Source organism: Furipterus horrens, unplaced genomic scaffold (genome assembly GCF_987537825.1).
Source record: "Furipterus horrens unplaced genomic scaffold, mFurHor1.1.pri manual_scaffold_4, whole genome shotgun sequence".
NCBI lineage: Eukaryota > Metazoa > Chordata > Mammalia > Chiroptera > Furipteridae > Furipterus > Furipterus horrens.
The window spans coordinates 73,588,517-73,876,874 of record NW_028327174.1 but is presented as its reverse complement, the minus strand read 5'-3'; positions in this window follow the sequence as shown (position 1 = coordinate 73,876,874).

The window sequence follows — 288,358 nt, the reverse complement described above, 5'->3', positions numbered from 1 at the left end:
GGGAGAATATTTGCAGAGAAATCACAGAATTTGAGCTGGGAGGACCTTAGGAGCAGAGAAACTGAGACTAAGAAATGTTAGGGGACTTGATCAAGGTCATGCAAATTACTAGGGGAAGAGCAAAACTTTAAAGCCAGACTTGCGGTCTCCAGTCCAGGGCTTTTTCTCCTACACCACACTGCTGCCAGGAAAAGATACAGCCAGGATTTTCAAAGAAAGTATTGATAAGTTTTGACAAACAATCAGATGAGAAAAATGAAATAGAGGATTTCCAGTTCACTCTGGAATCCTTATCTAGGGGTTCAGAATGAGTCACCCCAAGATGTGCCTCTGGGATATGTCGATTATTTTGAGCTGAAGGCAATCAAGACCCTGCAGGCTCAAGAGAAACTTTAACCTCCCCCTTAAGAATTTAAATTAGGGGTCTTTCCTATAGTAAGAGATATCACCCAAAATAATTTTCTTTAAAACCTATTATAGGTCAGGGAAAACTTCTAATTACAGTAGTCCCTCTCTATATTGAGGTTCACTTATTATGGCCTCATTGTGTCATGGGATTTTTTAAAATATTATATTTAATTATTTATCATGGATTTTTCGCTATGTCGCGGGGTTCTGTGGTACTGTATATGTGTGTTGTTAAAGTTACGTAGGTTTAAGAGTGTAGAATATGTTTAAGAACATAAGTAGTGTTTATAAAAGTGTGGAAAAGGTTAGTAGGGGAGTGGGAAAGGTTAATAAGAGACTGGGCACGATTTATAAGTGTGTGGGAAGGGTTTATAAAGCCTTAAAGTATATATAAATACTAAAATAAATGTAAGGTTCCTACTTTGTGGATTTTCACCTATCGTGGGTGGGTGGGGGGGTCTAGAACATAATATCTGCGATAAGTGAGTGAATACTGTAATGAACATCTGCTCCTGTTACCATCCTGTGAAGGAACTTCCTTTCCTCTGAAGTCTCAAGGCGCCTTACCTCATCCTTAGCTCAGAATGTCACATATACCTCATGTTCCTTTTCTGTCTTTGAACCTCTTGTGCATGTAGTCTGACTCTCCCACATATGTGGAGTTCCCATATGTAGGGTTCTTTGCTCTTGTTAAGCTGTCTCACGTAGACTTAATTATTAGATCAACTGCAAGAACTTTGAGTTTAGAGGAAAGTTTTTGACTTCCCTATACCCTCCCCAACACCTGGGTCTGTGACTGAAAAATTGCTGCTACCAGCCTTTACAAATTAGGGTAGAGACCTAGAAAATATCTTTACTACATACAAGAGGGTGTGGCCTCAGCTGCTTAGCATTTTGAGCCTCCGCAAAGCCAAAAGATTCTCTTTCTCTTATTAGCATCTTGTTATGGCCCAACTCCACATCTAAAACAAAGCAAATATTTTGCACATAGGATATAACAGTCTGTTTAAATTACATGGAAAGGATAACACTGTCTCAGCTGACACTTGTGATTAATTCTAATAAGGGCTTGCTTTGGGAGGTTTTTGGCAGAACATTTTAAGCTGACAGTTCACAAAAGACAATGACTTCACTGTTTACAACAAATATGGGAACAATAATAATATTGCACCATCTCTCCTCATTTCCCTGCATCTATTTAAGAAGACCATTTGAATAACATTATAGTAAGTACATATATCTTGACATTTTTATGAATTTTATGAAAGTAATGTAAATTCAGTTGATACACACATAAAATTTCTTCCTTTATTATCTATTTGTTTGGAAGTCATTAGAAAATTGGCATCAGGAAAGCAATGAAAATAATTTCAAATGGTTCTATTCCCTTTGAAAGTCTTTCAACAGTCTCTTTACTTATTGGATCAGTTTCTTTGCATGTCAATATTTAAGGTTTAGTCTGAGTTTTGCAGTGGAAAAAAAAAAGTTAGGCAACCACTCACATCATTGTGATTCGATTACTTTTACCCAAATTACTGGGAAAGAAATCACTTGACCCAGGTCCCACATGAACCATTGCACACTAAGCCCCCGTGGGAAATGCTGGGGTTACCTCCAGAGAAAAACAAGACAAAGTTCTTGCTCTCAGAATGTTTACATTTCATTTAAGGTGGCAAGACATGTACAGTAAATGAAAACTGTTAAAGGATCTTGCAAGGCAGTATCCTAGGAGCAAGAGGAAAAAGGATCAGACAATAAGATTTGTACAGTGTTGAAAAATAAGAAAGTGGAACTGTCATAGAGGGAAATATGTGAAAAACACACATTCTACAAGAAGATGACTTAAGTTTTATACTCAGCACCATCCCCACAACACTGATTTTGGCTTCCTGGCTACACTTCCCTCTCTTAGACACTTCATTCATTCATCTCCTTTCAAAACGTAATTGTGCACACACAATCAAGTTTTTAAGAAGTCAGAAACTTTGGGGATAGCTCTAGGCAAAATTGATTCTGCTAAGCTTGGTTCCCTCCATTTTCGCTTTTCCACGTTTGCTTTCTTTTATCCAGTCACTTGGTCACTTTTCTATCATCAAAAGAAAAGGCATCTGAAGCTGAAGGCTAAAATTCCTCATAGGCTTAAGGGGATAGACTGACAGGGGCTGGGAGCGCTAGAAAAATTTTTCTGCATCATAGTATAGAGACAAATGCCCACTATAATTTTTGCTAAGATAAGTCTTGGATATCAGTTAATTGTATGCAGCCTGAATTATTACTAACCGACTTGTGTAAACATGTGTGCAGCTATTTTTGAATTATTGAATAGTAATATTTTTCAGATTTAAAACAACTTTTAAAAAATGTCTCATTTCTTGACACCGTATTAAAATGCACCAGACTTGGAATTTCATTAATTAATTTTAGTAAATAACTTAATAATTTCTTTGCATTCATTTGTCTCCTGACCCTAATCTGTTTCCAGGGGCAGAACACCATCTTGGCAAAACCAATCATTACATTCTATGCCTGACCACAGTTATTAGCTCAAGTATGGGATGTGACCTAAAAGAGTCCAACTGGAATGAGTTTCAGGACTGATCCTAGCAGTCTGGGACAAAGACACAGTCTCTTGCCCTAGGTATGTGAGGATCTATGTTGCAGCATTTTGCTCCCTGAGGGAAATCTGCAGAAGGGTGAAGTTCTGATCTGGAGATGCAATGCTAAACAAACTGCAGAGAGATGTGGTGGGAGTCTTGATCAAATTGGGCCTTATTTATTAAGTCAGATTCCTTTATTGGTCAAGGTACTTTTAGCAGGTTTTCCCTTTTCCTGCAACTAAATACATATGACTCATAAACTCAGTATTTACTGAGTGCATGCAATGTACAGGGTTCTAGGGATGCAATAAAGAAAAAATGAGACGTAATTCCTGCCTTGAAGTTGCTCATTTTGTAGCAGAAGAGTAAAAGACTATAAGCCAATATAGTGTGATAATAAATTAAGAAATAAACAGAAGATATTAAATGTTACAAAAGAAAGGCATCTAATCCAGCAATGGTATAATAATAACAAATTTTGAAAGTTAACATAAAAAAGCCAGACTAAACCACATCAATATTTTATATAGTATACATCTACCAGTTAACAGTGTGGCAAGTTCCTTTGTACTTAATGTGAAATTTCTGTAGCTTAAACACAAAATATTAATATTCTCACCCAACATGAGCCTGTTGAAATCACCAACTCATTCCTGATAAAAATAGTTATCCATGGTGTGGCATGATAAAGATATTCAGTGGACAAAATGCAAAATATTAACCCTTAGACTACTACCATGTAACTGATATTCCCTGTGGTGTTTTTCCTAAGAAATCTCTGGGAACCTGAAAGTCAACAAGTTCAGTGAGACAAAGGTTAACTGCTCTTTTGAAACGCCAATGTGATAAAATAGTAGTTGGATTTTAAAATATATTCCTGTGTGAGCAAGATGTTTCCTGTGGAATCACATGCAATAAAGGATATGAAAGCAAGTTAAAGATTATAAAGCATTCATGATAAATGCCAGTTATTACCATTCTTCCAGAGTGTGCACTTTTGCTATAAACAGTGATGCAGGAAGCATGATGATTTCATGCACTTATCTCTAGAAAAAGCTTATATATTTAATTGTAGAGGACAAAATAAATGTGTTAAAGTGGTCACAAACAAATGAATGTGCTGAAAATTTTTTTTAAAAAATGTTATCCTACTCATCTCACTTGGGTTTGTAAAATACAACCAAATGGTTGGAGCTTTGTTCCTTTGACTGTCATTGAGAAAGTAATATAATGAGAGTTAATTAGCTGCCTGAGTCTGTTAGTACAACAGGGAAGCGGGCAAGAAAACTAATATTTAGAGATAATTATCACAGAATAAGTGTTATAATTTTATTCTCATAACTACCCTGTTTGTGTTGTGGACCAAGTGCGAGAACCAAATGGTCGGAGACAACCAAATTAGAATTTAAAGAGCCTTTATTAGCTGGCCAGCAACTACCCACTCTCACTCCACGCAGGGATTCAAGTGAGTAGCCCTGAGCCGTAGTACAAAGCTTCTTATATAGTATAAACCTATATCCTGGGTTGCTCGCTGCGGTAGTAGCACAACACAACCATCATAACCATGGGCAATGTAAATAACAGAACTATAGAATAGAACATCCGTTGTGAAGCCAGGTGAGGTGATGTTGTTTTAAGGGTATCTATGCTTGGCCGATACATGACTTGTTTGGGGACAACTGTCACCGTGGGGCTTTGCAAAAATTTTCCACTCTAGTTCAAGCTCCATCACAATTTGGACACTTATTATCATTTTACAAGTGAGGAAACTGAGACTATGAAAAGTTAATGACTTGATTGAATTAATGACTATAAGGCATTTTGCTAAGTATGAGTGTATTTTTAAATAATCATATTATTTATAATTGCTGGAATTAAGGGACACTTCTACAGCATTGAAAATTGAACTGCTTTTGAAATGATTCATCATTAGTGATAAGACAGCCCCTTATCTCTTGTTCTCTAGGTATTGAGTCTTCATTTTTCATAGTTTAAGCTATAGCTTAATTTAAATACTAGGCTCTCAATAAATGTTGAATAAAGAACAGCAACATGAGTTAAACTCCTCAATCATTTCACAGCATTACATTTGAAATAGTTAAGTCTTTATTTAAATTTAGAGTTTAAAGGACCAAAGTTTATTTTTGTAAACCATGCCATGTTAATAAATTAACAAGTCAGTGATATGAGAGTAGCATATAAATCATCTTAACAAGCTATCCAAACATCTCTAAGCTAGTTGGAATTTTACCAATAAGCACCATGTATATATAGTTTAAATCTGTCTATCTAAATCAGGTAAAAAGAAAACAGAAATGAACCAAGGACTACTGCAGCACAAACAAAGTAAACACTCAGAGAAAAAATGTCAAAGAAAATGCAATACATAATCCAATGACCACTTGCCTCTCAAATGCATTCTGGAGAGCTATCTTCCCCAAAATGTCACCCCACCCCCTAGATCTCCCTCCAAAAAACTACATAAGAGTAAATTTATGGTTCCTTCAGGAAAAAATAGTCACTTATTTAAAGAATATTTATTTGTGACTACTCTGTGCTATAAGCACTGTTCAAGGTTCTATATTAGCACCCCTGTTCATACTTTAAGATGTCACTATGTATGGTTTTAAGTGTTCCTCACCTTTCTGAAAATGCTAATCTCTTTCCTATTACTTTTATATTTTCATTCCAAAATTTACTTATTTTCCTAGGTGGTCTGGGACCTCAAGTTCTCCAGCATTATTGATTTACATTTTTTCTCCCTTCAACTACACCCATTGAGCCCTTTGCCCTGGAATAGAAGTGTCTATTCTGTTCTGAATACTTTAAATTCAAAGTGTTGCTAAAGAAAATGGTCTATGCAGATCCACTGTACACTTGACTGTTTCTGACTCCATCTGGGCCATTGGCATGAGGTTATATATAAAGACTTTTGTGACCAGACTCTGAGGGAGTTTGGAAGCTGTTGTTTTCTGATAGGTAGGAGGCTGTAAGGTGGAAACACTTTTATGGGCATGGTAATCTATGCTGTAATGCTATAGACTGTTGCCACAGCAGCAGTGAAATTGGGTTCACAACCTTGAGGGAGAATTCCCATGTCATTCTTCCATATCTCTGCCCATCTCATCCTATGTTCTATTAACATGTCTTACTGGCTTCTCCTTCTATCTCCAATCCATTCCTTCCAAAGTTGGTGTTCTTTTAGATTCTCCCAAGTTCATTTGACACAGCTCAAACTGCTATGTCAATATTATGTCATGATAAAAATCCTAATTTTAAACATAGCTATCAGATGGTCTCATAGACACCTACTATTTAATATATGCAAAATGGAACTCATATCTCCCCATGTTTCCCTAAATCTGTTCTACCTCCTCTGTCTCTATTAATATGTTCATCAGACATTCTGTAGCTGAACTATTAATTGTACCTCAATATTCACCTCCCTGTCTTCCTTTAACAATATAATCCCCAAGTTTTAGCCAGGAAATGGCCATCCAGAATAAAGACTACAATTGCCAGCCTTCTTTATTTCTAGAAATGCCTGTGTGACTATGTTGTGGCCAAGAGAATGTAACCAGGCTTCCTGAGTGTCACGTCTTCCTTTTACTCCTTCCTACTTAATGGACTGTGAAATAACTATCTTGATGATAATACATCACCCTATAGGAAGATTGAGCAACAAGGAAAAATACATCTGAATCTGCAATACCAGGGAATCATATATTATGTCTAGACTGATAAATCTGGATTATTTGACTGAAGGAGAAATATATTTCTGCCTTTAAAAAAAATAATTGACAATTAGAAATCGTCTAATGATGTATGTATACACTGTGGAAAATCACCACCATCAGGCTTTACATACCATAACCTCATAGTTACCTTTCCTTTTTTCTTTCCTTTTAACAGATGTGGTGAGAACATGTACCCTCTTAGCAAATTTAAGTACACAATAGTTAACAGTACTGTCAACGACAGTCACTTTATTGTACACGAATTCATCTTGTATAACTGAAACTTTGTAACCTAGGACAAACATCTCCTCATTCCCCACTCATACCCCTCCAGAGCCTGGCAAACACCATTCTATTCTTGCTGCTTCTATGAGTTTGACTAGTTTAGATTCCACATATAGCTGAGGTCATGCAGTATTTTTCTTTTAGCATCTGGCTTATTTCACTTAACATAATGTCTTCTAGATTCATCCATGCTGTCATAAATGGCAAGATTTCCTTCTTCCTTAAGACTCAGTAACATTCCACAGTGTATATATACATATCACATTTTCTTGATGCAGTCATCCATCAACTTCTGCCTTGTTTAAACTACTATTGTCCAATTGGATTTTTGGTAACAGCAGTTAAAGAGAATTCTAAATGATACCCAATCCATCTCACAAGCTAGAAGCTTCAAAGGTACTGCTCCTCAATACATTTTATCCCCTACCTTGAATCATTTATCTAATCTTGTTGATTGTATCTCAGTGCTTTTTAGGTTTTTTTTTTTTTTTATGATAATTGATTTCTAGTTTCACACCATGGTGGTCATAGAAGTTGCTTGATACGATCTCAATCTTCTTTAATTTATTAAGACTTATTTTGTGTCCTAACATGTGGCTTATCTTTGAAGATGTTCTTTCTGCACTTAAGAAGAGTGTATATTCTGCTGCTTTGGGATGAAATGTTCTGTAAATATCGGTTAAAGCCATCTACCCAGTGTATCATTTAAAGTTGCTGCTGCCTTGTTGATTTTTTGTCTGAAAGATCTATCCACTGATGTCACCGGGGTGTTAAAAATCCTTTACTATGATTGTATTGCTACTGATTTCTCCCTTAATGTCCACTAAGATTTTCCTTATATATTTAGGTGCTCCTATGTTGAGTGCACATATGCTTACACAGGTTATATCCTCCTGTTTTATTGATTGATCCCTTTAGTATTAGTTTCCTCACAAAGTTAAAAATGAAACTTTTACCCAGAGATACAATTTCTGGGAATATATCTGAAGAAACCTGAAACACTAATTTAAAATAATATTTGCATCTCTGTGTTCACTGCAGTGTTACAATAGCCAAGATCTGAAAACAGCCCAAGTGCCATCAGTAGCTGAGTGGATAAGAATTTGTGATAAATTCACACAATGGAATATTACTCAGCTATTAAATAAAAAGGAAACCTTAACCTTTGCAACACTATGGATAAACTTGGAGATTATAATGTTAAGTGAAATAAGCCAGTCAGAGAAAGACAAATACCATATGATCTCACTTATATAGGGAATCTAATGAATAAAATAAACTGACAAACAAAATGGAAACAGAGGCATAAATATGTGGAACAGACTGACAGCTGATAGAGAGGAGGGGATTTGGGGGACTGGATGAAAGAAGACAAAGGGATTAAGAAAGAAAAAAAATACATGTATATAATACATTGACACAGACAATAGTGTGATGATAGCCTGAAGGAAAGGCGAGTGGGGTAGATGGAGGGGGGCAAAGAGGGGGATGGAAAGAGACTTTGCATGGGGTGATGGGTGCACTGTGCAGTATGCAGATGTTTTGTTGAGTTGTATACTTGAAATGTGTGTGGCTTTGTGAACCAACATCACATCAAAAAAATTCAATAAAAAATTAAACAAAATAAAAATCTTTATTCTGAGTAAAAATTGTCAAACTGGACTCCTCTTCTGCAAGTGCACAAACACTGCTTGAGCTCTAGCTGTCAAAGCCCCTGGCTTAGAATTTTCTACGTCTTATATCTGATGCTCCTTAAGCTATGATCTATTCTTTAATAACCTGTAATATCGTCTTCCCATCAGACAAATCTTTTGATATCACTATTCAGCATCAAAACTTCTGAAGGAAACCTTCCCATTACGTACAAAACATAATTCAAATCCCTTAACTTGGTATACATATATCTTTAAAATCCTTATCATTTCTTACCATTTCTCACTATGCACCACACACTCAGCCATACAGAAGTCCCTACAATTTTCCAAGTGATCTCAGCCTTTTTTTTTTACATATGCCTTTGCTCATGGAGTCTCTTTGGTTGAAATATCCCTTTCCCTCTTCTTGGTCACAAAAACATTTCCTTAATAATTAAGGCCCTGTATAAATGTCATATTTTCAAGGAAGGCTCTTAGAAACCTTCTGGTAGATGTTATTGCTCTATTATGTTTTCCCATACTTTTCTAACAGCAGTAATAAATCATATTTTAATTTACCTGTTTGCCTATCTGACTTTAGGTTTCTGAAAAAGAAATTATTTCTTATACATCTTTGTATCTGTATCACCTTAGCATGTGGTAAAAATTTGTTGAATAACTTCAAAGGTTCAAGCAGATCTAGAAAGATTGATTTAATGGAGGTAAGAAAGCATCCTTACCAGTTTGAAAATATACAATGGTGATAACCATCTCTTCCATTCATCCTGGACTCCCCCATCATAATCTCTCTTGTTGGTTTCTAAAAGGGAAAGCATTAGTTGAGACAGTGGCCTAGCAGCTGTAAAGTGTGTAAGCTTTGAAGCCACAGTGCCTGGTTTCCAGTCTTAACTGCCACACCCCAGCTCTATAATTCTGGACATGTCACTTACCCTCTCTGTGCTGAAGTTTCCTCGTGTGAAATGAGGATAATACTTGTTCCTATCTTATATGGTATTGGTGAGGATAGAATGAGTTTGGACATGTAATGAGTTATAAATAGGTTAATATATAATAAAATGTAAAATGAATTGGATAATTAATGAGTTTATGTACAAAGCACTTAAAACAGAAACAGCCACACTAAGCATTACATAAGGGCTAGTTGTTATTACAATTTCAAAACAAATGATACAAGGAAGGCCAAGAAGGGTCCTGGGTGATTTCATGAACAAATAATGCCTAATTATTTTTATCTTTTCTTGTTATTTTCTAGAGATACACTTGTAAAACTGGCTAATTGCTATATAAATTATCTATTGAGTTTCAAGGACTATAGATACTTGGAAGAAGCCTGTCACTTTCAGGCCCAGCATATATAAAAATGCTTGCAGAGATACCTATGAATAATACTGGAAGCCAGAGCCCAATGTCTGCTAGATCGGTCCTGAACTATACCTTCACCTCCATCTAAAGGTCATCCACCATCGCTTGTCCTGGCATGAGCCCAAGTTATCTCTCTGACCAAATTCCTATTCTTTTCTCTTCAGCTCTGCCATCCAAAGGATGCTTTTCCTTTAGCTCTCAATTCACATACTCATCACTGGTTTAGATGTGTTTTTACCACCTTCTGAGATAATGTACTTGCTAGATGTGTTTCTGCTAGTTCTCTTGCCTGTGGTCTGAACACAAGACCGTATTAACATTGTGGCTTTCCCTCACAATGTGAATAGCCAAGACCCCATTGTCCACCCAGCCCTATTTCAGATTTTGGATATGAAGGTTGGAGAAGACTTTATAAAAGGTGCAAAGATGGGTTGGAAGAAGAGATAGTCAGGAGGGCAGAAGGGCTTGTGTTGGAAACTTCAGTAAAAGAGAGTTGAGATGTAATGGGGCAGTGTTCTGTATTAGATCACAGACCTCGGCCCAGTATATCAGTAATTCCATATAGAAAGGAGATCAAAAAAGACAAGAATGTCAAAGATACGCTTTACTAATTCTGCCTACAGCTGGCCTGGGTACTAAATATTTCAGCACAAACATCAAAACTCTAGTTTTTCATTGCCTGGGGTAAACCTACGCTTATGCAGCATTACTTTGACCACACATTTGCTTAAGCATCAGTGTTTCCAAATATATTCTGACAGCAACCATGGCTACAAAGGAAAAGAAAATCTGTGATGTTGTGCAGATTTTCAAAGATCTGACAGGGTTTTTAATAATTAAAAAGCTGCTATACTGGCCTAATAGCAAAATTTTTCTGCAGATTGATTTTCTACTCACAGTGTAAGAGGACTGGATTACAAGCTGGATAATGATTTTTTTTTGCCTTCCTGCTCTATATTTCTTTGTGTTTAGCTTCTTATAAAATAAAAACAAACTAAATTAAAAGTTTACAATATATCCAATATAAACCACAACATTTTATTAGAAAAAAAGACATGATTTGAGTCTTGTTTTTTTGAAAGCTGGGGCCTGAAATGTGGTGACCTTAATCTGTTGACCTATTATTGAACCTATACTGTTTGCCAGAGACTTGAGACCTAGACTTCCTCTCTGGCACTAGGACTCTACAGTCATTTGATAGTGACTCTGGGGAAAGCAGCAAGCAGGGGTGGGATGGGGATTGAGAATCCACCAGGAAGGGCTTCTTTAGAGACTGGTACACAGAAGGAACATGAGCGTGGGAATCAGACAGGTTGTGTCTGTAGCCTGAGAGTCCCTTACTGACTATGTGGCCTTGGAAGAGTCTCATAATGTCTCTGAACTCTAGGTTTTCTCTAAAATTTGGTAAGAAGAAAAAATAAAGGAAGACAAAAAAGGAAAAACACAATACTAATTAATATGTTTTAAAAAATAAGAAAACCTGAGAAAAATACTAGAACTTTGTAAATGATCATTATTTACAAAATATTAAATTTCATATCTTGAAATATTTTCAGCCTACAGAATTTTTATTTTTGACTAGTGAAAAATTTATAGTATGCAAAATATATCTTTAATAAATGGAATCAGCATTATCCTTGTAAGTCACATTACTGGTAAGTAGCATACCAGATAAACAGTCCTAGAATAGACTGTTCAAAAGTCATACTTAAAGGCCCTGGCTGCTGTGGCTCAGTGGATTGAGCATCAGCCTGTGAGCCAAGTGTCGCTGGTTCAATTCCCAGTCAGGGCACATGACTAGGTTGCACGTCAGGTCCCCAGTTGGGGGCACAAGTGAGAGGCAACCACACAGTGATGTTTCTCTCCCTCTCTTTCTCCTTTCCCCTCTCTCTAAAAATAAATAAATAAACAAATAAATTATTTTTTTAAAGTCATACTTATACCCTACTTCTAAACATATATCCAAAAGAATTTTGAAATCAATATCTCAAAGAGATATCTGTACTCTATGTTGATTGCAACATTATTTACAATAGTATAGATATGGAAACAACTCAAATGCCCATTGATGGATGAATAGGTAAAGAAAATGAGGTATATCATACACTAGAATATTGTTCATCACTAAAAAGAAGTAAATCCTTATAGCAGGAATGAAACTTGAGGGCATAATGCTAAGTGAAATAAGACAGTCACAGAAAAACAAATATCTAAAATAATTAAACTCATAGAGGCACAGAGTAGATCGATGATTTCCAGGAGCGGGGGCTGGCAATGAGTTGTTTAACATGTACAAATTTTCTGAGATACAAGATTAATAAGTTCTAGAGATCTGCTATACAATATCGTGTCTACGCACAGCAATACTGTATTGTACATTTTAAAAAATTGTTAAAAGGGTAGATCTCATGTTAGGGGTTCTTAACACAAAAGCAAACAAGAAAAGAGCATGAGGAAACACTTGAGGCTGTTTATTACCTTGATTGTGGTGATAGCTTTACGGGTGCATGCATATATCCAACATCATCAAATTTAAGAAAGGAAGGAAAGAGGGAAGGAAGGAAAGAAAGAAAGAAAGAAAGAAAGAAAGAAAGAAAGAAAGAAAGAAAGAAAGATTTGAACATTGTTACAGAATTACTGAAGGACAACTAAAAACTATTACCAAATCTTCAAATATAAGCATACACTATCATCTAACAACATTTCTATTATTTATCCTAAAAAATGAAGGGTATTTTGAAATATTTAGCAAATATTTAGTTATTAGGAATGTTAATGTAGTGATGTATCATAAATAAAAAATAGATCAAATTCCCAAGAGTAATGAAATAGTTAATAGATTGGGATACATCCATAAAAAGACTATTCATCCATTTAAAATTATATTGTAGAATAATTCATATATGCATGGTGGGGAAAAGTAGGTTTATAGTTGTGTGCATGGAAAAAAAACAAAATATTTAATAAATAATAAAAATAAACTCTGCTTCATGTACTCACAACTGTAAACCTACTTTTGCCCAACCTTGTATTTGTAAAATGGCCACTTTATCATAAAATAAAAATTTCCAGTGACAAAAAAACATGTATGATACAATCACAAATTTGCTGAAAAGGTACACACAAATATATTCAAAGATAACATTATGAAAAGAATGGTCTAGCTATCCAGAATGAATACATATGATTATTTAATTTTTTAAATTTTAAGCTATTTATATGAAGGTGGCATAAATTTTTCTACATTATTTTTATTGTTTAATTTTTTTACAGTTGTCCCACTTTTTCCCTTTTGCCCCCTCCACCCAGCCCATCCCTTCTCCCACAGTCAATCCCCTCTTGCTGTCCATGTCTGTGGGTCATTCATACATGTTCTTTGACTAGTCCCTTCCCTTTCCTTTCACCATCCCTCCCCCCGTCTCCCCTCCTATGGCTATCAGTCTGTACCATGTTTCCATATTTCTGGTTCTACTTTTTTTGTTAGTTTACTTGTTTATTATATTCCAGCTATAAGTGAGGTCATATGGTATTTGTCTTTTGCTGACTGGCTTATTTCACTTAGCCTAATAGTATTCACTTCCATCTATGCTGTTGTGAAAGGTAGGAATTCCTTCTTTCTTTGTGCTGCATAGTATTCCATTGTGTAAATGTACCAGTTTTTTAATCTACTCATCTACTAATGGGTACTTTGGCTCCTTCCAACACTTGGCTATTGTAAAGTGCGCTGCTATGCTGCTATGAACGTGGGAGTGCATAAATTATTTGGAATTGGTGCTTCAGGATTCTTAGGGTATAATCCTAGCAGTGAAATTGCTGGGTCATAAGGCAGTTCCAATTTTAATTTTTTTGAGGAAATTCCATATACTGTTTTCCAGAGTGGCTGCACCAGTCTGCATTCCCACCAACAGTGCACTAGGGTTTCCTTTTCTCCACATTCTCACCAGCACTTGTTTGTTGATTTATTGATGATACCCATTCTGACAGGTGTAAGGTTCTACCCCATTGTGGTTTTAATTTGCATCTCTCTGATGCCTAGTGATGTTGAACATCTTTTCATATGTCTATGGGCCCTCTGTATGTCCTCCTTGGAGAAGTGTTTGTTCAGGTCCTTTGCTCACTTTTTAATTAGGTTGTTTGTCTTCCTGGTGTTGAGTCGTATGAGTTCTTTATATATTTTGGAGACTAAACCCTTGTCCAATATATAATTAACAAATATGTTCTCACATACAGTCAGTTCCCTTTTCATCTTGATGATGGTTTCTTTAGCCAGGCAGAAGCTTTTTAATTTGATGCAGTCCCATTTGTTTATTTTTCCTTTCTTTCCCTTGCCCCAGGAGATATAGCGACAAAAATATTGCTGTGTGGGATGTCTGAATTTTTACTCCCTATGTTTTCCACTAGAACTTTTATGGTGTCACAACTTACATTTTAGTCCTTTACCCATTCTGAGTTTATTCTGATACGTGGTGTAATTCAGTGGTCTGGTTTCGTTTTAGGCAGGTACCGGTCCAGGTGGCACAGCTTTTATGCAACTGAAATACACTGGTTACCAAGCATGTGTTTCTTCAGTGCTTGGTGCTTTCTTCATAAATTTATTCCATCTATATCTATCTTGTCCTACCCTTTCCCTTATTTCTTCTTCTACTTTGTCAGAGATTTAGAGAGATGTTCTTTCCAAGACTAACTCCACCATTAAACTTCCAGTCTCTTGCATACTCAAACTGAAAACTAATACCTTGCTGCCAGGCTAAATGTTCACTATTCTGTCAAAGTTTTCTTATTTTCTTAGACTGACTTGGGTGCAGATTTATCTTATTCATTTTGTACACACCTCTGTTTTCTTATTGTATTTCAATCATCTGCATGAATCAGAAGAGAGAAACTAGAAGCTTTTTGAGACCACAAAACATATTTTCATTTTTATATCTCCAGCATTCAGAGCAGTGTCAAACACCTAATATTCAATTAATCTCAAATAAAAGCCTATTAACATTCCTCCCTGAAAATACAGTCGAGTAACCCAAGACAGTATACATTTTAATTACATAATCACTATGGTAGCCAAAATCTTACTCAATAGATAAAAAGTGACATTTTTCTTAATGTCACTTAAAATTACTAAGCCTGGAAAATAAAGACTTTGAATATTTACTAAGTAATTTCTCTGTGCACTGGAAATATCAAGACTTCATGGCTTAGTGGAGGAGACAGGCACAGAAAAAGTCATTTCATAGCATATGACTTAATATTGAATAGAGGCCACTGCAATTTGATAAGGGAATACAGAGAATTGAGTAACAACATATCTTATTAACAACGTATTCCAACAAAGAGAGAACAGACTCAAGAAAGGAGCTGTTAATTTAGATCCTATGTATCTTTTAACTCTATCAGTCTAAAATGGATTTTAGGGTTTTCACATTGCATGTTAGAGGGTTAGATGTCATGATTTAACTTGAGCCCAGCAAATGTTGACCAGTTTTAGAATATTGATAGGTACAGATCTCTGAGTTGAAGGAAGTGATCATGATCTCATGTTCTTGAACTGACAAGAACTGAATCAACAGATGCACAGAGAAGTAGCCACACCATGACACTGTAAGACCTTCCAAGATCGCACTTTCACCAACAACCTTATTTTACCTCTGTCCATCTCACCTATCAGCTCCACTTACTGGCAACATCAACCTGCATGTGGACGCCCAAACACACCAATTTCATTCAGGTCTCTGCACCTTCAAACACAACCATCACTTTGTTTCCCTACCCCTCAAAAAGCCACCTAAGTCCATCTTCTCAACAGTAAATCACCACCTCCTCTATGACCTCTGTATGTTATACAATTTTCTCTTCTTTCATTGATTACTCTATTAAAATGTTTTTCTCTCCTACTCTTGAGTTCCTTGAAAGCTGAGAAGGTATCATTTATGTCTTCTACTCTCAGCACCTAGTGCAGCACCTGGAAATGATGCTCCATGAATAGATTGTTTAGCCTTTAATTTGAAAGTACAAAGGCATGCTAAAATATATTGACTTACTCTGTAATCTGTGAGACTGGACTAATGTGATTATCAGAAATAAATAAGAGAATAAAACTGCATGCAATTTTACTTCATATATAAGAAATCTGAACTTTGAATTACACACCCTAGTAGCATGACCTATAAATTTTTTTACTGTTACTAAAAGAGTAAAATGTTTATGCTCCAATATATCAATCAATAAATATTAAAACATATTTGATCAAGTGAAACTTTGATCAAATCCAGAATCTGTACAAACTAAAACCAGTTAGATTGATATGTTCAAATAATAAAAATGACAATTTTTTGAGTACTCACCACTCATCAAGCACTCGCTAAAGGCTTTCCAATACATTGCCTCATTCATCTTCTAACTGTCCCCAGTATATTGTTATTATTACCCGTATTTATTACAGAGGTTCAGAAAGGTCAAGCCTCTTGTCCAATGTCAAATATTCAGGAAAGTGGCAGAGTTTGGATTTGGACTAAGATTTCCCTGGCCCAAGAGCCCAACATTTTAGTCACTAGTTATATGACTGAAATGACATGTTGCTCAGAATTTCCAGAATGGACCATGCAGTTGAATAAAAACTATAAATCCAGGGGGTCTCTAGTATTCCTAAGGTAATTTTCCCTCTACTTAAGACAATTCTAAAATTCATTGCATTACTTCCCTATTTTATTACTTATCTACCAGGCAAATGTATTTGTCATATAGCTAATTAAAACTATGTGAATATGACAAATATTCAAGTTAAATGTATACAGAGCAAAGTAAATATACTTCACATTTGAACAGCTGCCCCTTGAATAATAAAGATTTGAAATAAATGGGTCCACTTATATACAAATTTTTTTCAGTAAATACGATAAATGCATTTTCTATTCCTCAATTCTCTTAATTACAATACATTCTTTTCTCTAACTTACTTTATTGTTAGAAAACAGCATATAATACATATAAAATACAAAATATGTTTATCAACTGTTTATGGTATTGATAAGGCTTCTGGTCAACAGGAGGCTACCCGTAGTTAAGTTATGGGGGTGTCAAACATTATGTGCAGGTTTTCAACTGCACAAGGGTTATGCACCCCTAACCCCCAACATTATTCAAGGGTCAACTATATGTGATGGTTTATTCCTTCCATTAACTTTTGTTTCACATGACAAAGAATATGCTGAAAATAAATATAGATTATGGAGAGATTTGTTCAATAAATATTTACTAATATCTACTGTATGTGGATACAGGGCTACAACAACAAAAATTGGTGGGGTATATTCTTACCCACCAGACAATCTCAGTCTATTGGGAAGTTCCTTTTACCAGGTAAACGAATGAACTGCTGCAATTTGAGGAATACATATACGGAGGTCACGTCAACATAACCTACCATTCATGCTTAGTACAACTGACTAATTCCTTGGAATACTTTTTTGTTAATATCCCACAAGAAAATATATGCTATCATAAGATCCTTAGAATTAAATAAACAACAAAAATATCCACAGCAACATTTATAAGGAGGTCACGTCAACATAACCTACCATTCATGCTTAGTACAACTGACTAATTCCTTGGAATACTTTTTTGTTAATATCCCACAAGAAAATATATGCTATCATAAGATCCTTAGAAATAAATAAACAACAAAAATATCCACAGCAACATTTTATAGTCCAAGCACAATTTGTAACTTACAGCTCATTTAGAAAAATCAGTTGAGAGAGAACACATTGCAAACTTTCAATTGCTGTCAAAAATCATGCATTTACGAGAAAAACAATTAAACTATCCAACATACAGATACACAGGCCAAATTGTTAAATAAGAAACAAGCCAAATGACAGTATTTATTATAACAAGTACTGCATTCCAATCAGTAGGATCTTATATCATAACACACTTTTGCAAGTATTATATTTTGATAAAGAATTATCCCTTTCTCATTAATTGGGTTTTCTTTACTGGCATTTATTTAAAAAGCAAAACTCCACTTAAGAAAAAGAAGAGCTAATTACAAATAATATGAAGAAAAACATGATCCTACTGGACATTACCTGGTTTCCATTTTAAACTCCAGTGAGGAGGACCTACAAAAATGTCATCTACACTTCAGACCATATGTGAAATGTGTCTCATCTCTTCCTCAGTTTCTTTCATTGACTCACTTGCTGGTTGCCATCTATGTGTTTTATTTATGCTCAGAGCAGCCTGATCTGGCACGTTAGTGCCCAAAAACCCAACAGTAATCTTATTCTGTTTGGGGAACATTCCTTCCAAGTAAATATCCAGGATGTTCTGCCAGATGTTCAACTAAAAAATTCAGTTGCTATACAGTATTTCTGTACAGTCTTGCTACTGGCAGCCCATTATTATAAACAAAAATTTTTGACAAGTCAGTGGAAATTGGTTAAAATAATTGGGCACATTTATTTAAACTCTGGAAGAAAGGCTAAGCTGTTTTTCTTTTCTCTTAGTACAAACGGAAAATAAAAGATGATTATAAAATTCTGAGTAGATGTTCTCTTGTCCATGACAATATTTTGAACACAGTAGACCAGCTACTTCCTCCCACTCCCACCTGCCAATGGGCAATATAAAATATTAAATAAAGTATTTGCAAGTGTAAATGTATGAGATAATGCCTATACTTCTTACTCTGTTAAAAGACAAAATTTATTAGCACCTATTTTGTTGTTTTTCCAACAGTATGAAGACTTAGTAAGATTTCCTTTTATAATTTTAGTCATCGACCTTAAGTAGATCTACTGAAAATGAGGAGAGACATAAATTACATAAAATTTGTTCAGTTATGTAAAACTATTAACTATGTGACAGAAGGTGTGCTAGTATGTATGTAAAGTTCATACATTCAAGGTAGAAGAATCATGTGATATTAAAGAGGAGGTAAAGTACTGAGAAAAGGGCATCTGATGTGTATAATAGTGGCATTCCTAGTTAACAGATCCATTATTTTAAAAATGTGATCATTTGTAGACACCCCAGGACAGTTTGGGTTTCTCTGAGAGGTGCAGTCTTCTCTGGAAGCTGGCATCCGTCTTCACAGCAGGCTGGGGAAAGCAAGGCTGTTTGCCTGGCAGAGCACCAAGCCCTTAATCAGAGACTCATGCCATTTAGAAGCTCAGATTTTACCATCTCCAACCGCTGCCCAACAATCAGATCCCAATTGCCTAGGCCACTGAGAAAGAATATTTGCAGAATTCCTCTGGCATTTCCTAAGCCTGCTGGTCTTTCCATTCAAATGCCAGCAATTTTTTTTTTTCATGTAATAGGCTCTGCTAAACAAAAATACGGCAGTGTATAAACTGTTTGATAACATAGGACAAATGCAGATACCAGTATATGGGCAACCTGGGTAATTCACTGCCAGAGGAAATTATTCAGCCAAAACATTTAGAGGAATTTAGGAGTATTTAGCAATTTACCTTATGTGAACAAGTACAACATATACCACCAAATAAAATATCAGACTAAAGAATAGCAACAACTGTTAGGCTGCAGGGAATAATCTAATTATCTTCATTTTGGGAGGTCAGAAAATAATCACCCTTGAGGCTTTACTCTCTTACAAAAAGAACAGGATGAGCATGTTTTCCCCCTGCCTCTCCACTGCAAAGGGAAAGGATAGGGAGCTACTGCAGTTAAAGTGTTAAATTAGCACAGGAAATTTCTCCATTCAGCCATAATAATGTTCACCTAAGATCAAAGAATGACCATTCATTCTCTCGTTCCAACCTTGTTGAAAAAGTCCCATTATGACATATACAATATTTACAACAGAAAAATATTCTGAAACTGATCTATTAAGTCCATGGGGCTACTTTAGAGCAGGACCTTTACACAGCTGCCCTAAGCAGAACTAGTGAAGCCCCTCTCTCAGTGCTCCTTTAAACAAAGAGTGTGGATGGTATCCCATGGGCCCCAGCCAGTTTCCCCCTCTTGTTGACTTGCACTAAGCTTCCTAATGAAAGGTAGCAGCTGGCCTTCAATTTTCTGATCAGGAAACCTGGGAGGAAAGCCTAATGAGCTAGGAAGCATCCAAATCTGGTTTTGTAGCCAGACACTGTGCAAAGCACCCACAATGCCTACCCATCAAGAGGCCCAGAATGTCTGGTTTCTAACAGCAATGCAGTAACCTACCACTGAATCCTATTTCAGAAGCCTTACTTCAATAGAATGAAAAGTATATTTCACAATTCACAAACCGTCTCAAATTTATGAACTTCTTTATATTTTACTAAAAATTGGGTAACTTTCTTATTAATCAGTAGTACAATAAATATAATACACACATACACACACATACATTTGGGTATATATAAACCCACATACATACACTGGTATATACACACATATAATGCACACATATAAATATGGGCTTATATAAATATATGTGCATATATTTTTAAATTTATATAGAATTGCATCCTGGACCACTCATTTTTAGATATGCAAACGTAGAATAATTTGCTTATGTTTAAATGGTTTTGAAACCAACTGATGCACTTGAATATAGCTGATCAAAATGTTAGGTATAAGGTTTCCTGCTCATTCAATTCATCTCTCTTGCCTGGCTGAAGAAGTTAGCTACTCTTCAAGCATAAGCTGCTCCCACCTGTGTACAGTTGACACTATTGACTACGAAATTTTTATACTTGCAGAATCCGTACAAAAAAATTGAATAACAAACATCACATGCATTTTCCGTGCTGTAGTTTCCAAGAGGAAACCATCCTAAAACCTATAAAGGAAATCTGGCTGATAGGATTTATCACACTGTAAATAAAAATAAATAAAATAGACAAATAATGTTTAATATTTAAGATGAAGGGAAGTAACAGGTTTATTAATCACAACTTTCCTTTTAAGAAATAAGAGCTCTGTGGGAGAAGAGGTGGGCTGTGGGGGGGGGGGAGCAATGGGGGAAAAGGGGACAACTGTAATTGAAAAACAATAATAAAAAATAAAAGAAATAAGAGCTCGAACTGAAAATGATGTATTAAGAGACTTTATTAAGAAGACAGTAATTTTCATGAGAAGTGAATCTAGGTAAGATAACTACATGAGAATAATGGTATCTTATATGCTTTCTCCCCAAATTTTCCATTTGAATGACTACAGCTATTAGCAGCATTTGAAGGGAGCAATTCTATAAGTCACCACTGCCTATCTAACAACACTATGTCCTCCTCTTCCTCTTTTCCTGAGTCATTCGTGCACAGCGAGCACTGCACAGTGTGATTTAGACTGTCATGCCTCTCAACCTGATTCTCACAACCATTAAATGAGGTATGCGTGAGTATGACCCCATCTTTCAGACAAATAAACTGAGCTAAATGGGTTATGACTGTATAGAAAAGAGGGAGCAATCTTGGCATGCATACCCAGATCTGTCGTACTCTGCAGCCTTCTTTTCTGAATCACTATAAAATTCTGTGTCTATGCACAAAGCTCATACAAGCTTTTATGCATAAACTTGGTGATCAGGTTCCACAAGTGATCAAACAGATGTGAATAATTAAAACCACAAGGATGGGGTCTTAACTTCCTTGCTCCTGCTGGGGAGCCCGCTGTTGAGTTTTCTCATCTTAATAATGGAAGGCCCGAGAAAAAGGCAGGGTGGATACAACCTGTCACTGTGGAACCCTCGACAGTCCTGTCCTCCAGCTGTCCATGTTCTGTCACTGCCTGACCTACAGTGCCAAATGAAGCTTCAGGCACACAATCTCTTCTTGGAAGTCTTCACTATTTATCCTCTGGAATGATGACTGTATACCTAGACAGCCTCTTCTTCCCTGTAGAGTTTGAAGATGGTTTTAGTCTTGTATCACTCAGGAATTACAGTAGCCAAAAATCTAGTCTGTACTAGGTGCCTACTTTGTTCCAAGCTTACATGAGTTATCTCCCTTAATGCTCTCAACAACCGTATGAGGAAAGACTATTTTGACCCTATTTTCCAGATGAGAAAACTGAAGAAAAAGGAGATTAAGTAATTCGATCGAGGTGATGCAGCTTGCAAAGAGAGAACTATGTTCACACCCAGCCTGTCTGACTCTGAGTCCGTGCTTTTAGCCTCTGTTCTCTGTAAAATGTACTTGGTAGACAACTAAATTGTTTCTATGTAAAAAAAAAAATTGATTTAAAGTAAGGCTTCAGCAGCGGCTCTGTATGTTTGATAGTAATGGTTAAACTAGCTAACGAAGAATTAAGACTATTCTCCAGAGTCCAATTACATCTATGCCAGGGACAAGGGTTTTGTGACCCTTCTCAGTGGCCTGTGAACCATTATCCTTTTCCAAAATCAAAGGACGTTAGTAAGAGCAATCCCTCACCTCTCTACATGCCACTCAGCTAAGTGTCACAAGAGTCCAGAGACAGGACAGTCTCTCCATGACAACAGTGGGGAGTAATTTTTTAAATCATTTTTATTTTTTATTTACAAGGAGAGTAAAATTTTAACTTTCTTTTGAATTATAACTCAAATATAAGTTAACACTTTATATCTTAAATCATTAGACTGTATTTTGTAAGACAAGGGTTGGAAAAAGTAGGTTTACAGTTGTTTGTATAAAAAATGATACGATAACAATAATACAAGAATTAAGCTCTGTTTCATGTACTCACAACTATCAAATACTTAAGCCCACCCCTGTATGTGATATTTCTCTGATTATAATTTAGTTGTCATTTTCAGTTACTCACATTTGAGTACCTATAGTGTTTGAATGTACACATATACTTGATCCAAACACTGACAAATATTAATTGTATATTTTGTCACAAGAAAGTATACTTTTTCACATTCTCTTTTTCCATGATGATGTTCAACATATTTGTTGGAAACCCTACTGTTTCTTGTTTCACCTACAACGTAGAGATAATAAAAGTGCACCCACCTTTTCCTTATGTCAGAGACTACTTGCTGACCAGCAGCACCTAAGCAAGCCCTGTTCTACAAAAGGGGAACTGATATTACAGACCCATTTTACAGATGAGGAAAGTTGAGGATAAGTGTGGTTAAGTAAATGAATCAAATTCACACAGCTATTAAGTGAAGGTGCCAGGATTTGAACTTTTGTCTGCCTCTTTCCAAGGCAATGATGTTCCTATTTCATGCTACCAAGATCTTCCTGTAGGGGAAAGGCTATAAACTGTTTCCTTCCTAAAGCAATACTTCTCTTAGTAGTTAATCCAGGCTGCTTGACTTCGATGGAGATTGACAGTTATACCTCCTCTAAAAGCTCACACTCCAGGATGCTGGACTATTGCACACAAAACTCTCGTGTCCACCCCATCTGGACAATTTCTTCAGCCTTTCCCAGGTTTCACGATGCTGTGCCAGCCCTAACTGACAGCCCACGTCCCTCATTCTCTACTGCTCAGTGTCCAGAGAATCAGCTAAAAGTCCATTCCAAAAGGAATTTAAAATTTGAAAAGGAGGATCAAAGTTAACTAATTTTGTTTTTCTCATTAAACAAATAGCAATAATGTTTTATAATAAAATTATAATTTTTAGAAAAACACAAAAAAGCTGTTTTTATGATGGAGATATAAACTTTTCATATGAATTATTTTCTTCATAAAATCTTTATTGGGTAGGAAGTTATGATCATGCATTCATTCAATAAACGGGGTAGATAGTATGTACTAGGTCTACTGCTAGACTTTGGGGATACAGAGATATTTAAAACCTGGTGCATAAATTGCCTAACCCTTGTGATTTCAAGCAAAGGTATCCATGAAGAACTACAATAGAAGATGGGGTATGAACATCAATATCTGAAATCACCAAGGAGATGGCAAAAAATGCTCAGTTCAAGTGCTCTACTGGGTTGTTCCTATCTGATTACTGGTCAAATATAACGGTAAACATGTATTGGCTCATATCATTAAGGCAGGTTTCTCTGGGAGTGTTAAAGTTAGGAATGAATAATTGGTGTATATAAACTTATGTTAAGGAAACATGTAGAAATTACAAGCTGTTAAACATAATGAACAGCCTGACTTTCTAAAAAATCTACATCTTGGAAGTGAAACTATTATTATATGTCTTTGATCACAGCTCTGACATTATCCAGCAGTGTGACCTTCAGAAAGTTACACAGACATTCTGGGCCTCAGATCTACCTGCTTCAGGGGAAACTCTATAATCTCTAAAGTTCTTTTGGCTTTAAAATTCTGTAACTATTACGTGTACAACATACTTCAATCTGTTAAGATGTAGCATTCCTGGTAAACTAAGTATTCATGTATCTCATTTATATTATTATTTCAACTCCATGTTGCGCCTTTCATTTTTAATGAATAGTTTCACCAAGCTTTTCTGGGGACCCTGTAGTTTTACATTTTGTACCTAATGCGGTCTGAGATGAATTCACTTAAAATGGTCTTTGATAACACATATTTTAGAACAACACTGCCTGCAGCAAAAGTTAACTAATGATACCTTTGCTGACTAGGTAACATTTTACTTGTTCTAGGTTTAGTAGAATTTCTGTCCAAGAGGGGCTTAGGAAACATTTATTGTCTTCTTGTTACATGATGAGATCAGCAGAGCAATATGTATATCAAATGAGTTGAACTACAATATAAATGGATGCAATCATGATTTTAAATTATTAACTAAAATAGGAAACATTATGCATGTATTTCTGTAGGTATCTTATGATTATTTTTTACCTCAATACCTTTGCCCTGATACTCATTTGTTGGCTGACCTGATTGTGTAATAAGATCTGAAACAGACTTTAGTTGCCTGTGAGAACATGATAGGCAATTTCAGAAAATCTTCCTGTTGGCTCAGTAGTGAAAACTCATTATCAAATTATTTATTATGGATAATAACTTATGATAATTCATTTTTTCTCTAAAATGCAAAACTGATTATCTCACACATTGTTCAATGTATATTGCTTCTTAAGGTAGGAGTTTTGGGTTATTCTATGTAAATAAATATAGGCAATATAAATAGTTCAGATACTAATTTAGTAATTGGTCTAGCTGACCTTTAAAATCCTCCTAAACACTTGATTATGCTATATTTATGTCAGGGGAAAGGTTATTGTCCTCTTTTTCATGAAACAATGATAGCCTTCCATTTTGATTTTGTTCACTAAAAATAACCCAAAATGCCTTCTATGACTCCTCTTGTTCTTCCGACTTTCATTGACCTAACTCTGACTCTGACTCCCCTGACTTCGCATTCAACATTGCATTCTAATGAGAATAATATTTCAGCAGTGATGCCCAGTAGAACTTTCTTCAATAAAGGAAATTATGTACATGTGTATTGTCCAATGTGGTAGCTACTAGCCACATGTTATGATTGAGCACTTGAAATATGGCAATTTAATTTTTATTAATTTATATTACAATAGCTACAGTGGGTAGTGGATACTGTATCATTAAATAGAGCATTCAAATCTTTTTTTAAAGTTCTGATTGCCATTTTGCAATAGTTGCTCTAGCTCTAATTTCTCTTAAAAATAATCCTAAATTTCTATTAGGTGCTCTCTAAGACTTCTAGAAAAATACTAGGTAACACTCCAGTTAATCAACATTCTATTAGAATTAAGTTCCTCTCTATAAATTCTATTTTTAATTATGTTTGTAAACAAGAGTATGAAAAGTCCATTATCTCTGAAGAAAAAAATAAAACAACAGTATGTGCTAATAGACCCCTAGCCTTTCTGAATATTGGAAAGAATCTAGCCATATAAAAAAAGCATATAAAAGGCTGATTACATTTTATTAACAGAAAAAGTGTTCTCTTAAGCTCCAATAATAGTCTTTCTTTCAGGAAAGGATCTTTAAATTTTTGGCCAATCAGTATTATAAGATTTTACACAATAGAATTTATGTACAAGGAGCTGCTGGTTAGTATAACTTATAGCATTATAGAAAGTTTTGAGAAAGAATATGCATAATATTTTAGAGGTAAGGAAATCAATAAACTTATTGACATCATATATTTCATGTGGCAGTATGGTGCATCAGAGAATAATTTAAATGTTTTCATATTTTTCCTTTCTTTTTTCTAACAAGAGAATTACTAGAAATTAACTTGCAGTTATTGAAACTGACACTGCCTGGGGTCCAAGTTGTACTAGAAGCCCCACTACCCAGGTAAAGGAAGTATAATCAAGCATATTGTGAGGTCTAAAGATAAATGTCTGAAGATTAGAGACCCTGGAAACAGGTCTGAGGCAGTATCCCTGGTGCCAGCTGATGCCCAGGAGGTGGGTATGTATGTGACCTGAAAAGAAAGGACATTGAACACTGGAGCTACAGTGGCAAAAGTACAATCCATCTCAGCACTCGGAAGCAGGATCGTATTCTCTCCAAGAATATTCTGGACCAGCAATAGAGGGCCATCATCACTCAGGCTATGAAGAAACACCTGTTGGCACTATCCGGAAACAAAAACACAATGTTGTGAACTGAAGACATTGGGGTTTATCTCCACTTGGTTGTGTAAGTAGGATGGTCCTTCCTTCACTTCGAGTGTATCTCTGGCATACTTGAATACAACTCAGGAAGTTGATACTAGTAGGTGGTAGAAGAACTCATAATTACTTCAGAACTAAATAAAAATTTCCGTCCTTTCACCCTATATTTGTGGGGGGAAAAACAAACCTTAAATGTTTAATAACCTCAATTTTCAATGTAGCCTCTATAGAGAGAGTCCAAATATCACATAAATACCTATGTCAGTCAGTATCCAACAATTGTAAATAATGAAAATGACATCACTTCTGCAAATAAAATGTCTGAATTCATAAAATACTGTAGCTAGATAATTTACAATGAAAATCAAAAAACTTTTAAAACTGCCATTTCTCTCGCTTTGGAGAGCTGGAAGGCTTCAAAGAGTCAGTGGAAAATGCAGGAGGCTGAATAGATGATCTTGCTTTGAAAGTTCTGCTCTTCCCTCATAGGGGGAAAGAAAGATCCAAGGGTATGTATAGACAGAGAATATACACAGGCATTTTCTTTAACCAAAAATCCCTTTCCTTGAATTGCAGTTTTCCTATTTCCTTATTTAATGATATTCTAACCTAAAGACTTCTTTGGAGCAAGATGGATGTTAATCTTCGTATCTTTTGTCTTTAGCTTTTCATCAAAAATTACACTCCAATTTGGTAAGTGCTCATTAAACCTTTCCTACATAAATGGTTGTTCATAGACTCACGTAAGATTTTTTTCTTTGTTCCATATCAATAGTTCTTGAATTTATATCACATGCAAGGTTTCCAACTCAATGATGACCAAGACAGGCAGCATCCCTGACCTAGCAGACACAGATTACTAACAAGCGAGCAAATACCTGGCTAACAGATCAAATTGAAATGACTGTTAAGAAGGAAACCAACAGGGCGCTCTAACAGAATGTAATGGTGGAGTGTATGGGCACTTTCTGGAGGAAATTACATTGATACCAAATACCTGAATGATCAGAATCCATCCATGCAAAAAAGGAGAGCTATGACTTCGCAAGGGAAAAAGAGCACTCAGGGCAAAGGACTAAAGTGAGAAAGCCCTTGGTTTGTTCAAAGGACTTAAAAATGGGTCCCCAATGCGGCCGGAACACAACGTGGCACAGGAAGAGTGGCAAGAGATGAGGTTCATGGGGGAATCAGAATTAGATTGTACAGGGCCCCACAGGTCTGTTAAGGAGTTCAGATTGTCCTCCAAAGCACTGAAAAGTCATGGAAGGTTTTAGCAAGGTGAGTGATAACCAGGATGCACTGTGCATTTAAAAAAAGTCATTGTTATATCCATGAATACTTAGTGTCGTGTATTTATCTGGACCACTATTACGTTCATTAGTAGTCTCCCCTTATCCATGGTTTCACTTTCTATAGTTTCAGTTTCCCATGGTCAACTGTGGTCTAAAAGTACTAAATGGAAAAGTCCAGAAACAATTCATATGTTTTAAAAATTGTGTGCCATTCTGAGTAACATAATGAAATCTTGTGATGCCCAGGACATGAATCATCCCTTTGTTATTTTTGTTCATCTCTTTATGTGCCTAATTTATAAATTAAACTTTATCATAGATGTGTATGCATAGGAAAAAAACAGTATACACACACACACACACACACACACACACACACACATATATTAGTATATATATAGGGTTCAGTACTGTCTCCATGGTTTCACGCATCCACTATGGGTCTTGGAACATCCCCTGTAGATAAAGAGGGAGGGGGCGCTGCTGATAAAGGATATGAAAGAAATTTGTATAATTCCAAGTTCTACACAATGTTATGACACATTTACATTTTTATTTAATATTATTTTGCATTTTCCCCCAAAGTAATGTGGATATCGTTGCGTCACTTTATAGTTATAGAAAAATATTTTACACAGATATTAGAACTTTATAGTTATAGAAAAATATTTTACACAGATATTCGATTAAGATACTAATTATAAAGTTCACATTGTTTTTAAATGTTCACCCTAAATCTTTTCTCAGTGCTAATTAGAGAATAACATACACATACAAGGTGTTGTTTACCAGTTATGTGCAAACATCAAAATTTCCAATACCAGTAGCTGTTAAAAGATAGGGGCCCTTCTTACTGAGGCAGCATGAGGTAAAACTACTACTCTGCTATGTTGTACCTGACAGTGTTGCTTAATCAAGCAGCCAGTAAGAGTTTCAGAGGAAAACATCTAATTTGAATGAAAAATATAAAGTGTAAATTTAACTACCAGCAGCAAAATGTGAAAAGCACACAGAATTCATGTGGTTTCCATCACACTCTTAAGAGACAGCGTAGCCTCAGAACTGAATATGCACATTTTGATTAGTACCCTAGAGCTATTAGCAAGTGTGAAAACATGAACATTAAAAAAAAAATGTGATGCTTGTAAGTATAGCATCATTTAAAACTACTTATCACAGCAGAAAATCAAAAGGGGCATTTACATAGAACACAATTCTTGTCTTCATTTCTCATAAGACAAATCAAAAGTACAGTGAATTAGGTCCAAAGATGGACACATATCCATTTTATTTTATCTTTTAGCATTCCCTTAAATATTATGTGGAAATGCTTTGAAATGGCTAGCAATCTTACCTCTGGGATGGGCCCACTTCTCATTCACATTCACGATGGCGAGCAAATTCTGCATGTGAACATGGTCCAATTGGACATGTGGCCTCACTCCAGAGAGCAGGCCGGCTCTCACACACCTGCATGTGCTCACATGTGTTCCGGCACAGCCAGACCAGGGAGCCAAGTTTTATGCTTTATCTGGTGGCTGATGAGCTGGTGAGACCGAGACGCTGAGACGGAGCATGGCACCACCTGTGTGGATGGACGGTTTTCTCTGTAAAGCTCACCAAACTTAACTGTGACCTGTGTTTCTTATGATGTATTTCCCTAACAATTGAATGAAGTTTCCTAACATGATTTAATGAAATCAGTCACCTTAAGTAAGACAGAGAACCTTGAATCTAAGCTCACAAATATGAACAGTCCAATGTGACCAAACCAGGTTGAATGCCAACAAAAAAGAGCAGTTTCTCAAAGTGGACTTTGTTTTTCACACTTTTTAAAATCATTTTGGGAGTAGCTCTTGAAAAACAGTTGCTCAAAGAAGATATATCATACAGCATCACTTTAATAGGAAAACTAGAAAGGCTTCTGTAGATTCATATCCTTCAAACAGATTTTTAGCGAAGTATTAATAAATTATATGTTTTTTAAAAAGAAATAATTTGATATGTAATTTCCACACACACAGAAAACATGCTAAACATAGATAGGTAAAAATGTAATATAAAACCATAGACCACTAAGCAAAATAAAAACATGCTGTCTGGTGAACTTTCTAAACTTGAACAAGCCTGTAACTAGACTGAACATAAAGAATATATTATCGACAGCTCCACAGTTTTGAGGGTGGACAGAAATGCAAGAAAAAGTGCTTTATAAACTACAGGTTGCTATAAATATGAGTTAAGGGCTTAACTCCCTTTGTTATATGGGGCGGCGGTGATACGGATATAAATAGGTAAACTTACTAATAATATAGTGAACACAGTAAAATGCATTACTGTTACCCACCACTGCATAAATACACAAATACACACTGAATTTAGCCAAAATACTGTATGCTTTTATTCTTTGTTCAATTCTTAAATTGATCATTTCTATCTTTAAACAAAATATTATGCTAAAATACAATATATACTACATTAAGATCAGCATTACAAGCCTGAATCTACTAACCTCCATCTCTATCTCAGAAACGACTTGTGGAAACTCGGTTAGTTAATTGGAAGATATCAAGCATTACGCAGAGCCTTCAGAATATACTGTAGAACTTTCCTAGCCAAAAAGCACGTCCTTTGGGCACTAAGAAACTACTTTATTGTTATGCCAAAATGTTCACCAAAAATTGTTTCTAAACAGCACTATAACACTGGACATTTTAAATAAAGTTTTAACCAATTGCACTTTCAATGTAATATGTGTCATGAAGCATTTATCAAGGATAGTTTATTCTATAAATTATGAAAAAACTGATCATGAATGATATTTAAAAAATGATAAAAGGCATTTATTTTTATTGTACAAATGCTTAGAAATGATATCTCCATATGCAAACTGGAGCACAATCATCATGCTCCTCTAAGAAACATACAAATGATTGAATACACAGAATTTTTTTATGTCAAAGAAAAAATGAATACATATGGAATGCAGTGCTAAAGATTTTTTAAAAATAGTTACTGAGAATTGTGTGTGTACTTCCCATGTATATCATGAAAGAAGGGCAGCTTAGGATCTCAAGCTCATTGAGATAACTACTTTGTGAAGCTAAAAGACTATTAGTATTAGTAATCTCAAATCATTCTCCCTTAATTCCTCTAAAATCCTCAAAGTTCTCTTGATCCCCCAAGTTACATTCAGAAGAAGGATCAAGCTCAGGGAAGTAAGGCAGAACACCTATAGATAATTACTGGACTGTAAATACCTTGAAAGTAAGCATCACACTTTTTTAACATATTCCCAAATGTTGCTTTATACATATTTTCAAGCACAGAGAAATGTTGAAAGAATTTTACAGTCAACACATATACCTACAATTAACATTTCACTATGTATGTATTATTACACATCATTGTTATATACAAGTTTTACATTCTCAGTATCACTTTGGAAATAACAAAGGCATACGTCAATTAGTGCATTTAGAATCTTCTCCATGTTCAATGTTCTTTTTCTCCTCTTGAAAATAGAAACATAATTCATACTAATATTTAGGATTTAAAAAGTAAATTCTTATTTAAGGTGTGCCATGAATTAAGGATAACTTTGTAGTTGTCAACATGCTATGGCCAGAAAATATTTTGGCTTATCAAATTTGTTATCCTAAGGGGAATAAGGTCTTTAAACTCACAAACGTCTCTTCTAACTGGCTCTAAGTTTGAGTTAGTCACATGTGGCTGACTTTATATCCACATTTTAACAAAATATCCTGAGCACAAACTATCCTGTGGCTGCATAAAACAAGCAAGCTGAGCCTTGGTCTCAGATGAACCATTAACACCAAGTCCAATATAAATCAGGAGAAAATGCTCAGATAGACCCACAAGGACATTAGCTCTGGGGCTTGGGTGGATAATCCAGGACTGGTTGATTGGTTCTAATTCCATATTATTCTGTGTGTGACACATGTGTGCATGTGTGTGTGTCCCTGGAGCTAACTGGGAAGTCAGTCAGCACCAGCATTTCCTGGGCTTCAAGGGAAGCCAGGTGATGAGAGCAAAGTAACGCAATTCCCTTCAGCTCACATTGTGGCGTCTACCCACAGAGGGGAGACCACATCCCAACACCTTAGTTCACCCCCCACAAAACTGTCAGTTACTGCATGTTTTCTAGGCACAAGGCATTGTTTCAAATGCTTCACAGAGTTGTTTTTCATACTCCCATGTTATGAAAAAAACATAAATGAGAAAAGTAGAAGACGAGGTGAGTGATTTGACACAGTGCCAGAGCCAATAACCAAACACCAGCAGACATATTCCATAGTCTTTGCTATTAACTACTTACTGTATTTCTTTTTACTAAACCCTCCCAAAGACAATAGTAGCCTTATTGGTCAGGTCATGAGTGAAATTGTGGGCCATGTTTTATTACTGGGCAGCGTGTCTTCCTGCTAAAGGTAGGGTCATGGGCATCACCATTTTTTCCCATTGCATTGCTCGTTTGTGATAAGCTCACCTAACAGGGCCCTCCTCTTTGGTCAGGCTTTCTCTGCCCATCTTCATCCACACATCTAACTTGATTAATATTTTTAGGTCTGCTCAGTGGAGCAGAGATTCTACTCTGAGGAACAAGAAAGTCCATATTTGGATTCTGGACCTAAGGCACCACAGCTTCTCAGAAAAGATCTATTTTTTAGGAGAGTTGGGAGCATTTATATACATACTCTTTTTATTATGCTAGTCCTTTGTTCCAATTTAGCCATTGTTTTGTGTGTATATATATATATATATATATATAGAGAGAGAGAGAGAGAGAGAGAGAGAGTGTCTCAGCAGGGAACTCTAGAGGAGAAGAGGAATGAATAGGAGGATTTAACATACAAAACATCTCAAACCTCAAGCACCAATGGGTGTGTTATCACTGTGATTTGTTGATTTTTCAGAGATGGAAAGAGGTGCTGGCAGCTCCTTCAGCAACTGCTTGGGTCAATTTCAGCTGCAGAGGCCATCAACAATGAAGTGAGAATGGGTGGTGGTGGCAGCAGCTGTCCTATGAGTGAGTCACCTGTCCATTGAGTGTTTATAAGTCAGGGTCAGCCATGCTGTTTAAGTGTTGATATTATCATGTGTCTGGATATGTCTTCTAGATACCCAAGATTAAATTAAGAATGAATGAAAAGGATAAAAGAATTCTTGAAATTTTTAACTCCAAAGAGCTGTGTTAACATAGAATCCAACACTAGCTGATTGAAACAAATACACTGTGTGGATTTCAGAATTATCAATATAGAATGTCTTAGTTTAGATTTCCCTAGAGAAGACCCTGAAACAGTGATCAAATGCAAGCAGTTTATTTGGTTGATTATTCCAGTAAATACACAGAGGAGAGTCAGGAATGAAGACAGAAACCTGAAGATACCGAAATTATAAAAATCCTAGAAGAAAATATAAGTAATAAAATCTTGGACATTGCTCACAGCAATATTTTATCTGATACATCTCCTCAGGCAAGGGAAAAAGTTAAAAATAAACAAACAGGACTACATCAAACTAAAAAGTTTTTGCATAGCAAAGGAAACCATCAACAAAACAGAAAGACAACCCACTGAATTGGAGAAAGTATTCATCAATACATCTAATAAGGGGTTAATATTCAAAACTTATAAAGAACTTCTAAAACTTAACACCAAAAAACAAACAATCCAATTAAAAATGGGCAAAGGACCTGACTAAAAACTTCTCCAAAGAGGACATACAGATAGCTAATAGACATCTGAACAGATGCTCAACATCACTAATCATCAGAGAAATGCAAATTAAAACCACAATGAAATATCACCTCACACCAGTCAGAATGGTTATCATCAATAATTCAACAATCAATAAGTGCTGGTGAGGATGTGGAGAAAGGGAAATCCTAGTGCACTGTTGGTGAGAATGCATACTTGTGCAGTCACTGTGGAAAGCAGTATGGAGGTACCTCAAAAAATTAAAAATGGATCTGCCTTTCAACCCAGTGATCCCACTTCTGGGACTATATCCAAAAGAACCCAAAACACTAATTCGAAAGGACGTAAGTACCCCTATGTTTATTGCAGCATTATTTACAATAGCTAAGATCTGGAAGCAGCCCAAGTGCCCATCAGTATATGAGTGGATAAAAAAGTTGTGGTACATTTACACAATGGAATACTACTTGTCTGTAAAAAAGAAGGAGATCTTACCCTTTGTGACAGCATGGATTGAAATGGATAGCATCACACTAAGTGAAATAATCGAATCAGAGAAAGACAAGTATCATATGATTTCACTCATATGTGGAATCTAATGAATAAAATAAACTAACAACACAAAAACGACTCATACCGGACAGACTGACAGTTGTCAGAGGGAAGCGGAGTTGCAGGACTGGGTTGCAAAGACGAAGGGATTAAGCAAAAAACAAACAAACAAACAAAAACTCATAGACACAGACAACAGTATGGTGGTTATCAGAGGGAAAGGGGGCTAAATGATAGTGAAAGGAGATTTGACTTGGGGTGGTAAACACAGTACAATATACAGATGATGTGTTATTGAATTGTACACTTGAAACCTATATAATTTCATTAACCAATGTCACCCCAGTATTTCAATAAAAAAGGAAAAAAGTACGTAATTATATACAAGTTTTATCCTGTGCTACTCAAAAAACTTATTTTAAGCAAACATAATAGATCATCTACTTGGCTGGCTCAGGGTAAGTTTTGTGGAATCTCAGTCCACCTGGCTATACTCACCTGAAACCTCAAGAGAGGCAATAGGACATAGTTGAACCATTGTCTTAAAATGACTGTGCTATGCTGAAATGGATATATCATATGGTCAAATGGAGAAAAGTTCCAGCCCCTTTAGAAATACAATTTTAAAAGGAAGCTAACAAGTACATGACTGCCATTCAAAACAGGCCACAAAATATTATAATATTTGCTTTGAAAAGTTATACAACAAGATCTGTCTGGAAAAAGTCCAGCCATTGTTAACATAACGAGAACAGTTTGCATGACATAGATGTAACCTGTCAGCCAAGGAGAGAGGACTGGGATGTGCATGCATGAAGAATGATGACTTCACTGTACTAGTCAATGGAGGCGGTAGATGCTGTTGAGTGAGCATGTGTACTGTGTGGCCGTCACATTCAAAATGACTGAGCAAGTGGAGCAAAGAATCTGCATCAAATTTTGCATTAAGCTTGACGATTCTTCCACAGAAACTATTCAGATGATTCAGAAGGCAGCAGTTATGGGCAACTGGTGATTGGCAGCTTCATCACAACAACATACCTGCTCATGCATCACAACTCATAGAGTTTTTTGGTGAAATATCAAACCACTCAGCCCCCCTACAGCCCAGATTTGGTGCCCTGTGACTTCTGACTTTTCCCAAAACTAAAATTACCTTTGCAAGGGAAGAGATTTCAGACTGTCGAGGAGATTCAAGAAAATATGATGGGGCAGCTGATGGCAATTGGGAGAACTGTGTGAGGTCCCAAGGTGCCTACTTTGAAGGGGATTGAGGCATCATTGCTCTATGTTCAATGTTTCTTGTATCTTGTATCTTCCTCAATAAATGTCCCTATTTTTCATATTACATGGCTGGATACCTTCTAGACAGACCTTGAACATACATGTACACTAGGCATAAATGTGTAAAAATCTAATGATGTATGCATAAGAAGGTGAGAGCAAATCAGTGTATTAGTGTATTCCATTTTTTCTGCATTGTGAACAAACACATTTTCCATATATTTTAGAAAAAAATTAATCTCAGTCATTTCTTTATGAAACATTAAAAGCCAGAACACATGTTAATACCAAGACAGAGCAAGGTATTAAAGAAGAAACAGAACTTTAAACTTACTAAACCTTGTATGTTAGTAATCATTATTATCACTGGAATCATAATTTATTAAAAGTAATAACATTAATATAAGTTTACATATTCTACCTTCAGATGTTCAAAATATATATCACATAACTGAAATATCGTGTATCTTGGGCCTATTTATCTATATGAAGATTATGTGGTCATAGTATCTGTGGACACCTTAAATCCATCAATCAGGAAAAAGAACATGGTCTAGATTGGAACAAAGGAGTAGAAACAAGAAGCACAGTATACATATTCACTTTGATCTATTTTCAGTTTTTCTGTCATCCCAAGTCTGTTTGCATTGAAAATGTTTGTTGCCAGGAGCAAAATGGCACATGGCCATATGAACTTTCAGAAGTATGTTTGAGACCCACCTATCCAAATTCAGAACTGAAAGACAAGTTTCTAGAATCACTTCTGAGCACCCTCCTCCCCCCAAAAGAAGACTGCACCTAATTTAATGTACCCTTAGAGAACTCCAGGTAAAGTGGCTGGGAGATGGCTGTTTGCAGGATCCCTTTATAAAAAATGACAGAACAGAGGGAGAAAATAGGGACAGTCTTAATTGGCATCACAGTATATCACAAGTCCAGTACTAGTTTCTTTGTGCACTTGACATTTGACATTCGTTTTTGTGTTTGGGCATGTATTCCAGACTTGTATAATAACATTGCAGAATGGCTACTCGATGTATTTCAGAGATTAAAAGTTTGGATACTCAGTACTGGATGACTAACCAATTTTGTTGAAACCCCCAGACAATCTATTTATATTAGCAGTCTTTCATCAGGATCAGATGATTAATAAATGATATGGTTTTGCTTCAGAAACCTCATCCTCAGTCATGGTCCTTTTAACCTCCCTCTCACATGCACAAAAAGGAAGTCAGGTAGATTTATGAAAATAAAACGCCATTTAATGAGTCCATCCTTCAAGAAGATCAAAGAATGAAAGGGCTGAATTTAAATTCTCTTTCTTCATGATTTATCTTCATATTTTCTCTTAAGATAAATCTTTAATCAGTTTCTAACAGAAACAATTTCAAGTACTCCTTAATACCTGTGAGAATAGTTCCAATATGCTTCTTGACTATCTGTTACTCTTTCCCAGCACTGCAAGAAAAGTGCTACACATGTACTCTAAATTAAAAGAATCAGGACATTTTTTAAATTTTAAAATAAGAATTATACCACCTTTGAAATGATAAATTATTTTTACTAAGTAAAAAAATTATTAGAGTAGCCTAACACAGGTGTATATAAACATATACCTGCACCAGACTTCCATTTGATGTCAATTGGAAAAAATAAGAACAAAACTAGTCTGTGTGGATAAATATTGATGAAGAACTCATTGTCACATGCAGATGATAATTTATCTAACCTTCAAATTAAATTGGATTTTAAGTCTACTATATAATAGGTATTCTCCATATCAGTATCCTCTTTTCTATTAATTAATATAATCACTTCTTTCATTTTTCCTGATTTTCCACTCTCCTTCACTATACCCAGAGTGTGTCATTTATGAAATAATTGCCACCTTTCAGAAAGACAGACATGGCATGTTGGAATTTATCTTGAGCTTTTTGAAGGACAGTGTGAAAATAATTCTGACTAAATAACATTGTAAAAGACATGATTTTAGGAGGTAAAAAAACAGAGATGACATCAATCTTAGACATTCCCATAAAAGTAAACATCTCTGTGTATATGCAATACTGTTTATCCCTTTCTGGTTAGAGAACACAGAAAAAGTAATTCCAACAGGTCACCAAATATTTATTGCATTACCATTGCCATAATTTCAAGACATGGACCCTGCTGCCCTCTTTGTAGCACCTCATAAATTGTTGACTATGACACATGCTTTGGTTTAATACACAAAATATTCATGGAGCCATAAAACTGTGTCCCAAGGCTGTCTGAACTGCAAACTGCCTGCAATTAGACTGACAGTAAAATCTACTGAGCTCTGCTTTTCAGTTCAAGGTCACAATTAATTATATAGTGGTGGCATCGGTGCCTATTGAGCTTTCACTCTTCTGGGGGCTTTTGCAGAAATAAATCCCACAAAGCAATAAAATTAGTGAAAAGCAAAATACCAACCTCACTGGCATCAATGAGTAAACAAGAATCAAATGGTCAAATTTTCAGCAGTAAAATACATTCAGGAGCTTTGAGATGCCGTTGGCAAGTCCAGACGCTGAATGCCAAGAATGGGAATGATCCACAAGGGGTAAAAGTAACTGTAAGTTCTACTGATAAAATACATAGGAAGTAAAAGTGCAGTTGTGTTCCCCCTAGCCCTACACTAATCTAAGTTGATTTGAGATCCTTAAAAGTATTCTCAACTTCTAGAACATCCACACCTCTGGTTCATCCATAATAATAAACATTTCAGGTAGGACTTGTGGATATAATATCTTTTAACTTTCAAGTAGGTTTTCCTTTTGCATTTTGTAAGTTAAGGAGGCATTATTTTTAAAAAGCCCTAAAAGTCACACATACATTTAAATGTTTTAATGTTGGATAATAATATATACACATTCTTTTCTTTAGTATATATATTCTTGAGGAAAGTATCATTATTTTTATAGGACCAAATCTCTTGAGGAGGTAAAAGCAGCTTCTATCTCTGTAGGAGGATACTTTCTTAATGAATGAGAAAGGAGCAAGCATGTGGCTGGAATGCAGTAAGCATGCCATAAATAACCTCTTCCCTGACAGTCACCTCCTCACTGCAGTAGAGCATACTCAGTGTCCTAACAGTTTCTACTCAGAAGTGGAACTTGAGTACAAATCCACATATTTTAAATTAAGACAAAGCCAGTAAGCTACTGTAGAATGAATACGAAGGCAGTTGTGCAGTGTTCAAAATAGGAAGCTATGCTGGTGCCAGCTCTGTATCAAACGCTGAAAAGAACATGTTTTTTTCAGAAATACCAAAAAAGATGCTTCACCTCTGGATTAAGTTGTGAGTTAAAATATATGAATTTTATTTTACTGATGTGCAACCCTGTGCCTATTAAATTTAATCATCATGAAAGACCACAAATGCTTGAAGCAATTACATGATTGGTCTTGTAACCTTGTTTTGTGGTGACAGGGCTGTGCCCAGAACTTAGTCTGCAAAGATTTAGGATACTATATTTCATTTTCATCTATAAGACAACCTCACATATCTGTCACTGAGACTAGAAGTTCCTGCTGACACTTAACAAATTTGTATCTTAAGTAATGGTCAATTGATCAGTCAGTATCTGAGTTTCAGGCTTATTCAGTGTGAATGCCTAAACCAATTGGGTGGCTAAGAATTCATTACAACCCCATTTTCCATTCTTGCTACTGTTCATTGTTTAAAGTTCATTCCTTCCCCACACCCCTCCCCCGATCTCCCTACCTACCAGGAGACTACAGTGAAATGGGATCTTCTTGTCCCATAATACCAAGCTGGTCTTCGTAACTTTCCCACAGAATCATGGCTCTCTATAGTTTGTATAACCTCTATTACTATTCTTATGAGCTGAACAGTCCTTTGTGAACTGGCCTGGGAAACTCAGCAACATCATAGACCATTGTTTAAAGTCTTATATAAGAAATTTTCAGAATGACTTTTACAATTCATCTCATTTTTCAGCTTGCAATCTCTGTGTTTGCACAAAATATCTCGTATTCAGGAAATAAAGAAATAGTGCCTGCAGAGGTACTTTTCTTCCTGCCAGAAAAGCAAAACATCTATCAAAAATTAGAACTTGGAATATTAATTGTTTTCCTACTACCTACTTCTTTCTTCTTGTACCCAATACAGCAGGCAAATCAACATCAGAATTAAGGACATGTTAAGAATGTGGACAGAGAAAAAGAATTAAATGGCTTCTAGTAGTAAAGAAAATACAGAGCATGCTTGAGATGGAAATCTATCTTGCCATCTCTGTTGGATTAATACCATTAATGCCAGCAAGAAAAAACAATGCTGACCATTTGAATCACCAATAGTATTCTTCATAACACACTTATCTGTATAGAGATTTATATCCACATTGATGTGAAAATTGATTCCGGGCATCTTGGATTTTACAGTGCTCAGTATTTTCTGAGATTTACTTACACTACAGGTAAACCCAATGAATGAACCAAACTGGACACAAATAATCCATCCATTTCTGCCTGAACTGGTGCAAAGGGATCACTGTAGCCCCTGTTCTATTGGCATTGGTCATAATGTCATAACAGATCAATAAGCTATGACTCCTCATGGTCTCTTCTAAACTTCTCACCTCCAAAACTGTGAAAGAGCAAGTTGTATTCTGGGAATACAAAGTGACCACTAAAATTCTCTCTAACACAGATGTAAAAACAAGTCTTAATCATGCCCCTTAGACCCAAGTCTAACAAAAAATCTTTCTGCGACCTCATTATTCCTTGCATTGATGCCTTAGCCACCAGGTCCCCACACATCTCTCCTGTAATAATGGAGTCAATGGGAGCACCACAAAAGATAATATATTTCATTTGAGTGGGCTCTCTCTCCTGGGCACCATCTCTGACCCTTCTGATAAGTGCTCTCTAAATGGTTCTCATTATAGTACAGCAGTTTAACTAGTAAGAGTTTCTTAGAAAGTAGAAAAATGAGACTTAAGTTCAACCCTTAGTATTCAGTTCCCAGCTTCTCACTCAGAAGCTCTCTAAACCTGTTTTTAAAAATATATTAGCACAGCCCTTTCTTGATATTTTCCATTAGCTCCTTCAACATCACACCTGAAGAGTGAGACCAAAGCTCACAATTGCCTCACTACTCTCTCTCCAGGCCTGCTGTAAAAATGAGAAAGCTTAAACTGAAGTTCCCTAAGGACATGAAACTGGAGAATTTCCAATGCCAGCTATGGTATCTCACGGCAGGAAGGCAGGTGTTCTCTTTTGGGAGAGCTCTAACTTGCTCCATTACTCCAGAGGAGCCCCACAACTCCCACCTCACCTCGGATCTCAGAAAACTGTTCACATGAGTTAAGGCCAGCAGCTCACCAGAATGAATTCAAGAGTAAGAGGACAAAGTGGAATCCTTTTCCAATCTATTGGATGGATGAGTTCAGAAGACTTTAGAAATAAAACCACCAACTGATCATGAAATCCAGACCATACCAATACTTGGCTATGTGGCAGGACTGATTTCCAAGAAATGGTATGTTATTTTATCTCCTAAAACACATTCATTTTCAATTTCCAAAACCCTCGTTAAGCATAAACAAAAAGGACCAAGTAAAAGGAAATGTATATGTATTACCTTCTTCTGATCTTCTAGCTTGTGACTCACTGGATTCTTCCCATGTCTGTTCATCTCTGAAGATAAATCCATCACATTAGACTCTCACCCTTCAAAATGGAATCTCTTCACAAAAGCAGCAAACTAATACAAGATGCAATCACTAGGAAAAGACCGCATGCCACATTTCCCATCACACACCGTCTCTGAACTTTATCGGCTCCAAGGAATGATTAAAAACTCCATTGATTGAATGGAAGAAATGAATTTTGCAATTTACTCCCAGGACTTTCCAAATCAACATATCGCTTTTAAATGCCGATGTCTCAAAAGCAAAATATTCCTCCAGGAATTTTAACTCCAACTGCTATCTTTTTCTTTCTTCACAGTTTTCCATTTTAATAAATAATTAGTTTCTGTAAACCTGTGATAAAATAAAATAAGCACACAGTTAATTCTCCTTCACCATTTACAGTACAATTAATTAAAAATTCTTATCTGAAATGTCTAATTTAGAAAAAAATTTAAGTACGGGTTATATTCAACTGGAATGTAGTAGCAAATGAAAGACAGCATGCGTCACCCCTACCGCCTTTAAAATACCAAATATAATACCTGAACCAAAACAGAGTATTAAAACCATAGATTCACAGCACACTGAAGCTACAAGTCAACAGAGAATACACATATGCTCATCAAACGTGTAAATGTGCTCCATAGTTCCACTCACTACAGCATTCACCGAACTACAGAATTTAGAAAAGAGCCCAATATATCTAGACACCATGATAGTGACACTTTTCATAAGTAATTTCATTTAAACTTCAAAATCAATCTATAAAATGGTTATCATTACTCTTTTAAAATGAGGGTATTGCGAGGCTAAGAGAATTTTTGTAGGTCCAGTAAGTAACAAATAACAGAAAGAGAATTAGAATTCAGATGCCTTTGAATCCAAAACCCTTTTTTTGTTCTAGACATACCTGCCTCAATTCACATTACATATTTTATCCACAGGACACCATAAATGAGTACAAATGTACAAGGCATTCTCCTTAAAAGTGTCTATAATCCAGAAGTTTCCAAACCCTAATAGAAAACTGAATCACCTGAAAAATAATCTTAACCATAAAATAATCTTAATCTTAATCATTCCCAAGGTCCATCTAACTGCTAATTTAGAAGCTACAGGGCAGTGCTAGGCTATCTGTATCTTTTTATCTCTTCTAGACACTGATGCAGGAAAACCATTCAAGAGTTGAAACCTCCCTCTAATGCAGGGCTTCCCACACTTGCACTTTGGGATCACCTGGGAAGCTTCAAAAACTACCGAGTCTTGTGTCCAATCCCCAGACACTGCACTTAATTAGTCTGGGCCGTAGTCTGAGTCTTGGAACCACCACCCTAATATTATTTAAATGCCCTTTGCATACGTCACCAACCACAGCTTTAATGCATTAAACAAGAGGAAACATAGCACCTCACGCGGCAGTTCCTTCCATACCGAGGCAGGTCTAGTCTTTAGATACTTCTTCCTAATTTGGAGATAAGGTCTGCATTCCTGAATATTTCTGTACATTTGTAATTATTTATGTTCCTGTAGCCATCAGTGTGCACAAAACATATTTAACTTCCCATTTTATCTAACAGATCTTCATGTATCTCTTTAGGCAGTTTCATTATCCCTTGCACTTCCACAATTCCCCATCACCCTGATTACTTTCTTCAGAAGAGTGTTCTGTTTGCATGTAACCCATCACCTGTGCCACCCAGAGTGAGCACAAGGGTCAGGCATGCATGCTCCCTGTAGGAACTAACCTCAAAACTCACCAGGCCAAGCATATAATAAGTGATTGAGTAGACAGATAGTGTTTGAAAAGCAGCTCCTGAACTGCCTTTTGTACATCTCCATACACTGTTTCTTGTCTAGCTATCCTTCCGCCAACTCCTTCTCCTTCTTCACCTCCTCGGCTCAGCCCATAGGTTATTTCAGTTTGTGTACTAATGTGAACGTTACTGGCAAAGCAAACAGCATAGGCAGAGGCTTAGCTATGAAAGCAAACACAGCCAGTTTGAGGAGCTCAAAACAATTCAATGAAGAGTCATTGAAAAATGTGAAGAAGGAATGTGACATAAGAGAATGTATCATTTTAAAAGTTCATTGAACTGCAGTATGAAAAATAGATGGGAGGGAGCAAAATTGTGACAGAGAAAACTTATAGGAATCACTAGAACAATAAAAGAAAGAGACAATAACATCCTGAACTGGCGAAGGAGCTGATGGAATGGGAAGAGTGACAAAACTGAGCGATATGTTATTTTAAATGTGGAAGTTGACAGAATTCGAATTGATTGGACGTGAGCATGAGTATGTGGTTTAAGGGTGCATGAGCATATGAATGATGATATCATCATCTAAGGCAGCATATCTCACAAGAGAAGCACTCTAGACAGGAGAAGATAAAAGAGTTCATAAAGCAAACAAAAGAGGCTTGCTAAAATCTAGAAAATCACATGCCAATCTCACTGATAAACATAGAAGCAAAAATCCTAAAGGAATATTAGCAAACTGAATCCAGCAATGTATAAAATAAATCTCCCATCAAGTCCAGGTTGGTACTATGCCAGGAATAAAAGATTGGTTCAAGATTTGAAAATCAATCAGTGTAACTAACCACATTAGCAAAATAAGAAAAAAAAATAATGTGCTCATCTCTATTGGTGCTGAAATTAATTTGACAAATTAAACATTAATTCATGACCAAAAAGAAAAAATATCTTGGAAAATCAGGTTTATCTGATAAAGCTTATACTTTATCTGATAAAGTATATTCACAAAATATCTACAGCAAACATCATACTTATTAAAGGTTAGACTTTCTATTTGCTCAGGAATAGCACATGAACACCTGCTAATATGACTTCTATTCAATACTCTATTGTGCTAGCCATGCAGTGAGACCAAATATATACATATGGGAGGGTGGGAGAGAGATGCAGGCTAACAGTATAAACATTGCAAAGAAAGAACTGTAACTGTTATTATTTGTAAGTGTTATCATATATAAAATATAAAGAGTCAAGAAATAAATTACTAAAATTAATAAGTGAGTTTAGCAAGTTCCTTAGATACAAATTCAATATATATCATTCCTTTATATTTCTTTGTAACAGAAACAAATATTCATATATGAAATTTTTAAAATACTATTTACAGTGCCATTAAAAATATCAAATACCTTGGAATAAATCTTAAAGAAGATGGTACTAAATTTGTGATAAAGAAATAAAGCAGCATCAAAAATCAATATATAATTAATAGAGGGCTATGCCATATTTATGGACTGTAAAATTCAACACTGCAGAAATGCCAACACATGCCTAAATCCCCAGTTTTCTTTTTATAACTTTAGAAGTGCCTTCTAAAGTTATAAAAAGAAAATGCAAGATACCAGGAAAATCCAAGATACTCATAAAGAATAAGTTGCAAGTATTTGTTCTACCAGGTGCTAAGACATGTTATAAACCAACAGAAAGTAAAATGGTATATAACTAGCACAAAGGTAGATAGATTAACCAATAAAACACAGAAGGCCCAAAGACACTCTTAAAACATATGGTCACTTGACTTATTACAAAGGCAGAGTCACAAACCTGTAGGGAAAATGTCTTTTCAGTAAAGAGTTCTGGGTCAATTACACACCCATGTGGAAGAAAATGAAACTTGACCTCTATTTCACACCAATAATAAGTTCCAGGTGGATTGTAGATCTATATGTAACAACACAATAAAATTTCCAAGAGAATATTTTTGTGTTCTGGGGGCAGGGATATAATTCTTTAGCAAAAGCCCAAAAGCAATGAACATTGAGGAAAAATGATAACTATGATTATATTAAAATCAAAACCTTTTATTCATCGGCTTATATCAACAATAAAATATAAATGCAACCCATACAGTAGAAAAATACACTTGTTATACATATCACTACACAGAAAACTTCATAGAAAAACATCCAAAAATCAAGAATGTCCAGTTCAAGGAGACATCATTACTCAGGTCAAGGAAACTGAGATTAAAGGGACCCAACAATGAAATTTTCAAACATCTCAAACAAATAATCCCGAAAAAGCCCATTTTGAACATCACTTAGGCCTAGAGAATAAAGCCATCTTACGATATCTTACAACAGTGTCAGCCAACAAAAAATGTCCTACGTCATGCCTCTTCTCTCTTCCCCATCTTCCCTCCAAGACCCTACTGAGGGAGGAATGAGGTGGGAGAAAAGGTCCTTTCTAAGTGGCATATGTGTGGTGGGGAGGGGTGCTGGTACCCAGTCTTGCTTTGGGTGGAGGGGAAGATGTTGAATAAAGATATGTTAATAAATATATTGGAATAAATATTCTAAAACTTTTGTGACCTAAAGTGATCATAAAGCTTATATTATATAAATGTGAGCAAACACATGAAATAACTGAAATTTACATCCAAGGACTGAGAAAATTAATTCTACTAAGAAGCTTAGAGAAACAGAAGAGAAGGTTGGAATAGAGATTTAGATTTAGGAGTCATCAGTCTAAAGAAGAGATCACTTACAGATGTTATATAGGATGAAAAAAGCAATATGGGCAGAACTCCAGGGGAAAGAGCCAGATTGTCTTAGGTAGGATTGCTAAAATCAACTCTAAAAACGCAAACTTGATCATACTACTTAATTAAAATTCTTTGGTGGTTCCCTAATGTCTAAAGCCTAAATAAATAAATAAATAAATAAATAAATAAATACCTCAAAATTCCTTAGAATGTCATTCAACACTCTTTCCCATCATAATCGCTTTTCAACCTTCCATTTTCATATATTACTTCTTCCCAGCTTCTACATTTTGTTGTAGCTACACCAGGACAATTTAAGAGATTCTGAGTATAACGTTATTTCATGTCTCAAGCACTAAGATATACTTAAGTGACATAGAATCCAATTGGCAAACTGCTGCTTATCCTTTAAAGGTCTCTTCAAATCAATTTCCTCTCTGAAGGCTTCACTCTTTTTGTCGCTAACCCCACTCCAGACAAGCTAGGCCTTTCTTCCCCAAAGTTCTGTGAGCATCTATATACTTACCCCATGCTATCACACTTGCCGAGCTACTTGTCTGCCACTAGATTGTCATCCCCGCCATATTTTCTTAGAACCCCCGAGGTATGACACAATGTCTGAAGCCTGATAATCATACATGAAGTGATTCATATGAATCTGAAGAAAACGTGAGAGATGCACACACACTAATAAGTTCCTATAAACCTAAAAAAGTCCCCAAATGGTCTCATTCTACCAAAAAAATATGTATAGTTTAGAAAGGGCTCTTTCTGAACTAACTGTTTTAGCTATACTCTTTCTAATTGAGGTGCCACATTGCACAAAACTCTTAAGTGTACAGTCTACAATCTCAGTTAACCAACACTCATGATACAGAATATTTCCAAAACTCTAGGCAACTCCCTCATTCCCCCTCTCCCTTAATAGTCCTAAAGGTTACCACTACTCTGTTTTATCACCATAGATTTGATTTCTCTATTCTTAGAACTTAATATTAAGTGGAATCATATAAGCATGTACTTATTTGCTGCTTCTTTTTTTTTTTCAGCATTAAATCTGGAGGGTTCACCTGGGCAGATATAAATAGCGGTCATTCATTCCTTTCCTTATCTGTACGGTGGGGACGGTTGTGCTTGCATATCACAATTCAGGAAATTGACCGAAATAAGGCCCATTTCAACACTGAGATTTTCAATCATCCCAAACCCCACAATCTAATTCAGGCTTTTTTTTTTCTTCATGTTTACAAATGAAGAACATAAAAAAGTTTATTTTGTTTCACATATTTCTCCCAGGCTCTGTGACCTCTATTTATGCCAAAGAGAATACAAAGAATCAACAGTTCCTGTGCCCAGACTATCAAAAAAATAACAAATCACAGATCCAAAAGCCATTAAAAAATGACTAAAAATTTCCTTTGGATTTTTATTTTTAAGTCATAGGTAAAATGGTCATGGTATACCCTTTGAATTCCAATACTGAATTGTTAAATAATCTCTATGTGGCTAACTCAGTATTTCTAAAACGCAAAGAAAAGGATTCAGGCCCAAATGGAAGGGTAAGAAGTTGTGCTAGCAGAAGAGGATGTTGGGGCCAGAAGGCTCACTTGCCCTCCCACCAATGTGCCAGTATGTCTCAGACTGAACTCTCCACCACTACATATAATAAAAGAGTCTACCACTGTAAAAATATTAGAAAACTATTGGAATAATATGACAGTCATAAAAATGTTAAAAACATTCCACAAACATCAATATGCATTCATTATTTAAATATGAAAAAACTAAAAAATTAAAACTATAAATAAAAGGAAGTCAAGTAGCTACGGCAGAGAGTATCATACTTAGTAAACTATCAGAAGAATATATAGAGTATGATACAATTTGTATAAAGTTTAAAAACATGTAAATCATTACTAAGTATCATTTGTAAATGCAGACAAATAGAGTAAAAGCATAATTTCATGTATGAAGTTATTATACATCACTTAAAAGCCAGGAATAACATAAAAATGCCTGCTATCATCATTTCAATAAAACATTATTATAGGAATGTATCACCATGGTAAGACAAAAAAGCTGTAATACATATAAGGATTGGAAAGGTAAAACATTTTTATTAACAGTATTACTGCCTATAGAGAGTTTGAGAAAATTTATAAACAAATTATTTAGAAGTAATAAATAAGACTTATTTATAATACATTGGAAAAATGTATACCTTTAATCAGCAATAACAATAAAAACAATGAAAGAACACATACCCATAAAATAGATTCCATTAGTAAGTGGAAGATTGAATATATGCTCCTTAGAAGAAAACTAGAAAAATATATTATGATTTTTATATAGAAAGCATTTTAATTGAAAGATATAAAAAGTATATATATATATGTATATATATGGAGAGATACATACATATATTATATAAATGGAGAGATATAACGTTCATGGGTAAAATGATTCAATATCATAAAGATGTCAGCTGTCTTCTTCCCATTATTCCATAATTTCAATTCAATTCCACTCAAAATTTCAACAGATAAATTTATTATGCAACTTAAAAAGCTGATTATTAAACTCATATGTAGGAATAAAGAGATAAGAGTAGCCAAGACAATTTTGAAAATGCATGCTTTCAAAGATATCAAGATTGATAGAAAACAATGATATTTAAGACAGAGAGGTCATGGACAAAGGGAAGAACAAATAGATAATTGGAATAGAATATATGTCTCAGAAATAGACACATGCACATAAACTATTATTATGGAATCCAATGAGGAAACAATTGATGACTAAAAAAAAAATGATTCTGCCACAATTGGTTCTCTACATGGAAAAAAATATGGCTAGTAGAAACAGATTTCTTACACAATACATAAAAATATAAGCTCTAATAAAAAGATTGAAAAAATTGAGTGCATCCATCTGTATGACAAAAAGGAGCATATAACATAGAAAAGAAAACCCAGGAAATAGGAGAAAATTATTTACAGTTTACATATATGTATATGTGCATATCCTAAAAACAGCATTTTTACAAAAAAACAAACTACAAACAAAAAAGACAAAAACCCAGTAGAAAAAGGAGCAAAGCACATGAATAGGTAATCCCCACAAGAAGAAATATGAATGGCCAATAAGCATATGAAAAAATAGTAACTGGGGGAAAACAAATTTTTTAAAAAGACACTACTCCCACCTAATAGATGGTTAAAAAATTTAACTGTCACCAATAGCAATTATTGGAAAAGATGTGACAGTGTTAAAACTTTCACGAATTGCTTAGTGGGTATGCAGCTGCTGTGCACGTGTAGTGCAAGCTCTGTAAGTGAGTAGCCTGGCAACAGCCCCTCAGATACAGCCATTGAACTTCTGGGAAGAAATCCATACACTAGAAGACATGAGAATATTCATCCTTGGTATCAGTAAAAAGAAAAATTGGAAAGGTTCTAAATACCCAGTATCAGAGATTTAAATAAGTAAATTATGACATATATGTATGACATGATTTACAGCATTTAAATGAGTGATGTAAAGCATCACATATCCACTTAGACAAATATTGATAACATAATTATGTATCATATAAGGAAGTTACACAAGAATAAAGTGTTATATCATTTATAAGAAGTTCAAAACAAGTTAAAAAATACTAAATACCGTTCAGGAATACATATAAATATAGTAAAAGTATAAAAACATGTAAGAAACTATCAACTTGACTCAGGATAACAGGGCTTTGTTCCTGGGGTCAGGACATGTAAATGAGTTTGGGAGGATTACAAAGAGAGTTTTCTAATGAGGTATCCATTTCTACAAAAATTTTCTGAAGCAAAATGTTAAAATGTAGCACATTTAGATGTCGAGTACAAGTTAATTTGGTGCATTCTTTCTGCTTACTCACTCTGCTTGTCTTAGCACTTAAAGTAGTCCACAACAAAAATTAAAATGTTTAAAAAAAAACAATAAAAGTGAGTCTTTATAGAATGTAAAAGTATTTACAATAGATAAATTAATCAACTAACATCCAACTATGGGACTACAGCAAATGTTCTTTTGCAGATGTAGGGTCTCCCCATAGGTGGCACTTGACAATGGGCCAGGAATAAGATCTCATTAACTGGAGAGCACAACTGGCAATTTATTGACAGGGGCCAGGGGGCGGGGGGGGTATGATAAATGTCTTGTGATGTATTGGTACAACCCAGCACAAGGAAAGATCTCCCATTAAGAGAATCAGTCACTATAACAAGTAGCCTCAGAACATGTCTGACTTGACCACAGTGTGAGCTCACAACTCTCACGATGAGAAGATGGCCTCCTTGGGATCTTTCCTTTACTAACGTGCCCCACCACCTGCCCTGAGCATCCTATGTCCTAAAGGTTGTTCTAGGACCAGGAAGAGGAAAGATGCTTGCCCTGTGTCCTACTCCCTGAGTTCCCAGCTTATTCCCTCAGCCAAGGAGTTGGGCTGCGTCAAGTTAACCTCAAGAAATCATTATGCCCTACCCGATTCAGCCACATGCAATTAAACAGGACCCTGGTGCTCCTGGTTGCTCCATAAACATCCCCATATATAAATGATGTATCCCTTTGTTTTTTGGTATCACAGAGAACCTCGCAACCAGAAAGTCAACAATAATGTAACACAAATTTTGTGATTTATGTTTTAGGTAAACTGGAACCCAGTTTTTGTTCACAAACTAAGTTCTTGTAAAACTGTCTTTCCCCCTTGTGACATGCAGGAGGAATAAAAACAGCAGGGAAAAACATTATGTTCCCCACAACATGGCTGCTCCGCTTCATTTCTGTAGACTGGAATTGGTAGGTTATTTGCCTCTATCAGATAAATTGGCTCTGTAGCCCAGAATTATAAGATCATACATGCATTTTCAGCAGGAAGTTTGGACTTGATTAGTTGAAAGTAAAAGGATGCAAGAGGGGTTGAATATCATTCTGAGCCAGTAACTGTACGTATAATGGAAATGGAACAGTATAAAATGTATATTGTTTTAGGTACTAATGATAAGTAGAAAAAAAGCTTGCATTTTTTAGTTAAATTTGTATATTGTCTGAAAATTCAAGGCAGTAATTCAAGGCCAAGTGACAGGAAATAGCAGTTTCCTGGCTGACAGCAATTCGATCTGCAGTAATAGTTCTGAAATGGAATTTCCAAGCTCTGAAGGGGAGGGGGGTACACAGTGTTTCCAATAACTCAGGTCATAACCCAGATGATATGACACACATTATGTAGATAACATTATGATTTATACTTACAAACACACAGTGGTTTATTATGTAATTTTAATCAAACTTTCAATTTGATCAGATTCTTACATTTGGTCTTATACATGGACTTGGTTATTTAGAGAATACAGATTCCCATAAGGGAGACTTGGAACACATAGCTGTTCTTTGTTGCAACAGCAAATAGACAATCATTTTATCTGGGTAATCATAAAAGTAAATACACTGAAAATTGGTGAGCTAAGAGAAGTTTTTAAAAATTTTTTCTAATTGTCTTCCTGTGGAAGGATTGTTCTCTACATAATTCCTCCTCAGGGAATAAATTTCTATACATGCTTATCCCTCCCAAATATATAAATTGTTATGAGAGTGAAAAATAAACTTCAATCTAGTTTGAACCACAGTACTCCCTTTGTTATAGCAAATCAGCCTTCATCCTAAACAATACAGAAATCTTGGCCTGATAGAGAAAATAATAGACTGGATTGTTTCAGTAAATATTTTATCATCACCCCAGCCCCAATGACTTGGAACTTGCCCATGTTACTTGCTTTGCCCAATAGAAGGAGAGTTAAGTAATGCAAGTAGAGGTTTTCAATTGGCTTGCCCTCTTGCCCTCCTATGCTCCTCTGTGAGAAGAGCATGCTTTGGGCAGCCAGTGGTCCAGGAAAAAAGGGGAAGTACTTAGAGAAGACCTAAATCTAACCCACAGCATGATGTCCAAGCCCAGTCAAGTCCAGCTGAGACATAGCTGACCCATTAACCAGAAAATAAATGCTTCCTGTTCTATCTAAGCTAATGAATTTGAGGGAAGGAAACAGGGGGCAGTTTGTCAACATCACTGAAGCAATATATAATACTGAAAACAAAGATCTGATGACATCAAAGGAAACAATTTAGACTTCAAAAATTTGAAATTAGAAATTCTAAAAATGTTTATGTATAACTCATCATGTATTTGAGGAAGGGAAGTTACAACAGGAAGCATCTCAGATGTGATCTTACCTGACACACCTGTTCCCTTGCTTCCCCCTCCCCAATATCCTATAATTGAGGCAAACAAAACCAAGCTCAACCAGATTTGGCAGCCATATGGACCGAAAAATGAACAACAGGATCATTATTAATCTTTATAATGAATCTGTGTTATGATTTTGGGACCTCCCCCCACCCCCAAATCGTCATGACAGTTCCAAGAGGACCCCCCCCCCCAAAAAAAAGGCTATCTTGAGAGGAAAGACAGGGACAAGCCCCGTCATTCCACCAGCGTCAGAAGCTGAGGACCACCCTATCACCCCCTTGCTGACATTTAATAAAAACCGTCCACACAGACCCCATCAGTGCGTCTCTTTCTCAGAGGTTGCATGCTCTCAGTTCTCAAGTGTGTCCTATCAGTTTAATAAATTTATTACTGTGCTCTACTAAATCTTAATCACACTCTTGAGCTCTTTCTTATTCTGTAACAAGAACCTGGTCCCCAGTACTGGGTTGAGGCTTCCTTGGCCTCCCCAGGTGCCCACCAGCATAAGCTTCAATTACATTTCCTGATCTTCAACATAAAAGGGTTAAATACACAATTTCTAAAGATCCCTAAAATGTTAATATTCTAAGCTTTTATACATTGCCTCCTAATCTCTGCCACTTTCTTAGCCAAGGCCCTTCACTACAGACACTGAGTAAAGGCACACTCCTTCAGAGGTGTTCTCAGCCATCCTTGGTTTTAGATCGCAAGCCATGATTTGTTACCATTTTATATCCCACTGATCTACACTTGACTTCCTATTATATCCAACCTTTGGGCACTCATGCAATACAAAACAGAAACTACTATCTATTAAATGTCATAACCTCAAGAGATCCAAGATGGTGGAGGAGTAAGTGGAAACTACATTAACTTCCTCCCAGGACCAATCTGGAATTACAACTTAATTGTGGAGAAATTATCTGGAATAACCAACAGAACACTGGAGAGAATCCTTATAACCACAGAGAGGCAGAGAAGGCTTCTTCATCACAACCTGACTGGTAGGAAGTGTGGAGACATGAAAGGGCTGGCTGGGCTCCCACAGGTGGCAGCTGAAGGGACTGAGAAACAGCTCAGCAGCATGGTCTTAACCCTCAGCTGGGATTCCCAGCCTACAGTAACAGAGCGGAAAGTAAAATAGCATCCAGCTGTGAAGAGCAAAGCCCCTGGGCTTTTTGCTGGTGTGAAAGAAACAGCTGGAGACAAAGAGCTCTTAAATGGATCATATACAAAATTATTTTAGCACCCACTTACCCTAGGATCAAGCAGGGAGAGGGCAGAGAGGACTAGAGATGCTTGGGGAGAATTTGGGGCAGTGGCTTTGAGGAGAGAACTGAGGGAGCAGTCAACTGGGTCCCAGGGCTAACTCATTCCCCATACTGCAGGCAGACCATTCCCCTCCAAATAGTGTCAGCCTGAGGGGAAGGTAAAGCCCTACCCTTAGTGCTTAAGCCTGACACCTGATAACAGATTGAATAGATTAACAACTAAAGGAGACAGACAAAGGCAGTAGATCTTTGGTTGTCTCCAACAGGCTGCCTAGGCCCAGACTGGTACATGATCTGATGCCACCAGGAGCATATTCAGGAAGTGCATATCAATCTAAGAAGTAGCAACAAACAAGAAGAGTCACAAAAATGGGGAGATGGGGAAACAGCCCCCCATCGAAATGAAAGGAGGAATCCCCAGAAAGCGTGCTAAATGAAACAGAGGAAAGCAAACTATCAGATATGGAATTAAAAACACGGATTATAGGGAAGTTCAATGAGCTCAGCAAGATCAAAGAAAACTACAAAGAACCCCAGGGAAACTACAAGGAACTCCAGGGAAATTACAAGGAACTTACTGAGAATTACACTAGCATGAAAAAGGACATAGAAGCTATCAATAAGAGCCAGGAAGAAATGAAAAATACAATTTCTGAATTGAAGAACACAGTAGAAGGAATTAAATGTAGGCGAGAGGAAGAAGAAAATTGGATCGGCGAGCTGGAGGACAACGTAGAAAAAAAATTCCCAGACAGTACAACAAAATGAAAAAAAGACCGAATAAGAATGAAGAGGTTTTTAAGACAGCTGCAGGACAACATGAAACATAATAATATCTGTATCATAGGAATACCAGAAGGAGAAGAAGAGGAGCAAGGGATAGAAAACCTGTTTGAAAAACTAATGACATTAAAAGCAGCAAGAGAGAAACAGCTAATAATATACCAGGGAGCTCCAATAAGGTTATCATTGTATTTGTCAAAAGAAACACAACCACCCAGAAGGAAATGGCAAAAAATATTCCAAGCAATGAAAAACAAAGGCCTACAACCAAGACTACTCTACCCAGCAAGGCTCTCATTCAAAATGGAAGGTGAAATAAGGAGTTTCCAAGACAAAAGAAGACTAAAAGAATACATCTCCACCAAACCAGCATTGCAACAGATGCTAAAGGGTCTGCTTTAAGAAGATAAAGAAACAGAGAGAGACAGAGTGGAACACAAGTACAAAGGGGAAAAATGACAATGAATAAGTAGCTATCAATAATAACCATAAATGTAAATGGATTAAATGCACCAGTGAAGACATATGGTAGCTGAATGGATTAGAAAATATGATCCACATATATGCTGTCACAAGAGACCCACCTCACTACAAAGATCTACACAGACCGAAAGTGAAGAGATGGAAAAAAATATTTCAAGCAAATGGACATGAAAAAGAAGCTGCAGTAGCAACACTTGTATCAGACAAAACATATTTCACAGCAAAAGCCACAAAAAGATACAAAGAAGGACATGTCATAATACTTAAGGAAAAAATCCATCAAGAAAATATTACTCTTGTAAACATATATGCACCTAACATAGGAGCACCCAAATATGTAAGGAAAATTTTGAAAGACTTCAAGAAGGATATAGATAGCAACACACTCATAGTAGGGGACTTTAAAACCCCATTGTTAACAACGGACAGATCTTCGAAGTGAAGAAACACCAAGGGTATTGAGGCATTGAACAACACTCTAGATCAAATGAACTTAGTTGATATATATAGAAGTTTTCACACCAAAGAAGCAAAATATACATTCTTTTCAAGTGCACATGGAACATTCTCAAAGATAGACCACATGGTAGGACACAAAACAAGCCTCAACAAATTCAAGAAAATTAAAATTATATCAAGCATGTCATCTCACAATGGCTTGAAACTGGAAATCAACATTAAGGAAAAAACTCAAAAACATTCAAACTCACAGAGAATGAATAAAATGCTATTAAATAATGAATGAGATAACAATGACATCCAGGAAGAAATCAAAAGGTTTCTGGAAACAAATGATAATGAACACACAACAACCCAAAATTATGGGATACAGTGAAAGCAGTTCTAAGAGGAAAGTACATAGCAATACAGGCCTACCTAAAAATGATAGAAGAATGCTTAATAAAAAATCTAACCCTACAGCTAGAAGAACTAGAACAACAACAACAAACAAAGGCCAAAGTGAGTAGAAAAAAGGAAATCATCAAGATCAGAGCAGAATTAAATGAGATAAGAGACTAAACAAACAAACAGAAATATCAATAAAAGCAGGAGCTAGTTCTTTGAAAAGATAAACAAAAATTACAAGCCATTTACCAGGCTCATCAAGAAAAAAAGAGGGCCCAAATAAATAAAATCAGAAATGAAAGAGAAGAAATCACAACCCAACCAATATCACAGAAATACAAAAGATTGTAAGAAATTATTACGAACAACTGTATCGGAAGAAATTTGACAACCTAGATGAAATGGACAAATTTCTGGAAACATACAAGCTTCCAAAACTCAATCAAAAAGAAACAGAAAACCTGAACAGACCATTAACAACTAGTGAAATTTAAGCAGTAATCAAAAAAAGCCTCGCACACAAAAGCCCTGGGTCAGATGGCTTCTTAGGTGAATTTTATAAAGCATTTAGGAAAGAATTAATTCCTATCCTTCTCAAACTATTCCAAAAAATCCAAGAAGAGGGAAAACTCCCAAACTCTTTTTATGAAGCCAGTACTACTCTAATTCCAAAACCAGGTCAAGACACAAGAAAGAAAGAAAGCTACAGGCCAATATCACTGATGAACATAGATGCTAAAATCCTCAACAAAATATCAGCAAACCAGATCTAGCAACACATTAGAAAGATCATACACCACGATCAAGTGGGAATCATCCCAGGGATGCAAGGATGGTTTAATATTGGCATATCAATAAATGTAATACACCATATAAACAAAATGAAAGACGAAAAACACATGATCATATCAATAGATGCACATAAAGCATTTGATAAAGTACAACACCTATTTATGATGAAAACTCTCAGGAAAATGGGAATAGAGGGAGCATGCCTCAACATGATAAAGGCCATATACGAGAAACCTGAAGCCAACATCATATTCAATGGGCAAAAACTGAGAGCATTCCCCCTGAGGTCAGGAACAAGACAAGAATGTCCACTCTCTCCACTCCTACTCAACATAGTATTGGAAGTTCTAGCCACAGCAATCAGACAAGAGAAATATAAGGCATCCAAATAGGAAATGAGGAAGTAAAACTATCATTATTTGCAGATGACATGATAGTGTACATAGAAAACCCTATAGACTCCATGAAAGAACTACTCAACCTAATAAATGAATTTGGCAAAACAGCAGGGTACAAAGTTAATATTCAGAAATCAAAGGCATTTCTGTATACGAACAATAAAATACCAGAGATAGAAACTAGAAAAAAAATTCCCATTTACTATACCAACAAGAAAAATAAAGGATCTAGGAATAAACTTAACTAAGGAGGGAAAACACCTGTACTCAGAAAACTACATAACACTGAGGATAAAAATTAAGAAAGGTACAACTATATGGAAGCATATACCATGTTCATTGATGAGAAGAATCAACATCATTAAAATGTCCATGCTACCAGGAAATTTGTAGATTCAATATCAGCTCTATTAAAATATGAATGACATATTTTATAGACCTAGAAAAAAAACTTCAAAAATTTATATGGAACCATAAAACATCCCGAATAGCCACAGCAATCTTCAGGAAGAAGAACACAGTAGGAGGAATCACAACACCTGATATCAAACTATATTATAAGACCACAATAATCAAGAGTCTGGTATTGGCATAAGAACAGACATATAGATCAATGGAACAGAACAGAGAGTCCAGAAATATACCCCAGTCTATATGGTCAACTAATATTTGACAAAGGGGGAAGGAACATCAAATGGAGTGAAAAGAGCCTCTTCAACAAATGGTGTTGGGAGAACAGGACAGGGACATGCAAAAAATGAAACTAGACCACCAACTTACACCATATACCAGATTAAACTCAAGACGGATCAAAGAAATAAATGTAAGCTGTGACACCATAAAAGTACTAGAGGAAAACATAGGCCTAAAAATTTCAGATATCCCACATAGCAATATTTTCACCAATATATCTTCTAAGGCAAGGGAAATAAAGGAAAGAATAAACAAATGGGACTACATCAAACTAAAGCATTTCTGTTCAGCAAAAGAAAATGTCAGCAGGATGAAAAGGGAGCCAACCATATGTGAAAACATATTTGCCAATGAAACCTCAGACAAGGGATTGATCTCCAAAATATATAAAGAACTTATACAATTCAACACCAAGAAGACAGAAAACCCAATTTAAAAAATGGGCAAAGGACCTGAACAAACACTTCTCCAAAGAGGACATACAGAGGTTCCATAGACATATGAAAGAATGCTCAACATCACTAGCCATCAAAGAGATGCAAAGAAAAACCACAATGAGATACCACCTCATACCAGTCAGAATGGCCATCATCAACAAATCAACGAACAACATTTGCTAGCGAGGATGTGGAGAAAATGGAACCCTAGTGCACTGTTGGTGGGAATGCAGACTAGTGCAGCCGCTATGGAAAACAGCATGGAATTTCCTCAAGAAACTAAAAATGGAAATGCCTTTTGACCCAGCAATTCCATTGCTAGGATTATATCTGAAGAATCCTGAAACACCAATTCAAAAGAACCAATGCACCCCGATGTTCATAGCAGCACTATTTACAATAGCCAAGTGCTGGAAACAACCTAAGTCCCCATCTGCAGATGAGTAGATCAATAAACTGGTACATTTACACAATGGAGTACTATGTAGCAGAAAGAAAGAAGGAACTCCTACCATTTGCAACAACATGGATGAACTAGAGAGAATTATGCTTAGCGAAATAAGCTAAGCAATGAAAAAAAAAAATACCATATGCTATCACCTATTACCGGAGACTGATGAACAACACAAACAAATGAGCAAAATTGAACCAGAGGCATGTAAACAAGGAGTAGACTAACAGTGACAAGGGGAGAGGTGGGAGGGAGAGAAGTGAAGTAAGAAGGGGAAGGGTCTAGTCAAAGAACATGTATAAATGACCCATGGACATGGACAACTGGGTGGGGACTGACTGTGGGAGAAGGGCTAGGCAGGGTGTGGGGAAGCAATAGAGAAAAAAGTGGGACAACTGTAAGAGAAAAATAAACAAAAATTTTTAGTGGGGGAAAATGTGAAAGCAAAATAAATTAATAAATGAGTCAGGAAATCCCCCCTCCTCCACCCCACAAAAACCTCTCACATGTAGGAAAGTGAACAAAAGAAAATGTAAAGAATGGAAATGAAGTTTTAGTGAATATTAGAAGAAGGATTTTCCTTCACACTGTTTATTTTTCTCCCTACCTGATCCCTCCAGAATTTGGCATTCTGAAGAAGTAATGACATAAGGTTCTTTGCATAAAACTAATAAGACCAGTTGTTAATAGAGGTTTTGTTGACCAAGACTTTGACTAGAATATCATGCCTAAAGGAGACATGCTTGGGATCTGGCTGTTACCAAAAGCCCTGAGGAACTGGGATTGACTTTTGAAGGTAATAAAAGATCACAAGAACAAAGGCCTGATACCTTGGTTGGTTGTGCGGTTCATGGCAATCTTTACAGGGAAGGAACGAAGGTTGTTTTCCTGAAAGATGGCTAGAAGGGACCTAAAGGCACAATGGAAAACCCAAAGGACTTGGAAAAGACAACTGTTTACAGGCAAGGCTGAATGCCAGGTATGTGGCTCAGCTTCTGTGCCCTGAAAAACAGACTAAAAGTTACCCTAAAGGTTCCTTGTGTAAGTTCCAGCAAAACAGATGTAAAGATCATATGTGATTATTTGCTGCTCTTGTTGTGTTTATGCAAACAAACAGGATAAATTAAAACAGGACTTTATGCAGTCCCTTTAATGACAAGGAGGGTAATCTTAAGGAGAAAAATGGCAATTCAATGAAAATAACAATGCTCAGTGGTAGACTATAAAGTAGTGCAGCTGTCTTTAAAGTATGTTTTCATTTAAAGTTTGTTTTCATCTGAAAGTTAAACTAGGTCTGTGACATCATCAAAAATGCTTAATTTACAGGCAAGAAGAATGTCGAATGCCTTGCACCTGGATGTCTTTCCAATAAGACAGTCTTGCAGATTTAGATACTGGTTTGTGGGTTATGTTGCATAAATTAACATGTGTTTTCTGTTCTCAAAGGGCGTAAGCCTATGATCTCATTATCTGAGTGATTGTCTGTACATATAGGCCTCAGTTAATCCTGTCTGCAGTGCTGCCTCCTGAGACCCAACTGTTTGGCTGAACTAAGTGGCTGGGTTGGTGAAGTATGGGGTGGTCTGTGGGCTTCACTTTAAAACTGGTTTCCCTTTTCTATCCTAATGGCTTGGACAGAAAGGGCCCAGAGGTCTGAGGGTGGGGGACCTAAAATATTCCCCTCAGCCCAAACTAAGTATAGTGGGCAAAAGGGTTTTGGACAGGTGTGGCGTGCTTTGCACACCTTCCTCCAAAGAGCCTTTTTGTTTCCTAATGTGGGACATTGATAAATTAATTCCTGCCTTTTGTCATCTAGTGGTTATGGACTTAATGATGCCCTTTAACCCTGTTGCCAAATCTGTTGCCCCCAGAATACAACAAAGATGTCAGCCTGTTAAATCGAGCATGCCATTGTCCAGGGACAGCCAACTGACCTGGAGTCTGCACGATCCTTCCCCATGTGGGAAGGCCACCCTCCCCTCCACACCCTTACTTTTTATTATGGATTTCTGAACCCATGTCCAGCTTAAAGCAGCCAGAGGAGCATGAGACCTTTGCCTATTGTCCTTTATAAGATTATAAAGGGTCTTAAGTCTGAGAGGGGGGAAATGTTATAGAGTGAGGGTCCTCCCCAAAATTAAATAAATAAATAAATAAATAAAAATTTCATAACCTCTATGTTAGGTAGAGAATCAGAAGTCTGGTAGCATATAAAACTGAAATATTTTTACTAGAGGCACCAATCATATATTTTCAAGAGATATCAAAGAAAGACTTAGCACTCCACGGAGGTCCTTTATATAGTAGGATTTGAAATATGGGAGAAGTCTTTTGGGGAACAATCAGGAATATTTTGTGTCTGGTACAAACCTAGGATATTTTTTACATCACAGTTGGGACTACATTGCTTTGTTCTCATCAATAGCAAGTGAGGTGTCACCTCAGGAAACAGTTAAATATACATGTGGGTATGAGTTCCAAACACTCTTTTTCATCTGTGCAGCTGGAAAGGAAACAGTTTGGATCCCTGAGTTACAGATGAAGGAAAGTCACCAGGAGAGTGGCTTGACCCACATCAAACAGATGAGAAATAAACCTGTGTTGTGTTAAGCACAAACACTGGAATTTCTCATTACCACAGTTACCCTGACAAGCACCAGAGGTCGCCTGGCCCTACCCCCATAGCATTGCATTGTCTTCTCTACCGGAATGTTGCCATCACCTGTTGAAAATCATTCTCTTGTGTCCACATACATCAACAGAATTTGGTTGAACTGATAAATTCAGAATAAAGAAAACAGGCCAAAATGTTTTAAGTTTCCATGGGAGCTGGCATTAATGCATGCCACTGCACAAGGGTATTCAGGAAGATGAAAGGTATGTTTTATGCAGTTGATAAATTTCCAAATGGACTAGAGTTTTGTACTGAGTCATAATATCATGATGATAAAGTTTTCAATAACTTCTAAAAATGTGTTTTAATATGTTCATAAATATTAGGTATCAAGTCATAAAAATCAGACATAAAGATAAACTCTGTTATGTTTAAGCATTCATATATTTAGTATAAATACCTTGAGAACTATGAAATACACTCAAATGAGACATATTCACATATACTCTAGTAACCCCTCTAGACAATGAGTTACGTGATAGTTAAGATTATCATATTTTTAATTCAAGAGTAAGTTATCTTAGCACACAGTTTAACAAATAATTGTGGAAATAAGAAAGGAAAAAGGAAGACAGGAACAGAGGAAGAATATGTCAGCCAACCAAAAGAATTTAATAGTCAATTCTTTCGTGAAGGATTATCCTACATTTGTGTTTTTGAAAATCATTGTTCTTTGCATCATATACAGACATTGAACAAAAAATATTTTAACAATGCTGAAATACAGTACTAAAAAATACCTGAATCACCATTAGTCCATCCATACTAATACATAAATTGTACTCAGTAATTAAAATTACATTGGACTTAATTTTTCTTTAATGTTAGTTTTGAAGAGAATTTAAGAGCAAATCAATAATATAAACAGTACTTCAACAAGCACTAGCTGTTTCAAAGCCCTTCAGCTGCATGTAATTTGTTTATGAGTGATGCATGCATTAATTACAAACGGCTCTTATTTATCAGAGCAAGTCACGTATTCCTTCATGCAATTCATATGCATTGAACACCCACTAAATGCCAAGCACTAACTCTACTTTCTTTATAAGGGCACAATAAAATGCCATTTTCTTGAATATAGAAGAAACATCTTTTGGAAATGGCAAGCTAATCCTGATCCCAATTATCACCTTCAGCAAAATGTTGGTGAAATTGTTATCCTTAAATTTTGTAGCATAATTTAAAATGATAAAAGACCATGGGAAAGTAATTAAAGAGACTGATGGATCTTCACCTTAGTCTTAAAGAAAGAAAAAAATATATATCAGAGCTTATGACAGCTTCCTTGACTGTGTTGGGTGTATGGGGTGGTCAGGAGGGATGTTATAATTTTCTTTTTTGCTTTTGTTTGTTTCAACTGTTATCAGGCAAAACAGGTATTTTCAACTTGCCGCAAGCCTTACCACTTGCTATTCTTATAACTAATCACTTCATGTATTTATAACAACTGCTTATTTCATAAACATGATTAATATTTGATATTGCAACCTCTGACACAGAAAGGTTGAGAAGAGGAAAATTTTCCAATAGAGGTTTGTTTGGGGAACAGGAGTAGATGATACTAATTTTTGCATGGATTTAGATACATTCATGAAGAATGAAGCTATAACTTTCATTAAATGGTACAGCTTTAACTTTGACAATCAAGTTATAGAGAGCAGTTACCATGATACAATTTTAAAACAAAACAAAGTAAACAAAGAACAACCCAAAACCGGTGACTTTGGTCTTATGCTCTGGAGGAAAATACTGGTTCCAATGGACAGTATATCTTACTGTCTTAAATTATGAACAGAAACACTAGAAATATCTGCCTACTTCTGCATTAAAATATAAATACGTATCTATTTACATAAATGATTTCAGCAACATTAGTTCACATGGTAGACTACCGTTTTAGATTAACACAATAATGGCTATATTAGTTTAAGGTACTGTACTACGTGTGTTTTCTTTAGATGAGTCAATTTCTTACTCAGTTTGCTCAGTAATAGTACAGAAAAACTCTTTAGTACCTCAGTAAGGATAGTTCCTTGGTATGTTTGTAAGGACTAGTTAGTGTTCTTCCAGGATCTAAAAACATGTAGTGAGCCCAAAGGAGGGAACACAAATTCTGATTTAAACTCTGTTTCAATGGTAATCCTATTGGAAGAGTCTGTATTGCTGCATGTTCCCCCTCTCAAATGGCCTTCCGGTTATTTTTAAGTTTATACGGACAGCATTTTCTATAAGCCATGCGCTGTACTGAGTACCAACTCAGTACCTTCTCACCAAAACCTGTGAACTGAGACTTTCAACTGTTCCACTTTATAGACAAGGCAACTGAGGCCTTCAAAAGTGAAATAACTTACCAAGGTTCGCACAGGTAGCAAGCGGCAGGGGCAGATAGCTTGATTCTGAGTTAAAAGTGGGCTCTGACCTCATTTACTCTCCTTCCTAGACAGGAACCCTTCAGGGAATAGTTGTTGAGTGCGTGAAAGGAAGGTAGATGATGCAGTAGAAGAACTGACTCTTGAAATGTATTAACCACTTTTGTATATTATGTCACAATTTTTAAGGTATTTTTCTATCCCTATGTCATTGGAAATACTTTTTAAACAACAAATCAATGTACAGTCATTAACAATATAATAGCAGGAAATAATTATGATTTAAGTCAGTTGTTTTCTTCAGGTTCTTCCTCAGTAAAATAAGAAACCTAAAGGCCATCTAAATTTCTATGATTCACTAACTAAAAATGTTTTTTTCATAGCTACCATGGAAAAGGGAATGTTTTTAATTGCAATCCCAGATTTTTCCAAACTAAACCTCAGCCACACATCTTCCTTCAAGACTCTTGTTTCCTGTAAAGTTTTTAGCTGTTCCAGCCCAGCTAATGCTCTTTTGTGTTTTCTCTTTTCTTTCCATCTTATGTACCCAAGGACCCAAGTTTACTCTTAAATGTTTAATTTCCCATGCCAACACTTCCTTGATATTTCATTTTTTGGTGGCAGATTAATCTGATAAGCTCAGAAGATATAACTCCCATGGAACAAGTTGCTCTTCTCTTTTATACAAATGGTTTAACCGTGTCACTAAAAATATACAGGCCTCCCTGAAAATGATCTTAGAGGGCTTTAGAAAGAACTCAGTAGAAAAGCTCTCTCTTCTCCATGACTTATGTATTCAGTTATTACTTTATTATATCAGTAGGATATTTTAGTTTATAAGTTATAATCCAGTACTTTCATTATATATTTTCTGTTCAAATTGTTCCATGTTTGACCAGTAGAATCTCCTTTAGGTTGGCACCTGTATTTTCTGTAACAGCCCCCCATTATTTTTGTTTTTATGATGATAAAGATACATAAACTATGCCATCTTAACTATTTTAAGTGTACAGTTCAGTGATATTACCTACATTCATATTGTGCAACTGCCAAAATCAATCAATCCCATAACTTTTTACCTTGCAAAACCAAAACTCTATACCTATTAGACAGTAACTCCCTGTTCTTCTCTGTCCCCAGTCCCCAGCAACCACCATCATACTTCTGTCTTTACAATTTTGATTACTCTTAAGTATTTCATATAAGTGAAATCATGCAGTCTTTGACTTTTTGTGATTGGTTTATTTCACTTAGCAAAATGTCCTCAAGTTTCATCTATGTTGTAGCATATTTTAGCATTTCCTTCACTTGAAAGGCTGACTAATATTCTATTATATGTATATGCCATTTTGCTTATCCATTCATTAGTCAATGGACACTTGGGCTGCTTCCATGTTTTAGGTATTGTTAATAGTGCTGCTATGAATATATACAGATATATCTCTGAGACCTTGCTTTCAATATTTTGGGCATATATCCATGAGTGGAATTACATGGTCATGTGAAAATTTTATTTTTAATTTTTGAGAAATTTCCATATGGTTTTCCCACAGTGGTTGTACCATTAAACACCAAAGCATATACATATATGTGAATTACATACATGCACATATATACACGCTTGGAGTGTGTATTTTATTTATACTTATACAGATAAATGTTATATATTTTTAACATATGTTTAAGGATCAAAAGACATCTAGATCTCAATGTAATACCGTTCTTATTAGAGTATAGAAAGGATAAAATAACACTCAAATATTAATAAAGCATAAATATTTAAAATAAATAGAAAAGAAAAGAAGCACAGTTTCTGGGATGCTATAATTTGGGTGCTAGAAATTTTTATTTGCCTAATGTACTGCAAAAATTATTCAAGAATGACTATCCATGCAAAGAAAGCCTTGTCCTAGGAGCACGGGTTGTACTGAGAAAGGTCTTTAAAATTATGCAGCCAGTTGCTTCATGAATCTAAATAAATTTTCCATAATCAATTATTCTTTTCCACACTTGGGCCTATACTGCCTTCTAGTATTCTGAAAAATAGTATAAGCCAACTGTACTAAAAATGATTCTCACATACTTCTAGGGGATAAAGCTGTTCATGCAAAGTTCAAATTGGTGAATTTCTGTTACGGACCTAAGTTAAAAAAAATACACTTAGGTATTTTGATGCAAATACTAGATTTAAAATTGAAAGTCTGCATAGAAATTATCATTCCAGAAAATTTCATGGCACCTGGAGAATCCCCTTAGTCATATCACCTTGTGGATCTGTTTTGGAAATTTTATTTTTAAGAAAAATATATTTGTATTGCCGGGAGTATGGAAAAGAACAAATGAAACTGACACATGCTTGGGCTTGGGGTAGAATATATGAAGGGGCTAGAGAAAGGGGGAGCAGGTGGCAGTCTAGTCCTTTTCATTCCTTACAATCTGACTTAAACCATTCTGAGGTTCTGCTCAGTTTTCCCTCCATTTCTTATTTTGGAGGAAGAGGGAGTAAATGGTACAAAGGAAGAGAAGTTTAGAAAGGTGTGGCTTCCCCTGCCTTTTCAAATTTTTCCCCTTATCTCATCCTACAGAAAATATTCAAGCTGTATCTAAACACAACATCAACCATAAGCAAATTCTAAGTTTTAGCCATAGTGTAGGTTCAATATATGTAATAGTTAATTGTGATTAAGGGCTGTACCCCCCAAAATGAGTAAGAGAACCCACAAATGGCTTCACTTACTCACCAAACCTGACCAGCCAATAACAACTCAACAAATTTCAAATGGATTCTCTGTGCATGAACTTACCAAGGGCATTTGAGAAGACCAACCTCAGTTTCCACTGAAGTCTCTATCAGACACCCGCAAATGTTTATCTCTGAGATATGGGACTAAAGGTGTTTTTCTTCCTTTTCACTTTTACTTATAAAAATTTTCAAAGGATACAAAAGTAAAGTAAACATAATAAACCTCTGTGTACTTGAAACTTCTCATTAACCAATATAGTTGCATTGAGACCCCACCTCTTTTCCGACCCAAAATTATCTTGAAGCAAATCTCATTATGCATCATTTCATTACAAATGCTTTTCATTAATTTTTTGTTGTATATATTTTCCAAAGTTTTTAACATGACTATGTTCTTTTTTTTTTAGAAACAAACAATAAATGCTATCAAATATAAATATAGAATCCAAGAGCCTATTAATGGCTAAATAGAAATTGTAAACCAATATTAATAAAGAAAACAGATCATGATTATAATACTTACTGACTTAGCATTGGAGAACTCTTACTAACATTTCCTATTTCAATTTCTTTTAACCTCAATGTTTTCACAGTTTGGTAGAATGTTAGGCCTTTAAATTCTTGGTAAATAACACATGAAATACAGATGAATATTCACAGCAAAGATACTGATCTCTTCCTCATTAGCTGGATGTATATTTTCCTTCTGCTTTGCATTACCATGTATGTTTTAGCATCTATTTTCAAATCCTTTGTGTAATTTAAAAAGACTTAAAATATTGGAGCCATCATCCAAGGTATTTATGTACTTAAAACCTAATGAGAACCATTTACAATTCACCCTATAGCCTGAAAATCTGTTTAGTTCAAAAGTGCTATTTGGAAATTGCATTATTTTTAAAATACCTTATTTTTTAAAGGTAAAATGCCAGGGCCTCTTTAAGAATCAGGATAAGGCCATGGCCAGGTAGCTCAGTTGGTTACAGTATATCCTGATACACCAAGGTTGTGGATTCAATCCCTGGTCAGAGCAGATATAAGAAACAACTAATGAATGCAGAGCGGACAACAAATCAATGCTTCTCTCTCTCTCTTTCTCTCTCTGTCTCTCTCTGTCTCCCTCTCTCTCTCTCTCTCTCTCTCTCTCTCTCTCTCTCTCTCTCTCTCTCTCTCTCTCTCCTCTCTCTCTCTCTGTCTCTCTCTCATTGATAAATATAAGATTTTTAAAAATCAGGTTAAATTTGAGATCTGAAATAGAAATCCAACACTAGCAACCTGTATAGGTCCCCTGTAAAGAGTATAGAAAACCGAGTTCTTCTAAGAGTAGTAAGGAAGGACCAAGTGAGATAGTAAGAATAAAAATGAACATATTCTTCCCAAAGGGTGGTCAGCTGACAGCAAAAATTTAACCTCTGAGTTTAATGCAGTCAATGCATTAAATAACACCCTGTTCTCCATAATCAATGCTCCTATCTGAAGAAAGGCTTGAAGAGGGGTACTGTAAACCCCAAAAGGAGAAAAGGTATGATATGTCCCATTTAAATTCAGTCCCATCTAGGCAGTTCCACGGTAGAACATAGCAGTTTCAGAGAAGTGAAATCCTGGAAATAATGAAAGATGCTTTCTAATTTTATCTGCAGTTCAATTAAGTCCTCACAGAAATCCTACATGCCATTTTAAACTCATATCTCTGCCCTTCTTTTCTGGGCCCACTAAAACAATCTAAAAGTAATGTCTCTAGTATTGCTAATTAAAACTGAGAGGAACCATTGATTATATAAATAACCCTCTCTGGAAAGATCTGTCTTATCAGAAAAGCTTATGTCACAACCATGCTGCCTGCTGAATCAGACCATGAAATGAGTGTCTTACATCTGGCTGCTGTCAGCCTCACAGGCTCAGCTACTGATCATCATTCCAAGGTGGATTTGGTTGATCGGTTACCAGGCACACACAATAGTCTGCTGCCGTCAACACACACCAAGCAGGGACAACATGAGAAGCACATGTCCATAGCATGGTGCCCTGGAAGGGGCCTTCAGCCAGTGATCCCAGGCCACCTCTGATATCACAACCTGAATTCACATCAGATAAAAGAATGAAGACCAGTCCTTACAGCTGTTGTTATGCAAAACAACAAAGAAGCCAGACAGTGGGTTGTGGAAACACTTGGCTTATTTTGAGCCAAACTAATTCTTCAGTGTCAAAAGTACAAGGAAAAAAAAGAATTATTTATTGAACACTCATCCTACAAGAGAGCAAGAAGGCAAAATGATGTCTTAAGTGAAATAACACATCAATAAAAATTCACTCCCTTCTATTTCAAATAGGAATCTCAGAGGATTGTTCCCTGATTCTGTAATAAAAAAGGTATATTGCTTTGTGCCAGCACTGCAATAATAGTTCATCTCCTACACTTCTTATTATTTCAGTGGAAGGCAAAGGATTTTTAATATTTAAAATGAAATGTTTAATGTGATGTTTGGTTGGCTATGTAAGTAGTATGTATACTCATTTCAGTTTACATATCTACATATTTTAATATTAATTTATGATGGATATTATCAGATCTTGCTATTTCTTTGCAGATTTCATTATTCTTCAAATAAACAGTCTGATATTTTAAAGAAATCTACATTTATACAGCATTACAATCATAAAATATATAGCATGCCTAACAAATAGACATAAAAGTAAAACATTCAGAATAATATATATGACTGTCTGCATGCACTAAATTTTTTTAATGAACTACTAACTTTGGCTAAAAGAAAATTTAAACCCCAAGTTTACTTTTGTTAAAGAACGGTACTTAACAGACTGTTAGAGGTGAGTTTTACTTTGAAGAACAATGCTTAGAGAGTGAGCATTGGGTAGGCTTTTCCCAAAAAGGTACAGGTCCTTTGGCAGAATTTTTTGTTTCTTCAGGAATATCAGATATTCAAATCTCAGATGACCTCACACATCACATCAGGTGCAGTGACAGATCATCTGCCCTGATAACCAACACCAGAAAGAAGAATGCTGCCTACATTCATACATGGTGTTATTTTTCTCCTATGTAAACAATTACATTTCTCTTTATATAGTATTCTCAAAACCACACAGGTTTTTACTGTATTCCAGCACTGTGATTTTAATTTACTTCATTTGTATTTTAAAAACCACTAATACAAAATTTAGTATGTAACAGGCATTGTAATTCATGCTTAACAAATACCAACTCACCTTATCTTCATAAATGTTAGACAATGTTATTATACCCACTTTACAGATGAGGAAATCAAAACACAGCCTAGTATTTTCCCAAGGTCTCGTGGCTATTAAGAAGCAAAGTTGAGATTAGAACCCAGAAATGTGACTCCACAAAATATAAACATAAGGCTTTCTACTTATCATGCATAATATTGATGAAGTAAATCTATTTCATACATCTTTTACAGAAATCTTAATTTAGACTGATAAAATGATTCTAAAATTCATTGAAGGTCAAATATATATAAATAGTAAATAACTCTTTTTTTTAAACTTAATGCTTTTCCCTAGCAGTTGCTTTAAAAAAATAAGAATTTAGTATGCAAAGATGCTCATTAAATTCAAGTCAGTGATGAGAAGAAATTCCAAATAAGCAGTGTAGGAAGAACTGGCTAGTATCCAATGTGAGAAAATAATGTAAGATGCCTGTAAATGTTTTATATAAATCTTATTTTACTATATTAAAATGTATTTATCACAATTAAAGCACAATATTCTGAGAGAACAATCATGCATCTGAAAAAGCTTTACCACCAAAAACATAGATAAAGTTTAAATAGTATCTGCTTTATACACTCAAAACAGTTTTTTTAAATAACCACTGATTTCATAAATGCTCTGGTAAGACTTTCTAGCACTCACTCCTATCTGACTCTCCTGTCCTTCCGGCCACATAACAGTTTGGGGTGCTGGGTGACTGCTCCTGGACAATGAGTCAGAAAAATTAAATCACAGTTCTGTGACTGAAAACAGGACACATCCCGTGCAGTGCTGGTAAATACCAGTGGGGTTCCGTCAGCCTGGGTCACTGAGTGGCTGCATGGAGCAGAGCACACATCCTCTTGAGTAAGTAGCATGGGAAACATGGACTTCTGTTTCACTGAAGCTATAGAGATTTCAGGGTTGGTGATTTATTCCTGCAGCATAGGAATTAGCATAAATGCTAACATGGCAAATAATATACTAGGGGAGCTGTAAAAAAGAATGATAGATAATTTATAAAGCCATGGTGGAATGCAAGGGGCGATAAATGGTGACGGAAGGAGACCTGACCTGGGGTGGTGAACACACAATACAAAATGCAGATGATGCGTTGTGGAATTGTGCACCGAAACCTGGATAATTCTTTTAACCACTTTCATCCAATAAACTCAATAAAAAGGAAAAAATAAAGTTCCAGAAAAATAAAAAAGAGAGAGAGTTTTAGATATGTTAAGTAATAAATTTAAAATTCAAATCAGAAATTACAGATCAAATTTGATAGGCTTTCCAAAAACAGGAAAATTACCAAAGTTGACTTCAACAAAGAGGGTTGATGATAGTTAATTTTCAACATATGTATGACAGGTATATTCTTGATGAAGAGACTAAGACAACAGAACAAATATAATAGCCCACAAAATATGTTTTTAAAAAATAGAGCTAAATAATGACCTGCATAATCAGTTGAAAAGATTCAGAAAATACAAATAAAAATTAGTAAAAAATAGAATAATGGGTCTGAATTGGATTAAAAAATTCTTTCAATAAACACACATGCAATGAAAGAAAGGAAAAAATCAGGCCATACATATTTGCTCTGAAATAATACTTTACAGATGATAAGAAATAAGTGAAAATGATACCAAGTATGACCTTGAAGCTCAAAATTGTAAACACTCAATCAACTTGTATGTATAATGCAAGTTCATCTAAAAATGAAAATATTCATAGGACTTACATGAAAGCAAAAACTTTAAAGACCCTAAAAGACAGTGGAATCCCAGGTACCTTTAATAAATATGAGCAAAAAAACAGATCATTTATGGAAAACAGTTACTGCAAAATTTAAGAGAACTAAAAAAGACCGAGTGTTTGAATACTAAACCAGACATGTTTTGCATGAAAGAGCTTGTGTATGCAAGACTGTCAGCTCTGTCAACATTTATGCTCAAATAAGAAGACTGAAGAAATTATCATACATTTCATGTCTTCATATAGTTTTTCTGATGCTACAGTAAAATATTTTTGCAGCTGGCAAGGATTTTCGAGATCACCATCAGCAATAAAAAAAACACTTACGTAAGACAAATCTGATTGGATTGGATTTATTGATAAAGACCTGATTATATTTTACTTCAGAAAGCTCTATTTGTTGCAGTAATGAGAAAATAATTACTGTGTAAAAACTCTTCTCAACAAATACTTCATTTAGTAATTGGTGTTCTGCATATAGTTGATAAATAACAAAATTACAAATGTAGTAATTCCCTGATAGTTTCTTTAAATATTAGTGATGAGACTAGGAATAGTTTTCAGACATCTAACCTTTTAGGTGTGGAGTACATGTTTATTGTTTTAACTTTACATAACATTATCTTTGCCAGCAGCCACATTTATACTTTATGTGACAGATGTTTTAATCACTCAAAACCAGATATATTAACAAGATACAGAAGAAATAGAAAGTAAGACACTCACAAGTTTTTAAAGGTAATGAGATGAGCCAAAAACAAAGATGCAAGAACACATAAATAAAATACCTACATCATTCAAAACTCACATAGCTGTGTGGTCATATATGTTTAAATGCCAGAGTGAGAGCTGATAATTTTTAAATGACAGAAATCAGAAGGTCTTCAGGGAGGCATCGAAAAGATATGTAAATATACTTTTTATGTTTAAATATATTAGCATTACTGACATAAAACTTAAAATGCAAAACTTAAGAACAATAGTTGATCATGTAAAATGTATCACTTTGCCAGGCTCAAGCATGTTTATCTTCATGTCCTAGAGACATCATTGTGTAGAAAGGGTGCAAAGGCAGCATTCAATTTATGGCCACTATAGTGGCTGGCACCACCAACTGGACAGTGTTCCAGGTCAGACACCTATCCATTAATCCTGAAAGTCTTCTTGTTCCTATACTACCACATTCGCTTAAACACAAGGCCCCACCAATTCCTCTTCAACCTGACTTATTTATAGCTCTGCTGCTTTCACCTAACCTTATGCTGCCTTCATTCATCAACTGGGTCACTAAGAACTTTTCAAAATGTTCACCTTACGCTTCTATAAATGCACTATTCACATAGGGAGTCACTCCTTGCAAGTACAGATTCCATGATGGCAATTCTTTCTTTAGACGTCATTCATTGGCTCCTTATCCACCCCAGGAGGAAGTCCCAACATTATAGCATAACTTACAAAGACCCTTAGGAATCTGGCACTGTGCATATCTCCACCCACACCACTGGTGCTCTGACCCAAAAGCACTGAAATGCTGAGTCCCAGGTTCCCTCAGTCACACCATGTCCTCCCTGCCTTGTTTTTCTAGCAACTCCTGTCTACTCCTTTTCACCTAATGTCTGCTCCAAGTTCAAACCTTGGCTTACTCCTCTAGATTTCTGACACTACTCTCTTATTCTTAGTTAGATGTTCCTCCTTACCTAGCTACCACGTTACCTAGATCATATTAGTATCACAGCACTTATCACACTATAGGTAGTATGGACTGAATGCCTGTGTCCTCACCCCCCAAATTCATATATTATCTATTAAAGTCCTAACCTTTAATGTGATGGTATTTGGAGGTAGGGCCTTTGGAGAGTAATAGGCTTAGATTAAGTCATGAGGGTGGAGCACCCATGATGGAATCAGTGCCCTTATAAAAAGATTAAAAATTTCCTTCCTTTTCTCTCCCTCTCCCTCCCTCCCTTCCTCTCTGCCTCCTCCCACCCTGCCCCCTGCACCAAGATGAGGCCATAGAGAACATAAACCAGGAAGAGGGCTTACATCAAGAACATGCTAGCAACCTGATCACAGATTTCTAGCCTCCAAAAAAGAAATATTTGCTATTTAAGCCACCAGTCTGTGGCATTTATTACAGCACCCTGAACTAAGACAAGATCGTAACTGCCTGCATATGTCTGAATCGATAACTGAAAAGGACTCTCCATAAGCACGGACTTGTCTATCTGGCTTCAAATCCATATTCTTATCACAGACATAGTCTCTGACACAGTAGTAATGAGACTCTCAGAAAACAGCAAGCTGATGTGGAATGAATATGAAACACATCAAATTTCCTAATAAAACCTTCATTAAATGATAATATAAAAACTTGCTCTTTGGTATTTCTTACATACTGAAAATAGCATTAACCTAGAATAAGGCTACAAAGCATGACATTTGGGGAAAAAGAGAAAAATGATAACAGAAAGGGTTTATAGAAGAGAGATAACTGCTATTTGTAGAATTTCAATTTCAAATTCAAAATAAGTGTTTCTTTTCTTGTAGCTTTCAAATTCCACCACATTTATTTCACTTTTGCCCACTGAGTAGTAGGCAAAAGAGATCATATATCTGACTTCAGCTCCAGGGATGAGAAAGAATTAGTCTACATCAATCACGGTGATTCGATTTCCTCTGTCAGTAATTATTTTAGAGGTGAAGCTGTGACCCAGTTCTGGCCAATGAGATGGGAAGGTTAAGGGAGGTTTAAGAGAGTCATAGGAAGTGACTGCTGAATATGAATGAGGAACAATTGTCCCAGCGGCCTATGTGACCATGTTGCTGCTGCAGGAGAAGTGAGTAGAGTGACATGTCACCCAGAGAGAAGGAAAAGGCTCAGTAACTGAAAACACTCAGAGCTGGGTCCTAAGTGAAGCAAACCTGAAGCCCACTTTACCTCTGAAATGCCTCTGGCAGCCAGTCAAGTTTCTTATTAAGACAGTGGACAGCTGTCTCTTTGTCCCCTGCAGCCTCTGTGGTAGTCACTGACTCCCCATGGTCCACAGCTGACTCATCTGTTAAGCAAAGGCCTAAACCAGACTCTAAACTGATATTTTCTCAATACAGCCAACAACCACAGGCATCGAAATCACCTGAGGCACATTTAAAAAATACAAATTTATTAGGTCCCACATCAGTAGTACTAAACCAAATTCTTCAGAGATGGGCAAGGACCTCCATTTTAAAGTAGCATTCCCAGGAATACGACAAAACGTGAGACCTGACTTGTTACGCAAGTGTAAAATACAGCAGTTAACTGAAGCATACTCTTGTGCAACAGACCTCTTACAACATTTTCATCTTGCGAAACTGAAACTCTGTACCACTGACTCATTCCCCATTTCTCCCTCCCCCTAAGTCTTTGGGAATCACATTCTACTTTTTATTTCTACGAGTTTGACTATTTTTTGATATCTTATTTAAGTAGAATCATGCAGTATTTGTCCTTCTGTGATTAGTTTATTGAACTTAATCTTTCAGGTTCCTTTATGTTTTAGCATATTAAAAAACTTACTTCCTTTTTAAAACTGAATACTGTCCCATTGTTTGTATGTATACAGTCTGCCCTTCATATCCATGGGTTTCACATCTACGGCTTCAAAAAACCACAGTTCAAAATATTTTTTAAAAATCCAAGAAAATTCCCAAAAGTAAAATTTGAATACCTCATGCATCAAATACTAGGCTGAATCTATGGAAATGAAGTGATGTGTATGTATACCCTGCTGTACCCTATTTGCAAATACAGGTTATATGCAAATACATCATTTTATAGAAGGGACTTCAGCATTAGGGAAGTTTAGTATGAATGAGGGGTCCTCGAACCAATCCCCCATAGATACTGAAGGACAACTGTACACGACATTTTCTTTATCCATTCATCTACTGATGCACATTGAGGTTAATTCTATCTTATACCTCTTGGCTATTGAAAAAAAGTGCTGCAACGAACATGAGTATGCAACTATCTCTTTGATATCCTTTTTTCGATTCCTTTAAGTATATAATAAATCTTGAGTGTATAAATGTCAATTTAGTAATATGTTATTGAGTCACCAGAAATTTGAATAAATATCCATGTTTTAGCTGAAAATATTATGAATTCTGTGGCATATATTAAATATTAGTATAACAAGGCTTTTCTTTTTATCATACAATGAAATAGTTCACAGTGTGCCTTATTTTTTTCTACCAATAATCTCCCAGTTTCTAGATTAAACAATTATAAAGGTAAGAGTTTATCAGCCACCTCTTTTCTTTTCATATGGGGTGTTACTAAATATAAACATTACTTAACATGGATGACTGAACTTAAAAGACTTTTTGGCTTATACTAAACATTATATCAAGTATCATAATGTTTTTCAAGCTATATTAAACCTTATAGCCTCATCTTGGATAAACATATATTAAACTCCAAAATGTAGATTTATAAGCAAAATCAATCTCTCTTCTCCTTCTCTTCCTTCTCCCTTTCTTCTCCTTCTCCACCTCCCTCTCTCTGCCTCTCCTTCCTTTTATTCATATGTATGTACACTGTTTTAGAGAAATACTAAATACACTTGTGAGCTTAACTATTCATTCTAAAAACATTTTAGTCATACTTTATTGCTATGATCAAAATCCAAAAAATTAAATAAGATGAATTAAATATACTTAGAACGGCATCTGCATCCTTCTTAAAGTATTTACACATATCTGCTTTAAACCCTCCTTAAATAGACTAACAAGCACGGAATCCCTATTAATTGGTTAAATACAACTTTCATCTATAATATCATTAACAAATGTTAACATATGTAACAAATGTTTGCCTTTGTAATAAACATGTGATAAATGCCAAAATATTTAGAAGTGAGAATCTGTTATGTATCTATTTAATAACATTTGCTATAAATTATGGACTTGTGGACACTCAACATATATAACAAAATATCATGTAGCATGGATGGTGAAATAATACTGAGGCTTTGCCTCTAAATTCTTTCCACATAACCTCTGAGGGATTTTATGCCACATTATAAAAAGAAAATTTAACCATTTTCTTAAAGTAGTATAGGCTACATTACTAGTATAACTGTATAATGCAAGTAAAGTTTACATCTTTGGGCATGAATATTTTTGGTCTAGCAAATTATTAAAATAAAAAAAAAATAGATTCCAGTCATCTTGAAGAAGAGAGTCACAAAAACTAATCAAATTTTCCTTTTTGCCAACAGAATCAGACATGTGGTAGTATTAAGTATAGAAATTACTCTGAGGTTTCATACATGAATCTCAAATGAAACTACTTACATATAACACAAGCCATTATATTTAATGACTATGTGCACACACATTTCCAATGGCATTCCGCAGATATGTATTGAAAGGTATACTTAAATTTTGTTTTTACAAGCCCTGGCTGCTGTGGTTCAGTGGATTGAGCATCGGCCTGCGATCCAAGTGTCACTGGTTCGATTCCCAGGCAGGGCACATTACTAGATTGCACGTCAGGTCCCCAGTTGGGGGTGCGAGTGAGAGACAACCACACAGTGATGTTTCTCTCCCTCTCCTTCTCCTTTCCCCTCTCTCTAAAAATAAATAAATAAACAAAAAAATAAATTTAAAAAAATTAAATAAAAAATATTTTTTAAAAGAGCAACAATGGTAAGATTTGTTTTTAATTTTGTTTTTACAAAAAGTTACTGTATAGCAGAAATCAATAAAATTCAAAACTGCCAAATTCCATTAGCAGAAATAGCAACTTAAAGCAACTAAGGACATAAAAATATATCAATGCCCCCCCAACCTGTTTTCTTTTTATCTTAACTTATTATTCATACTTTGTCACTGAATTCATTTACCCTTCTTGCTTTAACTCCTTTTTGTGACAATTTAATGAATATATGTGTCAAAATAATCTATTGATATCTCATTCTTTATATATTTTTACATTAGTAATAGTACACACATCTTTCCACCAAGAAAGGGAAGCATGATAATATGAAGCAACCAATTTTCTGCTCTTGGCTAAATTAAATTACAATGCCTGCCCTGGCCGGGTAGCTCAGTTGGTTCGAACACTGCACCCATACACCAAGGTTGCAGGTTCCATCCTGTTCAAGGCACATGTAAGAATCAACCAATAAATGCTTAAATAAATAGAACAAGAAATATTCTCTCTCACTCCCCCTCCTTCCCTCTCCCACTCCTTTCCTGTCTCCCTCTAAAAATCAACCAATAAATTTAAAAAGTAAAAAAGTAAGTTATAATGCATGATGATATTATTCCCAAATGAAATGCAAAATAATGTTACCCTTTTATTCAAATATAGATTTATCTTGGAACTATGTTTTTTATATGGAGAACGCATGTTTAATTTTCTTTTTTTTCCTTTTTATTGAAGTTATTGGGGTGATTCTAGTGAATGAAATTGTGCATGTTTCAGGTGCACAGTTCCACATCATTTATACACACTATTGTATGTTCACCACCCAAGCCAAATCTCCTTCCATTATCATTTATAGCCCCATACACTACTCCACTGAGCAATCACCACACTGTTGTCTATGTTCACGAGCTTTTCTCTTTTTCTTTTCCTTTTTGTCTCAGTCCTCCCACCCCCTCCTACCCAGTCCCCTAAGCTTCACCCAGACAGCTTTCAGTCTGCTCTCTATAAGCCTGTCTCTATTTTGCTTGATAGTTCATTTAGTTCATTAGATTTCACATATGAGTGAAGTCATATGGAAGCATAAGCCATGTTCATAGACAAGAAAAATTAACATAATTAAAATGTCCATACTTCCCAAAGCAATCTACAGATTCAACACAATTCCTATCAAGATATCAATGGCGTATTTCACAGAACTATGATAAATAACCCCAAATGCCACAGCAATCTTGAGAAAGAAGAACAAACTATACAACAAGGCCATACTAACCAAAACAACATGGTACTGGCATAAAAAGACATAGATCAATAGAACAGAAGAGAGAGCCCAGGAGCAAACCCACACCTTTATAGTTGATTAATATTTAACAAAGGAAGCAAAATCATATAATGGGATAAAGACAGTCAATTCAATAAGTGATGCTGAGAAAATTGGACAGATATGTACAAAAAAATGAAACTAGACCACCTTCTTATGCCACACATAAGAATAAAATCAAAATGGATTATCTTTGAACTATTTTAAACATACATATTCAATATCGATAAATAGGTTATTTCTGTTACTAACAAATATACAAAATCCAGTAAGCAAAAGTTGTTCTTTACTATTGTCATATTACTCTAAACAACAAATAAGTCACTTTCTATCACAGTTTTAAAAAGTATAGCATTAAATTATCTAATCAATTGAATAAAGTCATACTTAACATGGAAATTAATGGCTATTTTTATTCCCTTTAGTATATCTGTTGAAATGCCATCTGATTTCAGTTTAGGATAGAGAAGCCCCTTCCTCTCCTCTGACCTCGAGCAATTTTGTCAGCAGGGATGTGAACTGAGGTTCTTAGCAAGTGGGTTTCTTGAATAATAAAAATGTATCACAGCTATCATTGCACATTTTGTTTAGCACATGAACTGTCCTCCACAAGGTGCTCAATAAACACTTTTACTAAGCGATAATCTGTACTTCATTTGGTCATGGCTCCAGAGCGAGGAGGAAGGCCCAGAACCTCCATGCCTCACATCCAAAGGCAGCACAAGGCTCAAAACACTCCATGTGCCAGAAACCATTACACACTTGTGAAAATCAAAGCCAAAAATGCCCTTCTCTCATAATCAAGTAGGAAGACCAGCCCAGATCCTGACTGCACTCATCTTCTTTGTTTTGTTCAGGTACAGCTTTATTGATAATATACTTCACATACCATAAAATCTACCCTTTTAAAGCATACAAGTTAGTGAATTTTAGAATATTCATGGAGTTGTGCAACTGAAGGAACTCAGGACAGGCCTCCCCAAGATGTGTTATTTTGGCATGTTAACCATTTTGAGCTGAAGACGATCTAGATCTTGTAGGCTCAAGAGAATTTACCTCTCCTTTAAAGAATTTAGATTTGGGGCCTTGCTCATAATAATAGCTATTACCAGAAATAACTTTTTATGACCTATCAATAGGGCAGGACAAAGTTCTAAGTACTGAACATCTGCTCTTATCATCCAGTGAAGGACCTTCCTCCCCTCTGAGGTCTCAAGGTGCTTTACGTCATCCTTATCTCAGAAAGTCATATAGAACTCATTTAACTCTCTGTCTCTGATCCTCTCCTGTTTTGGGGGTTCCCATAGGTACATATGTAATTAAATTGGGCTATTTTCTTGTCATTCTGTCTCATGTCAACCTAATTATTAGACCAGCTGAAAGAACCTATTAGAGTACAGGAAACAATTTTCCTCCCCTACAAAACCATCAGTACTACATGATTTCAGAACATTTTTGTCACCTCAAATAAAACCTTGCACCCTTTATCAGTCATTCCCCATTCCCTCATCCATCCAGTCTCTGGCAACCACTAATCTACTTTCTGTTTCTGGGGAATTGCCTAATCAGAACATTTCATATATGTAATTACACAATATGTGGCTTTTTGTGACCGCTTTCTTTCCCTTAACATAATGTTCTCAAGCTTCATCTATATTTTAGTATGCATTATTGCTTCTTTCCTTTTTATTGTCCACCTTCCATTGTATGGATATATCACAATTTGTTTATCCATTAATCATTTGCTGAATATACAGGTTGTTTCTTGGACACTGTATATAATGCTGCTACAAACATTTGTGTACAGGTTTTTGTGTGACATAATTTTTCATTTCTCTTGGATATGTATACATAGGGGTAGAATCGCTGGGTCATATGACAACTGGATGCTTAACACTTTGAGGAACTGTAAAGCTGTTTTCCAAAGTAACTGCACCACTTTACAGTCCCACCAGCAATGTTTAAGGGTTCTAATACCTCCACATCCTCTTACTGTTGTTGTCTATCTTACTGATTCTAGTCATTCTAGTAGCTGCAAAATGGCATCTCATTGTTGTTTTGATTTATAGTTCCCCGATGACTAAAAATGTTTTCAGGTGCTTAATGAATATTTGCATATATTTTTAGAGAAATATATATTCAAATATTTGACTTATTCTTACTTGGGTTATCTTATTGATGAATTGTAAGATAGTTGTTTTAAAATCTAATCTTTATTTTCTAGGTATTGTACTAAGCATAATATCATATTGACTCTTTTCAACATCACTATAAAGCAAGTTCTAAAACACACAGATTCACTTAGTTACAAGCTCTACTATGGTTATTCATTCTTTATAAATAGGAACTATAAGCAAAAAAACAAAACCAATTAGGCAAAGCCAGACTGACTTCAAATCCTTAAATTTATGAAAACAACCAGCACAATGAATAGTTCTTGCCTTGGAGCTACATGACAGGGACTTCCTTTGCTGACAGTATCCAGTTTCATTTTAGAAAACAACTTTCCCTCCTATGTGATTTCTTGGTGGAGCAGTAAATCAAGGTGCTATATCTACTCTCCCATTACAGGATCAAGAGGGCTGCCTAAAAGTCTCATCATGGGTTCTTTTATCTTGCCATGCATATACAGGTAAGATGTGAAGGCAACCTAAAATACTGGTTCTTAGAAATTCAAGTAAGGTAATGCAAGGGCAGAATAAACAATTGAAGCTGTCAGAGAAACATAATTAAAATGCTCCTACTTCCACGAACCATATAGATATGCCTGGTTCCAGTCTGTCTGAAACCTGATTTACAGTATTCCTTACAATATGGGAAACTATACCATAAACTTAAAATAAATGCATTTATTTGCTTAAGACAGCCATAGTATTTAATTGTTTGAAAAAAAGAACCCTAATTTGTACAGTCAATCCAAAGATACCACTAGATATTTGGATGTTGTTTTCTGGTATGATATCTCTATGAGTAGAAACAGAGATATGCTTTCTCAGAAAATCTGTTTAATAGATGGGTCAGCACAAATTGCACAATTGCTTGATTTAATGAGCTTGTTTAAGCAGGTGGCTTCTAACACCATTAATATCATTATAGCTTGTATCCTTGTCAGGGAAGCACCATCCCACTAGCACGCACAGTGCTCTGCACGTGTCTACATTCCTCAGATGGTTTTTACTAACAGTAGCCAAGCTGTTTTCCAAGCACTTCGCTAGGGAATATTCATTATTGGTGGACCCCCAAACCAGAAAATAACTATATTTAAGTATGTGTCTTTAATTTAAAAGTAAGAAAAGTGATAAGATACCATTTGTTTTTTCCTGCACAATGTGGATGGAGGCTCAGTATGTGGAGACTACCACATTAACCTGGCAGGGTAAATTTCCATTATCTTGGGTTAAGCAATGGTTTATTAGATACGACACCAAAAGTACTAGCAACAATAGGAAAACCAGATAAATTAAACTTTATCAAAAGTAAAGAAATTAGGAATCCTTCAGATGATTCCATACCCTAGCCATTAAAGCACCCCTGCCCTTCTAGTCTTTCTAATTACTGCCTCTGACGCCATGGAGCAGAGAGAAACCATCCTCACATTGCACTATGCGGTGTCCAAATTTAGGACCCATGTAATCCAAGAGCATATAAAATGATCACCAGGACTTCCGGCCAAGATGGAGGCATAGACAGACAGGCTGTGTCTCCCTCCACAACTATGAAGGAATACAACTACCTCAAAACTAGAAACAACCAGAAGTTCCAGAAAATCAAACTACATGGAAGCCCAGCGAACAAAGATATTAAGAAGAAATACTCATCCAGATAGGTAGGAGGGGCAGAGCCAGGGCGGAGAGGACGCTGTGTGGAGGCAGCAGTGGCGGGCCAGCGGAAAGCACAGTCACATGCTTTAAAAAGTCAGGAAGGACACCTAGGGAGCGTTCCCAGCTCCTCACCGGACTTCGAAGCTCATGGTCCCAGCACCAGGGAAAATCAAGCCTCATTGCTTCTGACTGTGCAGATCATTGGGGGTTAGGGTGGAGGCAGAAACTGCTAGTCTTAGCAGAGTCCACTTGTTTAAAGGGACCCCACAGTCCTAGGACATCCGCAGACCCACTCACTCTGGGAATGACGGCCAGGGCAGCAGCTAGAGGGGCGCCAGCCCACTGCAGAAGTGGGAAAAGTGCCCAGCAAAGGGGCGAGTGCTGGGCTGACGTCATTGTTCCCTCTTGGACCCCAGCCCCACATACAGTGCCACAACATGGTGGCACTGTACTGATGAATCCCTAAGTCTCTGCCCCTTACAATGTAACACAAGGGACAGCTCTGCCTGGGACACGGAGGCAAACAAACACAGGAGCCTGTCAGAATGAGGAGACAGAGAGAAGTATGGCTCAAAAGGGGAAACGGATCAAGGTTCCAGTGGGGGAACTAAGCAACGAGGAGATAGCCAACCTCACAGATGAGGAGATAGACAACCTAACAGACACAGAATTCAAAACACTGGTGATAAAGATGCTCACAGGCTTGACAGATAAGCTTGAGTACGGCAAATGCATAAGAGAAGAAGTGAAGGCTATGCTAAGTGAAACAAAGAAAAATCCACACAAACCAATGGTGAAGGAAAGAAAACCGGAGTTCAAATCAATGGTTTGGAACATAAGAAAGAAAAAAACAGTCAACCAGTGCAGAATGAGGAAGCAAGAATTGAAAAAAATGAGGAAAACTTCCCAAATGTTACAAAGGAGATGGACATACAGGTCCAGGAAACACAGAGGGTCCCAGGAGAGCTGGACCCAGAGGGGACCACACCAGGACTCATCATGACTGAGATGCCAAAGGTGAAAGATAAAGAGAGAGTCCTGGGGGCAGCAAGAGAGAGGCGGAGAGTTGCCTACAGGGGGTGACTATAGGACTATCAGCTGATTTCTCAGAGGACACTTTGCAGGCAGGAAGGGACTGGCAAGCAGTATTCAATGTGATGAAAGGCAATCTGCAACCAGAATTACTCTACCCAGCAACACTATCATTTGGAATGGAAGGGCAGATGAAGTGCTTCCCAGACAAGGTGAAGCTAAAGGAGCTCATCATTACCAAGCCATTATTATATGAAATGTCAAAGGGACTTACTTAAGGGAAAGAAGATCAAAACTATGAACACTAAAATGACAACAAATTCACAACTATCAACAACTGAATCTAAAAAATATAAACAAAATCCAACTAAGCAAACCAGAATAGGAACAGAATCATAGGTATAGGGATCATTTGGAGGGTTATCAGCTGGGAGGGAGGAGGGGGAGAAATGGGGGAATGGTGCAGGAATTAAGAAGCATAATCAGTTGGTACATTTGGAGGGTTATCAGCTGGGAGGGAGGAGGGGGAGAAATGGGGGAATGGTGCAGGGATTAAGAAGCATAATCAGTTGGTACAAAATAGACAGGGGGGTGTTAAGAATAATATAGGAAAGGGTGAAGCCAAAGAACATATATGCATGACCCATGGACATGAACTAAGGGGGGTGGGTTGCTGAAGGGAAGGGGGTTACTGGGCAGAGGAGAGCAAAGAGGGAAAAAATTGGGACTACTGTAACAACATAAGCAATAAAATATACATTAAAAATAAAAAATAAAAATAAAATGACCACCAGTACACAAAACTTATACCACTAAGTTTTGAGGTACTTTTTAATAGTAACTGACAACAGACTTTGATTTCTGGAAGTGAGGTGCTGCCATAACAAACCTAAAACATGAAACAATAGACAACCAGAACAGCAGATATGGTCTCCACCCTTACAATCTAGTGGGAGTTACAGACATGTAAATAAGCTGTAGCAATGAAAATTAAAAAGTGCCACTGCACGATAACACAGTATAGTGGGTATGTGGATCATGAACACCGATCCTCATCTGTGCTGCTCAGGGAAGATTTCCTCTGTGCAGTGGCATCTAAATTGAAAACTGGAAGGTAGGAAGATGGTGTTCTAAATCGAATGAAGATACTGTGTGAAAGCTAGGGGCCATATAGTCATGAAGCATTTAAAAACATAAATTAGGTTTCTTTATGCCTGGATCTTAGAATATGAGGGGGGGGTAAGAGGTGAGTCTGATGCTAAAGAAATAGGTCAGTCCTTGGAACACTTTATACAATATTCCGAGGTGTTTCTTATCCCAAGGGAAAGACCACTGATGTTTTAAGCAAGGAGATAGCACATCATGTTGACTAAAGTAAGCAGCATAGATTGATAGCAGTGGCAGAGAAAACTCAGAAAGCCTCTGCAATGACCTAGGGCAGAGAGACAGTGGGCTGAGCTAATTAGTGGCTATGAAGATGGAGAGCAACAAAGAGATTCTAGAATGAGTTAAATGACAAGAAGGTGAAAAGGAGGAGTCAAGGATAAAGTCAAGCACTCTGGCTGTGGTAAGGGACTGAATTGAAGAACCAGACTCTGAGAAATGGAATGAAAAAGAACAGCAGCTGGTGGAAGAATATGGTAAATCATAATAAAATATTTGGCTCCTTCTAAATATAAAATGAAAAAAGTTGCATTATAAATATGAGACATGAACAGATTTCTCATATATAAGAACATTTCTTCAGGGATGTTTAAAAAAAAAGATGCTTAAAGAAAAGAATTAATAAGCATTAAATATTGGTACATTAACATTTAAAACATTTAAGAATTTCACCGTGTGGGAAACGGATCAAGGCCCCCAACCCCAATCAATGATTTCTACTTTCAGCTTTAATATTTAATATATAAACATTCCCATTAGAAGGAAGAAACTAAGCCTTAAGAGACTAACTCTTCAAAAAGAAAAGATACCCAGATTCAGCTCTCTAGTCTTTCAGGAAATGGAAAATCAATGAGAATCTTCAGCCTAACAACCATCATGTGATCAGTGAGCCAAATTATCTCTCACATCACAATACAGCACCCCTACACTGAGAGGCCAGACTGGCTATACTAATCCACTAAAAATAAACACTTCCTTCCTTACAACAATCTGCCTCTTAATTCAACTGGGTAAAACAAGACGATATTCATTTTGATTGACAGAATACTTTCAGATCTAATTATAATTTCACCAGTTTCTGTGCATCTTGTGTTTTCAATATGAATCAACACAACTGGATGATTCGTACATCAATATGAATCTAGGGCACTGGTGATAACAAATATCTTTTTTGTTGTACATGCAGAAAATAAATTGGTAAGATCAGAGTCTGTTTATTTTGTTACAGAATAATGTTAATAAGGCTGAGGTCAGGAGCTAAGTTCTTAACAGAAAATTCAAAACTGCTTTCTTTAGCCTAATCCCTTAGCATGGGCTGTCTGTAAATGCATACCACTGATTACCAGGGTATCCTTGCATCAAGGCAGCATTATGAAAAGTCCATTGACTCTTCCAGAAAATCAAATTAATTTTTATGCCTGGGTGACCGTGTATCCGAAATTCTCACGCTGGCCTGCACCCTGCTCATTCACAAAAATGGTGTCTAACACCCTGGCATTATTCACAGTCTTATTGCTGTAGCCCTTAACTTAATCTTTTTCTTGCCATCATTATCTCCTAATTCTGTATACTTGGGATTTCCTGATTATATTTTGCATTTGGAGTTTCACATTGACCCTTGTACCTGATAGGGCCATTCCAGCAGCTATAGGATTCAGAACCTCCCTCTCACCATCGGCCTCCAGCCGCTGAGTTCTACACCATCCAGTCTGGGCTTGGGCCACTGTATCTTCGTCCAAGCCCTCTAGCTCCTCATGCAAAGCTCGCCAACACCTCTCTAAACTCTAGGGCTGCACTGCCAATGCCTATTTAATATTGCCACCTGAATGTCTTCCAGGCATATAAACTTAAAGTTACCTTTGGACCCTATGTCCCATCGTCCCACACCTCTTGATAAATAATTCCTTCTTCCTATAGCTGCTTACACCAGATATGTAGAGGCATCTTTGAGAAACTCCTTTCCCTTACCCCAATCCAAGACCTGTCTTGTCAATTCTACTTCCAAAACCCAGTAACAGCACTCTTTGTACTCCTGTTACTTGACCACTGGATTAACTGATACTGTATTTTCCATTTCCTCTATAAAAAGACACTGACTCATGACCATGGCACACTAAATGCTTGCAGCCAATACAAAGTTAAATTCTAGTATCATCCTACATTTTCACTCCCTTCTAGTCTAATACTATCTGTGTCAGAAGTCAGCGATATTTGTTTCCAAACCTGCTACGTGAGTTTTACTTTTTACTGAAGTGATATCACTCAATTAAATATTACATAAACTGGCAAAATTTGAATTCTAAAAAGTTTGATTCTATATAATATAAAAAATGAAATAAAAAGAAAAATTTGAAAGTTCTCTGTTCTCATTCTTCTCCCTGCTTCATAAAGACATCCACAGATGTCTTTGAACGCCTGCTTCTCTTTAAGGGAACCACAAATGGATATCATAGAGGATGTCCTGACGTCCTATAGCCTCCACCAAAAAACTACTCAACCTAATAAGTGAATTTGGCAAAGTAGCAGGATACAAAGTCAATATTCAGAAGTCAATGGCATTTGTGTACACCAACAATGAACAATCAGAAAGAAAAACTGGGGAAATAAAATCCTACTTACTATAGTAACAAGAAAAAGTTTCTTGGAATAAATTTAATCAAGGAGGTACAAGACCTATAGTCAGAAAACTAAAGAACACTGAAGAAAGAAATTGAGAAAGATACAAATAAATGGAAGTACAGACCGTGTTCATGGATTAGAAAAATATCATTAAAATGTCCATACTACCCAACACAATCTATAGATTCTATACAATTCCTATTAAAATACCAATAGCATATTTCACTGATCTATAACAAATACTCCAAAAATTTAAATGGAACCATAAAAGACCCTGAATAGCCTCAGTAATCTTGAGAAAGAAGAACAAAGCTGGAGGGATCACAATACCTGATATCAAACTATACAAAGCCACTCTGATCAAAACAGTCTGATACTAGTAAAGGAACAGATAAATAGATCAATCAATGGAACAGAATAGATAGGCCAGATATAAATTCATGTCTCTATGAGAAATTAATATTTGACAAAGGGCATGAGCATACAATGGAGTAAAAATAGTCTCTTCAATAAATAATGTTGGGAGAACTGAACTGGTACCTGCAAAAAATGAAACTAGACCACCAGCTTACACCAAACACCAGAATCAACTCAAAATAAATAAAAGACTTAAATATAAGTAGTGATACCATAAAAGTACTAGTGTAAAACATAGGTGGTAACATTTCAGATATCTCACATAGCAATGTTTTTGCTAATATATCTCCTAGGATAAGGGAAACAAAGGAAAAATAAACAAATGGGATTACATTAAATTAAAAAGCTTCTGCATGGCTAAAGAAACCATCATTAAAATGAAAAGGGAACCAAGTGTATGGGAGAACATATTTTCTAATCATACCTCAGACAAGGTTTTGATCTCCAAAATATATAAAGAACTCATACGACTCAACACCAGGAAGACAAACAATCCAATTAAAAAATGGGCCAAGGACCTGAATAGACACTTCTCCAAGGAGGACACACAGAGAGTCCATAGGCATATGAAAAGATGTTCAACATCACTAGTCATCAGAGAGATTCAAATTAAAACCACAATGAGATACCACCTCACACCGGTCAGAATGGTCATTATCAACAAACAACAAGTGCTGGCAAGGATGTGGAAAAAAGGGAACCCTAGCACATTGTTGGTGGGAATGCAGACTGATGCAGCCACTGTGGAAAACAGTATGGAATTTCCTCAAAAAACTAACAATGAAACTAGCTTTTGATCCAGCGATTCAATTGCTGGGATTATACGCAAAGAATCCTGAAACACCTATTCAAAAGAACCTATGCATCCTTATGTTCATAGCAGTGCTATTTACAATAGCCAAGTGCTGGAAACAGCCCAAGTGTCCATCAGGAAATGAGTGAGTCAAAAAACTGGGACATTTATACAGTAGAATACTATGCAGGAGAAAGAAAGAAGGAACTCCTACCTTTTGCAAACATGGATGGAACTGGAGAGTATTATGCTAAGTGAAAGACAAATACCATATGATCTCACCTATATGAGGAATCTAATGAACAACAAAAACTAAGGAGCAAAACAGAACCAGAGACATGGAAACAGAGAACAGACTGACAGTGACCAGAGGGAAGGGGAATAATGGTGGAAAGAACATGTATGAATGACCCGTGTACATAGACAATGGTGTGGGGGTTGAGGTGGGCTGGGTGGAGGAGGGTGAGGGGGAAACATTGGGACGACTGCAATAAAATAATAATAATACTAAAAAAAGAAGCTGTAACTGTGGGCATGGTTCATGCCAAACCAAACTAAACCAAATCAATTCAGCATTCCAACCACAGATTCACATTCAACTCATGGTCCCAACACTGCATCAAAAGATTGGTAATGAGTGTTTATACGCTTTAAGTTAAAATACAATATACAACCTGCATATGTACTCTTTAGTATTTCCCTTCCTTAAATATCTTTTTCCATTAACTAACCAACTAGTACAAATTCTACTGGATAACACTGTGAACATTAATAAACAGAAACCTCATTTAAAATGAAGTCAAGAAGCTAGAAGAAAGAATTCTTGTGCCTCTGTCACTCAACACACATTACTGACCCCAACAGGAAAAGCCTGGCACCTGCATCTCTGACCGGTAGTGACACTACTTTTCTACCTAGTTGAGAGAAGAAAAGATTCCTCCTTGCCCAGTAACAGCTCAGCCAATTGGAGACTGACTGCCACAATCAGCCAATGAAAAGTCACTATGCTTCAAACTTTCATTTCCTCCAACAGACTCTTCATTTACATCAGCCCCTCCCAAGTCCATAAAAGAGTGGACTCCCCTTTATTTATCTGGTTCACCACTAGGTCACATGTCTTGAATTGCAATTCCTTTTTGCTCCCAAATAAACCTATTTTGCTAGGAAATACCTGGCTTTCTATTTGTTTAAGGTCAACAATACAAATAATGACAAGAGCTAATATTTACAGATATGAATCCAGTACCAAACACAACTATCCCCATTTCATAGAAAATAAAACTGAGGTTTCGGCCTGTATATCTTGGTTCTGTCTACTTTTGTTCATCCTCACTTTCACCACCCCTTATACTACACTTCAATAGCCTCTTCAGCAATCTTTATATTTCCGCCTTCAGTCCTCCTTCAACTTCCATTAATCAATGAACAGAAGAGGAAAAATATTTTTAAAAACTCAACTCTTATACCATTCCCTTACTTAAAACTTGAATGTCTTTACACTAGGGAAAATATTCAAAATTCTTACAATGGCCTTCAAGTTTCTTCAGGACTTGGCCCTTATACCCTGGCTGTATCTTTATCTCTTAACACACTCTTCTCTGCTTAGTGCATTCCTGCTATGTTGGTTTTCTTTTGGTTCTCAGTGTTCCAAGCTCTCCCCCATCTCTGCAAATTTTCCCATACTCTTTACTATTGGGGGGGGTGGGTCCTTTTTATTGCTTTTAGAAAGAGAGAGGAAAGGAGGGAGGGAGCCATCATGGGGGTGTGGGGGAAATAGACATTAGTTGTTCCATGTATCTATGCATTCCTTGGTTGCTTCTTGTATGCTCTGACCTGGGATCAAACCCACAAGTTTGGCATAATGAGATGACGCTTCAACCAACTGAGCTACCTGGCCAGGGCCAGGAGGGTTCTTTTTTTCTAGTTTCCCTTCCCCCTTCATATCTCAACTTGAGAATCAGTTTAATCTCTGAATTACCCATCTAAATTACCTCCTCTTGCTAATATTTAAATTCACAACATCCAGTACTTTTATTTCATAAGACTTATTACAATTGATAAATGTGTATTTATTTGTGACTATTTTACTCCAGTCCTTTTTTTGTGGGAAGGGGGAAGGACCATCTCTGTTTTGTTCACCTCTACAGTATCTTTAATATAGAAGAAACACTCACAAATAATGGTTGAAGTTGAATGAATCAATCCATAAATGTTTATATTTGAAGTAAAAAACAAAGTCAAAGTCAAAGAGTTCTAAAATAGTCATCTAGCCCATAAAATCTTCATTGCTAAAAAATTGACTAAAATAGTTGACAGTCATTCTTCAGTTATGTCATGAACTATCTCCAGGGATGAAGAATCCTCCATGACTTTCTTTACATTCTAGTTCTCTTTTAATTGCTATTATATTTAAGATCTATAATTTATGAAGTCAGAATTCTATTCCTCTTTTTTACAGAATCAGCAAACCTACCCAAAATTATCTGTGCAATGTTAGCATTTATACTAAAGTTCTTCACTTGGGCATATATTAAAATATTAAAGATATAGGTCCTTTGATTGTATATTAAAATAGTGAGCCAGAAATCAAAATTAGTTCCTACAGTAGAGCTCTCCAAGGGAGACAGTAGCCCATCTATATACACTAGCACCCCTCTTATCTACTGAATGGCACTTGAGAAGAAAACATCAAGCTCTAGTCTAATGTTATTTTAGACACAATTCCAGCAAGCATGGCTTGCAGTCAGAATCAACAAATAAAGAGGACTGCTTTTCTAAAAGTAGGCACGTTGCCAGTAGTGAGGAATAACAGTAGACATGAGATTTCAAAAAAAAAGACAGCTGTCTGGATCCATTTTTTACATGGTCAAGCAGGGCTACATATTTTAATATAGCCTGAGGACAGTGTTGTGTCACTGGGTAGGATAATAAAAAAAATGATGATGATCCTGTATTATGAAGAAAAATTTATATTATATTCATTCTGCACTGTTTCAGGAGACAAAGAAGAAATACATGATAGGAGAAAAATCACTTGAAAAATGCATTTGTCTGAAATACATAATTTGCTGACAAGATGACAGAATATCAAAGTACTACCATATCTCAGAGCTTTGCATTCCATGTATTATTAAAATACAATAAGAATAATGCCTTGACCAGCGTGGCTCTGCTGGTTGGGCACTGTCCTACAAAGTGAAAGACCACTGGTTCAATTACCAGTCAGGGCACATGCCTGGGTTGTGGGTTTGATCCCCCATCAGGGCCTGTACAAAAGGCAACTGATCAATGTTCTCTCTCACAAAGATCTTTCTCTCCCTTTCTTTCTCCCCTCTATGTATTCCCTATCTCTAAAAATAAATAAAATCTTTAGAATAAAATAGAAATAAGCTCTATACAGTTTCAAACATAAAACTTTCCTAATATTCCTCTAAAGAAAGGGCACAAATATGAAAACATAAATTACCAAGATGAAAAGTCATTCTATTTAGTGACTTTTAATAATTTTGAAGTGTCCACCTATTGAGGACATGGCTTAGATTGAAGATTAAAAGAAGAAAATAATAAAGCATAGAGTTTTAACAAGATTTTTCAAAATCATAATGCATTTTAACCTGACAATTTTCCAAATAGAGGAAATAGGTTGAAATAGTCCAATATTTCTAATATAATAATGCGAAATTATTATATACTATATATAAATATATACATATTTATATTTCATTCCCATGTACAATATCTTTGGGGTTTCTCAAAACATATTCTCCACAAATTGCTAAAGTAGGAATCCAAAGTAAATACAGGAAATGGAAACCTGCTTGATCAAGAATCAGGCAAATTCAAATACAAGGATTACTAGAAATATAATCAACCAAAACAATATAGAGATTATAAAACTTCAAAGACAAAAATTATAATAGAAATAATGTTTACTATGGGCCAGATATTGCTCTATGTAAGCACATTATCAGAAGGATTCCATTTAACCTTCAGAACAAGGCTAGGAGGTAGGTTCCATCATAATCTCCAGCGAAACCAGACAAAATCCAAGGCACAGAAAGGTTCGAGAGTTGTTTGAAAATCACACAGCTAGTAAATAATGGAGTAGGTCAAGAATCCTGGAATTCTATATTCTGAACACTTTTTCTTGAAAGGAGTCTTTAGTTGCTTGGATGTTTTTAGAAAATGGCTGGTAGATAAAATTAAATATATTTTTAAAATATTTTTTGTATGTTAACTAAATTTTTTTTATATCATCTCAACACAGCAATCCATGTCAGAAGTAGGTTGTCAGGCCCTGAGGGTCAATGTTAGAGTAGCACCAAGTTGGCAAACCAGACGCTGTTTCAGAAAACAGCCAGAAGTACTGGAGAAAGCGCAAGGCTGAATGGAGCAGATAAGCCAAGAAAGCAGTGTTTCTAAGAGAAGCTGAGTGTGTGGAAGACATGGATGGGGTCCCCAGGATGCTCTTGGAGGCTTTGGTAAGAGCAAAGTCCGAGGATCAGGGTTCTCAGGTAACTATGAAGCTGAGAGAAGCCAACACGGGGAGCTTATCTTTATTGCCTTGGTGTGAGGAAGACCTTTTAAGACCCCAATTGCACAGATGATAAGACAAAACACTGATAGGTTTGGTCAGATCTGAGAGGAGAATTTCTGTTTAATGAAGGCACCATGGACTGTAAACAGGGACAATCTGAGAGAAGGCTTTCCCTCTCTTTTTTAACATCTAATGCTAATGGGGAGTTTATAATTAGGATTAAGGGAGAATTCCAGTAAATGAACAAGAAAAAGACTAGAAATCAGGAGGAAAATGACAGGGGATTCACTGAAAAGAACACTCAAAAGGCAATAAGTACCTCAAGAAGTGCTGGGCCTCCTGTAATCCCATACGCAGAAATGAAAACTATTTTACAGGGCAAAGGTTAAGAAGGTGGCATGGAATATTTGTGCCAGTGGAAACCTGCACACTGCTCATGGGAGCTTCCCTGGGACAGGCTTCCAGGAGCCCCAAAGGCACAGAAGGAGACAGTCTCAGCCAGAGCACCCTCCCAGTGTCGTGGGGGACCCCACAGACATGTTCACAGCAGCATCTCTCTTTTCTGACAATAGGTTGTCTTTTCTGTGTCTCCTAATGTGTGATTGAATGCTGGATATTTTTGTAGAACAGTAGAGACCACATAAGATAATCCTCATGTCCAGTAAAGAGCATAAGCCTTCTGACAGGCCGTTAGTGTAGTCAAGTCCCTCTGCTCACCCCACTTGCTGGGCTTGGGTTTTGTTGTGCAATTACCCTCAGAGCCCTCCAGCCTGGGGTGCATAGGCATGACACCCCTCCCACCACCCCAAACCCTCCCTCATGTGAAGCAAAAGCCATAATCCACAGAGGGAGGAGCAACCCTCCTCCCATTCATCCTCGTCCTCAGTCCTCCGGCTGAGGACTGCAACTTGGTGGGAGAGGAGCAGAAAACCTCTCTGACCGAGGATCCTGCCCTGATCCCAGGCACATTCCCAAACAGACTCTGGCGGCAGAGGCAGGAGTGGGCAGGACTGCTGAGAAGGCTGACCCTTGAGCCCCTGCACACAGGACCTGGCTGAGACTGAGGCTGAACCAAGAACACACGCTGCCTCCACCTGTGCCTCACCCTGTCTTCCTCCCGGGGTTGGGGAAAAGCAGAGACACCGCCTCCCTGGCTCCGGTGGGGGACCCTGCTGAAAGCTTAGGCGGGGCAGAAACACACAGAACACACTTTTAACCATACCAAATACTATTAAAGAGATCTTTAACTATGAAAGAAATAGCTTTATTGTATTTTTTTAATTGAGTAGACAAAGTGATATATAAAACAAAATTTTGGAGAATGATTTTCTCCCCTTAAGTGTTTGTTTTATATGTGAAGAAAGATGCAAATATAAGTGCCAATGATTTAATACAAAATAAGATACATTCAATGATCTTCAAAACATGCTACTTCAGCAATCTCAAAATATTTTACTGTTTTAAGTAAGAGGTTATAGAAAGAAGAGCTGTAGCTCTTCTTCAAATTGCCTCAAATCCCAGGGGCTAGTGGTCTATAAACAGTATGTTACTGTATAAATTAACAATCTAACACAGAATCATAACCAATGTTTTAGTCAGCACAGTCATATGGCATGCATAAGAGATGTAGATGAGGACTCGTTGAATTTAATTTCTTCCAAAATCTTGGATAAATTTATGTTAAGGCATTATTGCTTACAACAGATCCACCATTGCCTGGCAACAAAAAAAATTCGATTTCCAGTTAAGCAACTGCAACTCTCTAACAAACAGGTAATAATATTAGATATGCCTTATTAGCACTAGAACTCTTTTTGGAAATTTGAAAAGATTCTGAGACACAAAAGCTTGTCTTTTATTGAATAGATCACTCAAAAGCATTCTGAGTGCTGTTGCCAACTTTAGGTTTTTTTTTTCCATATTTTATTCCATCTAAATATCTAATAACTTAAATAAGCAATTTTCAAGCTCAATATGAATTATTAACTTTACAGATGATTTATGTAGCCTTTCCTCTTTTCCTTAGCAATTTCTAGGGGAAAAGTAGAAAGGGGAAAGAAAAGGGTCAAAATTTGAAGTTAACCAAGTCTGGTAATGACTACATTATTCTCTTCCTGAAATGCCCTTCGCCCATCCTTGCCCATGTTACATCTTTTGCTCTGCCCTGCCCTATGATAAGACTCCCAGACTCCCCTCTGATTCCACCACTTTCTTGGATTTAAAAAGGCCATTTGCCTTGAAAATTAATTGTTTTGATTTGTGAGCTCCCCAGGTTTAAACAGTTAACCAGATTCTAAGCAAGACAAAGCACAGAGCAGAATTATATAAGTATAACATATTTGGAATCTGATTTCTCAAGGCCCAAAGAATGATGTGGGCCCCTGACAGATTACCATTTATTCACATACACACACACCCATCCTTGGTGACAGAATACTCCTGAGCCTCTCTGGTGACAAGCTCTCATGTCTTATAGAAAGGGAAGCCTTGGGGACCTGTAGCTGCCCAAGCAGGCTGGCCTCCACTGTATTTGTACATCTGGGAACCTGGTGCCACTGGTTTTTTCTGACCTACAAATGTTCTTTGGATTTTGAGAGCAGGGAAGCAGAATTCAAAGCCACTTTCTACCCAGGGGCAAAAGTAATTCTATCATTCTAACCAAAGGAAAAATATCTTACAAGCAAGGTAGCCTAGGGATGGCTGAGTAGGAAATCAAAATGGCTAGCGAAATTCATTCATTCACTCATTCTTTTATTATTTTATCCATCCACCTACACACCACCATGATATGGTGGAAGGAAACATGTCTGGTTTTAAAGCTGTATAAACTAGAGCTCAAATTTGATGCTAACAATTACTAGTCAAATGGCTTTGTTCAAGTTATTTATTTGTGAGCCTCAGTTTTTCCGTCTATAATAATAGGTCTGATCAGAATTGTTATGAAGACGAGAATGATTCTTTCATCTAATAAACACTTATTAACTACCCTATATGTCCCAGAGGCTCTTTCAAGAATGGTTATACAGCAGTGAATAAGGAAGACATGATGCCCGACTGCAGAAGAGAATGTTTGCAAAATGCCTGATGACTTTCACAATTACATGTCAAGTCCTCAATAAATGGTAGCTGATACTGTCACTCTTATTAATATTTATTCATATAACTCTGGGCCCAGACAAATTTTGACAATATTGAGCTGAGAAGTTAGTTCCTCCCTCCAAAAGGGAGGGGGCCATTCCACTGCTGTCTACAGTGTGTCTTGAAATAAAAGAAGTTTAAATGAAGGTATAAATATGAGAGAACAAAGGAAGATAGCCACCAAACAGATCCACTTGGACCCCACAAGTATAAATATAACTCTTCTGTAAAAAGTGCCCTGGCTTTATATTAAAAAAATGAAGAAGTCTCCTCTTGTGGGTCTTTAGTTGGGGTTGGGGAAAAGATCAGTCAAGTTAAGGGCTGACCAACGAAAGACTCCCTTATCATTGCTTAAAAACGCTTTTCCACTATGGCTGATAACTTTCTCTGCCTCTGTCACCTTTTCATCTTTTTTTCTTTTTTTTACCTCTACTATATGAACATGGAATAGTACTACTCCCTCATTTTTAAGCATTTATGTCGTAAGTTCAGGTGACCAGATGACCTTCCTTAGGAAACAAAACAAGTAGCCTATTCTGGGAGAAGTATGCTCCTCTTGGTAATTATCTATTTTCTGGAACATACAAATTTTCCTTTCAGGACCCAAAGGGTGGGGCAGAAAGGAATATTGTGGTTGGAGAAAAGAAGGGTATGGACTGGCCAAACTGGTACCAAATAAGTTACTAAAAATTCTCAATAGAGAACTAACTAAAAATACACACAATCATCACATACACATTGCAAAAGCTATTACAATGTCTAACTATATAAGACATTCCTGCTCCATTCAGACACATAGAAGGGGCAAAGTCATTAGTTATAGTAAATGTAACAAATTAAGAAAGCACAATAAAGCCCTGGATGCTGTGGCTCAGTGGATTGAGTGTCGGCCTGCAAGCCAAGTGTCGCTGGTTTGATTCCCAGTCAGGGCGCATGACTAGGTTGCACGTCAGGTCCCCAGTTGGGGGCGCGAGTGAGAGGCAACCACACAGTGATGTTTCTCTCCCTCTCTTTCTCCTTTCCCCCTCTCTCTAAAAATAAATAAATAAATAAATAAATAAATAAATAAATAAATAAATAAAAAGAAAGCACAATATTGTGAAAAGTATTTTTATATATGCCAGTATTTCATTGAGTATTCAAAGTTACCTCAATGTTCATTCAACTGATAATTATCTAATAAATACAGTGTGTCAGTCACTGTCATACTTCAACAGCAAAAAATCCATTTCATTTGAAAATTAAGAGATGGCTTATGACATAGACAATTTCAGTAGAGGGATAATGGCAGAAGTCAGAATGAAATTGGATCAAAGATGACAAATCAGGACATAACAGAGGTAAATGTAGCCTCTTCTTTTAAGATATAGAAGAATAAAATACTTAGAGACATAGACAAAGACAGACCATGATCTCTTAAGCCTCCAAATATTTGTGTTTTGCCTGAGAGTGTGAGAATATGTGTGCATGCATGTGTGTGTGCACACAAATGTAGGGGTGCCCTTGCACACATGTTTAAACATTTTACCCCTGAGTTGAACAGTTTCTTTCTAGCCTTGGTGAAGAAATCCATAATAAAGGGCAGTTTGAAAACTAAATAAAAAGAGGAATTAATTGAAGGAATCTCTTCTTGGTGATGAAAGGAAGGAACTGGACCAAGAAGTATTAGCCTTGGATAGGAGATGTCCTGAAGGTAATTTAAAGCAAAGGTATCTGGGTAAAAATGCAATTTTTGATACAGAACTTCAAAGGTATATGAAGTGAATAAAAGTAAAATGTACACATTTCGAAGAATAAAAAAAATTTCACAATTGGAAAGACAAATACATGAAAAGTACAGCCACAGGTCTTCTCAGATAAACATAAAATGCCATTTATAGAACAGTATTTTTCCTTTATTGTTTATATAAGAAAAAATACTAATGAAAGAGCATTTATTGGATTGCCCTAAAAATATGTTCCTTTGGCATAAGGATTTTCATTTTACATTAACATCTTCACTGTCATAAATAAAAAGCTACCCAATTTATAGTGGGATTAGGAAGCATAATACTTTGTAATCTGAAGGCCAAGGTGTTTTAATTAAAGATATAAGATCCCTGCTATATAGATTCAAAGGTGAATTGGATCTACACAATAGAACAAAATCAAAATGTAACACTTTTTATCACATAAAATTATGCTCCTCGCTTCCACAGAATATAGATAGTGAAAATAGTAACTTTCCAGTGAAGAAATCCAGCAAACATTACCTGAGCCATGTGATCAGGGTTAATATCACCATGAATAAGTCAGATACCATGTACCTGTTATGAGGTGAGCAGAAGAGAACTTGAGCTCTGTGGTATTCTTCCCCAATCCTCATAGCTCCAGTCTAATAATGATGAAATATATACATATTTCAGACAAAACTAAATTGAAGAATAGTCTAAAAAATAACTGACCAGTATGACTGAAAATGTCAAGGTCATAAAAAAATTTAAAAATTAAAACAAGAAAAGACTAAAATATAGTCACAGGTCAGAGGAAACTATGAAGTCATAATGATTACATGTGATGTACTAACCAAGATTGGATCATTGAACAAAAGAAAAGGAAGATTAGTGGGAAAATCTGTGAAATACAAATGATTTCCAGAGTTTAGTTAATATTAATCTAATAAGATTGGTTTCCCAGTTTTGACAAATATACTATGGTTAACTGTAGAAGGAATGAGCAAGAATTATAAGGAAACACTATTCCATTCACAATTTTTCTATAAATCTAAAACTACTCCAAAATACAAAATTCATTTTAAAATAAACTTATTTTCAAAAAGAAAAAATGAAATGAAAACTCTGATGTCTATTTCTGAATTACCTCAAATTGCAATTAAACTACCACAGAAACAGAAGCAATTATGTCCCAGTTACAGTATGAGAACAAAATAATAGCTTAATTTTGAAGTGCAGTTATAAAAGTCTTGAATCAAAATTAGCAACATGAAATCTTCTGCCTACATTACAAAAGCTATCTTGTTTATAGTTTCTTTCCTTCTGTTATTGAGCTATTTTTGCCATTTTATTAGACTTAGTTCTACATGTCCTTCTGAAAATATCATTCATTTATTAACTGAATACATCCTGTAGATGCAGAGTTTATACAAATGTGAGACCAATTGATATGCTAGTTGTACTCTTTAGAACATGAAAACACCTTGGGCAAAGAGTCAAAAAGCAAACATGTAAATTATATTCATAACAGGCTATCACTTGGTAGAACTTATTTAATACTTCTACTCAATCCTAAAATATGCATTTCCTTTTTAAATAGCCTCACTGAGATATAAATCATATACTCTAAAATTCACCCATTTAAAATGTACAATTCAGTGGGTTTTGGTATATTACCTCAGAGAAGGAAAACTCTGATTCCAAAAAACCTCTGCTGCCTTGCGGCATACCTCTTCAGGGGAAAGGCTAAGGGAGTAAACCCCGACAGAAAATCTGGAGCCGGAGTCCCTAAGGCGGTTTGACGTTGTAGTCAACACCGGCAACTCCTGCGGCGCACCTGAAGCCAAGCTGTATTGACTCCGTCTTTCCCTTGGACCCTTCAGCTGCGAAGAGAGGGGGGGTCTGCTGCATGGGCAACAGCAGACCCTCCATATCACCCTGCCCAGGCTCTGTAGCTTCAGCGTCATCACAAGATGTCGATTCAACACGGGAGGAGACAGATACCATGTCACTCCCGAGTCGGACTGCACAGCCATTCTCAGCGGTGCAGATAGACTCTTAAGAAGCTACACCATCGTCTCTCGAGACGGACGGCTGCCGCCGCCGACGACGACGACGACGACGGTATATTACCAGAGTTGTGCTTTTTAGAACTTTTTCTTTTCATCCCAGACAGAAACCCCACACCCAACAGCACTACTCCTTATGTCCCATCTCACCCTCGGCCCACTCAACCATTAATCTACGTTGTATCTCTATAATATAATTTGCCTATTCTGGATGTATCATATTTTAAAAAACCATACAACACGTTGTCCTTTGTGACTGGCTTTTTTCAGTTAGAATAATGCTTTCAAGATTTATCATTGATGTAGTATACATCAGCATTCCCTTTCTTTTTATTGCCAATATTAGATTGAGTGAATATACAACATTTGGTTATTCTTGTGTCAGTTGACGAACATTTGCTTATTTCCAATTTTTGTCTGTTATGAATAGTGTCTGTATGAATATCTTGGTGGACATATGTTTTCACTGCTCCAAGTGTATACCTAGGAATGGAAATGGTATATCAAGTGGTAACTCTATGTTTAACATTTTGAAGAACTGCCAAACTGCTTTCCAAAGTGGCTGCACTCTCCTCCATTCCCATCAGCAATATATGAGGTTTCCAATTTTTCCACATTCTCACCAACATTTATCACTGCCTGTCCTAAAGCATGTACTTCTAATACTTACAATTGCTCATTTCACTCCTTATGAAAATTGTTTGTTGTGCTCTGCCCTCCTTTCCATGTGAAACTCCTATGTTTCCAAACAACTCTACAAATTTTAAATGACACAAAATACACTGAATCCATTATCCATTTAATCCTATTACTTTGAAAGGGTATTATTTCATTCCTCTATGATCTAATCATTATCCCTCTTTCTTTCCTTAACAAGTACTTTAATACAACTTTATAAAATATGAATTCTCATTAAAGTAATTCTTAGCAAAGCAATTAATATAACATACATTTATATAGATTATGAGAGCAAAATTATTAAATTTGTCTTGTTCATACTTTCTTCTTCTTTCTCCAATTAAAGATAATTGTGTAATTCATTTTCTTATCACTGTCCATGACTCATTAATGGATCATAAGATCAACTAGATGGGTCATAACTGAATTTTTTGAATAGTAGAGAAAAGAGAGAAATGGAATGGAATGGAATATAATAAAATAGATATGTTAAAATCGACTTCATTATTTTCTGACACTTTTTAGTTGTTACCTATAGTAGTGAAGAAAGTTTGAAAGCCACTGCTGAAATCACAAATTTGACTTTCCCATATCTCCTTCCTGAGTAGTAAGAATTCTTTCGTAAATTGAATGAATTGGAAAGAAAGAAGGGGGAATAATTTTTAAAGGCAGATGGTGAAAAAATATTGGGAATTTAATTTGAAGAGAGAAGAGCTATAAGTTAGAAAATAAAAATTTAATAAGTACTGATTGTGAACTATGTATTTAGGTTATTTTAATGTATAATGAATGTCAGAGCACATAAAACCCAAAATACATCTTCAATTATTTTGGGCTATAAACTTAGCCTCTCACATGCTATGGTGTTCTGCTACTAAGCACTACATTATAAAGAGCCACATAATATGTACACATTTACAAATCTATGCTTACTTATATAAACAAGCATTTGTCATGGTTGGAAAAGATGACTTAGTTCTCCATGGAAAAGAGAATTTGTCTTTTATTTATTTTTTATTTTTGGAAATGACAGTAGCTCACAGTTAAGGGCATAAACTTTGGAGTCAGGCAGACTTTAGTTAATCCCAACTTTACTTCTAATTATATATGGTCACTGGGAAATTATTCAACCTATATAAGCCTCTATTTTCTTCTGGAAACCCCATTAAGTTGCTTTAAAATAAAAAAATATAAGGCATATTAGAAAAAACAGTACAGTAGCCTAGCATTCAGCATATAGTAACAAATAAATGGAAGCTATTTTCTTTTTCTGTTTGCTTGTTTCATTCAGCCATTATTTATTTACTTATTTATTTAAGTATATTATATTGATAACATTGTTATAGTAGTTCCAATTTTTCCCCTTTGGTCCCCTCTGCCCAGTACCCCCCTTCCCTCCCATCCCCCTTAGTTCATGTCCATGTGTTGTGCATATATGTTCTTTGGTTTCACCCTTTCCTATATTATTCTTAACTTCCCCCTATTTTGTACCAACTGATTATGCTTCTTAGTCCCTGCACCATTTCCCCATTTCTCCCCCACCCTTCTTAGCTGATAACCCTCCAAGAGATCCCCATACCTATGATTCCGTTCCTATTCTGGTTTGCTAGTTGGATTTTGTTTTTATTTTTTAGATTCAGTTGTTGATAGTTGTGAGTTTGTTGTCAATTTAGTGTTCATAGTTTTGATCTTCTCTCTCTTAAGTAAGTCCCTTTGACATTTCATATAATAATGGCTTGGTGATGGTGAACTCTTTTAGCTTTACCTTGTATGTGAAGCACTTCTACTGCCCTTCCATTCTAAATGATAGCTTTGCTAGATAGAGTAATCTTGGTTGTAGGTTGCTTTTCATCACATTGAATATTGCTAGCCAGTCCCTTCTTGCCTGCAACGTGTCTTTTGAGAAATCAGCTGATAGTTTTACAGGCACCCCCCTGTAGGGAACTCTCCACTTCTCTCTTCTGCTTTTAGCATTCTCTCTTATCTTTCACCTTTAGCATTTTAATCATGATGTGTCTTGGTGTGAACCCCTCTGAGTCCAGCTTGCCTGGGACTCTCCGTGCTTCCTGGACTTGTATGCCTATTTCCTTTGCAAAATTTAGGAAGTTTTCTTCCATTATTTTTTCACATAAGTTTTCAGTTTCTTGCTCTTCCTCTTCTCCTTCTGGCACCCCCATGATTTGGATGTTGGCACATTTAAATTTGTCCGAGAGGTTCCCAAGCCTCTCCTCATTTTTTTCAATTTTTGTTTCCCCATTCTGTACTGATTGACTGTTTTCTTCTTCCTTATGTTCCAAATCATTGATTTAAACCCCGGTTTTCTTCCCTTCACCATTGGTTTTGTATGAATTTTCCTTCGTTTCACTTAGCATAGCCTTCGCTTCTTCACTTATGTGTCTGCCATACTCAAGCATATCTGTCAAGCCTGTGAGCATCTTTATCACCAGTGTTTGGAACTCTGCATCTGTTAGGTTGGCTATCTTCTCATCTGTTAGGTTGGCTATCCCCTCATCGCTTAGTTCTCCCACTGGAACCTTGATCGGTTCCCCCTTTTGGGCCATACTTCTCTGTTTCCTCATCTTGACAGGCTCCTGTGTTTGTTTGCCTCTGTGTCTTAGGTAGAGCTGTGGCTCTTGAAAGGGGTGAAGCCTTAGATATTCATCAGAAGAGGGTGACCCGTTTCACCACTTTGTGGCACTGTATGTGGGAAAGGGGTCTGAGAGGGAACAATGCCGCCCTCTCAGCACTTGCCCCTTTTCCAGGTACTTCTACCACTTCTGTATGGGACTAGTGCCCCTCTAGCTGTTGCCCTGACTGTCATTCCCAGAATGGGTGCGTCTATGGATGTTCTAGGACCATTGGGGCCCTTTAAACAAGTGGACTCTGCTGAGACCAGCAGTTACTGCCTCCACCCCAACCCCTACTGGTTTGCACAGTCAAAAGCAATGAGGCTTGATTTTCCCTGGTGCTAGGACCGTGAATTATGCTGTCTGGTGAGGAGCTGGAATGCTCCCAAGGTGTCCCTCCTGGCCTTTTAAAACATGTAGCTGTGCTTTCTACTGGCCTGCTGCTGCCACCACCACACGGAGTCCTCTCCGCCCTGGCTCTGCCCCTCCTACCTGTCTGGCTGAGTATTTCTTCCATGCAGTTTGATTTTCTGGAACTTCTGTTTGTTTCTAGTTTTGAGGTAGTTGTATTCCTTCTTAGTTGTGGAGGGAAATACAGCGTGTCTGTCTATGCCTCCATCTTGGCTAGAAGTCCGGAAGCTATTTTCTATTAAAATTATCATGTGAATCTTTTTAAAGTGGATAACCCAATGACACAGTCAATTTTAATCATGAGAAAAGTATTGATACCAAAAAAAAAAAAAAAAAAAAAAAGTCACTGGTGTAAGCTATCAATCAGACAAGGACAAGCACTATTCAGTGACTCTATCATGAATACCAGTTCATGTATATACTTCACTCATAATAATTTTTAAAATTGACATACGGCAAGCAAAAAACCTAGCTTGTTAGTTGTGTTCCGATTTTCAATAATGAAAATAATTTAGCTGTAATCAACTTTATAACACTCTATTGACAGCATAGGAAATCTCCAAGTGTGCCTCAGGTAGGTAAAATTATATGGTAGAAAGACATATACTGGAATAGGATATTGAAAACCAATTATAACATATGCATTTTATACAACATTGATTAAACAACACCATACCTATGAAAGACGAACTGGCACAAATACCATTTGTTAAATGTGAAGCAATTGGGGAAAATGAAATTTTTAAAATGTGATCAGGAGTCTAGGAAATCAATGACAAAAAAATTGGAATAACTACTTTAAATTAATGGCCTCGTTTTAATGGGCTAAATCCTTTTTAATCAGCATTTATTTTTAAAATATTTACTTATTTACTAGAGAGAGGGGAAGAGAGGGTGAAAGAGAGGAAAAGAAACATCAACGCGAGAGAGAAATATTGATCGGTTCCATAAAGATGTCACTGCCGGAGAAACAAGATGGCGGAGGAGTAAGTGGAAGCTACACTAACTTCCTCCCAGAACTAGTCTGGATTTACAACGTAATTTTGGAGAAATCATCTGGAATAACCAACCGAACACCAGCTGGAGAGAAGTCTTATAACCACGGAGAGACAGAAAAGGCCGCTACATCACAACGTGACCGGTAGGGAGTGTGGAGATGCGGAAGGGCTGGCTGGGCTCCCACAGGTGGCAGCTGAAGGGACTGAGAAACAGCTCAGCAGCTGGGGGTTCCCCCTGAGAAGGGCAGGGTCTAAACCCCCAGCTGGGCTTCCCAGCCTACAGCAACAGAGTGGAAAGTAAAATAGTATCCAGCTGAGAAAAGCGAAAAGCCACAGGGTTTCTTGCTAGCCGGAGAGAAATAGCTGGAGAAAAAGAGCTCTGAAGCGGATCACATACAAAAATATTTTGGCCCCCACTTACCCTGGGCTCAAGCGGAGGAAAGGCAGAGAGGACTGGAGATGCTTGGGGAGAGTTTGGTGTGGTGGCTTTGAGGGGAGAGCTGGGGAAGCGGCCGGCCGGGTCCCAGTGCTGACTCATCCCCACACCGCAGGCAGACCATTCCCGGCCAAGTGGCGTCAGCCTGAGGGGAAGCAAAGGCCCTGCCTACAGGAATTAAGCTGCCACACCCACGGTCCTTAAGCCTGACGGCTAATCACAGATTGAATAGATTAACAACAAGCCAGACAAAGGCAATAGATCCCAGAAAGTCTCCAACAGGCTGCCTAGGCCCAGACTGGTACAGGATCTGACGCCACCAGGGGCAGATCCAGAAACTGCAGATCATTCTAAGAAGTACCAACAAACAATAGGAGTCACAAAAATGGGGAGACAGAGAAACAACCCCCCATCGAAAGGAAAGGCAGAGTCCCCAGAAAGAGTGCTAAATGAAATAGAGGGGAGCCAACTATCAGATATGGAATTGAAAGCATGTATTATGGAGAAGCTCAATGAGCTCAGCGGAAACTACAAAGAACTCCAGAAAAACTACAGTGAACTCCAGAAGAACTATAAGGAACTTACTGAGAATTATACCAGCATCAAAAAGGACATGGAAGCTATCAATAAGAGCCAGGAGGAAATGAAGAATACGATCTCTGAATTGAAGAACACAGTAGAAGGAATTAAAAACAGGCTAGAGGAAGCAGAAAATCGAATCACCGAGCTGGAGGACAATGTAGACAAAAACTCACAGACAGTGCAACAAAATGAAAAAAGGCTGAACAAGACTGAAGAGGCTCTAAGACAGCTGCAGGACAACATGAAACGTAATAATATCCGTATCATAGGAATTCCAGAAGGAGAAGAAGAAGAGCAAGGAATAGAAAACCTCTTTGAAAAACTAATGACAGAAAACTTCCCTAACATGAAGAGAGAAAGAATCATGCAAGTCCAGGAAGCACAGAGGGTCCCAATGAAGATGAACCCCAACAGGCCCACTTCAAGACACATCATAATTAAAATGCCAACATTCAAAGACAAAGAGAGAATCCTAAGAGCAGCAAGAGAGAAACAACTAATAACATACAAGGGAGTTCCAATAAGGCTATCATCAGATTTCTCAGCAGAAACACTACAAGCCAGAAGGGAATGGCAAAATATATTCCAAGTAATGAAAAACAAAGGCCTACAACCAAGAATACTCTACCCAGCAAGGCTCTCATTCAAAATGGAAGGTGAAATAAGGAGTTTCCAAGACAAAAGAAGGTTAAAAGAATACATCTCCACCAAACCAGCATTGGAAGAGATGCTAAAGGGTCTGCTTTAAGAAGATGAAGAAACAGAGAGAGACAGAGAGGAACACGAGTACAAAGGGGGAAAATGACAATGAATAAGTACTGAAAGAAAGAAGGAACTTCAACCATTTGCAACAGCATGATTGGAACTAGAGAGAATTATGCTTAGCGAAATAAGCCAGGCAACAAAAGAAAATTACCTTATGCTATCACCTGTTACAGGAAACTAATGAACAACACAAACAAATGAGCAAAATTGAACCAGAGGTATGTAAATGAGGAATAAACTAACAGTAACAAAGGGGGAGATGGGAGGGAGAGAAGTGGTAAGAAGGGGAAGGGTCTAGTCAAAGAACATGTATAAATGACCCATGGACATGGACAACTGGGTGGGAACTGAATGTGGGAGAAGGGAGGGACAGGGTGCAGAGAAGCAAGAGGGGGGAAAAAGTGAGACAACTGTAATGGAAAAACAAACAAACAGAAAAATTTTTAGTGGGGGGAAAAAATTAAAAATATAAAGAATAGAAATGCAAGTTCAGTGAATATTAGAAGGACAAGGATTTTCCTTCACACTGTATATATTTTCTCCCTATATGATCCCTCCAGAATTTGGCATTCTAAAGAAGTAAGTAATGACCTAAGTTTCTTTGCATAAAACTAATAAGACCAGTTGTTAATAACGATTTTTTTGACTAAGACTTTGACTGGAATGTCATGCCTAAAGGAGACATGCTTGGGCTTTGGTTGTTACCAAAAAACCCTGAGCAAATGGGACTGACCTTCAAAGGTAATAAAAGTCCACGAGATAAAAGGCCTGGTACCTTGGATGGATGAGTGGTCCATAGCAATCTTTCCAGGGAAGGAACGAAGGTTGTTTTCCTGAAAGATGGCTAGAAGGGACCTTAAGGCACAATGGAAAACCAGAAGGACCTGGAAAAGACAGGTGTTTACAGGCAAGGCTGAATGCCAGGTATGTGGCTCAGCTTCTGTGCCCTGAAGGGCAGACTGAGGGTCACCCTAAATGTTCCTTGCGTAAGTTCCAGCAAAGCAGAACTAAAGATCATAAGTGATCATTTGCTGCTCTTGTTGTGTTTATGCAAATGAACAGGATAAATTAAAAATGAACTTAATGAAGTCCCTTTAATGACAAGGAGGGTAATCTTAGGGAGAAAAATCAAGATTCAAGGAAGATCACAATGCCCAGTGGTAGACTATAAAGTAGTGCAGCTAACCGTCTTTAAAGTTTCTTTTCATTTAAAATTTGTTTTCATTTGAAAGTTAAACTATGTCTGTGGCATTATCAAAGATGTTTAATTTACAGGCAAGAAGAATGTCAAATACCTTGCAACTGAATGTCTTTCCGATAAGACAGTCCTACAGATTTAGAGACATGTATGTGGGTTATGTTACATAAATTAACATGTGTTTTCTGTTTTCAAAGGGCATAAGCCTACGATTTCATTACCTGAGTGATTGTCTGTACGTATAGGCCTCACTTAATCCTGTCTGCATTGCTGCCTCCTGAGACTCAACGGTTTGGCTGAACTAAGTGGCTGGGTTGGTGAAGAACGGGGTGGTCTGTGGGCTTCACTTTAAAACTGGTTTCTCTTTTCTATCCTAATGGCTTGGACAGAAAGAGCCCAGAGGCCTGAGTGGGGGATACCTAAAATATTTCCCTCAGTCCAAACTAAGTATAATGGGCAAAAGGGTTTTGGACAGGTGAGATGTACCTGGCATACCTTCCTCTAAAGAAGCCCTTCTTTTCCCTAATGTGGGACATTGAAAAATTAATACCTGTCTTTTGCCATCTAGTGGTTACGGATTGAATGATGTCCTTTAACCCTGTTGCCCCCAGAATACAACAAGGACGCCAGCCTGTTAAACCAAGCATGCCTTTGTCCAGAGACAGCCAACCAACCTGGAGTCTGCACGACCCTTCCCCTTGTGGGAAGGCCACCCTCCCCTCCACACCCCCACTCTTATTAGGGGTTTCTTGACCCAAGGGTAGGTAGGACGACGACCATGTCCAGCTTGAAGCAGCTAGAGGAGCTTGAGACCTTCGTCCATTGTCCTTTATAAGATTGTAAAGGGTCTCAAGTCTGAGAGGGAGGGATTGTTATTTTTTATTGTTAATTTATATAACTAATTAATTATTTAAAAAAAAAAAGAATATATGAAATGGTGAGCCATGGGCATGGACTTGGGGAGGGGATTGTCAGGGAACGGGGGTGCTGGGCGGAGGGGCGCAAAGGGGAAAAAATTGGAACTATTGTAACAATATAATCAATAAAATATACTTAAAAAAATAAAAATAAATAAAAAATAAAAAAAAAAGATGTCACTGCCCAAGGACCTCTAATGTCTGCTCAGACAAGGGAATTATATACAGATTAGAGAGCCTCCAATGTAACCCATAATAGTCCCTAGAGCTCCTGCAAAGAGTGAGGTTTCTGAGACATCCTGAAATATCTTAGTTGCATATTTCAATGGTATCTAATTCTAAATAATTCACAGGTATTATGACCAAAATTAAATCTGCAAAAAAAAAAAAAAGAAAAGAAAGAAAAAGAAAAAGAGTGTCTAGCCTGGTGATTGACACATATGAGGTTCTGAACAAGTGTCTGTTGGAGGGAGGCAAGAAGTTAGGCACAACAAGATCTATTGTCTTAAGTAACAACAACTAATTTATTTCACTTTCTAATAGAATTTTCCCCAAAGATTATTTCTTAATTGCTGGAGAAAAAAACTACAAAAATTCATTGCTTATATGCAAAAGCTTATAGAGCCTCATGCATTAAAAAGAGGTAACAGATATAAAAGAGACATTAGCTCATAATAATATCAATGTGGCCAAAAAGGTAATTTGGGTTTTTTTCTTATGAAAATAAGCAACATTTTTGACATATTATGCTTTACTATTTCAAGAAAGGTAAAAACACAACTGAAATGCAAAAAAAAAAAAGATTTGTACAATGTATGGAGAAGGTGGTATGACTGACTGAACATGTCAAAAGTGGTTTCCCAAGTTTCCTGCTGGAGATTTCTCACTGGACAATGCTCCATGGTTGGGTAGACCAGTTGAAGTTTATAGAGATCAAATCAAAACATTAATTGAGAGCACTCAACATTATACCATGTGGGAGATAGCCAGCATAGTCAAATATCCAAATCAATAGTTATTGATGAAAATGAAAGATGTGTTTTATACAGAAAAACATAAACAGACTTTTGGCCAACCCAATACATACAGGGGGAAATGAAGAAGAAAAAGTGGATAAAGAAGAAAATAAAATAAAACTCACTAGATTGTGAGAGTGTGCTAAAGAGGCAATTCCATATTAAAAAATTCTACCGATTAAATGCAAACAGAATGAAAGAATTAGATTGACATCAGTTTTCCATACTTAATAAGATAACTGATTCATGCAATAATTTCTGATGAGTGGTAAAAGTGTTAGGTACAAATTTAATGGAAACATTTATAATAAAGGGGTTACCTGAACCCAATCTATATATCACTAAAATGTAAGACAACCTGACATTGTTAACCACAAATATGATAAAATGTGAAATAGAAAGAACCACTTATGACTTATTCTTGCAAGTAATAAATAATTCTAATTGAAACTTCTTATCTAATTTCCAGTCTACAAGGAACATGCAGAATAGGACACTGAGTTAAGTTATCTAGACAAAGGAGCATTAAGAAAAATCCAAAATCCAAAATATGGGACTTTCTCTAGGACAACTTAGAGAAATAGAGCTGAAAGTGTAAGGGAGAGGGAAACCATAATTATACTCCACATGCTATGCTATGAACTCTGTACTTTACCTTGTTGGCAGAGGACACTTATTGAAAGGTTTGACTATACATTAATTAGAATGAGGTTTTAGAGAGCTTCCTCTAAGACAAAGTTTTTCAGAATATCTGCACCCCTGACATTTTGGCCAGGTAATTCTTTGTTGTTGGCAGCAGTCTTAAGTTAAGCACTGGTAGGATGTTTAGCAACATCACTATCCTCTGCCAAGTGCCAGTAGCCACCCTCAGTTATGACAACCAAAAATGTCTCCAAACATGCCAAATTTCACCTGGTGGAGGGCAAAATTTCCTCCAGCTGAGAACTGCTGCTACAAGTTTTGTAAATCAAAGGGTAAAACCCAAGGCAGGAGTACATTTGAATGCTACTGCAAAAAGAGAAATAATAAGTATCTGAACTAATTCAGTAGTAGGGGACTTGGAGGGAGGAGATCTCAGTGTCATCTGAGAAGTGAACAATGGGTCAAAGATAATGCCCCGCTGTCTTGTTTGAGCAACTGGATGGTGGGGCTCATCGTTCAAAGGACTAAAGATGACAATGTGCTCACTTATTCACTCATCCAAAAAGTCCTTAACCACTCTCTAGGTGTTAATGAGGTGAACCAAAAATACAAAACCCTTCTCTCATGGAACTTATATTCTAATAGAGGCAGGCTAGTGAACAAATGCAGGAATAACCTAACTTCCGAGCGTGATAACTGCTATAAAGGGATGATGCTTGTGGAAATGTTTAAGGAATATGAAGCTAGAAACATAGAGATATCACTAGCATCATATAGTGATTTTATCATGCAGGCTTTTAATGGGCAGACCCGATCTTAGGTGACAGTTATGCTGTTAATTGGCTGTGTTACTTCAAAAATGCTGCTTGGCCTAAATCTCAGTGTCTCAGATTATAAGGTGAAAATAATAGTGCTTACTTAATAGGGTTATGAGTTTTTAAACAGAAAAGAATATACTTGTGTTCAGGTGTGCATGTGTGTGTGTCCATGTATGTGAGTGTGTGCATAATTTTAGGGCAATGTCTGGCACATGTAAGCACTCAATAATAAAAACTATTATTATTATAATCATTCAGTTGTATGGGTGGAGAGGGAGGAGTAGTGTTTAAATGCCTTTCCCAAAGCTATTCAGCACTTATTTCTCATGCTTTACGCCTTAATTCAACAAGTTTTCATCATGTGCCCACTTTGTGGCTGATATTGTTTTAGGAGCCAGGGACCCAGCAGTGAACAAGACAGATGATGTTCCAGGCTTCAGCACCAAAGCTGTTCCTGGCAGCTTCGTCTCTCTCAACAGCTGGGTCTTTTGACTTCACAGCCTGTTTGGGCAGCTCCTTGATGTACAATCAGCGAAATTCCCAACATGATCTTGTATTGGTACATTTCAACAGCAATATATAATAGCTAAAGCTTCACCGGGGTCTAAGGTATACAGAAAATTAGACAGCTATTCCACCCTTGCAAATATACGGTGATATTAAGTTTAAAGTTGTTTAAGAGAAAAATGGCTTGGCTCTATAGAGAGCAATTCCAGTCAACAATGGCAGCCAAGCTGAAATCTTGATCCTGCTAAAACTTCGTCCTAGGGCCAGTAGTGCTCTAAATAATTATACTTACATCTTCTAAGCGGGAGCGATGGGAGGAAGAGCTGAGCACAGAGAACAGAATCATACTGCAGACATTTTGAAACACTGGTTCCCAGGAGATGGAAGTTTGCTGATTGCCATCCCAAGTCCACTTCTGAGTGATCACAGTGTCAGGAGCTGGGTTAATGGTTCTCAACCTTGGTCATACGTTAGAGTCACTTGGACAGTTCTTTCTAAAAAGCCAGGCCTGGACCTTTAACCCCTAGAGAGTCTTCATTAATTGGACTGGGTGGGGACTAGGTGTTGGTACTTTTATAATGTGAACCACTGATTAGGGTAACTGGTGATCAAGATATAATTTAAACAGAAGTCTTTGACAAGGCGAAAGGTATAAGAAAGTCAAAATAATTAAAAGAAAAGCTAAGTTATATTTTATCTACTCCTCCCTATGCCTTTCTCAAGTTATCATCACTTCTTTTAACCCCAGATTATCAACAGAATATTGATTATTATTAAACTAACAATCCAAATTAATTAACAATGATTTATGTTACACTAATAACAATTTTTAAGAAGCTTCCATTTTTGGTATGTGGTACTAATAACCTTACACAAATAAAAAAATAGAAATCCATTTTTTTATCACTGAAAATAACTTTTGCCCTCAAATTTTAATTTATTTTCACTATCATCTTTCTGCTACACTTTCTGTTAAACTGGATGCCAGGTTCTAGGTGCAACAGGTGATCTACTGTAGAACAAAGTATCAAAAAGCAGCCAATAAAAGGGGGACTGTAATCTTATAATAAATGATTGAGAAAAGTGGATAGTGTTCTTTGAAAATAGAACTAAAAATTTAAAAAATAAGTTATTTTTCATTTTAAATGGACTAGAAGCAAATGTACATTTTAGAGGCATTGTTTTTTTAACAACATTGCATGAAATCATAATACATTGTTCACTTTATTTTTAATTCACTCAAAAAATAGGTCATTTCATTTTTCACTGATTCACATTGTATTTACATTATATTTCAGCAAGCAACTGCATATTGTGAAATTTACTACCAGGTATAGGGAAAGATAGCATCCTGGGATGGCAATGGCATCTATCAATCATTGTGTGAGACCTTTGAATGGAGACTAATTATTCGTGTAAATATCATTGAAGAGCTTCATGTTATAGCAACCTGTGCTCCCAACCTTATAATGGGATAACAAGGATTGTGTATTACTCTAATAAAATCATTATTACAGAACAGAATAAGGGTAACTAGTCACTAAAATTATAGATGACCAAGTTAGTAAATTATTCAAAGGACTACATAAAAGGTGATCTCACGTACAAAATAGACAGCAGCCATAACAACAAAACTGATATCAAGGTCCAATATTATTTTGAAATCAATTATTAATCTTAAAATCTAATAGATCATATATATGAAAAACAAAGGCTTTAGTGTAAGCTAAACATATTAACATTGTACAATTCCAATGGTTACCAAATAGTATTAAATGATAATTATAAGACAATATCATTATGCTTTACACAGTGTTTTGCAGTTTATTTAAGAAGGTATTGGGAGAATTCCAGCCAAGATGGAGGCCTGGACTGCCACGCTCTGTCTCCGTCCACAACTAGGAGAGAATGCGACTACTGCAAAGCTGGAAATAACCAGAAATTTCAGAGAATAAATGGAAGTCCAACGTATGAAGTTGTAAAGAGGTGGTGCACATCCAGATGGGTGGGATGGGCGAAGCTGGGGCAGAGAGGTCAAGCTGTGCTGACAGCGGCAGCAGCAGCAGCAACAGCAGCAGCAGGACAGCAGTAAGCATAGATACCTGTATTTAAGGGGAGGCAAGAGGCACCTAGAGAACACCTCCGGCTGCAAATGAGACCCATCAGCTTGCAATTCCAATGTCGGGGAAGGCAGACCCCATTGCCTAGGACTGTGAGGGCCGGAGGGGATGGGGACAAAGGAGGAGACTCCCTGTCTCTCAGGAGAGTGTGAACAGCAGAAATTCATCTTGGACCCCCACACCCACACAAAGCACCACAGCGTGGTGAGAAGGGTCACCTGGTTGTGACAAGAGCACAGGGCTCCACCCCTATAGCATAAGAGGCATGATAGCCCTGCCCAGGAAGTAAAGGTAAACACAAAACTGTCAGGATGGCACAGATCATGATAGAGATCCCGGTGACACAGCTGACCAGACAGCAAATATCTAATCTAACAAAGCAGCAGATAGGAAATCTTTCAGAGGCACAGGTCAGAGCTTTGGTTATAAAAATGTTTACAGACCTAACAGCAGATCTTAAACAAGATGGGGAAGGAATGAAGGCTAGTCCTGCTGAAATGAACAAAAACACATAAGAAACTAGTGGTAAGGGCAAGAAAAACAAGGATCAAATCAATAAATTGGAACATAGGGAAGGAACAAACAGCCAACTAGTCCAGAAAGAGGAAACAAACAGTGAGAAAAATGAGAAGTCTCAGAAACTTATCAAACAGCTATAAGCGGGCCAACATCTGAATCATAGGGTGGCCAGAAGGTGAAGAAGAAGAACTAGAAATTGAAAAATTATGTGAAAAAATAATGAAGCAGAACTTCCTGAACTTGGGGAAGGAAGTAGACTTACAGGTCCAGGAAGCACAGAGAGTTCCAAAACAACTGGACCCAGGGAGAACCACTCCAAGACACATTATAATCAAAATGTCAAAAATTAAGGATAAAGAGAGACTCTTAAAAGCAGCAAGAGAGAAGAAGAGAATTACATACAAAGGGGTCCTAATAAGACTCTCAGCTGATTTCGCAAAAGAAACTCTGCAGGCAAGAAGGGACTGGCAAGAAATATTCAAAGGAATGAAAAGCAAAAACCTACAACCACGATTACTCTATCCAGCAAAGCTGTCATTCAGAATAGAAGGGCAGAGAAAGTGCTTCCAGGACAAAGTAAAACTGAAGGAGTTCATCAGATCCAAACCACTGTTATAGGAAATGTTAAAGGGACTTGTTTAGTAGAAAGAGGTTCAAAACTATGAACATTAAAATGAAAACTGTATTACAACAATCAACAACAGAAGCTAGGGAACTGAAACAAAGGCAAACTAAGTAGGCAACGAGAGTGGGAAAAGAACTATAGGTATGGGGAACATTGCCAGGGGAGGTCAACAGGGAGGGGGAAGTGGGGAAAGAGAGGGAGATGGTACAGGAATTAAGAAGCACAGTAGGAGGGAGTGGAGTAGACAGGAAGATGTTGAGAAGAGCTATATGCACAAAAAATGGACATGGACTAAGGGGAGTGAACAACTGGAGGGAGCGTGGTCAGTGGGTGGAGGAGAACAAAGGGAAAAGAAATTAGGACAACTGTAACAGCATAATCAATAAAGCATATTTTAAAAAAGAAGGTATTATTACCCCACTTTATGTATGTGAAAATTAATGCTCAGATATGCTAAGCGACATGCCCAAGGATGTATGGTTAGTAAAAGGTACAAATTAAATTCAAAGCCAGACCTTTTTGACTCAAAATAGAAAGGTTTTGGCTTTCTGAACTGTAACAACACACCTTTTAAAGATGAATCATAAGTACTGTTAGCAAGAACACCAGAGAAGTATCGTTCCTTACTACTTCTATAAAATGCAAGCATTTCTCTCCAACCTATGGAACTACAGATATCTTTATTTTTATTTTATTTTCTGGAGGTGGAGAAAGTGGAAAAATTGTCATAAAAATGAGAGAATTTGTAAGAAACATTTTAAAGCCATTTCCACTGCTTTTCATTCACATCTACCCATTCCAATTAATAGAGCAAGAAGCAAATTCTTCAAAAGCACCCAAAGAAACTTCTTCATCGCCATATCTGTATTTCATCTTCTTTCTTTAGTTTACTTAGCTAGAGCTTAGTTATTCGGTCACTCCCAAATTTCCAAACACCCTCAACATAAGTGATGGCCTTTACGAATCACCCATAAGTAGGAACTTATCATCAGCTGATTTAATTTATCCCAGGCCTTGCACAAAGTCAGAACTTGTATATCTTTGCTAGACTAAGTTGTTATTTTGATATGTGCTTTTGCATCTGAGATGTAAATTCCCACTGTGTGAAACACTTAACTAGCCTAATACCTCGTTTATACTGGAAACTCACGAGGGCATATTTACAACCCCAGAACAGAGCATGCTGCCTGGTACACAGTTGGTCTCAGTCCTGTTATTAATGACTACTTAATAAATAATCTTTAGAATAGTGAAATAGTTAAGCACCTAAATGTTTGCTTTCCTGTCATAGTTGTTTAATAAATAAATGAGGAATCACTGAACATCTTAACACAACCTACTGCAGCAAATAAGGAAGCTTTTAGAGTCTAGACTTTTACTAACTTTTTTTAAAATATAGATATAACATAAGTTCACCAAAAATACTTGATAAGGATGAATTCTGTAATGGCATCTTATAAAGATGAAATGAATGAGAGTAAGGCTGGATTAAAAGAAGGGAGACATATCTTATCTTGGCAGTTCCGAAAATATATATATCAAATCATAAATTTGAGAGCACAGGAAACAGACAAACAAGCCCCCTTGAATGTATCTCAATCTTGACTAGCAGCATCCAATTCCTTTATTCAGCATGGCAAATTGTTTTCAGAGATAGTGGCAACAATCTCTTCCTTCCCACCTGCTCTTTTGCAATGTGACCTACACACTCTAAACTAGTAAGTGAAGTCTAAGTCCCCTTCCCTTGAACCTGGGCTGGACTTAGTGATTTTCGGACCAATAGAATGTGGCAGAAGTGAAGTTCTGGCACTTACAAGACGAGAGAAGAGTCCTGCAGCTTCCAGTGCCTTCCTTATAAGCTGCCTGAAGTCCTCAAGTGTCCAACCCATTACAACAACATCATTAAAGGGACTAAGTACACAATCTTTGGAATCAGATGAAATCAGACAGACAGTCACACACTAGTTCTTCAAATTACTACTGTGTCACATCAGGCAATTTACTTTTCTGCGTGTCATTTCCCTAAAACATGAAAAATGCAGGTAATATATTTTCATGAAGTTACACAAATTAAATAAAATAACTTATGGGCAATTGTTGACATGCAGCATAGCTGCTAACTCAATAAAGTCAGTTCCTTCTCTTTTGGAATGTGAGACCACTATTCTGCCATGTTTCCTAATGGATATTACACTGAAATCCATCATGAAAATAAAAGCAAAAAAGTGCATCAGCTTCTTTTAAGAACATAGAGGACTCGTCACTGAATTTTAACGTATTTAATTATAAGCCATTTATTAAACAATGAAAGGAAACATTTGGAAGGTCATGTTTAAATGCAGGTAGGTGAGTTAACACCAGCCTAGCTGAAGGCCCGCTTCTGCAGGAATCTGAAGACATCAATTTTTGCCTATACATTTTCAAGCTAAATGCAGGATTACTGTTCCTGTTTGAAATTGCAATTTGGAGGAGCAGCTTAAACTCCAGAGAAAAAAAGAATTAATACTTCATTCTTCATACCCACCACAAAACTGAGAAAAAATAACAATAGACTCTGGCTGGTGTGGCTCAGTGGATTGAGCGTCGGCCTGCGAACCAAGTGTCACTGGTTCGATTCCCAGTCAGGGCACATAACTAGGTTGCACGTCAGGTACCCAGTTGGGGGCGCAAGTGAGAGGCAACCACACAGTGATGTTTCTCTCCCTCTCTTTCTCCTTTCCCGTTTAAAAATAAATAAATTAACAAACAAATAAATAAATTATTTAAAAAAAAAGAAAGAACAAAAGCCTCATTGTAAATGTTGCAGAACCTGGAGTTGACACACACGTAAGCCAGGAAGCTAAGTCATCCTCATTTTCTTTCTATTACCATCAAGTGGCACAATCATATGAGAAAATGCAGATGAGACCAATACAGAAGTTATCAGGGGAGCAAGAAAAATGTATAACTTTGATTTGAATATTACATTTTCAAGATGATAAGCTCTACAAGCTTATCAAAATGTTTTTCCATACTTAGAGCTCTTGTCACTCATTATATAGTATTTTTTACTAGACTATGTAGTCAACCTATGCCTCAAAAATAAATTTGAAAAGTTTTACCATAAGAACATTTAAAATAAAATAAGCAGGTAAAAATATAAATATCTCAGAGATCAGAAACTATTTAGAGGCAAAGAAGAGGGATCCTAGGGAAATGGCATAAAACAGTTCTGCAATTGAAAATCAAAGTTAGCTCTCAGCTAAAACTTTGTCGTGGATTTTACAGTTATCTTTGCAAGCAAGCTCATTTGAGAGGCAGATGCTGCTGGCATTAAATCCATTAAGTCCAAGGAAGAATGTATCTTGTGAATCATTATATGTAAGGGGGATGTTGAAATGGGATGGAAAACATCATCTGGCTTTGTGATGGCAAAACTATCTTCCTATGGCCATTTCTTATAACAAGGGCTGATGAAGAATAAGGGCAACATAGTAAATAACTTCATGAAGCTTAAATAATATGTTTCTTTTTGAAGATTCTACCTGATGTTGATGAAATATTCTCATTAAATACTTTAGGAATTACAAGACATTAGGAATTTCTAAGGAGCAAAAGTCAAGGATGGGGAGGAAAGAAAATATGTAAAAGGGGTTGCCAAGGGTATTTTTGTTTATCATCGCAATCACTTCAAAAAGAAAGGCTATTTTGAATAACAAAAATAAATAAATTATATTAGATTACACATATGATAAAATTACTACTTAGTTCTAATATGGTTTTTATTTGCTACAACCGGTGAAAGTTTTGATGCAGAATAGCACCGGAACACAGTTTTGGGGGGTCATTAACTTAGACAAATTTTCTAAAGCAAGAGTCAGCTTCATGGGTAAGTGACCTGGGCAGGCTCACAAGGCCCTGCACTCAGAAGGGCCTTTCATTTGGGATTTAACACCCTCTGATTATCATCTTGAATTCTCACAAAAAACAATAAGCCCAATGGTTTCATTTCACACTGGGCCCCATGAATTATGTAGCCAGTCCTAAAATATTGTGGGAATCATGTATGTTTAAAGTAACATATCCAGGAGTAAATTCAGGATATAGTTTCTAGTAAGGACCCAAAATCCAAACATAATACTGTATTGAAAGGAGGGTAAAAGCTTTCAGAAACAAGGAAAATGGCAAACAGACATTTTACAGTGAAAACTAGAGCATCTTATTCCACCCAGATGAAAGGTTATTTCAGCTTTTCATAGGTTGCCAAGATGACATAGGCAGAAAGGCCACAATTCCTCTAATGGAATAAAAGTTTGAATCGTTCAAGTAATAAGACCAGTACTAAACTGAGAATACATAGTTCTGTATCAGAGAACACAATAAAAACGTTGACTTGGGCCAGTAAAATGTTAACATCCCTTTTTATCACTCCAGCACACTATGCCACCTCTTGAAAGGCCTGCCAGAATGAATTAGCCCCAGAAATGACACACAAGTTGTCTACTCAGCTATGCCACTGAAAAGAATTATTTAATCTTGTCCATGTGAATCTGGACAACTTATGCCAAAAACAATAACCTACACTTGGCATAGGAGAAGAGAGAAGGTTTTTCCTGACAACAGTTACCCGAAGTGTGGTATGGCTTTGAAACAAAATCAATATAGAATTAAGCCCAACGGGCTCTGACACATAAGTGCTGTAAGAACCCCAACAACAGGCCTTATCTCCCTAGACCTCATTCTCCTCCACCTAAAATGGGTACAGGATGACATCATTAAATGGACAGTTTAATATAATGGCTAAGAGCAGACACTCTAGAGTAATCCTGGTCCGGCCAATTACTGGTTGTGTCACTTTTGGCAAGTCATTTGACCTGTGGATGTCAAGGGTGCCTACTAATTTTGACTCCAAAAGCAGTTGGTACGTGTCCCAATGCTGTCATTCTTCCGAGGGTACACAGATCTCCCCTGGAGGACCCAAATCTTGCATTGCACCCCCTCTGCAGATGCTGAATAACATACCTGTATCTCTTTCCCCCCAGTTTCTTATTCTCCAGCACCCAAGGAGCAGAATATCCCTTGAGACATTGACCTTGGACAAATCACTTAGCCCCTCACACATCCATTCGAACAAAATAGTGTCCCTAATGGGGCTTAGCAGAGAGTCAGGTATGTTTCATATGTGACCTCCTTCACTTAAACTATCTATAGGTTTGGATTAATATTCTTGAGAGATTTGTTCAATAGATATAATACTTAAATTACCCATGTCTGTCTTCCCTAGAGCATACATTCCTGGAGGACAAGGGTAGTGGCTTGTTTGTCATCTTTGTGCTCATCCTGAAGCATGCCTTCATCACATGAACTGCAGAATAAATGCACAAATGCCTTAAAAGTAACTAGTAAAGAGCTCAGTCCAAAGTAGACTTTAAGTATTAGTGCCCCTCAAAGTAAGGCTGAGCTAAGCCTTTAGCCATATATTTTGTGTTAAGTATTTTACTTGATTCTTACTCTTTGAACATCAAGTCATGTATGATATATATGGGTGTAATTCAGTTATGAAAATTTTTTTCAATTCTAGCCTAAAGGTTGCCTCCAAGAGTGCTAGTATAAGAGTTGGAACAATGCTCTCCAAATAATGGTTGCCTGAGAAATAGTGGGTGCATGAATGGATGGATGAGGACTATTCAATCTGCTCTAATATCTCCTTTTTCATTCATTGTGAATGTGGCTAAGAATCTAAAGTAAACCAGCAATGCTAAATTCGTAAGGACCAAATACACACACAAATCAGTATGAAAGACATGCTTAACTCCAACTCTTATACTACCACCCTTGAAGGTAAAAACCCTTTGTTTTTACTTTAATTTTTGTCTTTTATTTAATCTCTATTGTATTTTTCCATTATTCTTTTGCCCCTGGTACCCCTCCCCCCTAGCAATCACCACACTGTTATCTATGTCCATGAGTCCTTTTTCCTTTTTGCTCAGTCTGTCCATCCCCTAAATCTCTCCAACCCCACTAGCTATCATCCTACTCTCCAATTATGAGTCTGTTTCCATTTTCCTTATTAATTCAGTTTGTTCATTAGATTACACATGTGAGTGAAATTATATGGTTTTTGTCTTTCTCTGACTGGCTTACTTCACTTAGCATAATATTCTCTAGGTCCATCCATACTGTCCCAAAGGGTAAGATTTTCTTCTTTTTCACTGCCAAAGAGTATTCCATCGTGTAAATACCCCATAGTTGTTTTATCCATTCATCTACTGATCGATACTTTGGCTGCTTCCATATCTTGGTTATTGTAAATAACACTGCAATGAACATAGGGGTGCTTATGCTCTTTCAAGTTAGTGCTTTGGGTTCCTTCAGATATATTCCCAGAAGTGGGATTGCTTGGTCAAAAGGCAGATCCATTTTTAATTTTTTGAGGTATCTCTATACCACTTTCCACAGTGGCTGCACCAATCTGCATTTCCACCAGCAGTGTAAAAGGGTTCCCCTTTTTCTACATCCTGCCAGCACTTGTTAATTTGTTGATGATAGCTATTCTGACAGGTGTGAGGTGGTATCTCATTGTGATTTTAATTTGCATTCCTCTGATGATTAGTGATGCTGAACATCTTTTCCTATGTCTATTGGCCATCTGTTTGCTAAATGTTAGACCCAAAGCCATAAAAGTCCTAGAAGAAAACAAAGATAATAAGATCTTAGGCATGCTCATAGCAGTTTTTTAGCAGATATATCTCCCCGGGCAAATCAAACAAATGGGACTATATCAAACTAAAAAGGTTTTGCTTAGCAAAGGAAACCATCAACAAAATAAAGACAACCCACAGAATGGGAGAACATATTCACCAATAAATCTGATAAGGGGTTAATATCCAAAATTTATAAAGAACTTACACAACTCAACACACACACACACACACACACACACACAAAGTGACCCAGTTAAAAAATGGACAAAGGACCTGAATAAACATCCTGTGTTTTAAAAGAGCATCTGAGAGTAACCAACCTCTTTTTCGAGGGCTTATGCAAAGTTAAATGACTGAGCTTCTGAAGTGCAATTATAGTGGGAACTTCTGGTCTTCAGCATTGAGGGTAAAAGTCTCTGGCAACCCATCATCTTCGTTTAAAGGCTCAGCCCAACAAATCTGTCCATTTAATGTATTTCAACAGTGGTAAGTTACTATAACTTTATAAAGTCTCAATATATGATAACATCGTATGCACATGATCTATTGTTGTTGTCCTTTTCCCTCAACATCCAAAAACTAGAAAGTCCCTAAAGAGAAAGCTGTGGTGACATGGCAGAGCACTGCAGAGCGCCGCAGAGCTCAAACCTCAGTGGCTTCGGGATCACCCCCAGGGCTATTTAAGCACAGATTGCTGGGGTTTGCCCCAGAGGCTCTTAACAGTAGAACTGAGATGCCACCAAGCATCTGCACTCCTGAAAGTATTCAAGTGATGTTGATAGTCCAGGAACTACACTTTGTGAAGCATTGACATAAGGCGGAGGCAGTACTGTAGATGCATGGCATCCTGATTGTAAATGCAAACTCTGGAGCAGACACACAGATTAGATTAGGGTTCCCCAACTCCTATTTAATTTGGTATATCAGTAGTGGTCTATCTTCCTTTAAATACCTTTTCCATTCCTGGGTGTACTCCCACATAATCAGTCTCATGTCCCAATGTTGAAGTTAAACTCAAATTGCCGCCAGATCCCAGAGATATGACCTGTCTTTCACTAATCATCATGCATCCACTGAGCCAGCAATTCAGAAGTGAACAATGTGTAACAATAGGCTCTTTTGGCAGCTTCCATATTGTTGTCACTGGGAATAGCAGGCATTCAGTTTCCTGGGGCCTCCATGGCTTCAAGGTCAAGTTTCTGATGTTCAGGAGGTATCAGTGCAACAAGGTCAAATTTCTAGCATTTATTGCTTGGCACAGCAACTTCCTTAACAGGCCAGATAAGCAGCCTGACTTCATTCAGTGTTCCAGGAAGCTTAATGTTGAGTTCTCTGTCTCTAGTTGCTCAAAGATTCTGTGGGCAACCCAAATATCACCCAAATATCTAGTATTGGGAACCAATAAATATAAATACAGACTTTATATTTCCTTCTTTGTAAAATGAAAATACTAAAAATGGAGGTAGTTAAAAAATGTTTTATATAGTATAGATTTTATAGATGTACAGATTTCCTGAAAGATATTTTTAACCTTAAATGTATTTTGTCTTATAACAAAGCCCCAACTTCATAATACTTAAGAAACTTAGACAGTAATGAGTAACTTTTCACAAACAAAAAGATTCCTTTTAACTGATATCAACTAGCTGGAAAATGAATTTATGTTGAAGTAGTTTTTTCTTTCATCTGTTTTCTCCTCTTATGAGTTTGGATATTTTCAAGTAAAATATTCACCATTTCAAAATGAAAAGAGTGATTAGAGGCTGGACCTGGTGTCGAAGCCACTGTGGCCAGGCCTCACCCCCGGAGAGCATGTTATGAGTGAGGCGGTGGCTGTGGTGAGAGGCCTTCCATTAGACAAGCTACCAAAAAGGAAGAACAGAGGGGTCCAGGACGTACAACTTACACCCCTGCCAATTCTAATGGCCCATGATTCAAGGCACCCCAGTGGAGTTAATGACCTGCTGAAGATCCAACAGCAAGTTAGCATAAGACTGAAACTCAAAATTCCTGAGAACTTACTTGTCTGGTGTTCTTTCCACTACAGCACAATTTCTTTAAAACTCCTCAGAATCCTTTTTTGTCCTCAGAGTCCTTCCAACCACAGGTACCAAACAAATACCCAGAAGGCTGGGATGGGAACACAAACGAATAAATTCTGCCAGCTATTTACATGTCAGGACACAACGAAACATCCTCTCATTTGAGGAGGGGATGGCATGAACATGTGGTTTTCCAATTTGTCCTTCACGTTTCCAAGTTGACAGATAAAAAATGAAGAAATACTTCTTTACCATAAGAAAAAGAATATAGACGTTATTGATAAAATTGCCCATGGTATGCTGGAACCGGCTTGAGCAAGAGTGTCTGCATGTCTTCCCTACTCGTATTCAATTACATTATGTTGATGACTTGAAATTGGCCACAGTGGGAAATCATCAAGTGCTACAAATCTGAGTTCTAATTTCCTAGAGAACCCAGTAGTAAACATCAACAGACACAACACTGCCCACAGCCTCAATCTGAGAGACACGGAAAGTTATGGAGCCTGCAGGGAATGTGTTTCCTTTAATGGTGACAGGGAGATAGAATCCTAGAAAAATATTGCCATGTAAGAATGCAGGTTCAGCATCATTGATCTTCCAAGTCTTCCAGGAGTCAGACACTCAAGCATTAAAATTAAAACCTCTAATTTTTCAATGTCACCTTTAATTTTTTTTTTTTTTTTTTTGAAACGTCTCCCTAAGACAAACTAGGACTCTTAAGACTCAAGTTTGCAAATTCTGATTCAAAGTAAGTATTATCCCAAAGGGTAAGCATCCTTTATCTCTTCAACTAGACATCAATACAAAAGATCTGGTTTCAATTTTGTTTTTCTGCAAAAGGTATCAAAGACACCCCTTGGACTTATCTTACAGGAGATACATCCCTTGATTTAACACAGGAGCAGCAGCATTTGACTGCCAGAAATGTGCTGCCCTAACTGGGAGGACTGTACAGCTCAAGTCTTACATCCCCTCTTCAAAATACCTTATTAGGCAAACTATTCATCTTATTTGACAAAGTTTGAATTGACTTTCAGGCTGCTGATTTTAATATTAGCCTCTACTTTATCAGGCTCCCAGTGGAATACTTTATGATACATGAAAATATTTTAATCATACTTCAGGAGATATGTTTATTATCTAAAAATGATAATAGCTGATTTTTTTTTCACTCTTGATTCTAAATCCTGGATCATACAGTATTGGAAATAATGCTACTAGTTGCAAAAATGTAGTGAAGTCCAAGAATCTTTTGTATGATCCACAGCTGTACCTACATGGTAGGCACAGGAGGGTGATCCCTTACCTTATGGCTGGAGCTGCAATTCTTATTATTAGCCATTGTTTGTAACTTTGATTCATAGACTAGTGGACTTAAAGCTGTTTGTTTTTTTAATTTGGTAAGACTGGAGAACTGTACTTTATTTCTTAAACACTTTTAAGGTGTACAACATGATGTTTTTAATATCGTCGTCGTTGGCAGCCGTCCGTCTCGAGAGACGATGGTGTAGCTTCTTAAGAGTCTATCTGCACCGCCGAGAATGGCTGTGCAGTCCGACTCGGGAGTGACACGGTATCTGTCTCCTCCTGTGTTGAATCGACATCTTGCGATGACGCTGGAGTGTCCTCTCCAGTGAAGCTGAAGCTACAGAGCCTGGGCAGGGTGATATGGAGGGTCTGCTGTTGCCCATGCAGCAGACCCCCCCTCTCTTCGCAGCTGAAGGGTCCAAGGGAAAGACGGAGTCAATACAGCTTGGCTTCAGGTGCGCCGCAGGAGTTGCCGGTGTTGACTACAACGTCAAACCGCCTTAGAGACTCCAGCTCCGGATTTTCTGTCGGGGTTTACTCCCTTAGCCTTTCCCCTGAAGAGGTATGCCGCAAGGCAGCGGAGGTTTTTTGGAGTCAGAGTTTTCCTTCTCTGGTTTTAATATACATAGTGAAAAAAGCACCACTCTTGAGCTAATTAAAGTATACATCTCTTCATATAGTTAATCTTTTGTCAGTGGTGAGAACACCTGAAATTACTCTTTCAGCAAATTTCTAGTTCAATACAATATTATTAACTACAGTCATCATCATGTTGTACATTATAGCTTTAGGTTTATTCATCCTGCATAACTGTAATTTTGGGCCCTTTGACCAACATCTCTCCATTTCCTCTACCTCCCTCTCCTGGAAAACCCTGTTTTCTTTGCTTCTATGTATTCAATGTGTTTACATTCCACATATAAGTTAGGATATGCAGTCTTTTATCTTTCTGTGTCTGTCTTATTTCATTTAGCATTATAGCCTCTGGATTCAGCCATGTGGTCATATGGCAGGATCTCCCTTTTTAAGACTGAATAATCATATATACATACACACACACACACACACGCATATATATATATATATATAATTTGATCATGTATACATATATACTCGATGGAATATGACATACTGAATATATCACAATTTTTTTATCCATTCATCCATAGACAGACACTTAGGTTGTATCCATACCTTGGCTATTGTGAATAATGCCACAATAAACACAGGAACACAGGTATGTCTCTGAGGTACTGATTTCATTTCCTTTGGGTATATATACAAGGGGGGAAACAAAACAAACAAACAAAAAACAGAATTATCTTCTAGAGGGCAGACCCCTTGTAGTACAGGCTTCCCCTGCTAAGTGACTGTTCTAAGAACCCAATTGTATGAATGTACCAGCTGGTGGTCTTGTGAGAGGCTGTGTTCATCTTCAGTAAGTTTTTTTGGAGACTCTTTCCACATGTTTGCCCACTTCATGACGGGTGATTTACAAGCGTGCCAGCCCATGGTGTGCTGAGTGTTCAGCAGCTTTTTACCAAATGTGGCATGACCACTCTGCCCCACCCTCCCTATTCACCCCATCTCACCTCAAGAGACTGTGTGTGTTCCCCTGGATGAAAATGTCCTCAAAAGGAAACATTTTGCCAATGTGGAAGAGGTGAAACAAAAAACGGGAGAAGCACTAAAAGGCATCAAAATTAACAAGTTCAAAAACTGTTTTGAGCAGTGGAAAAAGTATCTTGAGTGGTGAATTGCATCAAATGGAGAGTACTTTGAAGGTGACTGAAGTTCAAACATGTACGAATAAAAACACATTTTTTATTAATAAATTCCAGGTTTTTTGAGTCTCCCTTCTTACCTAGAAGAGACACAAAAAAAGGACCTTAGCCCTAGAATTTATATTCATGCTCGATAGGCAGGCTGTTCCTTTAATTTCTGAATATGTCCATTTTCTGAATTCTTTCTGGCTCACAAAACCTGCCTGGCTGGATATCTTGCTATCAGGAGCTCTATGTACATACCTAAACAGTGGAGTGCCATTAGTAGGCAAGCTGGAGGAATCCAGAAGCATCCCAGAATAGGGAGTTATATGGTACTGAGGAACACACAGGAAATACGTATGCATCTGTATGAGCAGTAGGATGCAGGTGAAATAGCCCTCTAGAATCTAACCTGACCTTACAAAACTTAGTTTAGTCTAAAGCTGAATTCCCTTGACAACACAGTTTGTTTGCCAGTCTACATTATCTTTGGAGCTAATTTTTTAAATTTATAGTTACCATTCTCATCTACCTAAATAGGAGAACCTGATAATATCTTTCAACTTTGCAGTGTCAAGCAATGTCTGAAAACTAAGAAAACAAAGGAAAAACTTATTCTTAAAATTTCTTAACTACATTTTTAAATATAATATGCTCAGTGTGTTTTACTTCTACCCCTAAAAATCATTTTAGGTAAAGTGTCTCTAAATTTAAAGCAGTGGGTACAATTGTTAATACACGACACAGTGTCCAAAAAGCTCTGCAAACACAGAAGAGAATGTGAATTTATTTTACTTTTTCTGACAAAAGGTTGTTTGGATAGTTAGTAAAATCAGTATATTTTCCCCTTATTCAGTGAAAGAAAGATTGTACAAGTGGTCACACTTTTTGGTCTCAATTAGCAGTAAAATGATACTCTCCAAATTTAAACGTATTTTCAGTACTTTCTCTACAATTAGACATGTGAACACACTATGCCTAATGCACTGCAAAATGGACACAAATCCAACTAGCTTGAGTAGACCACATTCAAGACGTTAGTACCATTATTAATTTCTTTTTTCTGAGCTTGTAAGTAACCAGACACAGGCAGGAAGAAATGGGAGACAATAAATAAAACAAATGGGCTACTTCTCAAATGCAAATATTTTGGCTTACGTTGAAAGATTATATTATTTATAGACACATAATATTTTAAAATAGCCAAACCAATATTCTCTTAAAATATACCACATGCTGAGTAGGAAATATGTAATCTATTGAAGTATTGAGCAAAAAATCTTTTTCCATAGCACAAACCACGTACATGGGGAAAATTAATAAATATTACTTTGACAAGGTTACTGGAAAGAAAATTTTCTATTCGCAAACTTTATTATCCAGAGCATGATAAATTTATTATCAAGTTTCATTAATCTCCACAGTTATATTCTACTCAGATTCTACTTACCAAGTAAAAATGAAGAAAAAAATCACATGGCATTGACTCAGTGCCTTAGACATTAACGATGGCATGCGCAGCCTGGCATTTTATGGCTTATCACTTTTTAAAGATTATGCACCAGACTTGGTGACCTGGGGCAAAAATAGCTTTCCTGCTGTCATGTCAGAGGTCAGTTATTTCTGTGTACCAGAATACCTGAACTTCTTTACTCTTGTTATTTTTGATAGAAACTTACTTTGTTATAATGCTTTTAAATTTTATAGACTTCATCCACACACATTTTCCTCCTTGAAATACCAGATTGTAGCTAAAAATAAAATAAAGGTCTGTCATCCATCTTGGGGGATGTTAAGCCAAATATATAAATGGTGGGTAGGATGACTGACATGCTCATGTTTTATTAGGCAATCCAACAAGCCTCCATCTTCCAGAATAGCTAACAGTCTACATTCCAAGAAAATATTAGCAGTTAGAATATATTAACAAATGACAAAAGAAATAATTCAAATCAAATTGTCTTGTTATATACCTTAAATGTACATAATATTATATATTGATTGTATCTCACATAATATTACCTGTTGATTATATCTCAATAAAGCTGGAAAGAACCAAAAGAAACAACTGAATATTTAATGATGCACAACTATAAAACTTAGTGGATATAAATGTCTCTAGGAGCTTCTAGATATAAGAAGCTAAATCAGCTGATACTCAAGAGAGTTGAAAGAGGTTATCTACCTATCCTGCCTCTCGAAACTTTATTGTTGGGGTCTTAGAGGGGCTGTGAGCTAGAGAAGAATTTCATGCTTATCATGGGGAAGGAGAAGTTAACCAAGGCTTTGTTGAGAACCTTCGGGATAATTTCAGAGAATCTACTCAGCTCCTGGATGGATCATTTCAACAAAACGAAGCACACCGGTGTCGGAGGAGTAGGGGGAGAGCAAGCACAACACAACTAGAGCTTTTACAGGACCCTTCCCTTGTGCCTGCCCCGGAGCAGAGAGCACCGATTTCTGTCTGCTCCTGCAGGAACTGTCTGGATTCAGAATTCTCTGGCTGTAATTCTAATACATCAATATTTGTTATAAAAATATGGGTATCCGACCTGTTAAACTCTTCCTCATAAATCAACACCCAGGCATATTATCCATCTGTCTGTCTAAGTGCTGGCTGAGAGAGACAGATGGATATGTAGCTGTCCATTTCCTTTTCCAAGCTATTATTTACTCTACGCACATGTGCACACAAACACACACACACACAAGAAGGGTCAGCAGGGAAGAGACTTCGATGGTGGTAATAATGTTTAAACTGTTAACTAACTCCATCTCCTTGTTGATAATTCTGACCACCTTAAAGCTAAATCCTTATCCATAGCCCATATTCCAGAGTTGCATGAGTTACAGGAAAGGCCCTGCATGTCAGCTCCTGAACTCTGCTGAATTCTATCAGATGCAGGCATGGCAGCACTGCGCAGGCGATGGACACTTCAAATCCATTTAATCCCAGAAGATAGCAGTGCTTGTGCGCATGTGTGTGTGTGTGTGTGTCCACATGTTCAATATGATTTTCAAAGTTAAGCCCTTGAGTAGAATGACAGGGGAGAAAAATAGCAAATTGTAATAGACTGAATGTTTGTGTCCTCCCCAAATTCGTATGTTGAAATCTAATTCTCAATGTTACAATATTAGGAGGTGGAGCCTTTAGGTTATTAGGTGATGAAAGCAGAGTCCTCATGCATGGGATTAGTGTCCTTATAAAAGAGACCCTAGAGAGCTCTCTCGCCCCCCTGCCATTAGAGAACACAGCAAAAAGACAGCTTTCCATGAACAAGAAGAGGCCCTCACCAGACGAAGAATCTGCTGATGCACAGTGTGAATTCAATCCCTTGATCTTGGACTTCACAGCCTCCAAAACAGAGGAATAAATTCCTGTTGTTTTTAAGCCACCCAGTCTATGGTATTCTATTATAGAGCCAGGACAGACTAAGATACAAATATTATTCCAAATCCATTTCTTGTAATCACAACCACGACTTCAGCCTCTCCCCCTCAAACAGGATGTGGAGGACACTCTTGCCACATGAAGGGAGCCCCATCAGAACAGCATAACAGGGCTCTGCTTCAGGAGAGCCCCATTTGCCAATCTGTGGGCCTTGGCTCCTTTTCCTCAAATTTTCTCTTTTTTATTCTGTGTAATTTCCTTCCTTTTTCTCTATTAATTATCTTCCCTACATTTTAATTCTTTCCAAATTGCTTTGCATTAGACATCTCACCTTTTGATCCAGTAACCAGATTTTCATTATCCTCTATTTCCTTTGCAGCCTGTTCACACAACCCAGACCTTTCTCTGCCTGCTCGACGTATTCTTCACATTCGTGTTACCAGTCCTTTGTGCTTTGCTTTTCATTTTTCCTTGCAGGTGAGATTATCTACTTCTATTCTCCCTAAAACCTTTTTTCTTGTTTTTTTGTATTTTCTAGAGGAAATGTCACCTCTAATCTTATTTTCAGCTCTTCACATATCTCATAATTTCTTTCATGATTAATTTATATTAATGCTGGGATTTATTAAATCTGTCTCCAGACAAGTCACTAGGGAGTTTTTATAATATAGAAGAAATCAATTAATAATTACAAATCACTAAAAAAAAGAAAAGTTTTCCAGCTGTAATTCAAATGCACTTATAAATGAAGAATTATTTACAAAGGAAAATAAGGTTTCATCACTTGATACTTATTGCACATAAATAATGGAAGAGCCCTGGCTGGTGTGGCTCAGTAGATTTGAGTGCCAGCCTACGAATCAAAGGGTTGCCAGTTTGATTCCTGGTCAGGGCACATGCCTGGGCTGCAGGCCAGGTTCCCAGTTGGAGGTGTGAGAGAGGCAACCACACATTGATGCTTCTATCCCTCTCTTTCTCTCTCTCTTCCCCTCTCTCTAAAAATAAATAAATAGGATCATCAAAAAAAAAAAAAAAAACAATGGAATATAAGCCTTCTCATCATCCCGAATACCTCAAGGTTAAACTCTATTGAAATTCTGATCTCTTAAACAAAATATCTCTTAGCATAGGTCATATAACTAGAGAGTTTATATTTTTCTCCCACAGAAAGGTTAGATTGAAAATTATATAGTGTAAACTAAACCAGACATGAAGCATCCATCTGGGATGAACTGAAGTTAGTTTCATCACACTCTTTGAATGAGTAGCCTTGCCAGAAATATGTCATTAAAAAAAAAAAAAAAAAAAAAAACACTGTAGAGCCCCCAGGCCAGTTATATCAATTAATGTGTCATTGTAAGTTATATTAAAACCTCAGTAGAAACTGTAAAGAATTAAACTGTTGCTTGTCACATTTTAATAATGACTACAATATTGTAGAACCTCAAAATTCAATTAATCCTGTGCATCAAACACATAGATTCCTAATTATGTATTTGCTATAATGTGTACTTGAGTCATCATGTGAGCAGACTTTCCAGCCAATTTTTAACCACAGTCCCAATATTCATGTCACCAACTTTATTTTAATTTAATTTCTGGGCTCTTTACATAAACACAGAAATTTAGCTATAATTTTAGGGATTTCCCATACCTCCTAATTATTCAAGGCCAGGATAAGACCTCAAGGGCACAGTATGACATTAATAACACTGGGACTATTTTGTTAAAATTTCTATACAGGCTTTCACACTATGAATCAAAGAATCCTTCTAAGACTTTAAATGGCAACATACAAATATGAGAAAAGCCCATGTATACTTCCATTTTTAGAATATAAGAAAGAATACTTTTTATTTTTAAAAAACCCATACCTTCACCACTCAATACAGGCACTAATAACCACACAGAGATGCTGGGCACTGGAAATGTGACTAGTCTATATTGAAATGTGCATTAAGTGCTAATTAAGCAGATTTTTAAAGCTTAGTGCCAAAACATATAAAGTGTCTTATATTTTTTATTAAACTAGAAGCAATTAATAATTTTCATTTAACTATAAAATGAAATGACATTTTAGAAATATTAAATAAAGTAAATTATATGACTAAAACTACTTCCTGTTTCTTTTTATTTTTGAGATGTAGCTATTAGAAATTTTTAAATTGCATATGTGGCTTGTGTTATATTTCTGGATAGTGCTGGTCTAGACAAGTAAAGCCATAGTTATCCATTATATTCCTAATCCTGCAATTCATACAGATTGCCATAATCTTCCACCTGGAGGCAATAATCACATTCCTGACTTATAGTGCATTTCTAACCCATGGATGTGAAGAACTATTATTACTCACTGCCTTGTCCCGTTCATCCTCCATCACTACAACTAACGCCTTCTCTTATCTATGCCTCCTTACCTTCTTCCATCACTGCCTGCTCCTGGCTACGTTACCCATCAGTTCCTGCCACTACTGTCCAGCATTGGAAGACTGAAATATTCCTACCCTCAAGGCCCCTTCAATCCTTGGCCATGTGGCCATTTAAAACATTCTTGGACTTAGTACTCTTTCATTTACTTTCTCATTTTTTATTAGCATGATAGGATTTATATAATGAAGCGCTGGCCTCAGAAAAGCTGATAATACTGGGGATTTTCTATGGTTTCTGCCCTGAAGAAGATTACCACCATATATGAGATAAGACATTCAAATATAAAACAACAAGACAGAATTAAAAAGAAATCAGATATTGAAATGTGTGAATGGACTATAACCACAGTTCATACAGGTTTCCTTTGAAAAAAAAGGAAGTATTCATTATTGCCTAACAAGTTTTCCATCTTAAATGTCACCACAAGATCAACAAGCTTGTTTCCTGTACTACTGTTCCAAAGCATTTAACTGAAATATAAATGTAAAAAAAAAACTGATTTACAGAAAAACAAAATAAGAATAATTTATTGACTTTAACATTTTGATGACTGAAGCAATGACTTGGATATTATCTCAGATCTTATACACTCACATACAAACTCAAATTTTAAAAAACTGCTTGCAAATAAATGAAATTTTTACATATGAAGAATTCAGGTCGCTAACAACTAAAAGAAAATTCTGAGGAAACTTCAAAGAAGGAAACTGTAAGTTTTTAATTTGAAATTTAAAAAGATATAAGCCAGAACACCAACTATTATAGATCTAAGTGGATAAACTATTACTTCCCCAAAGTTTTGTTTGGGACATCTTAGAACTGGTCAACACAAACAATTGTCAGTAATGTCTATTAATCATTAATTATATCATTTTTCTAGGAAATGATTGCTAACCACCTTGTTTACAATTCAAAGACAGTATTTAACAAGGGGGTATGCCTGCCTGTTACAACTGATATTTAATCTTGGTCTAACAAATGTGTTCCATGTAACAGGGCAAAGTTCACAATTTCCTCAATCTCCATCCTTTCTAAAAGATCCATATGTCATATGATATTCTGAATGCAAATATCCTTCAAGCTTAACCTTGGCCTTTGCCCATAATTATAAAAGGCCCAGATAATGACAGCAATAATTCGGGTTGGTCCTGCTCAGGGGCGACAGGGCAATCAATACTGCTGCAGCATTTCACACATCATCTCCTACCTTCATTACTTTCTTTTGAAATATCTGCAAGAGTCTGCATCAGATCTATATTATGTACACAGGAATGAAACAACAGTTGTCAAGAGATACTCATATAAAAGGAAATGCAAGAAAAGTAAGAACAACAACAAAACTTTAGATGCTGAAAGATAAATAAATAAAAATATGACAGAGGGAAATAAAAGTACAGGATAAATTATTTCCAGTTTTTTAAATCTATAAGTCTGAAATTTTTACAGCAATCACAATATCCTATATGTAGGTATTAGAAAATTGTTTAAAAAAATGTGAGAGCAAGTACCCTATTACTTGTTAATATACACATGAATTTTATATTTATATATTCTGATTCCTGTATTTTTCCATATCAGAATATACCCCAAAACTCATTTACTGTTTTGAATGCAAATTAAAATTTAGAATGGACATACGGAAATGAATTTCAAGTAGCCACACTCCATAAACATAATTTTACCTACATAATATCTAGTGATACACAAGCACTCAATAATTACTTGTTGAATAAATGAATGAATGAATGATGAATAAATGCTAAAATACAGAATTCTGGATTTTTCTTTAAACAATGTTTATTGAGAAGTACCAATTAATTGTGCTATACAGGCACAATGTAGTTTCTCACTGGTTCTTTTTCTCCTAGACAATGAGGTGCAGGAATTTCCTAAAACATCTCTTAATTAAAGATTAATGGGTGTAAAGAGGGGTGGAGGCTGGGAGGGTGAAAAATTTAGCAAGTCAGTTTTATAATATCCATTTCCTGTAGCAGTGATTAGCTCACCAGCAATTCTGCTTTGTGTCTGTTGTTTCATATTTTTAATTCAATGATTTGGAAGGAAAACAAATTTAGCATATGATAATTTCTACATATACTGAAAACACCAGTGAAGACACAGAAGTGGAAAGAATAGTCAAATATCAATAGAAAACAGAGATTCTCCCTCAACTGAATTGCAGTTAAGGAGGGGACTCCCAGACCACACACACACACACACAATGGGAAGTGTAAAATTAGAAATAAATATGTATATAGTCATGTCATAAATATTTTTTCTAATAGTGGTCCTGGCTTACAGAGGTATTCACCACAATTTCATTTAATTCACTGTGTGCTATTACAAAATTAAGGATATGCATACAAACATCTAATTTATAAGAGAAGGACAGTGTTTCTGAATAATACATGTATCCATAATTAACCAAGTTGAATTTCTTTTCAAAATGTTGCTAAGAAAATATGTGTCAATCCTTTGCACGCTTTTTTTTCCCTCTCAGATATTCATTTAAACAATCAAACAGTTATGTCCCAAAGCTTCTTAGATCCTCTGCACTAGTAGAAAAAGACTATTACTGCACATTTTAACAGTGGCCTCAAATGATTTCCCCAGTGCTTATTCATTCAAGAAAAATGTGTTCTTATGACCCTTGTTTTAGAAAATTAAAGTAAATAATTGGAGGAAATATTATATAATTAAAAATCATGGCATGTGCATTGGCAGCATAACAACAGATAATTTTACCTTTCATCTACACCTCACAAACTCTCTAATGAACATTACCATCAAATGGATTTAATAACAATGACACAGTGTTTGATAAGATGCTCAATAATGGCACTAAGACAAGATTCATAAGAGGATAATTTGATTACAAGGAATTCAGGGCTGAATTTCTGGTTATACCTTTGCTACAGTGAAAATTTTATATGGAAAACAGGCCTCAATGTCATCACTTTCATTTAGTCATTAGCAGGTAAAATAGGCAGGAGCTTGTGAAATGTTTTACTAGGATGGCTCTAGGCTTTAACTGAACATTAATCAAGAATATGGATCTGTGAGAGTTCTGCTTTTCTCCTCCTGCTTTTTGTGGTGGAACAAATAAGATTACTGACACCATGTATCAAGCTTGCCTTTTACATCTTCATTTACAATTAATCCTCACATTTTTCTTGCTTCAGTTATTTCAATATTAACATATTATTCCCCTTTCTGAAGAAAGCAAAGATTGAGCATTGGTTTACCAAGACTGATGTTTTAGAGTTAGATAGCTTAACAAATTAATATTCACAATGAAGTGTAAAGAGCAGAAAGGATCAGGATCATTCTCGGCCATGGGAGGTAGCCATTTGGGAGGAAGTGTGGCCCCAGAATGGGCTTTGCACAGACCTCAGCTCACTGGGGGCTCGAACCACAGCCAGAAGTAGACCTGTGGCCCAAAGGCCCTGTCAGAATGACTGTTGCCAAGACTAACTGTAAAAGATATTTCTGGGTTAATAACAGTGACAATGGATTAAACTGCATAATGTATTTAATACTAGGCATTTCATATTTATTTAGTCACTAAATCTTAGCTACGACCCTATAAAAGATACTATTTTTCTCCTTTATTTTATAGATTAACAAACACCACACAAATTGCAAGTGGCATGAGCAACCAAAGACATCTCCTACTCTTTAGGTACATAAAAGAGCATCAAAAGCTAAAATTATACCAGTAAAATAATACCTGAGAAGATTAGGAAGGCTGCAGCAGGAGAGTCCTGTTTTCATACTTCAACATTCCCAGTGTAAGGACCAGCTATTGAAGTAGATTTGGTCTTTGCTCAAGCAAAAGCAGTCTGCCCATTGAATAAAGTGAATAAAATGCTTTCTCTGGCACTATTCACACCCACCCCGAAGGACTTGGGAGGTAGGGTCAGAAAGTCAAACTCACACTTCTCAGAAATGAAAGAAACTAGATGCAGTGTGGTATTTCAGCTGGAATGCAAAAGAAAGAGATTTAGCCAGAACAAATGACAATGGGGACTGTATCTACATGGAGCAACAACTGCTCTAAGGTCACTCTTGGGAAAGCAACTACAAGGATTTTATTTTAATAACAGTAACAATAATAACAGCAGCAGAAGAAACTACTACCACCGCAGCAACAGCAACCACCATACATGTTAATACTTCCATGGTGTTTACCAAGTGCCAGACACTGCTCCAAGAGACTTAACTTAATTAACTCATGTAATCTTCATAACAACTTTATATGTAGGTATCAATATTAGTCTGATTTCATTTTTTTTATTGTTGTTCTATTATAGTTTTCCCATTTATCCCCTTTTTTGCTCTCCCTATCCCCCCACCTCCCCTGTCTCCCTCAGTCAATCCCCACCCTGTTGTCCATGTCCATGGGTCATTTATACTAGCTCCTTGACTAGACCCTTCCCCTTCTTTCCCACCTTCTCCCACTCCCCGCCGCTCACTGTCAGTCTGTCCCTCATTTCCATGCCTCTGGTTCTGTTTTGCTCATTTGTTTGTCTTGTTCATTAGGTTTCTGTATTAGGTGAGATCATATGGTATTTGTCTTTTGCTGCCCTAGCCCCATTTCTTAACCGAAAAAACTATGACACAATGTAACAGCTAATAAGTGGCTGGAGCAGGGATTAAAACACAGGCTACCTTGATTTCTAAGCATGAGCTCCAAAAATTCAAAGATAATGCCCATACAGCAGCCCCTCTGCCATATGTGACATTTTCAGGTACGGAACACAGAGGGCTGATCCTTAAAAGTCTGTTTCTTCCATCACCCATGAAAGAAACCAAATGCATTCTTAGTTTCTAGTGAGTGAATCAATTTCTGTGTGTTATTAACGGTTTCTGATAATAATAATTTTTAACTATTACATTGATCAGACCATCAAGAAGTGCAATGTCTGAAATTGAGCATATCAAACATAAGGGCATACTTAAAAAAAAGAAAAAAAAGAATCTAGGATTAATGGATTCCAAAGAGAAATTAGCAGTATTACTCATGTTTTGGCCTTGTATTTTGAGACCTGCCCCCCTCCAACTAACTTTAAAATCACTTTTTATGTATGTCATCTACTCTTTCAAATTTTTAAGGCCAGGAAGAAAGGAGAAAATATAAAGGCGTATACACTCAGCTACAGAGTTAGCTTTAATGATGCAGCAGTTTTACAAATGTTTAAAGTAAATCCAAATTAATTTTCAAGTATAGTGCATTGATGTTATAATGTTTGGATACTTTGAGCTATGTCCTTAACCTCATGTTTGAAGTTTTTAGAAAACTAAAATGACAGTGAACGAATCTATATGCAGCTAACACCAAGGAAAAACAGAAGAAAACCAATGAAATTCCTAACATAGAGTTTAGAACTCACCACTCAAAGCCACCATAATGCAGCATTCACATTTCTTCTAGAAGGCTTTCATTGCTCCAACTTCATTATGGTTAACATTTTGCTAACTCAGATCACAGCTATGAATCTTGCCACTGACCCTAGCTCAAGATCCTCACAGTAGTTCATTGCCAGTAAGGTCTGAACCTGCTTTCTGATGCCTGCACCCATTTCCAAGTTGAAATCAATGAAAGCTATTAGCATGTTACCTACTCGGCACTTTAATTTCGGATAGCAATGTATTATTAATGTAATCATCCTAGCAAGCCTGGTTCATTCAGCACAGAAGAAAAATTGAAGGTTCACAAAATAGAACTTTAATAAGAATACTTATTAAATTGTATTGAAATTTAAATAATTGAAAGCATATTTGATAAAAAAAATTAAATTGAAATGGATCACACCAAAGTAGAGAGACAACAATGGAGAATAGAGATCCTTTGTACATTTAAAAGACAAAACATGACTGAAACCATGTCCCACTGTACTCAAGACATGTAACCATGATAATTTATTTCTACATCTGAGGATGATTGCTTTTTCAATATTTTTACAATGCTGAGCATCTTCTATGAATAACACAGTCTTCCTTCTCCAAATCAGGTAAGGACTGTGCATTAACACCAGTGTTTTTTTTAACAAATTCTTGCCTGAAGTTACAGTTACTGAGAGAGACAGAGAGAGAGAGAGAGAGAGAGAGAGAGAGAGAGAGAGAGAGAGAAACATCAATGTGAGAGAGAAACATCAATCTGTGCCCATATGTGCCCCAATCAGGTATTGAACCCACAACCCAGGCATGTGACCTGACTGTAAATCAAGGCTGCAGCCTTTTGGTGCATGGGATGATGTTCCAACCATCTGAGCTGCACCAATCAGGGCACCAGTGTTTTTACCTCAAAGAAATTTGAATTACTAGATGCTGTATGCCACTTTTATTTAGGAGCAGGGTTTAAAATGAATGTTAACCACTTAAAAGACTCAAAAGAGAAAATTCAGTGAAGGTATTGATGAACTCATGCATTGCTAAAGAGGGGGATTTTAATACAACAGGAATTAACCATTAAAGAAGATACCTGGTTGATTTGCTAGTTAATTTTTCTCACTAAGTACCTTCTACTATTTGAAGATTCAAATGTTCACTCTCCTTAGTGCTTGCCTTAATAAATAATATGCAACATGATCATCATAATTAAAACAAGTGTATTAATTTACAATATGTATTATGTTGTTTTAAACAAATCCACTTTCTATATTCTAGGTATTTATAGTCTAAAACAGTCATGAAAACAGACATCATAGAAGAGTAGCCAAAGAGGAGTAGTAAAATTTAAAATTTCCTAGAAGCTGCATTTTCAAAAAGTAAAAGAAAAAGGAAAATGAAGGTACATTTTATTTTATTAATGTAGCCAGTACAATTTTTCAGCACATAGCTCTAGCCATATTGAAAGTGCTAAGAAGTTGTATGTGTGTGGCTAGAGGCTAATTTACTGTGCACTGCAGACTTGGGGGCAGTTGAAGACTTGAGTATGAGTGTATTACACAGAAAGTGCAAAAAGAATAGGAAGGGACTAAAAATAGAACCCTGGATAATGCCAATGGAGAAGATGGGAAACCAGCTCACAACTAAGATGAAGAGAAACTTTCAGAAAATCACAGAAACTGCAAAAAATACGAACCAAACAAAAGAGATGTTTATGGAAAAGAGATTACTGATCAGCGTTATGTGCAAGAAGTCTAGTTAGGCAAGACTTAAAATCCGACAGTTACTGATAATTTTAGCAACATTTCAGTAGCGTATGGCAGTGTTGGTTGTGGCATATTTAGATTTTGTGGGACCTCAAAATTAACTGATTTTAGAGCTGCCTCTTACAAAACAAAATTATGCATATAAAATTATACAGACAGCCTGTTATAAATGCCTAGGAAAAGATTCATGCTCACGAGGAATCTTGAAGTTAAGTATCAGTAACTTCATGGAAAATCTGCTTTCAAGCAGATGCACAATTTCAATGGAAGGTAAGAATATAAAAATTCTTTCAGACATGTTTTAAAAAAATGGGAGAAAAAAGCACTGCATGGTAACCATAGGCATACTCAGATTAAGATGAAGCTTCAGATAGAGTACCAAGCCACATAAAATTTAGCAAGAGTTAAAAGGTAAAGGAGTAGGAATGCCATAGAAGCAAGAACAGAGCTCAAGATGTAGCTTAATGTCATTGAAAAGCAGTCCATGCTAGAGCATCTGCAGCCTGGACCCCCCAGGGTTATTCAAAACATAAAAGAACTCTAGGAAGGGTAAGTTTCTCTTCCCAAGTAATTCTGATTATGCAAAAAAGTGTCTTCAATTTTCTTTAGATTTCTTTAACTGACTAATTCTTTAATGTCCCATTTAAAGACTCATTAAAGAAAAGATAGACATCTAAGATCTGTCAGCTTTTAGCCCACGCTCCTCCTAACCACTTCGAGCCAGAGAACTTTTTACCATCCTTTGGCTATTACTTAATTTTCAGAGTTCATAAAAATAAAATGATATAAAAGAAAATCTTCACTGCTCCTGAAACAGTATACACAGGTTAACATCATGTAACTCCTTCATGATATTTATTCTCAGCATAAAAATATACATCATAATTTCATATAATTTAGAAGTCCAGCCAAGCCTAGGCATCTACAGATTTCTGAGGAAAGCTTTTGGGGACTCACATGATAAAACGAATGAAAGATTAAAAATGAAGATTCTCCGCAGTTTCAAAAACAAAGCTTTAATCTAGTCATTCTGTCTGCATGAGAACACCTGTCTACTTATAGAAAAATCCCATCTCCATGACTGCTAAACACAGACCCATACAGGGCACCCTCAGTTGAGTCAGGATGACCATAGAATGCTGGGAAATTGCAACAGCATTTAACCCCAATGAAAAGATTTTTGAAATATATGGCAAAGCACTTTAGAATGTATATAGTTAATTATACATAAATAAACCTATTCGTATCTCAACCACTGGGAGGTAGGAATCCTTACCCTTAACTTAAAAATGATGAATTGGTGGTTCAGAGAAGTAAATGGCTTACCCTACTTTTGGAATAAGGAGAATTTGGATTTCTGATGTCACAACTCATGATTTTCCCTAGAATCACAGACTTCAATTAGTCAAAGAATGACTGGGAGCAGTAGACTCAAGAACCTGCTGCTGGCTCACTCTTTCATTCATTCATCTGCCAGGAAGCAGGCACTAAATTCCAATGAGGAGGCTAGGTCTGTTTGTGCACGAAGGCTGTATCAGTTCACATGACATTTTAGCCCCTGACACACAAAGTTATTCCAATTAATACCAATGTTACAGAAACAGGGGAGTCCAAAAACAAACCCCAGAGTTGGCAGCGGCTGGGAGATGGGGAAAAGGAAGCAGCTTTCAGGATGCCTTGCATGCCTGGGGCTAGTGGCTGGAAACTTTGTTGCACAAAGATCCGCTTTGAAACTTCCAAGGCTCGGGAAGATGGGAGGGGTCTTGAACTGTGAGATGGTATGGAAGGAGCCTACAGAGCCTGTGTAGGGTTCTGTGAATGGTCAGAACTGTTTGCAACATCCACTGCATCAGAGGACGCAGTCAGGGATACATAAGCAGCTGAGGACATTTTAGCTGGCACACTCCCTCCAGGTGGCTTGGAGGAGGGGGCTCTCCCAGACGCTTTAAGGGGCTCTCGCCATGCGATTTTGAGAAGAAAAGGAGATCCACGCAGTTTGCAGGAAGAAGGCAGTTTACAAGGAGGCTGAGAATCCAGGCAGTTCTGCATCGAGAGCTGGCGGGCACCACAGCACAGAAAGGACCTCCCCAATCAGAATTGAGTGATTGGCAGCTCCTGTTAAAGCTGAACTGTGTCTAGGAAGTAGGGAAACGGTGTTTCTGACTTTCCTAAGACTGGCCAGGTCTGGGAGGGGCAGGCAGAACTATGTGCAAATAAACAATTCTTTTTCTTTTCACTCTGATATTGAGAGTTATAATTCTGGTGGCGGGCAATCAGGCCCCTAACTAAACAGCTCGTGGGTTCTGTTTCAATCGGAGCAGCCCAGGGGTTCTGTTACACCAAGAGTGATCCTTATCTCTAAAAGCAGGCAACTGCCTCATGTTTTTTAAAAAAGGGAAAAAAATGCACCATATTTATTTTTATCTTATTTTCTTTCATGTGCATTTTCTGTTTGCCAGTTTCCTCACACTCCATTTTAAAACACTTAGGCATTTGCTTTTCAGACTGTTCCAGCTGATTAACACAAAATTTCAAAAACCCCAAAAGAATAATTAATGGGATAGGATCCTAACACATTTTAATTTGACATTCAGTGAACAGTAAAATTATTATAGCCCCACCAGTTGTGACATGTATTACCAATATAAGCTGAACCAAGAAAAACATATCAAAATCAGTGCATTGGGTAAACTATAGATTTCAGTCATCAAAGAAGATCAAAGCAAAATTAATTCTATTATCATGTGCTTTTCAAAGTGAAATTAGAAATAGGCTTAGCCCTGGAGGGTGTGGCTCAGTGGACTGAATACTGGCCTGCAAACCAAAGGGTCGCAGGTTCGATTCCCAGTTAGGGCACATACCTGGGTTGCAGGCCAGGTTCCCAGCTGGGGGTGTGGGAGAGGCAACCACACGTTGATGTTTATCTCCCTCTCTTTCTCCCTCTCTTCCCCTCTAACAATAATTAAATAAAAATATTTTAGAAATAAGGCTTAAATAAGTTGAAGCAAGGCAAGAGAAATGCCTCAAGTAAACACTGTGAGTGATACTCATTCTTATCCAAATGCCAAACACATCTGAGAACATTTAAAATAAAAACAGTTTTAAAGACAAGATGTTTCTCTAATGAGTTGGGCATGAACATCAATAGAAAGCCCTCTCTCTAGGTTTTCATATTTGTGGCATTGTAATTGTTAAATACCTGTAAGCCTTGCCTTTTCAAGCCTCCTAGTGGAAGAAATTACTCCTCCAAGGCATGAATTCCTGAGGAGGCCTGGTGTGCTGTGGACTCGTCTTCTAACACACCACCCAGCTGGCTCTGATACTTTCCAGGGAGCTCTCCAAATTCAGTGTTAGTGAAGAGTGTTAACCACGTTGAGTCTTTAGTTGTCTGCTCACTCATGGAAACCAGGATTGGACAAAATAGTATGGGAGCCATGAGGCCTCCCTGGTAAAAGACCAGGACTTTTCCTGTGTTTTTTTGTTTTTTTTTTTTATTATTTGCTTTTCAGTACTATTCTATATACTGGCTTATTTCATGATAGGAACAGGCCTCTGAAGAGCATATTTTTTTAAATTTTTATTTTATTTCATTATTTTTTATTGTTATTCTGTTAGTTGTCCCAATTTTTACCCCTTTGCCCTCCTCCACCCCTCCTGCCCCCAACCCCTCCACTCCCATAGTCAATTCCCACACCATTGTCCATGTCCATGGGTCATTCACATGTGTTCTTTGTCTAGTTCCTTCCCCTTCTTTCCACCATTATCCCCCTGCCCCATCCCCTCTGGTCAATGCCAGTCTTCCCCTGTTTCCATGCCTCTGGTTCTATTTTGTTTGTTAGTTTATTTTGTTCATTATATTCCTCTTATAGGTGAGATCATATGGTATCTGTCTTTCACCAAATGGTTTATTTCACTTAGCATAACATTCTCCAGGCCAATATCGCTGATGAACATAGATGCTAAAATCTTCAACAACATATTGGCAAACTGGATCCAGCAATACATTAAAAAGATCATACACCATGATCAAGTGGGATTCATCCCAGGGATGCAAGAATGGTACAGTATTTGCAAACCAATAAACCTAATACAGCAAATAAACAAAATGAAGGACAAAAACCACATAACCATATCAACATATGCTTAAAAAAATTGATAAAATCCAGCACCCATTTATGATAAAACACTCAGCAAAATGGGAATAGAGGGCACATACCTCAACATAATAAAAGCCATATACGAGAAACCTACAGCCAACATTATACTCAACAGGCAAAAACTAAAAGCTTTCCCCTTAAGATCAAGAACAAGACAAGGGTGTCTGCTTCCACCACTCTTATTTAACATAGTACTGAATACAATAGCATTTTTTTAAGACAGTATCCTGAACCCTGCTCTAGACCTACCTAGACATTACCTAGACCTAGCCGTATTGTCAAAATGACTATTTGGTTATATAAGGTAAATGGACATAAGGCACACTGCTTCCCAGGATTCATTTTCTAATAGGGGTTCAATTTACTGTGACAAAATAGTATGTTGAAATAATATTTATCTTCTCTTGTAATTTATTTTGGAGATCTGGACTGGACCATTAAAAATAGTTTGGGGAAGATAGATTTCTTTAGATAAGAAAGTAAACACAGGTGTGGGGACTGGCACCCAGCACTGCGTCAGGTAGGTGGCAGAGCCAAGCAGGGGAACTGCTATGTGGGAGACAAAAAGGGAAGAGGTCCCAGCTATCATGGCTCCTGTACTCTCAACTTTACTTAAGATTCTTGAGCCCAAATCATAGCATGGAAATCTTGGAGTTGATGACCCCAAGGAAACATCTGGTATAGAAATGGAGGTATCGCTCATAGACACCATTACTACACTGATGATCAATGACAGGAAGGCCACATCACTATCTACTGACTTGCATAACACTGGGACCTCTCTGCATGACCATGGAGGAAGGAGAGCATATAAATGTTAACATGAGCTTAAAATTCCCAACATGCCAGTGGGTTCTGCTAATTAGAATTCTGTTAGTTACAATATGAAGAAATGCAGTATTTTCTATACGCTAAAGATTATGGATGGTGATTCAGAATAGCTACTACTTTGATATTTTTCTGAGAGTCTGTCAAAATCAAATACTTGTCATATTAATCCATCTCACCATCCTACCTTCACAGAAGATTAGGGCACATGATTTTGTAGGTCAACTAAAGGTACATTTTTTTCATTTAATGTTATCATTCAAATAGAGTCACCACTCTAGGGCACTACTACTTATATATGACACAAGTATGACAAATGTCTTGACACTGAGGTTTGAGGGATTTCTAACAGAATGTATTACATTTGGTTTCATTATATGTGAAGATCACAAGTAAATTCTTCTTAAAGGCCTTGATTGAACCAAATTTAACAGTTATAACAATCAAAAAGAAACTTCTAGCCAGTTAGGCAACCTTACCACAAGTGTCAAAAAGCAAAGGAGCAACCCGTTGTATAAATAATTGATATACATAAGCAGCAAAAAAAATCCAGTAGACAACAAAAGACAGGAAACACTTGCTTCATAATATGCCTCAAACAATAATAATTACCATTTGCACAGTCAGCAAAATGTTAAGAACATGGAAGTGGAGTCTGCATGGAAAAAAAGAACCACCTTCACAGACCCTATTATTCAATACAACTCAGAAAGGAATTACGAAACTATCATAATATGTCATACTGCCAAGCATCAAGTATTCTTAATTATTCATATGAAAGTAAAGCTCAGTAACTGTATCCTATTCCAGAGAAAAATGCCTCTGGCCCGAAATACACAGCTGCAAAGACTTCAGAATCAGATTGCCTGCGTTTCAATCCTGGCTGTACCACTTAGCAGCTATGTGAGCTCTGCCAATTGGTAGAAATCTTTCTGGACTTCAATTTCTGCATCAATAAAATGGGAATAATGCCAGTTTCTACAGTTTAAAATATTTTTAGGCTAACATGAGAAATGTAGTTAAAGCATAGTGCCTGGCCAACAGTCCTCAAAATACATTACAGAGTGTTGCTACTGCTGTTATTATTGATCATAAATAGCTGTAATTTAAAACCACAGGTGGTTCTGTTTTCTTGGTGGCAACAAATCATTCAATAAATATTTTTAAAACATCTAATCATATATATATTGAATACAGCACAAAATTCAAAAGCAAGTTCCTTCTGGGTTTTTCATTCATTCCAGCGTTAGAATAGAACAATACAGACAATAGACACACAAATGAACAGTGATTGTATGACTGCTAAACTGCTGAACTGAAGAGTGACAGGGAGTGCTGCTTTCGCTTGGGGCCAGGAAAGGAGTCTCTGAAAAGCAAGTATTTGAGCTGACTGCCAAACAACAGAAAGGTAACTGCCTAGAGAAGATCTGGGTCAAGAGCTTCCGGGGAAGAGAGTATTAAGTTCAGAGGCCCTAAGGCAGAAAGGAGCCTCAGGGACCATTGGAACAGTTTTTCTCCTGGAATGATCAAAGCAGAAAAGCAGGTACTAATATACTGTTTTGCTAATATGCAGCATGAATCTTCAGGGAGAAGTTTCTCCTTTGCATCAAGCCAGAAGTTTCAGTTGAGAACCTCCATCAATTAGCACAATCATTCTTTATTTCAGTGGAGTGTACAAAATGGGCCGAGGTGTTTATTCCTTCTCAAACCTCTGCAACAGTCTTACCTCGCCAGCATTTATGGTTTTTTTTTCTTACCATGGGCATGAACCTACTACATTTAAGTTTAGAAAATCAGTGAACTGGGACTTCATCCAAGAAAATAATGGGGTGGAGACTATTAAGGTTTCCCCAAAGTTGACTGTTAGGGACAGTTGTCAAGAAGACTTTTGAGGTCAACAGCAGAAAATCAACCTGTTAAATTATTTGTAGGGTCATTCTCTATCCAGACATTGTTTTTTTGTTTGTTTGTTTTGTTTTGTTGTTAAGAAAAATGACTAATACAAATAGATTCTACTCTATCATTTGCTCATTTTTTAACCACATAGATTAGTTCTTACTTAACAGTCTGGACCTGAACACCAGAGGATGCTTATTTATAAAGGATCACAATGAACTACTGATAAATTATAGACATTCTTTCCAGAGTGACAGACAAAAGCTAGAACTATCAGATGCATCACCTCGAGAGTTATCAAGCACTGAGTCTTTAAATCTGCATTTCACCAGAGTCTCAAAGGAAGAAGAGTAATATTCATTTTGGCCAACTACAAATTAGAATCAACTGGGAAACCTTACACGGGCAGAATTGTGTGAAAACAGAGAAACTCACAAAACAACACCATAATGATGATTCTAAGAGAACAAAGTTGGGCATTATATATGTTAGAGAGAAACTTTGTTTACTATTAGTGTTTTCTTTTTATTCTTTTTGCTTTCTATAGTTGTTCACTGATAGAATTTTAAAGGAGAATAAGACAGATTCATTTTGCATAAAATAACTGCAAGATTACTGGTCCTTTAAGATTTTTGTGGGATTTTGTTTTGTTCTTGCTTTTTGTTTGTTTGTTTATTTTTCCCTTCTCTCTATATCCTTTCTACCCTGGCTTCTCCAAAGTAAGATAGTGACCACCCACTAACCACATTCTATTGTTAATTTTAATAGTGTTTCAACCTGCTATATGAAACCAAATTTTCAATATTTCATCCCTTCTTCTGACTTTTCTCTTACAACCAGCAATTACAATATTAGCATGGTTCTGAAAGTCCAATACAGCTTGGGGGGAGAAAAATGGACATTAATAACATAAAAGAGCAGCATTAGCACTGAAAAGGTGCTACCAAACAATAAGATAAATAGAGTTAAAGTGAATATTTGAGAACATTAGTTTTTGCAAACAAGTCTATGGGGAAAAGTGTAGATATAGGAAATGATTAATTATCAGAAGTCTTCTGATTAAGTGTGTATTGTTTCAAATTATTCCAATTGCATACAAAGATACATATTACTGTGTGATTATAGAGAACCAGACAACACATTGATTTCATTATGGGTGCATGTTTGTACACAAAGCCAGTCCAATTATATCTCCCAGGGTCCATTTCAAGGCCTAGAAATAACTAGATGCTGTTACAGCAACAAGAGCATGACAAAACATTTAGAGTTTTATAATAGGAAGTATAATTCCCTCTCCTTTTTTTAAAAACTACAGTTGAAAAATGAACTGCAATAGGGTATTAAAAGTATGAATTTCAACTGAGTTCTTCCAAATAGTAAGATGACATTATAAAACCACCTCCTGGTCAATTATACTTTCGATACAAGAATGCTCTATTGGGTCTCAGTCTTAGAACAACTACTCATGTAAATGACAATTATGCAATCCCCACCTCACAACAGTCACATCTAGGGGGAATCCAGGAATTAAGGAAATATCTTCTTCCAAATAAGAAAAAAAAGCAGCAATGTACTTTGCACAAAATATTTTATTTACACACACACACACACACACACACACACATACATTGTTTGTTTGTTTTTATCTCAGGTAAAAATAAAGCCCTAAAATATCAAAAATGAATTAGACATGGTCACTCTCCTAAGAAAATTATATTTAGTGGGAAAATATATTTATCATGTAAATTATAATATCAGATATACTACTTTGATGGCTAATCTTAAGTGTCATTTGGTCAGACATTATTCTGGGTGTTTTTGTTACGGTGTTCTTGGTTGGGTAAGGTTAATATATAAATGAGAAGACTTTAACATTAGGCTAAATTAACATTTTAATCATTAGAGTAAAGCAGATTGACCTCCATAACATGGGTGGGCCTCATCCAATCACCTGAAGGCCTGAATAGACCAATCCTTCCCCAAGTAAGAGAATTCTCCAGCTAACTTCCTTGAGCTTCATCTGCAACACTGACTCGTGGTGCCTGACAGCCTTTGAACTAGATCATTGGCTCTCCCTGGGTCTCCCACATCACCAGCCCACCTTCAAGATTTTGGACTTATCAGCTTCTATAATCATGTGACCCAATTCCTTATAATAAATTTATATATATAGTAAGTCTTCACTTAAAGTTGTTGATAGGTGCTATGACTTTAAGTGAAACAACATGCAATGAAACCAGTTTTACTACAGGCTGATTGACATAAACAAGAGTTAAGTTCCTATGGCACTTCCTCAATGTTACAAAGAAACAAAGTTGAATGAAGTGATGAAATGATGTTATTCAAGGACCTACTGTATCCTAACTATATTAAATTAATTATACTATAATTAATCCCAATTAAATGTATATATGTGTGTGTGTGTGTGTGTGTGTGTGTATCCTAGTCATTTGTTTTTCTGCAGGACCTGAATACAACTGTGACAGTACAATATTATTAGTAGCAAACATTTATTTAGCACATATTTTATGAAAGATACTATTATACACAAAATCTAATTTAATCCTTACCACATTCCTGTTAGGTTATCACTGTTATTCTCAATTTCCAGTTGAGGAATTTTCTAAACATGTTTATGAAACATTTTATGGGTATACGTACAGGTTCCAGTTGAGGAATCTGAGAATTAAAGTTGCAGTGTTTCTTTTTGTTTGTTTGTTGTTTTGTGTCCTCACCTACAAAATGGGGAAACAAAATGCCTGTGGGATAGGATTGGGAGTGGCAACTGAAAGGACACTTGTTAAAATTTACAATACTACCTCACACATAGAAATGTACTGTGTCTGCTCTACTAATAACAGTAGCATTGGTTGTAGTACGTTGACCAACATCGCAAAGCTATTATATAGTAAGACTGAAGTTTGAGCCCTATTCTCAGAAAGCCCAGCTCCTAACCACTCTTCTACACAGCCACTCATTATAAACAAGGGAGAAATGTTTTAGGAAGAGCTTGTCAAGGAGAGACCTGCAGAAGCTTCCCATATGTGACAGGAGAATGATGGGTTATGATTAATTGTGGTGATGGTATAAAAAGAAACTAATTTCTGAGGTGAACAAGGCTGAGATTATTTAGGGCTTGATAGACCATAACCAGCTTCCTGAATTGCACTTGAAAGCAAATTGTCAGCCGGAGCACAGTGAGTGAAGAGGCTTGGTATAATGGGCTCCCTGCGGCTCGCTCACTTAGCACTTTATACCACCACAGTTTGTTCTATTTGCTTAGTTTAGAAGTCAATAAAACTGCACAGAGCTGCTAAGCACACATAAAACACAAAAATACAACAGTCAAGAAAACAAATAAATCAAAGAAAAACAGTATTGCCTTTCTTTCTGAACCTTCAAAGTCCAGAAAGGTCTCACCAATAAAAATACAGCCTTGACATTTAACTGGATGGTACAAGTTTCATGTCCTTAAACAGATCCATGTAAGACACTCTTAGTTATGCATAGTCAGGCTGAAATAGCTCCTAGATGTGGTCAGTAAATACAACTGAATAAAGAGCTACTTAGAAACCATGGACAGAAAAGTTACAATACTTGAACTTCAACATAAGCTGTTTTCAGTAGTTCGTGGGACAGATAATGTGAAAAAAATGTGGCCTAGATGGAAATGAATTCAATTACATGAGCCTTTAGTCCTATTATCATGAATCTTAACACAAGGACATCGACCAGCAATAGTGAAATTTTGCTTTCTAGACTTAGACCTCACAAAAGTCATAGAGATAGTAAAGGGTAAAGGAGGTGAAAAATATAGTGATGAAGATTTAACTTTGGGTGGCAAACACACAATTCAATATACAGATGATGCATTATAGACTTGTACATGGAGACCTATATAATTTTATTAACCAATGTCACCCCAATTTATTGAATTTTAAAAAAGTAGAGGAGAAACCTTAAGGCTTACACCCAACTCTTGTACTTTTTGCTCCCAGAGCATTAGTCCCATAACAGAGGTTAGTATTAACAAAAGCACGTGTCTACAAGAGGGGGCATTGTTAACATAACCTCGTGACTCAAATCTAAGTCTTTCACATATGACTCCATCAATATATCACACACACTTTTGATGGTATGCAGGAGAAGCACTTGCTGAGATTCAAAGCTAAACTAGCTAGCTAATAACTATGATTTCATAGAGTCTTAAGGTATAGGAGTAGAGTTTTAGTTTAATTATGACTCAGTCTAATGCTACTACTTCTCAGTGTTTAGAAAGAACATGGCCTACTTACGCTGTTACTCTCCTAGTTGTTTTATATGTTCTTGTCATTTGGAGTGTGAAAGTTATTATATTTCCTTGAGCTTAATGGAGTTGGGATGTGGCTGACAGTCCCTCAGGTTTAAAGCACTAAGGAGGACATTCAGCCACTTCTGTTTCTTAGCTTGGGGAATCCAAAACTCTCTTCATAGAAAAAAAATTAAGAATATAAGGAACAAAAAATAACAAAAAACAATGCCAAAGACGTAGATGTCAAACTGACATGATCAACGATTGCCTTAAGTTTAATAAGAGTTAAGTATTTCTACTTGGGAAATAGAGATGATGTCTGAACTATGGAGCAGGAGTCTCCTGAGAAAAAACTAATAGAAGCTTATCATATAGCTATCAACCAAAATATCATATATATATATATATATATATATGAGAGAGAGAGAGATCTACTAGAAAAACATTTAAGTTAACTACAGTCTCAAAGTCAAATATGAAGCATAAAATAAGATCTATTTAAACCTACAGTTAAATCAAAAGGAAACAGTGAGAAATCAATATATATTGTTATAAAAACTAGCTACATTCTTTTAGTTTCCAAGACAAAAACAACTTCAACAGGTTCCTGGTGTTGCCATCTTTCCTACAGTTCTTCTGGCTGTCAGACTGAATCTGTGCATGGGCAGGACACAGTCACACCAGGAAAACTGTAGAAGCAAATGTGATGAAAATAACAACATTAACAAAACTAGACTGAATGCAATGAAAATATTACTTCAAGCTGATCATGGACATGTGGTAATTATTAATGAAATCTGTTGCAATAGAAATACGAGTTCCTCATAACCATTTCCTGGGCACACAAAAAGAATACAATTTCCAGTCTTTTTGCATCTGTATGGTGCTATGTGACTGAATTCCGGCCAATAGAACATGGGTTGAAGGCAATTATATCACTGCTAGACTTGGCCCCTAAAACTGCCTGTTTGACCCTACATACTCTCTCTCTTCACTCCTTGGCCAGCTGGATGGGGAAAGGCAGTTTAGAATCCCAAGGAGGCTCTAGGGCACAGACACAGAACCACAAGAGGGACAGATTCTGAATCCCTGAGTCACCATTTGAAGAACAGCCCAGTAAGCCTCTTGACTTGCAGTCACCACTAATAACCTGTACTAACATAGCTATTAATATTCCAACTGATTTTAAGATTCTCAAACTCTACCACAATGTAGGAAGGGTGTGATATATTCCTAACAATGAAAGCTAATATTCATCGAGTGCTAAATATGTGCCAGACACTTCCTAAGTGCTCCCTATACATTATGTCATACAGTTCTCACAAGAACCCTCTGAGGAAGATCAAGCTAGGACATATGCAGTCATCTTCTGAGGTTCCACAGCTGAAAGAGGCAAAGGTTGGTTGAAACTGGTAAGTCTCTCTCCAGAGTCCACAGAACAAAACTTCATGGACATCCCAACACAGTGCTAGGTGACTGGGACACAGAGTAGGAGAGTACCTGACTTGGAGTAGCTTACAGCCAAGTGGGGAAATGACTGAAAGTGAACATTGTCAGTGCTTTCACTACCCTAATAAATACCCTAAAAATATACTACCTTAATAAAAATTTTTTAAAAAACTTGAAAGTGCAAGTGAAATAAAAAGAATTTCCAGGTAAATCTGGAACCTCGGCTTCACATGAACACTGTCATTATTCTTCATTGGACTGAACAGATCCATCTCGTACGCATTTCATGAAGCCTTCCCCACCTTGAACCACTTGAGAACCTCGCTGAGGAACTGAATCAGCTGACATCCTCTCCTATGCCCCAGCCCAGTGAAGGACTTCTCTATTAAACCTTCTAAGCAGTCTGAATTTTGTTTACAAATTGTTACCCCTTGATTAATCACCACCTACCCATTTGGTGGACTGCTGCTGATTTCAAGGGTTATACACTCCTGAGCCTCAAGGTGTGTTTTCCCAGATGCTTCAAAAGTGTCTTCAGCCTTCCTTCCTTTGCTAGTCACACCATCCTGTATTTTCCCTGATGTTTTATGACTGGGTCTTCTTTCCTGGTCAGTTAAGCTACAGCAAACTACGCTGAGCCATGTCCAATGGAGAAAGGATGTCTGCCCAAGGATTTGAAACTAGTATCCTTTCTGAACACTCACTTTCAAATACACAAATGAATGAATTCATTTAATGTAGTGGTTCTCAACCTTCCTAATGCTGTGACCCTTTAATACAGTTCCTCATGTTGTGGTGACCCCCAACCATAAAATTATTTTTGTTGCTACTTCATAACTGTAATTTTGCTACTGTTATGAATCGTAATGTAAATATCTGATATGCAGGATGTATTTTCATTGTTACAAATTGAACATAATTAAAGCATAGTGATTAATCACAAAATAATATGTAATTATATATGTGTTTTCTGATGGTCTTAGGCGACCCCTGTGAAAGGGTCGTTCAACCACCAAAGGGGTCGTGACCCACAGGTTGAGAACTGCTGATTTAATGAATATTTACCAAATACTGGCTACTTCCCAGAGATTGTGCTAGGAAGGTGCAGGAATAAAAAGATAAAGGAGAACGAGTACATCCCCAGCATTTGTTTAGCAGTGAATAGGTACGAATGAAACAACCCTGAGAGCTGCAAACCAAAACTGTGGTAAGTGCTATGAGGCAGAACACAGCATCTCAAAAATACAAGATATACTACAATAGGATAGTGAGGGTAGGAGAGGATAGAGACAGTGAAGGGTAAGTAGAAATTAATCAGGCTTTATTGATGGGAAAAGCATTTTATATTGAGGGTCTATCTTGTGCAGGGGCTATGTGGCAAGAAAGAGCATGGTGACCATAGGAGGCTTAAAGAATGCAGAGACTCGTGGGAAGGCTGGGGCAAGTTCAATCTGGCAAGGTGGCAAAGGCCAAATCACATAGGTACTCTCGTAGGCTCTAAACATGGGTTTTGACACAGGTTTTAAGCACCAGTACACCTGCTTCTAGAAATACTACCATGAGATCACATAGCTCTCAGAAAGCTGCAGAAATCCATACGAAATGAAGTTACGCTTATTACCTGGGGCTTCCCAGAGGCATAAATGACTTGTTATTTATGCATATCCGGGGGCAGTTTGCCCTACAACAGGAGCCCCCTAATCAGAAAAGGTGTGAGATTTATCACTGACTTAGATTTAGCTGAAGTGATCAATGACACCACCAAGGCCCTGGAAGGCAAACAGGTTGGCCCCAGCTTATTGGCCAAAGCTGTTATGTCTGAGAGAGGTGCCTTAAGCTACTCAGCAATGCATCCTGCTGGGTCTGGATGAATACCTTTTGCCAAATGCAAAGGTCAACACAGAAACATAAAGAGAAAGCCACCAGCTTTTTAAAGAGTGACTGATGTTTTATGGGGTTTGTTCAGTTAGCTATGTTTAGGATCCTGGAGAGCCTGCTTGGTCCCCTGGAGGGTGAGGTTGGCTTCATCAAGCTGCTTGGAATCCCATAGAAAGTAGTCCTAATTAAATACCATACAAGAAAAATTAAACAGATCTGATGCAACTTCTGTCAGCCACATTAATTAGATTAGCCAATGGCATGGCATACACATGGGAAACTTCTCCAGAAGCCAAGATGGAATAGAAATGAGGGGTAGGTATTACTGGGAGACAATTTTCCACGGGCCCCTCACATTTACACATCTTGCACCAGAGGCACTAACATATTTTTAAGGAAGCCTGTGTAGAAAAAAGCCTTGGAAGATAGAAACAGTATCTCTCTCTGGACCAAAGGCCAGGTTTGTTTCCTCTCTGGTATAATAAACACTGGGGAACACAATTTTCATTGAGTTAGATCTGATACTTGTTTTTGACTAACTTTTGGCATCTGAATCCAAAAATGACCACAGTTTTTCTCTGTCACATCAACTTTTTAAGGTACAGGATACCCTCCCTTTGTCCCAAAAATCATACAATATGTACGTACAAAGGAAAATAAAGAAAAAAATAACCTGAATAGACTGTTTATTTAGAGTTGTTTTATTCATAGAAAGCGGCCCTGGCTGGTTTAGCTCAGTGGATTGAGCGTCGGCCTGCGAGCTAAGTGTCGCTGGTTCGATCTTCCAGTCAGGGTACATCAGAGAAGGAAAACTCTGACTCCAAAAAACCTCCGCTGCCTTGTGGCATACCTCTTCAGGGGAAAGGCTAAGGGAGTAAACCCCGACAGAAAATCCGGAGCCGGAGTCCCTAAGGCGGTCTGACGTTGTAGTCAACACCGGCAACTCCTGCGGCGCACCTGAACCCAAGCTGTATCGACTCCGTCTTTCCCTTGGACCCTTCAGCTGCGAAGAGAGGGGGGGTCTGCTGCATGGGCAACAGCAGGCCCTCCATATCACCCTGCCCAGGCTCTGTAGCTTCAGCGTCATCGCATGATGTCGATTCAACACGGGAGGAGACAGATACCATGTCACTCCCGAGTCGGACTGCACAGCCATTCTCGGCGGTGCAGATAGACTCTTAAGAAGCTACACCATCGTCTCTCGAGACGGACGGCTGCCGACGACGATTCATAGAAAGGCTATATATTGTTACTGTAAGTCAAATTGTGTACAAGTAGTAAAGTTCTGCTACCAAACAGACATATTAAGGTATTTTATCTTTTCAAATGACAGGCTAGGAAATGCCAAAATGAGATGCTTGAAACAGTCTCCTTCAGTTGGCAAAGCTTTCACAAATTGCTTCATGAGACCCAGTTTTATGTGCAGAGGTGGGAATATAATGTTCTTTCTGTCAACAAGTGGCTCATGTAGAATGTCTGGATCACCAGGTTTGACGTCAGATCTTGGAGGCCAATTTGACTCCACCCAATGCTTCTCACGAGCTCTGCTGTCCCACATACACAGAAAACAGGGATACTTGGTATACCCACGTTTCTGACCAAGGAGGAAGCAGACCATTTTAAGGTCAACACAGATGATCCAATTCTGCTTATGATACTGCAACAGATCAATAACTCTGTTTATATCTTCATATTCTTCACAGACACAAACTGAATGGCCAATTGGGACGGCACCAAATAAATCGCCATTGTGGAGGAGGACACACTTCAAGCTTCACTTTGAGCTATCGATGAACAGTCGCCATTCAGTTGCATTCTAGATCGGAATTTCCAATTCCTCCATTAAACCATGTATGTTATGGCAATACACAAGGCCACCATCACTTTGAAAGTCCTGCAGAAATGCACTTTCTCTTGATAAAAAGTAGGATATCTTCACTCCTTTTTCAAGCAAGTTTTTCTCGTGCAGTCTTGATGCTAGGAGTTCTGAACACTTTTTGGATAGTCCCAAATCTTGTGCCAATCATTCAACTCATGCTGATCAAATCCCTTACAAACTGAGTCATCTTCAATTTCAAAATCTTCATCATTGCTGTCACTTAGTTCTTCACTATAATCCTGTTTTTCAAAAGAGGGTAGTTCAATGAAAACTGGCACGGGGATTTCAGCTGAATGAGGTACTGGGCGTATAGCTGATGGTAGACTAGGATACTCTATTTTATATTTACTTTTCTTGTTATATCCTGACATTTTCACTATACAAAAGTAACAGTCACTTGAATGATCTCTGGGCTCCCGCTAACCACAGGTATATCAAATGGCAATTTATCACGTGTTCCCTTCATCCACATCCATAAACTCTCAACACACTGCTTGCACACTTTGGAGAGGCCCAAGACTTATCTTGATCACCAAGTTTTACTTTAAAATATGCAAAATAGGCTTGCTTGACAAATGTGCTGATGTTTGTACTTTGACTGGGAATGGTGAAACTGCCACAGATAGAACAAAACAAATCAGGGTTGTTTAGGCACTTATGATGAGAAATAGCAGAGGCAGACATGATCTGAAGGAAAGGAAATAAGTATGTATGTAAATAAAAAAGTTAATTCTGCTAACTCCTTGTATACAGACAAGAACTCAGACTACACTTTGGAATACGATTCACTATATAGAGCAGCACACAACCTCTCACCACACTGTCTCATGTGTAACTGAATAGCCTAGACAAGTATGAACCTGTCACTAGTCTCCAAGGTCGTCCCCCACCCTCCCCACTCTAGGGAGGTTTGCTCTCAGCTGATAGGAGAGCACTAGTGCTTCTCTCGATCCAGGCTCCATCCAAACTAGAGTGGTCACATTAAGACAATAAGCTGTAGAGAAAAACTTGACATGTTAGAAAAAAAGTAACTGTAGTTTTGAAATCAATATGCCTATTTAAGTCTAAAACAGCTGAAAAAATAGAACTCAACCAGAATTATATTAAAAATTATTCCCCTGTATAATGATTCTCTCTAGGGCAGAGAGGTCAGAATGGTTGACTTAGAGGATATTTTTTTAAAAATTCAGTTTCCCAAACCTTGGTTGGGATGTCCCTTTTCTATAATATTACCCAGCTCCTGGGCAAGCATCATCTGGGCCTCTCTGCATTGCCCTGTGGGAATAGGGGTAAGAAAATCAGTGCAAATATTAAGACTCTTTTGCTGATATTGTGTGATAACAAAGTCCTTTGTGTCTGAATGAGGAATCTTGTGTCTTGCCAGCAAACATGAATTGTAGCGGGTAACTTATCAGCTTGCCTACGGTAAAATCAGACTATTTACAAATTCTTGACACTCGTAACCCTCTGGGGTAGGCATTTTTGAGATGAGGCTCTACCAAGTTATGCGTGGTATCTTAAACTACTCATTTAACTTTTGTTTTATTAATCAAGCTGTAGATCTAAACATTATACATCTAGATATAATCTATGGGGAATCTATGCTCCTGGGTTTGATCCCAGGTATTCTCTTCCTGTCACTCATTTTTAAATATGCTAAATTTACTTATTTATTCAAAGACAACGGTTTACTGATGAACACTAACCTCTTTATAAGCCAACTAATATATGAGATTTCCTTAACCCCAGGGGTTGGCACATAGCCTAAACTTTTCCAACTAAAGTAAATCCTAAGACTCTTTATTATGGAGTTTAGAATGACCATTCTCTATACTTTTGGATGGTGTGATATGGAGCATGAGGTCTAAAACAGGCAGCCATTTTTCTACAAGAGAAAGTACTCTAAAAAGAAGACAACCCAAAAAGAAGGACACAGACAAGATAACCACAGAAAAATGGTGCTAACGTCAAGACCAAACCCAACCAGAAGAGAACATATTGCTGGACTTTTGATTACCTGAGTCAAACAATGACCTTAATTAAACCCATCTGCTATACATTTTCTAAAACTTTCAACAGTTAGGTTGCTGACTGAAAGAGTTTGTTTGGCTTTAGAATTTATCTTCATAACCAATTAACTGTCTTGCCCTCACGTTCCCCATTATCAGACACCTAAAAAGCTGTGATTTGTGGAACACTGATAGGAATTTAAAAATAAGGTTGTTTATAAAAAAGAAAGAAAGGACAACAAGCAGCAAATAACTATCTTAAAGTTTTTTACATGTTACAGAAGAAACAGTCTTCCCTAGTCCCTGGCTATTGACATTAAAGGTAAAGTTAAAACATTGATAAATGGTTTCTAAGAACAAAGCGGGGAGAGAGAGAGAGAGAGAGAGAGAGAGAGAGAGAGAGAGAGAGAGAGAGAGAGAGAGAGAGAGAGAGAAATAAAATCATCAAAAGCCATCTAAAGTATTTGAGAAAGGTTTGAACAGTCGTCTACTTATTAATATGACTATAAGACATAAAGAAATAGATTATCATATTCTATAGCCAGAATCTCAGACTTAGCTTAAATGGACAAGAGCATAGAATGTTTGAAGAATTTCAAGTGGAATGTGTATGCAAGATATAGTACTGAGTTGGCAAAAAAATCCATTTAGTTTTTTCTATAAAATAAAAGACACATTTTTCATTTTCACCAATAATTTTATTGATTTGGATATTTTGAGTATGTTGGCTATCTACCACATGGCACAACATTGATTGTTCTCAGTTAATATCTTGATTTGATCACTATCAACTTCAACTGGTTTACCCGAACATGGAGCACCATTCAGCAAGAAATCCCTAGCACGAAACTTTGCAAACCAGTTTTGACATGTTTGATCAGTCACAGCACCTTCTCCATACACTACACAAACTTTATTTTTTTGCATTTCTTAAATAATATATAATATGTTGGATATAGTATGTATTTTCTTCCATTTTTAATACTAAAATTGCTACACAAAAATTCATGAATTTTAATAAGTTTTTTAAAATGCACGCTGATGTGACAGCTGTCACAATACAATGTAACAAAATTATTTCAAATGAAGTTAAATTTAACTAAGTGCTGCTAGAGCCATCTTATGGAAAAAAACCAAATGACTTTTTTGGCCCACCCAATAATAAAAAAATTAATCTGAAAAGGCAGATATCTAAGGGATCAGATCATAAGTGGCATCATAATTTGATGTGTGGGCTAATCAGTTTCAACTTTATTCTGCAATTCAGATGTTTTAATATGGGAGACATAGACCATAGAAGTGGTCAATGTATACTCTGGGAAAATTACAGTATGTATGTGTGCATGTATGTGTGTGTACACATACACACTGAAGGAGAATCTATTACTGTCCTTAAATTCTAAAAAGGGTCCATAAATAAAGGAAGTTTAAAAGCCCTGGCTGCTGTGGCTCAGTGGATTGAGTGTTGGCCTGTGAGCCAAGTATCGCTGGTTCGATTCCCAGTCAGGGCACATTACTAGGTTGCATGTCAGGTCCCCAGTTGGGGGCGCGAGTGAGAGGCAACGACAAAGTGATGTTTCTCTCCCTCTCTTTCTCCTTTCCCCTCTCTCTACAAATAAACAAACAAACAAATAAACAAATCATTTTTTTTAAAAAAAGAAAGTTCTTTAAAATCTACTAGGAGCATCTGCAGGTAGAATTTTCCTCAAGGTATGCTTTCAAGAGATGAGTCTGGTTCCAAGACTGTATATAGTTTAGACAAACAGTACATGATGTTAAACAAAGAGATATCAGATAAGAGACTATACACCAAGTGCCCAGGCTAGAAAAGGATACAGAGAGCACTTAAATCATGTCAGGCAGCACAAGAAAAAGAGTCCCTGCTGAGTAAAACTAATAGGCAACAATGTCCTATAATCAAATAGAACCGTAATGGGTCTGTGAATATGAATACCTTTTAAATCACCAAGGATACACTTGGTGATACAGCATTATAGACAAAAGTGTTTTCTGGTAAGTCTCTGGATTAATTTCAAGTATTATTAAGTCTGAAATTGATTTTATTTACACCTTGATAAATGCCTTTCATTTTGCAGACAATGCCAACTATTTCTGGCTAGTAACTTGTCAAGCACAGAAATTAACTGCAAACAGACCACACAAGGCAGTGTGAGTTGGAAGAAATGTGAGCAAATATTCTTAGCTAAAATAACCCATACTATACTGTATGATGGTGATTTACAATGTAAGAAGAGAATGATTCTTAAAATATACAATACAAATGAAATTATGATTATTACTAACAAGAAGGAAACTACAAAGTCTTTTTTACCTAAAAGTAGTAAAAATATTAAATCTGTTAATATCAGGTATTGTTAAGGAAGCTGACCAATTCTTGCACTGCTAGTAGGAAAAAAAAAACTTGTTAAATCAACTTTGGAGAGCACTGCGTTAACACCTACTAAAGTTAAAGAGACATACACCCATGCTAGGCAGAATAATGGCCTCCCAGAAAACATCTACCATTTAATCCCAGAAATTTATGAATATGATACACTGCATGGCAAAAGGAGTTTTATGGATTTGAGATGGGGGAAATTCTCCAGTGAGCCCAAAGTCACCACAAAGGTTATTATAAGGAGGTGGGAAGGCCAGAGTCAATGTGAGCAAATAAAGAAAAATGTTGGGATTTGTCAAAGCTGAGTGGTAAATATTCAGCTGTTGGTCATTCTCTTTCCTTTATTCACAGATGACTTCGAGAGTATTAGACTCACCATGTTGCTGCAAGCCCCACCCCAGACTGCCAAGTCTCTTCACCAGTCAAATGTCCTTGAGAGGTATCAGAAAACATAGCATTATTTTCCTGATCATTTTTAGAACAGAACACTAAAAAGTAGTATCAGAAACTAAATATAAAATACATATAATGCCCCTATACCCAGGAGTTAGAACTCAAGGAAAAGAATTCAAGGAAATGCTAGTTTAGAAGACCATATAAAAGGTGTGTAAAACAGGTCCTCTCAAATTCCTTGTCTCAGAGCCCCCTGTAAACCCTTAAAAATTATTGAGGACCACAGTGATCTTTTATTTATATGGGTTATATCTATCAACATTATCTATTAGGAATTAAAACTGATTTTTTGCCCTATTTTTTTAAAAATGACATTGGCAATCACCACCCTATTGTCCATGTCCATGAGTCCTTTTTCCGTTTTTTGCTCAATCCTTTCCCCCATTCCCCCATTTTAGTGAGTGATCTAATTATAAATAGATGTTGTAAAATTTCAAATGCTTTTTCTGTATCTACTGACAAAATTATATTATTTTATCCACTGTTTTATTAATGCTGTGTATTACTTTGTTGATTTGCATATGTTAAACCATCATTGTGTTCCTGTAATAAACCTCACCTGATCATGATGTACTTTTTAATGTATTGTTGTATGTGGTTTGCTAGTATTTTGTTTAGGATTTTTGTACTTGTATTCATTAGAGATATTGGTCAGAGTTGTATGGAACCACAAAAGACCCCAAAAAGCCAAAGCAATCTTGAGAAAAAGAATGAAACCAGCAGTATCACACTACCTGACTTCAAATTATACTACAAAGCAACCATAATCAAAACAGCATGACATTGGCAGAAAAACAGACACACAAGCCAACGAAACAGAATTGAGAGCCCAGAAATGAAAACACATGTACATGGACAAATAATTTTTGACAAAGAAGCTGGAAACCTACAATGTAAAAAAGAAAGCCTCTTTAAATAAATTGGAAGGCCACATGAAAAAGAATGAAACTAGAATATAGTTTGTACTCACGTACAAAAATTAATTCAAAATGGATCAAAGACCTAAAGCAATAAATTACATAGAAGAAAACATAGGTTATAAACTAATGGAACTTGTTATTAGAAAAGAGTTTATGAATGTGACCCCCAAAGCAAGGGAAGTAAAGGCAAAAATAAATGAATAGGACTATATCAAACTAAAAAGCTTCTGCACAGCAAAAGAAACTACCAACAAAACAAAAAGGCAACCAACCAAAAAGAAGAAGAAATTTGCAAATAACAGCTCCAACCAGGGGTTAATGTCCAAAATATATAAAGAACTCATACAACTCAACACTAAATAAACAAACAATCCAGTTAAAAAATGAGCAGAGGACTTGAACAGACCCTTCTCCCAAAAGACATACAAATGACCAACAGATATATGTAAAGATGATCAACTTCAATAGCAATTAGGAAATCAAAACTACAATGAGATGCCACCTCACACCTGTTAGAATGGCTATTATCAAGAAGACAGGAAATAACAAGTGTTGGAGAGGTTTTGGAGAAAAAAGGACCCCTCATTTATTGCTGATGGAAATGTAAACTGGTACAGCCACTATGGAAAACGGATGTGCCTCAAAAAATTAAAAATTGAGTTACCATTGTTACTATATAACCCGGCGACCTCTCCTCTGGGTATCTACCCTCCCCCAAATAAAAACATTTATTCACAAAGATATATGCACCCCTACGTTCACCGCAGCACTATTTACAGTGGCTAAGACATGGAAACAACCGAAGTGTCCTTCGATAGCTGAATGGATAAAGAAGATGCAGTACATATACACAATGGCATACTACTTAGTTGTAAAATAAGATGAAATACTGCCATTTGCAAAACATGGATGGAACTTGAGAATATTGTGCTAAACAAAATAAGGCAGTCAGAAAAAGCCAAAAAAAACATATGATTTCATTCATATGTGGAATATAAAACAAACTCAGAGACACAGACAATAATATGGTGGTTACCAGAGGGAGGGTGTGGGAGGGTAGTAAAGGGTGAAGGGGGCCAACTATATGGTGATGGAAAATGATTTGACTTTGGGTGGTGGGTATGCAATGCAATATATAGATCATTTATCACAGTAATGTATACTTTAAACCTGTATGGTCCAGATATGCAATGTCACCCCAATAAATTTTTTAAAAATTAAAACTGAGAAGTTTTTAAATATTTGTAATGTATTTTAATAACAATATTAAACCCACTGAAAGTTAAAACAAATAGATTTTTTGTGAAAAATAACTTTTATAAAATAAAAGTAATTAATTAGTGAGGAGAGTGACACTGTTCTACATTTTTGTTAATCTCTTTACTGTCTGGCTTTTAAAAAGCCAGCTGGATTCTATTAGATATTTTTTTAGTTGAAATTTATAAAGATAATCTGACCTCACATAGATATACAGTTGGAAAGCGAAGACTCTGTGGACCCCTGAAAGATTTGGGGCACCTCCAAGGGTCCTCAGACCAAACTTTGAAAACCACTGGTAAAGAAAAGTATTCCTTATTTTCAAAGCTGAAGAAGAATGTGGCCAAAAGTGTATCAGTGCCACGTAAAAACAAGTTAAAAATTATGTGGTAATTTGAACAACAATGAAATTATAGAACACCAGAACTATAATTTCCATCCAACCCACACACTCATCTTGAAGTTTAAAAGAAAGTGTTTTGGACAAAAACAAGGAAGTGCTACTTTTATCATTAGGTGATAAACTTAAGACTGAACAAATAGAAAATGAAAAGAAAACATTTTTAAAGGAATTCGATAATTTTGATTCAAGGAACTTTGAAATAGTAGCAGGTAATAAACTCATGATACCTAAGGGTATAGAGCAAAATTTCCATTTCCCTCAGTGTTCTATACCCAAAAGAAGGGAAGATACGCTGGACAAGTAGAAAGAAATATTTATTTCTTCATTTTACCTACTATTTGCTTTCTAAAGTAAAGATAAATCTGCCAAGAAAAGGAAAGTTGGAATATCATATTATTTGCAATGCTGTTACAGAACTTTATAAAATAGAATTAGTCATATTTTAAGCAATACTCACTTGCCACAGTAGACACATTTTAATCTAAGTAGGTTGTTTCATCCAAAAACCAGTCAATGAGAATACATGAGAAACATTAACAACAGCAACCACTCCCTTACTATGTCCCTTGGGACTTTGCTGAGTACAGAGAGAAACATAAATAAAGAACAGCTACAAGTTCACAGCCCATTTTCATCCTCTTAGCCTATACCTCGGGGTACCCAAGCAACATTATCTGTGCCAGATCCTAATAATTCCTGATGGAAATGTAAGAGCCCAAGGCATATTGCTAACATAACTAACCTGGAGTTTTCTGATAAAAGTCCAGAGGGAATAGGAGTGGAGGCAGAGAATTGTCACATATTGGTCACCACTTTTTCTGGGAGATATTTAACTCTATGTCAACTTAAGCTCCAATATATGAGATTCTTGGTTTAAATATTCATTGTGTTACACTGCCAGAAAATAAATGCAATTACTTTTCAGCAAATTAACCATTTAAAAGTCAGCCCTAGATTTATTTTTGAATAAGCATTCTTTAGCCTCTTACAAATCAGGTGAAGAAATTAATTAGATGAAATGTTAGTAGTAGCTAAATTCAAGATTTAAAAAATAAGCTAAGGGAAAGCATTATTTTTAGAATCACAATTAAACAAATTAGTAAATTATCAAGGCTGTTTAGATATATACAGTAAATTTTCCCATTACAATGTATATCTAGAACTGGATAGGTACAGTGTATCTTTTTCTTCCAACTATCAAATTCATGTGTTGCTCTCAATACCGTAAATTTAAATTCTGGAAAAATGCCCAGAATTTTTGTTAACTGAAAACCAAGCATATCCCTGAAAGAAAGAGGTCTCTTCCCTCCATAGTCAATGCACATTTTGCTTCTCAATAGTTCTTGCAACACATTCTTGGAGTCTGTATTTCTCTGGCCCAGCTCTGTGACATTAGTTCTCAAAAGTGATGTGTGTTATTAGCACAATGGGTGGGTGATTTTCAAAAGTATTCTAAAGGAAACACAGCCAAATATGATTCATTTTAACTTCAAACAAATACTACTTGACACCTAGCATTGGAAAGAAGGAAAGAAGGTTATAAAACCATCTGGCATATCATAGTGTTACAGAAACAGGGGACTCCAAAAACAAACCCCAGAGTTTGCGGCTGGGAGATGGGGAAAAGGAAGCAGCTTTCAGGATGCCTTGCATGCCTGGGGCTAGTGGCTGGAAACTTTGTTGCACAAAGATCTGCTTTGAAACTTCCAAGGCTCGGGAAGATGGGAGGGGTCTTAGATGGTGGGATGGTAACAGAAGCAGCTTAGTGAGCCTGTGCAGGGTTCTGTGAATGGTCAGAATTGTTTGCAACACCCACGGCGTCAGAGGACACAGTCAGGGATAGATAAGCAGCTGCGGACATTTTAGCTGGCGCACTCCCTCCATGTGGCTTGGAGGAGCGGGTCTCTCCAGGCTGCTTTAAGGGAGGTCTCCAGGCTGCTTTAAGAGGCTCTCACCATGCGGTTTTGAGGAGAGGAGATCCATGCAGTTTGCAGGAAGAAGGCAGGTTACAAGGAGGCTGAGAATCTAGGAGGTTCTGCATTGAGAGCTGACGGGCACCACAGCACAGAAAGGACCTCCCCAATCAGATCTGAGTGATTGGCAGCTACTGGTAAAGCTGAACTGTGCCTAGGAAGTAGAGAAACGGTGTTTCTGACTTTCCTAAGACTGGCCAGGTCTGGGAGGGGGAGGCAGAACTATGTGCAAATAAACAATTCCTTTTCTTTCCACTAAACTCTGGTATTGAGAGTTATAATTCTGGCAGCGGGCAATCAGGCCCCTAACTAAACAGCTCGTGGGTTCTGTTTCAATGAGAGCAGCCCAGGGGTTCTGTTACAATAGTGCAGGGCTACAGCACTCAGAAAGTTGACATCCTAAGTGACTAAGGTCAGCTTGCTGCAGAACTCAGAATTTCTCAGATTATAGGAAGGTAAAATGGTAATATTCTATATATTATACAACTCTGACTGCAGCATTAGAGTATCATGCTATAATCAAATACATTCATATCCTGTACTGAAATATACAACATACATTAACTGGAATGAAAACTATAAATAGTCTCACATCGATTCAGGTTAGGTATTAGTTAAATATGAAAAAAAAAAATCCATCACCAATCAACAGTCCCTTGAGTTACATGCAAACACTGCAGAAAAAAGAACAAAGTAAAACCAATCATAATAGAGACAAAGAAGAAGTTTGAGCAAAAATGATATGAGGGAGAAAAGAGAAATAAAGAGGGAAAGAAGGAAGGAAGAGATACGGGTCTATTTTCGAGATAGAAACAGCCAGAAGGGACTTTTAAGATTTCACTGTCAAACATATCCACTGAGCAAATAGAAAGGTCAAGGTCACACTGCTGGCTAGTGAGGGACACTGAACAAGCCTGGGCTAGTTCTTTACTTTGTTTTACTTCCATTCCTCTAGTATGCAGGATGACACTCAAAAAATGCCCACACACTAATTTCTAGAACCTGTGAATATGTGACATGGTAAAGGGGATTTTACAGATGTGGTTAGGTTGCAAAGTCTAAAATAGGAATATTACCCTGGATTATCCAGGCAGGCCAAATCTAATCATTTAAGCTCTTAACAGCAGAGAACTTTCACTGGCTGGAGTTAGCGAGATCTGAAGTATGAGAAGGACTTGATCCACTGTTGCTGAGGGCAGGGAGGGGGAGACAAAAAGCATATGAAAAAATGCTCATAGACCCCAGCAGAAAGACTGGCCCCTGGCTGGCAGCCAGCAAGAAAACAACAAGCTCTCTCCTACAACTACAAGGAACAGAATTCAACCATGAGCTTGCAATTGGACCCATCCCAGGAAGGAACATAGCCCACCTAACACCTGATATCAGCCATGTGAGATTCTAAGCAAAGAACCTAGCTGAGTCGCAATGTACTTGGATTTCTCAACCACAGAATGCTGGATGTTGTTTTAAGCCCCTAAATCTGTGGTAGTTTGTTATAGCAGCAATATAAAACTAGTACAGCCATCCCTGTGAAAAGTGATGTTGTCCAGCGCCAGCTGGTGGTTGCCTATGGGAACAGAGGCGTTGTAAGGGTGGGCTCAGGAATGATTAAACTTGGCTATAGTGAAGTGCAATTTAAATACATCAAACTATTTTTTATTGTGTATATACTACATGCTGGCAGACAGTGGATTGAAATCTTTATAAACAATTATTCTTATGACTCACATATGGTCAAAACTCTACTTTTCTATTATCTAATATCTAATATGGTAATACTATCAAAGGAATTATAACATCATGCCTCTTTTACACAAATTGGTTTATAAAATGGAATGCATAAAAGAAACTACACTCTCAGTGAAATGCTGACTTTTAAAGATAAATCAAGCTATCCCAGGAGCAAAGGTTATCATTTGATCTGATTTAAATTTTAGCAAACATTCTAATATTATTTAGCAAGTGATTAGATAGGAAAGTCTATTTGTGAAAGATGGAATGTTATTTAAATGAGATGTTGACAATAATTTGGACTTAAAATCATAAATAAGTTGTCATGTCTTACTGGGCATCAATTGTCCAAACCTTAGTTTTCATTTAATGAACATTACAAGACACAGGGAGGATCCTGTAGGTAATTATCTGTTCTCTAATAGCCCTGGATCATGTTACTATAGGTTAAATCATACAAACTAGTATGGTTTAAGTATTATTGACTCTCTTATGATTCTAGATCTTAGAACCCAAAACCAATGGAAAAAGGAAAAAAATCATTGTATATTTTTCCTTTGGCTAACTGCTTCTCTAAAAAAGACATGGTAAGCATAAATTAAGGAAGATGAACATTATTTTATAATTGGAGACTACCTTTAAGTTTAAGGTTCAAATGTATTTTTATAGAAATGACCATAAAAACTATATTTAACCATTTTCAATACTATATAGCATAAAAATTGTCAGAGTTCACAGAAGTCAAGAAATTTAGTAACCAACCATCTTATACATTATTATGACCTGAGTCTATATAGCCAAAGTTCAATTGTTTTCTCACTATGCCTAGTAAGATAAAATTTATAAAGGACTCCTCAGCAATATCTTGACAAACATCATCAAAATGACTCCAATCCTCTTGAGAATTTTTAAGACATTTCCTAGGCATGTTTTACTCATTGTTGTTGTTATAAATTACCTTTTAGAAAACCTACACTTTCCAAATCAAGTTGTCTTTTTGAAGCATATTCAAAGTAGGAATTGCATTTTCAAAACTGACTATGCAATGTACAATAACTCTCTTAAGTTTGCCAAGTAGTATGTGCCTATAAATTTCTAACTAGTTACACCTGTTTTTTATATAATCCATTAATTTAAATGTATTGCACTAGAAAATTAGAAAATAAAAATAGACAGCAAACAAAATTTAAACATAACCATAAAATTATGAAGATGTACATTAAAATTATTGGTATATACTCAGAGTATAAGAAAAATTATGAAAAACATTCAACCAGTGATATATATTGACATTCAAAAAGTATTTAGTAACTACAGCTATATATTCCATAAGAAAGGTGAATATTTGATAAAATCGAGAAAGCAGTCTCACTCTAATAACTAAATGTGGACTTAGCCCTGTATTATCTCATAGTTAATGTTTGGTAATTACCATATATTTCTTGAGTTGATGCAGCAAATCAACCAAATGGGTTACCCACCAGAGTCCACATTTTCCTAAGTCCTTTTCCAACAAGATTTCTGTTTTTCTTCACTAAAGCTCCAATCTAAAATGTTTAAAATATCTTCTGAGTAACGGTCACATTGTTTTCCCCTTAAAGACCAAGTAAATGAAACAAACTAAAAATACATTTACATTCCCCTGGAAATGAGTATTGGTCCAGAGGATGAATCTAGCCAGATCTGAAAGAGAGACACTGAAAACTGAGAATATTAATAAAAGATGATGCCCTCCCTAGCCCTGTAGCTAATGCATATGCCTCAGGACACAGATGTTCTTTGCCATATAATTTTGAAAAAAATAAAATTTTTGCAGGCTGACCTTTTTCCAAGATTGAATTAGTTAGAGGTAATCTATAAGGTTTGATTTTTTTCTTGGCGTTCAAGGTAGTTTACAGCTCTAGCAAATGTGCACTTTGCTTAAAGCAAATAGTAGCCTATCCCAGATCACTGAAAACCTACAGGCTTTAGATTGGGTGAAGTTTGCATCACATTCATCATATTCTTGCCACACATCAGGCCCAAACAGGAGTTGCTAGGCACAGCAACACATTCATTAATCCTCATATCAAGCACACCATCAAATAATAACATGGCATTTATCTTTCATTTCTGGCTTCCCCACTAAAGCAGCAGACTTACATTGTTAGTGAGAATGTCTTACAGATAAATATATGTAACAGCAAAGAAGCTTTTTATTGCATGAAGCCCAATGACAGAATGAAAACTAGCATTATATAAGTGAAAAGTAAAATGCTGAAAAAACGATTGAAAGATGATTACAAAAGTAGTAGACACCTGCCTCTAAATTTCATCTTGTGTAGCTCATAGACTTGAAATCTCCTGCAGCTGAAGGTTAAAAATGGGCGCTGGAGCTATGAAAACGACCAATTGGTGATCTATTTAGAATTGAGGATGGTTGGATAAAATCAAGATTCCTCTGAACTCTGGCAGCACTCACATCTCATCACAGTGAGGAAGGCTGCATTGATGCTTTAGAGAGCAGGGATCACATCACACAGTCTGCCCTTGCTATAAACCATCTCTGTAATTTGCAGGCAATGGCAGTCTGATTGCGCCCTTTCAGCCATCTGGGTAAGGCAGGAGCCTCCCAGGTCATTTAGGAAAAATAAACTTGCATTGGAGGTTCAATTCCATTTTTCTGAAGCTGGATTTTCATTATCTCACACAACTAGCAAAGATTTGCTTGTAAGGTTTCATTAACTTTCAAGATCCACCTCTTCATTTCAAGGAACTCCTGAAAAACTTATCCCAAAGAGATTTTGTACTTTCCTGTATGCATAAGGTAGCAGTTTGGAGTTTTATTTCTGTCAAAAAACTTGGAAAATCAAATTGGTTTTATAGATTACTATCTCTGACCTACTTCCACTGAGTATAGCCTCTCCCTCCTGCAAAAAAAAAAAAACACGTTAATCTCAATGGCTCTGAATTGTACATAGGGTTAAGTTTTAAGTCCTCAAATCAATATTCTGGCCCTCTACAATCTAGTCCAGGGTTTCTCACCTGAGCACTACTGACATTTGGGGCCAGAAAACCCTTTGCTGTGTGGAATTGTCCCATGCATTTTATAATGTTCATGAGTATCTTGGCCCCTACCAACTAGATGTCATTAGTACTGCCTTAACCCTCCAGTTCTGACAACCAAAAATGTCCTCCAGACATTGCCAAATGTCACCCCCAGCTGAAAATCAAATCTAGCCACAAACCACCTTACGAGAAAATGTCTACCGAAAGGCCCCTCATAAAGCTTCTGATCGAACAAAACTCAATTCTCAGTTGTAGTCTAGACTATTGCTTGAACTTTCTCATTTTATATATTTCCAGAAAGTCCTACTTGTATCTTCTTTAAGATTCACCTTGTATTTCAATTCCTTAAAAATTTTTCCTGTATATGTCATTTTGAATCCTAGAGTTTAATTTTTTAAAATCTTGATTTTACAGCTGGCACTATAATGTAGTTAGTAATTATGACCTCCTGTAAATCCCCTAAGCTCTAGCCTATTTACCATTATTTAATGAGGATAATAATATTGGTACCTGGTTATTGTGGGAGTAGATAAGATGATGTACATGCAAGTACTCTGACAACTGTAAAATACAAAATAAATGTAAGGTATTATCAATAAATCATGAAGTGCCTTCTGCTAGGTCTCCTCTTATTGTTATTTAGCTTTTTGTAATGTACACATTCACATCTCCAAACAATTTTCATTAATCAAAATTCCAGATTATGAGAATTTTCAATAATAACTAGGACAATTTAACATTAAATACTTCTAATTGCTTAATTAGTTATTTAATTTAACTCTGTAATCATACCACAGAGCTATTGCAGGAAAAGGTAATTTAACTTACATTCCATATCTTCCTATAGTCATCAGCCCTTCACACATAAAGAAGTTCTGTTCTGACTGCCCATCATCGCCCCACCCAAGAAAATCTAGTATTTTATTAGGAGACCTGAGACCTGTTCTGAGAATTTACTAAATAAGATAAAGACAGAAGGAAGGAAGGAAGGAAGGAAGGAAGGAAGGAAGGAAGGAAGGAAGGAAGGAAGGAAGGAAGGAAGGAAAAGGAAGGAAAGGAAGAAAATAATCAGGACTGGGGTGAGATGTAAGTTCCAATGCAATCTCCCATTCTTCTATCCTATCTAGCACATTTCCACACTTCTTTTTAAAGTCTTGCCTCCTTTGACAATGACAAAGCTGTTATTTAGAAAATTCCCCAAAGTCATCAATAAGTATGGCTCCAAAGATAAATTAACTGTAGAATCTGCATCACTGTCATATGGATATCTTCATTATTTAATTTTTGGTCACAGCCAAGTCATTCAGACATAAGTTCATGGATGAGGTTGGTGATCGATTTGGGTAACATTGTACTTAATAAAAACTTAATTTTATGAACGTTAACCTGTATGACTCAAATTTTGTATGCAATTCCAAAACAGAAGTGACAAAACTGTTTGGGATAGTAGCAGCACTTATTGAATAAGTGTGTAACCCCTCACATGATGATTATTGTAAAGCTGTATTCATTTGTATACTTTATTATAGATAATTCATTATAGGCATAGTTGCATCACATAAAGCCAAAACTCACATAGAAAAAAGCAACTAGCTATAAGCACCACCCATGAAATAGAATTAAAACATAATGGAATCAATCCAGCTGTGTTTTGCAATTTATGTATAAGTTTGCTCCTTTGTAAATATTTTAATTTAAATACTTATAAATCTAATTGGATTATTAATGCATTAGAAGGGATTTAAATACTATCACAAAACACAGGATCTTTCTTTTTTTTAATTTGCAGTAAGAGTAACCTAAAATTTCCATTGAGTTAATTTACTCAAAATAGACAATAACCAATATAGATTATTTTAAGTAAGCAAGGTAGCTTTATTTTAAAATCTTTACTATCTCTAATGTTAAAATGCATCTTTCAAAAACAGAAAGCACACTCTAAATATGGTTCCCATATTTCCTGCTTGCATTAAGCAATGAATACCCACAGGTGGCTCATTTACAAAGCACACCCCAGTTCACTGTAAATTGTACTCTCACAGCATATTGGCTAAAATTAAGGGATCATATGAGTTACTGATCAAGTCTGTACATAAATACACAGAAATCCTTTTGTGGTTTATAAGGTCTGTCTAGGATAAGAACCTTAAAAAAAATCAGTTTCCTAATTGAGCCACTAGAAGTTTCATTTTGATAGTGAGGAGTAGAATCAGAAAATAGTATCTGGTTGATTTAATTCAGCACTTTACAACAGTGGACCATGATTCAGATGTGGTTAAAAAGAAATCTATAGAGACTTGGAGTTGGATTTTAGAGCCTATTTGATTTCTAAAGCAGCAAACTTGACAGCTAATTGATAACTTGGAATTGTAGATGAGTGATAATGTTAGGTCAATTTCCCGGGAGTTAAAGAGAGAGACCTTACAAGCCCCAGACTTCATAATGGATCTGAATAAATACATTTCAAAAATAACACAATATGAGAACGAGGTAATTTAAATCTATGTAGATCCAATGGCAGGGGCAGGGGTTACTTTTTTAATCTAGGAGATCAACTTTTTTAAATATTCAATTAACGGTCTATAGACTCTTAGAAGGTAATGGTTAATGGCTTTCTGTAGTGCTTGGTCCAACTTGCTAAAGCCAGGAGAATGCTTTTACAATACTTCAATATAAAAAATTAAAGAACTAATAGTCTAAAAGTGTTTAAGAAAAATAGCAAGTGTTCTTTTTATAAAACAAATTGTTTTAGCTAAAAAGAAAACTCCAAATTCCCTTTTAATAAAAAAATCTGGAAGTCTAAATTGGCTACACATTCATATTATTAAGAGCGATACTAACCCATTAGAGACTATCTATATTGAATACAGCACTGAAAAAACCCAGTGAAAATAAGCAATATTCTGCCTGTCTCCTCTAGAAATAATTATCGACTTTTACAGGAATATAACCTTTTAAAAAACAGCTTGTAATAAAGAATGGAGCCCAAGTCAAGGGATGTAAAGCTAATGCAGAAAATCTAATCAGTCTAAATAAAAAAGCAGCTGTATTTCCAGAAAGCTTGTTAAAGTCCAAATATTTCCATAGATCAGGAAGTTAAAAACTGTCCCAAACTCACTTTTTTACAAGGTGTGCTTTTACAAGATACAACATCCATTTATGATTTAAAAAAACACTCAATTAAATGAGTTTAGAAGGAAATGACCTCAACATAATAAAGGCTGTATATGACAAATCCTCAGCTAACATCAGTCAATGGTAAAAACATGAAAGCATTTCCTCAAAGATCAGGAACAAAAGAATGCCCACTCTCACCTCTCTTATTCAACACAGTATTGTAAGTCCTAGCCAGTGTAATTAGGCAAGAAAAAGAAATAAAGACCATCAAAATTGGGAAGGAAGAAGGAAAACTGTCACTATTTACAGATGACAGCATGATTCTATATGTAGAAATTTCTAAAGATTCCACTGAACAAACTATTAGAAACAATAAAGTCTCAAGATATAAAAATCAGTATATAAAAATCTGTTGCATGTTTATATACCAACGTCAAAATATCAGAAAGAGAAATGAAAAAAAAATTACATTTAAAATCATAATAAATAGGAAGTACAGGACCCGAACACTGAAAACTATAAGACATTGTTGAAAAAAATTGAACAAGATGCAAAGAAATGGAAAGGTGTCCCATATTAATAAATTGGAAGAATTAACATTGTTAAAATGTCCATATTGCTTAAAGCAATCTACAGTTTTAATGCAATCTCTATCAAAATCCCAATGGCATTTTCCATAAAAATGTAACAAGAAAATCCACAAATTTGTATAGAACCACAAAAGACCCCCAATAGCAAGTTTTGAGAAGAAAAGAACAAAGGCAGAAGTACACACTCTCTGACTTCAAATTATACTACAGAGCTACAGTAATTAAAACAGTATGGTATTGGCAGGAAAAAAAAAAAAAAAAAAAACAGATATGCAGACCAATGGAATAGAACTCAGAGCCCAGAAATAAACCCACACATGCATGAATAAAAAATTTTTGACATAAAAGCCAAGAATATACAATGAAGAAACAAAAGTCTCTAAAAAATGATGCTGGGATAATCGGTCAGCCACATTCAAGAGAATGGCTCTAGACTACTATTCATCACCACATACACATATTAAATCAAAATGGATCAAACACTTGAATGTAAGACCTAAAACAAAAAACTACTCAGAAGAAAACATAGGCATTAAAAATACAAACCTTGGTCTCACAGGAATTTTTGAAGGCAGAGAAAGTAAAAGCAAAAGTAAATGAATGGGACTTCACCAAACTAAGAAGCTCTGCACAGCAAAAGAAACATCAACAAAACAAAAAGGCAACAAACCAAATGGGAGAAGTTATTTGCAAATGACACTTCAAATAAGAAGCTAATATCCAAAATATATAAAGAACTCACACAACTCAACAACAAAAATAATCATTCAACAATCTAATTTTTAAAAATGGGCAGAGAACCTGAATACACACTTTTCAAGAAGACATAAAGAAATGGCCAACAGACCTATGAAAAAATGGCCAACATCACTAGTTATTAGTGAAAGGCACAGCAAAACCACAATGAGATACTACCTCATACCTGTTAGAATGGCTATTATCAAAAAGACAAGAAATAACAAGTGTTAGAGATGTTGTGGAGAAAAGTGAACTTCCTATACTGCTAGTGGGAATATTAATTAGTGCACCCACTATGGAAAACAATATGGAAGTTTCTCAAAAATTAAGAACAGATCTACCATATTATCCAGCAATTCATTTCCTAGATATTTACCCCCAAAATATCAAAAAACTTATCTGTAAATATTCACGCACCCCTACATTCATTGTAGTACTATTTACAATAGCCAAGACATGGAAACAACCTATGTGTCCATTGTGGATGACTGGATAAAGAAAATGTGACATGTACACGTGTGTGTGTGTGTATACACATATACAGGGTGAGGCAAAAGTAGGTTTACAGTTGTTAGTACATGAAACGCAGAGTTTATTCTTGTATTATTTTCCATATCAACAATTGTAAACCTACTTTTACCCCACCCTTTATAGTATGTGTGCATATATATTGTATATAATGCAATATTAGCCATAAAAATGATGAAGTATGGATGGATCCTGAGAGTATTATGCTAAGTGAAATAAACCAGAGGGAAAATGGCAAAAAACACATTATTTCACTCATATGCAGAATATAAAATAAAAAGTAACAAATGAACTAACAAAATAAACAAAAGCAAACTCATACTACAGACAACAGAAAGGTGGTTGCTCGAGAGGAAAGAGGGTAGGGAGAAGGGTGAAGTAGGTGAAGGGGATGGAATATAAGGTAATTGGTGGGGAGCACACAATAGAATGGACTGATGCTGAAGTATAATCTTGTACATCTGGAAATTTTAATTAACTAATGTCACCGAAAAACTTTCATTTAAATAAAACTAGTATTGGTGGGTAGGTGAGCTATTAATAAAAGCAAACACTAATATGGCTGTCTCCAGGCTCTTTTTTAACTTATTTACATCTGTTTAACTCTCCCAATAACAAGTAAGTACTATTACAACCTCCAAGGCCACATAACTAATAAACAGAAAAAGTAAGACTATCCCATGCTCTTAGCCACTACCATATACTGCCTCTGCTGAGACAAGCAAACTGCTAACAGTGAGGAAAGCACAGAATCCAAACCCAATCCTTTCTAAATTACAAAAAACAAACAAACAAACAAACAAAAACACTAATAATCACAAGCAAACAGTTTATAGCCCCACCCCCCAAAAAAGAAACAGATGCAGATGGGAACCCAATTTATAACGGGGACTTTAATAAATAATCAGTTCTCTGGAGAGTAAATCTAAAGTAACAGTTATCTCTATTCCCCTATGAAAAAGTCAGGCAATGTAATGGATTAATCAAATATGTACTGAATACCAACTAAGTGCCCAATACTACTGGGTGTTGTGGGAAATTAAAAATAAGACAAAGCATGCCATGTGCCCAACAGGATATTGGCTAGGTTTATTCCAAATATCTTGCTAGATGTAAGAAGCAGCAAGGTTAGAAACAATTAAGGAATAAGCTCATAGATAATGAAGTGCAAATAATTGCAGCACAAATAGTTAAACACGCTGAAAAATCTCTTTTCTTTGGGAGAACGTTGTAAAAGGGTTTGTATTGACCTATCTGTAATCACGAGCTCCCACATAAGCTGCACTAAGATAGCAAAAGACCGACTTGAAACAAATGTGAATAGTCCCTCATAGAGAATTCCAATCACAGGAATAAATAGGAAAAGAACATTCTAAGTTTACTTTAAATGTGCATTAATGCAAGGTTTGAGCTAATTTAATAGTGGTTATTTTCACTGCTTTCCTGGCTTTTCTCACCTCCTCCACCCAAAGAGTGCATGTGTAGAGTGCAAAGTATAATGTAATTTCTAAAGAGCTCCTTGTTTCTATATGGAGCCTACAAGGGGCTGGAAGAGGTGGTGAAAATAGAGCATCTATTTTTTTTTTTTCTATCATGAAGACTGCTTAGATTTTTAATACAGAAGAACCAGAGAAAAAATTAACTTCTGTCTGAAATGTTTTACTTCCCTCACCGAATTCACAAGCCAGAAAACTCCAACTTATTCTCTATTTCTATCTTAATTAACTGCACCCCATCTCTTATCTTCTGGGTCCAAAGAAAAAGATTCTGGATTCTTCTCACACAAAGTAAATATCAAATTTAGAGTTCATAACCAGACCAAACTATAGTGTACTGCTGTGGCCCAAGAGCAACTGTAATGATGCAGGACGCTAGAAGTTTGCATAAATGTGTAATGACTATTATCAATTTTCAGATGTAGAGCTAATTATACTGTATACCTTCTCAATGTCTTAACATTCAAAATTCAAAATTCTGCAAGAAAATGTAATTACCAGTTCCAGGTGCACTAAAATTACAGACCTGTTGTAAACTTTATGCAATAATTTCCATTAAAAAGTGAACACCTGCACAATTTTGTAACGGTTTAACTCTTTTTAGACCTAATCTCAGCTTAGTGATGAGAGAAACCCTTTGTGCCAGTGGGGAACAACTAATGTATCAGTGCTCCAGATGTGTGTTGTATAAAAACCTTTACATTCATTCTTCACTCATTTACAAAAACAACTACAGGGTAGTTTGCCATTAAATGTTACTTCTGAAAAGCTAATTAGGGTAGAAAAAATAAAGAAGACTCAACTCATTTCCATACCATTCAGAGCACCTGCATAGGTGAGCACTCCTTAAAAATGTGAAGGATGGTAATGCTTTCACAGTCAAAATTCATGAAGTTTGATCATGAATAACTGGGACGTGCTAAATGCAAGCTCAAGGACTACAGAGATTATTTCCATAAAGATTCTTCAGTATGAGGAATTTAAAAATAAAGTGTATTTCTATTATTTGAATACTTGCATTGTTAATATTTTTCTGGTACTAAAGAATCAGGATGTTCTCAATGAGAATAAAATTAACGATAAAGGCTAACATTCATATCTTTTTAATTGTGAGTTCTTGGCATTGCTCTAAGCAGGTTAATTTCACCACAAATGTATAGGAGAGGTGCTATTATTATCCACACCATACAATTGAAGAAACTGAGGCACAGAGGCAAACAGCAAGGAAGTGGCTGACCCAGGACTAAATCTCAGTCACTGTGGGTCGAGTCTGTGCCCTTAATTCCATGCTATCTCTCAACTGTATCCCAAATGCCATCCCTATGCCACCTCATGTTACTCAACAGAAGAATAATATGAGAACATACTATTAGACTCATGTTTTAAATTTCTTTATAACTGCAATTGGTCAATATTTACTTCTCAACAACTTTCCTGAAAACACATCATTTGTAAGACCAGTCAGAAACATTTCTGTAATAGAGTCAAAGTTTAACAAGGTACTACCAAAAGTATTCCTTACTCTCTTATGGCATAATCAAAATCATGAAATTTTCAGTGACTTCTTTATGGACTGTACTGCGTCAGTGAAACACATATTTCCTATTAACATCTATTGTCTTACCTGCACCCAGTGTGTGATAATGGACTCCGTGGTCAACGATGCTCAAAATGCTTGGTGATGAAAGCAATAAATGTTGCCAGTCTCTTGATTTTTACATAAAAATCACAGCACATGTCAAGAACAATGCAACGGTAAACATCTCTTTTGTGTTTATAAATTCTAACGCTGTATTTATATTCTGCTAAGCTACTCTGGGGATGAACAAGGTCCAGAGGAGCATTTACTTGACAGAATGTATGATGAATTATCCAGCTTCAGTTATTAGAATTCAAGCAGCTTCTGTATGGTTATATATGGTATGTTTTTAAAATAGAACCCAAGGTCAACCATTATTGAATAGATTAGCCGGTCGTGATAACTGGCTCATCATATTAGATGCAGAAGAGGTACAGTGAACACAACATTCTAACCTCACGGACCCAAACAACATATAGTATTTTAAGCTATATTGTCTCAATAAAGTTTAATAAATGAAAAATAGGAAAAAAGCAATGCTGAATTTTTAATGAAATATTAATAGCACAAACTAATTTGTTTGTTCTTCAGGAAACTAATTAGGAGTCCTTCTATAGTCCAGGGACCACTCACTCAGTAAGAAGGAAGTAAGGAATTGAGGTGGGCTGGTAAGTGCCCCTCTTGACCAAAGGTGTCCAAACTTGCAGTTTTTTAAAATATGTGTTTGATATAAACACCTCTATAGACCAAGTCCGTCCTGTGTGTGTTGCCTGCTTTAAGTATTAGTTTCATCTCGCAGTTCCCCACCAAGGACCCCACATTTGTTACTTTTCCCTCAAACCCTTTATTTCTAAAAAATTTGCTATAATTTCAGCCCAAAGGAAAATACTTTTAAAATAGTTTATGCAGCAATAACAACTATAAATATGTGGTTTCTTTTAGAGTTATTGAAAGATTTATATTACCCATTAGAGCAGTGGTTCTCAACCTTCCTAATGCCGTGACCCTTTAATACAGTTCCTCATGTTGTGGTGACCCCCAACCATAAAATTATTTTTGTTGCTACTTCATAACTGTAATTTTGCTACTATTAGGAATCGTAATGTAAATATCTGATATGCAAGATGTATATTCATTGTTAAAAATTGAATATAATTAAAGCATAGTGATTAATCACAAAAACAATGTGTAATTATATATGTGCTTTCTGATGGTCTTAGGTGACCCCTGTGAAAGGGTCGTTCGGCCCCGAAAGGGGTCGCAACCCACAGGTTGAGAACTGCTGCATTAGAGAGTAGTTAAAAGCAGGTTCTGGAGCTGATCTTGATATGACTCTCATTTCAGCCACAATCATATTTGTGTTAGATATATAATCTTGGACATGTTTTTAACCACTATGTATCTCAGTTTTTTAAATCTATAAAATGGGGATGATCGCAATTCCAGCCTCATAAGGCTGTTGAGAGGATTAAATGAGTATATACTTGAAAATCCCAGCACCTAGTAAGTCCTCAACAGAGATGAGCTAACACAACTACTGACTGAACATAATAGATTCCTAAATGTCTCCAGACTGACCACAGACAGAACCACTACCTCATCATCTTTCAAAAATAAAAAACAATTCCTGAATAAGAAGTGGGATGAAGACATCATTCTATTAGTTTATTATGAAACAAGGGTCTTCAGTGGAATAGTGTACTAACAACTGGCAGTCCCTAGCAGGTAAAGGTTCATTTTCATTTATGATAAATGGGTTCATCAGTTTTGCTATGTGTCTTATCTTGATATTGAGTTTTAATCCTCCATTTGCAGTTTTCGCTGTTTCTTCTTTATGATTTCTTTATGGCAACATATTTCCTCATAGTGTTATACAACATCTTATACCACTGTTATTACTTTACATCCCCATGTGAAAGAACCTTGAGAATCATCTGTGATGTAACATGGGCAGCTCCTAGCCACACAACCAGGCCTAAATCACTGCTGCTACTTCACTTCTCAAGACCAGAATGACCTATTACATGGAAACAATCAACATGTTTGGGTTTGAATGATAGCTAACATCTAGTTTACTGAGCAATTATTAGGTACCAGCCCTGGGGGTAAACAGATCACATGCTTAATTCTTACAAAAGTTATGTAAAGTAGACATGATTATTACCCACATTATGCTAAGTAAGTAACTAAAATGGAGACATGGAGCCTGACAAAGGCCACAGAGCTAGAAAGGACCAAGGTTCACATTCAGACACAGGCAGCTTGTTCCAGAGCTTACGTTCTTTTCTAGTATAGGAACTTCCTGCTTATACTGTGGGACTTCAGTTAGAAGCAGTACTTAAGCTTTAGGTGTGAAAAGTCTTATCTGTGTGGGTATATCAATATCTAACTCATAGTCTTGCTACAAGTCTAAATAATATATATGAACTGCCTAGTATAGTGACATTGCCATTCAATAATATTTCCTCTTCCTCTATTCTCTAAGTAATCATGGGGCTATTTTATACCCCCCAGCTCTCCCAGTAGAATATTTCCTCAGTACTTTGCAAAAAACAGCAAACAGGAGTTCCCATAAGACTATCAGCTGGCTTCTCAAAAGAAATTTTGCAGGCAAGAAGGGACTGACAAGAGTATTCAAAGTGATAAAAAGCAGGGACCTAGAACCAAGACTACTCTATCCAGCAAAGCTATCATTTAGAATGGAAGGGCAGATGAAGTGCTTCCCAGACAAGGTAAAGCTAAAGGAGTTCGTCAGCACCAAGTCATTATTACATGAAATGTTAAAGGGACTTATTTAAGAAAAAGAAGATAAAAAACATGAACAGTGAAATGGAATAAACTCACAACTATCAACAACTGAATCTAAAAAACATACTAAGCAAACAACCAGAACAGGAACAGAATCATAAATATGGAGATCATTTGAAGGGTTATCAGCTGGTAGAGGGAAGGGGGAGAATGGGAGAAAAGATACAGGGATTAAGAAGCATAATTGGTAGATACAAAACAGACAGGTGGGTGTTAAGAATAGTATAGGAAAGGGAGAAGCCAAAGCACTTATATGTATGACCCACGGACATGAACTAAGGGGGTGGAGATCGCTGGAGGGAAGGGGGGGGTACCAGGTGGAAGGGGGAAAAGGGGGGAAAATCGGGACAACTGTAATAGAATAATCAATAAAATATATTTTAAAAAATAAAACAAAAAAATGATACTTTAGAAGAGGTTTCTTTCATTTTCTACAAAAAGAATGGTGCTGGAAAACTAGATATCCACATGCAAAATTAAGTAATTTAGCAACTAAATAAATAAACCTATATAGAGACTTTACACCCATCAGAAAAACTAACTCAAAATGGACCACAGATCTAAATGTAAAATACAAAACTAAACTCCTTGTAGATAACATAAGAGAAAATCTAGATGCTCTAGGGTTTGACAGATAGATGACATTTTAGCTACAACATCACTGGCATGATCCATGAAAGAAACAATTAAAAAGCTGGACTTGAATGAAACTTAAGATTTTTGTTCTACAAAAGTCACTGTCAAGAGAATGAAAAGACAAGCCATAGGCATGGGGAAAAATATATTTGCAACAGACATATATGGTAAAGGTTTGTATGCAACAAAGAAAATAAAAATTTAAATAGGCCAAAGATCTTTGCTCCACTCAGATATCAGAAAAATGCAAACTGAAACAATGAGACGCCACTACATGTCTAGCAGAATGACACGATCTACAACAATGGCAAAACCAAATGCTGGTGGGGACGTGGAGCAACAACAGAAACTCTCGTCCATCGCTGGTAAGAATGCAAAATGGAACAGCCATCCTGGAAGACAGTCTGGTGGTTTCTTACAAAACTAAATATGCCCTAACCAAATGATTCAACAATCATGCATCGTGCTTTTCTTAAAAGGTACTGAAAATTTTTGTCCACGAAAACCTACACACAGCTCTTTATAGCAACTTTATTCATAGCTGCCAAAACTTGGAAGCAACCAAGATGTCCTGCAAGGTGACTGGGTAAATAAACTGAGGTACAACCAGACAATGGGATATATTCAGGACTAAATAGAAATGAGTTGTCAAGCCATGAAAAGACATAGAGAAAACAAAACTTATACTGCTAAGTAAAAAAATCCAATCTAAAAAAGCTATATATTATATGATCCCAACTATATGTATGGCATCTGAAAAAAGGCAAAACTAAGTAAGATCAGTGGTTTTAAGGAGTTAAGGGGAGGAATGAAAAAGTGGAGCACAAAGGTATTTTTGAGCAGTGAAACTGCTGTTTGATACCCTAACAATAGATACATGTCATTATAAATGTGCCCAAACGCATAGACTGTACACCAAGAGTGAACCTTCATATAAACTATGGACTTTGGATGATAATGATGTACCAATGAAAGTTCACCATTTGTAAGAGATTTACCATTCTGGTAGAGAATGGGGGAGGCTGTGCACGTGTGCAGGAAGGGGAAATTGCTCTATCTCCTGCTCAATTTTGCTGTGAACCTAAAACTTCTCTTTAAAAATGTCTACGTTTTTAAAATTAGAGATTTTCTTCACAATGTAAGCTCCTCAAAAGCAGGGGTAATATTTTTTGTATGTTCTGTTGCATCTAGAACACTATGTAGGCTCAATAAATACTAGTATTGATGATGGGAGCCAGTGGGTGCTGATAATGAGAAACTGAGATCTCAAAACAACAAAGTTAGCTGTTAAGAATGTATGTGTATGTACGGGGTTCAGCAAAAGTAGGTTTACAGTTGTTTGTATGGAAGATCATATAATAGTAAATAAGAAATAACACAAGAATAAACTCTGTCTTTCATGTCCTCACAACTGTAAACTTACTTTTGCCCCACCCTGTATATGCATACATATGCAGACATATGTGTAAACACACAATATACATATGCACATACATATGGATGTGTGTATGCTTATGCATGCATGTATATATACATATTTATACATCTTATATATTTAATTGTATGGCCTTTCACAAATGTAAAACAGATAAAGAGAGGTCCCTTTGTCTCTGGTAATTCTGGGAAATGAAGAAGTTAGGGGTTGTGATAGATTGTATTTCTCTTCACCCATATGTTCACACTATAGTGCCCTCTGTGATGTCCCACCCTGCAGGAAGATTATACATTCCACAGAGTTTAACTCAGCCAGAGCTACATGACTTCATTTGGACATTGAAATGTAGTCAGAAGTGATGTACTCCATCTCTGGCTTTAAGAACCAGTACATTGTGCATTAACTCATTTCTGTCTGTTACAGACTAATAACAGTCTATTGCCTTTGGCCTGGGAATCAATTGAAGAAAATGTGGAACAGTGCTATAGCTGAATCATAATACAAATGTTCTGTGCATGAGAAATAAACTTTCACTTGTGTAATCTAATATGATTTTAGGGTTGTTATTTCAGCATAGCCTAGCCTATACTGACTGATACAGGGGTGGTTCCATCAAAGACTAAAGTTTGGAGGTTAACCAATATACAATCATTACAGAGTCCTATAATCATCTTTTCAAATTACACACATGCTCTAGAGCCAAAATACAGCAGCAAAAAGTATGACTCCCTGACTATTTTCTTTGCTTTAGGATTTTTAAAAATTTTACCTTCCTAGATTTTATTAATGTTATTTGTGGGGAGAGGGAAAGTCAAAGAAATAGAAAATAAACCATATTCAAATTTTCACATCTAAAATATTGAAATTTTTCAAATACTTAGATCCCATATTCTATTTAAAAGGATGATAGGAATTTAAAATTCTAGAATCCTTAAATTAAACCAATTTTTTTTAATGAAAAAGTAATCACTTTACTTTTACCACATATACAGTGGAGGAGGCCTGGGCACAGATTTTGGTCCTGTTCTTGCAGCAGGTACGTTCTGAGATGCCAATTCTATCCACACTCCTTTAGTTGGAAATGACCCCAACTTACCACCTCTGAGAAAGTACAGCCATGTCTGTGACAAGTGAATGCTTTATCTTTACACCAAAATGACTTCAGACAACCAGCTCCCACTCTGCAAGATCAGGCACCATAGGGTCCAAATGGACTTCACTTCCAAGCCTTCAATGTTGTATGAGACTGCATTGTAACAAATGTGTCTTTACTGATGCTAGATCAGGAGGGCATTTTCTAAAAACCTGCAATTAAAGGAATCTTGATTTAAACATGTGTACTTTAAGTGAATTACTCTAATTCTGGGTCTTCTGAGCTGTAGAAATGAATTAAAACATCCTCCTTTGGTGATTGTGAGATTCAAATAACTTGAATATGTACAAGTACTTGAAAATAATCAACTTTAAAGAAACTTCAGAGGAGCAATTGAAATTGTTCCTAAATTAAACATCCTAAATTCTCTGCCAAGGAAACTACTGGTAATCAAATGTTATCTGTAATCAACTTATACCTGTCATATTTACTTAAAGTATGTCAAATTTTATGAGAGGATTTATAATGTATTAAAACTTCCTATATATTTGATAGAAATATTGTATTTTAAATTCAGTATGTGGGTTTTAAAGCACAATTTTACTACTTTAGAGGACAACAGTGATTTTTAGCTGAACCTCTTGACATTGCACCTTTTTTGTTTGTTACAACTATCTAGTCTCTATTTAGAAATGCAACTAAAAAGCATTGTTTCTTGGAAAAGTATAATGTGTTTTATGTTTCCTGCAAATGCTTATAGCAAAAATCTAGAACTGATAGAAACCCATTATTTGGAAAGAGAGGAAAGACTTGGATTTAAACATATCTTTTAGGTGCCTGGGGGATTTTGGCTTGTTTTCCTGTACGCAGCATAGAGAACAATGCTTACTGAAGGAATTAGAATCCTGGTTACCTATTTAACAGTGTGAACTTGATGTTTAATAAGTACCATCCCTATGCAAGTGGTGTTTTCTTTGTAGAAAAATATTGACATTTTTCCAAAAAATGACTTGAAGAAATTTAGAGGCTATTTATGGAAAACATATTTTAATATAGTAGATAAAATCTAGGTAGACAGGAATATTAATTGCTCCCTGAATCACAAACTTCCTTTTAGATGCAAACCTGTCAGTTCCCTAACACTCTTTCTTTTTCCTAGACCCCCAAGATTCTGTTTACCTGTTTACCATGCTCTGAATTGCTTTTTCAGAGACAGTTTTCAATGTAGGACATTACTTTACTCTCCTATATCACCTCTTTGTGGATCCACATTTGTAGAGTTATGGTTTGCTCCATGAAGGCCGCTTTGAATAAAATACCTTAATCTTACAATATTTATGTAATCTCTTTCTCCTATGCATCTAAAAATTGCTTGATACTATAAAATTGCTGCATGTCTCCTCCTGAAAACACACTTAATATAGCAGCATCAGCATGTTGAAGTTTAATGACTAAAGTAGCAGTGATTCCAGGTTGAGCTTGATCTATTTCAATCTCAGCTACATAGGGACAAATAGAAAGCATTTACAGCCATTCTTGGCGCCATTTTGTTATGTCTTAAGTGTTATTTAATGCATAGTTTTCTCAGTTTCTTTTTCACATTAAAATGCTTAGCTCGTTGAAATTTTATCAGGAGTCAACCTAAAAGAATTTAACCAACACTGGACTGATAAAATGGAGAAACTAAGCATATGGGATCATTCAAAAGAAACTAGAAAGATCTTGGGTTCAGACTCCAAAAATAAATGTATCATAAAGGCAAATGTCAGCATTAAATATGAAGTATGGATGTCATTTTATTTCTATAAACAACCCTGAAAGTAATTCTACTTGCAAATATAGCAGGCAACTATATAGCTCATTAAAATATTTCTAAATCAAATAAAATTATTGGTGTCATTTCCAAGGCATCTGAAGTTCTAAAGCACTGATTGTCAAAATATGGTCAGTGGATCATTGGTGGTGTACTGATGTCTACCAGGTTATATATTCATAGTTTGAGTATGTTAATGAGTGCATTAAGTATTTTATTGTAATTGCTGCTGATGAGACATTAAGAAAGAACATTGCCTATTAACCCACTTATAATAGCAAACATCTCTCCAGCCTCTGTCTCATCTCAAGTACAAGCAGAAATATATGACATGATGCCATGGTTCTTTTGTCCGGAGTACTGAATATTGAAAAATCAACTTAAAAATTATCAAATATCAAAGTATCCTGCAATGGAAAGATAGTCTGACTACTGTTATGGAGAATAAGCAGATTTGATCCTTCTGGCCAATGCTCTGCTGAAGAAGCCACAGCAAGCTATGTGGCAATGATTATGTTTATGCATAGAGAAGAATAAAGAACCTTAACTTCTTAGCATCTCAAAAGCAGTGCAATAGAAAAATACATAGAGCAGCAGTTAAGACAACAAAACAAAAGTTAATAAGGACCAGGATTTATACTTTGATCATTTTCAGAAAGAGAAACTAAAACTATTCTGTAATTAGCCTATTAGTTACTAACAATGGCACAACTGGCTTAAAGCACTACTGTCAATAGAACTTCCTGTGACAATAAAAAGGTGCTATTCTGCCCTGTCAAAAATGTAGCCACTATACATGTGGCTATTGCAAGTTTAAAATACAGATAGTGCAGGTGAGGACCTAAGTTTTTTAATTTAATTTAATTTAAATAGCCACACTGGGGCTAATAGATATCATATCTGACAGTACAAGAATAGGAAATCTCATCATGGAAAGGTAGGATAACATGATACAGAGAATGAGTGGGAAATACAAAGCAGGTGAATAAGAGAACAAAAGCATAAAGACCAGATGAACCCAAATGAGGCTGAGACATGGGAGGTCATCAGTTTCTTAGAGAGAGGAAGGAGCTGAATCTATGTCAAAGTTGCATTATATTTTTATTTTAAATTTTTAAGTATGTTGTCACATTTGAGGTGTGTAGCATACTTCCTTACCATATCAAATGTGGGTTTAATTATTTAGCCATGTTTATGAATATGAGAAAATATAATATTTATCCCATCTGTGAAAAACTGTAGGTAGTTAATAAGTGTTGGGCCCTTCCTTTTCAATATTAAAATAACTCTTTTAGATATTGTTAAGGAATCTTACCTGAGCCAGATGGAGCCAAGCAAAAATTACAAGTAAGATTCTGTGAAGACCAGGTAAGTAACACTATTAATCCATTTACAGACTGGTACCTATTCAGGTCTATTCCTGGTTATGTGGATCACATGTTGCAATAACTAATTTTAATATACTTAAAACTTACACATACATTCAATTCATACAAATTGGGAATGTGTTAACACATAATGTGGCTGATGTTTAATAGTAGATATGAGAACTAATGAAATGCCTTATAATATTTAGTATGAAGCAATAATTCCAAAGGGGAGATTTTTATTTCTATTAAGAGGAATAAATCTTGAGCTCAGAAATTTAGATGTGTAATTATGAGGGGAAATACATGGTAGAAGGAAATTAAGAATTTTAAGCATGAGAACACACAGAATCATTTTATCTTACAGTTTTCTATGCTTTTAATAACAATAATCTAAAAGACCCAGAAAAATCAATCTTTTGAACAGCTGTTAATAATTAAATAAATGACTTGCTTTAATAATAAATGATACATATCAAGAGAGAAATAATTCATTTAGTGTCTAGGGTAGCTAATGGTGTTTGAACTTTGTCTATTACAATAGAATTTTAACTTGATCTCATGTTAAAGCTGCAAGATCTTAGCACTTTTTAATTATGAATTGAGAGAGAGTTTCATTGTTAGGCTTAAAAACTCTGCATACTCAATGTCATAAATGAAGTGACAGTTCAAAGAAAATAAAAATTGGAGTCTTGGTTCTTCTGACATTGAAAGTTTTGAGGGTCCTCAGGTAGACAATATGATTTACATAAGGAAATTTCATAGAGTTAAGAATAGCCCACAACTTTTACAGAAGACTCAAATCTCTCAAAAACATAACTATCCATGCTATGGTCTTTTTGTCTCCAACTAAAATTTTTAGAGATGCTATTTTTGAAAATATAAAAAGAAGAAATATATATATGTATATAAAGATATTATATATCTTGGAGATATATATGTATGTATATATGCATATGTGTGTGTGTATCTATATATATAGAGAGAGATATAACTTGGAAAGAGAAAGGCATGAAGTCCTATCTGGAACATTACAGAAAAATTAACACTTGAAGTTTCATTATAGTGCTCAGTATATTCCACCTTCAATATAATCATTTTTCATTCTTCACATTTCTATATGTAAAACTTCTTTGGATCGTAAAAAACTTAGAGAACAAAACAACATAACAATAACAAGCTCCCTTAAAGCACCTGTCTTATGTTAAGCACAACGTTAGGTGATTTAAGTACATTTTCTCTCCTGCAAACAATCCAGCATAGGCAAGTATTGACATTCCATTGTGAAAGCAATGAAATCATAGGCTGAAGGAGACTGAATTACCTTGTCCAAGGTCATTCAGCTAGTAGTAAGCAAGAGAGCTAGAAATCAAATGCAAGTTGTCTCCAAGTCCTCACACAAAGACCAAGGGATTACAGACAAGCTGTGATATGTGCCCAATGGAAGGAATAGGGGAAAGATGAGAGGAGAGGACAGATATTTTCTCTCCTCTGCACTCCCACATTCCTGATGGTAACTGCTCCTCAGCCACAGCCTTCTCTACAGCATGCTGTAACAGCACACCTAACATGACTGTTACAGGCATCAGCCAATCCAGGTATTAATACCAGGGTGCTTGTTAACAGCAAGAGAAAAAAACCTACAGTAGAGTATTGCTTTGTGTAAGAAATGCAAGAAGTGAAGTTAAATCAAATTATATGAAGCTCTGTTTTGGTAAAGGAGCTGCAAGGATCATTAATATCTTTTACCTCTCTTTCTATAACTAAGCAAACAATAAGAAGCCTACAGACTTTTATAACACAGATTTCTTGGAAATATATTCTTACCAGAATAATCCATGCAGGGTGTTAAACTCTATATATTGCCTTTTATAAAAATAAGCTTGTGTGTGTTAGAGCTAGAATGTTAGAGTGCTAATGATAGGAGTGACTGAAATATAGTTGTTCTTTTTGCAAAGGTTTTATTATTTTTCTCAAGCAAACCAACATTCATACAAGGACTTAGTTGTTACACAAAGCCAAGAGGGTCCTTGGGCACCATTACTGTTCTTAGATGTCCACTAACCAAGGTACCAACACAGAGCACACAATCAGGTACTTTAATGACCAGTTCAGGATTCTTTCCCTTCATATGTTTTATTTAAAAAACTTCCCCCAAGACATCCTTCACATCCTATTTTATTAGGCTTCATTTATCAACTGTCTAAAGAGAAGGTAGTAGGGATACATAACTAAAAACTATAGTAACAGCACCACTTAGTAATAATACCTTGGCACCAAAATCGCAAAGCATAAAATTTAAAAAGTGGACTTATAGCTAAAACTTTTCTACTTCAAAAGATACCATTTAGAAAATGACACCAAACCTGAGACTAGGAGGAAATTATTTGTAAATCATATATCTCGTAAAGAACCTGTATCTAAAATATATAAAGAACACTTACAACTCAATAATAAGTAGGCCAACAAACCAATTTAAAAATTGGAAAATAATTCAATAGATAGTATGCCAAAGGAGAATGCTAATAAGCATATGCAGAGTGATCAATATCATTATTCATTAGGGAATACAGATTAAATACACAAGGAGATGCCACTATACATCAACTAGAATGACTAAAATCAAAGACAAACAAAACTAAACGTTGGTGAGGACATGGAGAAACGGGATCACTTATACATTTCTGGTGCAAACTGGTCTAGACACTTGGGAAAACAGATCAGCAGTTTCTTAAAAATTAAGCAGAACCATATCATACAATCCAGCAATTCCACTCCTAGAAATTTATCTAAGAGAAATGAAAACACATGTTCACAAAAAGGCCGGTACACAAATTTCCATAGCAGTATTATTCATAATAGCCAAAAAAATGGAAACAATCCAAGTGACCATACATAAGTGAATGTGACATAGCCATACAATGGAACTCCATTTAGCAATAAAACAGAAATAAACAACTGATACATGCTACAACATGGATAAACTTCACAAATAGTATACTGTGTAATATAAATTATATACTAAGTAAAAGAAGCCAGACACAAAAGACCATCTATTCCAGGATAACATTTTTATGAGAAAGTCCCATAAAATGCAACCTTATAGACAGAAAGCCTATCAGTGATTGCCTATACTGAGACTGGCTGCAAAATAACAGGAATTGTAGTGACAGCAGCACCACTCCATAAATTTATTAAAAATCACTGAATTGTGCACTACAACAGGTAAATTTTAGTGTAGGTTCAGTTTACCTAAGTAAGTTTTTTAAATAATAATTTAGCCTTACATGGCACTACTTCTTCTCTTGATTCTCCAATTGGAATGAAAACAGTTTAAACCCACAGAAGTACAAAAGTTAATATAAGAGACGGCAGGTGTGCTAATCACTAAGAAATAGCACATGTTGACATTTTTCTATTTTTCCATCTTTTTTTCCTACACATTGTATCTTATCTATTGTATATCAGTCTGTAAAAGATGTAAAACTGTTATCATCCAGACACCTTTAAGTAGAAGCAGGCAGAAGTATTTTAAAAATTAATCCAATTCACATATAATGAAGTCAATTTATCAAAATTAAAACCTTAATATGAATAAAATTCTAATTTGGTGTCCTGTCACTTTTCTAAGTTTTAGTGTACATGTCAAATAGAATTCATTTCTTCCCATCATCTTTCAGAGGTAATTCTAAAGAATTAAATGCTTTTTTGAGACTGCTCTGAACTGTCTTTGTTCCTGTGTCTTTCCTTTTGTGAAAAATGGAGATGAAAATATGTCTTTTCTCCTTCACAGGGTTGTGACAGGCATCACACCCAGATTATATTCATATCCTGTAAATCTGTAACTAAGGTTTTAAAGTTGTAATAAATCAGCTGTGAAACTTCACCGGTTATTGAGAAAGTGCCTCAAAATTGGCGAGACTGCTATTCAAGCTGAACTACATGATCCAGGTAACAGAGGGTCAGAGACACCAGTGGATAAGGGCCATCCCTGTCCTCAAGAACTCAAGGTCCATTTGAAAACAAATCATTTCAATGTCACATGATCAGCTCTGTTTCTCTATCCACTTAATATGTTTATCAATGACTTCAGAGTTTTCTTCTGGTAAAAGTTTCTATAGACATCAATGGTTTTGGCCTGGCCAAACAAAAGTGCTACCTCATAATATGGTATGATGTGGATTGCTTCCATCTCCACAAAAAAAATTTGGAATGCTTTAAGACATTACTGGATTCAGCAGAAAACATCAACTTGGCCACAATAAACATCTGAAACAACATGCAGTTGCCTAATGACAAATGCCTTGGATAATAATGAACTTGAGCTACAAATGAAAAACCTGAAGGTTTGGAAATCACAGTTTAATTATTTGTAGTTAAAATTGGTAGTCCTGATTCAAGGGGAAAGAGCAATTCCAGTCCTCAATGGGATTTCTAGTGAAAAGTTTGTTCTAAGCATAGCTGCTCCAATGAAATGAGGGTCATTAAAGGAAACAAAACCTTTTGCATAAGCCCTCAATAAAAACAGCAGTGTCTTGTGGATTCGTGCTTGGACCAAATCAACTACACGATCACTCCTCCCAGAAGCCGAATGCACAGCACAACAGTATTCTTTAATATACCCTCAAATCTGCCTTCTTTTCCAAAATGTCAGGAAATGCCTATACCCTGTAAAATATTTTCCACCCAGACACTATTGCTTGAACACTGGTCCATGATGTGTATTTTTGAAATGATGAGCTGCGTTTTGCTTGATCAGCCAGATATTAAGAACATCTGCTGGTTGAGCTCAGTGGAGGGGAACCTTGGTTGGCCACCGCAGAGGGAAGTTTGCATCCATCCCAGAGATTCCCCGGCTGTCCACCACTCTGCTTTTTTTCTAATAAGCTTAAATGATAGAAAGTTCTTGGCTTTCTCTCTACAGGGAGTAGCCTTGAGTAAGATGATAATCAATAATAAGACAGCATTTTACACTTTTATGCTGCCATTAATCTGATGAGGCTGAAAATGTTTAAGAAATACTGTAGGAGTCCACACCCATTTTGAAACAGAGCCATTATTCAGGCAGAACAGAGGAACTCAACAAACCCTACAGTTTACTCTGCAACCAAAGAACACCAGCGGCTGGACGACTCGACAGAGGCTCCAAGAAGCCATAGAGAACCATTGAGTAGTGCTGTGGCTCTCAATTTCTACAACACATTGTAACCTTTCAAACTGCTGTTCAGCTCCACAGAGCGCCCACTTAGCTTTCCTACGAATCTATACATCAGGAACATTTTCATTCAATTCAACAAACGCTGCCAGGCACATAAAATGCTTTTGGTATTACACTGTTAACTGAAAAATAAATATCAATAAAAGCTGATCCCCCCTTTTTAAAAACTTTAATAGCAACAATTTTCACAAAACTCAACACAGACATTTAATGAGATATTGGTGTGGGGAAGTTTGGGAAAGCATTATCCTGGGCTTGAAGTCAAAAGAATTCAAGTTTAGCCCTGTATACATAGTTGACTCATAATTAGAAAGAAGGCATGTCATTTTGTGGAGCCACTAAGGTGGAGTGGCATCACTAAGCTCTGTTCACAGGTGTGAAATACTGAAGGTAAAAAATAAGAGCGGGCCACATAATTAAGATTAACAAACCACACTCAGGGCAATGTAGTGATTCTTCAGGGATTCTGTCACTGGAAAGCTATAAGAAACTTCAATTTTCATTCCCATATTTTGGGAGAGTAAGTAGGCTAAGAGTTTCCACAATTGCTCAGATTGGCCATAACTTCGACTCCAAATGGGTTTCCAAAAAAAAATAGGGCAAATAATCATTATAAAACTATTCTTCTCTGACATACCTAAAATTTCCCAATCCCTCCTGCATCCCCTCCAAATTAGGTGGGCAAGGTTACTCCTTTAAGCATCTCTGAGTTTGTGTGTTTTTTAAATTTTTTAAAAAGATTTTAATTACTTATTTTTAGAGAGAGTGGAAGAGAGAGACTAAGAGAGTGAGAGAAAGAAACATTAATGTGTGGTTGCCTCTTGCACACCTCCAACTGGGGACCCGGCCCCCAACCCAGGCATGTGCCCTGGCCGAGAATGGAACCATCAACCCTTTGGTTTGCAGACTGGCGCTCAATCCACTGAACCGCACCAGCCAGGGATTTTCTGTGGTTCTTAATGCTATTAAAGACCACCACCTGACCACCTCATTACCCAGAATTCTCATAGTATAAATGGGTTTGGTTACTGTTCCAGCTCTAAACTGCTAATACAAGTGGATTCACTTTTCTCCTAATGTGATTTGGTAAAGGGCTCCCGTCTCCTCATATTGTGAGCGTCCAGAATGAGTCACCCCAAGATGTACCTCTGTGGTATGTAGATTGTTCTGAGCTGAAGGCAACTTTAGGGGCTGGCTCAAGGGAAACTTCTACCCTCACTTTGACTACCAAGATGAATTTGAATTAGAGGCCTTGCCCAGAAGAGATTATCAGAGAGCACTTCTTTTGACCTTATCTATATGACAAGGTAAACTTTTTACTAAAGTTCTGCTCTGATCATCCTGCAGTGACCTTTTGAAGCCTCCAAGGCACCTCACCTCATCCTTAGCTCAGGATGTCTTATCTACCCATGCTCCCTTTCTACTTCTGAACCTCTCCTGCATGTGGAATCTCTGATTCTCCTCATAGGTGGGGTTCCCACACAGGTGTTAAGTATTAAATTTGGTTATTTTCTCTTGCTAATCTGCCTCATGTCTAGTTGATTATTAGACCAGCCAGAAGAACCTTGAGAGTAGAGGAAAGTTTGTTTCTCCCCCACAATATATATAATCAGTAATGTGGTGCTGCCTCAAAAGTATACAGGATATACATGTTTGTAAGGCCCAGAATAACATCTGTGTGTCACATTTGTCTAACCACAGCCTTATGGAGTATAAAAATTCCCCAGAAAATATCAGACTTTAACATTTGTTGTTTAGAATGATTCCTATGTCTAAACTATGGCAATAAATGGTAAGATAAAAGACACTGCTTTTAACTAGATTTCAAAGTAAATAAAACTTGTTGGATAAAACATAGAAATAAGACCACTAATCAGTATGTGCTATGTGCTTGCATCTGTCATGAAGGAATTTGCACTCTGTTGAAAGGACTGACTATATCCACATGAGAGTTTGTATATTTCTGAAAAACTTTGGTCCAGTCCCAAGGGCTATGAGTTATCTTTGTAGCCTTCACAACTCTGTAGTGACATTTTAAATAAGATCATATGGTTTGACAATGAGTTAGTTTCCAGTGTTTTCCTAGGAAAATTCCTTGAGAGGATCTATAAAGAAGAGTACTATGGGCACATAAATTTGGAAAACACTGTGGCCTGCTGTTGGATATTCTCAAAGCAAAATAATACATTCAAGGCTTTAGGAAGTCTTGTAGTAAAGAGCCCTCTTAACTATTTAACCCAAAATTTTGTACATTTATTAGACATAGAAACCTTTCCTCATATGATGCCTTTTTTCATATTAGTGTCTGTGGTACCAGTGTCCTTAAAACTCACTCTTCTGCTAACTATGTTACTATATCAATCCATGAGATCTCATTTACACAACAGAATAAATAATTAATAATGACAGAGATTACTGAGATGGGTGTTTGCAACTACCTAGATTATTTGTCTGTATCACATAACTTCAGTAAACACTTTCTAAGTGAATAAATAAACATCCTCCATATTTTCAGCATCAGACCGTGTCATGGGTTGAATTGTATCCTCCAAGAAAGATATGCTGAAGTCCTAACCACAAATACCTCATTTGGAAATAGGGTTAAAATGAACTTATTTAAAAACAGGGTTAGAATGAGGTCACTAGAATATACCATAATTCAATATGACTGGGGTACTTATAGAAAAGAAAAGTTTGGATAAAGAGAGAGACAGGCACAAAGAGAAGATGATGTAAAGACCCAGAGAAAAGACAGCCACATGACCAGAATGATGCATCTAGAAACCAAGCAATGCCAAAGATTATGGGAAACACCAGAGACAAGAAGAGTCAAGGAAGGATTCTTCCCTACAGCACCTTTACTTCAGACTTCTAGTCTCCAGAGCTATGAGACAATAAACTTCTGTTGTTTTAAACTACCCAGTTTTTGGTACAATCCTCAGAAACTAATACAGATGTCATATCTATATATACTTCATATCTGTTTTTATCTATTAGCTTGATATAATGAACTAAGTCAGTGATAAATTTATTTTACTTAACAGCATCCTTCATTAAGAAGAGTGCTCACTTAGGTATGCATATTGTTTCCACAAGTTAAATTTTAGAGGTCGTTCAGCAAATCTATATGCTTTGGAGGAAATCTAAAAACCAAGGAAAATAAGGGAGGGAAGGACAATGATAAAAATAAATAAATCAATATCTGATGGGCATTACTCTGAAATGGAGGAACCCTACAGAGAGGCACTCATATCACAACATTCTTATTGAATATATTATGCTTTATGCTCCCCACATCTGGAAAATTTATGTACAAGCATTAAGTCTTTCCAGATATTGCAGTGGATGTTCCAGAAAATACATCTATGCAGAATGTTGGTAGAACCATTCCTTTTTGAAATTCTAGGTCATGATTAGCTTGTTTTGAACCAAACAGATATGGTCACAAGAGTAACATCATTATGTATTTGAAACTAAAATTACCAATATAATTCTAAAGAGATTTTACCTCATGTTGATTGAGTTTTCACTTTTTAATGCAGACAAGAGGAACTAAGGTTAGTTGTTCAGGAACCACCAAAGAGGCACATTGTAGCTGTTGAATCCATATCCAGGCCAAAAAGTTGAGCCTACTATTCAAAAATCAAGAGGCCTGTAAGAAAAAACACTTCCTGAATTTGGTTCTCTTTCTGTGAATTCAGGCACCATTACCAAGGGCAGCATTTGTACTAGTCTTATCTCCAAAGTGGTGACCTCCAATCTTAAGAAAGACAACAGTAACTAGGCTGCTGCTAGTTACATTTACGCAGGGCCCACCACCAAGGTGGCCAAAAGGAGGCCGAGGCCGCTGGTAAAGCACGCATCTATCTGTCTGGTGGGGGAACACAAAGGGCAATTTTCTCTTATACTCTCAAGGATATATTATATGAATGACTAAGTCATGGTCAAAGGTTAGAGAAAGCATACATTTATTTTCTTCCAGTGGTTCCATAAAAAATATTCAACTAATAGCAATACCCTAATAACTTTAAATTGTAATTGCTACTACAATTAAATATCAATACGCATTGTGTGAAAGAACTATACATAGACATAACTATATACACACACATATATTATCTCACTGTGATATATTTTACATCATGTTACCTCATAAACATCTAACAGTTTAAACATTTTTTTAAAAAAATTTTAAATAATTTATTTGTTTGTTTTTAGAGAGAGGGGAAAGGAGAAAGAGAGGGAGAGAAACATCACTGTGTGGTTGCCTCTTACTCACGCCCCCAACTGGGGACCTGACGTGCAACCTAGTCATGCGCCCTGACTGGGAATTGAACCAGCGGCACTTGGTTCACAGGCTGACACTCAATCCACTGAGCCACAGCAGCCAGGGATAACATCTAACAGTTTAAACTATGTAATCTTTGTTGAATGTCCAAACTTAATTTTAAGTGATAGTGAAAAAAAAAAGTTTAGTTAGACAAAACAATCCAAAGAATATTTTTTTAAATGCAGAGATCTAAGAAATACATAGCTCTTTTCTGATACACTATGGCTAGACACAACCTGTACTGAAAAATATTACACAGTGAAGAGTAAAATTCCAATACTGTAGATTCAATATTTCATTATTTATTAATCAGGGATGCATATCTAATGTCTTGGCACCATACTGAAACACACTAATGCTAATGACACACACACTATGGCTTATAAGTGGTGGATATTTGAAACCCAGCTATGGAAAGAAATTCCATTTGGTCACCAGCATTGTGTGAACACTGTAATGACCTTATAACCTTGGGCTCAAAAACTAGACTTTGTAATAGTTGGTGTGCTTTGTTTAAAAGCCAAGAAATCCCAATCTACTTCCCTAATATCACTACATTTGAAAATAATACAAGAAATAGAAAGTGCCAAAATACTTTATATTTCATGCTGCTATTGGCTGTTGAGGATATTACCACTTCAGACAAAATCAGGAATGTCTGAGTACAGAGAGATCCAAGCAATCTTTGATGTTCCATATCAGACAGGGAAATGCTACAGACTGTCTCCTCTGCAAACATCAAGAGGCATGCCCTGAAACAATGCCAAAGAGAAACGGGCATTAATGAGTTATTTTCTATTGTTACTCATTCTATGGTAGTGCCTTATAATTATGCAGACTACTGAAGGGACAATTTAAAATCTAATCAGGTTTAGGAAAAATCCTTACATTATCAAAATTTTTTATAAACCACATTTGTTTTAGTATCTACTAAAGTAGTTAAGCTCATTGAGAATAAGTCCCTCCTATAATAAATCAATTTGAATTTGTCTTTCATGTTTCTTTATGCAATGCAAATAAAATGAAATATAAACAGACCTCTGACCATAAGAGTATGTGAGACCAAATTAGTTTATATTAAGTTGATGGGCACGGAGAAACTGAATCGATGTGACATTGTCTAAGGCTGCATTTCTCGCATCCACATAAAGCGTTTGAATCCTTGCAAACTATCAAATTAAGTTGTTATGAAACATTTGAATCCCAATGTAGAATAATAGATTGTTTAATATAAAAGCACCAGAACGATCACTTCTAGACCATCTTGACACACTGAATCAAATTCTGCAAAGTATGCAGGCTATTGAATTGATTTTGTAGTACATGTCTAGCTAAACTTCAAAATTACTAGACTATGAGATATTGAGCCCCCTCTTCCAAATTTGTTTTTGCATCCAAAAATTAGAATAGTTAGCTAGAAGGCAATCCATTCTCTGTTATAAATACTGATATAAGTACTTTGGACAAGTAATGCCTGCTGATAGCAAAAATTTCAAACACAGAGGGAGACAAATAAAATTCCTTTCTTCAAAATCCATTTCTACTGTTCAAGAGTGATTCATTTAATAATTTATCATATATTCTTTTATACATTTTCTGTGCAAAAAAAGAGAGTGCTACAATTTTTTTCCTCTTAATATGTCTTAGACATCTTCCCAAGAGTATCTACATCACTCTTTGTAATGTCTGTATATTTCACTGTAAGGGTTTGCCATGATTTAATCAGTTCCTAATTTGTTAGCATTTCAGTTGTCTGCAGTTTTATATTTGCTATTGCAAACAATGCTGTCATGAGCATCCTTGTTCACATCTCCTAAGAATTTATCCTTTGGTTGCACAAGTACACACATGGCAATAATGCCATGTCAAAAGACTCTCAAACTGCCTTCTCTAAAGTGTCTCCTCATTAATGCTCTACCAATCATCAGTATGTGAAGATTACCATTTCCCAAGACTTCACTCAGGAAAAAGGATGGATACCTAATTCGTTGGCCCAAATTTACATGGGCATACAAAAACATGTTTCATTTACTCCTCTTAACACAATCCTGTAAGTTTCATATTATGCTCACTTAAACAGATGAGGAAATTGAGATTAGAAAAGTTGGACTGAGGCAAAAGCAAGATTAAAACCCGGGAAACCCAGTTCCTAGATTCAAGTGTCTTCCAGTCCGCTAAGTTTTCATGTGAATCAACTTACTTTGGGTTCTTAAAATTCAAGAACTTGTCCCACCTGATGTCTTAGAAGGTTTCACTGAACAAGGAAAGGAACAGTTACTGAGAGATACAATAATAGCCTCAGAATTTCTATTTAGAAGGTACACAGAGTCAATATTATTATTTTATTAGCCTCAAAAATGGGAGAAATTAGGAGATAGTATGAGAGAGATTTTTAAAAACTTAATCACCATACTTAGGAAAAAATAAATTCTAAGTTCCTGTTCTTTGCCCTTCTGTGCTATGAGACCTTCTCCATTACCATCCTCTCCCAACCTATGACAGTGAAATCTGCAGGTCAACATAACCTCAGCATCCTGTGGTTGTTTCATTTTGTTGTCCAAGGAAAACAACATTCTGCATCTCCTAGATACCAAGAATCAACGGTCATTTTAATCAAATTTGCCCCACATTACATAGAAAAATGCTATGATTTGTAATTCATTTATCTGACCAATTGGCTTCAATTTCCGTATTCTTCTCTTATCATATTTTGAAAAAGAATTTCTTGAATGGAAGACATATCTGACCAATTTTCTTAGAGAGAATTTAAGTTACAAATTGCAACAAGAGAAAGAGATAAATGGTCAGGGAAATATCAAAGGGGAAAGCAAACAGAAGACACTCAGTGCTGATTATTTAAAGGTGAATTTTCTCCAGAAAATATTTAAAATACACACCTGAATGATTAGGAAAGTATGATTTTAAAGAGTCAATAGAAACATACTACTTAAAGCACTTCAAGAGATTCACAAAAAAGTTTAAAAAGTAGTGAAGGGGTAAAAAAACATGTTGGACCAAGAAGTCAGCGATCTAGTTTTAACTACTATTCTACCAAAACTACCTAACCTACAAATTGTAAGGAAGAAATGTAGCTAGTACATAGCTGATCTTCAGTAAGTGTTTTCCCCTAACTGCTTTCATGCTATAAATACTTGTTAAGCATCTACTACGTGCCAGATACTATGCTAGGTTCTGGGCAGCCCGATATGACAGCCACTGGCCACATGTACCCATAGAACACTTAACATGTGGCCAGTATGAATTGAGATGTGCTACAAGCATAAATACACATAAAATTTCAAAGAATTTTTTTAATACAGAATATCTTACAATTGTTTTTTATAGATATGTTTAAATGATAATTATTTGGGATAAACTAAGTTAAATAAAATATATCAAAGTTAATTCCACCTCTTTCTCCTTACTTTTTGAATGATTTTACTAAAAATGTAAAATTACACATGTGACTTGCATTCTATTTCTATTGGACAGAATGGTTCTAGATTCCTAAACTTTAGTGTGCATGGAACTTACTTGTGATGTTGATAAAATGCAGACTCATGATTCACCCTGTCTGGGGTGAGGCTTAAGGAGCTGCATTCTAACAAACTCCCAGATGACTCTATGTGTTTGGTCTGCACACCTCACCTTGAGTAAGCGAGGCTCTAAGTTTGTTATATTCAGCTGTGCTGGTCTGCAGTTGTCTGTTACTAGTCCAAAAGGAGTGAGTTATAGAAATTTAGAAAAATGAGAAGTGGTAGGCTAGAAACTATTAAACTATTATTGTAATTTGACATTGCTGCAATATCCAACTGCATGATCACTAGGCTCTTCATACTGAACAAGATATAGGCCAGTTCGAATGTTGTCAGACTCATGTGGTACTAGCTGTTTACTAATAATCTCTAATGGCCTATTATGACAAAGTGGAGTTTTAAAATTTGGTACTTTACCATAGTAGTTTCAGAAATGTTCCCCTAGAGCTTAGACCATCCCTGCCAAAGAGGGTTCATAGCATACTAGGGTGTGGCATACTAGGAAATGTAAAACTTCCTGGTTAAATAAATTTAAGAAACATTAAAGTTAAATGAAGTTTAATTGGCCTCTTTATTACAGGACTTCTCAGAGCCTTCAATATGCTTGTGTGTCTTTTTAGCTCCAAGAGAACATAGCATGTTATGTTTCCCAGCTGTTTTTGGTATTAAAACCCTATATCTCAAGAAATAGCACTTGGTGAAATACCATGCTATGAAATTACTCTCCTAAATGATTTAATGAAGGTTTTTAGCTTGTTCAGTCATTTCAAAACTACTGATTAAATACTAATAAAAATTAACCTGTGATACATTCATTACCATGATCCTAAACGCAAAAAAGTTATTTATGTTTCTCTAAGATAAAAGTTGGTCTATTAACAGCAGAATAGTTTTTTAGTGTTTAAATACATCACCATAAAACATAACTTAAATTTTAATAAACACATTGATAAGATACCACAGTATTTTAGGGTCTTATAGAATTTTTATAATGTTATTTATAAGGCTAATTGGGAATTTAATTTAGATAACAGATTTGGATTGTAGAGTCTCTCCTTCTCACCACTGAAAAAAGTGCATAATGAAATATTACCACTCCCCTTGGATGACAAAATTGGTAACTAGGCTCGATTCTCCTTTTACAGAATCATAGTCCATTACTTTTAAGTACCCACTGCACCTAAGTTAGAGTGTATGATATGCATGTTAAATTTCTTAAACTTTATTTACCTCCGTGTCTAAAAATTTTCAAAACAAATGGTATGAGGCTGAAGTCTATATACAGAACATTAAAATCAAAAGATAGTCCTCAGTAGCTTTTCTTTTAACCACCACTGGCGGCAGAAATATCTTTGCCCATAAAAACCATAATTCTGTAAAATATCCATGTTCATTTTGTCAAGACAGTAAAGGTAATAGCCTTTTTGTTCATTTGTTTGTTCATCAGGCAATGACTGCTAATCGGTACGTAAAGTGCAATATAGTTATATGATGTCTTCAGGAATATCAGCTGTTATTTCACAAATACACTCTTAACACTACAAGAGTGTTTTGCCAAATAATAAGCATTCAACAAATATGTTCTAATAAATGTGCAGGGCTATTATATGAAAAGCAACAATTAATACCAACAGAGTATATATTTGTTTTAGAAAGAAAAGATATAGAATCTAAAGGCAAAAGCAAAAAATATCCATAATCTTCATGGTTTACCTTCAAAAGTCCATTTGCAACTCAGCACAAACACTTCAAGAAACTTATTATTTCAATAACCATGAAATTAAATCCATGCCACATATTTTATAATGTTATTGGTACTAAACAAAAATACACAGCTTCATTATAAATGGCTACATAGGCAGTCATTTTATGAATACAGGGAATTTTCTAATGTTATTGGTACTAAATAGGAATACACAGCTTCATTATGAATGACTACATAGGTAGCCATTTTATGAATATAGAAAATTTAAGAAGTGGGCTCTACTATTTAGATTATTTTTAAATTCTTCTGCCTCCACTCTTATATTCCCCTCTGTCTGAAAAAAGATACTTCCTTGGTCAAAGCTTTGTATATACCCCTAAGTTTCTTTAGAAAATATTCCCAAGAGGATAAATACATTTTAAATCCTTTGTTATGCATTTCCAAACTATCCTTCTGAAAGCCTATAACCTCTCACACCCAACAAGCAGTACGGAGACCAATCTTCAGAGTTTTGGCTAAAAATCAGAAGGTATGATTTGAGAACTCCACTTTTTCACCTTCTTTCATAATATCAACAAATGGCAACCATTAAATAACAACTTGTCTGCGATGGCCGCAATAAGAGACTTTAAAAATCTAACCTTTCCATCAGGATTTGTCTTTTAAGTATACAGAAGGAAATATATATATATAAACTTTTTTTAATCCCAGAGGCTCAACACAGAAAAAGTAATACAGTAAAGAACTAAGAATAAATTTTATCAGGTAAAGTTTAAGTTTTGTTAATTTTGTGCCAATGAGAGTCGTCGTCGGCAGCCGTCCGTCTCGAGAGACGATGGTGTAGCTTCTTAAGAGTCTATCTGCACTGCCGAGAATGGCTGTGCAGTCCGACTCGGGAGTGACATGGTATCTGTCTCCTCCCGTGTTGAATCGACATCTTGCGATGACGCTGGAGTGTCCTCTCCAGTGAAGCTGAAGCTACAGAGCCTGGGCAGGGTGATATGGAGGGTCTGCTGTTGCCCATGCAGCAGACCCACCCTCTCTTCGCAGCTGAAGGGTCCAAGGGAAAGACGGAGTCAATACAGCTTGGCTTCAGGTGCGCCGCAGGAGTTGCCGGTGTTGACTACAACATCAAACCGCCTTAGGGACTCCGGCTCCGGATTTTCTGTCGGGGTTTACTCCCTTAGCCTTTCCCCTGAAGAGGTATGCCGCAAGGCAGCGGAGGTTTTTTGGAGTCAGAGTTTTCCTTCTCTGGCCAATGAGAGTATTAAGATGATAATAATACAATGAAAAATTCCTAATTTATCGCACTCATAAGAATCAGCTTCTGTGTAAGGTTTTAAGGAATAAACGTGAGGTACTTGAGAGGAAAAGGTAATATGTTTCATATTTTCTGAGAAAGAAGAAACCCTTGTAACCATGCACAGGTAATGCTCTTAGCAAAGAATACTAGAGGATATTCCAAAAAAAATTATTATAAATTAGAACACAGAAAAATCAAGAAATAATCATATCATATGAATGTAATGGGCTACGACTATCCTAATGTAAACAAAAGGATCCATACATCTAGAAATTTCAGGAAGGACTTCCGGCCAAGATGGAGGCTTAGACAGACACGCTGAGTCTCCCTCCAAAACTAAGAAGGAATACAACTATCTCAAAACTAGAGAAAACCAGAAGTTCCAGAAAATCGAACTGCATCTAAGTCCAACAAACAAAGATGTAAAAAAGAAATACTCATCCAGACAGGCAGGAGGGGCGGAGCCAGGGCACAGAGGACCCCATATGGTAGCAGCATCAACAGCGGCAGTGGTAGACCAGCAGAAAGCACAGTCACACATTTTAAAAAGTCAGGAGGGACATCTAGGTAGTGCTCCCAGCACCAGATCAGACCACGCAGCTCACAGTCCCAGCGCCAGAAAAAATAAAGCCTCATTGCTTCTGACTATGCAAACCAGTGGGGGATGGGGCAGAGGAAGAAACTGCCAGTCTCTAGCAGAGTCCGCTTGTTTAAAGGGCCCCCAGAGTCCTAGAACATCGGCATATCTACCCACTCTGGGAACGATGGCCAGGGTAAAAGCTAGAGAGGCACCAATCCCATACGGAAGTGGGAGAAGTACCTAGAAAAGGGGCGAGTGCTGAGCAAGCGGCATTATTCCCTCTCAGACCCCTCCCCCCCACATAGTACCACAACATGGTGAAATGGGTCACCCTGAACTGATGAATACCTAAGGCTCCACCCCTTACAATGTAACAGGAGCAACAGCTCTACCTAAGACACAGAGGCAAACAAACACAGGAGCCTGTCAAGATTAGGAGACAGAGAAGTATGGCCCAAAAGAGGGAATGGATCAAGGTTCCAGAGGGAGAACTAAGCGATGAGGAGATAGCCAACCTAACAGATGCAGAGTTCAAAACACAGGCTTGACAGATATGCTTAAGTATGGCAGATGCATAAGGGAAGAAGTGAAGACTATGCTAAATGAAATGAAGGAAAATCCACACAAAACCAATGGTGAAGGGAAGGAAACCAAGGTTCAAATCAATGATTTGGAACATAAGGAAGAAAACAAGAGTCAGCAAGTACAGAATGAGGAAACAAGAATTGAAAAAAATGAGAGGCTTAGAACTTCTGGGACAACTTTAAACATGTCAACATCAGAACCACAGGAGTGCCGGAAGGAGAAGAAGAAGAGCAAAAAATTGAAAACTTATGTGAGAAAATAATGAAAGAAAACTCCTCAAATTTGGTGAAGGAAACAGACATACAAGTCTAGAAAGCAGAGAGTCCCAAACAAACTAGATCCAAAGAGGACCACACCAAGATACATCACAATTAAAATGCCAAAGGTTAAAGACAAAGAGAGAATCTTAAAAGCGGTAAGAGAAAAGCAGCGTTACCTACAAAGGGGTGCCTATAAGACTGTCAGCTGATTTCTCAAAAGAAACTCTGCAGACCAGAAGGGACTGACAAGAAGTATTCAAGGTGATGCAAAGCAAGGACCTACAACCAAGATTACTCTATCCAGCAAAGGTATCATTCAGAATGGAAGGGCAGATGAAGTGGTTCCCAGACAAGGTAAAGCTAAAGGAGTTCATCGTCACCAAGCCGTTACTGTATGAAATGTCAAAGGGACTTACTTAAGAAAAAGAAGATCAAAATTATGAACATTAAAATACAACAAACTCACAACTATCAACAACTGAATCTAAAAAATAAAAACAAAATCCCACTAAGCAGACCAGAACAGGAACAGAATCATAGGTATGGGGACCATTTGGAGGGTTATTAGTTGGGAGGGAGGAGGGGGAGAAATGGGGAAATGGTGCAGGGATTAAGAAGCATAATTGGTTGGTACAACATACAGAGGGGGAAGTTAAGAATAATATAGGAAACGGTGAAGCCAAACTTATATTTTCGACCCATGGATATGAACTAAGGGTGGTGGAATTGCTGGAGAGAAGAAGGGTACTTGGCAGAGGGGAGCAAAGGAGAGAAAAACTGGGACTACTGTAACAATATAATCAATAAAGTAGCGCACATTCTCCTGGCTGAGGGTGTGCCCGACTCAGCAGACTTGTGAATAAACGCCTCACTTTGCTGCTCAAAAAAAAAAAAAAAAAAAAAAAAAAATCAATAAAATATACTTAAGAAATTTCAGGAAGGAAATCATCAAAATTTTAAGATATAAATATATCCAGCAGCTGGACAAACATGATAGCTCTCTAGGTTATGATACCTGACCTGAAGTCCCGTCTGTTAAAGTCTGTTTATTGGTATCCATTGCACCTAACATCAGTTGTTAGAGTTAACATTAGCTTCCCCACAATGGACCCCAACAAAGCAGGCAAACAATTACATTCTGATTTATAAGATCTTTCTAACAGATCTAAGACTGAGTCACATTTTTGTTAAAAATATAACTGTTAGTGGGTTTGGAAACCTAAGGAGGGTCTAAGAGGAGTTTAGGCACCAGGATTCAGTGAGACCTTGGGGGTATTAATCTGCTTCAGTCTAAATAAAAGGCAAGAAAAGAGGAAAGGCAGGTAAGTTTTTGTGTTTGTTTTGTTGTCTCTTAAGCCTAATTATCTTTTCTACAAGAGCCTTCCTTGGCTCCTGCCTGTGAGAGAATACACCCAACTCCTTGAAAACACTGTCTATGGTTCCCAGAGACTACACAGGCAGTCATTTTATGACTATATAAAATTTCAGAAATGGCTTTATTACTGAAGACTGAAAAACCCATTTATGCCAGGACCTTGTATGATGTGCCATCTGCAGGAGGTACAATAGTGGCTGATTTCACAAACTGGGGGAAAAAACGTGGAAAATGAATGTCAGAAAAAAGAATGTCAAGAAAATAATCTGCTTATGTCCTCTTCCGCATAAATATTTAATACGTCACAGAGTAAATACTGAGTGTTCATTTAAACAGTGTATAAAATTTCCACGGTGACAGATTGTTCAAGCATTTTTAAGACATATAACACAGGTTTTATCTCCCTTTCACTATAATTGGGCTTTTATTAAAGACAACAACAACATTGGGTCACTTCTCTATCTTGGTAAAAAATCCCAGTAATGTGGTTATAATCAAGGGTAAAATTGCTAATGATACCAAATCTATGGGAGCCTTGACATGAGTGGTTAGGGTCCACTTGACTCCGACACCCACCTTAACTCCTTTTTAGGATAAAAACAGACTTTGAAAAGCACTCTTGTTTCTTGGTTGATTTATTCAAAACTACATGACATGTGCACCTTATTTCATGTTCCATGTTCAAATTTTCCTTCACCACCACCCCCTACACACACACACACACATGCACGCATGCACCAAAAAAATTTTAAAAACTCAAGCATCTGCTGATCTTATGTCTGAAAATAAGATAATTTGGTACGTTTGATCTAAAAAGGTCTGATTTAATATAGTTCAAACTGATTGCATAATCATAAAGAGTGGTTTCCAAACTTTGTTTTCTAAAACTAAAAAGAAAATAAATCAAGATATATGCTGAGTTGCCTTTAACAATGATTAAATGACTAAAATTTGATTTTATATCATTATGACATTTAAAAAAAATATCTTAACTGACATTTGGTGAAACAAATAAAAACTATAAGAAGAATGTAAAGAGTTTAAAGCAAATAAGTTTGACATCTGCTTATAAGGATAGAAACACTTACAAGGTCTACTGGTAGAGGAAAGTTGAAAGGCTTGCTTTGGAGATTCATCCTGGATACCTCTTCTTCTAAAAGGATATTACTATTTTTTTGCTACAGCCTCTGTTTTGTTTTTGACCATCCTAAATATCATCAAGAAGCTAGATTTAAAATTCTTGTTTTAAAAGTAATCTTTTTCTCAATATCATAAAAATTAATTAGTGAATGAAATCAATCAATACTTCCTGAGCAAATCTTCTGTGCCAGGCACCACTCTAAGACCTGTAGGTATTAGAGAGACAAAAAGAGACTAATGTTCCTATCCACACAGAATTTTCATACTTCGCACTAAATTCTGCTTGCAAAATGACTGTGTTCAGACATTGAACTAAATAGCAAATTTATAAAAATGAATAAAACACAACCTCACCCACAAGAATTTGCAATTTAATTGTTCTTTCCTGATAATTTTATTTTTGTTCTTTTGTCTTGCTGTTTATTACTTTTATAGAAAATAAATACTAGGATGCTTACTGAGACCCAAGTTATCTTACCTAACAAAATATCTCAACAGATAATCATTTCAATACCAAATATCAAGATTTTACATTGATTTGGTGTTTTAGAAGTGCTCCTAACTTCATTACTTTAAACAAAACATCAAAGTTATATCTAGAACAAAGTGACAATGTTGACAAACTTGACTCTTTTAGAGCTTTTCAATTCTAGGGACTCATCTCAATTTTTAAATAATTTTTGTCAATAGCTCCTCCTATTTAGCTTCCCACAGCCTTCCCCTCATCCACTATCTAAAGGCTAGGCCAGTCTAACATTTCTGCATAGAGTTAGGTGACACCTTGAGTTAAACTGCCTTTCCTACTAAGGCCCAAACTATATTTTCTTTGATTCCTCTCTAGAAGGCACATTAAAAGATAAGCCTCAATTAGATTATAAATTAAAAATTATTCAAAAAGGGATTTTATTTAATTATATTTTTTGAGTGTAGAAAATGTATATTTAGCATGATGAGATGAAAGAGAGGCTCTAAGCAGTTACACATAATGTTAGAAACCTTTTACCATGTTAGTGATAATTAAGTTGTCTCTGCTTGTATCGCAGAAGATAAACATGCAAAACTATTATATGCAAAGCACAAAAATGAAAACAATTCTAAGACTTGAATGCACTATATAAAAGTGTAAAGAAGAAGAAAGTGTGCTGTTATTAATCTATACTATTGTTTTGATGTAACTATCCTAACACTTAAAAACATCTGTTAGGGTACATAAGCTGCTGTCTTCTCAGACCGCCAGCCATCTGAATAAAGTGCCCATGAAGATTCAATCCCTGTCTCTGCTTATTGGTTCTGGTAGAGGCGTGTAGCACCAACATCAGCTTTTTTGGTTTCATATTCTGGCAACTCCGCCAGGGCGGACTTGGGACTCTTTGACCCTGAAGATAAGGTGCTACTCAAGACTTGGAAGACAGCATCTCCAGAAAGCTGACTATAAGAAAAGTGGACTGAACCTGGAACACACTCCTCACCACCTCCACTGCAGTGAAGTTGACACAAATAAAACCTTGGATTCATCACACCAGAGAAAAGAAAGCACCACAGGAACAATGGTCCACTGAGCCTCAAAAAGCCTGAAATTCATCTTTCGAAAACAATGGCATATTATTTTCATTATGTTTTGTTTAACTCCATGTTATGAAGAACTTATTCCTTTCAAATGAGGTGAAAATATTTCGATATACTTAGCAAAAATGTTCTAAACATCTCTAAATTTGTCCTGTAGGAGGAACTTATGTTAAACAAACTTTCACTTCATGTCTTATAGGTGTCTGTACTCCCCTGGAAAGCCTTTAAAATTATACTTTGTTTAATTATATCAGTAAGAAAATAACCTACTCCAATATTTATAATTGGGGGCCTGTGGTAACTCTAAAGGAGAGGAAAATGTTTTCCTTAAAAGTCTCGAATGTAGCTCCAACTGGAGAGTGTGCAACTTTTGTCAAGTGTGCTAAAAATTCTTTTGGACTTTATTATAGTGTATTGTTGCATACAATGTGTTCCCTCATGTGGATCTACAATTATATGTATTCCTAAGCCCCCTACCAGACAATCTAATGCTAAGATACATACTCAACAGCAAAATTAGTATTTCCACATGAAACTGATCTCAGAGAAATAAGACAGTTTAGACTAACAGTGGAGAATGATAGGCACTCAAGAGTTAAACAATTTTTAAGTATATTTTATTGATTTTGTTGTTCCAGTAGTCCCAATTTTTTCCCCTTTGCTTCCTTCTGCCCAGTACCCCACTTCCCTCTAGCAATCCCAACCCCCTTAGTTCATGTTCATGGGTTGCGCATATAAGTTCTTTGGCTTCACCCTTTCCTATATTATTCTTAACTTCCCTATCTTGTACCACCCAATTATGCTTTTTAATCCCTGCATCGTTTCTCCATTTCTGCCCCTTCCCCCTCCCAACTAATAACCTTCCAAATGAGACCCATACCTATGATTCTATTCCTATTCTTGTTTGCTGTGTTGGATTTTGTTTTTATTTTTTTAGATTCAGTTGTTGATAACTGTGAGTTTGTTTTTATTTTAATGTTCATAATTTTGATCTTCTTTTTCTTAAGTAAGTCCCTTTGACATTTCATATAATAATGGCTTGGTGACAATGAACTCCTTCAGCTTTGCATTGTCTGGGAACCACTTCATCTGCCCTTCCATTCTGAATGATACCTTTGCTGGATAGAGTAATCTTGGTTGTAGGTCCTTGCTTTGTATCACCTTGAATACTTCTTGCCAGTCCCTTCTTGTCTGCAGAGTTTCTTTTGAGAAATCAGCTGATAGTCTTATAGGCACCCCTTTGTAGGTAACGCTGCTTTTCTCTTGCTGCTTTTAAGATTCTCTCTTTGTCTTTAACCTTTGGCATTTTAATTGTGATGTATCTTGGTGTGGTCCTCCTTGAGTCTAGCTTGTTTGGAACTCTCTGTGCTTCATAGACTTGTATGTCTACTTCCTTCACCAAATTTTGAAAGTTTTCCTTCATTATTTTTTCACTTAAGTTTTCAATTTCTTCCTCTTCCTCTTCTGCTTCCAGCACCCCTGTGGTTTGGATGTTGGCGTGTTTAAAATTGTCCCAGAAGTTCCTAAGCCTCTCATTTTTTTCAATTCTTGTTTCCTCATTCTGTGCTTGTTGACTGTTTTCTTCCTTAAGTTTCAAATAATTGATTTGAACCTTGGTTTCCTTCCCTTCACCATTGGTTTTGTGTGAATTTTCCTTCATTTCATGTAGCATAGTCTTCACTTCTTCCCTTATGCATCTGCTATACTTAAGCATATCTGTCAAGCCTGTGAGCATCTTTATCACCTGTTTTTTAAACTCTCTGTCTGTTAGGTTGGCTATCTCCTCATCGCTTAGTTCTCCCTCTGGAACCTTGATCCATTCCCTCTTTTGGGCCATACTTCTCTGTCTCCTAATCTTGACAGGCTCCTGTGTTTGTTTGCCTCTGTGTCTTAGGTAGAGCTGTTGCTCCTGTTACATTGTAAGGGGCAGAGCCTTAGGGATTTGTCAGTACAGGGCAACCTGTTTCACCACGTTGTGGTGCTGTGTGTGGGGGAGGGGTCTGAGGTAATAATGCTGCTTGCTCAGCACTCGCCCCTTTTCCAGGCATTTCTTCCAGTTCTGTATGGGACTGGCGCCTCTCTAGCTGTTACCCTGGCTGTTGTTCCCAGAGTGGGTGGGTCTGCTGATGTTCTAGGATCATGGGGCCCTTTAAACAAGCAGACTCTTCTAGAGACTGCCAGTTTCTTCCTCCGCCCCAACCCCCACTGGTTTGCACAGTCAAAAGCAATAAGCTTTTTTTTCCCCCGGCGCTGGAACTGTGAGCTGTGTGGTCTGGTGCTGGGAGTGCTCCCCAGGTGATCCTCCCCAGTTTTTAAAATGTGTGACTGCATTTTCCGCTGGCCTGACACTGCCACTGCTGCTGCTGCCACCACATCACATCCTCTCCACCCTGGCTCCACCCCTCCTACCTGTCTGGATGAGTATTTCTTTTTTATATCTTTGTTTGTTGGACTTCCATACAGCTCAATTTTCTGGAACTTCTGGTTATCTCTAGCTTAGAGGTAGTTGTATTCCTTCTTTGTTGTGGACAGAGATGCAATATGTTTGTCTATGCCTCCATCTTGGCTGGAAGTCTAAGAGTTAAAGTTCTTTAGTTTAGGTAATAGCTAATAAGCTTAGTAATCAAGGCACATAAAAAGCTATTGTTCCAGGAACTGAAGGTATGACCCACCTTGACTCCAGGAGACCATGAACAAATCCACCCTTGTGTCTCTGGAGGACTAGAAGCAATCAAGATGGTATCTGAGCTATTATACTCCAGTGTGAGATGTCTATAACCCCGAACACAAATAAGACCACCACCCAGGACACAGATGAAAGAATACTGCAGCTTTTATCTGATTAACTTTTTCCCTGAATTCCAAACCCCTTACCTACATTTTTCTTCTCCTTATAAAAAGGGTTGGTTTAAAATGGAATTTAGGACAGTTTGTTAGGGTATATAATCCACTGTCTTCTAAGACCACGAACTATCTGAATAAAGCACCCATAAAAATTCAAGAAAGTAAAGTAAAATAAAAATATCTGGGGAAAGAGGGAAGTTTTTCTCTGAAATTTTGATTAACTAAGAGTTTAGTAAAGAAGCCTGTTATTTTTATGCTGGTGCATGAGAGAAAATTAATGCTTATTTGCAGTTTTATGTTACATTGGGATTTCACAATCTATAATTAATTTTATTATAAAAGTTATACGAAGGGGGACCCTCCCTCAAAAAAACAGAATTATCTTCTGGAGGGGTAGCCCCTTGTAGTACAGGCTTCCCCCTCTTGATGAGTGTTCTAGAAACTCATCTGCATCAGTTTACCAGCTGGCATTGTTGTGAGAGGCTATGTTTGGCTTCAGTGAATTTTTTTTTTGAAGACTCTTTCAATGCAATTGCCTATTTCATGATGCCTTTTAGTGCTTTTAGGGCAGGTGATTTAGGAGCACACCTGCTCATACTGCACACAGTGTTCAGCAATTGTTGACCAAAAATGACATGACCCCTGTGCCTCACCATCCCTATTCACCCCATCTCACCCCAAGTGACTTTTTCTTTTGTTTCCTCCAGATTAAAAAAAGTCATCAAAGGGAAACATTTTGCCAATGTGGAGAAGGTGAAACAAACAAACAAACAAACAGCAGAAGCACTAAAAGGCATCAAAATCAACAAGTTCAAAAACTGTTCTGAGCAGTGGAAAAAACATCTCAATGGGTATATTGCATCAAATGGAGAGGACTTTGAAGGTGGCTGAAGTTTAAACATGTAAGAATAAATATACAATTTTTAATAAATAAATTCTGTGTTTTTCTGGGTCCCTCCCTAGTGTATGTATGTTTGTATATACATGTATGTGTGTGCTTTTAATCATGAAGACCAATCTTTACATCACTGAACTATGGGAGTTTGAGATGCTTGATCTGAATAATATATATATATATATATGACTGCAAACACACTATCCATGAAGCCCAAACAATGCATAATCATGATACAATGATCATAGTTTGCAGATGTGAACATGTCTTTATTAAAAGGGTTACTCCTCAAGATGGGTGCAACAACTCTAATTGCTTGCCCTTCCTGAACGTTCATATGCACAATGAGGAATCATGACTTGAAAGGGTGCCATGATGTAAAAGGGAAATGACGGAGAAGAAATGGGCTTTGGATTAATGAGCTGGCATACACACCACAGGCTTAATGGGCAGCGCTGACAGGGTTCAATTACAGTGGAGTGCATAGCCTCATTACTGCCAGTGCTGTCACTTAGGGCACCGGCACAGAGGAGAATCCAACTGACTGCAGACAAAGGGAAAGGAATACATGAAAACAAAAGATTACAGAGCATCTCCAGGAGCAAAGACCCTACCCTTTCCCCCAACACACACAACACACTCAGGCAAATACACACATGCACACACAAGCTTGCTTCTCAGCTCTGCTTACACAAACAGGCACAACCTCTTTGTATTTACACAGTGAAGTTTCCCCCAACTTGGCTTACTAAATGATGATTAAATGGAGGGCTTTTAGGCAGAAATAAAATTGAATTAAAAACTAATGTCAAGGCAATTTTTAAAACCTGGACCTTAAAAAACTATCTCTCCAAAAAGTAAATCCACATTAAAATTGTTATGCTTTTGACTGGGCACTGCTGCCTCATAGTTTCATTATTCCACATTGTCTTATTAACAATTATCCCTCTTCACCACAAAATTTTCATGACAAACTCAAAATAAAAAATGTAAAAAGAAGTATTTTGATTCCATGAATAGCTACATATAAATTTTCTAGGCTATCTAAATTCCCTTCTTGTGCTGGTGTTTATATTGGGAGGGGAGGGGTTGCGCTAAATGGAAATTTGATAAGGCCCAACTAATAAAAGTTTCAACAATGTGTGGGATAAAGTCTTGCCACAGAAAATCCATTTCTAAAATGCATTCCATGAATTCACTTACAAGAGACAAAAGTCTGCCTCTCCCATGAAAAATCCTTTGCCTCTAAAGAGCAAATAATACATTTAACTAATTGATTCTAAATCAGTGGCTTGACCTGAACACAAAAATAATCAGCATTATTAACACAAAGCAACTGTACATCTACGGTATATTAATATATAATAAATTTAGTCTTTAAATGTTAACACATAACATATACATTATTTGATACATAGTATAATCTTATGTTAGTTACTTGAACATCAAACTGTAATGCTGACATTTTTTTTCTCCTAGAAAAATATCTTCAGGTGAATCCTAACAACCCATATTAAATAATAACTGGATTACTTTTCAATTATCTATGACCATTCAGAAACAAAATCCATCTTAGTGGAGATAATTCAGGAAATGCTTTAGTGGCTTTCAAACAGAAAGAAATAATAGGAAACTCTCTGGATTACTCAGAGGATAGTTTCCAGCTCCCCTCCCTGAACCCATAAAAATGTAAACGGTTGAGATTGAGTTAAGCCACAGAGTATACCCCCCGAATCAGAAGGAATAATACATAAATGCACAAAACACAGATTACTGGTTCAAGTGAAGCTGAAATAACAAGAAATATGCAAGGGGAAAAGATCTCAAATAAATGGTCATTTCTATACTAACCAAACTACCCCTTAAAAAAAAAATATGCCTTCACATTTTATAAAAATAGTTCAAAGTAGCCATTTTTCTAAAAGACTTTCATATTAAGACCTTTTCTAACATAGGTGGATGCCAGAAACAAATGCATAATTACTATTCTGAATGGAAAACATAATGGAAACAACCAAAATATTAACATTCCCATTTATTTTTATATTATCACATATAATCTCAAGTTTGCACAGGTAATGAAATCCAAACAGAATTTTTTTAAAGCATTCTTTTACCAGGGATAGTTACACTCTGGTGATAATTTCCAATTTGAAATGTTAACTTAGACCAAAGGCCTCCTAGCCATACAAGGTCTCCTGCGGTCATGTTCTACTCCTGGGATCACAAGTAGTGAGGACCAGGGGGCTTGGCCATCAGCTGCTTGGTCTAGAGACTATCCACACTGTCTCCTCTCTCCTCCCCATTTACCTCTCAACCCAGACTCACCACTCCAGTCAACTTAGTGACCTCAATAATTCTTCACTAGTTACAGTGTCAAGTTGCACAATGAGGACCTGATGCCAGTGAACAAAGGAACTGACCATGCAACACCCACTCGGTACCAAGAAGAGTTGGAGATTTTTGTTTTGGAGGGCTCCATATAGTGCTGAGTAGGCCACAAACATGAACAAAGACAAGCCACTTCCAGAAGATTATAGATGGAGAAATTAAGACCATTTTTCCAGAGTTTAAATAGGATATAAATACAGAAAGAGTAAAATGTATGCGAAGCATCTATGTGCAGAGATTGGCTATTGGATAATGTTGATTTTCCCTCTTCCTACCCTTTACCGTAATACATGACTTCATTATGCCTTAAGACCCATGGCACTTTGTGGCTTATGTCCCACCTCAGATCTGCCAAGCTAAACCACAAGCATGCAGGATGAAGACTGCCACAGCTTAAGCTCTGTGCAACCACTAAATACATTTTACATACACCTCTGATCTCACTGACATAATTGGCACACACTAAAATATACTGCAACCTATCTCATCATTTCCTGCCTACGGTGTTAGTAGTTCAAATAAAGATCTTGTCTTTTGATCCTTATTCTAGGCTTAAAAAGTCCTACATAATTTTCATTCAGAAGATTTGTTGTTACTAAAATACTCTTTATTGTCTTCTGAAAATTCAAATACTATCATGAGTAAGATTCTTTTTTCTTCCTACGATATAGAAAGCTACATACCAAGCCGCAAGTACAGTTACCAATGGGTAGGAAAAGGAACTGAAATCAGGAGTGCGTAAAAAGAGATACAGACTAATAAATATTTTTATACTACAGTAAAGTTTGATTGAAATGTTTACTGTATTATTCTTTAACTTTTTATATTACTATGTGTGCATTTTATAAGTAAAATTAACAAAAATCCACGCTGAAAATTAAAATTTAATTCTAATTAAAATTAAATTTAAATATTAAAAAATAATTATTGACATTTCTCCAACTGTGAGATGGGCAGTTTTTTTATTTCCAGCAGAGACTTATATCTTACTGCTTCTCATATCTCAGTTTAGCAAAACATCATGCTTTTTTACTAATACTTCCATCTTTGGGCCTGCCCCCAAAGCCCCAGTTCATCGGCATCTGGAGAGAACACCTGCATGAAATAGCATCTGACCTGGGAAATTAACACAGCTAAACCAAGCTCAGCAAACATCCCACCAATAAAACATCTTCCCCTTGGGAGCTTTGATTGGCTTTTTTTTTTTTAACCACAGGATGACTCACCTTCAGCCAACAACAGTTATTACCCCAGACTTGACTCAGCTGGATTCCAAGTCTGATCTATTCTGACATTTAGTAGCTTCCAGATTCCACAGGCATCCAGTATGTGTTTGACCTCTCACCATAAACAAGGTCATGGTATGAATACTCTATAAAGATAAATGCCAAGTAAAAATGGAGATCTTTACTGTGGCAATCTCTCAAAATACCAACCATCTAACCCATCCTCCCATCACTGAAACAAAACAAACAAACCCAAACTCATATACTCTCCTTTGATCCTAAATCCCTCGATTTATTTGAAGTTCCCAGGCTCAAGATCCCTTATCTTCATTCAAGCAGTTATAACAAAATACCACAGACTAGGTGGCTTACATAAACACCAGAAATTTATTTCTCACAGTTCTTGAGGCTAAAAGTCCAGGATTAAGGCAGCTGCAGATTCCGTGTCTGGTGAGGACCTACTTCCTGCTTCATGGACAGACGTCTTTTTACTGAGTCCTCACAGGGCATTAATCCCAATCACGAAGGCTCCATCCTCATGACCTAATCCCCTCCCAAAGCCTCCACCTCCAAATACCATCACATTGGAGGTTAAGTTTCAATATATGAATTTTGTGGGGGTCACATCATTTCCAGTCTGCAGTATATACCAACAACCTCAGGCTTGTTAAAAAGGTGATTTTTGAATCAGGGGTGGGGCCTCGGATTCGGCATTTTTAACAAGATCCCAGGGGATGCCCAGGCTGCAGGTCTTGCTAATACTAATAGCACATTTCTGCACATCCCTCTTAATGTCCTGGACCTTATCATTCCTAATTGTTAGGCCTTGCTTGCTCTTCCAGTATGAATAGTTCTCTTGCTAAATGTGAGGCTGGTCCCTTCCCATGTAGTTTATTAACAACAACCCAATAAATACAAACATAGGTCAGTGATTACATAATACCAAGGTAACTATTCTCCATGGAAAAAGTCAGTTCATATATTTTCAGTCATTATCCTAATCATCATCTACAGTTGGGCTATTAGAAAATATTAAACTGCCCAGTCCTTTAAATTTAAAAAAAAAAAAATGTGTTAGATATACAAACTAAGAGATACGATCCAGGTCTTATGCTCATACTGTGGTCTTATAGTATGAGTTACACATTTATATCACTGAAAACAATACACATGATCAAAGTTTCCCATAAACTCCCCAAGCCGTAGAGCATTTGGACTTCACTCCACACATAGGAAAGAGCTCAATATTACTTACTCCATAGCTGCTGCTTCCTCTAATAATTAATTGCACAGGTTATATAGTAAAAAGATAATCCCACATATGAGCAAACCGCATACCTCCTTCACTGTCCTCTCAGGGCTCTTTTGTATGAGCATAAAAAATCAGCTCTTTCCAAAAGATTTAAGAGAGGGGAGTGTCAAACAATGTTTAACACCACAGTTAGCAGCTCAGACTGCTCTAAAGCCTCTGAGCACATATAAATAAAGCTAGATTTCATATGGGCCTGACAGAATTGTGTAGCTCTAAATGTTCCACTTTATTTCAGTCCCAGACAAAAGCATAGAGGAAACAAAGAGGCGCTTATTGAGTAAAAGCATGCATCATAAAATATTATTCTAAGAAATAAACAAAGAAAAAGCATGCCACTGAATCAAGAAATACCTTTAACGTATGGAACTTTTTCTCAAAAAATATATATAAATTGTGTCTAATATATTGCTTTTGTTCTATTTTAATTTGAGCCCCTAATACAGGCCATGTTTTCAACACTGAAAGTCTGATTTTAAAAAAAAATGCACACTTTCCAATGATTTTTTTTAAATACCTCTTTGCCCATAATCCCATCACATCAAATTATGACTCCCTAGTCACGTATTTTCATATCTCATGACATTGGTAACTCCATCTAGTAATAACTATACTTTCCTTCTTGTCAGAACACCTCAAGCGTACTCAGTAGAGAACCCAGAAAATCTGTAACTCTTGGAATTTATATTCTAAAACAACAAATTCTATGTACCTCAGATTTGTTTCCAAGGAAACCTGATCCTCATCACACCTTTGCAGAACAATGGGTACAAGTGATATATATATGTTCAAAGTATGGGATTATATTTAACACTTCACTGATAGGTGAAAAAAAAATTGCAATAGACCTCAGAAATCATTTTGTTCAGGGTCCCAAATCCTGTTACTTCATAGGTAACTATTTGTCCTTTTTTTAATGCACTATGGAATTTGCAGTCTCTGTGTGCCATTCCTGTAAGATATCTTCATTGTTCAAGGAAATTTCTCCTGCTGTCACATATGATCTTTAGTATTTAGAAGAATGGATGACGTTTACCATCATCCTTCCAACTGTTCTTCATGAACTTAAAACCTGTATTTAAACCATCATTATTTATCTACATATGAGATAATTTTTAATTCCTGTTAACGTTTACTCATAGGTCCTATTTCCCAAACCATTAGTCATGTTCCAGATGTTCCCAGCACAGAATATTGGAGAAGAATTAATTGTGATTACCATATACTACATACCTGTTTAAATATCTCTACTTCCAACATAGTAGTTTTAAGAAGGCAGAAGTAAAACTGAGTTGAATCAGGTGATAAGAGATGTGTCTCTCAGGAATGGTTTCAACTACACTGAGTCAGAGAAAACTACCAGAGTTAAATAGCAATAACTGTTTGGAATTCTGATTGGAAGTTAAAAAAAATTAAAAATCACCAACAATGTAAAGTTTATACTGCCATGAAGTGAGGAAAATAAATGCAAATAACCTAATTTTAATTGGTTCCTGTGAGTCCTATAATAGTAACTTTTTAAAGAGTGTTCAGCCCAATAAGAAATTCCCACATTTCTAATCCAGAATTTTAAAACATTTTAAATCACACTTCTGGAAACTCTCATACTTAATGTAAATAAATCATTCATGATCCTCTCTAAATATAATAAACTCTGGAATTTTCTTTCTAAAAATGACAACACTGCATTCATTTTCCTAAGTAAGAGGGATGGGGAAAACTTTACTGAAAGAAGTTATAAAATTGGATGTAACTCAACAAAATCACAGATTAGGTGGGGCAAAACGTACACTCCCCTCGTGATTTTGTTCTTTCTTTATAAATCAAAATCTTGGAGGGTAAGTGCCAGTCAGACATGTTCCACCTGGGATCTGAAAATACTGCTATAATATTCCTGCTGATAATACTAGCACTGTAATAGAAGTTTTGTAATCATAATTTACATCACTGGCAGCTTAGAGACAATGCGACAAAAAGATTTCAACTTCTTCTTTCAATCTGGATCGCTTCTTTGATGGTAACAGCAATGTGTCCTTAAAAGAGGTAGGTGTAAGGCCAATATCATGGCTGATGACAAATTCAGTCAGCATGTGCCATTTATACATGACCATTGTTTTTTCCGGACATCATGATGTTTTCATCTCAAACAAATCTGGTGCTTTCTGTGGCTGGACACCATCCCCCACTTTTACCTTATAGATGTGGTGAGAACAGCGCGGTGGCAAGCAATGCAGCCAAGAACTCTGGGGCCCTGTTCCCGTGCCGGCTCACGCAGCAAGAATAATTAACTCATTCTCTCCCATTTCACTGCTGCTGTTCTTATGCTGTAAGTAAACTGAAAAGTCCATTTTAGCCTTTGAAGTAGGACTAACTGGGGTATCTTACTCAGAATGGGACTGCCCACTCTCCTCTTGTAAAGGCTATCTTCTTTAAAGAAATTTCATTTTATGAAATGACTTTAGAATGAATCCTATTCTTTTAAAAAAGAAAGTTAAAGAAAAAGAGCAAGAAGACATACAATTATAGACAATTTCTGCTTTGATCAATGTAAGAATCATGGAGTCCAATTTCCTTATTTTATAGATGTGAAAGCAGAGTCCCAGAGAAGAAACATGACTTGTCCAGAGTCACAGAGGGAACTGCAAGCCAGAGATAAAACTCAATCCCATTGCTAATTGTACATTTTACTACAGTAGTCCCCATTATCCACGGTTTCACTTTCCATGGTTACAGTCACCCACAGTCAACTGCGGTCTGAAAGTATTAAATGGAAAATTCCAGATATAAACAATTCATAGGTTTAAAATTGTTTGCCATTCTGAAAATCATGATGAAATCTGTCACCATCCTCCTCTGTCCCATGCAGGGCTTGAATCATCCCTTTGCCCAGGTGTTAGTCACTTACAAACTTTCTGGGTTATCAGATTCACTGTAGCAGATATCACAGTGCATTGCTAAAGTGACTCTTATTCTACTTAATAACGCCACATTCACATAACTTATATTACAGTATGTTGTTACAACTGTTCTCTTGTATTATTAGTTAACTTCTTACTGTGCATAATTTATAAACTAAACCTCATAATAACTATGTATGTATAGGAAAAAATAGTATATATAGATTTTTTTACTATATGCAGTTTGAAGCATCCACGGGGGGTCTTAGAACATACTACCCCCCACAAATAAGGGGGGATTACTATACCAAAAAGAGGACTGATTGCATTATATACAACCTACCTCCAACGCTCCTATCCTAAGGCTGTCTCTCAACCTCGAGACATTTAGGATCCCCAGAACTTCAGTGAAGATGATTGAGGAGGGTAGACTTCAGCCTGAAGAATCCACAAAAGCAAAAGTATGCATATGAACCACCGGTAGGTTGAAGGACCCTCCAGGAAAGTAAAGCCTGCCCTGGAGTTTCCATATTTTTTTTGTCGAATCCCATACTCAGAACAGATCTGAGAACCACCATACCTCTAGATGATATAACTCAAACCCAGAATCAATCTTCCAGAAAACTTACATGGGGCAGGGTGTCCCAAGAATCTATCCAGAGCATTAAAATCAATTCAAAAGGCCACTCTCCCACATGTAAGTACCATTTCCTGCTTCTCCTCCTGCCTTCAGTAACTTCTACAGCTGACCCCATGTGAAGAAATGTCTGCAGCAAAGGGCCCTCACACTCCATTTGTATTCCAAGCCTGTAGGTCTCTGGTATCATGTACTGGCTCCATTCTAATTGCCATGCTTTTGCAAACGGGAAAAGGCAAACTATAATTTGGAAATGGTTGCTGCTGTGTGTGTTTGATTGTTTGTTTCCTTTTTTACAGCCCCAGAAAATAGCAGCAAAATGCTTCACATACTGCGGGCATTTAATAAAGGCTTTGTGAAGAATTATTTTTTTAATGGTATGTTCTATTTGTGATCGCCCTGTTTTGACTGCATCTGTACTAGTTCTATTGACATATTCCTAAAAACAACCCCATACTCATTTTGGAAATAATAAAATAGAATATTGAACTCCTAAATTGTGCTATATTATTGTATGATAGTTTATAATATCCAGACAGAAAGACCTAGGAAACCCAATTAATCCTATGAAATATTTTAAATGAAAAATTCACTTTTGAATGTTAACTCAGATACCTATGAGTCTTATGTCTATGAACACAGAATGTACTCAAGCACAAAAGAAAAGGAGGAAATATGCCTCTGTCTCTGTCTAAAGCAACTCTCATACTCTGCAGTTGTTTCTCTCTGTTATAGGATATTCACTGTAAATGCAATGTCAGTCCTCCTATTGCAATGTTTGTATTAAATAGCAAACATCATCATTTTCCCAGCTTCTCAAGAATGTCACTTTGTAATAACAGAGTATTAGACTTGGAAAGGAGCATGCCACTATTCTCTTTTTACAGATAATAAATAAATCCTCATAGCACTCTTCTTACATGCAAGACATCAACTGTTTTTCTACAGTCTCTCTAATCTTCCCTCAGTCTTCTTCTTTTTAATGTCCTCATCTCTGCCATGTATACATTTTTCCAGCTGTCTTTTCCTCTTCTAAAATTATTTAAATCTTCAGAATAAATTAATTCTTTCCCACAACCAGAACTAACCCATGATTCTCTACAAAGCCTCCCAAAGAATTTACACAAAATTTTTTAAACCTGGTTTCTGTCTTCCAACATCTTGCATCAATGTACAACTTGTCCCTCACTCGGTGTCCTTGTCCACTCACAGACCAGGAATATGGAAAAACCGCATCAATATCAACAACAACAAAACTAGTATTAACTAGACAGAATCCAAGATGGTTGCAGAAGAGCGGGACACTACGTCCAATTGCTCCCAGACACAGACAGATATTGCAGCTAAACCACATAGAGCCAACTTGAAAATCCAGTGGGGAGTGAGTGATAATGCGTGTGAGTAGGAGCATATGCAGATAGGAGCGAGTGGGTGGGAGCCTACCCACGTGCAGAGCACTCAATAGCAGACCACCCAGGGTCTCCTAGTGGAGCAACTGCCAACGTCGCAGCCCAACCTGCCACTTCCGGCTGCACAGAGTCGGGGTGGCTGCAGAGCGGCTCAGGAGCCTCAAGCCCTGGGAGTGGAGAGAGATGGGAGCAGGCCTGCCCAAGGCTGAGAACCACTGGGCGAGCCGCGAGTGAAACGACGGTACCCCACTACCACTCCATGTTGCAGTATCACTACAGGGCTCTTCCCAGTACCATCCAGGAGTGCTCCAGAGAGAAACTCTTATCTAAACTGTTAGAGGCTCCAATAGGCTATGGCCAGCCCTGACTGAGAGTGAGACTATGAGTTTGGGGATCAAGGAGCGCATGGAGAACAGGCCCGCCAGGGCTTGGTCCTGCAGCATGCAGACCACACAGAAACTCTTAAAACAGGAGCTGAGGCAATACTTGAGACTCAGCAGGTACCCAGTGCTTGTGTGTGCACCTGCTCAGTGACCCTGCAAACAAAGAACTCAGGGGGACTGAGTCATGCTGAAGGGACTAGAGGACCCAACCCAGTATGGCTTGCAAGCAGGGTACCATACAGAATGGAGACTTCCGGCCCAAGTCTCCAGCAAGAAAGCAGCAGGCTGGGGACTGGATGGCCTCTCAGGTTGATAGCCTGAGACTTGCTGCAGCCAGGCAGGTCCCCTCACAAACAGGGGAGCCCAAACCCCACCTGCCAGATTACAGGCTCTGCAGATCAGTGAGGCCATGCTCAGGAGCCCCATCCTGGCCACATTTCCACAGGGAAAAGAAGAAAAAGCTCTGAAAGGGCCCTTTACCAGACACTACAAACTACACTGTTTCTCGGGATCGGGGCCAAGAGATTAGAGACAGGTGCAACAAGGGGTGTTCAGGGCCCCACCCAGCCCAGCATCTAAACAGAGCTGCTGTCTGCACCAAGCAGGATAGAGCTGCCCCTTTTATACAGATTGGACCCTCACAAGAAACAGTCAGATAATTCACCAAAAATGATACATAATTGGAAAGATTTTGGAACAGAAAAAGATGAGTGGCATGCAAGTGGGGAAACACTCCCACCATCTTCTCTGAAGACTGGAAACTACCTACTGGGGGTGACACAAGGTTCCCACCCCTCCAACTGCACCAGAGGCCCCCTCTGGAAGCAGGTGGAGAAGGTACTGGCAAGTCCTCTTGGGTCATTAAATGAACGACTCCTGGGCTTGGGGCTGATGGAAAGCCACCAGGGTAAAACAGTGGGGACCAGCCAAAATCTGAAGCAGACAACCACAGACTGGATTGCTTATAGTCTCGAACAGGCTGCCTAGGGCCAGACTAGGGCACCATCTGACATTACCAGGATCAGATCCAGAAAGAGAAAACAGCAGTAAACACTGGATTCTAATGAAATGAATTCCCCTCATAGTTTCTTCATGATTTGTATTATTTCCTCTCCTGCATACCTTTTTAATGCTCATTTCTTTTCCTTTAAGTTTGTGCCTGTTATTTCACTAGCTCTCATATTCTAGTTTATTTCAAATCTCATATTTTGCTTCTCCCCTTTTTTACTCCATTTTACCTTCTTACTGCCTATTATTATTTTATTTTCCCTCTTGTTATGATGTGTTTCTATTCTGCACTCTTACTATTTCTCCCCACTCCAGCTCTCAAAACCAATTTTCTTGTCATTAGTCATCTCATATTCTTTTTCCCATCTTTGAAATATCCTTACCCTCACTCCACCATTATCAATCTTTGTTCTTTGGTTGTTGATATAAGGGTTAATATTGCATTTTCTCTATTTTATTTCTAGATCTTCACTATTATGGTATTTCAAATCTCCAATTTTAAAATTCCCCTCTCTTAACTCATTTTGCCTTCCTACTGTCTTATCTTTTTTTTTTTTTTTCATTTTAAACTTTAATTTTTCCCAGTCTTAGCCTGGTTTTCATTCCTCACTCTTAGTATTTCTTCTCCCTCTATCCTCTCAAAATCACTTTTATTTCCTATATGCTTCTCATAAGTTTATCTTACTTTTTTTTTTCTTATTATTACAATTTCACCTATACTGATCTTTGCCATTTGTTGATGACATTGCTGTGGTGGGTCTTTTTCTCCAGTTTGGTTTCTATTTTGTTCACTATACATTTTTCAATTTTTTATAAACCTAATAATATACTCTTCCCTTTTCTTACTCATTCTGCCTTTTTTATCTATGATGTAAATTTTATTTTCTTGATTTGCCCTGTTTCTATTCCCTACTATTATTATTTCTCCTCCCTTGACAGTCTCAAAATCATTTTTATTTTAGTTAGTAATCTGATTTTTGCTTGTAATTTCTTATAATAGTCTCAATCTCTTTATATCTTTATTAATACTTGCTCATTTGCTGTTGATAGTGTGGTTCTGAGTAGGGGGTTATTTTTACGGGAGTCGTTTTGTTTCCTGGCTTGTTTGGTTTTGTTATTGCAGCCCCTGTACAACAGCATACAAGATGGAGTGGGCAGTATGACTCTCAGTCAGCCAGCCAGAGGGAAGGAATCATAAAAAAATGACTCAACAACAACCAAAACCCAATTACAACCACAGATCCCATACAAATGGCATAAGGCACCTCCCAAGAGCATCCAGAACAGAAGATCAAAGAGATTGCACCACTGAGTCCCACAGGTATCCTACCACAGAAGGTCACACTACAAAGAAGGGAGTGAAAGCAGATCAATCTAATAAGCAGAAACAAAGAGAAGTCACCTAAAATTGGGAGACAAAGAAACAACACCCAATCAAAAGGAAAGGAGGAATCCCCAGGAAAAGTGCCAAATAAAATTGAGGCAAGCACACTCTCAGACACTGAGTTCAAAATAATGCTTATACAGATGCATAAGGAGCTTATGCATAAGGAACTCCAGGGCAGCTACAGGGACCTTAATGGGAACTACATCAGCATGAGAAAGGACATAGAAACTATTAATAAAAGCCAGGAGGAAGTGAAGAACACATTAGAAAGAATTAAGAGCAGGCTAGGTGAAGCAGAGGATCAAATCAATGAGTTGGATGAAAGGTAGAAAAAAACTCAGACACAGGAACAAAATTTAAAAAGGCTCAAAAAGAACAGAGAGGGCTTAAGAGAGCTGCAAAACAACATGAAATGTGATATAATATTTGTATCATAAGGATGCCAGGAGGAGAAGAGGAGCAAGAGATAGAAAACCTGTTTGCAAAAGTAATGGCAGGAAATTTCCCTAACTTGATGAAGGAAAAAGTCACACAAGTTCAGGAAGCACAGAGGGTCCCAGTCAAGATAAACCCAAAGAGGCTCAGTCCAAGATACATCATAATTAAAATGGTAACATTTAAAGACAAAGAATCTTAAAGGCAGCAAGGGCGAAACAGCTAGTAACATACAAGGGAGATCCAATAGGGCTATCAGTTCATTTTGCAACAGAAACACTAGAAGCCAGAAGGGAATATCAAGAAATAATGAAAAGCAAAGGCCTGCAACCAAGACTACTTTACCCAACAAGGCTCTCATTTAAAATAGAAAAATAAATAAGGAGTTTCCCAGACCAAAAAAAAAAAAAAAAAAAAAAAAAAAGGCTAAACCAGCATTGTGAGAGATACTAAAGGAACTCCTTTAAGAAGATGAAAGGAGAGAGAGACAGAGACAGAGACAGAGAGAGGGGAACACAGGTACAAAGGGGAAAAAAGGCAATGGATAAGTACCTATCAATTATAACCATAAATGTAAATGGATTAAATGCTCCAATCAAAAGACATTAGAGTATCTGAATGGATATGAAAACATGACCCACATATATGCTGTGTACAAGAGACCTACCTCAGAACAAAAGAGCTACACAGACTGAAAGTGAAGGGATGGAAAAATCATTCCAAGCAAATGGACATGAAAAAATTTTTTCTTTTAAAGCTAGGGTAGCAATATTTATATCAGACAAAACAGATTTCACAACAAAGGCCATAAAAAGAGACAGAAGAACATTGCATAATACTTAAAGGAGTAATCCATCACAAAGATATAAGCCTTGTAAACATGTATGTACTCAACATAAAAGCACATAAATGTATAAGGAAAATCTTGGAGGATTTCAAGAAGGATATCAAGAGCAACACACTCATTAAGGGGGATTTTTAATTCCCCAATGTTAACAATGAATAAATCTTTCAAGCAAAGAATCAAGAAGGATATTGTGGCATTGAAAAACACTCTAGATCAAATGGACTTAATTGATACATATAGAACATTTCAACCCAAATAAGCAAAATATACATTCTTTTCAAATGCACATGGAACATTTTCAAAGATAGATTAGACCACATGGTAGGGCACAAAACAAGTCTCAACAAATTCAAGAATATTGAAATTATATCAAGCATGTTTTCAGATCACAATGGCTTGACACCAGAAACCAACCTCAAGGAAAAAACTCAAAAACATTCAAACAGATGGAGACTGAATAACATGCTATTAAATAATTAATGATTTAACAGTGAGATCAAGGAAGAAATCAAAAGTTTCTGTAAACAAATGAAAATGAACACACAAGAACACAAAACTTACAAGAAACAGCGAAGGCAGTACTGAGAGGGAAGTTCACAGCAATACAGGCCTACCTAAAAAAGAAAAAAATCTCAAATAAACAACCTAACCCTACCTCTACAAGAACTAGAGGAACCACAACAAACAAAGCCCAAGTCAATTAGAAGGAAGGAAATCATCAAGATCAGAGCAGAATTAAATGGCATAGAGACTAAAAACACAATTCAGAGGATTAATAAATCCAGAAGCTGGTTCTTTGAAAAGATAAACAAAATTGACAAACCTTTAACCAGACTCATCAAGAAAAAAATAGAGAAGACCCAAATAAATAAATTCAGAAATGAAAGAGGAGAAGTTACAACCAACACCACAGAAATACAACGGACTGTATGAAATTACTATGAACAACTATATGTCTAGAAATTGAACAACCTGGGAGAAATGGACAAATTTCTAGAAACATACAAGCTTCCAAAATTGAATCAAGATGAAACAGAAAGCCTGAACAGACTGATAACAACTAGTAAAATTGAAGCAGTAATCAAAAAACTCCCAGCACACAAAAGCCCTGGACCGGACAGCTTCACAAGTGGATTTTACCAAACATTTAAATAAGAAATAACTCCTATCCTCCTCAAACTATTCCAAAAAATTGGAGAAGAGAGAAGAGTCCCACACTCTTTTTACGAGGCTAGTACTATCCTAATTCCCAAACCAGGTAAAGACACAACAAAGAAAAAAAAAATGTTCATCAGCCAATATTGCTGATGAACATAGATGCTAAAATCCTCAACAAAATATCAATCCAGAATCCAGCAATACATTAAAAAGATGATACACCATGATCAAGTGGGATTCACCCCAGGGATGCAAAGATGATCCAATATTCACAAATCAATAAATGTCGTCGGCAGCCGTCCATCTCGAGAGACGATGGTGTAGCTTCTTAAGTGTCTATCTGCACCGCCGAGAATGGCTGTGCAGTCCGACTCGGGAGTGACACGGTATCTGTCTCCTCCCGTGTTGAATCGACATCTTGCGATGACGCTGGAGTGTCCTCTCCAGTGGAGCTGAAGCTACAGAGCCTGGGCAGGTTGATATGGAGGGTCTGCTGTTGCCCATGCAGCAGACCCACCCTCTCTTCGCAGCTGAAGGGTCCAAGGGAAAGACGGAGTCGATACAGCTTGGCTTCAGGTGCGCCGCAGGAGTTGCCGGTGTTGACTACAACGTCAAACCGCCTTAGGGACTCCGGCTCCGGATTTTCTGTCGGGGTTTACTCCCTTAGCCTTTCCCCAGAAGAGGTATGCCGCAAGGCAGCGGAGGTTTTTTGGAGTCAGAGTTCCTTCTCTGAATCAATAAATGTAATACACCACATAAATAAAGTGAAAGACAAAAAGTGCATGATTGTATCAACAGATGCTGAAAAAGTATTTGATAAAGTGCAGCATCCATTTATGATAGGAACACTCAGCAAAGAGGGAATACAGGCAGCATACCTCAACATAATAAAAGCTATATACATGAAACCTATACCCAACATTATACTCAGTAGGCAAAAATTAAAAGCTTTCCTTTTAAGATCAGGAACAAGACAAGGATGTACACTTTCACCACTTTTACTCAACATAGTATTGGAAGTTCTAGTCACAGTAATCAGACAAGAAAAAGCAATAAAAGGCATCCAAATAGGAAAGGAGATAGTGAAACTATCATTATTTGCAGATGACATGATAGTGTACATAGAAAACCCTATTGACTCCACTAAAAAACCTACTCAACCTAATAAGTGAATCTGGCAAAAGAGCAGAATACAAAGTCAATATTCAGAAATCAAATGCATTTTTTACACCAACAATAAAATATCAGAAACAGATATTAGGAAACAAGTCTCACTCACTATAGCAACAAGAAAAATAAAGTACCTAGGAATAAACCTAACCAAGGAAATGAAAGACCTGTACTCAAAAAACTATAGAACACTAAAGAAAGAAATTGAGGAAGATACAAATAAATGGAAGCATATACTGTGTTCATGGATTGGAAGAATTAACATCATTAAAATGTCCATACTACCCAAAGCAATCTATAGATTCAATGCAGTCCCTGTTAAAATACCAATTACATATTTCACAGATCTAGAACAAATATTTCAAAAATTTATATGGAATAAAAAATGACTCCAAATAGACTCACCAATCTTAAGAAAGAAGAACAAAGTAGGAGGAATCCCAATACCAGAAATCAAACTATATAACAAGGCCACTGTAATGAAAACAGTCTGGTACTAGTATAAGAACAGACACATAGATCAATGGAACAGAATAGAGAGCCCAGATAAACCCAGGTCTCTGTGGTCAATTAATATTTGACAAAAGGGGCAGTAGCATAAAATGGAGTAAAAATAGCCCCTTCAACAAATGGTGTTGGAAGAGCTGGAATGGTACATACAAAAAAAAAAAAAAAATGAATCTAGACCACCAACTTACATCATACACCAGAATAAACTCAAGATTGATAAAAGAGTTAAATATAAGTTGCGATACAATAAGACACAGAGGAAACATAGGCAGTAAAATTTCACTTATCCCACATTGCAATGTTTTTGCTAGTGTATCTCCTGGGGCAAGGGAAATAAAGGAAAAAATTAACAATGAGACACCTCAAATTAAAAAGCTTCTGGACAGCTAAGAAAACATCAACAAAATGCAAAAGGATCCAACCATATGGGAAAACATATTTGCTAACACTACCTTGGACAAGGGTTTTCTCTCCAAAATATATAAAGAATTCATATGACTAAACACCAGGAAGACAAGCAATCCAATTTTTAAAAATGGGCAAAGGACCTGAACAGACACTTCTCCAAGAAGGACATACAGAGGGCCCATAGACACATAAAAGGATGCTCAACATCACTGGCCATCAGAGAGATGCAAATCAAAACCACAATGAGATACCATTTCACATCAGTCAGAATGGCCATTATTAACAAGTCTAACTCAAAGTGCTGGCAAGGATTCAGAGAAAAGGGAACCCTAGTGCACTGCTGGTGGGAATGCAGACTGGTGCAGCCGCTATGGAAAACAGGATGGAATTTACTCAAAAGATTAAAAATGGAACTACCTTTTGATCCAGCCATTCCACTGCTGGGACTATACCCTAAGAATTCTAAAACACCAATTCAAAAGAACCTATGCACCCCTATGTTCATAGCAGCGTTATTTACAATAGCCAAGTACTGGAAACAGTCTAAGTGTCATCAGTAAATGAGTGGATCAAAAAACTGGTACATTCACACAATGGACAAAAGAAAGAAATGCTAATCATTTGCAACAGCATGGATAAAACTGGAAAACATTATGATAAATGAAATAAACCAGTTGGTGAAAGACAAATACCATATAATCTCACCTACAAGAGGAACCTAATGAACAAAACAAACAAGCAAGTAAAACAGGGCCAGAGGTCTGGAAAGAAGGAACAGACTGACAGTGACCAAAAGGGAGGGGGAAGAGGGATAAGGGTAGAAAGAAGGGGAAAGGACTAGTCAAGGAACATGTATGAATGACCCATGGACATGGACAACAGGATGGGAATTATCTGTGGGAGAAGGGGTTGGGATGGGTGGAGGAGAGCAAAAGGGGAAAAATTGGGACAACTGTAATAGAACAACAACAAAATATTTATTTAAAAATTAGTATAACTAGAAGAAATCATTATACCCAATAGGGGAAGACTATAAGAAGCTACCAGAATGGCAAGAAGGTGGAACACTCTATTTAAAATCTCTTGAAATGAATGTTGGTTGTCATATATAGAAAAAGTAGTTGTCCAGGAGCTCTAGCTTATGAGGTACAAGGAAGACTCATCTAAAACTATCTCACCCGTCTGTTGTAAATTCTTTATTTCATTGTAGTACAAACCCATGAGACTTATTTAAGTTAGAAAGTTTTACTTTTTACAAAAACAAATGCTAAGATGAGCAATACAGTGATTCTTATGAATTATTTCCAATTACAAATAAATTTTATTGATCATTGTATGTATATACCACATCTGGATTTGGGGAGATGGATGAAAAAGGAGACAGGACTAAGATGTATTAACTGCCTGTTTTAAAAATAATCACAGGGATATAAAGTACAGCACAAGGGATATAGTCAATAATATTGTAGTAACTATGTGTGATGTCAGATGGGTACTACACTCCTTGGGGTGATAACTGTGTAAGTAATATAAATGTCTAATCACTATGTTGTACACCTTAAACTAATACAATATTATGTCAATTCTAATTGAAAAATATTTTTAACTTTACATCAAAATAGGAAAGAAAAGAAGTGACTGACTGTATTGCTCTCCTAAAAAACAGCTAAGACCCAATTCATATGGAACTCCTTATAAAGTAAGAACCGACAGTAAAATGTTTTGCATTATAGAGGGTAAATAAGGGGTAAGTGTAAAGTTTTGGAAAGGAGAATTAGAAGACAAGAGAAAAGAAAAAAGTGGAAAGCAAGACAAATGTTACTTTCCTCACAATGTTGAAAAAACCCTATCCTTCCAAAGGATGGATTTCCTTTGCTAAATAGAAGTAAAAATACTTACTACTTTGACTTTCTGGAGACTGTTGTGGTCCTTGAGGATTTTTACAATTATTGAGCACTTTTGAAATAGCTTTGATTCTAAGCCTTTACACTCACATAAAGGCACTTTAGCAATTCCTTCAACTGAAGCAAATGGGTATTCTCAGAGGTAAAGGAGTGAACTGAGAGAATGAATAACTACGAGAAAAAAAAAAAACAGATAAGGAAAGTCAGTCATTACTTGGAAGAGGCAGTATCCAGCAATAAACAAACCTAGTTAGGTTTATTTACACCAGGGGTTTGCAACCAGGCGTCGCTTTATTCCAGGAGACATTTGGGCAATCTGGAGACATTTGGGCAATCTGGAGACATTTGAGGTGGACATAATTGGGAGGAGAAGAATGCTTCTGGCATCTAGTGGATCCTACCAAATGTCCTAACAGTATATGTACTGTTAGGTCAACCACCCACAATACCAATAGTGCTGAGGTTAAGAACCTCTAATCTATACTTCTGTAAAATATCATACATGATTGCAGGAATATTCAAACAAGGGTCTTTGACCAGGTACAAAAAGGTTCTCCAGAGAAGATTTCACTTTGCTTGTGCTGATCTGCACAGCCCAGAATAAGACCTATGCTTTCTCCAAAAATGTGTTAAGTCAACTGTAGATACAAGTGTGAAAGGGTCTAATTAATTGACATCCAAAACTTTATTACCAAACTGACCAAAGAATATAAGCATGAGTCAGTGCATGGCAATCAAATATGCAAAGCAGTTTGATAAGATGTAGAGTTATAGGTTGGAGAGGGTGCTAAAATCTTAAGAACTATATCCATATTTACACATGAAACAAAAGCAGACATTATAACCTTGAGATCTTCCCATCCTATGAAAAATGTGAAAGTCCAAATGAATCCAGATGATAATGATGACAACGATAGAAACTAGTGTTGACTCAAAATTTCCTGTCAAATATGTGCGAAATTCTTTACATGCACAACATGTGGTCATGGGAAAGGATGAGTATCCATTTTGCAGTTAAGAAAACTGAGGCTCTAAGAAATAAGGTAATAATTAGAAAAAGCCAAATTTAGAAATCAAATCTAACTATGTCTGACTTCAGCATCTAACTTTAAACACTGTGTCATACTAACCTTCTAATGAGTCAGACTATTGATCCAAGAAAAATTAAAAAAACAAACCAATATTCCTTCATTTATCCCTTAATTATTTGAGTGCCTTGTAAGAGCTGAGACAGCAATGAAGAGGACAGACAAGTGCATTGATCTCTAGCAACAAACAAATTACTGGAGACAGAGAATCTCCAGAATAAGATTCTCTCATCAGATTGCAAGCAACCCCTAAAGTCCACAAGGTCGAAGCAGAAACAAGAACTTTCTTTGTTCAAGAGATTTTGACTCCCTTTAACTAGACCCACGCAAAGCATAGTATAACCATGTTGTGAGCCCTCTGCTCTGTTAAAAGCCAAAATAAAACCTCTCTCCTCCTTTCAGTTAGAAGGAGCTCTCTTTCCCCAGTAAAGAATATTTGCTGACAAACCCCAAACAAGGATTCTATATGAGGACTTGCCACTTTCTATCCATCCAACTCTAGAGAAAATAGGTTTAGGGCCTTCTTGACAGAACTTTGAAGTCCTCAGATCCCAGACCTCCTGTCACAAAGAAAATGATGAGATGCATCAGAATACTACAAAATAATAGAAAAAAGCTGCAGAAGCATTTGTCAAAACAAACAGCTGCTGCCTGCATGTGAATCGGTCTCTTACATTATGAAAAACACAGCAGAGTAGAAAAATCCCCTGGGTTAGGACACAAATGTCACAGTTTTATCATTTACTGACTGTGACTCTGGACAAGTCAATTAACCCTTTCAGAATACACATTTCCTTCCCTATTAAATGAGAATAATAGCTCCCCTACCTTTCCTTACAGAAATGCAATAAATAAAGTAATATATATGGGAGGCACTGTAAACTGTCAATGTTACCCATTATGCTTGGTATCCAATTTCATCCACCTTTAATTGTTAGGGGCCAAACATTTGGTTAGAAACATAGCTGTTAAATAGCAAGCACATCACACCCAATCAGAGTTGTGATGCCCCATCACCAAGTGCCACCAGAAGACTGCATGGTGTCTCCATGAGATGGCACTAGAGTGTCCTCATTTTCAGTTTCCATCTTTATTATCTTGCTTATAGACACAGAACCAAATAATTCACTTACTTACAATTATGAACTCTCTTGTGTCATATCTGAGCACATTTTTCACAGATATATTGCACATATGCCCCCACCCCAGCATATCCACTGGGACTTTATAAACAGCAACAGGGTAGGGGTCACATTTCTCTCCTCCCCATCTATGCTACCACTTACCAGCCTAGTTTCAATAATAACAACAACAAAAACCAAAATGTGGTTAGAAAATTTAGCTGACACCTATTCAAGTACTATTGAAATACTAAGAATGAATTCCCAAAATATAATGTAAGGAATGATAAATCTGTGTAGTTAAAGGCAGAAACTTAGTTACTAGTAGATGATTTAAAAAACAATCTAATTGTCATTGTTCTTAACACTGAAGTGTGACTTCTTCCCAGTACAAGCTCAAGATCTCTATGATAATTTCATGAAAAAATAATAAAAAACAAAAAAACATTTCAATCATGCAGCAACGACAAAAAACATGGGCTCTGGATCAAACTATTCAGGTTCTTATAGATGGGTCACCATGTGATCCTAAGCAAGTATCTGAGTGACCCTGGACAGTGATTTAACTTTCAGCTGCTTTATGTGTAAAATGAAGATAATAGTACCTACCTCCTAGGGCAATTGTGAGCCTGAAATGAGATAATCCATGTAAACTATGTAACATTATGCCTAACATTACACTACATACTCAGGAAATGCTTTGCAGCTACTTATTTCAATTAAATGATCATCATCTGAGAGATATGTACGTTCTTAGTTTTCCTACAAAGTGGACTAATTCTCAGGTCCACTTCAATTGCTAAACACAGAATCAAACACTGAGCACCTGAGAGTAAATTTTCTAAAAGCATGGCATCTGATATAGCAGCACAACATATATGTAAGAGAGACTGATTGGCATAGAAAACAAACTTCAGCAAGGTGGGCCGGCACTCAGGGTAAAGCAGGACCTGGTCACAGTTGTGTATGGCACAGGACTGGATTCCTAGCAGCCCCAGCATCAATGCAGAACACACCTGACAGGAGATGGTGGAAGGCAAAGGAAAAGCCGGGCCACAGACCACAAAGCTGGCCACTCTCAGGAGCAATGAGGGTAACGAACAGGCATTATGACCATGGTGAAAATTCATACCAGGGTGCAAGGAGGAATGCTGAAGAGGACAGAATTGACAGGAAAACCAGTAAGGTCATGAAAGATCAAATGGACTTGCTAGATAGAGGTTTAAAGAAATCATAATGACCTTACTAAAATGGCAAAGTATTAAAAAATGGAGATGGAACTGGAAGCCTTTGCTAGAACCCATCCTACATTTCCCACCATTCCAGATGTCCCTGGTTACAACAGTTAATTCTGCTACAGCACTTGTTTTGAAAACTCAGATTTGGTCCAATGTGATTGATTATATTAGAAAACAATTTAAACATTACCAAATTTTGCATTGCTTGTATGCAATATCATTTTTGGGAAAGACTAGGTGAGCAAAGAGAATGGCTCCCAACTGAACTAAGCCAGACAGCAGTGCAAAAACACGCACGGGCACTTATGTCACCATCTACCAGCTCCCTCAGCTACCTTATCGGAAGCCACACTCACTCACATCTGGACTTAAAATTTTCACTGCCATTGCAGATAGCCCTCCTGCCACAACTCCCCAATACTTCACAATCCACAGCCCCTCTCTGCCAACTTCCACAGGCAAACTTCAGATCTTTCTCAAAGCAATGTGCCATATTTGTTGTAATATTTACATATGTCTTAACTTTTTAACATGTGTAAAACTGTGCTGTCATGTTTATTACATGTCGCTTATGAAGTTTTGAGTGCTTTGCCCCTGACCCTTCCCCTGCTTTTTTCTCATAAGCCTTATTGTTTTTCCATTGTATAGTTTTGCAACAGTGACTTTTAGGAATGCATATGTCATGTTATAACAGAAATGACTGTATCTTATAAGTGACCACATACTCTGATGTTTTACACAACCATGTACAATAAAATTGTTCCCACTGGCTAGAGTTCCACCCCGCATCTTATGCTCATGTTCACTTTCCCTTAAGACTTAGCTCATCCAGAGGAAGCTTTTGTGGCTGGCCAGCTTGCCTACACATGTGTCCTTTCTCTGAGCCATTATGGAACGCTCCACAAATGCTTCCAACGTTACCTTAGCACTATGTACAGTAATTATATCTTGACCAATACCTCTAACATTGTTCTGAGCCTCAAAAGGAGGGACCCGTCTTATGTATATTTGTTTATTTTCAACATAGTACACCATGTGCACTTAATAAGTGTTTGCTGAGGTAAACGGAACAGCAAAACAAAGTTCACAGTTTAACAACCCATGTCTCCCAACTCAACAACAATATCAATACTCTACAGAATCTCAGGAAGGAAGGAAAGAGAAAACTAAAGGAACCAAAAATCATTCAAAACAAGCAGAAAGTGTTGAAAGCTACCCAATCAATAAAAGAAGTGTAAATTTAAGGGAACTCAATAGAAATAGCCCATCCCAAAGGAACCCATCCCACTGAAGAACATATCTATATGTAGGGAAAAAGTACCTGAAAACATTGGAAAGATGTGTTTATAAATAAATTGTGAATTTCATAACTAGAGAAAGAACGAGACTCTATTGCACCTACACAGTAACCCCTTGCCAAAAATTTCATAATAGCTCCCACATAATGGTTTCCCCTTACTAAGCAGCCTTTTAACTTTTAAGTAAGATTTTCCATATATGTTGTAGGAAGGGATTTTCAGGAAAGGCTTACTAACTTTGACATGAGGTATGTTTAAGCTAACCAAAGGGCATATTTTCTGGTCTTCCCTAAATGGAAACCAAAATAAGACATACTAAAAAGTTCCTTTTAGTTTGGGCACTCTATGTAATGAGGCAGGCTGAGGTTAAAGGATTATCATAGATGCAGAACCCACATATATAACAAAACATTCAGAAAAGAAGCAACCCTGGTGACTCTAAAGAACTTTAATAGAAATGAGAACTACAATCAAATTTTACCAAATGAAAATTACCCTATAATTGCTTTTAAAGCTGCATACTGCATGCAATGCAACAATTGTCCTTGAACTGAAGATGCACTCACTGCTCATAGGTGAACACAAGAACAAGACAATGTAGGAACTGAATTCAATTCACTTCAAGCCTCTCTTTTTGTTACTGAGAGAAAATTTTCCCCAATTTCTAAGAAATGAAGTAGGAAAAAACAGAAGGAGAAAGAGCATCACAAAGCAATGCTATAAACAGAGGGACAACCTCAATTCACAAAACATAGTAAGTTCAAGCAGAAAAAGAAAAAGGCACTCACTCCAAAGAAATAGCAGAGTAAGTAAATAAATAGCATGAAGGAAAACAAACCAAGACTTTGCTAAGCAAGCTTTATATATAAAACCCATTTAAGCCGAGACTTCCAAGAAAACGGCCACAGGCTACCCCTCGACTTCAAAACCTCGAGGGTGATTTAAATTAACTTACATGATTACTGACTTGTGATAAAGGAATTAGGTATTTCAGACAAAAGTACTCCTTTGGATATAAGGCAGGGACGGTATAGATGAAAAACTGAATGACAGAGTGGATAAAGAAATTGCTATCACAATCAGAGTTTTTTCCCAATTTATATATAGAATGCCCCCCACAAAACAATCCTCCATGGTTATGCAGATTTTTATCGAAAAACCCGTAATCATTCCCACTTCTATCTATTAATTTGCAATGATTTCTAATACCACTTGAGTACTTTTTTATGCCAGATACTGTTTGAAGTACTTTACATATATTAGCTTAATCATTTTATGTAAGAATTAAATATATCACTGTTCCTACATTTACACAGAGAGGTTAACTGGTCTAGCAAGGATACACAGAGCCAGAGTTTAAACCTAAACAAATCTAGATCTAAAGTCTGTGCTACCACTTGCTATACCAAACAATGAACAAATTTTAATTTTCAAATGTATCCTCCCAAAAGCATTATACTTCAAAACCTATTTTAGAATTGGTACACAAGACCAACAGACGCTTTTGTGAATTCCTATTGTACGTGCACGGTTCCAGGGGAGAATATGTAGCCAACATGGCACTTGCAATTACTCAGCTTTACCCAAAGGGATGAATCCAAGAGACTCACCCCAATTTGCTGGAGTGCTACAGAGTGTCATTCACCAGCTCAGAAGAGAAAATACACACAGCTACTAGGACCAGCTCCAAAATGGAAAACAGCATGTCTTAAATTAGGATTTCTCTAGAGACAACACTTTCCCTCTATTCAAAACTGCTGACAAAAGTTCCCTCTTCTGCCCCTGAGTAATTTAAACTACAGCTTGTCAACAGCCAACGAGTAAGGTGGACCACATAAAGCCTTCACCTTAACAACGTGCCTCCTATAATACTTGGCAACTGCTCTTGGCAAACATTGATGGCAATACTGTTCTCACTTGGCCTAAGGATACAGAGAGGGAGGGGATAAAGCTAGGGGCCCTGAATAAATTTGCCTTATGGATTTCATCACAGATTCCAAGAAGAGTTCTTTGGATGCTCCATGGTGCTAAACATGCAATGCTAGAAACAGAAAGGACAGATTGTTAGACTAGTAAGGTATAGAGTAGGAAGGGCATACTTGGAAACCCAATGCTAAAAGCTAAATACCCATATCTAAAAGCACAGAATTTTTTATATCCCAAATTACAACTCAATATCATCAACAGCTTAAGTTCTCACTGCCTCCAAAAAATTATTCCTGATCCACCAAGGTTATTTCAGATGGCCTCAAAGAACCTTTCATTCACCCTTATCCTGGTACATTTTATGTTACATTGTGATCTGCAATTGCCTATAGACTTGGTCACTTCACTGGGCTGCTTGACACATGACCTCGGTGAAAGCAGACACTGTATCTTGTCACCATGTATCCTCCATGCCTATACCTTACCCAGCACACAATAGGCACTCAGTGATTTTTTGAGTGAATGAATAATACCCCCTGGCAGATTCTAAATCTAAACTCATCTCGAGGTCCAAACACAGCATGAGCTGGAGTCAGCTCCTAAAATAGTCAGGACCACCTAAAGGCTATGCACAATTGAAGCTAGTGCAAACATTTTATGAAATGAGAGAAGAAAAAGGCGGATATTGGCTCCATGATGGCACTTCTGGAAGAAGGTGGAAGGATGATTATTCACAGGGAAAAGTGGAAAACAATGCCAGAAAAAAAAGTTGAAAGCAACAATGACAATTTTGACATAACTTTTAATCCTTATTATGGGTCAAGATCCAAAGAAAACACACGCAGCAGGATAATCAGGTAAGATTTTTCTCTTGCTTTATTGCTGCTTTCTATCCTGCTTTACCACTTTGCCTGCATTTTATTTCATGGCCTGCTGATCTTAAACTGCATACCAATTTGCAAATCCTTAAAAATCTATATTTAACTGAGTTTGGGTGTGTCCTAGTGAATGAGCGGGAGAGAAAAGAGGAAAGCCCAGGCAATGTTCTTACGGATGAACAATTTTACTGGCTCAAATGCCCTTCTCTCCAAGTAACCACTTATGTGTTTTATCATTTTAATCTGTTTTTACTTTATAAGAGTGAAGACAAGTGGTTCTCTGAATTCTTTAATGGACCAATTGTAAACACATATCAATCATACATATTGAAGTTTTTATATGCACAAAATGTGGAACTTGAAAGGGTAAAAAGAATGACACACACACACACACACAAAAAAAAAAAAGACAAGAAAGCATTTACTTCATGGTACACTACATCAAATAGAAAATACACAAAGATGCATGTTCTGATGTCATATTCCAGGGCCTGAAATAACTGCTCAAGCCACATGAATCTATCTCCCTTTTAACCCTGTGAATTCAGAACTATTGTTCAAAATGTAGAAGTCCTAAGATAACTAACTGTCCTCAGGTCACTGACCACCATCACCAGTAACATGTACTCACACTTCAAAAACAAACAGCTAAAAAATGAGATGTGTCTGTAAGGCACTAGCACATTTAAAATGAACAGAAGCAAGGACATTCCAGGGGTATTCATTCAATCATGCATATATGCATTAGTTTAACTAACCAATGTTTCTTAAAGTCCTAGCATGTGTCAGACATTGTACTGGGTTCTAGGGATATGAAATAAAACATTTCTAGTTGCAAGGTATGTAATATATTGAAGGAGTGGGTTTATAGGCAAATAATTTGAAGATAGCCGAAACAAATATAGTATGGTCAATGGAGTGGGACAGAGGTTTATATAGGAAATAACACCCTTAAGGAAGAAAAGACACACCAACTAAGTCATAAAGGACACAGTATATGCAAATGTGTCTGTCTGCTTCTGTTTGTATAAGGTGGAAATTATGTGGCAGGCATGGGGGGAAGGAGGTAGAAGGGGGGACATGGGAAGGAAGGGCATGAATGAAGATATAAAGGTGAGAAACAGTATGCTATAAACAAACAAGCGAATACAACTAAAGCAGCAATTGTGAGACGAGGGGCATCACAAATGGATAAGGTTGAAAGTGAAAGGCCTTTTATGCCACGTTAGGAAACTTGGACTTTTTCCCATGGGCAATGGAGAGCTAGCCGGTTTTAAACAGGGAAGTGAGGAGGTCGAAGCTGTATTTGTTAAGAGACTGGCTCAAACAGTACAACTTAGCACAGTCATAACAGAACCAGGTCAACACTTGATAAAGCTGGTAAGGTACAACAAGACAGTGTTCAGAATGTGGAAGTTCTGGTTCACAAGCACAGTCCTGATTAGGTCCCTGGGGCTCAGGGGAATAAATAGAGCCCTGATTAGGATAATGGCTCCTAATCCTTAAAATGGTTCCTAATAGCCAGGAATGAGACACTATTTACACATTGCCAGTGGGACAGTGTATTGGTAAGATGATGATATTATGCAAGTCATAATCATGCAACCAATCCCTTAAAAATGTTCATACCCTTTAGCTTAGTAATTATACATCTGGAAAGACCCTAAAGAATAATCTAAATTTAGGTAAATGTTTACACATCAAGATGTTAATCACAGCAATTTCATGGTAGCAAGGATTTGGAAAAAATATCCAACGATATGGAAATGACTACATAAAGCTAATGGATTTATTCAATAAACATATTCCATAAAAAATATCCTTGTATAAGAGGGACCACACAGTTCAAAACTGTGTTGTTCAATGATCAACTGTATTGAAAACTCTAAGAAGTAAGTGGAAACGGGTGATTTAGGGCGGGAGGTCAACACCGAAAGGACGGCCAGCGCAGCGGTGGTTTCCTGGACTTATTTTCCCACCTGCATATTCCTGCTTTGACCCAAGACTGGGCCTCAGTCCCCGCACTACTTCGTGGGTATCAACGGCAAAGCAAACTCCAAGAAAAAGTCCCTCTCTTTCTCTCTTTCTTCCCTTCTCTGCAGATGACTTGGAAAATGGATCCCTGCCAACAGGAAAGTATGGAGGAAATCTTTCCTTCTGTTCTTCTCCCATTTCTGCCCAGAGGCCACCTGCAGTCACAATGTTGCACCACTACCACAGCTGTGACACAGGCATTTAAAATCTGGAGAGAAAACCCATGTTTTGATTCAAAGGACCAGGACAAATGAATCCAAGTGGTTTGAAAAATGTGAGGGTATCAGAATTTCTCTTTCTATCTCTGTCTTTCCTACCATTTTTATTCAGTTGCTCGATCCCAAGGCAGTCTCAGTGGGCAGAACTATACAATAGCACAAGGTCTTCAACTGAGAGAAGCCCTGAGAGAAAATATGAGGGAAAATCCTTTGAGGCAAGAGCTGCAGAAGGGGATCCTCTAATACTGTGTGTAAACCAACACAAGGCTCAAGTCCACTCTAATCTTCACTTGCAAGACCCAGGCACAAAAACAAACAAACAAACAAACAAAGGTTTTGAGAACTGATCATCTATAATCAAAACCACCACTCAAGTCTCAAATAACCCCCAGAGTGGGAACTGCATGAAGCAGCCCAAAGCACCAGAGCAAAGGGTTGGGAAACAGAACTGACATTGGGTACACATCAAACGAAGTGGCACAAACCTAAATGGGTTGACTGCCTACAAAAACAAAGGAACAAAAGAAATCAATGTTCTCAGAAGGATTTTAACAAGGCTCAGAGTCTCATTAAAATAATATTCAAAAGTCCAGGATATAATACAAACTCATTCAAAATAGGGAAAATAAACAAAACAGAAAATTCTGACCAATTCACAAGGAAAACAACAAACAATAGGTGCCAACCAAAGATGACCCTAACCTTCAAATTAGTAAGACTTTAAAGAAGCAATTATAACTATTATAACTATGAACGTACTCTTAAAATGAATTTAAAAACAAAGTTCTCTGAAAAGATAAAGAAACCATAAAAAGAGCAAGTTTACTAGTTTGTTTTTCCTTATTTACCTCCTTTGTTTTAACTCAAGAGATACACATACACACACCCCTGAAATTAAAATTCTGAAATTTAAAAATTCATTGGATTGTCTCAGTAACAGAATCAAGATGAAAAAGAAACCTGTCAATGAACTTGAAGACAGGTCAGCAGAAATTATTCAATCTGAAAAGCAAAGAAAACTATGAGTCTTTTAAAAATTAGCAGAATCTCAGAGACTTATAGGGCAATATCAAAAGTGCAAACATTTGTGTCATTGAATCAACAGAATGAAAGAATGATAATGGAGCAGAAAAAAAATATTTGAAGAAATAATGGCTTACGGCATCCAAAATTTGGTAAAATGTGTTAATTTGCAGATTCAATAAGCCCAATGAAACTTAAATAAGGTAAATGCAAATAAAACAAACCCAGACAACCCTGACCCATGTAGCTCAGTTGGTTGGGCACCATCCCACAAGGCGAAATTTGCTGGTTCAATTCCCGGTCAGGGCACATGCCTGGGTTGAGGGTTAGGTCCCTGGTCTAGCATGTTTGAGAGACAACTAATTGATGTTTCTCTTTCTCTTTTTCTCCCACCTTCTACTCACTCAAAAAATAAATAAATAAAATATTGTTTTTTAAAAACCTAGACATTATAACCAAATGGCTAAAAGCAGCCAAAGAAGAAACACTACATGTAGGAGAGGAACCCAATGACTATGAATTTCTCATGGAAAACCATAGAAGCCAGAAGATAATGCAGCAACTTTTTTAAAGCACCAAAGGAAAGGATTTATCAACCCAGGACTAAAAGTCACTGAAAAAATATTTTAGGAATAAAAAAAGACATTGTCTGACAAAAGAAAACAAGCATTTTTTTTCACCATTAGAACAGCAATATAAGAAATATTTAAGGCAGTTCTTCATATGGAAGGGAAATATCAGGAATAAAGCAAGAGCAAGAGAAATAATAAATAGCATGGTAAATAGATTATTTATCTCTTCAAAGTTTTTAAGAATAAATGTGACACCTGATGGCAAAAATTCTAGCACAGTGTGGGTAGGCTGGAAAAAGAACTACATGGTAGATGGAGAAAATCACCTATAAATACTATAAGCCCCCACAAAAAAACAACTAATAAAATAATATAAAGAGATAAAACCAAAAATACAATTGATAAAATAAAGGATTAAAACTTCAAATAATACAAAAGAAGGCAGGAAGGGGTACCAGAGAAAGGAAAAAAATAGTATATTAAAAATAGAAAATATTATAATGTTATACCTAAATCCAACTTTACCAGTAATTACATTATATGCAAATTAAAAGACAAAGTACAAGACTAAACAACAATGAAGACTCTACTATATGCTGTCTACAAAAACCCACATTAAATATAATGATATATGTGGGTTAAAAGTAAAAGGAAGAAAAATATGTATCATGCAAACTCAAAAGAAAGATGGAGTAACTATATTAATGTCAAACAAAGAAGGAAGGTATCAGAACCCCAAAAGAGGAAAGAAAGGAACATTTCCTGATGACAAAAGTGTCAATTCAACAAGGAAGCATAATAAAACGTAATTGTTATTTACACATTTAAACAACAGAACACCAAAAATCATAAAGCAGAAACCAATAGAACAGAAAAATAGAGATATCTATAATTATACATGTAGACTTCAATACTTCTTTCTCAGAACTGATAGAAAAATCAGACAGAAAAAAAAAATATCAATAAAAGGTTGGGAGAAGTAAACAACACTACCAAACAACATGAGCTGACATTTCCGGTACACTATACCAACAACAACAGAATACCTATTCTTTTCAGGTGAAGATGGATCATTCCCAAGATATACCACATCACAGGCCACAAGACAAACAAACAAATGTAAGAAAAATTAAATGTTACAAAGTGTTATCTGACCACAACAGAATTAAACTGAAAATCAATAAAGATATCTGGAAAATGCCCAAATATTTATAAATTAAACAACACATTTCTAAATAATCCACAAGTCAAAAGAGAAGTATCAAGCAAAATTATTATATATTTTGAGCTAAATATAAACAAAATGAAATTAAAACATATCAAAATTAGCGGGGTTCAGTCAAAGAAATGCATAGATAGAAAATGATAACATCAAAAGCTCACAAATCATTAATGTAATCTTCCACTCTAAGAAACAAGAAAAAGAGCACAGTAAACCTAAAACAAGTCAAAAGAAGGAAATAATAAAGGCAAGAGCAAAAATATTTATTGAAATTGGCAATAAGAAAACAATAAAAAAAATCAATGAAACAAAAGTCAGTTAGTTCTTTGACCAGAAAAATTCATAAAACGCTACCCAGATTTACAACAAAAAGAGAGAAAAGACACAAATTACCAATAACAAGAATGAAAGGGGAGTCACACAGATCCCACAAAAATTAAGAGGATAGTTAATAAGGGAACACTATGAACAACATATTTGACAACTTAGATGAAACAGACAATTCTTTGAATGACACAAACTATCAAACTGAAACAGATCATGTGAATAGGCCTACCACTATTTCTTAAAATTCAATTTATAATTGAAATCCTTTCAACAAAGAAAACACCAGGCCCAGATGGTTTCATTGAGAAATTCTACCAAATATTCAAGAAAGAAACCATATCAATTCTACAAAATCTCTTTCATAAAACAAAAGAAAAAACACTTCCTAAATCATTTTATGAGTCTGGAATTACATTGAAACTAAAACCAGACAAATACTTTACAAGAAAAGAAAACTACAATCAGCTATTCTTCATGAATAAGATGTAAAAATCCTCCAGAAAATATTAGCATAGCATATGGATATGTGATACACACACACATACACACACGGTTGGTCCAAAAAGTATCTAGCCAGGTAATATGAAAAATAGAGACATTTATTGAAGAAGATACAAGATACAGGAAACATTGTAAACAGGACAATGATGTCTCAGTCCCCTGAAAAGTAGGCACCTTGGGACCTCACACAGTTCTCCCAATCGCCATCAGCTGCCATATTGTATTTCCTGAATCTCATCAACGGTCTGAAATCTATTCTTTTTCAAAGGTGATTTTAGTTTTGAGAAAAGCCAGAAGTCACAGGGTGCCAAATCTGGGATGTAGGGGGGCTAAGTCACCTGGGTGGTTTGGCCTTTTGCCAAAAAACTCTGCATAAGACATGATACATGAGCAGGTGTGTTGAGATGAAGCTACCAATCATCAGTTGCCCAAAGCTGCAGCTTTCTAAATCATCTGAATAGTTTCAATGGAGGAATGTTCAAGCTTAACGCAAAAGTTGATGCATATTTATTGCTCTATTCACTCATTTTGAATGCGACAGCCACACAGTACATGTGCTCACTCAACCACATCTACTGCCCCCACTGACTAGTACAGTGAAGTCAACATTGTTCACTCATGTGCATTTCAGTCCACTCTCCTTGGCTGCCAGGTTACATCGATGTTGCACCAACTGTTCTTGTCATATTAACAGTGTTTGGACTTTTTCCAGACAGACTTCGTATATATACATATCCCTCAAAAAACTGGAATTACCTTCTAGAGGGTGGGCCCCTTGTAGTATAGGTTTCCCCAAGTTGGTGAGTGTATCAGTGCACCAACTGGCATTGTTGTGACAGGCTGAATTCGGCTTCAGTTAATATTTTTTGAAGACTCATTCAAAGTCTTTGCCCATTTCATGATGGGTGATTCACAAGGCTTACCTTCCCAAAGCACTCTGAGTCTTCAGCAGTTGTTGACCAAAACAGTTTGACCCCCATGTCTCACCCTTTCTATACCCAATCTTGCCCAGAGCGACTTTTTGTTGTTTCCCCAAGTGAAAAAGTCCTCCAAGGGAAACGTTTTGCCATTGTGGAAGAGGTAAAACAAAAAAATGGCAGAAGCACTAAAAGGCATCAAAACCAACAAGTTCAAAAACTGTTTGAGCAGTGAAAAAGTCTCGATAAGTGTATTGCATCAAATGGAGAGTACTTTGAAGATGACTGAAGTTTAAACATGTAAGAATAAATACACAATTTTTTATAAATAAATTCTGGGTGTTTTGGTCCCCTCTCATACACCACATGTACATATATATTATTTCATATTTGGAATTTATTCCAACAAGTCTATTTCAATATCCTAAAAATAAATGTGATTCACCATATTAACAGACTAGTAAAGAAAAGCCATATATCAATAAATAAAAAAATTTTGACAAAATTGAATACCCATTAATAATTAAGAAAAAATCATAATAGCAGCATAATGTGACTATAAGGGAATTCTCTGAACCTAATAAAGGGTGTCTACAAAAAGAAAACTACTGCTAATATCAAACTTGATAAGAGACTAGATGCTTTCTCCTAAAATTGGGAAAATGTTCTCACCTTTTCAACATCTCACTCAAAGTCCTAACCAGTGTAATAAGTTGAAAAAAAAGAGGCATGCAGATGGGAAAGAAAGTAATAAAACTAGCCCTATTTGTAGACAGCATGATTACTTTTTTTTTTTTTTTTAATCAAGAAATCCTCATAAGAAGCTTCCATAACTAGTAAGTGAGTTTCTGTCAGGTCACAGGAAACAAAACAGAAATGCAAAAATCAATACTTACATAAGGAAAATAATCAATTGGAAATCATAAAAATTTTAAAGTATTCTGTATAATAGCACCTCCCAATAAAATACTTAGATGAGTAAGAATTTAACAAAATATTCAATATCTGTATGCTGAAAATCACAAAATTCTGATGTAAAGGAAATTAAAAAAATCTAAATAAAAGGAGAGATGCTCATGGATTGAAATATTCAATATATTAAGATATCAATTATCCTGAATTGAGCTATAAAAATTACATTATAGAGTCAATGCAACTCCTATAAAAACGTTAGAAGGAATCTTTTGTAGCTATCAACAAGCTGATTCTAAAAATTATATGGGAAGGCAAAGGAATCAGATTATCTAAAACAATTTTGTAAAACCAAAGTTGGAGGGCTCACTGTACCTGATTCTAAGGCTTTCTGTAAATCTTAGTAATGAATATCGCTAAAGAAAAGACAAATTATCACTAGAAAAGAAACCAAAAATAAAACCACACAAATAGAATCAATTAATTTTGACTGTGAGGCAAAGGCAATTCAATGAAGAAGGGAAAATCTTTTCAACAATTGGTACTGGGATGATTGGACATCCATATAGGAAGGAAGAAAGGAAGGAAGGAAGGAAGGAAGGAGGAAGGAAGGAAGGAGGAAGGAAGGAAGGAAGGAAGGAAGGAAGGAAGGAAGGAAGGAAGGAAGGAAGGAAGAAAGGAGGGAAGGAAGGGAGGGAGGGAAACCCTTGCCATATACGCTGCACCTTATACAAAAATTAACTGATAATGAATCATAGGACTAAATGTAAGTCACAAAACTATAAAAATTTTATGAGAAAATATGAAAATTTTTTTCAACCCTGGTTTAGGCAAATGGTCCTTAAACACAGCACCAAAAAGTAAATAAACTTGGCTTCAAATGTAAAACTTTATGCTCTGCAACAGCCTCTGTTAAGAGAACTAACTAAAAGACAAGCCAAAGAGTGGGGAGAAATGTCTTCAATTCACAAAATTGGCTCAGGACTTATACCCAGAGTATATGAGGAATGCAACAATAAGACAACAGCCACCCTTTTTTTTAAATGGGCAAGTGGTTTGAACAAACAACTCACTAAGAAGATATACAAATAAATAAGCACATGAAAAAATGCTCAACATTATTAGTCATTAGCAAATGCAAATTAAAACTGCAATGAGATACCACTACATACCTATTAGAACAGCCAAACTTTTTTTTTAAAGAAAATAGCAAGAGCTGACAAGGAGGGAGAAAAACTGAGAAACTCATACTTTGCCAGTGGGAGTTCAAAATGTTACAGTCAACCTGTGAAAAACATTTTGGCAGTTTCTGAGGAAGTTAAATATGAGCTTACCATATGATCCAACAATCCCACTCCTATGTAACTATCCAAGAGAGGTAAATAATTACAGTCACATAAAAAACTTGTATGCGCATCTATAGCAGCCCTATTCATAACTGCCCAAATCTAGAAACATCCCAAATGTCTCATCTGGCACATGTATGAGAAAACTATGGTACATGCATTCAATGGAGTATTACCCAATATAAAGGAACCGATACACATAACAGCTTAGATGAATCTCAAATGCAATATACTGAGTGAAAAAAAGTCCAAACTTAAAAGACTACATATGATTCCACTTAAATCACGTTTGGAAAAAGGTAAAATTCTAGGGAAGTAGAACAAATCAGTGGTTGCCAGGGGTTGGACTGAGGGGAGGGTTTGAATACAAAAGGGCAGCATGAGGGAATTTTTAGAAGGAAACGAATTGATCAAAACCTTGATTGTGCTGATGGGTGACACTATCCCAGGCAATTTGGCATAACTTATGGAATTATACATCAAAAAAGTGACTTATATGTAAATTTCAAAAATAAATAATTTTTATGTCCTCAATTAAGTCTCCTGTTGCCTCTCAAGCAAACACATACAGAGACAGATAGACAGACATACACACACACATATCAAGTACTTAATCTTAGGATTAATCCCCTGGTCATCGATTATGCAGTTTCAATTTCTTAGAAAGTAGTGAAGCAAAATGTATGAACTTGTAAGACTTAGATGAAGATGACCAAATATAAAAGCCTGTTTTAATATCAGTCTGGCTCTGCAAACAGTAATGCTTATTTGTTTACCATTGGAAAGGCAAAACCAAGAAAAATAAAACATTTTGGTAAAAGGGTGAGTTTTCAACTAACAGACACAAAAATTTCAAGCTACTGTCTGTTGTTCGAACTATATAAAGATGGTAGAGAAAAACTCAATGCCATCAGAATTTCTACCCAAACATGCCTTAACCATGGCAATTCCAAGAAAATGAAACCTACAGAATTTTATCTGCTTTCTCTACACATCAAGAAGCCTTTGAAATGAAAAGCTTACGCACAAGAAAACTCCAAAACATAGATGATCACAGTCAAGAGACAGCATTGAACACATAAAGTTTATTAGAAAATTGAAGCATTTTTAATGTATTTCGTAAAACAAAGACTTTATTATAAGAAGGACCTTTCCGTTATCAAATAATTGTTATTGTTGCATGAGAATACTAGTCAGTCTGGCAAGGACACGAAGCTGTAACCGAGAGCTCCGCGTAGTGGCCCTCGGCAGCACACGGGGTGTTTCCCTGCACCCCAGGCAGAGCTGTGCCTTTAGGTCCATCTCCCTGGGTTGGCCCAGGTGTCGGGGCTACAAAATGGAGAGCCTACCATTCAAAAGGCCAACACAACAGCAGCAAACCAGGTGAAATGAAGCAATTGTCCACCCTTGGGTAGCAAGGTTTATACCGCACTGTAAGAGGAGGTAAAAAGCATGAAACCTAGGATGTTGCTCTGAAGATGAGTGACAGAACAAGGGCAGGCAAATCAACAGACACAGACAGGGAGGTATGTCCGGACGGCTGGAGAAACGTTAGGGATCAGCACATGAGCATTTGCCTTCCTGACTTTAATCACCCCTCAGGTTCCAGGGTCTATGATGGGAGACACTCCAGGCTAGGTTGCAGATTTAAGTTTGGGGAGGCCAGTGTTTCTCATTTTCTCCTCCATACTTGCCTTAAGTAGTCAAGTTAACAGCTCAGTTTCAAATGTATAATGAAAAGAGGAATTGATCTCTAATAAGAAATAAGGTATAAATAAAATACCAATGGTATGAATGTCATATTATGGATGAATATATTATATACAGTGGAGTTGCATAAAAATGAATACTGACCCTCCCCTACAAGTTTTTGGTTGACTCTAACCTAACCCTTTAGCCATCTCAGAAACGGAAGTGTCACCAAGTAAGAATTGAGATGAGCAGTGCCCCCTCCATACTGGGTCCTCGGCATCCACTACCTCATTCAGTCCTCACTACAACACGGGAAGGGAGGCACCATCACTCCCAGGGAGCTGGTCCAGAGAGGTCAAACTGCGTGCCCATAATTAAGAGTTAAGTACAGGATAAGGCCTGAAATCAAAATCCCAAGTACACAATTGCTCAAGTGTGATTTTCTTACCCCAATCTGTCTCCATTAGAGCTCAGAACACAGGTTCCTCTATTTCTGACCTCCTTCTAAGTGCACCAGTGTAAGTGTACCACCCAGGAAGCAGCGCACTTCTCCTTAGTTACAGTGACAACACATGGACTTCCAAAGGCCTGAACTTGGATACCTTTCCCAGCAACAGGTTCAATGTCTCAATGTAATTCTAAAAAGTGATGAACTACACAGTGGAAAAATTCACATACACACCAATGAAACTGAAAGAAGTTTTTCCGTTTAGTCGTATCTTCTTTAATTTCTTTAATCAATGTTATATCATTTTCAGTGTACAAGTCTTTCTTGTCCTTGGTTAAGTTTATTCCTAAATATTTTAACCTTTTTTCTGCTATTTTAAATAGCATTGCTTTCCTAATTTCCTTTTCTGGATAGTTCATTGTTAATACATAGAAAAGCGACCGCCTAATAAAATATTATGTCAATTATACCTCAATTTAAAAAAAGAAAAGAAACTGATTTTTGTTCATTAAATTTATATCTTGCAACTTTACTGAATTTGTTTATTAGTTCTAACAGTTCTTTTTATGAGATCATTAGGTTTTCAACACATAAGACCATGTGATCTATAAACAGGTAAGTTTACTTCTTCCTTTCTAATTTGGATGTCGTTTATTTCTTCCACGTTCATGATGGAAGGCATAATATTGTTAAATGTCCACACTACCCAAAGTGATGTAGAGATTCAATGCAATCCCTACCAAAATTCCAATGGCATTTTTTTACATAAATAGAAAAACAGCCCTAAAATTCATATGAAACCACAAAAGACCCCAAGTAGCCAAAAATCTAGAGAAAGAACAAAGCTAAAGACATCCTAATTTCAAATTATATTACAAATCCACAGTAAATAAAACAGTCTGGTACTAGCAATTAAAACAGACACATAAACCAATGGAGCAGAATACAAGCTCAGAAATTAATCCAGGCATATAGGTCAGCTGCTCTTTGACAAGAGTGTCAACACTATACAAAGGGGAAAGGACACTCTCTTTAACAAATAGTGTTGGATAAACTGGATCTCTACAAGCAAAAGAATGAAATTGGGTCCTTATCTTACACCATACACAAAATCAAATCAAAATGGATTAAAAGTTTAAACATAAAATATGAAACCATAAAACTTCTCATAAAAAATATAAGGGAAAAACTTCATGACATTGGTCTAGGCAATGATTTCTTGGATATGACCCCAAAATATGTAAGCAATAAAAGCAAAATTAAACATCAGACTACATTGAATTTAAAAGCTTCTGCACAGCAAAGGAAACAATCACCAGAGTGAAAAGAAAACCTAAGGAATGGGACAAAATATTTGCAAACTATATATCTGACAAGGGGTTAATATCAAAAATATATAAACAATTTCTACAACTTAATAGCAAAACTAAATAAATAATGGGCAAAGGACTTGAGCAAACATTTCAACAGAGACAACACACAATGAGAAACAGGTATATGAGCCCTGGCTGGTGTGGTTCAGTGGACTGAGCGCTGCTCTGTGTACCAAAGGGTAATGAGTTTGATTCCCAGTCACGGTACATGCCTGGGTTCTGGACCAGGTCCCTGGCTGGGGGCGTGTGAGAGGCAACCACTCATTAATATTTCTCTCCCTCTCTTTCTCCCTCCCTTCCCCTCTCTCTAAAAATAAATAAATAAAATTTAAAAGGAAAAAAAGAAAAGAAAAACAGGTATATGAAAAGATGCTCAACATTACTGATGACCAGGGAAAGGCAAATCAAAACAACAATGAGGTATCACCTCACATTTTGTTAGGATGTCTATTATCAAAAGGATGTAGAAATACTGGAACCCTTGTATGCTATCAATGGAAATGTGGTGCAGTCATATGGAAAACCATATGGAGGTTCCTCAAAAAATTAAAAATAGAGCTACCATGTGATCCAGCAATCCCATTTATCAGTATATATTTAAAGGAATTGAAATTGGGATTTCAAGGAGGTGCCGGCCTCCCATGTTCACTGCAGCATCATTCATAATAAGCAAGACATAGAAGCAACCTAAGTGTCCACTGACAGATGAAAAGATAAAGAAAATTGATATACATATATATCTATAGATACATATACATATATATATATAAATATACATACAGCCAAATGAATATTATTCAGCCTTTAAAAAGAAAGGAAATTCTGCCATATACAACAACATGTATGAACCTGGACGACATTTTGCTGAGTGAAGGACAAATACCGAATTATTCCACATATATAAGTTATGTGTTACCTAAAATAGTCAAATTCATAGAAACAGAGTAGAATGGTAGTTTCCAGGAGCTGGGAGAAGAAGGAAATGTAGTTAGGCATAAAATTTCAGTTACATAAGGTAAGTTCTAGAGACCTGCAATACAACAGTGTGCCTATAGTTAACAAAACTATATCATTTACTTAAAGTTTTGTTCAGAGGGTAGATCTCAGAGTTCAGTGTTCTTGTCACAATAACAAAAAGAAAGAAAGAAACTAGAAGACATTATGCCTTCTCGAACATTCATTCAAACCAGACAGAAAAAAATAGACTTTTAAATCTCTCTTAGGCTCAGCTTCCTTATCAGTAAAATGGGGATTATAACACACACTTCCTAGGATTGCTCTTGGCATTGAAGTATGTGTACAAATACCTGCCAGAGTACCTAGCACACAGCATGTGAACAATAGATATTATTATCCTCCCTTTGCAGTGTACAATTTTCCAAAATTTCCTCATAATTTACAAAAATACTAGAGCAAGTGCTTCTGAATAAGAAGTTAACTAATGTAACGGGAATAATGGAAACTGAGACCAGAAAGTGTGAAGTGAGTGAACATAACATAGCACATAACTGCTGCCTTTATAAACACTCTCAGGCCCAGCCTCAGAGGCTGGCTGACAGGTCCCCAGTCGTCTTCCCCCACCTGCCTGCCACTTCAGTTCTAGCTCACAAACAGTGCAAAGTGCTTCCATATCTGACAGCTGCTCAGCATCCCACATGAAACAGCAGCACTCACAACCCAGCTTACGCTCAAACATGCAGGCCATATCACCGAATTTCACTACATTTCTGCAGCCACAGACCCTGCTGTAGGCTGTCATTCAAAGAGAAGGAGTGGCATGGAGAAACCTTTCTTTTGAAAACAGCTCTGACTCTTCCCCTGCTAGTCACAAAACCCATGCAGCGTTCATAAAAGGATATCAGAAACGCTCAAGGGCTTTCCTTCCTCCCCTCCTTCCTTCTTTCCTGCCCCGCAACCCTTAGAGAGCAAAGTACTATGCTCAGTGCAAACCTTACAATTATTATTCCTGCCTATAGTTGGACAGATATTTTTAAGAAGGTAATGAAGGATCTATGCTTACTAATTTAATGTTGGATCATTCTTTTGAAAGGAGGCAAAGGAAGAAAATTCAAATCCTCAAGAGGAATGTATAGTAGCAACTGCCTTATTATGATCTTAATGAGTTATTATCTCTCTCACAAAGGGATTACTAGTTACCACCATTAACATTTAGTGATGCCCTTTAAGTCAGTTGGAAAAAAGTTGTGAAATGCAATAATAATTATGAAAATACAATTTTATTATAATAATAAATGTAAAGTTCTCCTCCCCTGCTAATCAATTCTAAATATATGTGCTTTAATAAAATGTGAAACAATTATATATTAAAATTTGAGGGAGGGGGACTACCTTCCACAATGAGTAAATGTACTGAAAATACTACATTCATATAAAATGTACTCAATATATAAATTTTGCTCTTTGGAAACACATGTTTTTACTTAAGTTGTGATTATAATTCCGATAATGCACAGTTAGTTCTTATAATCAAAAATATTACCTTTCCTAATCTTGGTCTTATATTCTAATGCTTCACAACAAATGCATCAATGATTTTAACAAGATATTACCCATATCTAAAGCTAAAAGTCAAGTAATAAAATTTCAAAACACAATTATGTGCCTATATTTAAAATAAACAAGGCAGAAAGCATTATCTTGTCAAGATCCCACATCTCTCTTTCTGAAAATCATAAAGAAATCACATCAATAGAAGTATTGAAATTAAGTATTAAAATGTTAGTACTAAGTGATTTAAATCAATATGGACACAGTTATATATGTCTACATGTTCAGCTCAGCATGAAATATCTCAGAAAAAGAAATGTTTAGTGTCAGCGTTGAAAAACTGGGTTTTACCTTTAAAATAAAAACCGCACACTACTGTCTTACGCCAATTGATAATGTCAAGTTCGAGACCACAATCGTAAAATGTTCCCTTAAGTAGGATATTGTTTTCCATCCAAATGGGGTCTGATAGCAGTCCCTTTCAATTCACAAAGACAATAATATGGTCATATGAAATCTATAGTGTCAACAGGTTTACGATCACAAACACTTGATGAGCTGAACATTGTACCTACCCTTCAATGATGCTTGTGGTGTGACAGGGCCTGATGGTTACCATAGTGATCATCTGGCAGCTTTTGATTTATTACCTTGTTCCCCAGTACTGTGATGGCTCCTCAGCTATAACTTTAGCAGCTATTTCATATCTGAGAGCTACGCTATGATAAATATCCACTATCTGAAAGATACTCAACAGAATGCAACCTTGGAGAGCCGTGCTTTAAATGCCAATTGCCAGCTTTGCCTTCCTCCTAGAATATGAAAGAGTGATTCCAAAGCCATGATAAAGGGAGACCTCTGCCCTCTGACACAAGGGTGCTTCTCCTTAGGGACTGTCATTGTCAGAGATGCAACCCAGCAAATAGTTAAGCTGTGTGAAACAGAAAATGAGGTAACAAATTCTGCTGAGGCTAGCTCAAGTAGCACATTGATTACAAAAGCAGGCATGCATCTGAGCAATTAGTGAGGCATTCAGTTATGTGGCGCCAAATGTTCAATGTATTTAGAAAGTTATCACTACTGGTTAATAAATTATGTCATTTCATCTCAACTAATTGACACAGCTAACGCTCTCACACGGAACCCTGAAAAGAGCATTTCAGGGAATAATCTCACAGTCGGATATCCATTTGCCAATACTTCCTAGCTAGTTATATGAGCCAAAGGATGATGAGCTCTTATTAAAAAAAAAAAAAAAAAAAAAAAAAAAAAAACCTATTAGGTTTTATCTGACTTTTGCTTTAGAAAAACACACCACACACAATACCAGTGGTTTGTCACAGAAGTTTGTCACACTAGTAGGTAGTGAATAGATATCAGCTGTCGCCACAGCATGTGTGAATTAACCAGCAAGAAAGATTATGATGTATATCACCTCATTCCCTTACATTGTTTTGTTTGTGTCTATTCTTACATTTGACTGCATGGCAATAAAATACTAAGGGAATATGGCCTTTCAAGCTTATCAAGCTCATAAATGTCATTCACTAATTTGTATATTAGCAAGTCCCACACAGCTACCAAGCTATCGATTCTGCTGTCTAAATCCCTTGCTTTGACAGGAAGAATATTGCTTTTAGGAAAAATAAAACAATCTCCCCAATAATTTATGTTCAGTTCTTAGAGCTTCGTTTGCAGAAGCCTTTTCTAAGGGGAAAAACACACACAGTATTTTCACAGCAAAAGAGATCAGCACAAATGAAAACCAGTTTACTTCCTCTTTGGCAGGACTGATATTAAAGCATAACCATACCAGGGATGTGTTCTTCCTGACTCAAAAAACCCAGAGGTGGGAATGTATTTTCCCTTTTCCACTTTGTTGATTCATCAAATCGGTACCACTCCTTTCTGTGCAGCACATTAACGAGCTCCCCATAAATCATTGCTGACTTAACCAAAGACTGACTTGATACTAAGTCTTATTATGTCTCATTGGTGGATGGGATAGAGAGGAAGACCAAATAATTCAAAAGACCCTTTCATTTTCAAATAACTGGAATAGACATATTTGCAGAATAGTCTCAAGATTATCAAATTTCAAATCATATATCTTAATCAAGTGCATATATATATATATACACACACACACACACACACACATATACACATATATCACATACTGTATATACATATATACACTTGCCCTGGCTGGTTTAGCTCAGTGGATTGAGCGTCGGCCTGCGAGCTAAGTGTCGCTGGTTCGATCTTCCAGTCAGGGTACATCAGAGAAGGAAAACTCTGACTCCAAAAAACCTCCGCTGCCTTGCGGCATACCTCTTCAGGGGAAAGGCTAAGGGAGTAAACCCCGACAGAAAATCCGGAGCCGGAGTCCCTAAGGCGGTTTGACGTTGTAGTCAACACCGGCAACTCCTGCGGCGCACCTGAAGCCAAGCTGTATTGACTCCGTCTTTCCCTTGGATCCTTCAGCTGCGAAGAGAGGGGGGGTCTGCTGCATGGGCAACAGCAGACCCTCCATATTACCCTGCCCAGGCTCTGTAGCTTCAGCGTCATCGCAAGATGTCGATTCAACACGGGAGGAGACAGATACTACCATGTCACTCCCGAGTCGGACTGCACAGCCATTCTCGGCGGTGTAGATAGACTCTTAAGAAGCTACACCATCGTCTCTCGAGACGGACGGCTGCCGACGACGACACTTGTATACATGTATGTGCGTATGTATATATGTATATGGTGGGGTTGGGGAAGATGGGCTGAAATAGACTGCTTTAGATTCTGTTCTGGGAAAAGAAAACCCAATACATTACAGAAAACTTCCCATCCACCATGCCCCCCAGCTCTTTATAGCAAATGGTTACATATCAGTGAACAGAGCAAGCTATTTAATTGAATCTGATCTGCCTGTTCCCACAAGTAGGAATTCACAGGTACCTCATATGAGACCAGTGTGGGATTAATATCTTTTATTGCAAATCAGATAAGACACACAAGAGAGAAAATTCACATAATAAGATATAAAGAAGTCACAATATATCAGCAACTAGAAAGGAATATTTCATTTTTTTAAAAACTGTATCAATTTATTTGGTATTAAGAAGTCTGTAAGAGACAAAATTTTACATGCCTCCTAGCAATTCTGTGAACAGAAATAAATTAGGCAAATACACAACTTGCTAAGCTGGCTTGACCTTCACTGTGCAAACAGTGAACTAGTATTTTCTTGTAGGTCCCCACTCGTCTACTGTCCTTGAAACAATGACATGAGCCCCAATGTCCCCAGAACCTAATCATCCAAATCCACTTCCCAGGTCCCAATTCACATCACTAACACAGCAGCTCCACCTCCACGCCCTCAGCCAAAAGAAGCCTCTCTCTAGGGACAGAACCGTTTCAGAAAACACACCTGATTTTTACAGCACCTCTTTATCCTGTTCTCTTCCCCCTCTACTTCACTAAGCATGGAGTACAGTGAAGACATGCGATTAAAAGCAAAATGGAATGCAAGCTTTTTCTGTCCTTTAATTCTGGACCAATTAGATTGCCACCCATCAAGACCCAGAGCTAGAAAAAAAGAAGTGTTGACAGAGGTCCCTAGTTCTCAACACCTTTTGTTTCAGCAGCTCTTGCAAATCCTATCACTTCTCTTTTCTTACCCACATAGCCCACTAGGAGTTAACAACTGTCAGCCAGGCTAGAGACTTTCTGGTCCAGAGGTCAGCAATCTTATTAAATCCCTATGCCACCCCTGGGACAAAGCAATGCCCACACTGCTCAGTGCAAGGCAAAGGGAAAAAATGATTGAAGAGAGAAGGAGTTAGAAAAGCCAGAGGGAAAATGAGAAAAGAAATAGGAACTGGAGAAGAACAAGTAAGTGGTATAGAGAAAACCACCAAATACTTTCACACTTACAGTGTTTCTACCTTTCTTCTAAGATTCACCAACTGAGAAGGCATTTGGTGTGATTAAATAAGCATTGCAACTAGGAAACTCCCCTAAGACAGAGAAGAATCGTACATTTTTCAAGTCAATGTCATTCTGCTGTGAATACATTGCCCACATCCAGGAGTCCTGGTATAGTCATCCTTTGGCATTTTGTAGACAAGTGCTAAAATTTTGCAAGTATGAAACATATTGACATTTATTTTTATAATGGCAATGCTCCAAAACAGAATGAACCATCTTTCATGTTAATGAACAAGAACTGGGCTAGAGCAACTGCACATGATATAGCTTCTCATTTCAAATCTCATTTATGTATGCTAAATACATTATTAAACAATCCTTCTCACGTTAGGTCTCAGCTATGCAATTATAGGTTTATGTCCCTTTTGTTTGTAAATGTTTGTATCTGAGGGAGAACTCATGATCATAATAGTAGATACAAAGGCCTAGCGACCATATTCAAACACATTACAAATGGAAGAACAGTGATCTTTGCTTCCTTTGTTAGGATAAAACTTTCACTTCATAACACACAAGACTTCACTTATTTAAGAGAAAGCTTCTAAGATAATATCCAAGAATGTAAATTACTCTGTGCTCACAATGTCCAGAATTTTTTAAACAGCAAGTAATGTAACAGAAGAGACACATCTCATCCAAAGCCATCGGTATGGTAAGGGGATCCAGCAACAGCAGGTGAGAAGCAGCTGAAGGTCTATGGCTCTTTAACCTGGGGAAGCCGACTGGGGAGGGGAATTAAGGATGTTCTTGATGACACCAGATATCAAACCAATAACAATAGGTAGGAGGTTTAGGTAACAAACAGCAACTTAAAATAAAGGGAAATTTTCACTTTGAAAAATTAGCATTATTTAAAGATGGAAAGAGGGATTATCTAGAGAGAACACCTGAGAGGAAGTTTACAGAGAAAATTCAAGCTTAAGGAAAAAGACTCCATAACATTTCAGGTCCTTTTGGACCAGACAGATTATGATATTTGATCACTGGAAATGTTATTAACCAAGAATAGAAAAATTATATGCTCTAATCTGAAATACTCTAAGGATGAATTAACTACTCAGTTACTTACTGCCAGTGCCAACTGCTCAACTACAAAGTTTAAGTTATTAATATTATTTCCTTCTTCAAAAAATGTGGTTTTAATCAAAACAGAGCTAAGCAGATGGACAAAAAAGAAATGCTTTAAATCTTAAATATGGCACCAAACACAGCTCAAAAATTTCATTTCCCTCTCCTTCTCCTAATCCCAAGGCCATTTGCCACTGGCAGAAAAGATGGAACAGAAACAGACTGAATAAACACAACAGAAAAATTGGTTCTGATCTCTCAAGTCAACAATAAGCCACTTTTGTGCCCCTTCAGCTAACATAAAAAATCACTTTAATATAATGTAATTTTCTGCAGATCCCATATAAACCGCCCTTTAAGTGGTGGTCTAAGGGGCTAAGGGGGACAATGCCTGAGGAATCAGTCTTCTCGTTGCTGTTTCACAGCCACGCTTCCTGTGACAGTTTCTGCCTGACATGTACGGTACTCACTTGTTAGCTATTCTTTGGTAGAGAAGTTGGACTATATTTAGCTTTAAGTTCCTTCCAACCCTAAGAGTCTAAAAGCTCATAAAACTTGGAAATTAAAGCTGAATTCAAACTGTAAGCAATATACCCAATCTGAAAGTTTCTGAAATTCTGATATTTTTTCCTCTCCCCATGAAAGCAGAGGGTATTATAATTATTCATTTATTCAATATTTATTGAACCCCTACTATGTACTAGACATTGTTCTAAGAACTGGGCAAACAGAAATAAACTAAAAGAAAGCTACTGCCCTTACTATATTCTAGTGACACATTTAAACAGTTCTAAAGTATTTAACTATGAAAAACTCATTTATATAGAAAAATTATACAATGTTTATATGCCATTTCATGTATAAACCATAAGTAAAATATAATCCCAGAAGTAGAAAAAAACAACACAATTCTACAGAACATTAATATACAGACTATATACTAGATAAATCAGATAAACATGTCACCAAATACCCAGAAGCTTAACAGTATTGTTCTGAAGTCCAGACTCATGGACCCATCAGGCGCAGATTATGTGAACAGGGGTCACTTCCTGTGAATGATTTTCTTTTTATTACAAGCCTTTAATCATCATGTAAGCATTGGGTACCTAAGAGGCGTTAGTTTCCAAGTTACTATGTAGGGATATAAAGATAAAAGGCATGGTCCCCTGTTCAAGGGTATACAATCCAAGATTAAACAGATACACAAATACAGAAGTCAGAATATAGTAAAAATATATACCATAAGATAGTAAGTTTGATAGTAGTGGGTAGTGTAAAATTATTGACAGAAAAGTTAAAAGGCAGATTTTGGAGATCTTGAATGCCAGGCTAAGGCTGAGCTAAGCCTTGGGTATATTTAGGGCATGGTCTCTGATTTCTGAATCAGAGCCCAGGGCAGAGATCAGAGAGAACAGAGACCACAGACAAAAGCCAGACCACACTGTAACAGGCAGAGCCAGGTAATGCCAGCAGGGCTCATTAAGGAATTCCCCAAAGAAAGACAGAACCTGAGTCCAACTGTATGGCATCAGAGGGCAGCTCTGGATATAGGAGGGACAAGGCCTGGTCAGGGAGGAACCGGCACGCAAGACCTGGTCCCGGAAGCCCTGGGCGGGGAACCGTGACAGAGGCTCCAGAGGGAGAGAGAACAGAGACACAGCAACTGACACGAGGTGCAAAGTTTGTCCACCGGAGAACACAATGAACAAAACCCAAGCACTGTAAAAATCAAGACCAGAAATAGGACAAATTTTGTGCTACGCCAATCAAGGGAATTGCCTGGGTTTCTGAAATAGCCTCTAAGAAAGATCCTCCTCAGAGACTGGGATGAAAATAAGCCTGCAAGCAAGAACTGAGGAGTCCCAGCTTTGGAAATGGAGGAAGGCAGGCATCCAGGCATGTCATCTCAGCTGTTCTGAAAGAACTCTTTTATCTTCTAAAAGGTTATCGGACAAAACTACTTCATCTCCTAGGGAACATCAGCAAATGCAGGAAGTTAGAATTTTCTCCCAACAGCTATGCGATTTAAATTCATATGAAATTTAGAGCAAAACTCATCACTATCTTCCTCTACAGTATGCAGTCTTAGAGAATTACTATAAGATTTGTAGCCTGGCTTACTAAGAAAATATGTATTTGTTTATTTCATGGATGAATTAAACTGATTTCAACTAATTAAAAAAACAACCTTGGGGAAGTAACCTAATATTACTACATCTTCCATAAATTGAACATGATAAATTAATGTGAGCATTAAATGAGATAGCAAGGGAAGAGCTCACTCATGTACATGTTATTGGAGCTATAAGTACTGTATTTTATTAAATATTCTGTGCCACCAATTATAAAATATACTGTTACACTATACCAATAATATAAAAGAAATAATATACTATAAAAAAGAAAAAAAAAGACTGCCAATTAACCAAGATGCACTAACCATTGATTGCAAAATACATCTTGATATTTCAGAAATTTTAAAATGTGGGAAAATGTGTGTTTTAGCATTAAAAAAGATACCAACTAAAAGTAACTACATTAAGAGTTTCCTTGAAATACAGGACCATACCTGAAGGGAAATTATCCATCTTTGTAGAGAAGATTAACTCAGCCACTTACTTAATCACAGGACAGAACTACAGCATGATCAATGTCAATTTCAGCAGCACATAAAGCACCGTACTGGCTTTGAAAGGAATCTTGGAGAGTATCCTTCCTGCCAAAACCTCGATTTTGTACCTTCCCTGATTCCCATCCCCTAAGAGAAAATTACTGCCATAACAATCTGCACGTGTGTTTTTTTTCTCCCAACTAAGAAACTACAGCTGTGCTTTATAAACTTTTAAGGGCAAAAATATCTTATTTACGTCTGAATCCTCGCTCTGTGACTGTATGATGAATCAGTTAATGAATGACTCTTCAAGATATCTGAAATAACTAAAACAACCAGCTTAAGACAATCATCAAGATTAGCAGAATGTAAGGAAGGGCATAAACCCAGAAAACACCCTAAAGTCACATTTCTTAACCCTAGTTGCTATGAACTGAACTGTGTCCCACCGACCCCAAAAAATCCATATGTTGAAGTCCTAACACCTGATGTGTTGGTATTTAGACTTTGGGAGGTAATCAGTGTTAGATGAGACCATGAGGGAGGGGTCCTCATGGTGGATTTAGTGGCCCTTAGAAGAAGAGGAAGAGAGAAATCTATCTCTGCCATGTGAGGATACAGTGAAAAGGTAGCTTCCTGCTAGGAAGAGGGCCCTCACCAGGAACAAAGTCTACGGTTACCTCAACATTGAACTACCCAGCCTTCCAAATTGTGGGAAATAAATTTCTGTTGTTTAAGCCAATCAATCCATGGTATTTTGTGATGGCAGCCCAAGCAAACTAATGCACTAGTTTTACACTAATACGTCCTACCAAAAAAAAAATGTTTGCTAGTATTACCAAGAGAGTTAAGAATAGCCTGACCTCCTAACTTACAGCATTTAAATAAAGATGAAAATATGGCTCTAAAGACACAGAGGGAAAGGAAATACAGTACTTGTAGAATAAAGCCCTAGACAAATAATCAAATGTGAGTTGAGGCTGGAGCCTTTCTCAATTAATGATAGCATAAAGGTAAACAGATGTGGTCCACATCTGAGTTGTATTTAAAACATGTGTCAGGTCATTAGGTGAGGGCATGTGGAGATTAAAGTACTGTTAACAAGTATAAAATACTTCAGTATTACTGTTAGGCCTTCACATAAAGTGAACATGAGATGGCCAATCTCCCTAACAAGCAAAATCTATGAGCATGACACCTGCCAGGGTGTGTATTTGGAAGTGGGCCATACTGAGGTGCAGTCCTCAGTTTTTGTTATTACAAACAGGAATCTCCAAAATACTTCTTACTCTCAATGTAACAACAGAATTGCAAGTTCTCATTTCTTGTGTGCTTACCAGGTTATGTGGACTGTATTAAATATGTATATATTATGTAACGCTCATTGAAATCGTCTACCTCCCATTTCTAGTATTTACCAAGTCTTGGGGATCATAGCACCTAAAGTTCTGGTCAGTCATTCCCTCCAGGCCTACTACCACTGCATTCATTTAGGTCCTCCTCCCCTTTAACATAAACTGCTGAATGTATTTCCTTACCAAATTCCTACTTGCAGGTCTCATCTGTCTTCTGATCCATCCCCCACACTGCTGGAGCACGTACCTTTCTAAAATGCAAACTTATCACTGAAGAAGCTAAATCATACTCACTAACCAATCAAAGACTAAATGACATTAAGAGAAAGTCTTTAGCCTAGCAGCTAATCAGAACATAAAACAATAAAAATAAGATAAAAGTAAGCATGCAAAATGATAGTATCAACTAATTTCTTCTTGTCTTTATTGTATCTAACTGACTTATTGGGTTCTGATCCCACTTACGCCACACAGCATGCCTTATTTTTATAGCTTCTGTGAAGAAACATAGATGATTTCTTTGTCTGCCCTGCCTTGGGAGATAATTTTCAAAAAGCCCAATTCTTATATTCCTTTTCCTTCTCATTTTAATCATCATAAAGACATACTTTCAGCACATCATGCAAGGAAATGAGTAAACATTCTAACAGCACCTAAGAAAATATGCAAAGTATAATGTTTCTGAAGCCAAGAAGGATTTTTAACACATTGTCTTTATCTGATTTCCCTCCTGAAAATAAAAATTGAGTGTGTACCAGGAAGTATATTTTAGTGGAGATTATATATATATATATATATATATTTATGTATGTTTCACCTTAGGCCAGCTTGTCCTAATTTCTTCCAAGAAATTATGTACTCATATGAAACTAGTTATTATGTTTATTGAAAATAAACAGAAGTCAGCATTTCAGCAGTCACACACATGAACACTATTTCTTTTCCCTGAGCTGTGTACCGTACCCAAATACTTCAAAACATCTTAAGCTAATATTTTGGGTTATTATCTGTTGATTGCCACTAGCTCTAATTTTATATTACCAAAAAAGAAATTATCTGAAAATTTTAAATAAAGGTATACATTTCAGTGCTCCATTATCAAGTCACTTCAGCTTATAATTCTTTTGGCTCACGATTTAGACAGTAATGGCTGAATGCAAACCCTTGCTTAGAACCATAGCTCTTTTCTAACCAGAATGTAAATGCAAAAACCAGTTACCTCAAAACTAGAAGAAAAAAAAAATCTTTAAGGAAGGAAGAAAGAAAAAAACAGGAACATTAACTTCTAACAAATGGGACATGGGGAAGCCTCATCAGAGAGAAATTAACAGTTGCCTCAGAACCATGGTGTGGCACTGTTTCTTGGATAATGTTACACATGGGTAGACAAGGCAGTACACAAAGGCTGTTATGAATTAGAAAAGCTACTGACTCTGCTAGATCACATACAATGCACTGACCACCAACACTCAAGCGAAATGTGGCCAAATACCCAGCAAGCCAGCTGACCAGGAATGCATCTCAGAATGTCTACAGAGTAAACAGTTGTTAATAACGTTGTTTCTGCATACCCAGTTACTCAAATATGCTTTCTTCCAACTCTTTTGGACATGAAAAAATAATTTGACGCTGGATAATATCTTCGATAGAAGTGTACACAGAGAATCATTCTAAAAATTCCACTCCTCAGTAAGTGGAATGTATCTTAAATAGTCCATGCTTTGGAGAGCCAACAATGTGACACAGATCCTTCCTGCTTGCCTCTTAAAGGATGCCATCAAGGGAGAGAGGTTCATTACTTTCCTTTCCTAAATAGTCCTACTTACTTTAATTTCTTAACATCACCAAAAACAAAACATGAAAATACATTCTTAAGGAGTCAGGAGATCCAGGTTCAGCAGCTACTTTTCTTACTTGGTAACATTGGGTACCTTGTTTCTTTAGACATGAGTTTTTTTCATCATCGTCAGAAGAGAGGAGTAACTAATCTAAGATTCTCTACAATGTGCACAAAGAGCTTAGATTTTCTGTATTAATAACTACACTTACACATTTTTACACAAAGTCATGGGTTAAAAAACAACAGATTTTAGGGTATGTATTCCTGTTTCAAGGAAGACTGAATGCTAGGCCATTCCATAAAAATAATGGTCACTACTTTGCCTTTGAATTCTCCAAATGGCATTCCACAATCCTCCCTAGCAATATACTCACATATTTAAAGGAGGATAAGAGGGTTAATAAGATGTTACATAAATTGTTCAAAATCCATGCATAGATGGAATCCTAAATGTAAAAGGCATAAGAAATGCTATTTTAACATTGGGGGGGGGGGGCAGAAAAAGGGATCAGCTCCCAATAAAGAATGAAAGCACTGAGTCTGTCCCAGAGCTGACTCACTGCAGACACAGGAACAGAAGGGAAAACCCAGACTCTGGCTTCCTCTTCAGCATTATTGCTCTAAAGGACCATTTCCCAAACAGTGTTCTATGAGATGTTCACAGATGCTCTGCTAGAAAGGGTCCCTCATCGCCCCCATGGCTCAGTGAAACAGTTAATTTAATAGGTTTCTCTGCTACTGGACTTTTCAGAGCCTTGGAATGTGAACACAGGTTCTGTATCTCCCAGAGAAGAATAAAAATGCATCATTACCCTCCCTTTTGCTCCAGCTCCACAAGGAATACCTATTAACCCTTTCTGAAACAGTGAGGAACACTCTTCTATCTACTAGAATACAAAACAAAATCCTGATGTCTGCTTTCCCTCTGATCCCCACCAGGCCATGTATTTCCCCATTCACAAAATTTAAATTCTACAGCAGGTTACTTGTCATCAAGAAAATATTAGACACTAATGGTTGAGTGCACATAAAATGCTTGAATGGAAGCGAGGGATCCCCTCTTTGATTGTATTACCCACACCTTTTCCAGAATCTGTCAGATTTGCTGCATGAAAACTGAAGTTCTTTTTAACATGATTTCAAGCTTTTTGTGTGGATGACATAAATAGACCACTATGATACTACAGTCTTGTGCTCCAAGAATATGGACTCAACCATCTACTTAATTCTTGCCCACCACTCCCACCCTCCCCAACACACAAAATCCAGTTTCGCAATAAAACTGCTCAGGAAAAGAAAAGCCGCACCATGCCACTGTCACCCCAGCAGCTTCTGTCCATACAACCTGCAGCTTAAGGGAAGGTCAGCAGCATAAAAAACAGTGATGACTTTGAAACATGTGCCATGAAGCAGAGCTATTTATCAATATGCCTGACAAGAAAAAGGTGAGAGCCCATTTCAGTTGGCCAGAATGACTGCTGTACATCACCCTCTGAGGCAGTAAGCCAAGGAAGAATGAGTATTACCAAGTTGTTATGGTAACTAAACTGTGGCTGGTTCCATAAAACATTAGCTTTCCATCACAGGGACTGTGCTTAAAATTCAACGAGAGCCAGGGTCTCTGCTCCAAACAAGGCAGCTACAATAAGCCGTTCCGGGAACAAATCCCACCTGAGCTGAGCAGAGTAGCAGCCGCCATATAGGTGAGGTCAGCGGCTCCAGGTCAAAGGCCTGCACCCATTACTTTCAACCCTGCAACATCATGACCTGAAGACCAGTCTGTTCCCCTTGACTTCACCACGATGTAAGAACCATGCAGACAAAAAAAAAAAAAAAAAAAAAAAAAAGGACACCAACAAAGATCACAAATCACAGCTGGAAGCAAAACTGTCAGGTTAGACGAGGGGCCTCATGTCATCAGCACACGTGGAACAGCATTGCAGACGGAGGCTGTGGAGTCAGGCTCTCGGTTTGAATACCGACCCAATTACTTACCACCTAGGTGACCTGGAGCAAGCACTCTGTGTTCACTTAAGCTTGTCTGTTCTAAAGAACTAATAAGTGTGGGGTTGCATAGTGGTGAAGAGTAGGAGCACTGGCTCAGACAACTGGGGTTGTAATCCTTTCGTCTGTGGCTAACTTGCTGCGTTCCTTTATATAAATTACTTGACCTCTCTAAGCCTCAGTGTTTAAAGTAAGAATAATAATACCTAAATAATAAATGGTAAGTAGCATCTGACTGGAACATAGTAGGAACTTAATACATGTTAGCTATTGCTGTTATTCTGATAATGGGAAGTGTCTCTACCTATAGTAGGAAATATATGGGAAACATAAAGAGGGTCACATCCTGACCCCTGGAATCTATGACTATGTTACCTTACATGTCAAGGGACTTTGTAGATGTGATCAACTAAAAGATCTTGAGGTGGCGAGATATTCCCAGAGTATCTAGGTGGACTCCATGTAATCACAAGTGTCCTTATAAGGCAAAGACGAAGGCAGGAGAGTCAAGAATCAGAGGAGATGCGACCACAGGTGCAGAGGTCAAAGAGAGGTTTTAAGATGACAGGCTGCTGGCTTTGAAGATGGAAGAGGGGACCATGAGCCAAGGGATGTGGGCAGCCTCTAGAAGCTGGAAAAGATAAGGAAACTGACTCTCCCCTAGGGCCTCCAGAAGGAGCCCAGCCTTGCTGACAGCTTGATTTTAGGGCTTTTGACCTCCAAAACTGTAAGAAATGTGTTACCTTTTAAATTCACAACTGTAAATTGATGTCTTTTTAAGCTACTACATTGGTGGTAATTTGTTACAGGCACAATGGGATACTAATATACTATCCTATCAATACATTAAATGAGAAAGTATGTGAAAAATGCATGGCACATAGTAGGTACTGCATAAACGATGGCTGTTGGAGTATATTTGACAGATATCAGTGACTAAGGAGACTTCATGCCTCTCAGAGAAACCATAGTCATCTTGTATTTCATTGCAGCTAATGTCTGTTACCTGTGCAACCTGTTTGTCTCCTATCAGATATCAAACAGTTATAGATAGATATCATCCAATAGCCATGCATTCTCAGATAAATACACCTGAAATAGTCCAGATAACTAAATGAACCAGATAGGGAAGTGCCATCAACCAAGAGCAGCTGAATTTCAAAGATGACCAAACCCGGACAGAAATATGATTAACCCAAGGCAGTCATGCCACTCAAAGCAGGAAAAAGAAATAGTGCTTTGAAAAGAAGTAATAAAAAGCATGTCTACTTGCCTCAGGTCAGGTCTGAGACCACTGAGCCTCTCTTTCTAATGGTATCCATGATGAAGAACCCCTAGATGATCAATGGGAAGGGCTGAGTCACAAAAATTCAAGAGCCTCCCCTAGTCAATAATGAGGGAAAACACAAAAGTGGAAGGGCATAAAAGGTGGTTTCTCCTCCTCCCTGTTCCAGCTAACGTCCAGTGTTGATGGAGGATTACAATTGCTCTTAGCTCTGCGCCTGCCAGTACATCAGTGATGTGAGGTGGGGGGCGGGGGGGGGGTGTTGATGTCATTCCTCTGCCAGCAGCTTGGATTCCTGCTGTCTGGATGTTACAGACCACAGGAGAGAAGGTTTCAATTGTGAGGACTATACAGACACAGTGATTAGGGTGATCGCAGAAGCAACACTGCCAGCTTGTGTGCAGGAAGGTGGATAGGACATCTGCAATAAAGAGACTGGGAAGGGAAAAGAATACAGCAAAGAAACAAAGGGACAGAGGACAAATGATAGAATCAACTGATAATGTACACTGGGGAAATTCGTAGGCAAGTCAGGGCTGTTACCTCCCTGTGTACCTTCATATACCTCCCCCCAAAACAGCCTATTTTTACACTGTATGACCAAGGGTATTCTTGATGCTGATGGAGGATCAGGGAATAACCTGATCACTTTCCTGGACACAGAGAAGAATTTCTGATTTGATATCTGTTTCTGAAGACAATATCTATGTTTGCGTCCCTCAATTTATATTCTGCAGGTTCAGGTCTTTCAAACAAGAAACGATAAAAAGGTTAGAAGACCTGAAATTCACCCAAGCTCCTACTCCAGATGGGAAGACAAAATATGAGTTAAAAAAGGAAAGGCACATACAAGAAGGTAAAGCCTAAAAGCTTATGTATCTTAGGTGAGATTACATCCTTCTGCTGCTGCTAGGACTGGCATTTGCCTGCCTTCTTCTGGATATAAAGATGTGGCATGAGATTCCAGCTGAGGGCAAATGATGGGTGGAATATTCTGATGGAATGTCAGAGTTTTCAAACTGCTCAAGGGATCCTTCAAGATCTTTGGGTGGGGTGAGTGTTGGAAGGGAGGGAGGGGGAGAAGAATCCTGCCCCTGCGCAACCTTCAAACTGAACCTGACTTCTGTTTTATATTTTGAGCTTCTTGAAGAAAAAAGAAATGCTTAAAAACCTCTAATCTAATCCAACCAACTCCTTCCACCAAAAAACATGAAGAACTGAAGAAAGGATAACCAGTTTGCCCAGGACAGTTCAGGTTTATGCCTGATGACCCACTGTCATTTTCAACAGTACCTCCCCAAAGTGACAATAAATTATATAGTCACCCTCGCCAGAGATGTTGCAGATCTGCCTAAGGTCCTGTGTTCTTAGGTGGTTCAGCCAGTATCAGAATAGGTTGCATAAGATTTTTTTCTAGTGCACAGTACTATCCCCTTATCAGATAAAAATGTTATTTGCTTATTGTTTTTGTTTCACCAAAATAGGAAACAAATTCACAATAACCTAATAACAGGCATGGAAAAAACTGAAATGGTCACTGGATATTTTTCCTTATTTTATACTACACTGGTTCTCTGTCTTGGGTATTAATCAAACTCCATAAAGGCTGTTTATATGATCCTTCTGTTTACTTTTTTTAATTGTATATTTTTGATTATGCTATTATGGCTGTCTCCACTTTCCTCCTTGCCCCCCTCCACCCAGCCCTCCCACTCCCTCAGGCAATCCCCACACTATTGCCCATGTCCATGGGTCATGCATATGTGTTCTTTAGCTACTCTATTTTCTATGCAGTACTTTACACCCCCATGGCTATTCTGTAACGACCCATTTGTGCTTAATCCCTTCATTTTTTTGCCCACCCTGCCAGCACCCCTCCCATCTGGCAACCATAAAAATGTTCTCTGTATCTATTATTCTGTTTCTGTTCTGCTTGTTCTACATTCAGTGGTTGATAAATGTGTATTTGTTGCCATTTTATTGCTCATATTCTTCCTCTCCTCCTCCTCCTCCCTCTCCCACCTCTTCCTCCCCCTCCCCCATCCTCCTCCTCTTCTTCCTCCTTCTTCAAAAACACCCTTTAACATTTCATATAATGCTGGTTTGGTGGTGATAAGCTCCTTTAGCTTTTTCTTTCCTGGGAAGCTCTTTACATGTCCTTCAATACTAAATAATAGTTTTGCTGGGTAGAATAATCTTGGGTGTAGGTTCTTGCCTTTCATCACTTCAAATATTTCTTTCCAATCCCTTCTAGCCTGCAAAGTTTCTTTTGAGAAATCAATTGACAGTTTTATGGGGGCTTTCTTGTAAGTAACTAACTGCTTTTCTCTTGCTGCTTTTAAGATTCTCTTTATCTTTAACCTTTGGCATTTCAATTATGATATGTCTTGGGGTAGGCCTCTTTGGGTTCATCTTGTTTGGGACTCTCTGCACTTTCTGGACTTGCACATTTATTCCCTGCACCAAATTAGGGAAGTTTTCTGTCATTATTTTTTCAAATTGGGTTTCCAATTTCTTGCTCTCCCTCTTCTCCTTATGGCACCCCCCCCCCATCATGCAAATGTTGGTATGCTTGAAGGTGTCCCAGAGAATCCTTACACTATCCTCATTTTTTTGAATTATTTTTTCTCCTTGCTGCTCTGATTGGGTTTTTTATTTTTTTCTTATATTCCAAATCGCTTATTTGATTCTCAGCTTCATCCACTCTACTGTTGATTCCCTGTAAATTGCTCTAATTTTAATTAGTGTATCCTTCCTTTCTGACTGGTTCTTTTTTATGGTTTCCACACTCTTTTTTATGCTGTTGAAGTTCTCACTAAGTTCACTGAACATCCTTATCACCAGTGCTTTGAACTCTGCATCTGATAGATGGCTTATCTCCATTTCGTTTTGTTCTTTTTCTGGAGTTTTGTTCTGCTCTTTCATTTGGGCTATGTTTCTCAGTCTCTTCATTTTGGCAGCCTCCCTGTGTTTGTCTGTATGTATTAGGCAGAGCTGCTACATCTCCCAGGCTAGGCAGAGTAACCTAATGTAGTAGATGCCCTATAAGGTCCAGTGGCACATCCTCCCCTATTACCCAAGCTGGGTATTCAAGGTGCACCCACTGTGTGGGTTGTATACAGCGTCCTGTTGTAGTTGAGCCTTGGTTGTTATTTGCCCACCCAAGGTCAACCACCGCTTATGTTCTGTCCAGGATCACACAGCGTAAGCTACAAAGTGATCGGCAGATGCTTCGTACTTGTGCTGGGCTTGGAAGTTCCCAGACTTGGAGGTTCCCAAGCTGTGAACAAAGGACAGCCTTTGGCCACTTAACCAGAGGTACAGGTGGGCTTGCTGAAGCCAGATGCTCCTTTTTTGTGAGAATTTAGGAAGATTCCAAGTATGGGCCAAGACAAAACGTTTATATGGAAAAGCCACTGGAAACAGCTTGGGTGGGCCCAAAAGCTGGGTGGGGCAGGGACTCAGGGAATCACCAGAGTGGGAAAAACAGGGTGATCCAGGTTGATGGAGTCTCAGATATGGCATCCACCTGCCAGCTCTGTGGCTCTGTGGGAGGAGGGCTCAGGAAAGGAACAGTACTTCTGCCAGTACTTACTTCTGTCTCGGAGAAAGCTGCCCCCCAGCTCTCACTCTGATACTGGACAATTCGGTTTCTCTTATGTCTCTAATGCCTTTCAATCTGCTGCCTGGCACTAGAGCTCAGAGGAAATGAGTCCACATAAGTGTACACAGACCTTTTAAGAGGAACTGCCAGGGAGTCCAGCAGTTTCTATGTTCCACCACCTCAACCCCCACCGGTTTTTACTGCCAAATTCATGGCAACTTCTTTTCCTGGCACTACAACCCCGGGCTGGGGGTCCTGGTGTGGGGCTGGGACCCTTCACTCCTTAGATATTCCTCCCGATTTTTCATCTGCCACCCGTGGGTGTGGAACCAGCCTACTCCACATCCACCCCTCCTACCAATCACAATGTGGTTTCTTCTTTAATTCTATAGTTGCCAGACTTCCATCCAGCTCAATTTCTGACAGTTCTGAATGATGGTTGTTCTATAGTGTAGTTGCAATTTTGATGTGGATGTGCGAGGAGGAGAGCTATGTTTATGCTGCCATCTTGACCAGAAGCTTGTAGGATCCTTTTGAAAAGTTATATTAGACTGTTAAGATTTTTTTTCGGTAGAGTTATGACTTAAATTGTGGTGTAAAAATTTTGGGGAAGTAACCCAGAGACATGTACCAAAGGATACAATAATTCCTAGTATAAGCAGGGTCTTTCCCTATTTCTATAGTTTCAATTTTACTTATTTTTGAGTAACATAAATAACACAAAAATTATTAAGGTCAATGCAAATCTACGTTAACTTTTAATATGAAATGTGATATTTCAGAGCAATTTCCTACTTGTTTCCATAAACCACCCCTATAAACCTTAGGGCGTGTGTACGTAGCTTTCTCCCACATTTAGGCATACTGCCATTTGGGTGTTTCTGTAGGTGTTCCATGACAGTTCTTTATGGCTGACACTCCTGAGCTGTCACAGTAGTCACTATCATTGCCTTTTATATTACAACCTCATTTGTTTATAGAGCATTCTTTAATTTTGAGCCTCCCTGGAAAAGGCTCTACTTTTTACCCCAACCCTTAGAACCAAGTCCTGTTTGGGCCATTAACATCCAAACAGGACTTCTTGCCAGCCAGGGGAGAGAGGCTTCTGAAATTCACTCAAGATGAAACTATGCATTACCCCAGAATTGCCAACCCAGCTACCTCACCTCAGCACAGCCGAGCTCCCTCCACATCCAGAGGCCTGCTTAGAAAATGCAAATGCTGGAACAGAAGAACAAGGATTATGACAAGCCTCTTATCAGTACATTCCCAATTTTGCAGGCTCCCAGCAATATGCTAAATTGTTGACTTGAGAAAATCTTGTCACTCACTGCTACTTTGCTAATGCTCATATGAAAATTTTCTGGTGACAGAAGAAAAACTAAATAGTAGAAGTAGCAATAAACAATGGAACAGTGATGGGAAAAGCTATAGCATATCTTCCAATAGTCCCTGGATTGGAACAATATGCTCTTTTTTTATTCTTGCAGCTTTAAACAATATTTATTTCATATGCTCAGTGTAACAGATGCCTAACTGAGATATAACTGAGACTGCACTGTAAGTGAAAAGATAAAGAGATTATATCACCTTGGAAATTGCATTACTTTTACATTTCCTTTGTTAAATGCAAAGATCTGAAAGGAAACAGACCTGCATTCTTGTCTCCATTCCAGCACTAACCTGTTTGTGCAAATCTCTTAGCCTCACTGAGCCTCAATGAGGTAAAAACATATATTACTAACTTGGCAGAAATGTATAAGTTAAGGTCTTTTATAAATATCTAAAGTCATATACAAGGATATGGCTCTAAAGAAGGACCATGGGAAGGTTGAACAGTCTTTCCTAAGAGAGCCAAGAAATCACCCCTATAACAAACTGATGATGTCGCTAAGGAAAAGTTGTGCTCTTGGCCTCCTGAGCCTCAGGACACCTAGAAGGCTTGGAGAGAAAAGGTTAATGCAGAAAGTAAAACATGGAGATTTGAGGATGTAATGGCAGAGATGGAGTGGGGAGAAAATGCCAAATTAATTTTCTTTCCCAAACACAATCAAATGTTCCTATATTCCTCCTAAAGTAATGGGCAACTATTTCAAAATTTAAGGCATATACAAGTTTAACTTTGTTAGCATGGTTTCCTCAAAGGACTATCTGGGGTTGGGGGGAGGAGATATTCAGGGCTGTACATATGCAGTTATTCCTCTCAGTCATTTTTTTGGCAGGAAAATCTGATCTGCGTCATGTAAATAGCTGATTATAGGTGGTATTTGACTGAATCCTTAGTATACAAAGTGATTCTGAGCTGACTGAAGGACACATTTAAACCCCTCAGTTGACAATGTTTGTGTTGGGATAATATATCTTTACAAAAAGAGGGGATAAATGTTCCTATTTAAGCTATTTGACACATAAAATAATGTACTCATTCATTCCTGAGGCAGATTTTATTGGTCCCTTTCAAGAATTAAATAGCATGATGATATTTTAAATCATACACTCCTGAGAAAAGGAGGCAAATTATCGACAACAATCATTTACAGTGAGAATAGAAACAAAAAATATCATACTTGATACACTTAACAATGTAGACAGGGAAGAGACCGCATCATGGAACTATAATTTACCGTCACTGTTGACTTTGCATAAGTAGCCTACGTCAAAGAGGAGACACACACATTGACCCCGAAACACAGGCAGAAACGAAGTGCTTTCCAGAAGGATAGCTCCTTCCACTTATGCTTCCCTAGAAAATAAAAAGATAATGCTTTTTTCCTCTTCAACTGTTATTGCTGATTTTGAAATACATTTGGCTTCCCTCCGTGTTGGAGTGCTACCATGGTTGAGCATGCCCCAGAAGTAACAAGGAACAGCATCCCTGCCTCATTACTTAGTAATGGTGTGCTTTCCCTATCACAGATGTCAAGTCAAAAGTCTAGATATTAGTAAACCTGTGTCCTAATTCTACTCTCCCACTCACGGGTGTGAATTCAAATAAACCACTGAAGTTCACTCCAAGCCTCTGTTTAGCTACCTGTTAATTGGGGGCAAATATAGGTACCATGTACCTTCCAAGCGTGAAACCATCATATGCTAAAGTACTTCAGAAAAATCAAAAGGACTATGTAAATGCAACAATACAATAAATACTAAATAGCTTTTTCCTATTAACATTAAATTGCCACAGGAACAGTAAAATATCCTTTTTTAGTCTTCGTGGAGATTTTCTCTAAGCCAATTTGTAAAAAGAAGAAATTATTGATTGTACCTCATGTACTTTTAAGTGCTACCATTTTTTAACTTGTTTTAACTAGAGTAAAAAATAGAATTTGAGCACTTTCAGCCACCAGGCCTTACGGCCTCTTTTATTAGCTCTCAGAGATGGTCTAACCCTGGCCATAGGTGATTTTAATTTACCCCTGTCCCCCCACTGTCTCAGCTAGCTGCCACGGTGACTCATCCTTGGCCATATTAATGAGGCCCTCGTGCAGAATAAAACCACTTTGAATGGCAGCAAATGAATCTGGTTTAAAAATCAGAAAAACTTATCAAAAAAAAAAAAAAAAAGACGGTTGGAATAGCATGTAACGGCACCTCCTTATACATAAAGCTAATCAATTAGCAGTAAATTGTTAGAACTTTACCATTTGGATTGATCCTTTCAAAGCCTCCAAAGCCTCCCCTCTAGCCTACAGCTGTGAACTGTTTCCACTAGAAACAGACACTGGCAGGTTAATTCTGTCACTCCCTTCTATCTTACCCTCAAAGCTTTAATACCTGCAGAAAAGCAGACTGTACATTCCTTTCCTTGGCTACCCACACAAAAAATAAAAATCTGCATAACTAGGATTCTGATCATAATCTGCTCTCATGGTGTTCCCATCATGCCCAAAGACATAGCACATGTGGAAGCTAAAATGTAAATGGGATTATTTATTTATTGAGCACACAGGAGGAAAAATAAAATGCAGTACTGCAATCCTCACAATTAGAACTCAGCCAATTTATTGTCTGCTGCCTAGGTGCTGAATTTCAATCTATTATTTTGATGTAACATGCACACAAAGACTAAACATGAGGCATGCAACACAAATCCTATTACTGAAAGCAGAGAAGACATATAATGAAATCTTTTTCTGTCTACAAGGTCATCCTTCTAATTCACGGAATTCATTTAATCCTCAGGTCCAGTTCAATGTGTCCTCCTTTACAAATAAATCTATACTTCACAGGTTCCCAACAAGAGCCCTCAGAGGGGGTTCCGAATGCAAATGAGAAAACCAGCCAGAACATGGCCGCTGGTAAATTGCTCCTTTTGGGTGAACAACACACAAAAGGAGCATTTTTCTAATTTAAATGTCTTTTGGAGGGCAATAAATAGCTTTATGAAAAAATTAAACTGCAACTCTAAGCAAAAAATGAAACTGCTGGAGGTTAATTTTTTAGGGTTCAGATCTATAATTTACTACCCACTTCTTTTTCATTAATGGCACCAACACATCATGAAAAACTCTCTAGACAGGGCCTTCATTTGGCACTCGTGACTCAGATGACTGGGAGAGTAAAAATTATTCATCACTCAGTCCTGAATAACTGCTCGGCAAAAAGAACTGTCTGGCTTCACCTTTGTATTACATCTGACAGATTATTTGAGAAGTTACAAACATTTACAAGTCCTGCTGTTTACATTAATCTGATGAAATAGAATGTTTCAATATTAATGGGAAAAATCACTAAACTAAAAGCACTCTCCCACCCCCCAAAAGCATCATGGTTATTACCTTAAAATCTTGCTATAGTAATAGGGAGATAATTCAAAACACTTTTCAATAATAAAGAAAAGAATTATTGATTAATTAAACCATGCATATGCTACGAAGTATCAGTCTATCATCTTATAAATTTTTTATTTTTTACTAACGGAAAGACCAAGAATATATATACATAATACATCTTGGTATACAAGAGTTCTTCTATTATTAGAATGTTTTTGTTTGTGAAATACTTTGTACTCAACTAATGCATATTTTTTTTACCAGCTAAAACACTAAATCTGTGTCTCCTTTTCTGAATATTTGTATGACATGTAAGTGGTTATTATTAGCTGAACCATAATATCTAAGTATGTATGGTATGTGAGGGATTTTCAAGTGAATATTCATACACAGTTTTTTGGTTATCCACATTCCACTGACAATTATTTGGCCCTACAAGGCTAGCAGAGGCCATGGCAAAACTTTACCCCTTGCTGGTGCTCTGGGTTCAGCTCACGTTGTTCTAGACCAAGACAGTCCCTGTTTTTGGTAGATCGCCTCATGAGATAACTCTACTTTTACTTATATTGGGACACAATAATGCTAACTGTGGGATAGGATTTTAATCACCTTGCTCAACTTTGGCTAATCCCAGTCAGGGTCCTACACACACTGTTTGCCACACAAGTGATTCATTTTTCATCTCTACTGCATCTCATTTTCTAACAATCCTTCCTCAGGCAGGTGAATGAGACAATCTCCAATTTCAAGAAATATTTAAGATTCCACTTATGGATTTCAGCCTTTATTACAAAGTTAAAATAAGGACCCTTTCAGTTCCCTCACTGCCAACTTCTTATTGGACATCCAGTCTCTACTCTTAATAAATATCAAACTGCATAGTCAACATATGCTTAATTACTGTATATGTGCTATAATAGCTGGGTTCTTTAGGAGCAACAATAGCCCACCTAATTCTTACATCAATTCTGATACAATTTTCTGCATCAACTTTGCAGATGAAGAAACCAAGATGTGAAGTTACATGATTTTTCCACACTCAGATAGCCTATAGGAAGTGTTATCATATTATGAAGACTCAGCTCTTAGCTGACACATGGTATTGCTTCTTCATTGAATAATTTTATAAGATGTTATAATCCTGGTATCTGCTCTCAAAGGGAATTACATATATGGCATCCATGTTTAAAATTCTTCACTGATCACTGCTGCCTCCAGAGTAAAATACCATCTCCTTGACATAGAATTTATAGTTCTGGGCTGCCTACCCTTCTGGCTTTATCATGTTGTACCTGTCCCATACACACATTTTTGCTCATGGAGACTGATTGTTCCCAAACTTTTCATGTTCCCTTAGTCTTTGCAAACTTGCAGAATCACATCCTGAAACATCCTACTCCATTTTGTCCATCTGGCAGGTTCCCACTCATCTTTGATGACTCAGTTCAAGCATCGCATCTCTGCTCTGGGCAGCTTTCCCCAACGCCCAGCCTGCAGGCAGAATGACCACCCACTTTTGCTCTCCTGTGCACCTTCTTCATACATTTAATATCAGTCCCTCACCAGTGGTGACCTCCTAAAGAACAGCTACTTTGTCTGTCATCCTTGTGTTTTCACCAATAGAAGTGTTTCAAGAAGAAGCAAAGGAACAAATCTGTAAGTGGCATTAGTGGAGTTGAACAACAAACTTCCCTACATACAAGGCTGGAATTCTAGGATTTTGTGGCTGGCAAGACTGAACAACCATAAAGATGTGATTTATGGAGAGTAATTTCTATGTCTCAAAAAACGTTTAAAAAACTCACCATTGAAATTTTTGTACAGAAACTACACTGGTTACAGGGGGCAAAGTAGAAAGGGCATGACACTTGCGGGACACTGCAGATAGCTCTACACAGCTGGAATGTGAGGTGAAGATGCCAGATGCTAGCCAAGCAAGTCAGGGCCGAAGCCTAGAGGTCTGTATATCATGGAACTGATTGAATTTTGCTTGAATAATTTACTACCCCATTTCCCAGCTAAACTATCCATCCTCCACCTCTTCTTCATATGCCACATCTCATGGTTCAAATGCCATTTCCTCTATAAAGCATTCTGCATTTCCCCCACACAGAAGAAGACTTCCCCTCCTTTGTCTGTTCCTTTCAATGGATATTTGTACTTGTCCATATAGAACACATCACTTTTTCCTTTGTACAAGTTTTATCTTACCTGCTAGACTTAAACTTATTAAAGGCAATTTTTCTCCCCACTCAACCCCCAACACATAGCCCACAGCCCTGTACATTATGGTGTGAAGAACAAAACACTTTCTAGGTTATCAAACTATGTTAAATATATACTTCAACTAAAATTCAGTAAAGTCAATAAATGTTTTAAAAATTATGATTATGTATCATAACAATTCCAGGATAAATTTCAAATGAGAAAATTTCTCTGCAGAGTTCCCAATATGCTAGATTTTTATTTGGGACCCGATCTAGATAAAAGTATCAAAAACTTTGCTAGTCATCTCGTTATTGATTATGTAGATGTGAGGTCTTAAAACAGTAACTTGTCCAGTGCAAGTTGTAAAGTTGTATTTGAGTTATAATCACCTTTGTCAAAAGCTAAGAAAAGATATCAAATGTATCATATTGAAAATGTTGGTGAAGAAAAGCATTGGGTTATGAGTTGGCACAATGTTGGTGTTGGGGTGAGAGGAGAGAGATGTATGTCTCCAGTGAGGGAAAATTCTGAATTCACATATTTGATCATAAACTACAACTCAAAACCTACCAGTTTTTCTAAAAGGAAGGAAAAACAGTAATACCCCACACATACACAGTTGCCAGGCAGAGTAAGATTGACTCTCCCAGCTCTTAGATATTGAAAGATCAATAGCACAACTGATGTTCCTGAAGATTCAGCTACAGCTCAAGTGCACTGCAAGGTACATGCTCAAAGTTAGCATTTTATTTTGAATCAGAGCTTGTATCATCATTCTGTAATATTTCATTGAAAACATAGCCTTCAAAAATGAGCCAGAGAACTACAACTATTTCAGAATAATGGAGTATACAATACTACAATAGTGCAGCATCACAAAAAAAATAAATACTGCATTTTTAGTTTCAACTGTTGCCCTGTATTCTAAAATATGCTTTATAGTTTGTGGGATACTTTCTGGAAAACTGTCCATATTTAGACTTTGTCCTGGGTTCTACCATGAAAAAGAGAACATAGATATTTCTTTCTGAATTGAAATTTTAATGTAATTAAATAATTGACAATGAGGTACATGCTGAACCCTAAGGTAGCCAGCCTTTCTGTGGTGAGACACCCATTCCAAATACCACCTCCATTGGAGCCACACACTGAAGAGACCTGGGGGGGTGTTGGGGGAGGAGTGCTGGCAGCCAGAAGGAAGAGGCAGAAGGGAAGGATGGAGACAGCTAGTTAATAATAAATACAATCAACAAGGATCAATGTGAATTTGCATAGTACTTTACAGTTTGAACCCCTTCCTATGTTTTCACATTAATCTGACTCACAGTGAGTCCATGGCCAGCCAAGTTGGCCAGAGCCCTCACCAGCCACTGTAAGATCCACAAAGACAATGAAAGTGACTATAAGACATCAGCAAAGATTCAACTGTTAGGATGGTAACAACTAAAAGACTTTCTTCTAAAGAGCTCTTCTTACCACAGTTAAAAATTCAAACACCATGAGGTTATCCATCCAGTTAAAATATGAAGATTCTTGATTCCTTCTACTGATCCATGATGCCTAAGTGCATTTCATCATCCCAAAAGGTCTAAAAATTCAAAATTGTTTCATACTGAACCTGAAGGGAAATTACAGTCATTATCTCAGTGCACTAGTTTTTCATAGCTACTGTAATAATTTACCACAAATAATTAAGCATTTAAAATAACACAGATCTATTGTCTTACAGTTTTGGAGTTCAAAAGTACAACAGAGGTTTCCCTGGCCTACCTGTCAGCAGGACTGCATTCTTTTCTGGAAGCTCTGAGTGACACCTGTTTCCCTGTCTTCTCCAGCTTCTTGAGGCCACTTGCACTTCTTCACCCAGAACCCCCTCCTCCATTTCAAAGGCAGCAGGATAGCATCTCTACAACTCCATTTTGACCACCATACTCCTCTGACCACAGCTGGGGAAGGTTCTTCGTTTTTAAGGACTCTTGTCATTATTGTCATTAGACTGGGTAATCCTAGATGTCATTACACCTAGGTAATCCAGGATCATGTCTCCATCTCAAAGTCCTCAAAACTTAATCACAAATACAAAGTCCCTTTTGCCATGAAAGGTGACATATTCACAGGTTCTGGGGATTGGGATGCAGACATTTTAAGAGGAGGGAGTTATTCTGTCTACTGCTTCCACTTATTCTGAATAAGTCTGGATTTTCTTACAGACCCATATGTTTAACCTACAGATGCTGCCCTAGGCCACAGTGATAATGTGTGTGTGTGTGTGTGTGTGTGTATACACACAAAATATGTATATGTTTGTGCATGTATGTATATATGTATTTGAGTATATACACACATAAACATATTACATATTTATACATGTTCTATTCTTTTTCTAAAATATGAAAAAGCCCAAATTCTGAAATGCTCTGATCCTTAGGGTTTCAGATAGGACTGTGACCTATGCCATCCTTAATCCATATTGGTAGGTCCCTTCCTCCTCAACAGAGCCAACACCGTCCACCCCTTCAAAGGAGTCACTGCTCTACTGATAGGTCAGATCCAAAACAATGACTGGACCTTAAAAATGATTGGGCACGGTCACTGCGCTTTAAAGAGCGCGACACCAATGCCTGCTCCCTCTCTATCTATCTCTTTCAAATTCCCAGTTTTATATGGCTGTTAGGATGAAATGAGAACCCCTCTTGGGGCATGACCACTTCTTTCTCTTTTTGACTTCCTTCCTAAGTGTATCGAAACTAACAATATAGTATTTGGACTGAAGCCTAAAGTTATGTACTCCAAACCACCTTTTTCCAAAGAGCCCCGAACCAAGGGTAACAGCACCATCTCAGGCTATTAACAAAGCACACTCTGGTTAGCACCTGGCCGCTGTGGCCTGCATATGTCTTCCCTGGGGCCCCTACACAGGGGTAGGGGTGACTAGCAGGCAAATTCAGCTGTTTTCTGGGTCCCTAACACACTACTATCAAAACCTCATCTCAATGTTTAAAATATACAAAGCACAAATATCAGGACATTCACTTAAAAGTTCATGTATGCATTTCTACTCTGACAGGGAAAAATATGTTTTCAAAGGATGATACAGACATTTGCTCCACAGGGAATACCCTGAAGAGACATATTAGTTAGTTGGCAAAAAAGGAAAAAGCTATAAGTAGGAGCATAATTTCTAATGCAACTTCCTGTGACACTATTGAGCATTTATCTGCCGTAGGCAGAAAAGCCTTTGTGGTTACTGGGGCCATATATAGAAGACCTTCAAAAGAGCATTAGCGTTCATTAACAATGCAGAACTCTGGATAACTCTCAATTATGGCAACATTAGTCAATCTGATCTTGTGTTGAGAGCAGTCTGACCATAATAAATTGTAAAATCTAGTTATTGCAGCTCAACACTCTAAAAAAAAAATTAAATACAATCCAACTTCTTCCAGGACAAGGATACTACCTTATTCATTTCTGTGCCATGTTATCCTTATCACAATGGAGAAGGCAATTAATATATCTATAAAATTTATTTATGTTTAAACATAATGTTTACTTTATGGGGTAAATTAATGCAATGCGACATGTGCAAAGCACACAATACAGGACACAGAATGGGACACATTAACACATGATTCAACAAATAAACAAAAGCGTGCTTATCAAAAGACATCTACGCAAACACTCCCGAATTCTATAAAATCTTCCATATATCCTTTCACCAGACACCAGGGGTGTTTTAATTTCTATCTATTTCACAAAGAACAGAGAAATCAGATCCCTGTTGACTGCCCTCAATTCTAAAGGTAGTTCTTATATTACACATTGTGCTCAAACATAAAAATATCAAAAAGAGCTAGTGACTTTATTAACTTTCTCCTGAAGCTTGTGATGCAATTTACTTGTGATGTCCTAAAAACTAATTTCTGAATGGCTGCTTATTGGTTTTCCTGAGTCCTCCCAGGTAATGCTTGTTCAAATAGCAATGTATATGCCAAGGACCAAAAAAAAAAGAAAAAGAAAAAAAAATCAATTTCAGTTCCCATAGAGCATGATATTGGTGCAGGTGAGTAAATACCATCACTGTTTTATACCAAGATAACCAGGGATCAGAAAAAATTCTCAGGAGTAAGAATCTTATTAGTTACCCTACCTAACAAATTAAAGAGTAAAAGGACTAAAACCTTACACTCTAAACCATAAGACTTGTAGTTCATTTAGGGAAAGGACCTAATAGTCACACCAATCTAAAGACTCAAAAACTTTGTCTTAGTATTCTCCAAAATCCTTAATACACACACACACACACACACACATTTATAAATATCTGTGGTGACATGGCTAAATGCACCAAGCAAGTATGCACCAAGAAGGTCAGAATCATCAGTAAATATGGGACCCATGATGGAGCCTCCCAGGAAGAGAGTGAAGAAAACTGAAATTAGCCAGTAGGCCAAGTGCACTTGCTTTTTCTGTGGCAAAACCAAGATGAAGGGAAAAGCTTCTGTGGGGTCTGTCACTGCGGGTCCTGCATGGAAACAGGAGCCGGGAATGCCTGGACCTACAGCGCCACTTCTGTCACCACGGGACTGAAGGAATTGAAAGACCAGTAGAAGCTCCACAATTGGAAACATTGCTAGCCTATAATAAATGGGTTAATCTATGTAAAAAAAAAAAAAGATATAAAAGATTCAGGCACCTTTTAAATTTTTATGGGATGGTAATTTATATAGATAAAGTTAAACACATCTATGAATTAAAAGGGAAGTTATTGTCTTTTTTTGGTTTTCTGATCCACATCATTTTGGATGTACCAAAACTTTCGTACTTGTATAGAATCTATTCTACCTACAATAACATCCAATTTTTAGATTTTGTTAAACTTATAATAAAACAATGAGAGAAACAGTCTGATATTTAAAACCTAGAGCCATGCTGAAGCAGGGAAACCTAGCAATAGACACGAAAGGCCAAAGCGCAAAGTCATGAAGTATGGCTACATTAGGCAACATCACTGGGGCCTCTTTGGGGTATATTTTGGGCACTGCAATCTTACCTCATTCAGTGGGTAACGTAAGAATGCCTTCTAAGGACAATAAAGGCCTGAATCATAGTGGCCTTTCCATATGTGTATTTGGGGGGTAGGGGTGCTCTTTTGGGGGTAACCTGAAAGTAATCTATAATATTAACTCAAAGTCTACTCAAGTAGCAGCCAAAAACTGTCCCAGTCCTCCACCCCCAGTCCCTATTTTCGCTCAAATTTTTAACAGATACGTTGCCAAAAGGAAGGGTTAGGATTAATTCCAGGTTAGCCACTAATGGGGCACATCACATCTTCTGCCCTCATTTAATTATGGGTAATGTCTACAGAAGATTCACTCTGAGGAGTTAAACATATAAAAGACTAGGATGCCAGTCACTCACTGTGGTAAGCGCAGACTTAAAACAGCAGTCTATAAAACTAGAACTCTATTAACTGGCACTTCTACCTATCTACATAAAAATAAAAACTAGTATTTATAACAACAACCCTGAGGGAGTTTAAAGTTTTTGTATTGCTGCTACATAACAAATTACTCCCAAGTTTAGCAGGTTCAAACAATAAATATGCAGTGACTCATGCAGTGCCTGTGGGTTGGAATTCAGAAGCGGCTTAGCTAGGTGATTCTGCTTGTGGTCTCGTAAAGAGGACACAGTCAGTGTGTTACCTAGGACTGCAGTCATCTGAAGACCTGACCAGGACCTAAAGGACCCCTCTTCTAAGGTGGCTCCTTCATATGGCTGGTAAACTGGTGCTGGCTGTTAGCAGAGGCCTCACTTCCGTGCCACATGACTCTCTATGGTCCTCACAACATGGCATCTGGCTTCCCCCAGAGTAAAACATCCAAGAGATCAAGGTGAAAGTGGCAATGTCTTTAAAAGACATTAGCCTCAGAAGTCATTCTCAGAAGTCATACACCATCACATGCACCATATCCCATTGATCACACAGAACACCCTGATATGAAGTGGGAGGAGATTTCACAAGGGCATGAGTAGCAACAGGACAGGATCACTGAGCACCATCTTGGAGGCTGGCTATTACGATCTTGAGATAAGTTTTCAAATGAAAAAATGATTAACAATACAGTTTTAGAACTGTTTGTTTTAGCCCAGTTTTTTGAAAATTATTCTTAAATATGATCATATGGCTAGTGGATGACATCCAATAAACTCTGTGGGGAAGTTATTTAATAAATGTCTGTTGAACCAAACTAATCCCAGATTTTTTAACCCTGTCATTGCACTTGCTCAGTTCCAACATACTCCTCATGTATCATTTTGTATATATTATTTTATTGACTTGCCATTAAATGCTGAATCATAATTTAATAACTATATCATTTTAGTAACAATATTATTGAAAGCAGTATCAATATTATTTGAAAATCATATATTCTAAAACCTTGAAGCCAATGTAAATTAGAATTTCCATGGTCAAAAAATCACAGAATCAGGAGAGATCTTAAGAGGTTACCTAACTGGTTGAAGCTAAATGTTTGGTTAGTGGGAACCCACCATTCCATCCCTTCTGCTTTTGTATTTATTCAAAACATTCCACAGTAAGAAAAAAGTTAAAAAGGTATGCAAATCTATTGCATTCATTTGCAGATGAGGACATCCCCTCAATATGTAAACAGAGTTACCTACTCAGTGCAGCTCTCAGTGAGCTCTTTGGAACTCACAAAGAAAAGAAAAGATGAAACATCACATCTTTAAATGACATCTCCTCCATGAGATATCAAGTGACTTCACACAAACATTATTCAGCAGCATTCTTCAGCAAAAGCTTGTAGTTTTGAGATTAACATTAGGGTAATAGTAGGCAGATGTAGCTTATGCATAAACAACACTCTAATACTGAAGATAGAGGCTTTATGTTTGTCAGGTTTTTAAACTGGCATATTATATTCCTACTGTAGCTAATCCTGATTTAGAGTTTCAATTCATGAATGAAAAATCCATGGGTATTATTGATACTGCATATTAAAAAGGTTAAGATAAGCTTTTCTGGAAACTACAAGAATGGAGCCCCCTCCAAACAAATATATTCTTATCTCCCAGGTACTTGGTCATTATTTTTGGCTTGAAACTATAGGGAAAAGCTAATGAGGGCGGTGCGGGGGGACGGAAAGGAAGAGGTGGCACAGCGCCGATGCCTACAGGTATTGTGGTTCACATTGAGAATTGGAAAGCAAAATCTAAACAGAAAAACAACTGTGGTCTTCTGATATATTTCAACAAGAGCAGCAGCAAGGGCAAGAATAGCAGTGAATATGTGATGAATACTTACCACATGCCAGAACCACTCTTAAATATCATATTAATATATTCTCTTATTTAGCCGTCAAAGAACTTCTCAACAACTATGTAAAAAGACGGGGGAAATGAGAAAGTTACCAAGCCTGCACACTAAGTGGCAAAGCTGCGATTCAAACTCAGGTAGTCCACTCCAGACTGGACTTTAAGTGCTGCACAACACTGCCTTAAAAAGGATCAGTGAGATCACACAGCCGTGCTAGTTGATCACATCTTAATAAAACAGCACAAGAAGGTGTTCAATTCTATAAATGCTTCTTTTGATTGGATAAAAACGCCCAATGGTCAGACTTTGTGATCCTAATTATATTTGCGACATTATCATATAAAAGGTACCATTTTTTCCCTCAATGTTATGCCTACAAACCTATTAAAAGCCACCAAGCAAGCCCTGGCCGCTGTGGCTCAGTGGATTGAGCATCGGCCTACGAACTAAGTATTGCTGGTTCGATTCCCAGTCAGGGCACATGACTAGGTTGCACGTCAGGTCCCCAGTTGGGGCCGCGAGTGAGAGGCAACCACACAGTGATGTTTCTTTCCCTCTCTTTCTCCTTTCCCCTCTCTCTAAAAATAAGTAAATAAACAAACAAATAAATAATTTTTTAAAAAAACAGCCACCAAGCAAGGTTGGGGAGTTAGATGATGTTCTCCAGTAGAGAAAACTGAAAGGTGGACAAGAGGCCTACAGTTCTATATACAAATGGACTGCATATAAATATATGCAAGGCAAGATGAAAGAAACATAAAAGTTTGTTTCTAATTTTCCTAACTATACGTGAACTGTTACAAATCACTTCTTGTCAAAACACTGACTTCTATTCTAAGGAACACTGGCTCTATGTCACTGGCAGTGTTTTCAGATCTTGAAATCTCTAGGTCCCCATTAGCTCAAGAATTTACCCAAGCAAGCACAACTAGCAATTGCCCCAACTGCTATCCCTTTTATGAAAAGATTGCATACATTAACAAAATATTATTGTGTAAACCTTGCAAAGTCTAATGATAAGAACAAGCTGTTTTAAATCATTACAGGGACCAGGATTGTTTTCTCTGAACAATGTTAACTTGTAAAACAAGAGAATAGTAAATACATATCATTTAAAGACCTGGTACTTTTCCTCTTCTTTTTCTTCTTCTTCTTCTTCTTGTTCTTTTATTTTACTTTTTTTACAAGACCATTGAGTTACATAACTGGCTTAAATGATGCCTTAAATTCAGAATCTGTGCTACTGCAGGGTTTGTCCTGGACTTCACCTGGGACAGAAGAATGATGACCTATGAAGCAGCATCACCAGAGGCTCATATCAGATACGACTGTTGACAGTCAGACTTGGGAGGAGAAATGAGGTCTGAGTAGAATGATCGCCCTGGTGATTTTTCCTACCCTGTGGTCCACTTAACCTTACAGAAAATTACTTTCCCTTAAAGAATGGGGGAGAAGGAAGAACTTGACTTAAATCGTTAAAAATAAAAAAAAACGAGGGAAATTGAAATTGACTCCTCACTTGCATTCAAGTAAAAGGGTTATACCTGCTGGGATTATTCAGTTCTGCATATTATGTTACATGATTAGTCACTGAGCATCTATTACCTATACCCATAGAACACAGGGAATGATATGTTTGCCTTCTCAAGAAAGGAAGGAAGTATTCAGCATCACTACTCATCTGTCAATGGTAGGAGAAAATAGTTCCTTTCTCTATAAAGTGTTGTCTGTTGTCTGGAAGAGAGAGAGAGAGAGAGAGTGTGTATGTGTGTGTGTGTGTGTGTTTTAGTATCCACCACTGCTACCTATGTAAAGTGTGTACATATGTGATTATGTTATAGATTCACATATATTTGATAATTCAAAACAGAAAAAGGTTACTATGCCAATTTATCTTCTGGAGAAAGCAAAGCTAAGTGACATCTGTAATAAGGAGACCACCTCAAGAATAACTCTGTAATGCAGTGAAAAGTAGGAATTTAACCTTGGCCTCTTGACTCCTACTTCCACACACTGCTCCCTGACTCCCAGCATTTCTAAGGTTGGCACAGTCCCTCCTGTTTGGTTTGGTGATTTTATCACCCTAATTATCCCAGCTATACACCAAGTCAGAGGCACACGCATACTTCTCTATGAACTATATTTTCTATTTTTAAAAATGTAACATTACACCTATATGTTTTCTGGGAATTTTGTAACTCTTAAGTAAACAAGTAGCTAAGGGAGATTGAAAAACTAGGCCTGGGATTCATTGTTTCAGCAAAAATCAACAAGTTAACATCAGTCTATACAAAAGAGCCAGCATGCTTTCATATCAAGTCCCTGAATGATCACAAAGTATGGATCTGTGTCCACACTTGAGCTTGCACCCAAGAAACCCATTTCTTGTTGCCATGGGTTACACGGATGAGTCACTTGGAGCCCTCTAGACAACTTGAGAGATCTTATCTTAGACCAATTTCAGAATTAACAAAATACATTCTTGGTAATTAGCAGTGCTCAGCAATACAGTCTATTAAAATATCAGATCAAAAGTATTTGTCAGTTCCTGCTGCATGGAAATGAGTGCTTGAGGTAATTAAACTTTAGACTTTTTTTTCCTTTTATAAAATAGATAACTCATCATTATCAGCCTTTCATTAAATGATCCATATACAGATGCAATCACAAGGAGGAAAAAACAGTTTCAGGATCAATGCAC